The sequence below is a fragment of the Ambystoma mexicanum genome, chromosome 11 (genome assembly GCF_040938575.1).
Source record: "Ambystoma mexicanum isolate Mex_15411 chromosome 11, UKY_AmexF1_1, whole genome shotgun sequence".
NCBI lineage: Eukaryota > Metazoa > Chordata > Amphibia > Caudata > Ambystomatidae > Ambystoma > Ambystoma mexicanum.
The window spans coordinates 912653228-912941585 of record NC_090934.1 but is presented as its reverse complement, the minus strand read 5'-3'; positions in this window follow the sequence as shown (position 1 = coordinate 912941585).

The following is a 288358-nucleotide window of genomic DNA, read 5'->3' as shown; positions in this document are numbered from 1 at the left end:
AGTATTTTCCTTTGATGATATTTCATTTTCTTTTGAATGGTTGTCTCAAGGATCTAATTTCCAGAATGTTCCAGATTAGAAGGTCTCCATATAGGATACCTTTAAAATGTATAATACCTGGGGCAGGCCATAGAACAATGAGATGTCCTTAATGTTGATTTTGCCTTTTTATTCAAGGCCCAAAACCCTTACTTGTATTCTTTAAAAGCTGGTCAAATTATTTACAACAAAGTCAGATAATCCATAAATTATACCACTGTTTCATTTATGGTGTTACACACAGCAACATACTTCACGCCTATCTAGGGTGAGGGATAGTAAGAAGACTTGCCCTAAATCTCTCACTACTTTGACTCAGCTAAAAAGTTGCGCATTCACTATGAGTCTATTAACAACATTTATTTTTCTCGCTCGTAGTGAATGTGTCTTTAGTTTGCTAAAATAATCCTGTATAGAACTGATTTTTAAATTTATTAGTATTCATCCTAGTATACCTTGAGCCATCTATGCTCGCTATGTTACATTAAATGGATCATTTTACTGTCTCTTGGTTTTCACCGAGCTCACACTCTTTGGTTTAGAGGTTCTCGGAGCTGGGGCCAGCTCGCCGGAGCCTAAATTGTCAACCGGTTTCAGCGGTTCTTGTTTCCTCTTCCGCTTTCTTCAGGACAACTAACGTGCAAACTTTATGACATATATTAAAATCAGACAAAGTTCAAATCTATTGCCACTTCCATTTCTTCTGGGAGAGTGTCTCAGCCTTTTTGTGCCGGACGTGTTTCCACCTTTCGCAATCCTGCAGGAAAGGGGGAGATAATGTAAGAGGGGACACAATCAGTGTCTAGACTTGCAAGATCATTTTGTAATGAGCACTAAATGCAGGGGATCATTTTACCAATTCTTCAGATTCTCGGTGCGCCCATGTTCTTACTGCACTTTCTTATTCAATAATAAGTGTGTTTGGAGGTTTCCCTGGTATTTTTGTCCATCAGGATCTCAACTTGCCCCAAACGTCCTAAGGGAGACATCCAAGAGAAAAGAGGCATACATTTACCCCTCCATGTCGCTTGTTTCACCCTCTCCCTTTGATTTCTGTACATAGGTCAGACCATGTCCTTACCTAATGGGTCCCACGGTGTGCCCACTCTCATTGGATGATATTCAAAATCTTTTGCGTTCGATGTGTCAAATCAATGGTTTGCTGTCACGTCTTTTCTATAATGGAAATGTTTATATATTATGAATCTCTCTTGTCATATCTCATTGTTTTTTACATATTTTTCATTCCGCGTTATCACTTCCATTAACTATCCACTGTATTTCATATCTGATCTCTTCCTTCCTCTATTTACATTTGACAATCAAGATCACAAGGTAGTTAGTATTGCCTTCTTTCCGCCCATAATGACTCTGTTGATTGTGGACAACATTTGTTACGCTGTAACTAATCAGACAAATCCCCACTAGGCTCCACCAGTGTTGTTTTCACTTATTGTTACCCTTTGTTTCAAACTCCATAGCATATCTATCCTTTTGAAAAATCTCGTTCGCTCAGTGGGCGGTCACTAGATTGTCGACATACTAATTCCTCGAAATGTGTACTACATCGTTATAGAGAGGCGTTTGCTTACCTTGTAACATGGCATCTGCTCCCCCATATTCGATGCTGATTGTTGTTTGCGGTCGCCATTTTCGGTCTAATTTAAACCGTGCATGCTCAACTGGGCTCACGTTATGTGTGCTTTCTCTCAGCATGCTGGGAGGTGTAGTTTTTAAAGTGGCTGCCGTGTTGGTTGTTGCCATTTTAAAGTTACTCGTAAGGTTTTAAACTATCTGATTCCAAAGCTGTTCTACTGTTGGGCCTGAGGTGTTCTGATTACCATTTGCCCAACCCATTTGCCCTACTTAGTGTGTGTTTTAATGTTTTGTATTTCGTTAATTGTTTACTAGAAAAACCGAACGGGCCAGTTGCTATTAATCCCCTCTATACTCAAATGTTCTCTCACAATGTTTCCAGTAATACTATTGTAAAAGATAGTATGCCTCCTAAATCATTCTATGGATAACAAAGGTCGGTGGAAATGTCATGAATTCCATTGTATCTGTGTGGCCTATGTCTGCGGCTTCAATTATAGTGTGGTTAGAGTCAGACAGCAGATCTCTTCATTTAGGCCTGTCACATGACTTTTAAGTCTGTAAATCCATTTTTGTTCTCTTTTGAGGAGTAGACTCGCCATGTCTCCTCCTCTTTTAGGGACTACTACTTTTTGTAAGATAGTCAATGAGAAATCATTTTCACAATGTTTCACCCATACAAAATGTTGTACTAGTGGCACTATGATGCGTCTCATACAGATGTTGGATCTATGTTCACAAATGCATATTTTTTATCGCTCTTGTGGTCATCCCAACATAGATCTTGTTACAGGCACATGTTATCATATACACCACATTTTTGGTGTTACAGTTAGTCATGGTACATTGTTCCCAAGGTGTCTTCCATCCAATATCGATCTGGGTACTCCGTTTTGTCAAATACCACACTGAGCAACCTCCACATGGAGTATGTCCAGTAGCTTTCGTTTGGTTCCATAATGTCGCCGCTTGGTTGTTAACTTCTTTGGTATCTTCTCTGTAGGTATGCACTAGTACATGCCAAATATTTTTGTTTCTTTGTATTGCAAAATTCTGAGGTTTTAGATGTGTTCCTCCTACCGTGAACATATACCAGTGTTTTTTTATTGGTTTCAGCCCACCCCTGGGCCGGTTTGGGGAAAAGAAAATTGAAAACAAAAAAAATGTTTGAAAAAAACCCCACCTGCATCTGCATAATTCATCAAAGCAAGGTAACAAATGTTACCTTGCTTTGATGATTGATTTGCGTGCATGATGTGTGCATCATATATTATGATGCATGCATCATTCACATGCTGCTGCAGCATGCAAAGTTGAGGGGTCTATGATAATGAGTCCAAAAGGGGCGGAGGTAGAGAAATCGCTAGCTATTCCTTTCATTGTGAAATTTCCCAATTTCTGTTTTAGTGGTTTTGTGTTTTTCCTTTATAGAGATATGGAAAGAAACTGGGTAAGAAATGGATTTCCAGACAGAGAATTATGTTTATGTTGAGACCTCCTGACATCATGAGCACTATTTTATTCTGTTTCTTCCCAGAATAGGGTTTAGAGTCCCTATGTATAGGGAATGAATTGGTATTTTCTTAAAAGAATAAATAACGTTAAACCATGCCTCCATGCCAGTGTTGTGAATCTGATTTACCACAGGAACAAGACAGAGATTAACCCTAGATTGTGAACCAAGGGGGAAGAAAGCCGCAGAGTGGGGCGAGGAAGAAGAAACCCCAGGGTGGGGATTGAGAAAGAGCTAAGTCCTAAAGAGGGGATAGATGGAAAAAATCAGAGGGTGGATAAAAAAAGGGAGAAATCCCAAAAGGCAATTGAGAGGAGAAAGCAGAAACCACAGTCAGAGGAGAAAAAGAATGAGAAAACCCAGAGGGGCTATTGAGAGCAAGAATAGCACCAGAGTGTGGACGAATTGAAAGAATTCCCACGTGGGGAATAAGAATGAGGAAAGTCACAGAAAGGGCAGAAATTGAAAGAACCCCACAGGGTAATAGTAAGGAATAGAGAAGCCCCCAAGGGTCGAGAAACTTAAAGAACTACCAAGAGGGGAGAGATGGAAGAAGTTCCAGAGTGGGGGGAACACAGAGAGAGAGAGAAGCCCAAAGTTGGGGTGTGAGATGGAACATCCCTCATAGGGGAGCGGTAAAAGAAGTCCTGGAGTGGGAAGAACAGAAAAAAGGAATCCCACGCAGGGGGCTATGAAGGAAGAAAGCCCCAGAGTTCTGAGAGATTGAAGGAACCTTAATGTGGGGAGTGAGAAAGTGTGAACCGCAGCGGTGGGGGGAGACAAAAAGTATCCAATGTCAGGGAGAAAGAAGGACAATATCCCTGAAGGGGAGAGACTGAAAGAAACCAATCATTGTAGGATAAGACACAAAGGGCCTCATTCCGAGTGTGGCGGTCTGAAAACAAGAGTGTCAGTAAGCTTACCGGCACCCTTGTTTCTGGACTGCCCCACTACGAGTCTGCCTGCAGGGGCCGTGTGCCCGGCACGGTCAGACCGGCCAGGCGCAACGGCCCCTGCAGGCAGACTTTTCATGGAAACACCAGCAACATCAGCAACAGTGCTGGTGCTTCCGTCTCCCCACTCCCATGGAGTGCTCTGAAACTCCACGGGAATGGGGAGTTTACCAAATCTGCCGTCTGACTCCCAGCACTGCCAGGACTTGTAATGTCCTGTTGGCACCGGGAATTCAGGCCGGCGGATTCAGTGTTTCCTGGTCAGCAGCAACCTGTCGGTTGCACCTGTGGGTTACCACTGACCTTGGAATGAGGCCCCAAAACTGGATTGGAGGACCTGTGCAATATTCAAGTCACCAAGAACTGTATAATTTGAACTGTAAGACATAGGAAATGGCCTATGAAAAAAAGGACATGATTGGTGTTGGAAGCCAATAGCCATCCCTTTATATGAGTAGTTCCTCAGGTCCTTCTTTTTCTAGTTATGTGTTGTTTTTGATTACTAGATAGAAAGTGTGATAGTTTAAAATATGATTCCAGACAGACGACTTTGATTATATTCTGACATCCTGACAACACCCCTTTTTCCCTTTTGGTACAGATTAGGGCCCAAGCGTATAGGTTTAGGGAAAGATTAACTGTGGTTTGAGAAAAAACAAATAAAGTCCCCTCAAACATGCCTCATTGCCTGAGTCCTGATTCTGAACTATGACACTGCTCTTCAGAGGAACAGAGTAGGTTCAGGGGTCGCATATGACCTCTTGACAACTGCAGTGACAGCCAAAGTCGCTGCAGCGCAGGTGCTGCATTTAAGCTATTTAACCCTGCTCCGAAACCACATAACTATGAGAGTTACTATCTTGGTGGCACAATAAACTGTAAAAATAAGCCATATCTAAGTTTGAGGTATGGTGGCTAGCATCTCTCATAATTTGACAAGCCACATAAAATTGATACCACACATGTGTCAGCTCTGTCAGTCAAACTCAGCGGTGGAAGGGTTTTGTGTATGCCCCCCAGCCAGTCTGTCTCTGCTGCTCCCAGCAAGACTGTAGCCTGGGGGTTGACTCTCTTTGATCCTTTGTGAGGATAGGGAACACCCTTTCCAGTGAGAGAGTGACTCTACAGGAAGCTGAACTGGAAACAAAACTTAAAGGGTACAGCATTCACAAAAGAATTATCTTCACACCATGGTGCTGCAAACCAAAAGGGTCTTTGATGCTTTCGACAAGGGAGGGGCGTAGAGTTAGTGTAGACAGATGGTGCTCACACCAATTTGTTTTTCTCACTTGTCCTCTCTTCCATCCGTCCCCCTCCACTTCCTTTAACACAAAGCACTTTGGATGCGATGTCAGAAGACAAGGTCACCTTGTTTCAAGGAAAGAGATATGACCCTTAAAGTAAGCTTGCTTTTTTACAATCACCTGTAGACTTTTGTCTTTAAAAGAATAGATCCCCCACTCCTTCTCTAAAACCTCCCTGGACTTCAATCCTTGAAGAAGATTTAGTTTGGACCCTTTTGTGTGAGCAGACCTTTCCAAAGTAATATAATAGTGTGGTGAAGATAGGTGGTCCAAGTCAGAGGCAAGCTCTAACCATCCACAGGGCACATTGGAGGTGACCTACTGCTAGAGCAAGACCAGGCTCTACCAGCCACGCTGATACCCAGCAAGCCTTCCATGCTGAAGGACCCTTGCAGGTGTCTGCCAGCCTTCCCTGTGTTTGGGAGCCCAAGAAAAGGAATACTCTTGCCCCTGAGACCATGGAGTCGTACTGAGAGCTTATGAGATCGTAAGCAGCCAGGATTTACCCCTAGGAGATACAAAGGGCTCTTTTGAAAATCAGGCAATGCAAGAACAGGTCAAGGGGAGAGGAAGTCATACAAGAAACTACACCAAGACAATATTTAAACAACAATTACAGCAGGCTCTAAAACACGCTTAGGCCAGGCCCTTACCTACTCCCATCACATTAATTTCATAAACAAATAACAAAAGCTCTTTGCTCAACTTACACAGGCACAGTCCATTATCCTAAGCACCACCCAATGGGAAATGAGACCAATGTGGGGGCTCTGGTGGTAGTAGGTGTCTTTTCAGGTTGTGTTTGTTGCTATGACCATCTCTCTAGGCTTCTGGGCTACTGCTTGGGGTGGACTCCATATAAGTGGAATCAGTACTCAGGACTTAGTATCAGTGCTCATACCTGCAAACACCTCTCTTGCTGTTCTCTTAGTAAAAGGGGGTCATAGGCAATATCTTAGTCATCAAAAACTTCATCACCACCCTTAGTGTCATCGAAATCAGAGGCAAAAGAAGTGTAAGCAGTGGTAGATGAAGTCGATATTTTAGGCTGATAAATGTTCTTCTCCTTTAAGTTGCCTAACTGCCACTGCTGCTCCTGACCTTTTGCTAAGAGCTACAAATCCCCCCTTAAGAGCCTCTGCAGCTAGCACCTCAACAAATCTGTGCAGAACTTCAACATGCATGATGGCCTGTTCGATCAAAGCAGCATAGAACACATCCCCAATTGTACTGGACTTTGATCTTAGAAAAGGTGGACTTTAGGCTCGCTGTAGTGGATTGGCAGAAATAGGTAAACTAGAGATGCATTTAAATGCACTGACGACCACCATGACCAGAGTTTTAATTCTTGAAGTGCAACTTAATGACTGATGTTGTACTAGTCTACTACCCAAGAGTTCTGCCTTCCGCCAATTGCAGGGGCCACTGTTTCTACAGTAAACTGAGCAGCACACATTGACTCCTTCCTCTCCCCTCCCACCCCTGACCATTGACTATAAGGACATCTTAATTGGTGTTGCTTTTCCCTCAATGGCTGCAGATACTGGCACCCCTGGTAGAGCCTTTTTTCAAAAGGAGGTAGTGCTGTATGCCCTTGCACTTCACCACAACTCAATTTCTGAAATTAGGTACAATTTTCACATTTTCTAATCAAGTTCCTCTTAAATCCTATTGCTCTCAAGCAGGTGGTGTATTGTGACACACAGCCAATCAACCTGAAACGAAAGCCCATCCCCTGTGATCAATACCTCCAGGAATTTTTCTAGCATCACCACATTTCTTTGTTCCCCCAAGGCAATTCATTTGCTTGTGCTGTGTGTGAGTGCTACCATTCAAACAGTCTAGAAAAAAGCAAATTCCTCTTTCATCCCCCTGCTCAGTGCTTAAGCAAGTGGTGTGTTGCTTCACCCATCCAATCAACCTGAAACTAATTCACACCACCTGTGATCACCACTTCCAATCATTGTTTACATCACATACAAATATTTGTGTACCCTCAAAACAATTCAACTGCTTGTGTTGTGTGTGATTGTGGCTATTCATAGAAGCTGGCCCAGCCAACATTCCTCTTATTTCCTCCCGCTCAGTCCGAAAGCAGGTTATGTGCTACTTCACAGGTAGGTGGTGTGTTGTTTTACAAAGCCAATCAACCTGCGTGGCGTGCTGAGGAAGGAATCATGAACGCTTCTTTATTAAACAATAGGCAAAAAAGCCAAACTCTCCCTATTCTGAAGGGTATTCGCTTCCTTAGGAAAGCTCAGATGCTCGTTGTCAGGGTGGTTTTCCAAACATAAACATCCTGTCCTCTGTCCAAAACTACCTAACTCTAACCCTACCACTATATACACTAACAACATAAAGAACAGCAGGAGAATGAATCCCTTATCATGGTTTGCTGGTATCCACCATGGTGATTGTGTTTAAAGAGTATTAACTAATAGTTAATGTTCCACAAGGATATAGAATATCAGTAGAATGAATCCCTCCTTCTGGTCCAATGGTTAAATGTCTTGACGGAGGAGCAGGAGCTCCGTCTGACCTTCGCAGGAGCAGTGGCTTGCCCAGGAGAAGAGAGCCTCATCTGCAGCAATCACGCAGTAAGCGAGCAGTTAATGTATGCCTGAATACCAATCGCTGCATGAAAAATTGGAAAAATACATCTGTTTAAAGATGACACTGAAAACAGTATTACTGCCTTCATTTCACCTGGAATCCAGCATATAAATCTGATTATTGCCACTCGAGACCCCCTTTCTCCATTGTGCAACACGAGGGGTGTGCACCTTCCAAGATGGCCGCCCGGGGGTATGATGCCTCAGCACCCTCTGCCTAACCAGGCCCAAGCTCTGCTGCCAGGCTCAGATTGGTCACTGTGGGCTTCATTTCCACCAATCCGGCGCCGGCAGGCGTGAGCCAGCCCACCTCACCAAGGCCCAGGAATCAAGGCTGCTTCCTGTCCCTAGCCTGTCCGTAGCCGTGCACGACGTTAGCCAGTTACTCTGTCATGATCCGGTCAACCAGCATAGGATGAACCCAGCAACTCTCTACACAGTAAAGGTATAGCTCCAAACTTTACAACTCACCCTGCTTATGTCTAACTTTGAGCTGGATTGATGATTTTTGTATTGTCAGACTTTCACCCCATCTACTCCCAACATGTGCAACATCAGCAACCTTAATAATATGTTTCCCCCTGCTAAGATATCCCCTAATGGGAACGCTTAGCTCACTGCCACGCTCAGTCATCATAGTTGCCATTCAACGCTACCTGTGTGACTAAGGGGCTTTGCACACACTGCTCTATATTATTTGTATACTGCACTGTACTTGTAAACACTGCTTTGATTCTGCACCTGATAATGCATGTTACCTTGTCAGACTTGCCCTCTTCCATGTCTGATTTCCACACATGTAAGCGAGTGTTCTTGCATACTCACTGTTTGAATTCCAGATATAGCTCAGTTTCTCTTGGCGACTCAGCCTCAGCTGATTTGAGTTTTATGATCTAGGTAATTATTTTTGTGCACCCAATGTGCAAACCCACTGCTGAAGGTGCGCACTGCTTTTAGAAAATATATAGAAGATTGCCTCAATCTAGCATGTACCCACAACCTGATACTATAGCTAATTTTGTTCTCTGACCTAGGTAACTGCAATTGTGTGCCTATTGTGTGAACCCACTGCTGAAGAATGTATTCTGTTTTATAAACTACAACTGAAGTTTGCTGCCTTTTAACATATGCCCACTACCCCACATCATAGATCATTTTGCCTATTGACTCTGGGACTGCTCTCATATGCCCCTTGTTTTAGCCCACTGTTGAAAAGCACCTTCCAAGTCAGCATACTGTCAAGTGTACCACTAACTAGCCCAAGGCAACTTGCTCCTATTGAACTAACAATTGCCTACCCACGAGCCATTGTGTTATCTAATCTCTGCCCTATTGCTATCCTACCCCTATAAAAAATGCACACCTTCTCACATAACCTTCACATTCTCACCTCCGCACTCATTACTTGTCTTGTGCACTGTGACCAGCTCCCCCCCACGGTGCTATAGCCCTGCCCAACCGAACCAGAATGTCATCAGTTCGCCTTCCTATCTTAAGCCAATCTATTCATCCAACAACACTTAGTTTATATACAAGCAGCCCCTGCAAGATAAATCTAAGGAATTCCAGACTCCGATCTAGACTTTCCAAACTATACGAACCTCTCACTAGATCTCTCCCCCCAATTAACAAAAGAACCAACAAGAATCGCATCACCCATGAGAAGTGCCCTAAGGCTAAATTACCAATTACAACTATGCCAGCCACACTATCTCTCCCATCTTGCATGATGCCATGAAAGAACAGACCATGTATAATCAAACTACCCCAATCCTTACCTCAGCCACCACTGAGGCGCACCCACTCAAAGGAGCTCTTATAAATGCAAGGTCATTGGTTGCCCATGCAACAGACATTGCCGACATATTAATGGCAGAAAAACTGGACTTCTTGGCCATCTCTGAATCATGGCTACACCCTGCAGCAGGACCAATGATATCGCTAGCTGTCCCCAACGGCTACACAATACTAGACAGGATAGAGACAAAACATGAGGTGGAAGAATTGCCATCATAGCTAAAACAAACCTTGCCTTGAGACCTTTTCCCCCACAAACTATACAATCTTGTGAAGTCCTCACGGTTAAACTCCCTTTAATCAACTCTCAGTCCCTTACCATCCACCTAGTCTATAGACCTCCTGGCCCATTGGGAACATTTGAGGAAGACCTCTACAATGTATTGTCCAACCACTTAAAAACAACCATGCAATTACTAGTACTTGGAGACCTCAATTTAGGATTTAATGACCCACTAGATAAACACGCCTCAAACAAAGCCAACATTTTGTCTGAACTTGGACTATCCCAAAAAATCAACACACCTACCCATAATAAAGGGCCAAAACTGGATTGGGTTGCCGAGACTATAACTGTACGGCCAACATCACTTCCATCGCCCCAGTACTGTGGACAGACCATTTCCTCGTATCATTCACTTTGTCCACTATTAGACCAGTCCCAATAGTCACTCCCATTGCCCCACCCTGCTTAACAAGGAATACAAAGAATATTACATTGGACAATGTAATCCCAGCAATCCTGCCAACCCTGAATGCACTGGAAGACCATCTGGACCCTCGTACCTTGGTCAATGAGTACAACAAAATTATGCTCACTACATTGGATAAAATTGCCCTACTCAAACTCAGACGAGTAAGCTTAAACTCCACCTAAACAAGTGTTTCACTCCCCAATTAAGGGACCTACGATTACTAAAGAGGAATAGTGAAACTACTTGGAGACTACTCCCCTCAGAAAATAACAAGGCCAAACTAACCAAATTATCAGCCCAATACAAAAGGAAATATGTAGGCTAAACACAATTCCTACAACCAACGTATATCTAAGCCCAATTCCAGCACAAAGGAATTGTTCACTATATTAAAGGAATAAGAGTCACCTATTCCCACTCCTGACATCTGCGTCAAAAAACATGGTGCTCAGAAATCCAACATGCCCTCTCTAATAAAGTCACTACCCTACAGAATAAAATAGCCAAAAAGAAAGCCTCCCTCAACTTATCATCCGAGCTGAATAACCTAGCCCCTCTGCTCCTCTGAGACTTCAGTCAACCAATTGGCTAGATTTCACTTTACCAAAACTGCTACTCTTGGGGTATAAAAAGTCATTTTGTCACTAAAGCCCTCTATTTGCCAGGGTGACCTCTGTCCAGCACAGATAATAAAAGCGCTGCTAGAGATCTAGCTCCTTTTATTTCCAAACTCGTCAATGCCTCATTTTCCTCTGGCACCATTCCCACCAACTTAAAACAATCAGGGGTACTCCATTGCTAAAGAAGCAAACATTAGACCCTTTAATTCACACCAACTATCATCCCATCACAACGGTACCCTTCTTGCTTAACATATTGGATAAAATTCCTTACGTTCAGATCGAAAAATACCTGGAACTTCACAATCTCCTAGGAGCAAGACAATCAGGCATCCGCCCTTTGCACAGTACAGAAACTGCCCTCATCGATTTGAAATCCCAGATCGACGTGCTTAGAGATAAAGGGAAATCAGCGCTACTCCTATTTTTAGATCTCTCAGCCGCTTTCAACCTCATGGACCACAAAGTTCTCTGTGGACACTTGGACTCGGCGGCCCATTTCTCCACAGATGCCATCAAATGGATTGAATCATTCCTGAGAAACAGAACCATGAGGGTCTTCTCCCCTTCAGCGGCCGTGGACCCTATTCCAATCAGGTGCGGCATCCCCCAGGGCTCCTGTGTCTCACCAACACCATACAATATTTTTAATAAGCCCCTCTTTGATGATTTGGACCTTCTGGGTATCACCTATACTAACTATGCAGATGATACTCAGATTCTCCTCCCACTTTCAGGGGATTATCAGGAGGATTTGGCGTTGGTAAATAAGGTTTATCTCATCATTCAGGCATGGATGGCTACCCATGGTCTTTGCCTGAATGATGACAAGACTGAGCTCCTTATCCTGGACACTCACTCTAACCTAAAGAAATTAGGCCAGGAGTACACCTCCTTCATGATTGACCGAAACCTTATCAAGGTGGCCAAGGAGGTAAAGACCCTTGGCTTCTACCTTGACTCTACCCTCTCCTTTGACACAAAGGTGAAATCAATGGTCTCGGCCACCGCCTACACCTGCAAACTCATCAGGACAGGTAAACCCTTTCTATTGAATGATAATTGTATGATACTAGCCAGAGCCTTGATTCTCTCTAGGCTAGATTACTGTAAGGCCCTGTACCTAGGTAATCAATCACACAGAGAATTCAAATCCTTCAGAATAATGCTTTAAGAGCTGCATTAGGTGTCCCCAAAAGATCACATATTTCAGCAACCAGGCGCCAAAACAACTGGCTTTCGACCCAAAATAAAATCCTCCTAAAAAACGCCTCCCTCTCCCATAAAGCTTGATCAGCTTTACAACAATTACTGAGGCAAGGGAGATCCTTCCTGAAGCTTGGATCAGCTTTATAGCAATTGCTGATATAAGGCAGATCACATCTGATGCACTTCTCACTTATAATGTCACTCTTGGCACTTCTCCACCAACCACTGTGATGATGGAGATTACTCCCGATGCTTTGATTAGCTTTCTTGCTTTACAAAGTCAATCAACCTACCAGTAATATTCACCGCCTGTGATCGAATTCATAATCTACAACAATTTTTCCAGCATCCTCATTATTTTCAGTTCCCCAAAATTGTGGCAAATAAATTCTAATCAATGTCTTGTGTGTGAGTGCATGGTTAATCAAGTTTACCTAGTGCAAATATGCACAATAACCTGTCAAGGTGCATGGTAAAGAAAGTTAAATCTCTCAAGCAGTGTCCCAAAGTCTAACTTCATATTCTGTGAAATTAAGATTGCTTTGTAATGGTCTTTACACAAATTTAAAAGTCAAATTATATTCTATTGAGCACTGCCTCAAATCACCCTATCCAAGTGCTGTCCTATAATTTTGAATGCACAGCATGCAACAATGTTTTGTTAAAATGTTCAAAGAGCCCTACTTAAAAATGAAAGTAACATGCTGCAACACTCAAACAGCAACCAATAGTTAAAGCTCATTTTCCTTTTTTAATATTCCTTCTTTCTGTCAATCATTGTACATATATTAAGGGGCCGATTCATGGAACAAACGTGCGCCGAAAATCTTCGTGCAAGCAGGCGCAAGCGGAAAAAAACAGGCGCACGCGTACGCGTGCGATTCATGGAAGTCCGTGCGCGTGTTCAACTCGGCATGGCGCACAAGTCACTGCAACATCCCGAAAGGCGTGCGCGACGTGCACAGTGAAAGCGCACAACCTCGGCGCATACACCAGAAAGTGGGCGGGACACGGGGCGTAACGCGCGGAATGGGGAACAACACGCAAAAATAAGGGCGTAACTGGGGATGTACTGCAGGGAAGCAGACGGAACGCCCACACGCACCTAAACCACACGCATCACAAAAGTGGCAACATACAGCAATTGGGCCTGTGCGAGCGGGGCACGTGTATTGCGAGGGTGCGCGGGAAGCAACACAAGCGATCGAGCAGGGTACGTGTATTTCAGGGGCGCGCGGGAAGTTACACACGCGATTGAGCGGGGTACGTGTATTTCGGGGGTGCAGGGGAAGTTACACACGCGATTGAGCAGGGTACGTGTATATCGGGGGTGCGCGGGAAGTTAAATACGCGATTGAGCGGGGTACGTGTATTTCGGGGGTGCGCGGGAAGTAACACACGCGATTGAGCGGGGTACGTGTGTATCGGGGGTGCGCGGGAAGTTAAATACGCGATTGAGCGGGGTACGTGTATTTCGGAGGTGCGCGGGAAGTTACACACGCGATTGAGCGAAGGTACGTGTATTTCGGGGGTGCGCGGGAAGTTACACACGCGATTGAGCGGGGTACGTGTATTTCGGGGGTGCGTGGGATGTTACACATGCGATTGAGTGGGGTACGTGTATTTTGGGGGTGCGTGGGAAGTTACACACGCGATTGAGCGGGGTACGTGTATTTCGGGGGTGCGTGGGAAGTTGCACATGCGATTGAGCGGGGTACGTGTATTTCTGGGGTGCGCGGGAAGTCACACACGCAATCTCATCAGGGTACGTGTATTTCAGGGTGCAGGGGAAGTATCCCACGCAACATCAGCAGGGTACGTGTATTCCAGGGGTGCGCGGGAAGTTCCACACGCAATTCCATCAGGGTACGTGTATTACAGGGATGCGCAGGAAGTTCCGCATGCAATATCATCAGGGTACGTGTATTACAGGGGTGCGCGGGAAGTCACACACGCGATCTCATCAGGGTACGTGTATTTCAGGGTGCGGGGGAAGTATCCCACGCAACATCAGCAGGGTACGTGTATTCCAGAGGTGCGCGGGAAGTTCCACACGCAATTCCATCAGGGTACGTGTATTACAGGGGTGCGCGGGAAGTTCCACACGCAATATCATCAGGGTACGTGTATTACAGGGGTGCGCGGGGAGCAGCACACGTGAATTGCATGTGTGGGTCCTCCCAGGTGTTCCCTCTACACCCTCCACGGCCCCTGCAGGTGGCTCACACCACAGGGGCCTACCCAGCACATGTCATGCAGGCACCCCATCCACCATGGCCATGCCCACTAGCCAACCCACATGTCATCTTGCACTACTGCCCACCAACGCATGTCCTCCTGCACCCCCAGCCACCAGGGGCACCCTCCACCAGGCCCCCACCCATGTCTCCCACAACCCCCACCCCCCAGCAGTGCAGGGGCAGACTCCACCAGGCCCCCACCCATGTCTCACACCACCCCCACCCCCCAGTCACCAGGGGCAGCCTCCACCAGGCCCCCACCCATGTCTCCCACCACCCCCACACCCCAGCCACCAGCGGCACCCACCACCAGGCCCCCACCCATGTCTCCCACCACCCCCACCCCCCAGCAGTGCAGGGGCAGACTCCACCAGGCCCCCACCCATGTCTCACACCACCCCCACCCCCCAGTCACCAGGGGCAGCCTCCACCAGGCCCCCACCCATGTCTCCCACCACCCCCACCCCCCAGTCACCAGGGGCACCCTCCACCAGGCCCCCACCCATGTCTCCCACCACCCCCACCCCCCAGCCACCAGGGGCACCCACCACCAGGCCCCCACCCATGTCTCCCACCACCCCCACCCCCCAGCAGTGCAGGGGCAGACTCCACCAGGCCCCCACCCATGTCTCACACCACCCCCACCCCCCAGTCACCAGGGGCAGCCTCCACCAGGCCCCCACCCATGTCTCCCACCACCCCCACCCCCCAGTCACCAGGGGCACCCTCCACCAGGCCCCCACCCATGTCTCCCACCACCCCCACCCCCCAGCAGTGCAGGGGCAGCCTCCACCAGGCCCCCACCCATGTCTCCCACCACCCCCACCCCCCAGCCACCAGGGGCACCCACCACCTGGCCCCCACCCATGTCTCCCACCATCCCCACCCACCAGCAGTGCAGGGGCAGCCTCCACCAGGCCCCCACCCATGTCTCCCACCACCCCCACCCCCCAGTCACCAGGGGCAGCCTCCACCAGGCCCCCACCCATGTCTCCCACCACCCCCACCCCCCAGCCACCAGGGGCACCCACAACCAGGCCCCCACCCATGTCTCCCACCACCCCCACCCCCCAGCACTGTGGGGCACCTGCCAGCAGGCCCCCACCCATGTCCAACTCATGGGAACATGAGTTGGACATGGGTGGGGGCCTGCTGGCAGGTGCCCCACAGTGCTGGGGGGTGGGGGTGGTGGGATACATGGGTGGGGGCCTGATGGAGGCTGCCCCTGGTGGCTGGGGGGTGGGGGTGGTGTGAGACATGGGTGGGGGCCTGGTGGAGGCTGCCCCTGCACTGCTGGGGGGTGGGGGTGGTGGGGAACATGCGTTGGACATGGGTGGGGCCTGCTGGCAGGTGCCCCACAGTGCTGGGGGGTGGGGTGGTGGGAGACATGAGTTGGAAATGGGTGGGGGCCTGGTGGAGGCTGCCCCTGCACTGCTGGGGGGTGGGGCTGATGGGAGACATGGGTGGGGGCCTGGTGGTGGGTGCCCCTGGTGGCTGGGGGGTGGGGGTGGTGTGAGACATGGGTGGGGGCCTGGTGGAGGCTGCCCCTGCACTGCTGGGGGGTGAGGGTGGTGGGAGACATGGGTGGGGGCCTGGTGGAGGCTGCCCCTGGTGGCTGGGGGGTGGGGGTGGTGGGGAACATGAGTTGGACATGGGTGGGGGCCTGCTGGCAGGTGCCCCACAGTGCTGGGGGGGGCGGCGGGAGACATGGGTGGGGGCCTGGTGGAGGCTGCCCCTGGTGGCTGGGGTGTGGGGGTGGTGGGAGACATGGGTGGGGGCCTGGTGGCAGGTGCCCCACAGTGCTGGGGGGTGGGGGTGGTGGGGAACATGAGTTGGAAATGGATGGGGCCTGCTGGCAGGTGCCCCACAGTGCTGGGGGGTGGGGGTGGTGGGGAACATGAGTTGGACATGGGTGGGGGCCTGCTGGCAGGTGCCCCACAGTGCTGGGGGGTGGGGGTGGTGTGAGACATGGGTGGGGGCCTGGTGGAGGCTGCCCCTGCACTGCTGGGGGGTGGGGGTGGTGGGGAACATGTGTTGGACATGGGTGGGGCCTGCTGGCAGGTGCCCCACAGTGCTGGGGGGTGGTGGTGGTGTGAGACATGGGTGGGGGCCTGGTGGAGGCTGCCCCTGCAATGCTGGGGGTGGGGGTGGTGGGGAACATGCGTTGGACATGGGTGGGGCCTGCTGGCAGGTGCCCCACAGTGCTGGGGGGTGGGGGTGGTGGGAGACATGGGTGGGGGCCTGGTGGTGGGTGCCCTTGCACTGCTGGGGGGTGGAGGGGTGGGGATACATGAGTTGGACATGGGTGGGGGCCTGGTGGAGGCTGCCCCTGCACTGCTGGGGGGGGGGGTGAGGGTGGTGGGAGACATGGGTGGGGGCCTGGTGGAGGCTTCCCCTGGTGGCTGGGGGGTGGGGGTGGTGGGGAACATGAGTTGGACATGGGTGGGGGCCTGCTGGCAGGTGCCCCACAGTGCTGGGGGGTGGGGGTGGTGGGAGACATGGGTGGGGGCCTGGTGGATGCTGCCCCTGGTGACTGGGGGGGTGGGGGTGGTGGGAGACATGGCTGGGGGCCTGGTGGAGGCTGACCCTGGTGGCTGGGGGGTGGGGGTGCTGGGAGACATGGGTGGGGGCCTGCTGGCAGGTGCCCCACAGTGCTGGGGGGTGGGGAGGGGGGGTGGGGAACATGAGTTGGACATGGGTGGGGGCCTGCTGGCAGGTGCCCCACAGTGCTGGGGGGTGGGGGTGCTGGGAGACATGGGTGGGGGCCTGGTGGAGGCTGCCCCTGGTGGCTGGGGGGTGGGGGTGCTGGGAGACATGGGTGAGGGCCTGGTGGAGGCTGCTTCTGGTGGCTGGGGGTGGGGGTGGTGGGAGACATGGGTAGGGGCCTGGTGGTGGGTGCCCCTGCACTGCTGGGGGTTGGGGGTGGTGGGAGACATGGGTGGGGGCCTGGTGGAGGCTGCCCCTGGTGGCTGGGGGTGGGGGTGCTCGGAGACATGGGTGGGGGCCTGCTGAAGGCTGCCGCTGGTGGCTGGGGGTGGGGGTGGTGGGAGACATGGGTGGGGGCCTGGTGGTGGGTGCCCCTGCACTGCTGGGGGTGGGGGTGCTGGGAGACATGGGTGGGGGCCTGTGGAGGGTGCCCCTGGTGGCTGGGGGGTGCAGGGGGACATGTGTTGGTGGGCAGTAGTGCAAGTTGACATGTGGGTTGGCTGGGGGGCATGGCCATGGTGGATGGGGTGCCTGCAGGACATGTGCAGGGTAGGCCCCTGTGGTGTGAGCCACCTGCAGGGGCTGTGGAGGGTGTAGAGGGAACAGCTGGGAGGACCCACACATGCAATTCACGTGTGGTGCTCCCCGCGCACCCCTGAAATACATGTACCCTGCTGAAATCGCGTGTGGAACTTCACGCGCACCCCTGAAATACACGTACCCTGCGGAAATCGCGTGTGTAACTTCCCCTGCACCCTGAAATACATGTACCCTGCTGATATCGCGTGTGGAACTTCACGCGCACCCCGAAATACATGTACCCTGATGGAATCGCGTGTGGAACTTCCCGCGCACCCCTGGAATACACGTACCCTGCTGTAATCGCGTGTGGAACTTCCCCTGCACCCTGAAATACACGTACCCTGCTGATATCGTGTGTGGAACTTCACGCGCACCCCGAAATACATGTACCCTGATGCAATCGCGTGTGGAACTTCCCGTGCACCCCTGGAATACACGTACCCTGCTGATTTCGCGTGTGAGACTTTCCTCGCACCCCGAAATACACGTACCCTGATGGAGTCGCGTGTGGAACTTCCTGCACACCCCTGAGATATGCGCACCCTGCTCGTACGGGCCCAATTGCGTGTGGAAATTCCTGCGCACCCCTGAAATACATGTACCCTGATGGAATCGCGTGTGGAACTTCCCGCGCACCCCTGGAATACACATACCCTGCTGTAATCGCGTGTGTAACTTCCCCTGCACCCTGAAATACACGTACCCTGCTGAAATCCCGTGTGGAACTTCACGCGCACCCCGAAATACACGTACCCTGATGGAATTGCGTGTGGAACTTCCCACGCACCCCTGGAATACACGTACCCTGCTGTAATCGCGTGTGTAACTTCCCCTGCACCCTGAAATACACGTACCCTGCTGATATCGCATGTGGAACTTCACGCGCACCCTGAAATACACGTACCCTGATGGAATCGCGTGTGGAACTTCCCGCGCACCCCTGGTATACACGTACCCTGCTGATTTCGCGTGTGAGACTTCCCCCGCACCCCGAAATACACGTACCCTGATGAATCGCGTGTGGAACTTCCCACGCACCCCCGAGATACGCGTACCCTGCTCGCACGGGCCCAATCGCGTGTGGAAATTCCCGCGCACCCCTGAAATACACGTACCCTGATGGAATCGCGTGTGGAACTTCCCACGCACCCCTGGAATACACGTACCCTGCTGTAATCGCGTGTGTAACTTCCCCTGCACCCTGAAATAAACATACCCTGCTGATATCACGTGTGGAACTTCACGCGCACCCCTGAAATACACGTACCCTGCGGAAATCGCGTGTGTAACTTCCCCTGCACCCTGAAATACACGTACCCTGCTGATGTCGCGTGTGGAACTTCACGCGCACCCCGAAATACACGTACCCTGATGGAATCGCGTGTGGAACTTCCCACGCACCCCTGGAATACACGTACCCTGCTGTAATCGCGTGTGTAACTTCCCCTGCACCCTGAAATACACATACCCTGCTGATATTGCATGTGGAACTTCACGCGCACCCCGAAATACACGTACCCTGATGGAATCGCGTGTGGAACTTCCCGCGCACCCCTGAGATACGCGTACCCTGCTCGCACGGGCCTAATCGTGTGTGGAAATTCCCGCGCACCCCTGAAATACACGTACCCTGATGGAATCGCGTGTGGAGCTTCCCGCGCACACCTGGAATACACGTACCCTGCTGTAATCGCATGTGTAACTTCCCCTGCACCCTGAAATACACGTACCCTGCTGATATCGCGTGTGGAACTTCACGCGCACCCCGAAATACACGTATCCTGATGGAATCACGTGAGGTACTTCCCGCGCACCCCAGTGATACATGTAGCCCGCTTGCTGTGCTGGTACAGGGTTAGCGCAGCCCTTTGCACTGGATTGGGTATATTGATGGCTTTTCCCTGCGCGAGAGGCGTTCTTGGGGGCGTAACTGGCGCTGCTGCAGGGTCGCTGCGCCACTGTGCACCACGGTTGGTTTTGGTGGCTGGAATCCATGAATACGCTGTGCGCGGAATTGGATTTTAGCGCACGCGGCTGGCGCAGGCATTCGCACGCGCACACTGTGCGCCAGCCGCGTGTGCCACTTGTGCGCTGGATTCTATGAATTACGCCCTAAATGCACAAGCCCAAAATCCCCTTGCTAGAAAAGAACACAAAATGCTCCAGCTCTCAAACAGCAACAGACACCAGTCCAGTCCTCCTCAGAAAGATTACCAATTCCTAATATATGTTACAATCACCTGGATCTTTTTAACAGATTTCAAAGTCTTAATGATGTATGCTCATGTCCAATATAGATTACACAATAGCCCTACAAGTTTCGTTCCACTTCTGTTTCAATACTGGGATTCTTCAGGGGATCATTTTTAATTGTATTGCTCTTTTGTCGAGGGAAATAGTGATCTGGATTGCTATTCTTGTCTCATAAAATACCCACGTGTTGCTTATTGATTTAAAACGGTTTATCTTTATATTTTAGGATATTATTTCTCAAAAGGTCAAATATTATCTATGCTCATTGGCTACTATAGAATTCTAAATATTACATTTTGCAAATTATTCTTATTCTTATTATTTTTATTGCTATTATTATTATTATTATTATATTTATTGAGCGCAGACCTAGATCTGGGAAGCAACAGAGTGCTTTACAATCATAGGAGGAAGAACACAGTGAGGGAAGCAGAGAAAAAAAGGAGCAGGGAGCTAACAGGGGAGGGCGAAGGTGCGCAATTGGCAGCAAGGGATCTACAAGCAACCTGGGTCAGACAGTGGGGAGCAGATCGCTGAGTCACAGGTTGGGAGTGCAGGGTGTGTGGACTTAAGTGTTAAGGAAAAGCCATTCCTTAAAGAGGAAGGTCTTGAGCTGTTTCCTAAACTGTAGAAGTGATGAGGCAGGTCTGATGTTGACGGCGAGGAGGTTCCAGAGTCTTGGAGCATAGACAGAGAAGGCCTGTCTTCTGGTCCTTTCCTTCCTGCACCCTCGCAATTTAAGTCTGCACATTGTTTCTTACTTCTGGTGGATTGCAGGCCTCCGAAGATGCTGAGTTTCTCAGTGAGGTATCTTGGGGACTTCAGGATGACAGACTTGTAGATGATGTAACAGGATTTGAAGAGAATAGAGTTTTCTTAATGGCCTGCAACCGGGCTGTCCTGTAAATCCAAGGATAGTTAGGAGATTACTTTCCCTGTGGTTCCCAGCGATAGTAAGCTGGATATCCTTATTTAAACCATAGTGTTGTTACTTCCATAATAAATCATTTTGTCTTTAATATTTCGAGGAGATTTCTTTGTGGAATCCACTCAGGTTGGTTACTTGGTTTAAGTGTACCCTGGAATTCCTTCTTGGCTCTGGGCTTTCTGGGTTCAGGTGTCTCTGCTTCTTGTCCTGGACTCCTGGGAGAACTTGTTTTATGGGCCCCACATGCAATGGCTCCTTAGGCTTATGCAGCAGAATAAGGCAGATCTCTATACTGCCATTCGAAGCCCCCAAGCTACCACTAGGAGACTGGCCACCAATGTATGTCTACAGGCTGAGTCAGGGTATGTTCTACTGCCTCCTGTCTTAGGGTTCTAGCCCTGATCCCCAAAACCCTGTCTCGTCTATCTCCTCAATGACTTGCTATGTTCTTGTACCCAAAGGAACTTCTCCTTCTCACTTCTCACTCTGTTGTCCTCTTGCCTTAGCTTCTTCTGCACCTCCTGTCACTCTACCACCCCTTCTCAACTCTCTCCTGTCAGGTTGGTCCTCTGCCTGTGAATTCTCCTTAACTCCTCCACTAGCTCCTCCACTGTCACCATCTTCTTCCCCTCTCTCCTTCCCTGCCTCCATCATCCTACTCAATATTTCACCTTCTTGATACCCCAACTCCTCCTGTCTTTCTACAATCACCTAACTGCCCATTGTGTTTCTCCTCTTTTCCTGCTCACTCCTCACCTCCACCTTGTTATTGAAACCTCCTTGATCATCACCACTTCTGAATTCTCCACCTCATCCTTCTCTTTGACTCATACTTTCCCTCCAGAACCTCTCCACATCCCTCCTCTCTTTTCATGCTCTCTGGCCTCCTGTCTCCTGCATTCATCCTTCAGCTCAACTGCCGCCTGTTCCTGCCTCCAACAAACTCCCTCCACTCTTCCACTGTCTTGGAAACACCCAAACTATCCTCAGAAAGCACATGGTTTAAATAGGATCCTAACCCCACTCTTGAGGAATGCCTTCACTTAGCTTCATTCTGTTGTCACTTGCAAAGGGAATTGGTCAGTTCTAACAGTTTCAATTGTTTTAGACATGCTTGCGGCTCTGCACTTTCTGTTTGAAAATGCAGTCCAAGCTAATGTACAGATCAGCCACTATATTGAAATGCGATTTCTGATGCACACAGAATGTAGCTGTGATAGCAGAGATATCATACTTGCAGGTCCACCCAGCATCAGCAGACTACATATTCAGTGTAAACAACTGAAGATCTTCAAGCAATTGCTCGCATGTGTGGTTTGCTTTTGGAACAGCCTATTTTGGTTGCTCGCTGCATTCCCCCCACCCCATATTTCCAAAATCATTCCCATTATAAGGCAGGATCTGCTAAGTGAGCCTTGCACAGCAATTCTAATGCTATGACCCCCTGGTTGTTATTGCCCTGCCAAGGGATGGTGGATATCTTGCTAAGTGAGTATGGGGTATGTTTTGGGTATAATTACTCTCAAGATGTCAAATACCTTGTCTTGTTTCTGGCAAGATTGTGCAGTCTCCCTTCCGGTCCTGGTCTTTGTTGACTTGTAGTAAAGCGAGGGGAGAAGCTTGGAAAACAACTCCCCACACCACAGAATAGCTTCCCCTGAAATAAACAAGGTGAGGGGGCATTGCAGGAGCACTGGCTGGGGAAGCCGCGGGATCACTGGTCCAGCAATAGATAGGAGGTAGCAGCACAAGATCCTGGTAGAGATGATAGCAGCAGATGGAAGTCCAGAGGCAAGGATATGTTTGCTGGCAATAGCAGGCAATAGTAGGAAATGGCAGGTAAGAAAACAAGAGGGAAGGCCAGAAGAGAACAAACAGGCTGAGAACCCAAGGAGAAAGGTAAGGGGAAAGGATGTCGGCCGGACCGTAAGACTGACAAGACTCCAAGAAGGAATAGGCAAGGAAAAGCACAATGAACTGTGGAATGCATTCAGACGCATCTGCAAGCTGTGAAGACAGCGTTTAAATGCTCAGCACTGCGGGTGGTGTTGCCATGGTGCAGCTTGACGATGACCCCATTGTGCATGCACGAGAGACCAGCATTGAGTCCTCTCATGCGCCTGCTAGAGGTAACATGGCCGCACCCCCAAATCGGGATACTGAAAGAATGCCGGCATCGGGTCAGACTCTGAGTCCCGGAGCCCGATCATTGGCACGTCTCTCCATCTTTCCATGGCACAAGTGTCACTGAGAACAGCATGGCCAGGGGAGTGACCACAGGTTGCAGCGGTGTCAGGCTCGAGGCCTGACACAAGATCAAAAGACCAAAAGAACTAGACTGGGCACTGGACTTGTGTTTACTCAAGTTTAATAAAAAGATGTTTAGAGCTTTTTGCGAATTAATTAACAGGGTTGGATGAAAACTCAACAAAAGTGTCATGATCCTCCAAAGGATTGAGGACAGCTGAATTCAAACTCGTATACAAGTTGTGGAGGTCTTCTATTCCAGCTGGGCTCATCTTGGTTTCAGTTCCTGGAATGAGTCTGTTAATATCCTTTGATTCCATGAATTCCCAGATGCTTCCTAACTTCTGTAAAAGGATTGCCACTCTTGTTCATGTTACCCTTCATAGAATGTCCTTGACCATCTCAGTTTCTGGCTTACTAGCTTCTCACCCTATTTCATAGTTATCATACAGTCCTTTTGGTTCTATGTTGAAGACTGAAAAGGGTTTGCAAACCCGTGTGTTCTGTTCTGTCTCTGGTTCTTAATGTGACCTCTCAAGACACTTAAAGGGCCCAAATCATAGAATTAAATAGCGCTGAAAAATGGGCGCAAGCGTGCAAGCACCCGTATGTTGATTCATTGAACACATAGCGCATGGCTTACCAGGGACTTGCGCTGAATCGCACGGGTCCAACATGTCACAGCGACACCACGAACGCCTTGCGCGAGACGCCCAGCGAAGGCGCATACCGTCTAGAGCAGTCACCTAAAAAGGGGGCGGAACGCATGAAATGGGGAACAACAAGCGTAAATGTGGGTGTTACATGGGAAGTGCCACAGAAAAAAACTTGCAACGCCCACACGCGTGCTAGCAACACGTATTCATGGAATTGAACAGGGCTCTCTTTCACGCGGGAAAAGACGCGCTAATCCGGAAACACGTCCGCCAAGGGAAAGCAGGCGTAAGCGTCATCGCACATCAAAAATAATGCATAAATGGAGCGCGCGAACACAAACGCGCATATACAGCTACGATGAATGTCCCATTTTTCGCAGCTGTGATCGCGGGACACCGCAGGAGGAGGAGGATAGCAGGGCACGCATTTTTCTACCCAGGACCAGCCTTTTTGGGATGCCTGATGACCAGGTCTATGGCAGCTATAGGTCCCCCCCCCATATCATATTAGACCTGGTCACAGAGTGGGAAGAGGACCTCACCTCACCCACCCAGTGCTCCCAAGCACTGAGCTCCTTGGAAAAGGTGCTCAATGTACTGCATTTTCTGGCAACTGGGTTATTTCAGCAAACAACTGCCATTGTCGTTGGCATTTCGCAGGCCACGCAGTCACGCTGTCTACACCGGGTGTTGGCAATCATGACTGAACGCCCCTCAGTCCACAGGCACATGTACATGCCCAGAACACCCACAGAAAGGCAGGCCGTGGTCCAGTACTTTTATGGGGTGGTGCACTTCCCGAAAGTACTTGGTGCCATCGATTGCACCCATGTGGCCCTACGTCCACCTAGTGCCACACAGCACATCTATCGCAATCGTATGCACTGTCATTGCATCAACGTGCAGGTTGTATGTGATGCCAAGGGAATCATCACCTACGTATATGTCAACTATCCAGGGTCCACCCATGATAGCTTCATATTCAGATTGTCACCCCTACACCGGGCCTTGGAAGCTGGGAGGAATGGCAACACATGGCTCATGGCTCATTGGTGAGTACAATTGGCCCTGCAAATGCATGCATGTCTCACACAGACAAAACCACACCACTACTGACAACCCATCTCACCCCTACAGGGGACAGTGCCTACCCTCTGAGCACCTACATGATGACGCCAATACGGAACCCCACCACACCACCCCAGGTAAGATGCAACGCAGCCCATATTGAAACTAGGGGCATAGTGGAGTGCACATTCGAAGTGCTAAAGTCCCGCTTCCGCTGCCTTAACCACTCAGGTGGTGAGCTACTATATGAACCACCAGTAGTGTGCAGGATCATTGTGGCAGCCTGTGTTCTGCACAACGTTGCAACACAGCCTGGCGTACCGGTGGACATGGTGGTTCCCCCACATCCCCAACCACATGCATGGTGGCTTCACATGGGAGGGGAAAGGGCACGTGCCGAGGCTGCCCGCACCCAGCTTGTGGCACAATTTTTCACCTAAAATCCAACCGCTGTGGAAAAACCCTAACAAAATCCCAACCCTCTTGGGAGAACACAGGAAATACATAACATATATGTGATAGTACTCTGGCTACTTGACCTGGGGTGAAAAGGCAAAATATTGTAACAAGGCCCAGCTGGCATGGGATCCATGTCTGGGCATACCCCTCCGTCTCAGGGTGACAACGCAAAACAAAGAGGTGATGGCTGGAAGGTTTAGAATGAATCTTAAACCTCTGGAAATTGCTCTAAGCAACCCTCCAGACCATCGTTCTTTGCCTGCCACGCCATTACAGACGTGGGTCCCGTGCTTGCCCGGCCTAGAGACCCAAGCTACTCCTCACTGTTGAGGCCCAATGAGGCGGAAACATGTTGGAGGATGCTTGTGGTGTTGTGCAGAAGGAATGTTACCAAGCAGTTCGGGCTGGATTGCGTTTTTGGGTTTGGAACCAAGCCTGGTTTGCATATGGTCTTTCTCCTTCTGTAATTGCTTGGCAGGCGAAGAACGATGGTCTGTAGGGTTGCCCAGAGCAATGGGCAACCCCGCAGATTAATTCTAAACCTCACAGCCATCACCTCTTATGTTCTTCTATAAACCATAGGAAGCAATTTGCTCCATTACATTCCTACCCTCCCATACCATGCTACATCCACATCTTCATCTTCCGAATTAGTAAGAAGCTGTTTGCCATAAGACCACTTATCTGCATGTGCAATAGTGACCACATATCCACACCATCATTCTCAATACCCTCTTCCTCATAGCACGGTCTGGGAAAAGAAATTTCACTGCCTGACATTTGAGGAGTCATAGCGTTCACACCTCCACTCACCCAATGTTATCACTTGTCTTTCTATCATCCCGAACTTTTCTTCTGTAATGATATATTTTACTTTTAAATCAGTATGACATCGCTGGTCTCAAAACCCCTCTGCACCCCCTTTCCCCCGTCTCCCCTCCCCTCCCTCCTCATACATTGTTACACCTCACATTTCTGGGAACGGAACAGGACGTTTTATGACTACTCACATTTATTTAAAGAACATTAAAGTCCTATTTAAATAACGTGTTGTACAAGGTAGAATGGGTAAACAGGGAGAGTGCATGAACAAAGCCTTATGTTTCATTGCATTCCCTGATTTATTTTGTCTTCCTCCCCTCCAAGGCACAGGCCACGGATCGCTTTGCCCATTTGTGCATTGATGAAGAAGAAGGGGAAATCGTGAAGTGAGGGGGAGATGAAAGGTCACTTGCTAGTTGATCCCCCACAGTCTGATCAATACAGTAATTAATTGACTACTTTCTGAGCTTTCTGATTAGCATTAGCAGCAAAGAAATCAATTGTTTTGTGCATATATCTTCGAATGTAAGTAACTTTCTTTACTTGCTTGAAAATCGGTGTACCACAAACGGAAGAAAATCCTGATGCACCTTTATTACTGAGCACAATGTACTACATTGTCCTGTTGTGCTGTGGTGGGCATGAAAAACACATTTAATAATTGTGTATTTGAAAAAATGCGTTTTCGATTGTAGTGCTTCCCATAATTGCTTTGCTTGCTATCAGGTTTTGACGTTTACATCTATTTGTCACTAGATGGCACCAGTTATCTAAAGAAGCATTTCCTATCCGCGTTCTGCATTTTGTAACATGAATAATAATTAATAATAATATTTATTGTGATTTAGTTCAAATTGAACTTCACATAAGATGTACTTTACACAATACAACCAATGTATATGAATACAAATAAATCAGCTGCAATTTCTCAAACCAGCGGTACTACATAAAACCACAATCATAATACATGAGACATGAGAAGGAACATAAAATACATGAATGTCATACAAATTCCATCTTACAACATACTTATTAGATAAGTATACCTTAGTGCTAAAATCTATAAAACTCACATTCCATAAAAGAAATCACGCGAGTTAATTTTAATCTAATTGTCCAGTCCCAGCCATAAACACTTCAGCCTTAATACCCAAGATCACATATTTCTGTCAAGCCCTACAGTTCACTAAAAAGACAACTTCCGGGTCACCTGAAGCCAGACCTGGTGTAATGTTATATGCGGGGAGATGGAGTTAGTATTTAGACAACCGTTCCAGAAGGTCTCAGTAGTAATAGACTCATACCTATGGACCATACTTCCAAGTACACACATATATGTAGGTCCAATATCAGCACATTGTGTTAAAACATGTCTGGCTGTTTCCCTCTTTACTGGGTTTTTACAGATATGGCAAAACCATGCCTACGTGGCAAGTTGTTTACGTGGGCCATACACGTCCAGAACAGGAAGTTGGTTTGTTCGAAGATGCAGAATAACCTGCCTTACTTCTCAGCCTGGGCATAGTAATACATAAGGATCTGTTTTCCTATACCTATGCACCACGTTAACAACTGCCTCGTGTCCCTTTCATTTAGAAAGGTGGAGATAGCTATTGCACCGGTCCCATCTATTAAGACGCCTCACAAAGGCCTCCTTCCGGGTCACATAGGTTGTTCCCAAATCATAATAGGGAGCACAATCAATCTTTTCAAATGTGTTTAAATTTATAAAATGACTGCCCCTATAGACCACTTCTTTGTCACCACTGACTCCCAGCCAAGCCAGCAAGGTGCCTTCCTGGTTAGCCTTATACTTCATATAAAAGCAACCCCATGCCCTAAGCGCCATGCCCTTAAGTGAGGTAAGAGTTAATTCTAAGCGCAGGAATTCCATATGGCAAGCGGGGCTAAGACTCAGGACTGTGTGCCAAAAGAAACCCTCTATTTTATTTAACCAGGCGAATTCCTGCATGGCCAGAGCTTGAAGCCCAGAAAGGACTGTAGGGCAAAGGCTGTGTTTGTACAAGGCTATGATGCCCTTAATTGAATATCCTGCATATTCATGTGCAAACTTTCCTACTTGATAGGTCTGTTGTTTGGCCTTCCTGACCTTGCTCGCAATGATCTGGTCGTAACCAGACAGGACATTTAATTCCAAACCCAAATATGGCTAAGAAGGAACATAGTCTATCACTCCCAGAGTAGTTTCTATCATGGCTCTTGAAAGTGAGAGTCCCCCAAAATGCAATTAAAAACTCACCAATGAGAGTCAATAATGGACACACCCCAGGAGGGAATGAGACCAAGACCTAGGGGGTAATTCATAGAATCCGGCGCACAAGTGGCGCACGCAGCTGGCGCACAGTGTGCGCGTGCGGCAGTCTGCGCCAGCTGCATGCGCCAAAATCCATTTCCGCGCACATCGTATTCATGGATTTCAACATCCATAACCAGCCGTGGCGCAGAGTGGCACAGCGACCCTGCAGCAGCGCCAGTTATGCCCCCAACCATGCCCCGTGCGCCATGAACAGTGCACAAATCTCGTACATGGCGCAGAGGCCAGTGGACCAGCATACAGCCCCCCCAACCACGAAAATGCCTGTGAAACTCCCCGCGCACCCCTCTGAATACACGTACCCCGCTCACATCGGGGTGCGTGGGAAGTTTTACACGCGATTGGCCCTGTGCGAGTGGGGAACGTGTATTTCGGGGGTGCACGGGAAGTTTCACACACGATTGGCCCTGTGCGAGTAGGGTACATGTATTTCGGGGGTGCGCAGGAAGTTTCACATGCGATTGGCCCTGTGCGAGCGGGGTACGTGTATTTCGGGGGTGCGCAGGAAGTTTCACATGCGATTGGGCCTGTGCGAGCGGGGCACGTGTATTTCAGGGGTGCGCGGGAACTTTTACACATGATTGACCTTGTGCGAGCGGGGTACGTGTATTTCGGGGGTGCACGGGAAGTTTTACACGCGATTGGCCTTGTGCGAGCGGGGTACTTGTATTTGGGGGTGCGCGGGACGTTTTACACGCGATTGGCCTTGTGCGAGCGGGGTACGTGTATATCGGGGGTGCGCGGGAAGTTTCACACGCGATTGGCCCTGTGCGAATGGGGTACGTGTATTTCGGGGGGGTGTGGGAAATTTTACATGCAATTGGCCTTGTGCGAGCGGGGTACGTGTATTTCGGAGGTGCGCGAGAAGTTTTACACCCGATTGGCCTTGTGCGAGCGGGGTACGTGTATTTCGGGGGTGCGTGGGAAGTTTTACACACGATTGGCCATGTGCGAGCGGGTTACGTGTATTTCGGGGGTGCGCAGGAAGTTTTACATACAATTGGCCTTGTGCGAGGGGTATGTGTATTTCAGGGGGGCGCAGGAAGTTTTACACGTGATTGGCCTTGTGCGAGCGGAGTACTTGCATTTCGGGGGTGCGCGGGAAGTTTTACATGCGATTGGCCTTGTGCGAGCGGGGTACGTGTATTTCGGGTGTGCGCGGGAAGTTTTACACGCGATTGGCCTTGTGCAAGCGGGGTACGTGTATTACGGGGGTGCTCCAGCGAATTGGCAGTGTGTGTTCTCCCAGGTGTGCCCTCTCCCCCCTCCCCAGGGCCTGCAGGCAGACCACAACACAGGGGAACACACATGCCCCACAGGCAGCCCATCCACCCTGGCGAAGCCCCCAGCCAGCCCACATGTCACCACGCACAAGTGAGCACTGACACATGTCCCCCAGCACCCCCAGCATTGATGTGCACCTGGCAGCAGGCCCCGACTCAGGTCCCCACCCAACATGTTATAAAGATGCACATTCATGAGCCTCATGTCTACCAAAATCCCACTGCACGCCACCCCAGTCTTCAGACACAATCAAGTTTCCGATCCACCCCACACTGAAAGGCCTATTACTTGTCACTAACCAAAAGTCAAATATGCACATCAACACATGTCCGTCACACACACACACTGGGTGCAAGTGATTGTGTAAACCCACATTGTGACATGCAGTAAACCAAAGAGCAAATACCACACATGGAAGTAAGAAATCAAAATGTATTGTGCACAAAAATAATAAAAATGATTCAAAGCTTGTAAATAATCATAAACAAGAAAAAAAGGCATGTCCAAAACAAAAAAAATAATAATGATGACACAATCCAAATGAATCCAAAATAAAGTTTGTCAAAAATCCTGTCCACCAAAGTAAATCCAAAGGAAACCAAAATCCAAAAATCCATTGATCCATGGTGAGGGTAAATGATGTAAGAAAAAAATTCCACTGTCCAACCATGTACAAATATTGCAACAAGGGTCCATGAGCCCAACAAATTAAATTAAACCTATATATAAAACCCTACCTAATTTACAACTATATACAAAAACGTGGGGCATTGTCCAAGCGTCCCAAAAGAAAAAAAAAAGAAAGGAAACCTATCACTAACTAACTATATACAATGGCAGCGGGCAAGTCCTGCGGCTCACTCTGTGATGTTGTGGGCCAGGGCATCATCGAACTCCATGTCTATCTCCTGGAGGCTGGACTCTGTCCTGGCCCCGAGGTCTCGCAGGGATGCACTCATGGCCTGTTCCAACTCCCTGCGAGTTGCCTCGAGGCACTCAGCCCGCCTCAACGCCCGACGCATGGAGAACACCGCCCTGACCATGGTGAGCCGCACCTCTTCCGCCCGCCGCCGCTCTGCATCTATCCGCTGGCCCAACCGCAGCCAAATGGATTCCAGTGTCCTCCTGCCCTCTGGCCGATGCCTGCCCCTCTGATGTTGATGGCCCTGAGCCATCATCGCTCACACCCACAGCCTGCTGCTGCTGCTGTCCATGTGCCCTGTCCGATGATGCCTGCACATCCTCCATCTGCTGGTCTCCAGTTGTTGGGGTGTCCACCCCTGCTGGACCGCCGACTCCCGATTGTGGCAGGGCTGGGATCTCCACCAAGCTGGCTGTGTTGGTCAGGCCACGTCCACAGGGGGCCCTGGTGGAATCTGGGCCGGAAGACGGCAGGGAGAACGACTGGGCGCATAGTCTCCACAGAGGAGGAGAGGTCTGCCATAGTGCGCGACACATGTAGGAACCCACCACTGTGGCCCCTCCCAACTGTGCCACGTTGCCACGCAGCATTCGTGATGGCGTGCGTGGTCCAGCCAGGAAGCACGCATGTCATCACGAATGACACACGTGCGCAACGCGACACCAATCAGGATGGAGCCCATATGGTCATGGGACTCCTCGTCTGCAGGTAGTGGAGAGCCAGATGACTTGGGCCTCCCCCCTACCTGCGGACGGGCCTGGGACGGGGCATCCCTGCTGGTACATGGTGGTGCAGTCACAGGGTCAGTGCCAGCGACATGCACAGGGCCCTCTGCGGCGACCTGTGCTGCCTCCTGACCCTGGCCCTGGACTGCACCACTTGCACCAGTGGTACTACCCCCACCAGGCCCATGTGCGGCTCAGTAGCAGGCTCCACCTCCTCTGTGGAGACCACCAACCTGGATGTCCCCGCACCGTCTTCCGCCATTGCAAGCCCCTGTGGGGGCTCACCCAGCCCTTCCGCTACAGCCGTAGTGGCAAACACGGCACCAGTCGCCTCCCTGCCGGATGATGGCAATTCCTGGGAGGGTGGCTGGGCCTTGCGTCGCCGCCCGGTGGAGGCATCCCGCTGCTTAGCTCCACAGCGCCATCTCTGCCCTCTTCTTCACTTGACGCTGCGTAGAGGGAGACATAGAACACAAGCATTAGGGTCTTGTACAATAGTCCCCTAGACAGGAAGCAATAACACATGAGTGGCACTGTCAAATGTCACTTCCATCCTGTCACTCCACAACACATGGGTCAATGCAGGCAACACACATGCAGAAACAGGCACGGCGCATGAAATCAACATCAGCATCCATGTACAAGGGCCTCTATTAACATAAATGTTGCCTTAAAACTCACATGCATCATGGCTCATACTGATCCCATGCACACACATCACCGGAGGGTCATGCATCATGGCTCGTACACCACAGACACAGTGGATACAACAGTGACCAGACTGCATGAGTGAATCTACACATCGTCACGGACATGTGTCATGCATCCATGGCGTTTCAAAGTCACACATACGCTTCTCAGACACACAGACATGCACACCATACATGTACATGAGAGCAGCACCCATCTCTCACCCCCCCACCCATGTCCAAGAACAGGGACTGGCATGCATTCATGTGTGCATTCCGCATGCAGCTCCACATGTCTCATTGGAACACATGCACCATCCATGTGGTTCACGCATTACTGGTCTCACATGCATTACCATGATGTCCCGGCGAACACACATCCATACATGGCCTATGTTACACATACAGGCAAGTAGCTGACTACCAGCAGACTGCAACATGCCCTGTTTCACACAGCAATGCATGGCAACTTACTACTCGACTCCAGGCGGGTCTTCCTCCGAAGGATCTGGGCATGGAGCGCTGGGCTTGTGCATTCCAGGACACGCATCTGGATGTTGCTCAGGTGGACCCGGCACCCCTCTGCATCCTCTGCCTTCATGAGGTGCCGGGCCTTGTTGAGGGTCCTGGACCTGAGGTCCTCCCAGTGCTTCCGGACGTGCTTGATGTCGCGGGTTGCCACCTCCTCCCCGTTGATGGCAACCACGACATCCTCCCAGATCCTCTCCCGTCCTTCCTTGTCGGCGCGCAATGGTGTGAAGAGGGCATCATAATGCCCCAGGACATGCTCCACCAGGACACCAACTTCGTTCTCACTGAAGCTGGTGGCCCTCTGCCTCCCTGGCTGGGGGTCGCCAGTGGTCTCGGATGATGTTTGCCCCGACATGGCGACCCCTGAGGCAGGTGTGGGTGGGCAACTGGGTCCTGGGGCTGGGCTGTGGAGCGATGGTATCCCAGTCGGGAGTCTTCTGTCCCAGCAGGGGTGGACACAGCAACTGGACGCCTGCAGATGGCTGACGTGCAGGGAGCAAATAGCAGGGCACGTGGGCAGCAGGCAGGCAGCAGCAGATGGCAGGTGGGAGCGTGCTCAGGGCTCTTGGGGGCAGGAAATTGGCCTTTTGGGCAGGAGCGTGGTCTTCCGTGTGTTTTGGCGTGGCCAGCTTGATACGGAGTGATTTGGCACGTGAAAAAAGTGCACGTCAGTGTGAAATTCGAGGAAAGGCCCTTAGCGCGTAAGCGCGTCTGTGACGTTACGCGCGTGGGCATTTCCCACAACACGGTGCATGTTTATTGTACACGTGAAAAATCTGCACATCTGGTTGTCACTGCGTGTGATTGGAGGAAAGCCCCTTAGCGCGTAGGCGCCTAAGTGACGTCGCACGTGTGGGCTGGCTTAAAAGGTACGCGTAGGACACCATTTCCTTGTACGTGCTTTTTGTAGAGAGCGAGCGGGTGATTCTTGTACTTCTTGTCAGTTCACACGCGATTACTTCACAACGGTTCCAGTTCGTACTCCCTGTTTCCTCAGACAGCGTTCAATTCGTCTTTTGGTGGGGGTGTTGCCAACGCGCACACGCGCATCTTTTTCACGTTCTTTTTCAAGGCGGACAGTGATTTGCGCACGTATTTTCCAACTGTCGTTGCCCCCGTGTGTCGCGTACCCCTTCAGAGGTCTTTGTAGACTGCGTGTATCACGCGTATGCTTATTTTTGTGTTTCTGTGTGCCACAGCGTAGTGCGGGTTCATTTTTCCACACACCTGGTCTACCAGGGTTGCGTGCACATTTATTTTTGTTTTTGGGGTGCCTGTGCGTTGCGTGACCCGTCATCTTCCCCCAGGGGTCACAGACAGCCCTGCTAGCGCACTGGGGTATGAATTCCATCTAGTACCCTACCCCTTTCACCCCAATTGCCCAGGACAATTGTTTACTGCAACTCCCATACGCACAACAACATCAGTGCCATGGTTGGGATGCGACCAAGCAGTAAGGGAGGCAAAAGTGGCCGAGCTCAGAGAGGTGGGCGAGGTGGGCGCTGTTTGGGACGTGGCCAGGATTTGCAGGGTGCCCCTAGAGCCCAGTGTGTGGAGGACTAATCGGGGCCACCTATGCCCCCCCCCAATGGTTGTGGGAAATGTAGCTGACACCATCCCAGCTCAGCCCTTGTTAAACCGGCCCATTTTGTCAACTGAACCGGCACAGGATGACTCCCAGGCTGAGTTCCAGGTCACCAAGTCTAAGCCACGTGTGGCGGTGAAAGTTGCTGTCACAAGGCCACGTGGATCTGGCGCAGCAATGTCATCTGCCACCCCAAGTAGCCAGGGTGAGGAGGCTGCAGGGGCAGCTGCAGCTCAATCCACCTCAGCTCAGAGTCTCCCAGCCGGGACAGTGTCGGTCCAAGTCCATCATACCAACGTTGGTCAGGCCAACATCACCCTGCAGCCAATGCCTGCACCAAGACCTATGGTCATTGTGCCTTTGCATACTTCGAGTACCCAGTCCATCTGCGCTTCTGCCCCTACCAACCAGAGCGGCGTAAGCCACTCAGGATCCGCACCACCTTCCAAGAAGAGGAAGGGTGCTCTTGCACTACAGGCTGGGACCCCAGACACGGCTACACAGTCCGGCATATCAAGGAAGCCTAGCTTCAATGACGCCAAACTAGATGCACTTGTGGGCTTTGTCTCGGCCCATAGCCGCGAAATGGTGGTGACTGCAGGGTGCAAGACTACGCCTGCTCAACGTAGGGCCCACTGGCAGACCATCGCGGACAACATTAGTGCCCTTGGATTTGTGAGGCGCACAGCTGATGATTGCTACAAGCGGTGGAATGGCCTGAAACGCAGAGCAAAGAACAAGCTGGCTTCCAATCATGCCTCTACTCTGGTGACTGGCGGTGGGTCTCTACCAGAGGACGACCAACTCATTGAACATGAGTCTTTCGCTGAAACCTTCGTCACAGAGGAAATGATCCGAGGCGTGGGAGACCTACCAGATCTTGAAGCATTGTCCGGTGAGTGCCCATGCATGTGTGTGCAATCCATGTGTATGTTGCTTGGGTGATGTGTTCTGATTGAGTGCTAGGTGAGGCTGTGTAGTCATGACTGGTATGGGTCACCCATGTGGTTCCTCCAAACCATTCCCCGGCCTTGGGTTTGGGTATGACAGTATCCCTTCTGACCACAGTAGCCAATTTGCACCAGACTACTGCAGTTTCCCTTCAACCGTCATCTTGCAACAACATTGTTCGCAATGTTTTCCTGTTCATTCAGCCTGATTGTTTCAATCCTTGCCATTTTTGCAATGCTTTTTTCTGCCCTACTGCCACAAATGTGACATACTTCTGTCATAGATTACACCCCACAATGGCCCACATGTATTACCTTGTTATGGGAATGATTTAACCATTCAGGCTGATTGAGTAATGGCCTGCACACAAAAATATATGGGCCCTGTTTGAATGTTGAACATGACTGTTGTCTTCTGTCATGTTGAAGTGACCAAACATTGATGTATCCATCTGTCTGCCATTACTGTATAATTGAACACTGGATCTGTTGCAGCGTGTAGCACATGCGTGTTTTGTAACACTATTTTGCATGTTGTATCTCATGATGTCCATCTCACATGGATGGGTGACAGTACTCATTTCCTACCATATGGCTGTACTTCTGAAAAGTACCATGGCTATGCTACGTGCCATCTGTGTGCTGGCATGTGTCATGTTTGTGTATTGGACATGCCACTCACAGGCTAATGTGTGATGCCAGTGCTATCCAGCATGCAGCAAATGTGTTGCTCTTCCATCTTGGAGTCCTCAGTGTCTGCTTTTTGCCTCCCCTTCCAACTCATTGACAGTGTATGCATGCCAGGGTTATAGTCATGTGGGACATGTTCTAATTCATGTACTGGATCTCTGGCTTGTCAGGCCTATGTGTGTGCTATGGTGCTCATGCCTGTTTCCATTTGTTATCTTTCATGTTTTTGCAGGTGATGAGGCACTTGATGCTGTTGAGGTGGAGGAGATGGTGCAGACCCAGGAGGGATCTCGGCCACAACCGGGCACCAGTGGAGGACGTGGCCGGTGGTGGTGGGTGAAAACCCAATCCTCCTGCAGACCATACTGTCCACGCGTGTCTCTGGGTACACCTCCGCAGACCTCTATGATTCAGGTGCTGAATCGGACAGTGAGAAATATGTGCCGTCGCAGGTGAGTGTTCCTGGCAGGGATGCTGTTCTGTCCAACCCACCTGCACCGGGGGTAGCTGCAGCCTCAGGCAGTGCCAGCACAGCAAGGTGCCGATTGCCTTGCCCCAAACAGGTGTGGTGCCCACCAACGCGGTGGCCGTGCGCCACCAGGCAATACTGTATTGGAGAACTCCATGTACAGTATAGCAGCACAACAGGGAGCATCGTGTGAAATGATGGCTCAGGCAATGGATAGGGTGGCCACTTCCATTCTCCCCCCTGAAAGGCAGATGGAGCTCCAGCAGCAGGCAACAGACTCTATTTGCCACTCACACAGGGAGGACATGTTGGTGTCCAACGGGGACCGATGGGCGGGACTGGAGACTCTGCGCGAAGCCATATTTGTAGAGTCACAGGGCCACAGGGAAGCCCTGAGGTTAGAACACCACTTCCTCAGGGATACTCTGGGTGAACTTGAGGCTTTCCGAAATTTTAGGTCAGAACAGCAGCTGGAGCAGCTCACACGTTCACTCTCAGCAGAGCTCCAGGCAACCCGTGCGGAGATCCGGGCATCACGCGAGGCCATGCAGGTAGAAATGTGGGATACCTGTGAAGTGCTGCATGGGGATCTCCGTACCATCATCCTCCAGAACAAAACCTTCCACACCTCCATGCTTGCTACCATGGAGGACCATACCAGGGCTTTGCGTGGGCTGCCTCCCATATCACGGCCACCTCCTGATGTAACAGCAGAGGGTGAACAGTGCGACGGCAGTTCTCCCACTGTAGCGTAGCCGTGCAGGCCATGAGCCCATGGAGATATTTTTTTTCTCAAAATCCATGAATGTGGGTGTTGGGGTGCACCCTGTCCTTGAACCTCCTGGGTGGCCTTCCCCCTGACCCCCCCCGGTCCACACATGGCCATTTTTGATTTTCTTTTTTTTTTTTTTACAGTGTGTTGCTTTGTGTGGCTCCCGTGGGCACCCACTGTGAATTCCAGCTGGGCACATGCAGGCTTGTCCTGTCTTTGGGTTAGATGCTTGGGTTCCTGACACACACACCCCTCCTGCTTCCCCTTTCCATGGGCTTGCAAAGGGTGTGACCAAGTGACAGTAATTTACACAGTGACATTGGTCTCCCATGAGCTGTGTGGGCAGTCTGTAGTCAAAACTTTGTGTACATCCCTAGTGGGGATTGTTGTTGGATTCAACACTGCATGCTGTATTGATATGTGCTTGTGCATCCATGTCTTTCTACTTATTCACATGTACCTTCTTCATGTCTTCACAAGGCCGTCTCCTTTGCAGATGCAGTTCATGTTGTATGCAGTACACTGACACATTTGCCTGACAGCAACACTCTGCAGTTGGAAGGGGTCGATGTGCTGGCTTAGTCAGGTTGTGACACTTGCACTACTTTAATTTTGGACTGTCATATATTGCCACTGTTTCATCCTGTGTTGCTGTTTTTTGTTGCTGGTAAGTATTTGTTCATGTGTGCTGTTTCTTATTGATTACTGGGAGCATATTGTCTGTGGCCTGTTTCCATTAGGGACAGTGCACTTTGTGACACTTGTGTCATGTGTTGTGCATTCATTTGGTTGCTTTCACATTGCATGCCATGCCATGGTGTGTTGGGTAGCTGAGATGGGGAGGGGTTGGGTGACATGGCCCTATTCTCATGTGGTATTTTGCAAGGGGGTAATCATTCATGCTGCATGAATGTGTGTCTTTTTGTCACACAGCATTGGTTGTCTTTAAGTAGGTAGGGATGCACACAATGTAACACTTCCAGGTGACCAATCTCAGGCTGGTATGCTTGTGACAGGTGACTGTCCCTTATGTCATCATCATTGATTGTCAGCTGCTATGTGCCAGGGCTGTGTGCACTCCGAAGGGGTAGGTGTTTAGGTGAAGTAATTAGCCACCAGCTGGGTACGGGCTGCCTCACCACGTGCCCTTTCACCTCCCATGCGCAGCGGCCGTGCATGTGGTTGGGGATCCCACCATGTCCACCGGCAGGCCCCGGCGGGTTGCAACGTTGTGCAGGACACATGCTGCCACTATGATCCTGCACACCACTGGGGGCGCGTATAGCAGCTGCCCACCAGAGCGGTCAAGGGAGCGAAAGTGTGACTTGAGCACTCCGAATGTGCGCTCCACTATGCCCCGGGTTGCAATATGGGCTGTGTTGTATCTTACCTCGGGTGGTGTGGTGGGGTTCCGAATTGGCATCATCATGTAGGTGCTCAGATGGTAGGCACTGTCCCCTGGGGAGGTGATGATGGGGATCATTAGTGGGGTTGTCACATTACTCAGTATCTGACATGCATGCATGTGCAGAGGAATTTCTACTCACCAATCAGCCATGTGTCGCCATGCCGCCCAGCTTCTAGGTCCTGGTTTAGGGGTGACATTCTGAAAATGAAACTATCATGGGTGGACCCTGGATAGTTGGCATATACTGAGGTGATGATTCCCTTGGCATCACATACTACCTGCACGTTGATGGAATGCCAGTGCTTGCGGTTTCTATAGATGTGCTCAGTTGCCCTGGGAGGACGTAGAGCCACATGGGTGCAATCAATAGCACCTAGCACTTTTGGAAGTGTGCCACCCCGTAAAAGTCCTGGACGGCAGCCTGCCTTTCTGCAGGTGTTCTGGGCATGTATATGTGCCTGCGGACTGAGGGGCATGCAGTCATGATGGCCAACACCTGGTGTAGGCAGCGTGACTGCATGGCCTGTGACACCCCCCCACTATGGCACTTGTCCGCTGAAATGAACCAGTAGCCAAGAAGTGCAGTACGTTGAGCACCTTTTCCAAGGGGCTCAGTGCTTGGGAGCACAGGGTGGGTGATGTGAGGTCATCCTCCCACTTACTCACCAGGTCGAGTATTATGTGTGGTGGAAACCTGTACCTCCCATACACCTTGTCATCAGGCATCCCAAAAAGGCTGGTCCTGGGTGTAAAAATGCGGGTCCTGGCTATCCTCCTCCTCCTGCGGTGTCCAATGACCACTGCTGCGAGGAACGGTATATTCATCGTAGCGTCTGAGCTTGTTTGTTGTTTGCGCGCACTTTTATGCTGTGCGGGCCGCTTACGCCTGCTTCCTGCTGGCGTATGTGTTTCTAGATTAGCGCGTATTTTTTGGCGCACACCTTTCCCCTGATCGATTCCATGAATATGTGTTGTTGGCGCGCGTGTGGGCGTTGCAAGCATTTACCTCCTGTACTTCCCCCATAACGCCCACATTTTCACGCTTTGTTCCCCATTCCGCGTGTTATGCCCCGTGTTCCGCCCACTTTTGTTGTCTGCGCTGCGCTATGTGCGCTTCCGCTGTGCGCGTAGCGCACGCCGTTTAATGACATGTGCGCCCACGTGCGCCACCCACGATTTTAGTGCACATCCCAGGATTTACACGCGCACTAACTTCCATGAATCGATGTGCGCGGCTTTGCATGCTTGCGCTGTGATTTTCACGCTTGCGCTGCCATTTTCGGCGCACATTAATTACATGAATCGGCCTGCAAGTGTGGGTGAAAGTAAAAGTAAAGTTTAACTAAACCAAAATGGGGCAAGCAGAGAACTCTGCAAACTCCGGGAGCGCTCTGCCCAACATGACTCTAACAGTACTTCAAAAAGGGTTGCAGCATCATAAATGGTGTCACTACATATGTGACATTAATTACATTCTCATTGGTGGAGTCCCAAATCCAGTATAGTTGTGTAGGCGCTGCCTCCAGATGATTGGATAGTTGCTTGGCGGGAAGGCGGACATCACGTGCCTCAGCCGGGCTGCTCAGTGTGAGGTGAAGGTTATGGGGCCCGGATGGGGTGATTGATACTAACTCTCTAATCTAGACACCACTTCAAAATATGCAATAAAAATACACTCATAAAAATCATCATTGGCATCTTGACAGTGGGGGGGAATCATATATTTCACACTTATCTATACATACATTTGTCTGGTTCACCTGAAAGGTGTGTCACGGGGCAGGGAGGTGACATTCTGTGTGGGCCTAGTAGAAGTGGGAGAAGATACAGTTGTTGCATTAAGGCATTAATGAGATATGGGCCTCCGGCAGCAGCACTGTCATGAGGAAGGGAGAAATGGGTGGGGGCTGTGCGCCCTTCATTCACGGCGCTGCTGGAGAGGGAGAGACAGCCCTTTGGCTCTTTCAGTTTGGCCCAGTTTGATCAGTGGAATTATACGTAAAGCATTGGTATCGGGTTCAATCATGTTTACTATCATCTCATGTACCATGGTCACCTGTGCTACAGAATTGCTTTTATTTACATTAGTCTCGTGGCTGCACCATTTATATTATTCTTATAACATCTCAATACATTTGCGAGTAGACACAGTACTGAAAAACAAGTAAGCATGCGGACCACACGTTTTGCATCATAACGTACACGTCATCTAGCATCCCATAGATATGCGGGGGCACTTGGTAGTGAACGATATGTAACCAACATTATAGGACACCAACATATGGATCATGATATCATATTCATTGCAGTTGATTTAGATGGGCTAGTTATTGATCGTTCTGTTACATGTCATAGAGTCAGCTCCTTTATACGCGAACATAGGAGAGAATGTATAGCCCTACAGAGGGGATTACCATTGTGGGTGAACCAGGGTGGCACACAGTCGTGGGCATGCATCTGTTACATCAAAAGGGGATGAGGTTGGGGGGGTTATACACATTATATATCTTAAGGGTAGAGTCTGCAAATCATTGTGGCATGTTTGTGGAGATGGATTGTTTTTTCCAGGCCTAAGCTCTTGCCCGGTCATTCACAGGTCAGTGATGGAAGGAGGAAGGTGAAAGATACAGTGTTCAACTTGTAGCTGTTTGTGCCCAGTCTTCCATGAGAACAGGCCAGCTGCAGGGACACAAGAGGGAGGGCGGGAGGTGGGCGGAGTAGCTGGCTAACTGTGCGCAGCAGCAGGGGAGAGCAGCAGGCCTGCATGCTGACTTTGCTGTGAGGCCTGCTTTGGCATTACAAAATGGAGCAGGGATTCGGTACAAAATGGAGTCAGTAATCTGTCTGCTTTTGGACGTTGCACTCGCATGTGTCATCCCGAGGCTGTCCGGCACCTCTGGCCACAGGCACATGGGCAGCGTGGGATGAGCATAGTGTGCATGCGGAGAGGGAATGGAGCCTAAACGACCTTTCCTCCCATACACTCTGTAGACTTTCATTCTAGATATTAACATGATCTTAGTCTTGTCCAGGTTAATAGCCAGTTCATGCTTGTTGCCATATATAGTCACTTCATTAAGCAAGTTCTTAATTTCCGCTAAAGTACGGTCAAAGATGAACAAAGCGTTGGCATACAACATGGCAACAGCTGGCGCATAGCCGATCTTGGGGGTGGGGAGGGCAGTTAGCTTTCGCAAGCAGACACTTAATGAGGTCAGATATATACAGGTTAAACAACTCATTATTATTAATGGACTGAGCACAATGTACTACTTTGCGCTGTTGTGCTGTGACGTACATGAAGCATGAAAAATACGTGTATCGAATGGAGTGCTTCCCATTTAATTGCTTTGCTTGCTATCAGGTTTTGACGTTTACATCTATTAGACACTAGATGGCACCAGTTATCCAAAGAAGCATTTCCTATGCGTGTTCTGCATTTTGTAACATTATCAGCGCTACCTTTTTCCCCTTTTGTCACTGTAAATAGTAAAACCCATAGATAAAGACAGCAGCGAAAAATGTAGACACATACGCACAATATCAACGGTACAATTGCTTTTAAAACTATCAAAGTGTTCACAGGTGTCACTAAAAACTCCCACATTGGGATGCAAATACTTTAGCAATACGTATTATACACAGAGCTGTGGAGTTTGTTTTCCCCCTGCACAATTAGCTGTAACTGAAAAACAAAATAAATTCTGACAATGTATATATCAGTCACACCGAATAAGTGGATGCAGAGATAAAATCCAGAAAAACATTGTTTACTGCAATGATTTCTGCCAAGCCTATTATTTCCTGGTCAAGATGACGGCTGACCTGGCGCAGCCAATAGCAGGATAGACAGTTTCCTGTTGTTGTCTCATGGCTGCCCTGGGAGTGATGAGTGACTGCTGCCTCATGACTCGAAATATCTGGAGGCACTCCTTGGTTTGCTGCGAGCTACACATTTCTTTTTTTTATTAAAACACATGTAACTATTAATGACTTTTATTACGAATAAATAGTTAATTATTGGTAAACCTGTGTTTACTTTTTAAAACTTTATGGGATATATGAAAGATGGCGGTGCAGGTGACAAGGTTTCAAAAATATCTGTGTTTTAATTGTGTCTTCTCTACACAATGTATGATTTATTTGTATGTGCAACACACCTGCACACCTTTAATGTATCTTATACATATGTTTAGGGATGCTGGCAATTGTGCACGTGTGTGCGTAAAACTGGAACTTGGTAACAAAAAATGAAATTTCAGGAAAAAACTAAATTGATTGGGTGGAAATGACAGAAACTTTGTTTTTCAAAAAATTAAATTAAAAAAAAACAGATTTTGCACAGCAGAAGGTCACACACTGCCTATTCTGTTCCCTAGGCGAAATTAGAGGGTCCAGAAAACTGTGCTTGTAATCTGCTTATTTTCCTGTGGAACAAATTTGAGGCATTTTGCCCACCCCTACGTGGTAGCCATGAACAATGGGTCCGCCCGGTGAAACCATTCAAAAAAGAGAGGAAAGAACATCATGAGAGAGAGGTGAGGGGTGCTTGAGGCCTCAAGAAGATGTGAGCTAAGACTGCCAGGGAAATGGGCACGCTGGAGGTCATGCCTTTCTTCTTTGGGGAACAAACACATATAATTGTCATGGTTACCAAACCTAGCTCCTGTGTCTGTCGGTGTGGTGAATGACAATTACCCATCTTTGCGAGTGGTGCCCACATGCTCATGAATTCTAGACACCTCCGCCGATGCGGGTTACGTGCCACCTGCAATTTTAGATGTACTTCCAATTTGTTAATGATCTGTAGATCTGGGCATTTCTAGCCTGCTCATTGTTCTCAGTCTGCTTGGCCGCCTGGTGTGATTCTACTGTTGTATCATGCTTGACCCCCTCCCCTGCTATCCTCTGGTTCCCACGCCCCCTCCCTCTCTTGTTTCTGCCCCCATGGTGATCTCCGTCTCCCCTATCTTTTCAAACTGCTTCTACATCTCCTGTCCTCCCTCTCTCACGAAGTCTGGAAGAAATAAACTAAACAAGGTACTCCTGAGTTCCAACCCTGGGCTGCCAATCACTGCCACCTACATTAATGTTTCCTCAAGGCAGACTAGCAATGACATTCTCTTTGCTGTTCCTTCTTCTAACCTATGGATCTCCCATATGGTCTCCTCTTTCTCCTCCTCACCCCTTTCTGGCGGCATCAGATGATAAGTGCTCTTGGCATCCTCTAAATGCACCATTAATGTCTATCATAATTGTACTGTCATGGGCCACGGCTCTCAACCCAAACTCCCCTTTCTTGACAGCCGTATTCCTTCTCTCTTAAACTTCCCTCCCGTTCCCTCCACCCCTCCATCCCTCATCCCCCTCCCCACCACTCCAGTGGTGGTACCCCACCCCTGTGGTCTGCTCATAGATCTTTTAAAGGGGGCTACTAGATTCACTTAGCTACCCTCAACTCTTGCTCTGCCTTCAAATACTCCTCTGACATCTGTCACCTCCATGAAGACCTTGAACTTGACCTTAACCTTGACGTGCTTGCTCTCACTGAGACGTGGGTCAAAGCTGCTTTTGACACTCTTCTCCCTGAGGGCTACAAGATCCTGTCCAATCCCAGTCTCTCCTGGGCTGATGGTGGAGTGGCTCTGATCTTCCCTGAGTGGTTTCTGCCTACATCCTCCTCACTCAAACCTACTCATCCTTTCAAGGCCCAGTCTGCAGGCTGTCTGTCTGACCTACTTGGTCTCTTACTCTCACTACCATCTACAGACCACATGGATTATCCTCCTCCTTCCTCTCACAATGGGCTGACCTGTCTTCCTCTCTTCTTGCCTCCTCTCCCGAACTTATCTTCCTTGGGGTCTTCAACATCCATCTTGACTCTCTGTATGGGGTCACAGTTCTCTTCCGCAACCTCTGTAACACTCTTACCCGTCTATCCTTCCCTCTGGCCCAACCCACTCTGCCGGACATACCTTCGATGCTCTCACCTCAGTGGACTCACTCTCTTTAACCCTCTCACTACCCCTCTCTCCTGGTCTGACCACTCTCTCCTCTCTTCTCACCTTGACCTAACCTGTCCCCTGATGCCTCCCCCTGCACTGCCTGTCTCCTTCTCCATCATTCGACCAATGAAGCGTGCGGTGCGTCAGTCGCATTGGGCTCTTCCTTCATCCCTCCTTCTGACACTGTTCTAGCTAACCTCCATCTCTCTATCTCTAACACCCTGGACACCCTTGCCCATGTCAAAAGGATCTTCATCAAGCCTGCCTCCAAATGAAAGTCTTGGTATGACTCTGACTTGGCCACTTTGAAACACAAGTGCAATGCTGCAGAGCGGATGTGCAGGCATCTAGCTCATCCTCTGAGAAACTGGCTTGCCGCCTACTCCAAAGACAATATTGTCTCACCATTTGCTACAAGAAGAGGACTCATGTCCAAGCCTGCATCTCTGGAGCCACCAATAACATGGCTGAACTCGTTAAAATCTGCAAGGAACTTGCCAATCCTACTGCATTCTCCTCCTCTCCTACCCCCTCCCAGACCCTCTTCTCTGCACTGGCCACCCACTTTTCCTGCAAAAGTCCGGCCATCTTGTCCTCTCTGTCATCTGTTCTCTCCCAACCCCACTTTCTCTAGCTTCACTTGCCCCCCATACTCTCCTCTTTCTCTACCATTGCACCAGATGAGATCTCTAGAGTTGTCCATGAAAGTCACTTCTAAACAGGTGCTCCCCTTTTTCTCCAGAACCATCAAGGACAACATTGTTTCGCTTGCTCTAGCATTGGCTGACCTCTGCAACCACTTATTTGTCTCCTTTCCTCAACCACTTAAGCACTCTCTTGTGCACCCTCTCCTAAAAAAGCTGTCTTCTGACCCTTCTTGCCCTGCTAACTATTACCCTATCTCTATCACCCGTTTCTTGGGCAAACTCTTGGAGAAGCAGGTAATTCCCCAACTGACCCTCCACACCGAAATGGCCGGTTGCCTCCATGGCCCCACCAGTCTGGTTTTAGGGCTGTCAGAGGCACGGAAACTGCTCTCCTGAACACCCATGAAGACCTACTCTCCAACTTGGACTCTAACACTCTCTCTGTTCTGATCCTCCTCGATCTCTCATCTGCGTTTGACACAGTCAACCACTCCAGCCTCATAAACCATCTCCATGATAGCCTAGGCATCACAGACTGGGCATTGGCATGACTGACCTTCCTTTCAAACAGACCTTACCAAGTGCAAATGGGCCCTTTCCTCTCCTACAAATCACTCTCTACATGTGGTGTGCCTCAGGGCACTTTCCTATTGCTTTGGCCTTGGCTCTTCAACATGGCTTGGCATGTCTTGGCTCTTCAGAATCTACCTGGCCCCTCTGGCCCACCTGATCTCTACTTTCTCCCTTCATCTCCAGTGTTACACAAATGACACACAGTTCTCTTTCAAGCTGCCTTCCTCTACCTCCTCCTCCTCCCTCATGCCTGACTGCCTGACTGATATTCAGGCATAGTGCTCTGCCAATGATCTCTGCCTTAATGCCAGCAAGACACTTCGCCTCCTTCAACTAATCCAAAATAGGACTGCAAGATGTGTCCTTGGCCTCAAGCACAGAGCCCACATCTCTCCAGCCATAAAATATCTCCACTGGCTCCTGGTGACCTCAAGGATCAAATTCAAGACCCTCTGCATCATCCACAGGGCTGTCTGGGATAGGGACCTCTTTTCATCAAGCTTCCCCCCTAAATAACTCCCGGTCAAAGTCCTTCGGTCTTCTGGGTCCAACTCTCTGCAGGTCAAACGCTTCTCCAAGCATAGAGTGGGAGGTAGATACCTTTCCTTGGCTGGCTCCTCCCTCTGGAACAGCCTAGCTTCCCCCCTCAGACTTCAGCTGGATCTTCTTAAGTTCCAGAAACTTTTCAAGACTCTCCTTTTCTCCTCTACCTTCCCTTGCAACTCTCCATCTGCCGCTGCAACTTGGGCCTGGTCCCTTCAGAGTCATACAGAGTCATACAGGGACCAATCCACCCCTACCAGTCCCTGCAGCATCATTTTCAAGCACTTGCCCTCGGGCTCCCTTCCCTGGACTAGCCCAACTTGGTCCTCCCTGTACACAGCACTCACCCCCACTTCTCCTAGCACTTGCTGCCTTGGCCCATCCAGCACTTGCCTGTCCTCAACCTTGGGAGTACCCTTTGACTCGGGAGGATGGCTCAGTGGCAACATGCTTGTCTTGGAAGCAAGACGACACGGAGCAACACGCGTTCGTTCCCCGGGTCCGCGGTATTAAGCAGGTTGTAAATAACCTATCATATCATATCACTGCTACTGCACATCTCTCCTTACCCCCCCCCTGCACTTACCACCTTATTATGCATCTGCACGGTAGGATTGTCCCAATGCCAATATAATAATTTTTGTTGCTCTGCTTTTTGATTCCCACGTCCCCCCGCCCCATCTTGTCTTGTGGCACCTGGAAACACCTGTGTATAGGTGTCATACAAATGTCCAATAAATAAATAAATACAATGGTAGGCAGAGGGTAAAAAGACAATGATCATGACCACAGCACTCCCCTCAGGTGCGTGTGAACTCAGGCGGGCCTCATCTGGGTGATTCTCAGCCTCACTTGCTTCACGACACCACCCGAACATGATGGGCAAAGAAAACAAATGATGAGATGAGCCTTCCTGGGGTACATCCCGGTGGACATGCGCAGCAGTGACAGCAGAGGCGCCTTTGCAAGGTATTTGTATATTGCTTCCTGCGCTAGACAGGTTGCCCGCCAAAGCACATATGAGAAAATGGTGAGTGCCCGCCCGAGTTAGGTTCGGTTCCATCCGGGTGCTCATTTTGCGGGGACACTTCCTGGCCATCTCCTGCAGAGCAATAGATGAGTGCAAACTGGAAAAGAAAGAAAACAAAAGAATGAAGCTTCGTGGTGTGGAACACTCTCATATGCCAAACACAGCTGAGAAGATATTCTCTTCTCCAGCTAGTCTAGTGCAGGGGAATACGCTTTCCACATGGCGGTTAGGCACTACCTACCCTGCTCGAAGTCGAGAATGATAACCCCACCCACCGCCATGTTAATTATTGCTTCTCTGCATACACCATGCTATTGCTACCCCTTCTTGGAAAGCTTTAGCCACTTCTAAAATGAAACCGGTTGCAGATTTGAAAAGTGCAGTCAGTGTGCCTGAAGTCACACACCAGCATTTCCCTTGGCTCTTTGGGAGGTACTGGTACAATACCAGACACCTAAACCTTAACTTTGATAGAAAGTCACATGTGCTGGTGGTTTTCACAGACTTACAAGTCTCACATCCCACATGGTCTCAGGAGGATAGCTCACGGGCAACGTGCTTGCCGTGGAAGCAAGACGACAGCACCACAGGTTCGATCCCCGGGTCCTATCATATCATATCACCCGTCTAGTGTATTAGTGCACAAACTAAAAAACTTACTAATATATTCCAACTTCTCTACCTCATCCCCACCCTCAAAAACCTGTGACAACCCACCTTAGGTGTTAAAACTGCCCCTCGCCTAACATCACAGTCACAACATTTCAAAGGTCTTTCCCCTCCCTTAGCCTCATATTGGTGTATTGACAACCTTCCTTTTTTGAGCTGGTCGCCATGCTCACTTTCTTATTTTCTTACTGGTAGGGTTTTCATTGTGACTTGTCAATCACATGTTCCATGTCCGCAAATTACAGGGGTGACCTCATTCCCAGAGCTACAAGTGAAAGAGGGGACCTCCTCCCACGCTGCCATTTTCAGTTTGCAACAATGACTACTGCTCTGCCTGAGTACAGGGATGAGTAGTGGCTAAAACGCCTACTCAGCTTCACACTACTACAAACCAGCAGTGATCCCAGTCATAAACGTGAAACAGCAACATTCAAGAGATATAACTCCTTCAGCTTTTACAGTAATGTTGCACAAGGGCAGGCTAAACTCTTAAGAGGGGTGTGAATGTAGCAACCCAAACATCAATAGTACAAAGACTCCAACATAAATGAATGTCCAGTTATGGTCATACACACATTTATATACATTTTAATTAAACCAACCAATATGCAATTAACTATCTAAAAAACGTTTACAATAACCCACTCCTGTGGAAAGAGCACAGACAATGCACAACATATATGTGATAGTCCTCTTGGCACTGAACCAGGGGGAATAGGAAAAACAAATGCAGCAATGTCACTTGCAAAAAGGCTATTTCATTGACAAAGGTGTAAAAGGGAGGATTATCTGTCACGATTACCCCCAAAGCAGACCAGGGTGTCTGGGTCTCTCAAAAGTATCATGTTTTGTTCTTAGGTGGTTCAACAGCATCGAGATGTGCTTTTCTGTTCTGTTCTGTTCTGTTCTTACTTTTCTAACCAGGTTGAAGTGGCGTTAATCCAGGCAGACTTCTCAGGGGCTGAGAAAGAAAAGACAATAATCATTATCAAAGAAGTTCAATACAAGCAGCTAGACCAGCCACATACCCATGTGCTTTACCTGTAGAATCCGGTACGAGGAGGTGCAGATCAGAGGAAGGGAGGATCACAAACCACCACGATGACACCGCAAGTGAAACAAGCCTCAACAGTAATTAAACATGGGGACCTAACCCCCAGTTAGGAAACAGAGAACAAGAAAGTCAATAGAGATGGTGGGCAGAGAGTGATTGGGTTCTTATGAGGGGAGCAGTCTCCATACGTCACAGTATCAAACAGGGTCCAAAGCAATAATCCAAGGGCAAGTTAAAAAAAGAGGTTCATAAAGAGTTAAAAGTTTCAGGAGTTGCCAGAAACAACCACAGCAAAAATCGTTTTCGTGAAGGAGGTAGTAAAAACCCAGAAGCTGAAGTCCAAATAAGCAGTGAAAAAAAACAGAATGTAGACACTACTCTCGGTGCAGGAACCAGCTAAGAAGCCTTGCAGACGAAGAGCGGATGTTTAAATCACAGGCTCAAACATGGATCGCGGCTTTCGTGCCGGTCAACATTTTCAGCATGTGGTGTGCGGTGCCATTCACTGCACGGGAGCCTGGTAAGCGTAGTCTGCTTCTCTGTGTTCTTTTCACCAGGTGCCACAGAAAGCACCAAAATCGCATGCCTGCTTGGAAGGGCTGACTCCAGCTGCGCTTTGGACTAGGGGTTGGTGCTGTAGCTGTGTGCTTCACAACTATGCTTTTTGCATAGAGTTTTTAATGAAAGGAGGGTCTGATTAGCAAACCACTCTACCTAAGATGCATTACTCATAACTTGTTATTGTTTAATAAAAGTCAAAACAAGCTTGTGCTACTTTACCCTCAATACAGTGCAATCTTTCACATAGTTAAGCTATTAAATTGTAAAAATTAAACTGTTGTAATCTCCTCATACGGCAATATTCCTGGAACCCAGAACAATGTTCCCCATTTGGTGTTATTTCTAGATACCCCTTTTTTACATCTGTAATCAAAATCATATAACAACTGTGCACTGTAGGGAAATAAATACTGAAGAAACTGAAGAAGGTAGTCCAATAAAGAAATGTGCAATGTTTTCAGCCCATCTACAATTAAAATATATGTTCAACATTATTTGGCAAAGCACAAACGGAATTGTTATGTAACAGAAAGAATCCAGCAAACGTTTATTAAAATGGCCAACTGTCCAATCTGAGATGCAAAGCACAGCATATCATAGGAAAGGTAAAACATAATTTGGGCCTTGCAATGTGTCTATTTCTCTTAACAGGACTGCAACTCAGCTTTGAATAAAGAAACACACAAAGATAGTGAAAATGTGTCTTTGTGAAAGCACATTTATCACAAAGAAAAATTGTAATGTTTTTTTCTCTTTTAGGTGACAATTACAACATGATATCAAATGAAGTGATATGCCATTTATAACACGCTTATAAACAAGTGTTTCAAGGCGCGATGAGGAAAGGGAGGGGGAACAGAGGGAAGACAGAGACAACGATCCTACTAAGACAGGTGTCATTCAGATAGCGCAGGTGCATTGGAAGGTGTAAGGGGGAAACTGCGGGTGTTAGGGGAGGGGACAGTGCAGTACATGGGATAAAAGAAAAAATAACAATAAGTAAAAGTACAGCCAACTGGTGGCAAGTGCAAGGGTAAGTGCAGACATCAGGTGTGAAGTGCTGGTAGTGGGACTGTAGGGACACAGAAAGAGTCCCCAAGTGTGGCGTTTGCCAGGAAGGCAGTGCAGCTGTGCGACTGGCGAGGTAGGGGACCTGGGCCTGAGATCAGAGGGTGGCCAGGTAACCAGTGCAGTTTCAGCCAGGAGAGTCAGCAGGGGAGAGGAGGAGAAAAATCAGAAGCAAAGAGAAAGGTTTTGAGGTGCTTCCGGAATGGGAGATGATTCTCATCAAGTTTCAGGAGGCAGGGAGGCTGTTCCAGAGGGAGGCCCCAGCCGAAGAAAGAGATCTATCACCAACTCGTTGCTTGGAGAAGCGACTGACCCTGAGAGAGTTGGAGGCAGATGAGCGAAGAGCTTGAGAAGGAAGATATTTAGGAAAAGAGAGTTGAAGGTATTGACGCTCCAGGCCCCAGAAGGTCTTGTGGGCAATGCAGAGGGTTTTGAACTTAATCCTTGCAGCCACTGGGAGCCAGTGCAGAGATTTCAGTCCTGGAGAGGTAAGATACCTGGGTTTGAGGCCAAGGACAAGTCTCACAGTCCTGTTCTGGATGAGTTGCAAAGGGCAGAAAGTAGACGCAGGCATATTTAGAAGGAGGCTGTTGCAATAGTCCAGATTAGAGAGAACCAGAGCGCTTGAGACAGTGAGCTTCTGGGGGAAGGAGAGGAAAAGAAGAATACCTCAGAAGAGGTGCAGCTGGTAGTGTGACTTCTTAGAGACGTCAGAGATGTGAGGACAGAAGGAGAGTGTGGAGTCAATGATGACCCTGAGGTTTTTATCCTCACTCGTGGGAGCAGGAAGAGGGCCAAGAGAGACCAACCAGAGAGTGATAGGAAAGGAGGGAGCAGGTGTGGCGATGAGGAGCATCTCTGTATGACTTGCATTAAGGCAGAGATCATTGGAGGCACACCACTCCTGGATGGCGGACACACAGTCAGAGATGAGAGTGTGAGAGGTGGCGGAAGGTAGCCTGAAAATGAGCTGAGTGTCATCCGCATAGCACTTGAAGTTGGAGCAGAGTGCAACAATTCAGTGAGCGAGAGGAGCCATCTATTGGTTGAACAACCAGGGAGAAAGGTTAGACTCCTGGGGAACACTGCAAGTAGAGAGAGAGATAGAGGAGAGGAAGGACCCAAGTTGGACCTGGGAGGGTCGGTCAGAGAGGGAAGAGGACAGCCAGGCCAGATCCTGATCTGTGATACCCAAGTTATTATGGACCAGATTGAGCAGGATGGCAGGATGGCATACCTACAAAAATAATGAAATTGAAGTAATTCCTTGCATGAACCACCAAGCAGAATCCTGTTATTAGTGCTGAATTGTAAAGACAAAAGGGAAGGGATGATTATTCGCTACCCATTTTTCAGACTTTAAGTTGTCCATTAAAAAGGAGAACCAAACATTTTTCGCATTAATTAAATAGAAACACTACTGATGGAAATTTTCCAAGCATACACGTTCAACATACACTTTCATTTTTATAAGCGATTTACATTCGAGAGGGAAAAGTAGCCTGTTAAAAGAAAGGTTTTCTAGAACACTTTGAAAGTGACATGTCTATGCGGGGGTATCTATTTTCACTAAAGGGGAGGTAGAGAGATCTGTATAGGCAGGGATGTTCTGATGTAATTTATTTTTTAACAGATGAAAGCTTTATCCTGGACTTTCTTTGTCTTCCAATCCATGGTGGGAATGCCTTTAGGTTAAGCAAAATGGCTAAATGCTGATTGGTCTCTGTGCAGCATATAAAACTGAGGGGACTAGTGTATTGATCATTCTTACCAATTCACATTGGAATTTCATACATCAAACATGTGTGTATATTTACATTGATTCAGTTGTTCATATTTTATTAATAAATAGGGCTTCTGTGGAGCCCAGTGTGTTTCTTGTCCTGAAAGGGAATGGAGGCTTTAGGGAAACATTATTTTTAAATTGAGGGTCCGAGTTTCTTAAAAAAGAACGTTGTCAAATCAAGAAAAATGGGGTATGCCTGGTTTGGTGTGGGTGGAAAATTCCCCTGAATTAGATTTGCCATTTAAGCATTAAATTTATTTTTTCTTTTAGCATGAACATAGCTCAAGAGCAGTGGAGCTCTTTACAACAGTACAACAGGATTGTGCCAGAATTGGTTTTGGACTTTTATATACAGTAACACAGTACTGTTAGTGGTGGGAGGGATGAATTTTTAATCCTCCAGCAGGGATATGAGGTCGGAACCCTCCAACTAGTTGATTCATCTTTGTACACTGCTTCAAGAGGGGCTCACTAGGACCCTATTGGGAATAGAGTCTACTAATTTCCTGCCAGAGAGTGGAAGTCCAGGAGTTCCAAGGAAGGGCAAACCTCTGCTTCCCAACCATCACAAGGGCCTAAGTGAGATGCCCAGCTGGCTGGGCAAGGCCTTTTGCATTTGGGATGCTGGTACCCAGGACGCTGCTCACTGGAGGTGACAGAACCCTGTAAATTCTCTCTTCAAAACTTCCTGTGTGGACTGGTTCTTCCAGCATCCCAAGAAATGAGCAAGCAACCCTGGCTCTCCCTGTAGCTCTGAACTACTTTAAAGCCATCCAAGCTGCTGCAAGAGAACAGCTGAAGTCATCTTGGACATCAATGCTCAATGTTCATGCATCTCTGAGTTTCGCTCAATGACAAAGCTTCTCAATCTCTGCATTTGAGACCCACCAAGCCTTCTTGCATTCACAACTGGCCACCATCTACCTAATTACCATCCCTTTCAGGCTCCAAAAAGCTATCATCACTGCAGTACCGTGATGTTAAGCAATTTGAGCCTGCTAGCCAGTGAAGGCCAGTCAGTGCTTCTCTGCACTCGAGGCCAGGTCTTCTAATGCTGCCCGTCAAACATCACCTGCCATTCGAGGCATCTTCAAGCCTCAAGCCATCAACACTGCTGGACAGCACTGCATTGTTGGAATGTTGTGCTACCACTCCCTAACTCAATCCTGGTTCAGTGCCAAAAATCACAGAGACTCTCGGTTCTGCATAGAAAAGTCAGGAACAATGCTCTTGGGCACAGATCAATACAGATTAAAGTAATATGGAGGGGCCCTGTCCTTCTGATCTGCCTTAAAGTACATTAGTGGCTGTTCGTCTACCTTTTGAAAGACATATTAGATAATTTTGACATTTTGCTGCTGATTTTTTTGCCTGTGCACCCCTCTCTACCATCCTAGAGTGTCCCTTTATTTTAAAGTCTGCTTTTTGGATGTAATTTCTTACAGGGGTGGGCTAGTTGTGTTAATTTTTGTTATTTAAATTAAAAATACTATTTGAACTTTGGTGTTAAGATGGTGGAGAGATTTCAGGAGGGAGTTTAGCCGAACCCAAACAAGGTAAGCGTGAAAAGTGGTCAAGAAAATATAATAATGCTGACGACTTGCGCTTCACCACTCTGCATTAGTTACATTCATATGTAAACCAAATGATGGAAACAGAAGTCTAAAGTTTCTGATAACTATTTAATAGTAGCATCTATCACAGCCAACACGTGTTTTGACCCCCAGTCATCCTCAAGGCTGTTTGTATGAGTTACAACATAAAAAGGTATGATGGTAGAAATTAAACATTCATACTGTGACATTATTGAAAAAAGAGAAAAAGTTACCTTGCAAATTACACGACAGATTGTATACAAAATAAAAAATAATAAAAATGTATAACATACCCAAAGGTTTTGGCAGGTGGATGGAGCAAAGATGAAACAGATGAGATACACTTTCATTAGAACGATCACATACAATTGAGTTTGTATGACAGTGTTACACATACAATGACAGATACGTATGTTACTCCTAGTCGGCTCACCTCAGTAATACCTTGGATCCACGTGTTTATCATATCTTTTCCGTAGCTGCATGGTACCTCGTGATAGGTCCGCCAGACCATACTAGTATGTATGTCAAAGGTGACTAAATACAAGTGACCCAGCACCAGATTGTGCGTGAAGTGAATGATTGCATCTGATAATCTATACGTTTCCTCCAAAATATAGTCACGATGATGTAATTGCACCAATCGCTATATTTCCATAATGCCTAGTGTTAAATGGTGAAGATAAGTGGCTCACCAACTTCTCCTGGTTGTTGGTATCTATTGGCCCAGTTATAAAAGACAAAATGAGATCCTTCTTAAGGTCCTACTAAGATCCTATCAGTTACATATGTGTCATCACTTAGCCCTAGATAAGCTGGTGCTTCTGAATTTAGATACGTATTTTCATCTGTGTGATTTTTCACTTTTGTTCCCCCAATGGTTTCATTCTAGGTTAAATAGGAATTACATGTCAGCTCGATTTGTATTGTAAGGAGAAATAAGGTTCCTGTGTTGCTTGGAATTTTATGACCCAGGCTTACCAGTAAATATTGTCCCTCGCATTTTAACTTCAATATTTGCACTCCAAATTATTTCAATAATGTCAGGTTCAAATACCTAAAAAAGGGTTTTGGAACTAATTGGTATATGCAAAAATAAGGTTCCCATGACACTGTTGCTTTATGAACCTGGTTTACCATAAAGTTGTGTCCTGCGTGTGTTAGCTGAAAGTTCAGGCTTCAAGTTTGTTTGAAAGGTATAAACCTGATCATCACAATAGTCCTTTTCATCCCGAAAGTATTTTATAAACTTGCGAAGTTTGACTTCATCCTGATAGGCACCCAAGACCTTGTGCATGTTTGTAAAATGTTGACCTCCGAAGACAAAAACTCAGAAAGCCAAAGCTTCGAGCACAGTAGCCCAATTCAGAGCTGGTCAGTCCACTGGGTGGTCCAGGGACAGTTATGAAAGCTTCAGGCTGATGAGAAGGCATCAAGACTGGTTGGTCCCACCAGTCCAAGAGACAAATCACTGACGAGGGCCTTCTGAGATCAAGCAGTCCAGCAGGAAAGGTCATCAGGCCTCTTCAAAAGTTGTCCTTGGGTCTTCAGTCAGCTGCACAACTACATACACACAATTCTTGGCTCAGTTTCTGATCTGCTGGAATGGCTGTAGGACTCCTCTTCTTATCCTAAATTCAGGTGAGTGATCAAACTCAGCCCTCCTATAGAAATAATCTGCACCACTCACTTAGCTGGCAGTAGTCAAATCAGGGACCACAGTGGGGCTGACTCATGCATGCACCCCAGACTCACTGACACCAGTTTGTGGATTGGGACAAGACAGTCCCAACCCACTTGCTGGGTCCAGATACAAATAGCATGCACTAGCCCACGAAAGCTGCAGCTTTCTCAGGTGAATGAAGGCACACATTAGAGATTTCCAGACCTGAGAATGCAGGAAGCAGGCCAAACAACAAAATGGGAAAAGAACAGGCAAACAATCTAGTGGCACAGCCATCTTTAGACGCTATCCACACTTAGTACACAAGTGCGGTAAACAAGAATGGGAATTCTAAAAATATAGAAAAATGGAAAAATGGTATCTGCTACCACCAGCTCGTCTTTAGCCATATTAATAAGTCACCAACATCCCTTTTTAAAAAGTCTAGGGTCACACAACATTTTCCCCATTGCAACAGTGAAATATGCTAGATGCAATATGAAAACATTACCCAAACAGGTAAAAGTAAAAAAGTCTGAAGGACTGGTCAGTTTCCCCATGACAAATGAGTATGAAAGGCAAGGGAAGTGAAGCTGAAGGCTTTACTTCACTGTAAAAAGTTAGGACAGGTCAAAAACAAACCACACATTTGGGGGGTCAATAGAATATGGAGGGAAGGTGTCTAAAAGAATACACTTTCCCAACACTTGCCCCCTCACACACCCAGAATTAGCACAGGGGGACCTAATCCACCTCTGTATGGGTTTCCTGTACCTGTCGGTTATACATTCTGTACATACCATCAGCATTGCAATGTTGTGCATCTGGCCTATGCTCAATGGTGCAGTCAAAGCCTTGAAGACTTATGGACCACCTGAGTAACTTAGGATTCTCTCCCTTCATGTTCATCAACCACCTTAAGGATCTATGGTCAGTTTGCACAGTGAAGTGTGTCCCATAGAGGTAGGGTCTCAGCTTTCGAGGGCTCCATACAATGGAAAAACTCTCTTTCTCCACAGTTGACAACCTGAGCTCTCTGCCCTTACGCTGGTGAGTGACCAAACATATAGGATGTTCCCTGCCTTTGTCATGCAGCTGTATTAGGACTGCACCCATCCCAATGTCAGAGGCATCTGCCTGCACAATGAAAGGTCTCTGATAATCATGTGCCCTAAAGACCTGAAAAAGGGAATCCTTCAAGCTTTAGAAGGCCTTCTCTCACTCCTCCAGCCAAGACACTTGCTTAGATTTCTGTGGAGTAGTGAGGGCAGCTATGGTACCATATTCTGCCATAAAGTTCCTGTAGTACGCATCGAGGCCTAACAAATCTTTCACCTGGGTTTGGTAGTGGGGTTTACCCAGTTTTGTACAGCTGGTACTTTGCTGGGAAGAGGCTGAATCTTGCCACCACCAACCTCATGCCCAATATTGACCACTGAACCCTGATCAATCTGGCATTTGGTAGCATTTGTTCATTAATTTCATTCATTTTGTTATTTTTATAGCGCCTTTCACCATAATTATGGTCCCAACGCGCTGTTGGTTGAACTCCCTCAGAGGGACCGGAGTCCAAATTTGGGAGAATTGGGAGGTCGCTATTATGCTTGTGTGCATTTCAATCATTACAGATATGTGAGGGTGGTCATGACCCTCTTAGTTGCCCATGTCTGAATGGCATCTGTATGGGAGCAGCAGAGGTAAACTATGAACTAAACAGCGGTGGATTGTGCTTAAGGAGATAGATAATTATGTGGAAATCTACAACGTGAACTTTTGTCATTAAAGATAGCTTTGCTCTTATGGCAGAGGTGTTGTTCAATAATGTTTGTGTTATAGGTGAGTGCATGGTTGGATGGAAGGTTTTTTGGCATGATAACAAATCCCATCACAGCATTAGCTGTAACAAGCAATAGTCCACTATAGATCTGTCATGCGTCATAGGGTGCCGCCCACTATTGCACCATAGGCACATGGATAATCACATGCAACCACGTTAATAAATAGCAAGGTTACAAGGAGGAATTACAATTACAAATGCACTATGTGTGCTTAATTACAGAAGTTTACTATCCAATGTGTAAAACAATTGATGATAAGTCTCTTTGTATACTTTCTCCTATGCCGGCCAACGGCCCATTTTGGTATGTTATATCTCTATTATTTAATTGTTAGATGGATCTGATTTCGTTTGAATCTGCTATGACAATTATGATTTTACTTATATTTTTTGTGATTGAATTTTAAAATGTTTGGAACATACTCGCACATGTATTCAGCCCTGAGAACGACCCAGCATCGAAACACGTGTCAGCTCAACATATCAATAAACCAGCGAACAATTTATCCAAGAAAATTTGTGACTATGCTTATCTAATAGTATTTGGGCAGTGCGCGGATCTAAAGTACTAACCCACTGTTTAGACTTGTATGTTTTTGGGTTGATTGGGGTACTACCACCGTTGGGGTGACACAGCCAGCTTACTAAAGAAATGAAAGGGCAACAGTGCTCCTGCTAATACTGTTGCATCCCTACATAGCTTGAATGTGTATAAAAAGTGCTTGTGCATATCCAGGACTGATGCAGTTCAGGTACGTTTCAAAATCCTGAACTGGTTTAAGTTCTAAATATATATGTATAAAGAATAGTAGGCATTCTAAATACACTTCAATTGTCAATAATTGATTCTCAAAATCATTAACTGCACGAAAGCAACTCAACAGAATATGCAAGATTAAATTAGCAAATGCATCAAAGTACTACTATTACATTAGCCGAGGTAAAAACACTAGGACTTTACCTTGACTCCACCTTATCACGGAAAAAACAAGTTAGCGCCATGGCATCTTCAAAGGCCTATACATGCAAACTTATCAGGGCTTGCAGACCCTTCCTCTCCAAAGCTAGCTGCATCACACTTGCCAATGCACTAATAATGTCTAAACTAGACTATTGTAATGTTCTATACATAGGGGCCAATAAATACATCTTAGATAAGATGCAAACATTACAAAATGATGCCCTCAGAGCAGCCCTGAACGTACCCAGCAGAGAGCATATCTCTAACATCAGAAGAGACCAGCACTGGCTAAAAATCAGTGATAGGATCCCTCTTAAAACCGTCTCCCTCACCTTTAAATGCCTGAACAATGCGGCACCCCCCTATCTCTCAGACAGAATTATGAGAAGAACATTGACCTTCCCCACGAGGTCATCCAACTCTCAGTGTCTAGAAGTTCCCAGATTTAAACTCTCCAAATCTGGCAGAGCCAGTTTCCCTGTGAAAGCAGCTTTATCCTGGAACGCACTCCCCTCAACCTTCAGAACTGAACAACCATACACTAGTTTCAGACGCAATATATTAAGCTGGCTTTGAGCCAATGACAACTAATATTTGCCTGCTTTGTTGTACCTATATACATACGTAACCACTCGACCACTCTCTTATCGCTTCAGTTATCTGTTGTAACAGTTGACTGTATCGACCACTGCACTTGTCCTCTGTATATTACCTTGTTCCCCTGACATTCCCAAATGTTATTATCGTACCTTTACCATGTTGTAAGTAAGCTTTAGGTATACTTGTAAACTAATGCGCCCAGCTACCTAAGGGTTTGGTGCACATTACTAAATAAACAAACAAACAAACAAACATTGACACAAATCATTTAAAATTATGGGTCACACTGTTAAAACCATACATATGGTGCAGGGGCTTTAGAACCTTGATGTGCAACTTTCTGTGAACATGTGTGTGTAACTTTCAATCCACTTCTATTAATTTGTCTTCCTATAAACTGGGCTGCAGATGTAAAATTGTTCAATAAAAGGTACATTTGTGAAAGCACGCTTGCCCTTTCACATCATACATAGGTCTACCTGTGCATGTCAGGAAAAGGGATTGCATGAGTTTTAGGGCCTAATTCATGGAAGTGTTTTATAATGGCGAAATCCCATAGGAAAACGTTCCATGAATCCGACCCTTACACTTTACATGCATTTTTGTCAATGGAATGTATTATCTGATCTTATTCCTGTTCCACAAGTATCTATTTAATGACTAGGATCCCAGTGGTGGCAATTTTAAAATAATATTTGTTAGGCGATGAAGTTTCATGATGACTTTATGGTGCAAATTACTGACTATTCTGGCGTAACACATAAATTATATTTTAAATAGAGCTTCATTTTGCTGAATAAAACTGCATTCAAATTTCTTTCAAATAATGATGTCAGTTTCCCCCAAAACATATTACAAAATGCATTTGTGATGTTCCAAATAAAATATCAGTTGTACTTTCAAATGTATAATACAGAGCATTTTTGTATCTTACGCTGTCCCTTGTATCCCTGTTAAAGCTGGCATCCACTTTTGCCCCCAGACCCTCTTATTCCTGTGATTTACTGTAAAGGATTCTAACTGGGTGTCACACAACGGATTAGGACTCTTGCCCTAAACCTAGGATGTAGCGCTCAATTGGAATACGTTCTCTTTATTTTCTATAAATTTGTATTGAGCTGGCACCCAACCTGTCTCACACCCACTTTTACAAATACCCTGGGTCACAATGGACCATGAACCAGGCCGGTTGGTGGGAATACAATATTTATTTATTTTAATTTCAGAGGAAATCACACAATTTTTATACTTGGCAGCAATCACCAATGGGGTGATAATTACAATGAAAACTACTGAAATGCACTTGGGTAACCTTCTACAAGAACATAGCCAAAGCTCACATGAATAGGAAAACCTTTTCAATTATGATAGATATCACCCGAGTTAAGATTTCCCCTTGCAATGTTCCCTCAAACCCCAACTAATCGAATTCTGAGTGGATAGAAAGAAGCAGCAGGGAATCAGGAATACGAGGCAGCAGAATCAAAATCCGACCTACCCTCAGAAAAAAGGAGGCACAAATGGATTTTAAACTCTTTGCAATGGCCTAAAATGACACTCGGATTTTGACAAATAATTAATTATATGTGTGTTTAAATAATGATGTACATATGTTTGATCACAGTCTCAGGGATGTTATATCACTAGCAACTATAAGGTAAGGTATCATAAAAGGCATACATTTCAAAAAGCAACTTGAAATGAAAATACAGTGCAGCCAAATTCACACGTTCAAAAATTGCAATGTACACATTTGCAGTTTTAATGTCAAAAGGTTTTTTTTTAAACGGGTGAAAAACACAGAATCGGAATGCGATTTTTAGGCTGGGTGATAGATGCACATCACAAGGACAATATAGAAGTGAAAGAATGACTATAGCTGGATAATTGGATGAGATTTTTAAGGTGAAAGGAGGTTCAGTTTGCGTAAAATAAAGAAATTAAGGAAAGAAAATTGGTTTTACAGAAAAGACAAATTTCACCTACACTAGATTTAATGGCTAGAAAAGGGGAATGCCATCCGTGAATATAACAGTTACGCTGCAGTTGTAACCCTTCCTGCAGCGTAGCCCTTTTCTTGATGGAAAATTAATGTATTTAATTAAAATATTGCTAAGGTTTTATAATCTATCAAGACAGAAATGAAGAGAAAAGTGATAGGACAGGGTGCACAGAGAATTCTAACAGTTTTAAACAAGTTATCAGGCTATGGATAGAAATACTTAGAGAGTGGAAAAAAGACAAAGTATTAAGATGGGGTAAGTTATGTGTTGCTATGGGAGGGGGAAATACTCAAAATCCACACTTGCGTTTGGGGATTTGGGATAGCCAACCGGGTTCTGGTCATGACAAGGCGGGTGCCCCTAACAGCAAACAGCTGGGCAAATTTGGTCACTGGATGGCAAAGGTACAATGGGCATGCAGGTAGTGGGCAAGAAGACGGTCTGGTCACAGGATGCTCCCCAAAAGGGTACCACAGCGTTTCCCCTTTGTTATTGGGATTTTTAGTGGGGTTTCTGGATCAATGGCCTTGCTGGGATAGGGTCATCAATTCGTTGGCCTGGCAGTAGGGTCTGGAATCTTGCAAAGGCGGATCTTCAATGTCTGGATATGCAGGCGCTGGAAATTCAGGAGAGAGTCCCTGTCCCTGTGATCTCCCACCCTTCATATAAAACCGGGTGACATCACCAGGTTTACTGATGGGCAGGACTGAACTAGACCTACCCCCAAGAACTGGATAGGTTAGCCAATGTTGGTTGCCTCCTCTAGGAGGGGACTCAGTTTATGGGGTTGTATTTTTATGAGGTGCAAAGCTTTCCCACAGTCCTTTTTGCCAAAAATCAATCTTAGCATAAATTACACATTTGTACAGTTGTGGCACGTTTGCAAATTACATAGGCAGATTACATATTTTATACAGAGCATGGTGTTCCCACTCCCAGGTCTGTGCGCCATTGTTTTGCCCTTTTAATAGTTTTTCGCGATTTTAGTGAGAACGCTTCACCCAAAATCCCACAAATGTGTGCAAATTATCATAGGGCATATTTCTATAAATTTTAACATTCCACCATGTGTACTTTTACCATGATTCATATTTTCCTGGGGTTTGCGTCCCATACATGCTATGGACAGCCATGATATCTTGTTTAGAAGCCACAAAAATCACATTTAAACTGTGCAACTTTTACATTACTGTGCTGTCTGGTTACAGAATTAACAGTCTTAAACGTTTATTCATCAAATAGTATTTTGAGCCAAATGGGGCTGGCCTTTGTCCTTCAACTGGGACCATTTTTTTTCAGGCTACCAGCAAATGTCAGCTTAGCCCAGGTTGTCATGGAGTTTTTCTTTGGAGCTCCTTGGTTTGAGTGGATGATTGTTGTCACTTCCAGAAGTCACACGTAGGTGTCCCAGATCTATTGTCCCAAGCTAAAGCCCAGACAGAAGTCTGACGAGTGTGTGATATTTCTTTCTCTTGCCATATTTAGAGTTTCCAAGGGCACAATTAGCACGTACCTGTCCCAGAATTGAGTGTGGCTTCTTTTGGGGGGGGGGGGGAAGGCCTCTCCTGTTGCTAGCAACCCCCCAAGCAGAAAACCTGTTTGGCTAGTTCCAAAATGCTGCCAATGCCTTTACTTAGTTATTTTATTTTTCTGCATCAGAATCATGTCTGTTGAAACAAAGCATCTCATCTAGGTTTTCACACAACAACCCCCTGACATTCCTGGCATGGAAAGAGCTTTATTCAACACTGTACTTTTAAAATAGGCATTTTTCTTGGTTTGCAAAAACACATTTTGACACGTGGTGAATGCTGCTGGGATTTCCCTTTCAAATTTGGTTTTTCTCTCTCATCTGGATTCCAAACGTTGTTTTGCAACTCTAGTTAGTTTCATTGATACAGCAATCTCTTCAAGACACATGTCCACTGAAATTGACATATGTCCTAAGAGCTTTTGAAGCATGGATTTTTGACATTTTTTAGCCCCAAAGTCAAGTGTTTTCCCGTGCGGCTGAAAGTAAAGCTTCTGTTGATTTCCCAGACTTGCTCTGACACAGCCTGCCATTCAGGAATAAGGCTCTCTTCTGCTGGAGCACAATCTGAATATGGATGGGCATGGCATGAGTAATGTAGAACAGATGAAAAGGGCATCAAAGCGGCATCATTTTAAATGTAAAATATTTCCCTTTTTCAATGGGAAACTTTGGGCTAGAACCAAACATTTTTTTTCTTTCTCTCTGGTTCCTGTAGTCTGTTGGCTCTGTCCACTACGAGCCTGAGGAGGAGGAGGAGCCTGCAGCACAAAACACTCGCCACAAGCGGAGCGTGGCAGAGTGTTTGGCCGAGTGTGGCCATTACGTTTTTTTTTTCTCTCTAGTTCCTGTAGTCCGTTGGCTCTGTCCACTACGAGCCTGAGGAGGAGGAGGAGCCTGCAGCACAAAACACTCGCCACAAGCGGAGCGTGGCAGAGTGTTTGGCCGAGTGTGGCCACTACGTTTTATTTTTCTAGCTGGTTCCTGTAGTATGTTGGCTCTGTCCACTACTAGCCTGAGGAGGAGGTGGAGCCTGCAGCACAAAACACTCACCACAAGCGGAGCATGGTGGAGTGTTTGGCCGAGTGTTCGACTCGAGGTGTTTGGTGAAGAGTGGATCGCTTACATCAACACGGTGACTGCAGCTCAGCCAACGAGACGCTCAGGAGCCGCTAGGAAACGCTGGTGTGAGGACGTTTGAAGAACACAGTGGCTCCATGGAGGAGGCGGCAGGGGTTAGTAAGAAAAAACAAATCTCCCCCTTGCCCTATAAACAGTGTGAAAGTGGTGGTCGTAGCAAGTACGGTTAGCCACATGGCAAAATGTGTGACTATCGACCCGGCTGTGGAGCTGCCCCCAGCTGCTGTGGAATTGCCCCCGGATGAAATTGAGATAGTCGAATCATTCAAACTCAAAACTATGACTCAAGAGCCTCTGACTAATGAGAGCACTGAAGACGGGGGGGAATGGAGATGGCCCACCCGGTCCTGAGTGTACCAATAACAACAATAACAACTAGCCGATCTATAGCCCCAGCTGATGAAGCGCATAACCCAACCATACCGTTGGTTAGTGAGGGGGTGGAAGTTACGGACGTGGCAATCCCGCAAAAGGACATATTGAGCCCCATTGACTTACTCCCTAGAGGGGAAGACCAGACAACAGAAGTGGATGAGAATGCATTGCCAGCAAGCAAGATGGGGGTCCAGGTGACTGACTCGTGCTGTCGATCTGAATCCAAAAGGGGGGGTGAATCCTCTGCAACCTCTGCAACCCCTGCAACCCATACATTGGTCCATCACAGTCGGAAAAACAAAAATCCGACCAACATCCACTAGGAGCCATGCAGCCCCGCCCTATCAACACCCAGAAAGAAATATATGGAAGGCAAGAGGCTTGTCTAAATTTGACTTTAACGTTAGGAAAGATTTTTTCCATCCGGAGCTGATGCCTTCTAGACATGGGATAGTAAAATTCAGAGGGAATCTGGGATCGGAGATCCATGATCAACTTTTGTTGGAATCTGTTTCAACAGTGGAGAGCGATACATCATGCAAATCCACCCCTAGGAAACCTCCAACTCAAAATATGTTGAGACCGGCTGAAGGCGAGGAGGTGAATGTGGACTTGAGCAATCCTGATATTCAAAAAACGACTAAGTCTATATCTGTGAAAAAGGGAAGCTCAAAGGACAACCACCTAGGGGGAAACTGGGCACTTGTAAAACTGAATAAATCAGTTGAATGTCAAACGATTAAAGATATGACGGAAGTGAATGAGAAGCGAGAGAATCAGGAAAAAACAGGAATAGACACTAAGGCATCTACTATAAGGACCCTAACAGCTATTATGGCACCCTTTATGAAGCTGTAGAAGCTGTATGAGCAAGTAGGGGATCAATTGAAGGACCAAACAACAATGTTGGCCATGTTGACATCAGAAATTATTTTTGTGGAGGCCTTCATAACCGCAATACAAAAAAACATGGATTCAAGTATGGCAAATGTTGCTGGCTTACTCCATACAATCTTGGACCCACTAATTAAGGAGAAGGAAAAGCGTTGGATGTCTAGAATGTTTGATCCCTCAGAAATAAACATCTGTAAAGAAAAAATAACTGGGGACCCTAATGACCATGCTCAGGTCATAGAAACTAGCGTCGCAAAGACTGTGGGATCTGGAGGAACAGAAACCTCTAGCTCTAATCAACCAAATGGGACATTATTGAGAGAGGAGATTAGATCAGAAACAGTAGATCTGATCCAAGAGCGTACAGTACATACGACTGTGGAAAAAGGAAATAATGGACAAAACATACCTGATGCTATTGTAACACTTGAGAAGCAGACCGACCAAGAGAATCTGGCCCCCGCAGATTCCTTGATGAACCAAATCTGCCCTATTTTCAAGAATAATCAGGGGAAATGAAATGGACATTTGAAACCTGCTGTATGCACGAAGGGGCCCTTGCCCCAAAGAGAAAACAAGAATCCTAAACAAGTCCCTAAATCAAAGAACCAGAAGATTCCGGTTAAAGCCAGAGGGATGGTGGTTAAAAAATGTATTAATAAGATAACAGTGCCAACCACCAAAACTACATTTTTTCCGGAAAAAATTACCAAACTCCTGCAATTGGAAATCCAAGCCCCAACACGACATCAAGATGAAGAACAAGCTAGTAAAGAAAATGGGAGTGAAATCATAGAGGAAGATAGATCTCCGGATTTTGACTTGATGAATATGACAACTCATTCGATTTCAGATTACGTCACGGATGCTGAGTCAGAGAGAGAAGAAGAAAGTATTGTGGACGAGATATTAGAAAAAATAAATAAGGATGATTCACTGGGGGAATCTGAGGTCCACAAAGAAGTGACGGGATTGCAGATAGAGAAAACGAAAGGCCAACGGCTAATGGGGAGCTCTCAACAAAATATTATACCTAAAAAGGGAAGTTCTATGGATTTAGTTGAATTAATAAAAGAAAAGGATCCGACAGACAACTCCAATCGATCGTCAGCAAATTCGAATGAATGTCCAGCAGCAGGAGACCATCTGAATAAAGATGATAAATCTTATAAAATGTCTCCACTAAAACTCCCACGTTCTTTCGCCAGAAGAGAGGGAAGATTAAATTCCCAGGACCGAGAACAGGAGAAAAATCGAGGGGGTCTAGAGGCAAATAGAACATGGAGTTATCAAGATGGACTGCTTTTGGAAAGAATGACCAGGGAATCAGACGGACTAATTCTTAATAGAGCGAACGTATTAAGATTATTACATCATGTTCCAGTTTTAAGATCTCTTACATCTGATGACCTGGCAAAAGTAGAATTTTTGGATGATGATCAGACTGATAGGGTGATTATATATCCTACGACACCGCTTATAATGCAGATATTGAAGCAAGAAGCACCATTATTAAGACCGTTGGGGTTTGACCTGACTGAGCAAATAATTATACTTAAACCAGCGAAAGCGCTGCAGTTAAGACAAAAGGATGATTGGAGATCAGAGAGATCAAGAAGAGGTGATGAAACCCGAGGGAGGACCGGGGATAGGATTCGACAATAAAGATCGTTGAGTAGACAACGAGAACAAAAACAGCACACCCCACGGAGAGAGGACAATTGGCACCATAGGAACAGCAATAGACAGTCCCCTTACAACAGGAGAAACGATCGAGAAAGGATGGCCACTAGAAAAGAAGAAGAGAAAGGAAGAGCACAAGGATCCGAAGAAAACTGGATCTGGCTGATGAACATGGTTGCAGACAAGATAAAAAAGCCATAGATTGAACAGAGCATTGATCCGCAACCCCTCACTGTGGCAAGCTGGAACACCAGGGGTTTTAAGCATCTGTCGACCCGTGGGGTGACAAGATTGAAGAACATGATATATTTTGTCTGCAGGAGACATGGTTAAGATCCTTACCATTGATAGAAGGCTACTCATCACATCTTAACCCAGCGATCAAAGGAGAAAAAGGCAGGCCTATGTCAGGTCTGCTAATTTTGATTAAAAATGAACTCCGATTTACGGTACTTGAGGAACTATCACCGACACCGCTAATACAAATAGTGGTAGGGAAAATAATCTGGAAAACTCATAAAGAAGGGAAAATTCTAATCTTGCTTAACTTGTATTGGAATCCGGCAAGTGTAGCAATTATGAACTTCCCAACACAAGTGGCAAATTAGATAGTAAAATGTAGTCTAAAATGGGAAGATCCCTAGTATGTGATATGTGGGGACTTGAATGCAGTCTGTGTGGACAATCACGGATCCCCTATTTTACACTACCTGATAAAAATTACAGCAGCGGTAAAAAGAGGGATCTTGTGGAGAGAAACTATTGAATGCCTAGACATCGTAGTACTGAATAGGAACACTACCGGAGATATCCTGGCTAAGATCACAAGAAATGGAAGAAGTGGGGGTCAAGTGCTTGACTACATATGTATCTCTGGAGAGATGGTGGATCCCGCAAACAGGTTGAGGGTGGTGCACATGGAAGAAAGTGACCACAACCTATTGTCTGCGAAGTTGATTCCCGTCCACTACAGCCAGGGGTCCTTAAACTCCTCAGACGTGGAAGTAACCAGCGGAAGAAACAGAGTTAAAATTGCACCAGAAAAAATCCCAGTGCTAACCAATCAATTAAGATCTGTGATTAATTGTGCAGAATCGAAAGGAGAGCAAGGACCCATAAACTATCTGGGACTATTTAACCTGTTTGAAGTTAAATTAAGGAGCTCTGCCAAAGAAGGGACTATACATCGACATGCTTATGATGCAATAGTGGCTAAAGAGGAAAAGAACATGAGGAAAAAAATTAACTCCCTAAAAAAAGTTAGTCCGCTAATAGCAGATATTCAGCGGAAAAAGATAAGGCAACACTATCACAACTGGCTGAAACGTCACAAAAAAATCATCATGAGGAACGATGCAGAAAAAATGTTACCCCTGCTCAGTATTAAGAACACACCTGAAATGTGGAGAGTGATAAACCAACAGGACTAACTACAGGAAGCAGCAATTTTAAATCCAATTTCAGCAGCATCCTGGGAGAATCACTTTGGATCATTCCTTGAGACTAATCTGAACAGAACGGACTGGAGCTTACCAACAAATGAGCAATGGGATATGATTGAATTTGATCCAGATTCAATTGCGCAAATTATCTCCAAATCATCGAATTCAAGAGCGCCTGGACTGGATGGCTTGAGCAATAGTATCCTGAAACAAGGCATATCCCAATGGGCTATTTTTTTGTCAATACTGTTCAAATATATAATTAAGTCTAGGAAGATCCCAACCTCTTGGAAGGAATCAATTATCATTCCAATCCACAAGAAGGGAGCTAGAGCAGACCCCATTAACTATCGCCCAATTGCCTTAATAGATGTCCCAGGAAAAATCTTTGCCTCCTTAATATTGAAGCCTTTGAGAAGATGGGCAATTACTTCAGGACATATTGACATTTGGCAGTCTGGCTTTGAAAAGGGTATGGGCACAAGCATTAACATTTTTCTAATAAATTTGCTAAAAGCACGTATTGAAAAAAGCAGTGCCAAGAAACTATGCATCGTATTTATAGACCTAACACAGGCATTTGATTTAGTAAGTCGCCCGTTACTCTGTTCCAAACTACATCAATGGAGCTGTCCGTAATCGCTGTTGCCCCCAATTAAAGGCTTGCACAGCGAGACATCGATTAAAGTTAGACTAAATGCAGCAGGGCTATTAACTAAAGCAATTGAAACAAATAAGGGTCTGAAGCAAGGTTGTACCCTGGCTCCAGATCTATTCAAACTCTTTATCTCGGACATCGATTCAGCATTTAATGAGACCATCTGTTTTCCTCCAAAATTAGCCAACATGGAAATAGGGAGATTGCTGTATGCTGATGATTTGGTGCTCATTGACCAAACCCCGATTGGGTTACAGAGACAATTGGTTGCTCTACAAACATATATTGGGAAAAACGGGTTAGTCATCAACCCGAAAAAATCATTCGTTCTCCCATTAGGATGTCGGCAAGGAAAAACAAAACAATATGCTTGGAACCTGAATGGTACAAAGGTCCCAGTGGTGGCAGATATAACTTACTTGGGAGTCTGTCTTAATACAAGTACTGTAGAAACACCGAGACAGGAGAGTCTCGTAAGGAAAGCACGGACCCTGGCAGGCCAAGCAGAGATTCTACTCAAGAAGTACTGTGGTTTTTCGACGCTTCCACTGATTAGATTCTACCGTGCCAAAGTTTCGGCAATTCTAAATTATGGAGCGGAAGGTACCTTAATTTTGACCCAGGGAATTGGGCAAAAATAGAAGGCGCCTTTTGGAAACGAACATTGAACATACCCGCAAGTACCCCAATCCAGGCAGTAAGAATGGAACTTGGCCTTAATTCACTAAAGGCAATAACAGAGTGGAAAATACTGTCCTTCTTCAGGAAATGCATCCAGGAGGATGCAAAAGGGGGCTTTATATGCCTAAAAAAGCCTTAGTGGAACAAAACGAACCCGTCTTGCTAAAATGGGAGATGAAATGTAAGTCGCTCCTGGCTAACATTGAAGAATCGCCGCAATCCCTAGTAGATAATCCAGAAAAAAACAAGAAGAAACTGTTTATTCAGGACTGGATTCAGACACAGGTCGAAAGACAGAAATATAAAACCTACGGAAGACCATTAGATGAGTGCAGGAAATTGAACACTCTGCCAAAATACCTGCTGATCCACCCACATCCCCTCTTTAGAGATCAGTTTTTTCAATTTCGCTTGAACCTGATTGGGAATAAGACGACAAAAAACTGGGGCAAATTAGATGGTAACGCATTCATCTGTCGATTGTGCAAGGCTGAAGACTCACAGGAAACAACTGAACACTTAGTAATGGATTGTAAGATCTTGGACCAACAAAGAAGAAAAGTGATGCAGGAGGTGATTAGAAAAGTACGGACACAGAACCAGAGAAGGCTGGTGGAAAATTCTGCTAGCGGGAGAGAAGACAACTATAACCTTGGCTTTGGTTAAATTTTTAATAGTAATAAAAAAACAACTTGAAGAGTAAAAGAGGAAATAGAAAAGTGATGTATTAATACTAGTTCTGTGCACATATGGCACATGAAACACGAGGATTTGCCTGGCTTCCTTTCTACATCATTTATTCATTGTGGTTTTCTTCTTCTAATCTTATTCTCTTCTTCTCTCTGCTTCATTTGGATATTTGATACATGTTTTTTATCTGTTTGTAAAATATGGAGAATATGGTGATCAAAGATTGTAAAAAAAAATGTATAACCACTATGATTCACCTTAAATAAAAAATAAAAAAAATAAACCAGCGCTGCTTTTTCCCTCTGCTACTATAGTACACAACGGAATACACCCTGGTAGCCTTTCTTGGTGTGCTCCCGGTTCCAACTTGCCCAATGGTGCTTGGCAAAACAGTGCAGCCATCCTTTTGTAGCTGCAAAATGCAGTTTCAAAGTGAGGCAGTGGTTCTCAAAGGAGCCAGCGCAGCCATTTTGCTGTTAACTGCTGAAGTGCAGCTTGGTTATGGATGGGAATTCTGCTGAGCCGGTCAAGGTATCCCACAAATCCCCCCCCCTGACTCTTCTGAATCTTCTTGTCGAGAGAGAGTAGGGCAAGATGGGATTTATCAGTAGGGCACATTGGGGTTCATCAGGTGGATTATTTCTTCCATCAGGGAGCGGTATGCCACAATCCTTCCATTGTCTCTTGCTGGAGTGTGGAGCGACACCCACAGCTTTCCCTTAGGTCTTTCTTTGTGGTGTGGAGCGACAACCCTAGATTTTTCTTTGATCTTTCCTTTGCAGTGTCATGGCCACTGGCCCGAAAACACAGACCTTGCACCATCAGGGGACGAGGGTAAAGGGTAACACAAGTTTTAATTGTCTCTTTGGGACAATAAAGCATAGAGGGCCCAGCTGGACTCAGTCCTGGTGCCTTTGGCACCAGGCTCATGAACAAATGTAAGCTGACACACTTTATTTGGTGCTAAAGTACTTTATTTCACCTGCAGGAAGTTCCACTCAGATTTATTGAGGCATGGCTGCTGGGGAAAACTGGATTGTACATGCAGCATCCTTTAGGAGTGGCATGGTGTGGCCGGTAAGCCATGGCTAATGGGCGTGGCCAGAGCTAGACTATATAAGTCCACCCAGCCTCCATGCAAGCACTTCGCGTTATTCTGCACTGACGGCAGCATAACACTCACCGCAGCCTGAGTGCATCTTACCTTAGATTCCAACTACCAGCCTCAGCACTTACCTTGGGACCTGTTCTCATTGGCATGCATCACCGCTGACACTGGCATTCATCATCCAACTACAGACCTCCAGAAAGCAGCATTTCAGCCCCGACATCACAGCACGGTGAGCAGTTCATCCGAATACGGCACCTGCAAGAGAAAAAGATAAAGACAAGGTTAGAAATTACAAAGACATTACGTTTAAGGTCACGCTTTTGACAAATCTTCGCACTCAACCTTAAACCAACACTCACCGGCTGTCAGAGCATTGTGGGCTCCTTTCTCTTCCATTTTGGCCTCGCTTCCTGCACCGCAACTACCACAGGGCTGCAGTTTCACCTGTTGGAAGAAAGCAGAAGAGAGACATCATTAAAAGACACGGACAATAATCAGGAACTAACATCACAATATTTTAAAGCCATAAGACACTTACCATCAGGAGTGGCTAAGCCACAGCTGGTCTGAGCTGCCACGTACAATGGGCCAAAGAAGGAACTCAGACCATCAAGAAGCACCCTTGCAGTGAGAAGCAGGACGGAGAGCTCATCATCATTAATCAACAGGTGAGCCTATATGGGTCAGCGCTTGCTCACCACATTTTGGGAAGAAGAGTTCGAGAGAGACAACAGGCACATACCAGCATTCTCATGATCTCTCATATCCACGCAGGAGCAGTGTCAACAATTGTCACAGCCCACAGCATATGTGCAGGGGAAGAAGCCTGACATGGGTGATCCACTTCCAGGGAGGGCTGCAACCGTGCCCCAACGTCCCCGCAGAGACCAGGTGAGCATAACATACAGGTCTACAGGGAAGTCCTCCTTGGTCTATGAATGGGTGGATCCAGTACAAATCTAGTGAATAAATAAGAACCGTTTACTACATTTTCCCACTGACTGCCTTCCTGGAAGGTTGACAGCAGTGGGACACACATGCATTGCGATCATTTCAGTACTTAGATGATAAAGACAAATGATCACTGACAAGACACAGATAACTATTGATTTTCCTAGACTTTTGGCGATCCCATCCGTACTGAGAATGAAGAAAAATACTCCCTATTATCTAATTATACCTATAACCTACCTGTTCCTTTCTGGTTCTTCTTTTTCTTGTTCTTATTCTCCAGATGTCTCCTCTATTTGACTTTCTCTTGGCTCCTCAATCCGCCGCAAAGCATGTCTGGGATGACAACTCTTTAACTGATTAATATGGACCCATTTCTCTTCTGCCAACTCTCCTTTGGGGTTGTGGATTCTATAGGCGACAGGTGAAATTTTATCTACAATTTCAAAAGGACCGCACCAGCTGGGGAGAAATTTCCGCTCCTTGGTCTGGTTCCATTGGAAATTGTACAAGTAGACCTTTTATCCTACTTGCTATTCCTTTTTGGTTGTTTTGAAATGATATTGAGTCTTCATCCCCTCTGCAGATCTTTCCAGATTCCGCTGAGCGTATGCAAAAGCATGTTGAAGGTGTTTTCTTAGATTCTCAACATACTCATGAGTTGTTGAGGCGTTTATCAGTGTCTGCTCTTTTTTCTATAGAGCAGATGCTGGGGTAGCACCATCCTTCACCCAGTCATTAGCTCAAATGGAGACACCTTAGTCACAGAAGATGGTGTAGATCTGATGGCCATCAGGACAAGCGGTAACCAGATATCCCAACTTGGCCCAGAATCTGCCACAAACTTTTTTAGAATGCTCACAATGGTTTTGTTGTACCTCCCAACTCCCCCACTGGGAGACAGGTGGTATGCAATGTGAAGTTTCCTTTTTACCCCAAGTATCTCCCAGATCTTTTTCATCACTTCACTGGTGAAGTGACTACCTCGGTCTGACTCAATCCTTTGGGGTAGGCCAAAACGTGAGAAGATGTTGTTGATCATCAGGGCAGCTGCTGTTTGTGCCTTGCAATTTGGGGCCGCGAGACATTTCACCCATTTGATAAACAAGCATGTTACTGTTAATATGTACTTGTTCCCACTAGAGGAGCGAATCACAGGCCTGATGAAATCTACTTGTATATCTGACCAAGGCAGTGTCATCCCCCTCTTCTGGAGGGGAGCTCGGTGTGTGAGTGAAGTTTGCTGAAATTGTGCACACACAAGACGCCGATTCCAATATTGGTCGCGGTCCTGCCCCATGTGTGGCCAATATGCAACCTCCCACAAGATTTCTAGAGTAGTATGAAACCCCTGTGATGACCGGCTGTGGCCGCGTCATGGGCGTGACTTAGCATCAGGCTCTGGAATGAGGAAGGTGCCACCCACTGGACACAACCACAGATGGATCTTTTTACCAACAAACCATCTTGGATTCTGAACATTTTGGGACACTTCATCAACACCCTGAGGTTCTCTTTCCCAATGTAATCGGTATCCATCAGAGGAAAGTTCTCAGGATCCTCAATGTGCTGATAAAGTTTCCCAATAATCGGATCCCCTTTTTGTGCCTAGATTAAATCAGAATCTGGGGTCTCCGTAATCCACTGGGCAGATGAGAGTTAATTGTGAGCATTTGTCTGGGACCTAGTGACAGCAGTGACATGGATTTCCCCCAAAAGGGACTAAATCTCAAGCAGATCCCCCTGGATGGTTCCAGTTTTGGCCAGCTGATCGGCTAGGTCGTTTCCAGTTTTGTCTGCCCCCTTTCTTGAATGACCCTTGATCTTCTTCCAATAGATGGTCATCCCATTAGAGGTGACCAGATCATCAATATTTTGTATTAGCTTGCCATGTTTAAGCGGTTTGTTATAAGCACATAGAATGCCTCTGGTTTTCCAATTAACCAGGTGCTCCATGAACCCGTTCCGGACATAATCTGAATCAGTGATTATGACCAGTTCATTAAGTTGGTGTTGGACAGCAGTGAGGATGGCCTGATGAACTGCCATAAATTCCGCCACCTGACTACTACGGAGATCAATTTTGTACCCAGTGGACCGTTATGGGGCATCATTCACCCAGGCATTCCCCACTACCAGTTCCTTTTCCCCATTGTGGTCAACATGGTAGGAGCACCCATCCACATAAACTATGGGCATTCCCTTGCACTTGTCTTCTTCAAAGACTTTGTGCGGGGAATTCAGGTACGCCTCCCTGTTGTCCTGGGTTTTAAGACTTTAGTCCTCGAGACAGTTCTCTCTGGCACAATCATGCAAGTCAGCCAGACCTTGCGCGAGGGGACTCTTCTTGTTTTGGCCATATCTGACCTCTACAGGAAAGCCTTGCATTGACAGAATCCAGGAAGTAATTCTGGAATTACTCACATTTCCGGCCCGCATTCTGTCACTTTGGAGGTATTGCAAAGGCTGGTGTGGAGTCTCCACTATGATGTGTTCCCCCTGGATGAACGGGCAGTCATTTTTCAATGCCCACACCATTGCCAGGAGTGCCTTCTCACAATCGTTGAATTTTTCCTCCACAGAGGATAAAGTCTTACTTGCATAGGAGATGACTTTATTGACCTTGTCATGCTTTTGATATAATACTGCTGTCAAGCATGTATTTGAGAACCATGTCTCCAAGAAGAACTCCTTGTTTTCGACAGGGTAACCTAAACAAGACAATTGTGAGAGACTTCTTTTGAGTTGCTTTACTGCCTCAGCTTATTCTGGACCCCACTCCCACTTGACCCTACCCTGCAACAGATGGATCAGGGGTCTCGTAATCTCTGCATAATCCTCAATGAACTTCCTACTGTAATTAGTCAGTCCAAGGAGGCTTCTTAGCTCACACAGAGTTATGGGGTCTTTCAGTTTTAGGAGTGCTTCCACTTTCCTCTCCTGGGGACAGAGACACTCAGGATTTATTTCATGTCCCAAGAAGTTGACATGGGTCCTGGACCACTGTCCCTTTTGGAAAGACAGTTTTGCTCCGGCAACCCTCAACTAGGCCAGAACATAACAGATTTCCGCTATATGTTCCTCCACAGTTGAGCTTTTTATCAGGACATCATCCACATTGGCCACGTTACCCCTTTCACCCAAGTCAGGCATGGCCTTATGTAGGAAGATGTTGAATTTGTTGCAGGAGTTTATGTATCCGAAGGGAGTCCGGATCCATGTGTACTGCTGCCCCCCGAAGGTAAAGGCCAGCTTGTATTGGTCCTCCCTACTGACAGGCACAGTCCAGTACCCATTTCTCAGGTCAATGGCAGTGTATAGCTTTGACCCCTGGATCTGGGCCAGCCCTTGGTCAATGTATGGGAGAGGCCATCGGGACATGTGGACCCATTTATTTAATTCCCTAAGGTCTACGCAGAGTCTCCATTGGGCATTTGGTTTTAGAATCCCCAGCACCAGATTATTTAAGCTGCTGCGTACTGGACGAATTATCCCATGGGACTCAAGGTTTTTGATGATCTCTGTCAGGGACTCCATGGATGCGAGAGGCAAGCGATATTGCTTCACAAACACAGGAGTCATTCCAGGGTCTGTGGGAATTGTTGTAGTATGGATCTCGGTGCGACCACAGTTGTACGAGTCCACAGCAAAGATATCTTGGAAATCTAATAACACCTGCTTCAACATTTGCCTTTGCTACGGAGTCTCACAGGCATCAGCCAGGTTGACCCGCTCTTCAACCATTTGGCTGAAGCCTGGATAGACTTCGGGTTTTGCTATCTCAGCTGCCTCCTCCAATTGAGTGTAGAGGTCTCAGGGTATGGTATTGACCTTGACAGAGTGTTTCCTGTAGGAGAGGCAGTCATTGTGGACCTGGAATATCAACTCATCCTGCCTGATGTCACAGGTCAGCTCTTCCTCCCGGTAAGGGCAGGAAGAGTACATCAGGAAATTCCCCCCTTGCCGGACGAAGATCCTTTCTGGTGGTATGTCACCGTCATTGTCAAAACAGTCATTGGGGATTGGTCTTATCAGTTAATTTCCTAGATCCATAGAAAAATGTCGGTCATCAACCACCATTTCAATAATGGTGCCTGCGCCCAGAGTGATACTCCTAAGGTCGCTGTTATCCATCAATATTGGAAAGGTGTTGTGTTCTATATTGATGAATGGTGTTGGGTTTTACCCCAAACCCTAATGTTGGAGATGGGCATTGAGGTGTACATATGCGTCAGGATTTCACAGTTTCTGTCCTCTTTTAATTTTTAATACAAGTGGGAATAGTTGAGTCCGCCCGGGACGGTGAACTCCTATCCAATTTAAACTTCAACTGCATACGGTAGCAATTGGGCTGACCAAAATTCTTTTTCTGATTCATCAAAGCCCAATGGATTGCCCCCTAGTCGGGACCAGGCCTTGTAATTTATCAGGTCCAAATGAATTGAAAACCGATTGAGAATGTCACTGCTTAAATAGAATGCAACCGCGACATCTCGCACAAGTCAACAATTATGTTCTATGCTTTTGACATCTATAGAAATTTTGAGCATACACCTGCTAGGCAGAAGATGTTTGGAATTGGGAGTTTCCAGGCCCATTTCCCTCGTATAGATCAATTTAAATTTGGGAATGGCTGGATCTTTTGGGAGCTTTCTGAACATGGCTTCGCTGATGAAGCTCTTTCCGTTGTTCACGCACACTGGGGCGAGAACAGACTCCTTCCCCTCATTTAACTGAATAGGGAGGAACAACTGTTCTCTAATTTTTGGAATGTCAGCTAAACTTTGAGCTGGTTTCTCATCACTTTTGACTATAGAATTTCGGGAATGGAGAGGAGTTCCCATCGCCATTTTGTTGTCCTACAGCAATTACTGTAACGTCAGGTACTTGGTTATTCTGGAAATGAAACTCAATATGATCAGATTTTTGTCCAATCATGTGGCATGTACCATTTAAACTAACATGGTTGACACTAGGTTTTAATAACATTGGCCTGTTAGTCTGAGTCCAGAGTACCTTGTTCACAGTCTATTAGGGGAGACAACCCACAGAGGATGTCATTCTCTAGTAGACAGGGTGTTCCTTCTAGAGTCACAACTATGACCAGGTGTTTCACCTTGTGTCGCCCAATTTTTAATTCCAAATCTGCAGTCTCCTCTACAGGATTTCATTCCTGTCGAAGTTCTGGAGTTGTCAAGGAAGAGGGGTGAGAGGGATCTGGTGTCTCTCCCCCCTTCCTGAATTTAGCTGCTCAAAACTCCTTTTTGACAGAAGAGTGGCTTGGGATCCATTGTCCACCAGTGCTGAAATTGTACATTGCCCTTGCACTTGAAAGGGGGCATAAAATCTCCCTTCCTTCTCCTCAAGTGAGCAAAGGTGATGGGCATTTTGGGCGAGCTGGGTCGTCAACTTCTTTACGTTGGACTCCGGCACAGTAGTGTTTTGGACAATTTTCTGTGCCAGATTCTGGGGATCTGTAAGAAAACTTTGACATCCTGAAATAGATCAGATTTCGGAATCCCCTTTTCCCCTAGTTCTGTGCTGCCCCCTTTTACCTGGAGGCAGTCACAAGGACCAATTAGTGTGGAGGACCCCTCCTTTACTATTTTATTCTCAGAATGGCAGTTATGAGGTTCAGGCATGGGTGGCTCTGAATCAGTCCCCACACCCACCCGGTCTTCATTTAAATCTCCTGGGACCCATTTTTCTTTGAGAGGAATTCCCCTGTCCCTTAATGAGAAGACTGTTTTCCCAGGATTCTCCCCCTTCAAATTGGAGGACACTAACTCCCTCCACAAAATGGGCCTTTTTCAGGTATTTATTTCTCCTACCCACCCTCTGGTCCCTGGGTTGCAGATTTTCGGGGGCAAGAGATTTTAGTTCCAATTCTCGGGTGTCCAGGGGCTTTTCATGGGTGAGGAAGGAAGCTTTCTCTAGGGCTTTACACCCCCCTTCCCCCTGTGCCTCCTCCTCGGGAACCGGTCAATTATCGGGGTGCTCTCCCCGACATTGTTCTGGAGTGCCAAACCCTGGGTTTGCGAGGTTATGAGCCGCCATGTTCATCTGAGGGATCTGCTGAGCCCTCAACATTCGACCCAGATCCTGTGTGAGGCTCTGGACCTGGCGCTCCAGTTGGCACCCTCGTTCCGGCTGGTACGGGGGTCTTTGTTCGTACCTAGGGGTTTCACGGGAAGGGTAACTATCCCTTCTCCCAGAGTACCCTGGGTACTGGGGATTTTGGTAACCCTCCACCCTTGGCCTCCCCTCTCCCGGATTGGGTTGTCTGGGCTCCTGAAACTGGGGAAAGAAAGTAAGGTTGTCTTGCAGGGTGGGGTTTTGTGGATACTGGGAAATAAATTTAGGTGAGGATTAGGGGGATTACTGCCTTCCAGAGGGAAGTTAGGAGGGAAGTTTCCTGGGGTGGTACTTACCTGGTTGGATCCCCCCTTGGGCTGGGTGAGTCCATACATACCCCAAGATAGGCTGGTTGCCCTTGTATCTGGGACTTACCTAATCAGGAGAGTAAGGGGTCCCATTGGTGGGATTACCTCCCTGACTGCCTCCTGTTGCTGATTGTCCAGAGGGCCTTCTTGGCCTCTGATTTTGCTGGTTTTGTGTAGGTACATTTTTAGGCCTCCCCCCTTTCTAGATCCAAAATGGGGGCTACCTTCACCTCTGCCACCTTAGCGGCAGCAGGGGTGTTGGCTGGTTTGGTTTTTTTTTCTGGTTTTTATTTTCTGCAGGTTTTTGGACTTCATAAATGCTGGTAGCCTGCTCTATTACCCAGTTCAGAGATCTTGTATCATGGAAATCCCTCACCAGCTGGGTCATGATATATTTTGGGAGCGCATGAAAGTAGGTACTGATAAACTCTCTACTATCCGTGCGCACCCTCCTAGTCGTTTGGGCAAAGGCGCATTTTAGCTCCTGCACAAATTCTCGTGGGGCCTGATCTTCTCCCATTGCAGATAATAGGCCGCTTTGCGAGCCTCTTGGGGGTTTCTGTGGGCGGAAAAGTGTTTCAAAATGGCTGCCCTGTAGGTGGACCATCTTGAATGTTTTTGGTCTTCCAGTCCAGCAAAGAAGCTGGAGTACTCTGGAGAGAACGTCCATTTAGCATACTCCATGCAGTTCTGGCTGTCTTTAAGGTGAAAAGTGTCCATCATTTGTTCATAGAGTTCCAAATGCTCCCAAACAGAATACTTTGCGTTTTTGTGGTACGGGGTTATGAAATTCCTAATGGCCTTGATCTGCCTAATGGGGTCTTTCGCCATAATTCTATTTAGTTTATTTGCTTTCTTTGCCCGTGTGACCTGAGTCCACTTGCCCTCAGACTCAGAGGTGGTACTGTTAGAGGACCCCTCCTGATCTTCTAGGCACTCCCTGATTCTGTGAGCTTGGGAAGGGCTCGCAGAATGGTGGGGCCTAGTTTCTTCTCCCCTGTGGTGCACAGAAGAGTAGTCTTCTGACTCCTTCCTGCTTCCAGGGTTGGCAGAGGATCCCCCCACTGCCCTTAATGGGTGGAGGTCTTTAGAATGTTTTTTTGTTTATTGGGCCTCATTTCATTCTGTCTTTCTATTAATTGAACCAACTGGTCCCTTTGGAGGTAGTATTTCTGCAGATCTAATTCCCTGACTTTCTCCTCATAAGAGACTTCCTTATCAGAGACATCAGACTTAATATTTTGGTATCTGTACAGGGACGCCCGTCCATCACTTTCTGGGGGTCGCTGACCTGTCAGCTCCATTATGCTCAGCCTATTTAATTCTGCCGGCCTCATGGTTTCTGGCTCATGTGAAGCAGTAGACATGAAGTCAGCAGTGTACACAGTATTAAAGGGGTTTGAGTCCCTTAGTATAGAGGTCATCATACTATGATCAGGGGTTGCCCTGTCCCTCTCTTCCTGTTCGGGGTCCCTCCAGTTCAGATTGAATCTAGCATCCTCTTTCTCCAACCTCACTAGTTTCTCCTTCCCAGCCCCTACCTCTTGATAACAGGCAAAGATCCAAGCCTTTTCCTCAGCTATCAGGGCTTTACTGGCCTCTTTGACCCGCTCTTGAGCTACCATCTGCTGGTGGAGCCCGCATTTCTTCTCACAGAGGGCCTCATTATCTTTTTTGTGCTGTCTGTACAGTTTGGGAACACTGAGACAATTTCTGTTGCAGGAGGTGAACCTCCTTTGTCTGCATATGTAGAGTCTCTATGGCCTGCTCTAACTCGAGTTCCATTTATCTCCTATGTCCCATACATTTTTCACCACATTCTTCCTTTATGCCAGTCAGTACCTGAAGGTCTGACTCCCTTCTCTCCAGGTTAATTTTCACACTGCACATTTCCTGGTATAGGGCCTCTTTCTCCTGATGCAGAGCGCCCCTTTGTTCAGCCAGGTCGTCCCTTTGTTATGTTATGGCGCCTAATTTCGGGCACTCTTCATCAAATTCTGATTGAAAGTGGAGGTCTCTCATAAATCATTTATAATTGTCCTCTTCCAATTTTTGTATCTGGTCTTGCGGCATGGTTATTTGTCCTGAGCAAACCCTATTATATGTTAATTGTTGAATCAGCTTCTGTTGACTCTAGCTTTTCCCTACACTCCTCTTTCAATGCATGCTAATTGGGCCTACTGATCTGCATTATTTTGCTGTTGTAGAGCCAAGTTCTCTTTTAACTGTTTGATATAGTTTCCAGATTCTGCCTCAGAATCTTGGCTCTTTTGCAATTTTTGTACCGCTAATAGTTCAGTCTGGATTTTAGTTACGAGTTCAGATTGATTTTGCGCAAGAGTTGTATTTTCTTCATGCTTTTCCCACATCACTCCCATATGGAGATACATGTAGGCCGTGATTCTAACAATTTTAATCTGCTCCTCTTTAATTTTCAGAGTCATGTACAACTCTCTCAAACCTTGACGTAATAGGCCACCGTCCTGCCACATGTCCATGTCCATGGCGATGACCTGTTGCATCATTTCTTGTAGCCAGACTTTTTCATCTTGCTCTGCCCATTCCCCTCTGACAAATAGCTTGTGCAGAAGGTGCTCCCTAGCTATATTGATCTCTACTGTGGCCATTTTGGAAAGTTTCTTTTCTTTATTAATTTATTTATGCAAGTGTAATCTGTATTCTATTGCTTTTTGTCTAGTTTTTGGGGTTGATTTTGCTTTAGTTTTATGCACAGGCCTGGTACTTAGGGTTTTTGTTTTGGGGAGGCGCTTCTACAGCGTAACACAGTGTTCCCACCACACAAAGTATCACTACCTTGAAGGTTAGCCTGCAGTGTTAAGCTGTCACGGGTGAATACTGAAACCCAATCCCTGGCACAAGCCCCCAATTTGTAAATGATTCTAACCGGGCGTCACACATCATATAAGGACTCTTGCCCTTAGCCTAGGATGTAGCACTCAATTAGAATACTTTTTCTTTATTTTCTACGAATTTGAATTGAGCTGGCACTCAACTCCTCTCACACCCCATTTTACAAATACCCCGGGTCACAATGGACCATGACCCAGGCCGGTTGGTGGGAATACAATATTTATTTATTTTAATTTCAAAGGAAATCACACAATTTTTATGTTGGCCAGCAATCACCAATGGGGTGATAATTACAATAAAAACTACTGAAATACACTTGGGTAACCTTCTACAAGAACATATCCAAAGCACACATGAATATGAGCACTTTTTCAATTAGGATAGATAGCACCCAAGTTAAGATTTCCCCCTGCAATGTTCCCTCAAACCCCAATTAAACTAATTCTGAGTGGATAGAAAGAAGCAGCAGGGAATCAGGAATATGAGGAAGCAAACATAATTAAAATCCAACCTTCCCTCACAAAATAAGATTTTAAACCCTTTGCAATGGCCTAAACTGACACTCAGATTTTGACAAATAATGAATTATATGTATGTTTAAATAATGATGTACATATGTTTGATCACATTCTCAGGGATCTTTATCACTAGCAACTATAAGGTAAGGTATCACAAAAGGCATACAGTTCAAAAAGCAACTTGAAATGAAAAGACAGTGCAGCCAAATTCACACGTTTAAAAGATGCAATTTACATATTTGTAGTTTTAAATGTCAATTTTTTTTTTTTAAACCGGTGAAAAACACAGAATTGGAATCCGGATTTTAGGCTGGGTGATAGATGCACATCACAAGGACAATATAGAAGTGAAAGAGTGACTATAGCTGGATAATTGGATGAGATTTTCATTGTGAAAGGAGGTTCAGTTTGGGTAAAATAAAGCAATTAAGGAGAGAAAATTGGTTTTAAAGAAAAGACACTTTTCACTTACACTAGATTTTATGGCTAGAAAAGGGGACTGCCACCCGTGAATATAAAAGTTACGCTGCAGTTGTAAACCTTCATGCAGTGTACCCTTTTCTTGATGGAAAATTAATTTATTTAATCAAAATATTGCTAAGGACTTATAATCTATGCAAGACAGAAATGAAGAGAAAAGTGGCGCTAACTCTTGGAGATAAAGGACAGGGTGCACAGAGAATTCTAACAGTTTTAAACAAGTTATCAGGCTATGGATAGAATTACTTAGAAGTGGAACAAAGACAAAGTGTCAAGATGGGGTAGGTTATGTGTTGCTATGGGAGGGGGAAATACTCACAATCTACACTTGCGTCTGTGGATTTGGGATAGTCCACCGGGTTCTAGTCACAACACGGCGAGTGCCCCTTACAGAAAACAGCTGGGCCAAGCTATCACTGGATGGCAAAGGTACAGCGGGCATGCAGGTAGTGGGCAAGAAGCCAGTCTGGTCACAGGATGCTCCCAAAAAGTGTACCACAGCTTTTCTCCTTTGTTATTGGGATTTTTAGTGGGGTTTTGGAATCAATGGCCTTGCTGGGATAGGGTCAGCAATGCTTTGGCCTGGCAGTAGGGTCTGGAATCTTACAAAGGTGGATCTGGAATGCCTGGATACGCAGGTGCTGGAAATTCAGGAGCGAGTGCCTGTCCCTGTGATCTCCCATCCTTTATATAAAAGCAGGTGACATCACTGGGTTTATTGATGGGCAGAACTGAGCTAGACCTACCCCCAAGAACTGGATATGTCAGCCAATGTTGGGTGCCTCCTCTATGAGGGGTCTCAGTTTATGGGGTTGTGTATTTATGAGGTGCAAAGCCTTCCCTCTGTCCTTGTAGACAAAAATCAATCCTAACATAAGTTACACATGTGTACAGTTGTGGCACGTTCGCAAATTACAGGCAGATTACATATTGTATACAGAGCATGGTGTTCCCACTCCCAGGTCTGTACACCATAGTTTTCCATGATTTTAGTGAGAACCTCTTCACCCAAAATCCCACAATTGTAGGTGTGTGTGCATATTATCGTAGGGCATATTTCTTTTAATTTTTAACGTTCCACCATGTGTACTTTTACCATGATTCATATTTTCCTGGGGTTTGCGTCCCATACATGCTATGGACGGCCACAATATCTTGTTTAGAAGCCACGAAAATCACATTTAAACCGTACAACTTTTAAATTACTGTACTGTCCAGTTACAGAATTAACAGTCTTAAAAGTTTATTTATATTCATCAAATAATGTTTTGAGCCAAATGGGGCTGGCCTTTGTCCTTCAACTGGGGCCATGTTTTTCCTGCTACCAGCAGATGTCAGCTTAGCACAGGGTTGTCATGGAGTTTTTCTTTGGAGCTCCTTGGTTTGAGTGGATGATTGTTGTCACTTCCAGAAGTTACACATAGGTGTCCCATATCTATTGTCTCAAGCTGAAGCCCAGACAGAAGTTTGACGAGCGTGTGATATTTCTTTCTCTTGGCCTATTCAGAGTTTCCAAGGGCAAAATTAGCACGTAAGTGTCCCATAATCTAGTGTGGCTTCTTTTGGGGGGAAGGCCTCTCCTTTTGCTAGCAACTCCCCAAGCAGAAAACCTGTTTGGCTAGTTCCACAATGCAGCCAATGCCTTTACTTAGTTATTTTATTTTTCTGCATCAGAATCATGTCTGTTGAAACAGAACATCCCATCTAGGTTTTCACACAACACCCCCATGACTTTCCTAGGCAAGGAAATGGCTTTATTCAACATTGTACTTTTAAAACAAACATTTTTCTTGGTTTGCAAAAACACATTTTGACATGTGGTGAATGCTTCTGGGATATCCCTTTCAAATTTGGGTTTTCTCTCTTATCTGGATTCCAAACATTGTTTTGCAGCCCTAGTTAGTTTCATTGATACAGCAATCTGTTCAAGACACAGGTCCACTGAAATTGACATATGCCCTTAGAGCTAGGGTTTCTTTTGAAGCATAGATTTTTTGATATTTTTTAGCCCCAAATTCAAGCATTTTCCCATGCGGCTGAATGTAAAGCTTCTGTTAATTCCCCAGACTTAGTCTGACACAGCCTGCCATTCATGAATAAGGCTCTCTTCTGCTGAAGCACAATCTGAATATGGATGAGCATGGCAGGGCCTCACTGATAAAAGCAGAGTAATGTAGAACAGATGAAAAGAGCATCAAAGTGGCATCATTTTAAATTTAAAATATTTCCCTTTTTCGATGGGAAACTTTGGGCTAGCAGCAAAGCAGCACTGTTTTTACTGTACTTTTATAGTACACACCAGAACACACCTTGGTAGCCTTTCTTGGTGTTTTCCCAGTTCCAACTTGCCCAATGGTGCTTGGCAAAACAGTGCAGCCATCCTTTTGTAGCTGCAAAACGCAGTTTTGAAGCGAGGCAGTGGTGCTCAAAGGAGCCAGCACAGCAATTTTGCTGTTAACTGCTGAAGTGCAGCATGGTTATGGATGGGAATTCTGCTGAGTGGGTCAAGGTATCTCACATTACCATGGGCAGCACTGTCTGGGAATTCTGTATTTAGATTACCTCAGTCCTTACATTTTAGATATGGTCTCTTATTTTTCTAAATCAGTCTGAACCCTCTGAGTTTGGAGTTCTTCCAACAGAAAGGTCCCTTTTGCTTGATGTGGTAAGTCTGATTTGGTCTGCTCATCTCTTTCTGAATAGGGATTTCCTTTTGCAGCCTCTGTAGAAAACCAAAGCTCTGTCTCTTCTCCCCCAGCATGCCATCTCCTTCCAATAATATCCAGAATAATGCTCATCATGTCCTGTTTATCTGTGTGCAACCTATTTCATAATCAAAATTCCTCTTCCCCTAATCTTGTGAGTAGGTGATGGGCGGCGTTCACTCTTTGTCTTGTGACTGGTAAGGTAGGGCTCGCCACCCTAGTTCTTGTGACTTTAAAAAAGTGGGTGTTACATCACTCCTCAGGTTGAACTCTCAATTTCGATATTTTAATATAACTTTTTAAGTCAATGTCCTAGTTTAAAAGAATTAATTCCATTGTAATCTACACATCAGGGCTGGCAATAAAAGATGCTACCAAACTCTGTATATATTTGGAGATATTAATTTTAATATGATTTGGATAACTAGGCACATTTTGTATCGTCTAAATAACATTTTGTAACTTCAAATCACATTTTGTCTCAGCTTCCAATGACCTTACCCTAGAAAGATAGAAATTGTTATCTATTATACTTTTGGGTTGAAATGCAATGCGTTCCCGCATTTTGTTCAACTTGACAAGCAATGGATGTAAAATAAATGCCACCTTTGAACACATGTGGTCCTCGGTGTATATTATAAACAGGCTCTTTTCTATAATGCTGATAAAGGAAGCTCAAAATATGATGTTCCTTAGCGTAAACACTGGGCCTCATTACAACCCAGGAGGTAAGTTCCCTACTTTACCACCATGGTGTAAACTCTGTTTACACCATGGTGGATGGCGGATTTACCACCCCATTCCAAGGTGAGTGGGGCGGTAAATCCCCATTCCCCATTTACCCTTCCCCATTCCCATTTTTGCCCCATAGGGCATAATAGGAGTGGGGAAGGCGCTAATTACGGCACCGTAAATTACAGTGCCGTAATTAGCACCAAGGCGGGTTAGCGCTTTGCATTTTAACGCCTGCTAAAAGCAGGCGTTAAAATGGTAATCAGGCGTTAAGGGTTAACGGCGCCGACGGCGCCGTTAAACCCTTAACGCCTGGGTTGTAATGAGGCCCACTGTCTTGTTCTCAGAGCACTGGAAAACTGGTTTAAATAGGATTCAAGCAGGTATATCTTACTAGGGCGACAACAACATTGTGTGTCCTGAGTCTTATGACACATTATTTTTGTGGGGATTTACTACTCCAAGCCGAATCCAGTTTGCATGTAACCAACATAGACCCAACCAGAATAAAGGCTTATTCAAAGTAATGGAACTTAAAATGGTGTTTGCGTTCCTCATTTATGAATGCATTTTGTTTCTCTTGACATTTATCTGACTTTTCCATTGGGGGAGGAAGGATAGCTCAGGGGCAACGCATTTGTCTTGGAAGCAAGAAAAGGCAGCACAATACAGGTTTGAATCGCGATCCAATGCTTAGAAATCACTTGCTGGTATTAAGCGCGTTATACAATAAAAATTATAAAAAAGAACAATTGTAAAGAAGAAGCACGTTTTAAAATTAAAGATGTATTTTCTCTACAACTTGCATCAGAAATGTAACAATATGCTGAGAAAATGTGTTATTATTTTATTCAGATCTGTGAAATAAGTGGTCTGGAGCCCAGACAAAGTTCCTTTGCTGGTAATCATACTTCAGATGCTTGGGCCTTTGCACTTTTACATGTGGCAAACATCCGATTTCCACAAGGGAAGTTCTCTGCCTGTCCTTTGCACCAATAACCAGTCTCTGTATACAATGTGTCTGAAGGGCATTAGAAAGGGTTGCAGATTTTGGAGTTCCCTTTTCCTTTGTTCACAAAATGTCTCTTGGGTGCATAGATGAATATATGTATCTGGCAGGTGCACCCCTTTTTATCATGGTAGCGATTAAGAGGCAGAAATCTGGCGCAAGACGGGCTCTTTTGAGCAATGCCTCTCACTCTCGCTCTATGCCGAAACAGCCTGCATGTTTTCAGTTTACTCCAGGGAAGTAAAACTCAGCTCCACAATTCCCCACACTGCCAATCTAATGACCCAATTCTGCCCCAATCTGTCAAGAATGCGTGCCAAAATCTGTTTGAACTAGATCTTTGTTGGTAAAAAAAAATGTCTGGGAAATCACTAATACCTGTCAGCTCTTGAAGCCCCAATGCCACAACAGCATAACCCGTTCTATTGTGTTCACTTCCATGTAATCCCTCAAAACCCACAATGAAATATATGCCCTGGCCCTGTAATGCCATCACCTTGGCCAGGTGACTCCTCCCTTTCTGATTCATTTTCTAATTGAACAAATGTTTTAAGAGATCTTTTTCCCTCTGTCAACCATTGCCCCAGCCACCCAACAATCAGCTCTGAAACCCAAGAGGCCCCAAAGAACAGCAATGCAAAAGTAACTTTCAACTTATGATAGACGTACCCTTTTCAACGCAGCCATTATCCACCTTCAAGAACCCCATGTCATTTATTTTCTTGCATCCTTTTTTATCACATGCTGTCTAGCCCAACCTTCTACCATTCACCTTCCCATACCCCTGCAACTACCCTCCAATGGTTTGCAACCCCAGTCACAGTTTCTACCGTGTCACTAATTGTGGCCGGAGCCACATATCTATCAATCAAAGCTAATGGAAAACCAACTATGCTTATTTCCCTTTGAATGGTGCACTCAGTTCTCGCTCTCAGCGTATGTGGTCCTCCAGTGGGTTTTGCCAATGACTCTTCTGAGATGCAGTGCTCTCAGGTGCCCAGCTTCCACCAGTCTTGGCACGATTTCACCTTCAAATCCGTGACTATGGTCTAACCCATGGAACCTATACTATGGTAGAGGAAAAGGTTGATCAGCTTTACCGTCGTGCACAGCTGGTACATGTCCAGCTCTAAACACTATGCTAATTTAAAGACAATGCAGGACAAACACACCAGAGAAATCCCAAAACCCACACATATTTAGAAGACTTCCTCTTTACTTCTGCCAACACACGTTCACTGTGCACATGAAATGTCACACTTCTGTTGCAAACATGTTTTCCCTGCAGCAAAACTGCCACAAACACTGGGAATGTGCGCCTTCTGCAAGCACTCTTTGGGATATTGGTCCGCATACCGTTGTCCCTTCAGAAAACTGCATATCATTTTCATCGTATATCTGAACACTGCATCTTCGTTTGGGAGCCACATTCTGACAGCATTGGAGTCAGACAAGAATTCCTGCCACACTTTCATTCCGCCCGCATCCTCCGAGTAATTCACAGCTTATGGTGAGGCTTCAGCCTTTAGCTCACCACCTTTCAAGTGAATGAAGGTGCCACACTGTACTTTTTTGGAATTCATACCGCCTCCAAAAGCTCTCACAATCTCATTGACCTCATCAGGAGGTTACCTGGACACTATTTCTTCAGAATCCAATTTAGTATACAGAAATGTTAAACATCTAGCTATACCCTCTGTTTTATCCAGCGCCGATGGCGAACAGAATTCCATTGCATTTTCTTGAAACTTTGGCAGAAAATGTTCACAGCGTCTTTGAACCCCCTGCTGCCCTAACAGAAAGTAATCCCGAAAGAACAGCACTTGCTCTGACCCCCGGTTTCTGTCAGAAGGTCTATTGCAAAAATGGGCGGAACTTTTCACAAATTGCCTGTGCCACTGAGCAGCCCAATGGACTGGTCTTATCCTTGCCTTCTCCACAAATACTGAATTCATTCCTAGCAAGTATACATTATACAGTTGCGCCAAGAGTAAGTGGACTCCAGACTTAAGGTCTCATTGGTCCATTTAGGCTCAGACTCCACCAGTCCTGAAACAATTCAATCGCCTCATTAATGTTAGAATACACTACCTTGGCGGTAGCATTGAGTGACTGGGTGTATTCCCACACACACGGGCCATACATGTCGATATGTCCCCCTTTTGTGTGCATGCCACTCTATTGAATGCCCAGCATAGTGTGTTCCGGTCATTCGCTCTTTCTGAGTATGTTCCTTTCCATCCTGGGTGGGCCAACTCTGAACGGGTGTATATGACAATAGTAACATTTGTACTAAAGCCACCAACTTTGGGGAAGCTATCCATTGAATTCACAAGCCAATGTCCAGTTCAGCTCATGCCATTAATTGTTCCACTCGTCAAATTGCCCCCAAACTACCCCCTCCCAATACTTGTATGTACCCTTCTGTTGACATCTCAATAATAAAAAAGTGGCACACTACACTCCGGAAATTTCTCATAATATGTACTGACATATATGAAAAAAGCTAACATTCAGTTATCTTTGTGTGCTGGCACTCTCGGCTTATGAGCTAAGATTTACATTTCTCCTTTTGACCATTGTTTACATCACTCTTCCATGTGCAACAGTTGGAATATGTCAATAAACCTCATGGGCCAAATGTGCTCTTTTGTAGGAAACATGCGATGCACCACCCATAATTGCATAATACCCATCCACAAGGCTGTACCTGTCTCGATCTCCTTGTTGTAGTGTCCACTAGTTCCCGAGACTCTCGGCCCTGCTTCTGAGGCCTTTTCTATAGTCCCCCTTTTCACTAATCCCTGGCCCATGTCTGTACTTTCTGTATTGCTAGCTGCTCTCTCAATACCAGTTCTGCTTCGGTATGTATCTCCTTATGTGTGCCTCTATTTTAGTATGCCCTCTCCCATCTTTCCTTATGGTCTTTCACTCCCATGTATGTCCACTTTGACCAAACTGTGGGACCTGGTAAAATCGAATTCATCTCTCCTTAACAATCGTCATCCTACAAATTCCGGACGTTTCAGCCTTCTTTCTGTCCCATGCCTCCACCAGTGCCCCTCATTCTCAACATCCATCCGGTGCAGACCACCTCTGACCATTCGCAACAGGCAGCAACTCTACCTGAATGGCTGCACCTTTCTTCCTGTCATATTTTATATAATTATTTTATTTTATGATTTGTAAAGCGCAGCCACTGACCAGGATGCTTAAGGGTGCTCAGCATACAAAAACAAGGACATAAGACCCACGGTATACAACAGCAGATCAAAGGGATGATACTGTTGTCCTACTAAGCTCTTTGCATAGTCCCAATCTTTCCTTGCTCCTCAAACTCCCTTACACCAGTTCAACCTCTTTCCCCTGGAAACCTGCGACCATTAGCTTGCTATTCCTTCCCAAAATCCCCCCTCCCTCTTAATTGGTAACTTTCTTTGCCATGGCCATTTTGTCCTATCCATTCGCCAACTCCAGACTCAGTGATCTTTTTGCCACCATATTTCTCCCATATCCCCTCATGTTCCTGTCACCTGCAGTTTTACCTTCCACTGTCCTCATAACGCCCTCCTCTGTTCCTCAGCCATAGCCAATCACCTTCACTCTCAGGGCACTTTCTCCTGATGGCAACTGGGACACCACCTGTCCAGTACTCCTTCTGGACTGTTTGGGCAGAAGGGTTGTGCTGCGATCGGCACTCTTCAGTTGTCTTCTACACCTGGCAAATGTCACATCCCTCACAGTGTGTTTGCCCCTTAATGTAGGGGAGAATGCACTGTGCCCTGTCCAAGATGCCCAGAGCTCTATCATTGCTGGCAGTACCTAGTTTCAAACTGACCCCCTTCAATTCTCCTCCAATTGTCTGCTGGCCCTTCTTTCCTCCTTTCATCCCTTTTCATCCCTTTCCCTTGTTTTGCTTCCTTTTGTTGGACAGAGAGCTCTGTACCAAAACTGAAGTATTTACCCCAAATACGCTGCCCTCCTTTTAGGCTTTCCTTGTAAGGCCCTGTTCTTCTTGTAGCACAAAATTACCAGCTCCTTTGCCACCTATTAAGTTCACCTCACTGTATCTGCGTCATAAACTCTCTCCGAACCCTAGCACCTTGATATTTTCCCAGATCCTGTCACACTTTCGCCATTCCCTTCACCTGCCAAAAAAAGGTCAGCCCTGCGAGCTGCTTTAAATGCCTCCTCCATCGGTGCCTTTGGGTGCACGTGGGTGTTCATTGTCAACTCCTCCTGCTCTGATGTCTGCCTCCTTATACATCAAAACGTCCTCATTGAGCACTACAGGGCCCACGCACATGACCCCTGAATGGCCAATCAGTGGGCACGTACTCCCGTGAGGGTGTGCTGTGTGTGCCACCATGCCCAATGGCCCCGAGTGCACAGGGGGGCTCTCTTCCACCAACCACCCCTTTGCTCCAGCATTTCCGCAGTTGATGCAGCATGGGGTATGGTCTTTAAGCTGTCCTTTTTTAATCTTCAGAAGCTTGTTTTTCATCTCTGTACTCTGAGAGTTAAGGAAATGCCAGAAACCTTTGCCGTGGACACGTTTTCAGTTGGTTACATCCCAGAAAAGGTTTTAAACAATACAGTAGATTATAGAAAAACATGCCCTTAAACACTATTACATCACAAGTAAATTGTCCAAATGCCTTTGAAAACACAATGGATACGCATGATTAAGGGAGCTGGTGTACAATTAAGTGATCAAATAAATAGATTGGCTTGTGGCGGTTAGGGTGCGACAATGGCTTTGGCGACAGGGGTGTAATTACTGTGTATGCCAGATAGGCTGGCACCTTGCCAATGTGAATGTCAATCAATTGCCTGCTAGGCTTGGCGCTGACAGAGGCATTACCCGTAGCTCGGATATCTGTCGTTTTCCAATAAGAAGCTCGTAGTTCTAGAACTAGGCTTTGAAGAAACACAATGTAATCTGACCAAGAATACTCTCATTGCAGCCAGTCCCACAAATGTGTAATGCCCACTGAAAGCCCGTTAAACTGAACATACTGAACTAGCTTTCACAAACCTTTCGAGGAATAACATTGCATCCACATTAGTGTTCAAAACCTCTCCTTCTTTACCCGGGCATATTAATGAAAAATAGCATGCCACTAGGGTTGGCATGCATTTTATTTTTGCCATTAGGTTAAAGGCCTGGGGTGGGCACTTTACGGCTTCCATTCCGAAGATACCGCTGCAGGCGCTGCAGTGGCCCACAGTGGCACCCAAAACAGACCTACTTGAGACACGCCTAAAGATGGGGAGTGTTTCTACTGAAAGGGCCCGCAACAGCTGTGGTCCCTCTTTTTATGGAGTAGCACATGGGGCAAGAAGCAATGCAATCGGAGCCCACAAATGTATGGCAAGAGAAAAAATGTGCCTCAAAAGTAATTAATTGCAACTCTCAAAGCCGGTGCCATCCTGCAAACCTTCAGAAGGGTGCCCCTATGTTCTCATCTGCCATCTCCTCTGTTGCCAGCCACTCGCACTACACTGGAGCCCATTAGTCCCTACAATCATCTCTCCCACACCGGCTCCAGACTTACCATTCAGTTGGGCCCACTGCACCTTTCGCCAAGTCATCAGCTCCTGCTCACTGGTATACCTGCATGTCTGAATGCCGGCATTTAGCTGCCTGGAGGCAGACAGACAACACATAATGCTGTCTATCTTCTATACATAATAAAGGCTTTGTGATGAAAGTCATGTATGGTTCCTCCTTGGACTATGAAATGATGCACCAAAAACAGGACTTCAGATCTATGCAAATGAGGTCTGCCTGATTTCTGCAGCTTGTTTGATAGATGCTGGCCAAATACACTGAAACAAGAATATGGCTGCCGTGAAAATAGCGAGATGGAAAACCTGGCAGAGGTTAGGAAATGGATGAATTCAGAAAGATCTTCAATGGTTAAAAACTACAATAGCAAGAATTAGCAAAGCCAATGTGTATGTCTTTGCAATTTTAGAGGGTATGCCATTGTTGTCTGTTGGGACTTAATGCATCTACATTTACAAAGCCAGGCCTTTTGAATTTGACAATGTTAGTTTCTTTTCCACCAGACCTCTCCACAGCTTGGGTAGCAACAGTCTTTCCTCTATGTGCTGCCCTTTTGTATGCATGAACTCTGTGGAACTCATTTTCTATAGTGCCGTAACATGGATGGAAGGCAACAACGCCTTGAGTAAGGCTTTACGCTTTACATTCACGCTATGCTGCATTTTCAATCATTAGTATGGCAGAGAGGAGGGATGGATCGAAACTTGCATTTCTGCCACCTTCCTTTCTCTGCTCCATACAAATGCCTCAGCATTTGCATCGGCATGGATTTTCATGCTGGCGCAAATGTTATGTTATGTTATTTGGCATTTATATAGTGCTCTTGATCATTGGTATGATCTCAAAGTGCGTGTGGGTTGAATGCCCTTGGCGACCGTAGTCCAGGTCAGTCAAGAGAGTAGTGTAATATAGGGTGCATGGGTGCACTCAATATGTGAGCAGCTGATGCGATTGCCTGATGGTAGCTGCATCCTAACAATATATATATATGTATGTGTATATATATATATATATATATTTTAATTTTTATTTTAATGTGAACTGGTTTGATATAAAACTGTTTACACATTTCCAGTTTACCACACTTTGGATCCTTTTATCCTCTAATACACTCTAATTCCCTAAAACCATCGTCTCTTCTGTAGAATAAACCAAATGCTACTTTTCTTTGAGTCCGTGCCATTCTTTCAGATACTTGTCTGTTTATCAATTGTCTCATACTCTCTCATAAGTTTGTCTAGAAAATGTATTCCAGCACTCGCAAATCACGGGTTTCTTCCTTGTAAGAAGTAGGTCCACCATTCCTTTATTGTTTTGGTCTTAAAGTAATCAAAATAGCTGTTTAGACATTGTGCTCTTTCGTCTGCCACAGCTGTACAGTCTAGAAGCAAGTGCTTTGTAGATTCCAAGGTTCCTTGTACTTTACAAAATCTATACTGTCCATTGTTCCAACCTCGCTGCCCTCTGTTATGTCTAAATTTGTTGTTTGGATACACGTCTAGCCTTATCTGCATCATCCTCTCACAATGATGTTTGCTGGGAAATTTTATTAAATATGATGGCAGTGTGTCTCTTTTTCGATGTTCATTAGCTACGTATTTTTCGCAATTTATATTTCAGTCTTAGTTCTCTGGTTCTTATCCAATCATCTCTTTTTGATTTTTCCTTTACTTTATCTGGATTCGTTATTAGTTCTTCCAATGATGAATCCAGATGTTCCAATTGTTGAATCAATTTTTCCTTCCAGGTATTAAGTAGAGCCACACTCTTATCTTCTCTGTTTGTTGATAGGATTTTATAGCCAGCCACCGGTTCGGGCAAGGACAGTTTTCGCAATAGTGCCAATGACTGCCATTTCACTATTGAGTAAAGAGATTGTAGTCCTAGCTCGGCTCTTATAGCGGCATCCTAAAATTAGACGTTGTGGTATTTAGAGATCACTTGAATGTGTGCAGTCTGGTGATTGGACTCTGAGATTGCATTCTGGCAGCATTAGGCCTGTGTAGGATGCTTATGTGAGCAGGTAGGCTTTTCGTGGGCTACTGAGGTGATCATGGGGTATTGTTTGTATGTGAGCAGCAAGGCCAAGTTGATCAAGGGGTGTAGCTGCAATCTATTGTGTGTTGGTGTAGAGTAGAGAGTGAGGCTTGTGATAGGAGTGTCTGCACAGTGGTTTTTCTTTTTTATCAGCCCATTGTTCAGGGTTGCATTCATGCTTTCGCAATATCTGCACATAGAGGGATATAGCACAGGAGGCAACTAGGCATGTGTAGTAGACTCATATTGACATTGAAGTCTGGATCCATGGTGTTGTAGGGTTTCAGCGGCCCTACAATCCCTACAGGGTCAGCCTGCTTTATACAGCAGTATGGCAGGCAGAGTTTACTTTTAATTGTGAGCACCGCTTGCCATGCCTGTATGTCAGGCAGTGTTTAATTGTCATTTTGAACACTGCTTACAATGGTTCTCTTTAATGAGTTGTCTAATTGTGATCACCCCTTGCCATGAGCCTGGCAAGCGGCACTACAAAATGCTGGCTGGCACAGTTACTGTAATTGTAGTTGGTTATTTATAGCACCCTTAATACCGAGAGGTTTCTAAGCACGGACCTGTGGATCGAACCTGTGTTGTTCCACGTCGCCTTGCTTCCAAGTCAAGCACGTTGACCCTGGGCTATCTCCCCGAGACTCACTTTGCCTGGCAGAGTGCAAATGTGCAGGGCAAAAGGCGGCATATAATCACGTGTAGGGCACCTTTTGCCCTGCACCTTTGCACCCTGCCTTGCAAATGATGGAGATTCGGTGGCTGGGACCTGTGCATGCCTGTTAAGTAGGATTTTCACAGTAGTGATAAATCTTCCTGACCTGTGCCAACCCGAGAACTTTTTGCTGGACTGGTATATTATTTTTCCTGATACCTCAGTGAGTGGGAATCTTTTTCCACAGTCCAAGAGTCTTTTTACTCTTTTTATGGATGTCATTTTTAGGACTCTCCATAGTGTTTTTTTTAATTGTATCCAACTTTCTGGCACATACATCCGATTGTTGCTGGGTTGCCCTGGGGGGCTCCCCTTTTAACTTTCTCTGGCTAACATTGTAAGAACTGCAGTTCACAAGGGTAGAGAGGATCTTTGAATCTCTTTCACATTTTGTTTGGTGAAACCAGCACACCCCACATTATGTGGAGTGCTCGAGAGATAACATGTATCCCCCGTCTCCTTTTAACTGTAACATTTACGTTACAAGGACAAACTTACCTTTAATGGCTGGTGGCAGTGAACCTTTTTATTAATTTGGTGCACCTTTACTGCAGGCTGTTTCCACACTAAAGGCACCTATGGGTGCTCATTTTACCACAATTGCCCTTGTCTTCTTTTTAATGCCATTGTAGTGTTTCTTGTCATTTCGTGTTCCTTCCCCGGACATCCAGGCCAGAAAATCCTTTGTGTTAACTTTATCTTCAGCAGGAATCCTGTGGATTTCCTGCCCAGGCTCCAGAGTATCTGTGAAGGCAGGAATCGAGGGAGGAGTCCAAAACTCTGCAGCTCTTTGTCTGCCAGCCTGTCTGTGCAAATGCAGTTCAAACTGGATGGCTGGCTGACCTGAAAGAACTGCCAACCCCTAAGTTTGAATGTTGCACGGACCTTTGATTGGCTGGGTTCGGCATAAAAGTCAGATCCTGGAAGCTGAAGAGGTAGTCAACCACTGGAACCAAAACCAAAGAGGATGATGAAGAAAATATGGCTGAGACGATTTCCTGTGGGCGGAGAGCCTGCTGTGTAACCCGAGCCTGCTGTTACCCTTCTTTCCAATCAACCTGCGGATCCTGAAACAGAGGACCCCGACTCTGCCTAGTGTGACCCTCTTTACTCAAGAAGTTCTGCATATTGAGCCATCCAATGTCATGCTGCAACCTTGCAAGCTGCAATACCCCAATAACCTGGGACCGCAAGCCATTGTGCCGTGCACAGTCTTCTGAATTCGGAATCCTGCTGAAACTTTGCAGGCATCTTGCTGGACCTCCAGAGATGTGAATCAAGTCTGAAAAGTACCCTCACCAGAGTGCTGGACCTTGCAAACAATGTGCATCCAACCAGCAATATTCTGTCTTCTTCTGTGCTAAATCCACAGAGCCATGTCCAGCCATGAATAAACCCTTGCCTGAAGCCTTTAGTGTCGTTTTCTTCTGATAAAACCCTCCCAGGGACATGTCTTCTGTCCTCCTAACAAGGAATGCAGTGCCTGGGGTTTTGGCTACAGATCCTAAAGTCCTCCTGCTGCAATATCTTCTTCTGTGCTGAGGTCCTGTGCTGGCTTGGGTATTCACTTCCCTTAAGTCTCTTGTTATTCCTGTGTAGTTTTGGGGTGTTTTCTGTCATTGGGAGGCCTCTCATCCAGTTCACCCAGGCCCACTGCTGGAATCCTCCTAAAATGTCTTCTCTGAAGTCCCTGGACCCTCAACTAACTCTAAAGTAGAATACTTACTTACTTGAACAGTCTTCCGTTGGAACTCCAAACTTTGCCTGCAACTGATCCTTATCTCATCCTGCCTACAGCTGGCTCATAGACCACTAGGATCACGCTTCTGCCTCTGAGAGAACTCACCTACTAGAATTAATAAGGGCTGGATACTTTAAAGGTTCTGCCTTGAAAAGTAAAACAAGTGTTGAAAAGTTGACATTCTTGTAAATGAGAAATGAGCTGGTTGGTAACTTTAAACTCTCAGAATGAATAGTTACAAAAAGGTATTACTTACCTTAGCTATGAACTGCCATTCTGAAAAGTATATATAGGATTTTCTAACCTTGCATGCTGTTTGCCATCCAAAAATAAGTTAAAAAGTTATTGTGAACTGAAAATCAACTGTAATTGAATATTACAAAAAAAAGGTCTTACAGACCTGGTATATCCATGTTATCAAAAACATACTTAAAGGTTGATACTGTTCCTAGAATCTGTGTTTCACTAGAACATCATAAAAGTATATTGTCCAGTTGAATTACTATGTGATTTCTTGCTGAGCATCACGGTACAACTGCTAGGGTCTACCACCCTGTATTACTATAAGTAATCCAATAGTAACTATTGGTTTTGACTTCCCTAGAACTACTTTTAGGTGTTCCAAATAAGGTTCTATGCTTTAGTCTGTGCACCTTCAAGCATAGTGTTGTGGGATGTATTGAGCCACTCCGCTATGCTATGTGGCATCACTCTGATAGTATGGTGCAAGGAACTGCAGCAATGGCGGCAAAACGCTTGTGCGTGGCAAAAACCTACAAAAAACGCATTCTCAAACACACAAAAAGATGGATGCACAACCGGACACCCATGGTGCATGTGTGGTGGAATAAAGCACACACTGCAGAAAATGTGCCAGTGGGCTCCATGACCAGCAAACAGAGTACAGAGGAAGAAGCGGCGCTTTGCAAATGAAACTCCAAAATGTGCCTATAAATGACATTTGCTTTGTTGCTAAAAACTCCAAAATGCCTATAACACAACACTTCTCAACATTCAAAATCTTGCCTGGCGCTAAAATTCATGTAATATAATGAAGCATTGCGAACATACAAAGTCCTAATGTGAAGAGCAAAACATTCATTAGACAAACTGGATTGTCTGTAAACGGACAACCCCTGTCAAAATCTGGGTGCAGTACCTTGGGCTGCCTGAATGACAGCTGTCAGATGAGTTACTGATGAAACTCCAAAGTGATCTAAACTAAAAAGTCTGCCGGATTAGCAAACATAAAAAGGATTGTGGCAAAAAAGAATACAGATCTCAGTTGCTTTTCATCCCACAGAGTTAAAGCTAAGAAAGTAATGTATTTATGTTTGATGCAACAAGTTTGGTTTTTCCTGGATCGTTAAGAATAAATTAGCTTGGTTGAGCTGCAACCCTTTGGAAGTGGACAAACAGGTTTCTTCCAGGGGGAGGGGAATTCTCTTAGATGAAACTCACGGGGAGATGATAATTGTGGGTTAACCCAGACTTTTGTCTACAGAAAGAAAATAAACAACAGCAGGCCCTTCGTGTCCAGGAAACAGAGGTGTGAGAGGGTCATAAATGGCTCCTGGAAGGAACTTCTCCAAGGAGGGGATGCTCCTGGACTCCAGGGAGAGAAAAAGGGGAGTACCATTTGCTTTAAGAATGAACAAAGAACAATTTTTAAAGACTCATAACTTGTGATTCAAAGTGGTGAAAATATACCAAGGACATATCTGTTAATCTAATTTTTGGCTGCACGTTTTAAGAGGCGGCAGAACTGTTTGACAGGTTCTGGACAGGAATGGCAATATATGTGGTTTTATGTGAAATGTATTAATCTTAGAATTGTGAAAATTTAAACACACATCCCTATGTTAAACACACACATTTGTGGACATTTGCATAAAATATGGAAATTGTGTTCATAGCAAAAAGGACAAAATTCTGTAGAAAGTTGAAACAAGATCCCACAGCTGTGGGATTTTGAGGAACAGATGCTACATAAAATAGGGAATCTTTGTGTGTGATTTGTGTAGAAGTGACCAATGTAGAAATATGTATTTAGGATAACATCCAATTTTGAGACTAGTGGCTAAAGGGAGGTTTCTAAGAACTGTAACGCAAACCATAAAATGTGACATCATCCGGCCTTGATCCAATCACTCAAATGCAAGGCGGAGATGAAGTTTTGATCCAATCCAAGCTCACAGGGGCAAGTTTAGCTAAGCCAGCCCATACACCCACTTTGTGATGTCATTTGAAAGGATAAATAGAGACTGCTGACAACACATAGGGACTCACTGATCCACTCACTTTCCTGATTCCGGCGTAGCACTCTGATCCAGCCCTCTACATCCAGCTTTAACATCCTTACAGATCCAGATGCCAAGACTCTTGCCAGCAGTAGAGAACTATTGATTTCAGCAAGGTCCAAATCCTCAAACGTATTCTCACCACCCAGTGAAGCTCTGTGGGGTGTGGAAAGGCCTTTTGAACTAGTATCCTGAAACTTTCCTGCTGGCTACCACAAGGCTTGCCTGAGGAACGCGCTATCCAGCTGATTGAAATACCCAGAAACAAGAAGGGCAGATCCTGTGCACATCCGGGGACCGGCCTAGCTGATCCAATCCCGTGCCTGATGTGCTTTTCTTCCTAGACCAGACCCAATCCCTGACCAGAACTGACGGTCCAATCTAATAACTTATTTTGTAAGTATTAATAGGAAGAAAAGTGACCCTAATATCTCTGCATAGTCTTATCCCAATCTCAAACCCATCCTATCTGTAAATTCAGAATCATAGTATTGTCAGAACCTTTCTTGCACTGATTTTCTCTCATTTTTTTTATAAAATCATAAGTCATTAGTGTTATTGAGTAACTAAAGTGAATCCCAGAGAGAAATTGAGTATCCACCACGTGAAGGGTTACGCCGGCCACATAACTGTGGAGATTCATGTTGGCATCCTCTTTTTCCTAGTCATAATATAGTGTAATCAAACCCATCTTTTAGTTTCAAAGTGCATTTCTGTTTCCCATTTTCGCGCTTTTTTTGCAAAAGCGACTCTAACTAAATCCTCTATAACTCCCTCAGTTGTTATGATAGAAACGGAATTTCAACTCCTACTTGTACCTGACATCCTTAGCGTAGCAAAGCAGTGTGATTCTCCCGTTATTGCGAATGTCGCGCAAGGAAAAATTTGCTGCAAATTGAAATTCAGAGAAATTTTACACGTGTGAAATAGCTTTAATTTATTTCCCACTTGGACTTTAGTTTTGCTCTTACTAAACCATTGCTTGTGATTGTTTGCAACTGTTCAAAGCAGCTCCCAAAGGAATTTATAACAATTTAAGTATTTTTGACCACATTTGGTATTTTTGCTCAGTCAATTCCAAAGACAATTTCAAAGCCAATCCTGACAGCTGAAAAGTCAATTCTGTTTTTCTCTTGTGTTTGAAGGGGGAAGGTGGGAGTGATATTCTGTATGATTTGTGCTATTCCTGAATACCTGCTCTCTCCTCACATCTAATCATTGCCTATTGGGGGTTGAAGGGTGTTGCAGGGGGAACCCCTAACCATAGTGCCATCTGTTCCAAAACAACACAAAAATATTCTTTTCTGTGCTGCATTCGTTTTTGTGCTCATTACTTGATTCCTAGTGTATTAAAGATATTATTCAGTGTTCTGTCACCCCATTGGTGATTGTTGTTACCTATTAAAAGATATTGTGATTAAATTATAAATACATAAATAAATATTTACCTTTGCAAACTAGCCTGATTCCTGGTTCAGTGTGACCGGGGGGGGGGGGTCCCAGGAGAACGGTGTGATATGAGTGGTATATCATTCAGAATATTGAGCTTATAGATAAAAATAAATAAGGGTTTCAATTGTGCACTACACACTGGGCGTGACTTGGGTGTATGCCGGATTGAAATCACTTACAGCTTGGGGGCTCGGTGCCGGGATCCTGAATTAGACATACCACTTGTGACAGTCTAACACAGAGTGCTAGCCGACGGGGTACCTACACCTTGTTGGGTTACCATATTGTGCTACACTGTACAATCACCCCTCCAAAGAAATACTCAAAGGAGTTGGGCCTGTTTGCAAAAAGTTAAAGAACCCTGAGAAAGTCAGAAGGAAATTAATATTTCCGGAATGGCGACCCCAGTGGAAATCAATATTGCTAGGGAACACCAACTGCACAAATTGTTTGTCAGGGGCGAATGGCCATAACAGGATAAACAGGTATGGCTGCAGAGAATAAAACAGCAAATCACTGAAATCAATCTTGATACCTGGCAGGACAAGGGGCCATTACATCAAGCACTCAGCAAATTGTATATGACCACTAAAATAAAAGAGGAGCAATGCAAAATTGCCAAAATAGCGGCCTACCTGTACCTCCACATGGGAGTCATACAGGAAAAGTACGCAGACCATGTAGATTTCACAAAGAGGCAAGGGGAAGCACTGCAGAAAATCCAGAGCAATCTGGACTCTGCAGAGCAAAGGCTCCAAGATAGCAAAGAATCTGAAACAGAGGCGAGGCAGTATGCCACCAAACTCCAAGAAGATCTGGCTCTCTTACTGCAAAAGAATGCAGAGCAAGACACCCAGACACAGACACTGCAAAAAGAGTGTCAGGAAAGGTTGGACTCCCTACAACAGAGTCAACAAAAGCTGGAGGTGCAATTAACCTTTAATAGAGCCTGCCCAGAGCAGGTAGTCACTGTACAAAACCGTCTAGAATCAATAAAAGAGGAAAATAATAAATGAATTATGAAAGACCTAGAATCCCAAGCAGAGTTTGATGAGGAGCGCCAGAAAGCTGGTGCCTTTAAAAAACAGAGGGACGACCTGGCTGAGCAGAGGGCCACTCTAAGTCAGGAGAGGGACGCCTTAGGCCAGGAAGTCAGCCATTTAAAAACCAGGTTGGAGGAAAGAGAGCTGGCCCTTTAGGAGTTTGGGGAATTCAAAACTGATTATGAAAAGCTGTTAGAGCACACCAGGCGGGTGGAGGATGTTTTGGCAAAGAACAATCAGACTAATAAGGACCAAATATTCCCAATGCAGGCAGGAAGCACAAAGAGACATTGAGGCTCTCTGGGAAAAGAATGACAGGTTCCACAAACAGATAGCCATGCAAGAACACATCATAGAGACCTGTAAGGCCTTAATAGAGGAACAAAAGGGTCAGATTTTGGCATGTCATCAGGGAGTAGGGGCCGAAAGAGATGAGGTAAAATGGGAAGAAGAAACCCCTGAGCATAACCTCAGGACCCCTGGCATCAGGGACCTGAATCCCTTCAGTTCCATGGACTCTGCCAACCTCATGTCCACTGTCTCATATGAACAAAGGTCCACGGGGATGGTAGACTTCAACACAATGAGAAATATGGGACTGACAGATCAGCGCCTCCCAGAAATGGATGGGCGGGCATCTATGTACAGGTTGCCAAATATTGGGGCTAGCCTCTCTGATCAGGGAGACTCCAGTGAGAGGAGAATCAGAGATCTGGATCCTCAAAAATATCACCTACCAAGAGATCAGTCAGTCAAATTTGGTGGTCAAATTTGGTGGGGAATTCCATGAGACTAGGCCCACAAAGAGCATTTTAAAAACCTCTTCCCAGCTAGGACAGGGGGGTTACTCAGCCAATCCTGGGAGCAAGGGAGAGTCAGAAGACTCTTCTGAGCTCCACAGGTTTCAAGAGACTAGGCCCCCACATTCTGCCAGCCATTCCCAAGCCCACAGAATCAGGGAAAGCCTAGAGGATCAGCTAGCCACCTCTGGTAGCAGTGCCTCTGGGTCAGAGGATGAGTGGACAAGGGTGACCAAAACTAAAAAGGAAAAAGGCCAACAAGATTAAGAGAGCCTTATTGAAAGGTCCCCTGAAGCAAATCAAGGCTATTAGGAGCTTCATAACGCCCTACCATAAAAATGCCAAATATTCAGTTTGGGAGCACCTCGAATTGTTTGAGCACCTGAAGGACAGCCAAAGCTGTATTCAGTATGTCAAGTGGACATTTTCACCTGAATACTCCAGCTTCTTTGCGGGGCTGGAGGATCAGAACCATTCAAGATGGTCCACCTATAGGGCGGCCACCTTAAAGCACTTCTTAATACACAGAAACCCTCAAGAGGCCCGCAAGGCAGCCTACAATCTACAATGTGGGGAAGACCAGGCCCCACAAAAATGTGTCCAAGAGCTGAAATGTGCCTTTGCGCAGACCACCAGGAGGGTGCGCACAGACAGTAGAGAATTTATCAATACTTTCTTTCATGCCCTACCTAAATACATTATGACCCAGGTGGTGAGGGACTTTCATGAGAAAGGATCACTAGACTGGGTCATTGAACAAGCAACTTGCATCTATGAAGTGCAGAAGCCAGTAGAAAATAAAAGTGCCAATAAAAGCCCAAAACCAACCAACACCCCTGCTGCTGCTAAGGTGGTGGAGGTGAAGTTTCCCCCCAATTTTACATCTGGAGATGGGTGGCCTAAAAACATTCCTGTGCAAAATCCCACTAACCAAAGACCAAGAAGGCCCTCGGGCCAATCCCAAACAGGGAGTCAGGAAAGTAACCCCACAAATGGGACCTTTAGCTCCCCTGACTACATCAGCCCACGTTACAAGGGCAACAGGCCCATCCTGGGCTATATGTGGACTCCCCCAGCCCAAGGGGGAGGATCCAACCGGGCAGCCGCCAACCCAGGAAACTTCTCTCCTCACTTTCCCCAGGAGGGCAGTAATCCCCCAAATGCTGCGTTGAATTTCTTTCCCCGGTACCTGCCAAACACCAACCCCCAAAACAACCCTTCTTTCTTTCCCTACTTTCCTGAGCCCAGACAGCCCAATCCGGGAGAGGGGAGGCCAAGGGTGGAGGGGTACCAAAACTATCCCAACCAAGGGTATTATTGAAGAAGGGACAGTTACCCTTCCCATGATCAACCAAGGGTAGACCAGAGGACCCTTTACCAGCCAGAGCGGGTGTCCCAAATGGAGCTCCAGGTCCAGAACTTGGCACAGTATCTGGGTTGCATGCTGAGGGCTAAATAGAACCCTCAGATGAGCATGGCGACTCAGATCTCCTCAAATCAAGGGTCTGGTGCTCCAGAGCAATGACAGGGAGAGAACCACGACAACCCATCGGTTCCCAGGGAGGAGGCACCAGGGGAAGGGGGGTGTAAAGCCTTAGAGGAAGCTACCTTCTCCACTTGTGAAAATCCCCTGGAAACCCAGGAACCAGAACCAGGATCTCCTGCCCCCGAGAATCTGCAACCTATGGAACAGAGGGCGGGTAGGGGAAATAAAGAGCCTACAAAGGCCCGTTTTGAGGAGGTTCAAATCTTCCAATTTGAAGGAGAGGGGTCCCCAGAGGATTCTGGGAAAAGGATCTTCTCCTTCAGCGATGGGGGAATTCCTCCCAAAGAAAAATGGGTCCCAAGAAATCCTGATCAAGACGGGGTAGATGTGGGGACCAAGTTAAAACCGCCCAACATTGAACCCCAAAATGACAGGCAAGAAAATCACCTTGCTCAAACCAATTCTGGTGACTGCCTCCAAAAGGGGGGCGGGCAGCCCAGAATCAGAACTAGAGGAGTCCAAAACTCCCCCCATATCCAATTGCCACCTTTTTCGTACATGTTCCCAAGATCCCAAACAAAATCCTGCCCAAATCACCCGTCTGTCAGAATCCAAAGCGAAGAAATGAACCCACCAATTGGCCAAGAATGTGCATTATCTTTGCCCCCTTGAGGAAAAGGAGGGAAGATTTTATGCCCTGGTCCAAATACAGGGGCAATGTACATTTTTGGCATTGGTGAACACTGGATCCCAAGCCACCCTTCTGTCAAAAAAGGGCCTTAGATCAGTTGAATACGGAAAGGGGGGAGAAATACCAAATCCCTCTCACCCCTCTACCTAGACAACTTCAGAACTTCGATGGGAATGAAATTCCTGTCGAGGGGACTGCGGATTTAGACATTAAAATTGTGCGACACAAGGTGAAGTACCCGGTCATAGTTGTGACTCCAGAGGGAACACCATGGTTACTGGGGAATGACATCCAGCGTAGGTTGTCTTCCCTCATAGATTGTGTAAACTAGGTCCTCTGGACCAAGACTAACCAATTAATAAAATTAAAACATAGTGTCCACCATTTTAGTTTAAATGGCACATGCCACATGGTTGAACAAAAACCTGACCAAATTGAATTCTATTTCCAAAACAACCAAATCCCAGACGTGACAGAAATTTCAGTAGGACAACAAACCAGTGATGGGAAGTCCTCTCTAGTTCTGAAAATCAACTTTCCTTCCAGTCTAATTGTGAATGGCATTCCACACTGAAAGGGAATACTTTACAAATTCACAATCAGAAAATCTCCCTGCTATAGTCCAAAATTATGAGAAAGCTTGGCTGACATTCAGAAAATTGGAGAACAGTGGTTCATCCCTATTCAGTTAAATGAGGGGAAGCACTCTGTTCTCACCCAAGTGTGCGTGAACAACAGTAAGAGCTTCATCATCTGCATTGTCCTGAAAACTCCCAAAAGATCCAGCCATTCCCACATTTAAACTGTTAGACAAATGGGAAATGGACCTGGAAACACCCAATTCCAAACATCTCCTGCCTAGCAGGGGCATGCTCAGAATTTCCATAGGCAACAAGAGCATAGTCCATAATTGTTGGGTCGTGTGAGATGTCCCTGCTGCATTTTATATAGGCAGTGACATTCTCAATCGCTTTGCCATTAGTTTGGACCTAATAAACTTCAAAGCCTGGTCCCGATTAGCAGGTAATCCCATGGACTTTGATGATCCAGAGAAAGCATTTCGGTCAGCTCAACTGCTGCCATATGCAGTTGAAATTCAGATTGGAAAGGAAGTCACCATCCCAGAATGGACCCAACTATTCCCACTTAAAGTAAAAATTAAAAGAGGACAGAAACTGAAAAATCCTGATGCCTATGTTCACCTCAATGCCCATTTTCAACAGCAAGGGTTGGGGATCAACCCAACACCACTAGTCAATATAGAACACAACACCATTCCAATAGAGGTGGATAACAGTGACCTAAAGAGTATCACTCTGGGCGCAAGCACCATTGTTGGAATGGCGGTTGATTACCAACATTGTTCCATAGATTTAGGTAACAAACTGATTGTACTGATTCCCAATGACTGTTTTGACAGTGATATAGCGACAATCACACAACACCAGACAGGATCTTCACCAGGCATGGGGGAATTTCCTGGTGTACTCTTCCTGCCCTTATGGTAAGGAAGATGTGACCTGTGACTTCAGGAGGGATGAGGTGATCTTTCAATTCCACCAGGACTGCCTTCCCCACCTGAAGTCATCAGTACAAGTCAGTACTTTGACCAGGGACTTCTCCACCAGCTGGAGGAGGCCGCTGAGATAGCCAAACCAGAAGTCTTTCCGGGCTTCAGGCAGATGGTTGAAGAGAGAGTCAACCTAGCTGTGCCTGTGAGACTCTGGAGCAAAAGCAAAAATTGGAACAAGTTTTCTTACATTTCAAGATCTCTTTGTGGTGGACTCATGTGACTGTGGTCGCAACGACATCCACACAACAATTCCCACAGACCCTGGCATGACTCCAGTGTTTGTGAAGCAATATCGCTTGCCTCTCGCATCAATGGAGTCCCTTACTGAAATAATTAAGAACCTTGAGTCCTGTGGGATAATTTGTCCAACCACAGCACCTTTAATAATCCGGTGCTGGGGATTTTGAAACCAAATGGCCAGTGGAGACTCTGTGCTGACCTAAGGGAGCTCAACAAATGGGTCCATACTTCCCGATGGCCTCTCCCCTACATTGACCAAGGGCTGGCCCAGATCCAGGGGTCAAAGGTATACACTGCCATTGACCTGACCAATGGGTACTGGACTGCACCTGTCAGTAGGCAGGGCCAATACAAAGTGGCCTTTACCTTCGGGGGGCAGCAGTACACTTGGACCCGGACTCCCTTCGGATACATCAACTCCGGCAATGAGTTTAACATCTTTCTGCATAAGGCCACGCCCGACTTGGGTGAAAGGGGTAACCTGGCCTATGTAGATGATGTTTTTGCTAGGCCGTAAAGACCCCATCATATGGAAACTAAGTCACAATCACCACATACTAGTGATACGACAGAAACCAGTTTCGATTTTCCAAGTAATAAGGTTTATTGCAAAGTATGCTCAGTTAGCCGACTGGGTCTAACGTCTCGCAACGTGTGTCACCCAGACCTCGTGAGATGCAAGAGAGCGAGCATCGCTCAAGCAGCAACATATATACAAACATGCAATCTTTGAAGGCACATCAAACCGCCCATAATGTATCTTCTAGAGCTAGGGTTCAGTGATTGACAATCATGACAAATATGACACATTATGACAAGTTTCTTATTCAATCTAATTATACTTATTTTAGCAACAGTTGCAGAGACAGTTCTGGAGAACATATAGCACTTGTTCAGCAAGGATATCGTGTTCACGAGAGAGACACAATCCATAGCACGTTATCTACCTGTTTCTATTTGTGAACTAGGGGTCTGCCTGTTCTGAGGCAGATCCGCGAAGGAGGACCGCTAAAAGAGAATAATTCATGCTTTAACTGCCTATTGCTACAGCTTTAGTAAGACAGGCCGGCACCTGGGCCGCAGACTAAATGCCATTTCTGCTTGCCTCGAAGGACTTTGTGAGGGAGGAGAACAATGTATTTCTGTACTGTTTGGCATTCTTGTCTGGGTTGATCTTTCAATATGCAGGCTGTGGCCTCGCACCGTGTATGAGCTTTCAGAATAAAATACATTTTCCAAAACATTTGACAGAAAGGAAAAAAAGCAAATGGTGGATGTTACACAAAATGGACGCCCTGTGGTTATACTGGTTATACTGATGATTCTGTGTTTGTGATGTTTGCCACATGATGCGATTGGTTTCCGGCCAACATAATATACAAACTATACATGGTTAGGGTCGTTTCTGGACTAATATTCTAATCAAAACTTCCACTGTGGAGGAACACATAGCAGAGATCCGTTATGTTCTGACACAGTTGAGGGCTGCCAGAGCAAAACTCTCTTTCCAAAAGGCATAGTGGTGCAGGACCCGTGTCAATTTCTTGGGGCATGATATAACTCCTGAGGATCTCTGTCCACAGGAAAAGAAAGTAGAAGCACTCCAGAAAATCAAAGACTCCACAACTCTGCAGGAACTAAGGAGCCTCCTTGGACTGACTAATTACAGCAGAAAGCTAATTGAGGATTATGCAGAGATCACGAGACCCCTGATCCATCTGTTGAAGGGGGGGGGTCAAGTGGGAGTGGGGTCCAGAACAAGCCGAGGCAGTAAGACAACTCAAAAGAAGCCTCTCACAGGCACCTTGCCTAGTTTACCCTGTCGAAAACAAGGAGTTCTTCTTGGAGACAGGGTTCTCAAATACATGCTTGACTGCAGTATGCAGTCCGCTTCCCTGGCCATCCACCATGGCCAACTCGCCGACCCCCCTCCAACTCGGTGAAGAATCTTGGATGCACCCTTGACTCTGACCTAACACTCTCGCGCCAAGCCAACAACATCTCAAAGTCCTGTCACTACCACCTTAAAACCCTTAGGCACATCTTTCCATAACTCTCCTTTCCCAACAGACTCTCCGCGGTCCAATCAATCGTTATATCAAGACTTGACTACACAAACCCCCTATACCTCGGAATCCATGCGTACCAACTGAATAAACTCCAAAGGGCACAAAACGCGGCAGCCAAATTACTACTTGCGCTCGGCCCAAGAGACCACATCTCCCCGGCCCTTAAGACACTGCGCTGGCTTCCAGTAGCCCGAAGGGTGACCTTCAAAACATTATGCATCTCACATCGAGCACTGCATAAAACTGGACCTCAATATCTTCAAGACAAGCTAAAACCCTATCACTCCCCACGCACCCTAAGCTCAAGCTCAGCCAGCCTCCTAGTCATACCGAAGACAAACGCAGTCAGGTTAGGCGGATCATCATTCTCCGCCTTGGCCCCCATGCTATGGAACTCACTCCCACCCCACATCCGCCTAACTGAGGACTTAACGTCTTTCCACAAACTACTGAAAACCTTGCTCTTCCCCTAAAACCCACCCGTCCCAAACTAACCCAAACAGACTAACAGCAACTCAACGACACCAATCCAACAAACTACCTGATGCAAGAAATTGGCAGCTAATAACCCCTAATATAAACTAGAAGGACAAACAGAATTAAACAAACAAACTAGTTCAAAGCAATAAAAATGGTTAATGAGAAGTATACCATACTGAAACAGCAATGAGATTTAAACTCCTGAAATGGACAGAACGCATGAGGAATGAATGAAGTGAATGTCGTGGACCAAATAATTAGAATGAATGAAGCAGATGGACCAGATAATTGCGCTGAGTGGAAGAATGAATGAGTGGAAGAACAGATAACTATATAGTTCGAATGAGTGTGGAAATCGAATGAATATCTAGATCGGATGAGTGTATAGAATGGACGAACATGTCAAGCGGATGAGTGTGTAGAGCGGCTGGTGTATAGAGCGGACAAGCGTGTAGTGCGAATGAGTGCATAAACACGGAGAAGCGAGTAGAACACAGGACTGCGTAAACCAGATGATAGGGCAGAACGGATTAGCGTAAACCAGACGAGTGTGTAGAACAGACTAGTATGTGGAGCGGATGAGTATGTAGAGCGCATGAGTGTGGCTAGCGAATGAATACGGAAGTGCAGTGAATGTGTAGATCGCCTGAGCAGATGAATGTACAGACCTGGTGAATGTATAGAGTGGATGTGTGTATAGAGCGGATGAGTGTATAGAGCGGATGAGTGTATGAAGCGGATGAGTGTATAGAGCGGGTGAGTGTATGGAGCGGGTGAGTTTATGGAGCGGATGAATGTATGGAGCAGGTGAATGTATGGAGTGGGTGAGTGTATAGAGCAGGTGAGTGTATGGAGCGGGTGAGTGTATGGAGCGGGTGAGTGTATGGAGCAGATGAGTGTATGGAGCGGATGAATGTATGGAGCAGATGAGTGTATGGAGCGTTTGAGTATATGTAGATAATGAATGTACAGAACAGATGAAGGTATAGAACAGATGAGCGTAGAGACGAACATATAGAACACGATATTGCTGTTGATTACTTGAACGCACAAGTGCTTTAAGCGGATGAGTGCGAAGAGGGGATGAGTGCAAAGAGGGATGAGTGCGTGGAGCGGTTGAGTGCATGGAGCAGTTGAGTGCGTGGAGCGGTTGAGTGCGTGGAGCGGATGAGTGCGTAGAGGGGATGAGCACATAGAGGGAGACGAGTACGTAGAGGGGGATGAGTGCGTAGAGGGGGATGAGTGTGTAGAGGATGATGAGTGCGCAGAGGGGGATGAGTGCGTAGAGGGGATGAGTGCGTAGATGGGATGAGTGAGTAGAGGGGATGAGTGCATAGAGGGTATGAGCGCATAGAGGGGATGAGCGCGTAGAGGGGGTGAGTGCACAGAGGGGATGAGTGCGCAGAGGGGGTGAGTGCGCAGAGGGGGTGAGTGCACAGAGAGGGTGAGTGAGTAGAGGGGGAAAGGCGTGGACCAAATAGTTAGAATGAATGAAGCAGATGGAACAGATGAACGCGCTGAGTGGAAGAATGAATGAGTGGAAGAACAGATAACTATATAGTTCGAATGGGGGTGAGTGCGCAGAGGGGGTGAGTGCGTAGAGGGGGATGAGTGTGTAGAGGGGGATGCGTGGATAGAGGGGATGAGTGCGTAGAGGAGTTGAGTGCGTAGAGGGGATGAGTGCATAGAGGGGGATGAGTGCGTAGAGGGGATGAATGCGTAGAGGGGACGAGTGCGTAGTGGGGACGAGTGCGAAGATGGGGTGAGTGCGCAGAGGTGGTGAGTGTGCAGAGGGGGTTAGTTTGCATATGGGGTGAGTTTGCAGAGGGGGTGAGTTCGCAGAGGAGGTGGTGTGTGCGCAAAGGGTGTGAGTGCACAGAGGGGGTGAGTGTGTAGAGGGGATGAGTGCATAGAGGGGGTGAGTACGTAAAACAGATGAATGCATAGTACGCGTGTGGGCATAAAGCAGATGAGTATCTGGTGCGAATGAGGGCCTGGAGCGCATAGAATTGCATGACGTATATAGTCCGGTTTGGAATGCAGAGAACGTTTGAAAGAGCATATAACCCATCATATCACACCACCACGGTTACTCTCCCCTTACATCACCACTCAACTAGAACACAGAGATACTATGACACCATTCGGTATAACTGTTCTCATACCAACATCCACCGCTTACTCCACATCATTCTATGTAAACGCTGCTGGTTTCACACCCCCAGCCAGGTGTTCTCCTCTGGCCTAATGCAGCCACATCCATTCCGGATAAATCCTGCCAGAATGAACACATTCTCCTGATCTCTCAACCACCACACCTACCGCTAAGAAGCAGATATTACAGGAATACAGCACGAGCTGCACACATACCCGGTGCTCACACATACCTTTTGACTCTCCCTACTCTCTCTACTGATCTGAACTTCGGTTCCCAAGGTCGTTCAACCTACCAGCGCCTTCAGACCATACCAATATTATATAAGGCGCTATAGAAGTGCAAAATAACATAACATAACATAACAGTATTATATAAAAAGAATGACAAGGTCAATAAAAGTCATCTCCTATGCGAGCAAGACTTTATCCTCTGTGGAGGAAAAATTCAACGATTGTGAGAAGGCACTCCTGGCAATGGTGTGGGCATTGAAGAATTACCACCCATTTATCCAGGGAGAACACATCATAGTGGAGACTCCACACCAACCTTTGCAATATCTTCAGAGTGACAGAATCCGGGCCGGAAATGTGAGTAATTCCCTAATTATTTCCTGGATTTTGTCAATGCAAGGCTTTCCTGTGGAGGTCAGATATGGCCAAAACAAGAAGAGTCCCCTCACACAAGGTCTGGCTGACTTGCATGATTGGGCCAGAGAAAACTGTCTCAAGGACGAAAGTCTTAAAATCAAGGACAACATGGAGGCATACCTTAATTCCCCACACAAAGTCTATGAATCAGACAAGTGTGAGGGAATGCCCACTGTCTATGTGGATGGGTGTTCCTACCATGTTGACAACAACGGGGAAAAGGAACTTGTGCCCGGCATAGGGAATGCATGTCCCCGAAGTAGTCAAGTGGCAGAGCAGATGGCTGTGCATCAAGCCATCCTCACTGCTGTCCAACACCAACTCCACAAACTGGTCATAATCAATGATTTAGATTATGTATGGAATGGGTTTGCAGAGCACCTGGTTAATTGGAAAACCAGAGGCATGCTGTGTGCTAATAATAAACCATTAAAACACGGAAAATGTATCCAAAATATTGATAATCTGGTCACCTTGAATGGGATGACCATCTACTGGAAAAAGATCAAGGGTCATTCTAAAGTGGAGGGACCAGACAAAACTGGAAATTACCTAGCTGATCAGCTGGCCAAAACCAGAGCCATCCAAGGGGATCTACTTGGGATCAAGTCCCTGTTGGGGGAAATCCAGGTCTACACATTGCCTACTGGTGTCCTCTAGTGGTGGAGTTGAGAGGTCCAATAAAACTATTGAGAGCATATTAAAAAGGTTTGTGGCAGATTCTGGGCCAAGTTGGGACATTCAATTACCCCTTATCCTGGCCATCAGATCTACCCCTTCTTCTGCAACAAAAATGTCTCCATTTGAGCTGATGACTGGACGAAGGATGGTGCTACCCCAGCATCTGCTCTACAGAACCCAAGAGCAGACCTTGATAAATGCCTCCACAACTCATGAGTATGTTGAGAATCTGAGAAAACACCTTCAACATGCTTTTGCCTATGCTCAGCAGAATCTAGAAAGATCTGCAGACAGTATGAAGACCCACTATGACCTTAAGACCACTAAAAAGGAATATCAAGTAGAGTAGGAGACGGGTCTACATGTACAATTTCCAAAGGAACCAAGCCAAAGAGCACAAATTCCGTGCAACTTGGCAGGGTCCTTTGAAATTGTAGACAGAATCTCACAAGTAGCCTACTGAATCTGCATCCCAAAGGCCAGTTTGATAGAAGAGGAAGACAAGTGGGTCCACATAAACCAGCTGAAGAGTTGCCATCCCAGGCATACTTTGCGGCAAATAGTGGAGCCAACTGGAAACCCAGAGGGGGAAAATCCAGGGACATAAAAGAATTACTAAATGTTCACCATGTATTTGCGAGAAGAGTGTTAATACCAGCAGTGAACATAGGTGGAAATATTGCCAATTGTAACCAATGCAAGTGTCTTTCCCACTGCTGACATCCCCAGATGACGTGTGGACACAGTAGTGGGAAAATTTCCATAACCATGCTATGTTCTATCTTCTAGCATTTGGACTAAGAATCATCCCAAGAATCACCCAGGAGGACTACTCGGGGACCGGGAGGAAAGACCCAAGGAGCCCGGAGTGCCACACCATAAACCCAACCAGAACCAGCAAGCAGAGCGTGTCACTCAATCACTGACGGAAGAAGCCACAGAAGTTCTCCACACGGACAGAAAAAGAACATCCCAATTTCCTAACTTCCCCTTGATGGGAGGTCAAAACCAAGTCATCATGGGGGGCTCTGTGGGATGTATAGACCCACTCCGCTATGCTATGCAGCATCACTCTGATAGTATGGTGCAAGGAACTGCAATAATGGCGGCGAAACTCTTGTGCACACCAAAAACCTACAAAAACCGCATTCTAAAATACACAAAAAGATGGATTTACAACCGGACACCCATGGTGCATGTGTGGCGGAATAAAGCAAACACTGCAGTAAATGTGCCAGTGTGCTCCATGACCAGCAAACAGAGTGCAGAGGGAGAAGCAGCGCTTTGCAAATGAAACTTCAAAATGTGCCTATAAATGACATTTGCTTTGTTGCTAAACACTCCAAAATTCCTATAACACAACACTTCTCAACATTCAAAATCTAGCCTGGCGCTAAAATTCATGTAATCTAATGAAGCATTGCGAACATACAAAGTTCTAATGTGAAGAGCAAAACATTTATCAGACAAACTGGATTGTCTGTAAACTGACAGCCCCTGTCCAAATCTGGGTGCAGTACCTTGAGCTGCCTGAACGACAGCTGTCAGAAGAGTTACTGATGAAACTCCAAAGTGATCTAAACTAAAAGGTCTGCCGGATTAGCGAACATAAAACGGATTGTGGCTAAAAAGAATACAGATCTCAGTTGCTTTTTATCCCACAAAGTTAAAGCTAAGAAAGTAATGTATTTATTTTTGTTGCAACAAGTTTGGTTTTTCCGGGATCTTTAATTAAGAATAAATTAGCTTGGCTGAGCTGCAACCCTTTGGAAGTGGACAAACAGGTGTCTTCCAGGGGGAGTGAACTTCTCTCAGCTGAAACTCATGGGGAGATGATAATTGTGGGTTAACCCAGACTTTTGTCTATAGAAAGAGAATGAACAATAACAGGCCCTTCAGCACAGGAAACGGAGGTGTGAGAGGGTTGTAAATGGCTCCTGGAAGGAACTTCCCCAAGGAGGGGGATGCTCCTGGACTCCAGGGAGAGAAAAAAGGGGCATACCATTTGCTGTTAAAAATGAACAAAGAACAATTTTTAAAGAATCATAACTGATTCAACGTGGTGAAAAATATACCAAGGACATTTCTGTTAATCAAATTTTTGGCTGCACGTTTCAAGAGGTGGCAGAACTGTGTGACAGGTTCTGGACAGGAATGGCAATATATGTGGTTTTATGTGAAATGTATTGATCCTAGAATTGTGAAAATGTACACACACATCCCTATGTTAAACACACACATGTGTGGAAATTTGCATGAAGTTTGGAAATTGTGTTAATAGCAAAAAGGACAAAATTCTGTAGAAAGTTGAAACAAGATCCCACAGCTGTGGGATTTTGAGGAACAGATGCTACATAAAATATGGAATCTTCGTGTGTGATTTGTGTAGAAGTGACCAATGTAGAAATATGTATTTAGGATAGAATCCGATTTCGAGACCAGTGGCTAAAGGGAGGTTTCTAAGAACTGTAAAGCAAACCATAAAATGTGACATCATCCGGCCTTGATCCAATCATTTAAATGCAAGGCGCAGATGAAGTTTTGTTCCAATCCCAGCTCACAGGGGAAAGCGTAGCTAAGCCGGCCCATACAACCACTTTGTGATGTCATTTGAAAGGATAAATAAAGACAGCTGACAACACATAGGGACTCACTGATCCTCTCACTTTCCTGATTCTGGCGAGGCACTCTGATCCAGCATTCTACATCCAGCTTTAACATCCTTCCAGATCCAGATGCCAAGACTCTTGCCAGCAGTAGAGAACTATTGATTTCAGCAAGGTCCAAATTCTCAAACTTATTCTCACCACCCAGTGAAGCGCTGTGGGGTGTGGGAAGGCCTTTTGAACTAATATCCTGAAACTCCCTGGCTGGCTACCACAAGGCTTGCCTGAGGAACGCGCTATCCAGCTGATTGAAATACCCAGAAACAAGAAGAGCAGATCCTGTGCAAATCCGGGGACCGGCCTAGCTGATCCAATCCTGTGCCTGATGTGCTGTTCTTCCTAGACCATACCCAATCCCTGGCCAGAACTGACGGTCCAATCTAATAACTTATTTTGTAAGTATTAATAGGAAGAAAAGTGACCCTAATATCTCTGCATAGTCTTATCCCAATCTCAAACCCATCCTATCAGTAAATTCAGAATCATAGTATTGTCAGAACCTTTCTTGCGCGGATTTTCTCTCATTTGTTTTATAAAATCATAAGTCATTAGTGTTATTGAGTAACTAAAGTGAATCCCAGATTGAAATTGAGTATCCACCACGTGAAGGGTTAAGCCGGCCACGTAACTGTGTAGGTTCATGTTTGGCATCCTCTTTTTCCTAGTCATAATATATTGTAATCACACCCATCTTTCAGTTTCAAAGTGCATTTCTGTTCTGACTAAAACCTCTATAACTCCCTCAGTTTTTATGATAGAAACGAAATTTCAACTCCTACCTGTACCTAACATCTGTAGCTTAGCATATATTGTAATCGCGAATATCGCACAAGGAAATGTTTGCTGCAAATTGAAATTCTGAGAAATTTTACACGTGTGAAATAACTTTCATTTATTTCCCACTTGGACTTTGAGATTTCAAAAGTTTTCTTCTGACTAAATCATTGCTTGTGATTGTTTGCAACTGTTCAAAGCGGCTCCCATAGGAATTTATAACAATTTAAGTATTTTTGACCACATTTGGTGTTTTTGCTCAGGCAATTCCAAAGACAATTTAAAAGCCAAATCTGACAGCTGAAAAGTCAATTCTGTTTTTCTCTTGTGTTTGAAGGGGGAAGGTGGGAGTGATATTCTGTTTGATTTGTGCTATTCCTGAATACCTGCTCTCCCCTCACATCTGTTCATTGCCCATTGGGGGTAAGCGGGGTTTCAGGGGGAACCCCTAACCATAGTGCCATCTGTTCCAAACCAACACAAAAGTATTCTTTTCTGTGCTGCCTTCGTTTTTGTGCTCATTGCTTGATTCCTAGTGTATTAAAGATATTATTCAGTGTTCTGTCACCCCATTGGTGATTGTTGTTACCTATTAAAAGATATTGTGATTAACCCTTTAAGTGCCAAGGACGAGGTATCTCGTCCTTGACAGTGCACACGCAGTGCCAAGGACGAGATAGCTTGTCCTTTTCGGCACCTTGTTTTGGGCGATCCCTGCAAAGCAGGGATCGCTCAAAACTGTAATCCAACCCCCGGGCTATGTAAGGGGGAGGTGGGGCTGGATTACCTTCAGTTTCACGTTGGCGTGCGTAACGCACGTTGGCGTGAAACTGAAAGTAAATTTCCCGCAGCAGCCATTTTCGGCTGCTGCGGGGAAGAGAGAAGGTAAGAGACCTTCTTTGTCCGCCTCGATCTCCGGCAGTATTTCAAGCCGGAGATCGAGGCGGGTATCGTTGGAAAGGGGAGATTCTCCCCTTTCCAACGATACCCATTGTGTGGCATTGCTGCTCGCGGATCGGGTGCAGGGCGCGCGATCCCCGGGCAGCAAAGCCACCGGGTCAATACAGATCCGTTTGTGACGCAGGGGGAGGAGGGGGCTGCTTACTAGGTAAGCGCCCCCCGTGGCCCCAAGGCATGGGGCCACAGCGGCAGAGACCCCTGGGGGCAGATGATCACTGCCCCCAGGGGTGAAATAAAAAAAAAATAATAAATCGAGGGATGGAGGGAGGTGGGAGGGGTTTTGGGGCCCTGGGGCCCACTGGACCACCAGGGATGGAACAAAAGTGGTGTCCCTGGAAAGGGGACTTTCTCCCCTTTCCAAGGACACCACATATGAGGCATTGCTGCCCGCGGTTCGGGCGCAGGGCGCGCGATCCGCGGGCAGCAATGCCAGTGGATCAATGAAGATCCATTTGTGACGCAGGGGGAGAGGGGGCTGCTTACTAGGTTAACCCAGACTTTTGTCTACAGAAAGAGAATGAACAATAGCAGGCCAATCAGCACAGGAAACGGAGGTGTGAGAGGGTTCTAAATGGCTCCTGGAAGGAACTTCCCCAAGGAGGGGAATGCTCCTGGACTCCAGGCAGAGAAAAAAGGGGCATACCATTTGCTTTTAAAAATGAACAAAGAACAATTTTTAAAGAATTATAACTTGTGATTCAACGTGGTGAAAAATATACCAAGGACATTTCTGTTAATCAAATTTTTGGCTGCTCGTTTCAAGAGGAAGCAGAACTGTGTGACAGGTTCTGGACAGGAATGGCAATATATGTGGTTTTATGTGAAATGTATTAATCCTAGAATTGTGAAAATGTACACACACATCCCTATGTTAAACACACACATGTGTGGAAATTTGCATAAAGTTTGGAAATTGTGTTAATAGCAAAAAGGACAATATTCTGTAGAAAGTTGAAACAAGATCCCACAGCTGTGGGAATTTGAGGAACAGATGCTACATAAAATATGGAATCTTTGTGTGTGATTTGTGTAGAAGTGACCAATGTAAAAATATGTATTTAGGATAGAATCCGATTTCGAGACCAGTGGCTAAAGGGAGGTTTCTAAGAACTGTAAAGCAAACCATAAAATGTGACATCATCCGGCCTTGATCCAATCATTTAAATGCAAGGCGTAGATGAAGTTTTGTTCCAATCCCAGCTCACAGGGGCAAGCTTAGCTAAGCCAGCCCATACAACCACTTTGTGATGTAATTTGAAAGGATAAATAGAGACAGCTGACAACACATAGGGACTCAATGATCCTCTCACTTTCCTGATTCTGGCGAGGCACTCTGATCCAGCATTCTACATCCAGCTTTAACATCCTTCCAGATCCAGATGCCAAGACTCTTGCCAGCAGTAGAGAACTATTGATTTCAGCAAGGTCCAAATTCTCAAACTTATTCTCACCACCCAGTGAAGTACTGTGGGGTGTGGGAAGGCCTTTTGAACTAGAATCCTGAAACTCTCTGGCTGGCTACCACAAGGCTTGCCTGAGGAACGCGCTATCCAGCTGATTGAAATACCCAGAAACAAGAAGAGCAGATCCTGTGCAAATCCGGGGACCGGCCTAGCTGATCCAATCCTGTGCCTGATGTGCTGTTCTTCCTAGACCATACCCAATCCCTGGCCAGAACTGACGGTCCAATCTAATAACTTATTTTGTAAGTATTAATAGGAAGAAAAGTGACCCTAATATCTCTGCATAGTCTTATCCCAATCTCAAACCCATCCTATCAGTAAATTCAGAATCATAGTATTGTCAGAACCTTTCTTGCGCTGATTTTCTCTCATTTGTTTTATAAAATCATAAGTCATTAGTGTTATTGAGTAACTAAAGTGAATCCCAGATTGAAATTGAGTATCCACCACGTGAAGGGTTAAGCCGGCCACGTAACTGTGTAGATTTATGTTTGGCATCCTCTTTTTCCTAGTCATAATATATTGTAATCACACCCATCTTTCAGTTTCAAGGTGCATTTCTGTTCTGACTAAAACCTCTATAACTCCCTCAGTTTTTATGATAGAAACGAAATTTCAACTCCTACCTGTACCTAATATCTGTAGCTTAGCATATATCGTTATCGCGAATATCGCACAAGGAAATGTTTGCCGCAAATTGAAATTCTGAGAAATTTTACACGTGTGAAATAACTTTCATTTATTTCCCACTTGGACTTTGAGATTTCAAAAGTTTTCTTCTGACTAAATCATTGCTTGTGATTGTTGGCAACTGTTCAAAGCGGCTCCCATAGGAATTTATAACAATTTAAGTATTTTTGACCACATTTGGTGTTTTTGCTCAGGCAATTCCAAAGACAATTTCAAAGCCAAATCTGACAGCTGAAAAGTCAATTCTGTTTTTCTCTTGTGTTTGAAGGGGGAAGGTGGGAGTGATATTCTGTTTGATTTGTGCTATTCCTGAATACCTGTTCTCCCCTCACATCTGTTCATTGCCCATTGGGGGTAAGCGGGGTTTCAGGGGGAACCCCTAACCATAGTGCCATCTGTTCCAAACCAACACAAAAGTATTCTTTTCTGTGCTGCCTTCGTTTTTGTGCTCATTGCTTGATTCCTAGTGTATTAAAGATATTATTCAGTGTTCTGTCACCCCATTGGTGATTGTTGTTACCTATTAAAAGATATTGTGATTAAATTCTAAATACATAAATAAATATTTACCTTTGCAAATTTTCCTGATTCCTGGTTCAGTGTGACCGGGGGGTGGGAGGGTTCCAGGAGAAGGGTGTGATCCGAGTGGTATATCGTTCAGAATATTGAATTTATAGATAAAAATAAATAAGGGTTTCCATTGCGCACTACACGCAGGGCGTGATTTGGGTGTATGCCGGATCGAAATAACTTACAGTGTTTTGTTTTTTATAATTGTGCTTATATGTAATGTGATCATAATTATTTCCCCCAAGATTTATCTTGGCCTGCTTGTATTTAAATATACAATGTATTTTTACAAAACATAGTGTGTCAGTGTTTCTTTGTACCATATCTGTTTTACAATTTCATTGTACTGATTCTACAGCCCTCTCCCCCTCCTAAAATAAGCCTGGTTGCTCTGTCTACGCTACCCGGAACTCAGGTGGTAGAGCCTTATACTAAGAGTGGCATCTTCTAATGTCTTAGTTGTATGGTTCTGATGAAGTCAATGGTAGGGCTTCTGATAAACTGTCCTAACAATGCCAAAGTGCATGCATACAGGTCCCCACCCCCAAATTCACTGGGAACTCGTAAATTTGTCCATGTATGTCCATTAGATGCCTGGGAGCAGGGGCAATCTGATAGGCTACACATCCTAGAGTAATTCTGGTGAGAAGACGAACGTGGTATCCAATAGCTGTACTTGGGGGACGGAATATGGATCGTGATGTCACATTGTACAGAGTTACAGGTCTGGAAGGCCTGTATTAGCCATGGAACTGTATCATCAAGGCTGGACTCATGTATGTGGGTGTGGTAATGCGTAAAATACTTTTATATCTTTTTATCCTAGGTCACTCTGTCTTGACTTGGGGAGATGCATGCCTCTTTCCTTTGCTTTTGGTAGTGGACCTACATTTTCTGTAGAGGAAACCACCCACCTCTCCCAAAAAGGTTGGAATCATCCAAAATGGATGCCAGGCTAGAGCAAGCCAAGCCATGCACCTTCTGTACAGGTTGACATCTTGTTAACACTATTCTGAGACCACTTCTGGTAGCAGAGGCAACTGAAGACAAGCAAAGCAGAGGGTAGGTGACTATTGAGTGACCAGACAGATAACTGTGCCTCCTTTCTAAAGGACAGTTTTGCAAGGTGCCCTGGTCACCCTGCTGGGATAGGTGTCATGTACTTGAGAGATGGACCCTTTTATGATATTACTGCCTATTTCAAAGTGAATGTTTTTCTTTCTCCCTATTGTGTGTGATTGTTTTGGAGACAAGGGCTGTTACAACTGGATTGCTCAGCTGTTCTCCTGGTAAAGCCAGATAGGAATTCTTCCTGGAAGAATAATTTTGTTGAGCATGTGTTTGACCATGATCTTTGTTTCCTCAGTAACCTCCTCATCCATTTTTCTGACTAACCTTATGTCTTGTTTAATACTGATATGCATCTATTTTGAGTTGCATCTACTGAAACTATTTGTGTGGGTACCTCTACCATGTCTGATTCTGATATGATATGATAGTTTATTTATATAGCACCTATACACAATGTGTTTCAAAGAGCTTCAAGGCAAGGGAGGGAACAAGGGATAATAAACGACATTCTTACGGCGATGAACAGTAAGGATGTGAAATTAACTATCGTGCTCGGCCTGACGACATTTCAGATAGTGCAAGAGCTAAGACATAGGAAAGGAAGGGAGGGGGAGAGGGGAAGGAAATGGAAACAGACAGGCGACTACCGTACTAGGCCTGACAACATTTCTGGTAGAGCCGGAGACAAACAAAAGGTGAGGGACAGGGGTGAAGAAAGGGAGGGGAGGAATAAAACAAGCGACTATCGTACCAGGCCTGACAACGTTTTAGATAGTGCTGGAGGGAGGGCGGGGAACAGTAAGGGGATGGGGGAGCGACAGATGCGGTTGGAATCATGTCCAGGGACAATTCTGATAGAGTAAGTGCATAGAAGAAAGTAAGGGGAGGTAGGCAGGAGATTGGAAAAGGGAGAGGGGAGGGGAGGAGAGAACAGAGAGTAAGCAGTCAAAAAGAGTGGAGAAGCAAGAGGGGAGAGCGAATACAATTGCAGAAGTCAATAGTAACACATAGTGTTGCAAGCCAGGATATCAGACGAAGATGGGAACAGCATGATTCAGGGCCACCATGAGTACAAGATGCAAAGGAAGTCCAGCATGAGAGTTGAGAAAGGGTGATGCACCGTGAATCAATGAGGTCCATAAAAGTAAAATCCAGCATTGGCCACAAGACGGTGATGGTGAAACCAGAATGTATCAGGACAGACTCCTGGGTGCGGGAAGGGGGGGGCACAAGGGAACAACACGGGGGGACCAGAGAGGGTAGGGATGGCCTACGGGAACAGAGGGTGTAAACACGTGTTGGTGCATGCTTGCCTGCTGTCTTAGCAGGGGGTCGGACCCAGGATCCTCCTGGTCCAAACAGGTCCATGCAGGAATTGCCCCTTTCTTTGAAAGCCCTTCACTTTGGATGCCCGGGCGAGAGACCGAGAGACTCCCTTGATCTAAGAGTTAAGATCAGGAAGGGAGAGGCAGGGCTAAGAAGGTGGGTGGTGCTTAGGCCAGGTGACCTAGATCCACTTACACCTGCTCCCCAGCTGCAAAGGAAAAGAGGCTGGAGGGCTCCTTAAGTACGGAAAAGAGCAGCAAGCAGGAAGGCACCAGGTGGGCGGGGCTTGTTAAGTGGTAAAAAAGAGTGGCAACCAGGAAGGCACCAGGTGGGCAGGGTTTAGGACAGGTGACCTAGATCCACTTACACCTGCTCCCCAGCTGCAAAGGAAAAGAGGCTGGAGGGCTCCTTAAGTAGGGAAAAGAGTGGCAAGCAGGAAGGCACCAGGTGGGCGGGGCTTGCTAAGTGGTGAAAAAGAGTGGCAACCAGGAAGGCACCAGGTGGGCAGGGCTAAGGCCAGGTGACCTAGATCCACTTACATCTGCTCCCCAGCTGCAAAGGAAAAGAGGCTGGAGGCCTCCTTAAGTAGGAAAAAAGAGCGGCAAGCAGGAAGGCACCAGGTGGGCATGTCTTGCTAAGTGGTGAAAAAGAGCGGCAACCAGGAAGGCGCCAGGTGAGCGGGGCTTAGGCCAGGTGACCTAGATCCATTTACACCTGCTCCACCATTCTATGGTGCGTTATATGTTTAACAGGCCTAATTTTAAGTTGCTCTCTTGTAGGCTTGGGGATGAGTTTCTGATTGGAGGGTTATTGAAAGGCAAGAACGTATCACTCTGGGGTATTGAATCATAAGGATATGGTAAGTAATCATTTGATATGATAAGTAATTAAAGGCACATCAGCAAAGGATGACATAGGAAACATTTCCCAGACCCTTTGGGATAGAGCCAATGCTTAAGTATAGGGCTGTGCTGGAAAAATATATTATTAACGCCACATAAACATAAAGGCATGTCTTCAATGATAATGCCATGTAGGGTCTTCAAGGACAAAGATATGGCTTCACATTTGGAGTGTCAAGGACCCTAGGGAACAAGATTTATGGGACAAAAGGGAATTTGGCTGAGAGGTCCTTTAGACTTGTGTGTATGTTTGGGATATTTAAAGGGTTTACTTTCACACTTCCTTAAATTAGGATATATATTCTTTCAAAGGAATATATATATACATATTTACTCTTTAGGGGTTCACCGTACAAATTAAATTGCCTAATATATTTTCCCCCTAGGGCAACAGAACATACACAGCGATATAAGTAGGCAGGGTGTAAGAAGGACTGCTATCGAGTAACAGGGCAGTAGGGGGGGGGTAGTGGCACCCGACTTAGTGCCTCGGCGCAGAGTGTGAGTCATCATTAGTCCAGAGCCAACTTTTCACGTTGCGTCTAAATCTGGTGTAAGGTAGATTAGCTCTCAGTGCAGAAGGCAGCGCATTCCAGGCATGGGCAGCTTTAACAGGGAAGCTTACTCCACCCGTTTTGGATAGCCTAAATCTGGGTGTTTCAAGTAGTAAGTGGTTGGAAGCTCTATTATGGTAAGTAGTGGGTTTTCTGGTCAGTCTAGCTGCAATGTAAGGGTGTGCGGTGTTATTCAGGCCTTTTTAGGTGAGGGATAGCGTCTTGAGGAGGACTCTATCGTAAAATTTTAACCAGTGGTGGTCTTTCCTAATGTTAGAAATATGGGCTCTACGGGGTATGTCCAGGGCTTCTCTCAGCGCATTGTTCTGGAGTATTTGCAATTTGTTTATGACTGTTTTACTGGCACCCGCATAGAGGGCGTAACAATAGTCTAATTTGGACATTACTAGGGCATTGGCTAGTGTGATACAATTAGTTGAGAAAAGGTAGGGTCTACAGGATCTAATTAATTTGCAGGTCTAAGCTGTGGAGGAGGCAAGGGCATTAGCTTGTTTTTTAAGGGATAGAGTAGAGTCGAGGTAGAAACCTAATGTTTTTACCTCGGTTGCTACTTTGATTATGTTGCCATCTATGTTGAAGGCACGGTAGTTAGGATTGAGTTTTTTGAGGTTGGAGTCGGAGCCCAGGATCAGTATCTCTGTTTTATCGTCATTCAGGCAGAGGCCGTGGGATGCCATCCATGCCTGAATGAGGTGGTAGATCTTGTTTACTAGAGCTGAGTCTTCTACAAAGTTGCCAGAGAGTGGTATGAGGATCTGTGTGTCATCCGCATAATTAGTGTAGGTTACCCCCAGTCTGTCAGTTTGTCAAATAGTGGCTTAGTGAAGATGTTGTACATAGTGGGAGAGACACATGAACCTTGTGGGACGCCACAGGTGATTTGAATAGGGTCCGCTGATGCTAAGGGGGAGAACACTCTCACCGTACGGTTGGCTAGGAAGGATTGTACCCAGTCTATAGCTTCACTTGAGAAATGGGCGGCAGACGCTAAGTGGTTGCATAACACTACGTGGTCCACCAGGTCAAAGGCCGCCGATAGGTCAAGGAGTAGGAGCATAGCTGTTTTACCTTTATCCTTCAACTCGTGGATTTGTGTCTTAAGGTCGATGAGTGCAGTTTCGCTACCATGCAGTGGTCTGAATCCGGACTGGCGAGAACCTAGTAGTTGGTGTGTCTGCAGATAGTTTTGGATCTGTAGGTAAGCTACTCTGTCTATGATTTTAAGGAGAAATGGGACTGTGGTGATGGGCCTATAGTTGGTAGGGATAGCTGGGCCAAGGGTTTGTTTTTTAAGCAGGGGCAATATCCAGGATTCTTTGAGGTTAGCGGGTACCGTGCTTGTTCTGAAGGACGCATTAATTAGTTTTGAGATGAAGGGTGTTAGATCTCTTGCTGCGTCCTTAATACTTCTGCTGGGCAGTTGTCGCCTTGGCAGTTAGACGGCTTTAGTGATAGGATCACCTTTTCAGTTTCCAAGATGGAGATATTGGTGAATCTGAAGGGTTTGTGGCTACTTTGGGTGGCTGAACTGGGTGTTCCTACATTTTACAAATCCTGGGAAGTCATCCACAATACTTGAACACAGGCAATGTGTTTACACAATCTGCCTGCTCGTGTCTCACTATTGATTTCATTCCAAATTTTATATCTAACCTTTTTCATAATCACACTAAGATCCATGCATAGAACAACTCATTTGAATGACTTGACTAGAGAATTTTTTACGATTCTTCACGTGGTAGACACATGCATCAACATTGTCTGTTTTAACTTCTGTAAAACCATCAATCTACAGTATAACATTATGTCTACCTGAAACCCACCACTCCTTGAGATCAAAAGATAAAGCAGTTCTCAGTTTAAACTTTCAAACAAACAATGTACTTTATTTTCTCTTTGAAAACATTAACAAGTAATGGGTCAGAGAAATGTGTTGCTGTAATAAAATTCACCAATTCTTGGAATGATTAAAATCAAGAATGCTGGACAGTATCAGCAGCAAATTATTGGTTTCTAACATGGGAATAGATATCATTTGAATATTATTGTGATTTTGAATTGTTTGCAAATTATTGTAAACACTTTGGTTTCTGAGGGTGTCTGTTGCTTTTGGAATGTTGGGACATGAAGTACAACACACCTGCTCATTATTTTCAATGAATCTGGTTCACCCTCACAATACCCAAGTTTCATATTTTATTTTTTAAGGAATAACTTTCAGTCACCAGATCTATTATGACAAATTACACACCATTGTATATTTTGGTGTGAGATGCCTCATGCCTCCAAGGATCCGTAGTTGCAGGAGGAAAGCCCTGCTATGATGACTGTATCTGTTGTTTCAAGGTACCTATAAGTGGCAGACAATTGCAAAAGAGGAAGTGGAGATAACAGGAAGCAGAGAGAGTAACACAGAAAAACAAAATGGTGGAAGTGGTTGCAGCACCTGATTTGAGTGTATTCCTTTTGAGTGGGGTATGCTCCTTTGATGACCGTGCCCAGCATAGCAGCTTGCTGCGTGGCTGCCTCTGGTGTAGGGTGTTACCGGCCCTCACAAAGAGATCAAAAAAGAGGCATGGCCATTCAGGTTCTTATCCTACCATTTGGCAGTCTCAACCTGTCTGGTCAGAATACACATCATCTTCCACAGCAGAGGTTACTCACAGGAGCTGACACAGCATGATATCAATTTCAATGCGGTGGCCATGGTCATAAGTACTAGGAGAGAACAGCTCAGTGGCACATCCACTGAGCTTTTGATATGCCTATTTTCGTAGTAAATGCTACTTCAAATGTACTACTATTCAGAGTTTAAATTTTGTGATACTTCCTGTGTAGTCAATCATCCATAGATCGACTCCTATTATTTGCTTAAATTTCAATCACTTTTACACCTTTATTTCCAAGTTTTTCTTTATTGTGATCATTATGGCAGAAGCCCTTGCCGATGCACTTCGGACTGTGTCTTTCTTCAGGGCGGGTTTCTAAAAAACATTAACAGCTTGTGGTTAACTTCACCCCAAATACAATCAACTCAAGATAAACAATACAGTTTGCATTTATCAACATTCATAATCTTTCTTTTGAAGTGGTTCATGCCATCAGAATAACACATACCTGCCAACTTTTTGTACGCTTTCCTTATTGCTCAATTTCTTCAATTCACATACTGTTTGGCTGCAAACTATTTTTGTTTCAAACTCCTATGCCGCATCTCATGAGAGTAAACCGGGATTTATTTAGCTTTAGAGCTGCTTGTGATGATACTCATGGTTATTTGTACATGCAGAGATATTTTGGAAAGAAATCAACAATACCCTGCTTAACATCCATTTTAATGTCTATCCCCTAACTATAGTGATTGTCATCTTACTAGCTGACACGTGTGACAAAAGAAATAAATAGACAAATCCATATGCTGGTTTACCTCATCAGACCGCCAATGAGTTGCCCTCCTGAACTGATTCCATTTTAGACTCTCAGGGTGGTGTGTTGCATATAGCAGGTCCTTTCTAAACAAGGACACGTGAATCAGTTAGGAACCTAGCGTGTATTGACTGAAAATGCATATACTGATATGAGCATTGTTGCAATGCTTACCTGCTCGCGCTTCCATCGAGGGTCGTATCAAGGGTCTGCAGCGTTGTGGTGTTCGGGACAACGGAGGTTCCCCCTGGCAACAGAATGCTGCGTGCCGTCCGCCATCTTTAAATATAATACATCATCGCGTATGATCATAAGTACTGTCATGCACTATGCCTACATTCAGGCATAGCTTTATTTTAGAGTCTATCCTGCCACCTGCATGCGTTACTTATGATCATCATCATCATAGTTTTGGTACAGGGGTTCATATCTTAAATGTCGCCCTGCACTGCAGAAATGTGGATGCTACTGCTTCTGCCAAATGGGCATCTTTGACCCCTGAACCTTCTCTGTGCCACTTGTAGAGCAGCACTGCAACTCAGGGTTCTGGTGCAGTAGGGCTCAGATACACACTATGCTTTTGGGGACAGACCTTATGAAGGGGGAATCTGATCAGCAGATTACTCTTTCAGAGATTCAAATTATTATTGAATAAAAAAAAGCCAGGGCTTTCCACCCTTGCCAGATGGCAATTCCTCCCACAGTGTTTTCACATTTCTATACAATTTTAACTAAATGGTGTATGCTTGCTATTTTTCCTATCATTGGTGGGCTGTGTATGTATTGATTGCTGGCGTGTTGCCTGCCTGGAACTGAAACAAAGGTTAAGAAAATGGCTATGGTCCACTCACTCTCATGCATGGAGCTGGGCCCTTTCTGAAAAGCATGCGGTCTCTTTTGCTAGTGAGGCTTGAATGCTTTTGTTTGAAGAAAATGGGAAATTAATCCTAAAGTAAAGTTATCAGCCTCTAGTGTACACTGGAAACAGGGCCACGAGATCCTTGAGCAATGTGACTGCTAAGCTTAGTTTGAAGAGTGCATTGAGTTGTTAACCAAACAGTTGAAGACTTGCACTCTTATCATTTCTAACAGTGTTTATTTGGAATTTATTTAGCCTTGATCCTCTTAAGCGTGTACCTCGAGATCACACCTCCTGGTTTCACATAGATATTGGTAACTAGATCTCAACAGTTAAATAGTGAAAGTTTGCAAACTCTATTGAAAAAGAGATAATTTTTTCTCCGTCAACAAGCTATTGGCCTGATTAATTATTAAAAGAAATGAAAGAACATGAAACAGCTGTTGACAATTCTGTCGTATTGACAATGACTGAAGTACAAATATATGTAATTCATTTACTTTTGATATATTTTAATGCTTTTATTATTAACAATCATATTTTAATGTGTAGAGAATGACCAAGACACACGTTTTTGTAATGCACTCTTGCAAAAATAAAATAATTAATGTATTGAGTTAGTTATGTAAGGTGTGCTGACCTTTACCCCGAAAATAAATGTACAACCTTTTGTGTGAAAATTATACATTTTGTGTATTTGAAAAAGGTCCCGCAGATGCTAGAGGTTTGGTAGAACTGGGGTCAATAGAGAGAGAGTTAGTGGAGAAGCTAGGAATATTCTCAGGCTACTTATGCAAGATCTGTGGTACATATATGCATGAACATGTTTTTACCTGTATCTCTTCTAACCAGTGTTGATATGACCCCTTCAAATCGAATGAGCACTGTTTAGTACACAACTGTACCTCAATAACCGAAAGTCCATTTATGCCGGCCTGGTGCCCTCTCGTGCTACTACATATCCAATGTGTATGTTTAACTGTCCTATCCCACTCCATAGCAATATCTTTGTTTACTGTCCATTGGAGTGTGTTTGGTTACCAAATACATTAATATGCACAGATCATGTCCTCCCCCAAAGCCTGAAAGTTCCTAGTATGTCTCAACACAACTAAAAAATAAATGAATCCATTGTGTTCAGGCCTACATAATAAGGGCTCACACATTTGGGACCAAATTGTAGAGTGCACATGTATTCAGTGGTCGAAGTGTACGAAAAGAAGTAGTGGAACTATGTTCCCTGCTGGCCTAACCCCCCCCCCCCCACAAACCCCGTCACCACACCCCCTCCCATGCGCAATACAAAACCCAAACAAACACACCTGCTGTTGAAGGGAATGTTCAGTGCAGTGCACTGAAGTGCACGTTGCAACTTCTTCCTACACTTTTATTTTAAAACTAAACCATTCTGGAACGGTTTCTTTTTCAAATAAAAGTATAGGAACAGTAAAACTTAAAAAACAAAAGTAGAGGAGAACCTCTCGTAACCGCTCCCACTCACTTCTACCACTGGTTGTCACAGCCAGAATTTCACTGTCTAAAATACCGTACATGCCATCCAAAGCTTCAGGTTTCAATTGGGTCTCTTTTGTATGGACCTTCTGTATGGGATTGCTCAAACATTGAGCTTTGCCTCCGATTGTACCACCTGCCAGTATGCGCAGTTCATGGCAGCTGGTTATACAGAGAAAATGTAGACTCTAGATTTGACCCTCACTAAGTACTGTTTCTCTTGTAGCCTGTAGCCCCAAAGGCATCGGCTAGTAGGGGCGGCATGCTTCTCCCCCATGGGAGTGCAGAAATAATGACACAGACTTCACATAGTTTATGAAATGTGCAATGTGTGTTTTTCTTAATTAGTGTATGTGTAAGTGTTATTGGTTACATTATCCAGCCCATCATGCGTGTCATGGGCAGCACGGCTGCTCACAGGGCGTGGGAGGCTATTAGCCCGCTCAGGGGCCAGACCAGATGAGCCCAGGACTATTCAACGACCCAGGCAGGCTGTGTGAGGCTGCCTGGGCCGAAGATTATGAATCGCCCATTCTGGGCTGCGTGAGAGAGGTGGTCCAGGCTGCCTGTCCATGAACCAGTCAGTCCGCCTTGTGGCCAGCAAGGCGGGCTCCTTCTAAAATTCTTCACAGGCTGCATGTGTCAGGCACGGCCCAGGAGGTGAAGAGCAGGAAGTAAAGTCCCAGGATGGCTCGCCAGGCAGCCAGGGTGAAGAGGCAGACCGAGGAAGTCCCGGGATGCTCTGATTGGGCAGCCTGGGTGATGGAAAGCCCCAGCTGATTCACAGAGTAGCCCATGCGAAGACCAGTGGCCCACCCCCTGCATCTCATGATGCAGTGCGGAGGGAGTGGGCAAAAAAGCCCAACATGCCACTTGAAGTTAAAATGGCAGTGAGGGCCACTGTGGTGACGAGCTGCCCCATAGATTTTATAAGCTGCAGGTGTGGCGGTGAGTGTGGTTGGGCACCCCTGCCTATCTTCCCACCCTGAACATGGAAAGAGCGACGATAACTGATCAGGAACAATGCGGTAGAGGGCATATACCCTGGCGTGAAGTAGCGGGTGGACGCAGTAGCCTCCCAGAAATTGCCTAGCGAGATGGGACCACCCACAAAGGCCATCTTCTGGCTCAGACTCGATGTGGGCGGTACCTGAAGTTAGGGGAGGGTTTGTTGCATCAGACTCAACCGGTGAGCTGGTGTAGCAGGTCCTTTTCTAGTTGGTGCTCACAACAGAGGAAAGCTAGGACAGAGAATAGTAAATATTAGAAATAGTATGTATTTTATAAAGAAAAAGGATCTTTATAAAATCCACTTTGGTGTCTAATTCGATGTAGTTATCTAAGAACCTGAGGGTGTAGCCCATGTCCTGTTAAAAGTACATTTATTTGGCAGGTGTACCGCCCCTCCATACCCATACTAGAGGGTGGGGTTGGTGTTATCCATGGGGACTGTCCTTGACCTATGCAGGAATGGGTGCTCCCTGGCTTGGGTTAGTGCTGGAAAACAGGGTACACTCTTCTTTAGTCCCAAGTTTTGTAACCAAAATGTAATTGATCACATTTGTACCTCTCCTAAGAATTTGTCTGGAAGCTGACTATGCCCTCGCAATTGTCTTGGCTACCACCAACAGGCCATTGCACCCACGAGATGGAATCCAGATACTGAAACATACACATGAGCCAATACTACATGCTCGGTTAAAAAAACATCAGGGTCAGGCAAGTCAGCCAAAGTAGGAAGATATCTCCTTTAATAAACACAAGACTTGAAATCCTGCAAGTCCACTATAATGGCTAGGCCCGTGGCACGCAGTGAGTGCCAGTTATTCCTGGAGTCCTGAATGGAAGGACACAGCTGATCCATGCTTCTCCCTGCCCCATCTTCCTCCAGAACGTTACCGCGCTCTACTACGCCACAGGCCAGTGCTTAATTTGTGGGGGTGTTTGCCGTTGCCCAACATCGGCAGTCTTTTTTGGGGACCGGAACATCGGGCGCACGTGTAATTCCTTTGTTTGTTGAACTTCCATGATCTTCCTGATCATAAATCATTTGCTGCTCTCCTTGCGGTTGCAACTTGCAGGCCATGGCTGGTTTGCTGGGCCTACAGCAAAACAACAACAGCCAATGAAAACCAACATTCTGTTGTTACTATGCATTTTTGATACATTCTGTATAGTAACACAGAATGTATAGTTTTCATTGGCTGTTCGAATTGTGTGGGGGGAAGGGGTGAGTGAGTCACGTGTTGTTGTTGCCGAGGCAGCAGGCAGTTCACGAGCCCTTGTTGAGGCGTGGCGTCAGTGACTCGTGAAAGCCTGCTGCCCTGCACGTGTATTTCCAACTTCGTGTGTGTGCCGTGTGCGGCCTAGTTTTGCTGCTGCAGGCAGCTAGTTCCTCTGGGGCAGCCCGGGTAGGCGCTAGCGTTCAACAACGCGGATGCGCCGATGCGGTAAGTAAGTACTCAATTATAAACAAATTAATTATTCGTCTGCCCACCCACCCGCTGCCGTGAAATGAATAGTAAATAGAATTTTCCATGGCGGCGGGCAGCTCCATAATAATGAAGTTAGACAGTTATGTGGGTGGCGTGGCTACCGCGCTCGCTGACTCGAGCTCCCCTGCTCAGCCCCGTGCCAGTGCCCCCCTCCCCCCACCTTTAAATGTATTATGCGGCCGGTGGCGGTGTTGTGCTGCGTCTGTGTGGGCAGTGGGGCATGGCTGTGCCGGGTGCCCCACTGCCCGTCCCACCGTGGCCCTCCGTAGGGCAGGATTTGGCCAGCAGCTCAGTAGCAGGGCCGCGGCGCAATGCTGGCAGCGCTGCAGCAGCTGTATGAATGAATCAGTGTCAATAGTAACGGTAAGCGCCCCGCGGCTGCAGCCTAGGTCGCCCCACCAAGGCTGCAGCCGCGGGCACTTACCGTTACTATTGACACTGATTCAGCCACTCGCATTGCCTCGCGGCCCCGCCCCACGAGCAGGCCTCCGGGGCGGCCCTGGCACTGGCAGTCCCTCACCTTCGGGGAGCAGGAGCACCCGAGACTGGAAGAAGCTCATGCAGAAAACGAATTGGGGAAGTTTCCCTCAGGACGTGGCAGCCCCTGCTCAATCATTACTATGAAAAATATAGGGTGGTTTGCTCGTAATTGCTATCTGAATTTACTTTTATGCGAGAGACCAATAGTGGAAAGAAGTGAGTGACATAAAGCAGTTCTTTATTTTAGCAAGATGTGTGTTCTTTCTGTCCCATCCCATGTGATTAAACCCCCATGAGCCTTATGTGTTTAATGGACTGCGACTTCTCTGTAGCTGAAATAATTTTTTTGTAGACAGTCTTATTTATTTGAGAGGTTCCCAAATGGCACTCTACAAAAGCACAGTGTGTTAAGACCATTGGGAAAGGGAACTAAATGTAAAGCAAGTGATGTTTTAAGCATTTTATGGTATTAAGAGGTGGGGTTATAGATGAATGTGAACACGGCAATTACTATTTTATGATGAGATGCTATTAGCACATTTTTGCCCTATTCGGAACCCAATAACGTTTGTTTTGTAGAACGGTAAATTGTATTATGAACCACCAGTTATTTTAGCAAGATGTGTGCTCTGCCCCCGGTGATTAAATCCCTGTGAGCCATCTGTGTTTAATGGCCTGCAACTTCTCTGTAGCTGAAGTAATTTTTATGTAGTCAGACGGGCTTATTTAGTTGAGAGGTGCGGTGCCCAAATGCCACTCACCAAAAGCACAGCGTGCTGGAAAGTGTGGAAGGAAGGAAGGAAGGAAGGAAGGGAGGGAAGAAGGAAGGAAGGAAGGAAGGAAGGAAGGAAGGAAGGAAGGAAGGAAGGAAGGAAGGAAGGAAGGAAGGAAGGAAGGAAGGAAGGAAGGAAGGAAGGAAGGAAGGAAGGAAGGAAGGAAGGAAGGAAGGAAGGAAGGAAGGAAGGAAGGAAGGAAGGAAGGAAGGGGAAGGAAGGAAGGGAGGGAAGGAAGGAAGGAAGGAAGGAAGGAAGGAAGGAAGGAAGGGAGGGAAGAAGGAAGGAAGGAAGGAAGGAAGGAAGGAAGGAAGGAAGGAAGGAAGGAAGGAAGGAAGGAAGGAAGGAAGGAAGGAAGGAAGGAAGGAAGGAAGGAAGGAAGGAAGGAAGGAAGGAAGGAAGGACTGACTGACTAGAGGCATGTCTCCGAGGTGTCCAGTGGCTGTCCTTCGTCTTGGGGGTGGGCAATTGTACTGGGCTTCTTCCTTGATAGTGGGATGGCTCGGGGACTCTGGTGAGAACCGGGGGTGGGGTTCAGACAGCCCTGTAGGTTCAAACTGCTGAGGGGTAGTTTGCAAGGAGTGGGAAGGCACATTTCGGGGTCCGAGGGTGTCTATTCTCGCTACCAGGAGATGGCAAAAAAGTGCAGTCAAGAATCTAGTCTTCCTCATGGGGGGGGCCGCGACGCAATGCGAGCGGCAGCGAACACTGGGTTCGTGAATGCTGCCGGCTGCAGTGCACAGCTTCCAGCCCCCAAAATGAGTGTGAAACGTCACTGAGAGGGGGGAGGGAGTTAGGGGGGAGTCGATCATGTCGAGGAAACAAAATTGATTGAATCTGGATCTGGTTGAATCTGGTGCCCGCATTGTCCAGCTGACACTGCACCACTGTCTGATTGCCATACGTGAATGGTCTGTAAATACCAACGATATATATAAAGTCTATCTTGCTCTGTCCCATTTACTGTTTGAGCACATTCCCCACCACTAGCCAGTTAAATATGAGAACGTATTGTATTATTATTTGGCACAGAGCTTCTCAGCATGGTGCTACTTTTGATTTTGAATAAAAAAGCACAAAAAAATACTAAGGTATCCCGGAGGTATGCACTGCACAAGTGTGTACTGAAAGGTCGAGGTTGATCCTATTCTTCATAGCTGTCGCTAAACAGTGGGGTCAAGATACTTTATGACTTGCACGTACTACTTACCTGTAACCTTTGCCAGTTCAGTCAAGATATCGGTTCCAGAGGTGGATTAGACTGCAAAGTATTCTTTATAGGGATGATGGAATTGGGTACATTTCAGTTTCTTAGGAAACTATCATAGTGCTCCTGCAGTGGCAGGGAGAGGTTTGATTTATTTCACACTTCCCGTCTCTTGATGCCCATATGTGCCCTTCCCCATCCATCCCACTACTAGCCTGTGCCAGAAGTTGCTGCAGCGCCAAACATGTGACATGGAGCAGCAGCAGTGTGATGGGCTGCTGGTGGGCCGATCTAGGTAGGTCTAGCACTGAACTGGCGTCTGGCGCGGGGCGCGCGTCCGCACTGCGGGGCGGCACCGCGCACGGCATTATGGGGCCAATACTTTTTGGGCACTGGCACTTATTTTTTTACACATTAAGCACTGCACAGGACATACAGAGAAACAAAACAACATTAGATTTGGTTAGTCTATGCAGTCTGATCGCAATCTTCGTTGTGCTTCTACACAGGGTCGTGAGTTACTGTGCTCCCAAACCCTCGCGTTCAGACATCCCACGTATCACACTGCTCTTAGTTGCCACTTACCTGAACAGACTTGTTCTGCGCTCTCACTTCTGGCACCCTGCTATGCACCTCCCACGATGGCCTCCGAGCTGCAAGGAAGAAAAGAGATGTTTAGACTGCATATGGGCAACCTGATATGGGCTGATATTGCCCACAAGCTTGCAGCCGAGCCCGAGCAGTTTCCAAAAAGTGGGGCTCTGCCGGAGCCCCCTGGTCCCACAACGCTGCAGCAGGACATTATCCCACCATGGTTGCGCACCACCATGATGAAAATCTCCCAAGTGCCAGATGCGGCTGACAGAAGTGCCAGCCACAGCCTTACGCAAACTGCAACTTTGCCTCACGATCCCGAGGGCCGCCAGAGGAAGTTGTAGTTTGTACGATGTTGTGGAGTGGCTGGCACTTTTGTCAGCCACAGCATCATGGTAGAAAGTGGCTGTAACTGCAACTTCCTCTCGTGATCCCTCGTGTGGGGATGCAAGAGGAAGTTGTAGCCCCAAGCACAGGCAAACAGCCCTGATAAAAGTTGCTCCATTTTGGTCTGGCTCTGTCCTTACCTCCTGCACGCATGCATCACACTCTGAGTCGAACACCGGGTCAAGAGGATCCCATGCCGTTTGGGGGTACTTGAGTGTGATCCACTATTATTTATGCTTGCTTGCTACCTCTACTCTTTATATGACAGGGACGACATGCATCATTCCGTCCCGCAAACTCTTTGCGCCGTTTGGCCCTCTGTTTCCCACCAGAATCAACTGACTTCAGTCCTTGCAGCTCTCCTCGTGAAATCTTTTTGTGTAGTTATTGCAATATACTGGGAGCTCTGCTGTATTCTAATGTAAAACTGAGCTGCTGTCCTCTGTTGGAAGTCATTTTGGTTTCATTTGGGCTACAAACTCTGTTGCTGTGCAAGGCGTTTGCGCAGAGCAATCTACACCGCCACTAATTGTACGAATAATTAAAAGGGGGTTTGAGAGCAGGACAGGAACCAGTGGAGGAGAGCGAGACAATAAATATGGTACCTTTTTTTCTCACTGGAGAGTAAATACAAGCAACATCAGGGGAGACAACCACATATCCCACGAGAGAGAAAACAAGCCGCCATTTCAGCCCTCACCCTCTGGCTTGGTAAACTAAGTCATCCAGTGAGAAACCAAGTGGGGGGATGGGTTCTAGCAGCCGATCCTGCCGGAGTCGGAAGACCGAGGAAGGACCTTACCTCAATCCATGAGCAGAGCAGATGTCTCCTGCAAGACGAAGCAACATGGAGGCGGCTCCCATTGCAGGGATGGGGACGTCCATTATGTAACGACTGCCCAATCACTGCTCTGAGAACGTGATCTTCACACAGGTGGAGCGTCCAGCTAATACTATCACATAGAGGTTAAATAGAGAGCACAAAGAATTGTACTTCCTGCGCTCTGCAAAGGCGAAGTTTTCATCTGACTTGTGAAAGAATGTATCTCAGTAGTAAGCCAGATAGCCCTTAGCGCGATGGAAAGGATGAGAAGCTTCTGCAAAGGGAAGGGGGCAGATATCTGGCATCCGATTTGGAAACTAAAGGCTGATCTTCGTGAAGGTGAAATACATGGGGGTCGGTAAAAGCATTGATAGAAAGCTCCATACTCAAGCGCGGTGGTGCATAGTGAATTGGTTTGTTGCAGGAATGTAAATATATGTATGTGACAGAGCTTAACAAGAGACGCCAAACAAAGCAGGGAGATTTGGGGGCGTTTCCTCCCGTGATATCCATATGAATCCAATGATACATTTTAGGGTACAAGTATTTGGCACATTAGGTAACACCGATACAATTTACCGTTGGTTTTATAACGTAACATGAAAAAATCGAGTAGATGGCAGGTTACCAAGAATACACAGGAGAATGTTAAACACATTTTCATGATGCCTTTGCACTTTGCACTATATATATATATATATATATATCAGTATTGTGCTAATTTAAGAACAGATTTTCATGCTGCTTGTTACACAATATGCCAGTATTCTATCATAAGCGCATGCTCATGTGGGATTTTCCAATAATGTCAGTAATGTCACTGTAAGTTACAAGTTCATGCTGGCTGTGCCTATATATGCCAGGATTCCCATTTATGCAAGGATTCCCATGTAAGAACGCTCATGTTGGCTTTGCCTGTTATACAATTGATATTGGTATGTCACTGCAAAAACATCACCATGCTGGCTGTCCCACTATAGGCCAGTACACCCACATAAGAACACTCACATTGTCCTTGCCAAGAACGTCAGTAATATTGCCATGCCACTCTATGAAAAATGCCCATGCAGGGTGTGCCAATTTAGGAAGGAATTCCCTGGTAAGAATATATGTTCCCATAATGACACTCATGTTGCCATGCCACTGTATGAAAACATGTTGATGCATGCTGTGCCATGTAAAACACTCACATTGTCTTGCCCATAATGCCAGTAATAATGGGCAATGATGCATGGGCATCCCACAAGCGAGGCAGGGTAACTGCTGATACCATCGGCAGCTGGGAGAGGGGCAGCCCCAACCCCCTGCGCCTGCTCCTCTCTTTCCCCCCATCTACGGAGACACGCAGTCTCGGCAGCACAAAAGCCACGGAAGGGTAAGGTGCGAACAGTCATCGCACCCTTCCTCCAAACAGCAAGGTGCTAAAGCGACGCAAGGAAACAACCATCAGGCAGGGCCCAGGTTCAAAGATCTGCCCCCACCAGGGAGTCAGACAGTCGGCTATCCAGCCGGGGCTGCGACAACAGCGGCCCCCATCACATACACAACAAAGACCCAGCGCCTCGCTAGGTCCTATAAATGCGAGCAGCTTGCACAGAGAAAACACAATCTGTTTGTGGACCCTGAACGGGGACCCAAGCAAACAGGAGGTTCACTGTTTGCTCAGTGTCTTCCAAATCTTCTTGCTTCTTTAGCAATTCTTGAAGTTCGTTGTACATAGCAGTGTCTTTTTCCGCCCCGAACATTGTACTGTTCAAAGCATTTGCAATACAGCTTTAACGAAGGAAGAAGCGGCAACCGAACGGCCACCGCGGATGCTGTCAACTTCAACATTTTCGGCATAGAACGAAAAGCGAGCGGCGAGCGTGTCCAAAACAAAACAAACAAAGACGTGTGCCGCAGAATCATCCCCAAAACCAGTGCGAACGAGGGAGAAGCTGCACACGAACAAGCACGGCGTGGACGGCTTACGATTCAACACTTTTAAGGTGAGCCACTGCGCTGGGGCTATGAGGGATGATAAATAGACATTTATGTCTGGAAGTTTGATTACAGTGGACCGGAACCCCCGCGTTATAAGGCAGATGGGTCAAGATAACACAAGGCAGTTTTAAACTCGTAAAGAGTCACAAGCCAGCTTGGGACCTCGTCTTTGCTTTACAACCACACAGAGCTAGCGAACACAGTTCCAAGCGCAGCGGGCCCAAAGACTGCAGATTTAAAATCATTTCTCTAATATTGCAGGGCGACCTCACAGCGAAACCAATTTAAATCAAACCTGGGGGCTGCCCAATTTTCTGAACCCGGGCGGAAGGCACCAGTCAACAGTTACCCAGCACGGGGCAACAAATAGAACAGGCGCAAAGAACTCGCCGATAACAACGGTTTAACTCCTTGAAAAAAAAACTTTTTTTTTTCCTATAGCAGGCATAGAAAAACATGGGGCCCAAACGGAAAACACGAGCACCCCCAACACGCGCATAGAAGCCCAAATCTCCACAACTGCTAGCAGCCATTGAAGCGGCAGAGAAGTACGGATGGGCATGGGTTAGAGAAAACATGTACGGCCTACACAGGGAAGGAATTACCAGCCCACCCAGCCAGGAGAAGGTTTCTGCACCATTAAAAAGGAGAAAAATATCCAAAGGCGCTAGAAAAGGTACCAAAAAATTGTCAGAACTATGCGAGAATGTAGCGGAATCACAGCATCTAATGGTAGAAATAAGGGGGAAGCAGACACCACCCACAAGGGAACCTTGCGCCTCAAATCCCACCATCACAATAGAACCTACAATAACGGTTGTCAACCCACCCGTAACACCACCTATAGCAATCCCGCCACAACAGCCTCCACAACTCCAGCAACTGATCCAGCAGGTGCCCTAAAAGCTTGGACAACCCCAGGCACAGACAACACGGGCGCAACAGGGACACTCGGCAGCAATACAACTGACATTGTAACAATTTGTAATGCACAATTAGACCAGAAAATGAAATCCTTCCAAACAGAGATATTAAATAGATACACAAGATGCCTGGCATGGAACATTGATACCACAATCAAAGAAGCCATATGAGCCAAAGAATTTAACGAAATCTTTTCCTTAATAGAAGCCCAGCGCAAAGGGAAAGACGCTTTCAGAGACCCCAAAAAATAGAAGAAAAAGCTATTGCCAGAAACGCCCAGCTCGAACAAAACTGGGACAACTGGTTACAGGCTTTTGCCATTTTAGCAACAATATACGAAGAAAAATTCCCTTTGGATGGCAGGAAGATCAGGGCATATGTTGATAAAATAAGGGAAGTAAAAGTAACACAGAGGGGGAAGACATGGCTTGCATACGACATTAGATTTAGGAGGAGCAAGTCAGAAAGGCCGGCCATTGAGTGGGATGAAGTCCAGAACGATTTATATACCCTCAACGCCGAACCTCCCCAGGAAGAAGATACCATGCAGTCTTCTTCCAAAAATAGCAAAAATTCCCAAGTAAGCAAATCCCATGACAATGATAAATCCAAAAAAGGAGAGCAGCCCTTTGGGAGGAACCAGCCGTGGGAGGCTAAAAATAATGCCCACAGACAGAAAAAACAGCAGGCTGTCAAATCCAACATCCCATGCAGAGATTTTGGGGAAACACCAGTGTACATTGGGCAAAGAATGCTGGTACAAACACGCCTGCACAAACTGCAACGGCGACCATGCAGCAAGCAACTGCACGAGACTACCAGTCAAGAAAGAATGATATCCCAGTTTTAGAACCAGGACTAACGCCCATCAACCCAGGCAATTTTAGGGACGCCCTAAACAGCTACCCTGACAAGGAAACCAGCAGGATAATATGGCTGATTTTTCATCCCTTTTAAGGGCACTGGGTCACAACACATCCCGATGAACCTAAAGTCAGCCAGGGACAACCCCCAGATAGTAGAAACCAAAATCAAGAAAGAAATGCAACTTGGAAGGGTAGCAGGTCCCGGGAATTTCATGCCTTTAAAAGACTATTTAATATCTCCACTAGGCCTGGTCCCCAAAAAAGAACCCGGAAAAATGAGACTAATTCATTACCTCTCCTACCCTAAAGGCCAGTCTTTAAACGACGGCATCCCACACACAGAATCCGCTGTATTTTACACGCATTTTCAAGAGGCGGGAAGGCTCATACAAGAGTGCGGCAGAAACGCGCTGATGGCCAAACTGGACATCAAATCTGCTTTCAGACTCTTGCCAGTCCATCCAGAGTCACAGCAGTGGTTAGGTTTCACCTTTAACAACAAATTCTACGTAGATAGATGCCTCCCCATGGGGTGCACAGTATCCTGTGCACTATTTGAACAATTCCGTTCCTTTTTTCAATGGGCTTTCCTAAAGCAGAGACCAGGGACAAAAATAGTGCACTACCTAGACGATTTCATGGTCATAGGGCCACCAAACTCCGAGGAATGCGGCCGGGCTTTAGCAAAACTCGAGCACATGGCCGCACAGTGGGAGTTCCCCTAGCGAGGGAAAAAAACACCAAACCAGACACAAACATAATTTTTCTGGGCATCGAAATAGATTCAGCAAAGGGACTCTGCAGAATCCCCAAAACAAAAATATCAGAACTCCTAGCAAAAATACAAAACCTGATAATGAGAGAAAAGGGGACCGTAAAGGAAAAACAATCCTTGGCAGGCAGCCTCAATTTCGCATACAAATAATACCTCAAGGAAGGATATTTGCCAGAAGCCTGGAGTTCAAAATCAAATCACTCACCAAACCACACTTGCATATCCGGCTAGGCAGAGAGGTGAAACAAGACCTGGAAACATGGGGAAAACTCCTCAGAGATTTCAACGCGGTTTTACTTTGGCGAATACCTCTAAATACCCGGTCAAACAGGGTCCTATTCACCGAAGCAGCTGGGAGCAAGGGGTTTGGAGCCATATTAGATGCCAAATGGGTGGCAGGACACTGGCCCAATTCATGGCAAACAGCAGGGTGGACAAGAAACATCACCCTTCTAGAAATATTCCCCATCTGGCTAACATTACACATCTGAGGCAGGCGACTAGCGAATACGGAACTTTTGATCTGGTGCGATAACATGGCTGTAGTGGGCTCCATAAACAGAAGGTCTACAAAATGTCCTCTAGTACTAAAAGTACTACGAGCCATTACAAGAGTCACACTACAAGTAAACGTTGTACTCAAAGCGAAGCACATTTCAGGGGCAGATAATAACATTGCTGATGCCTTATCTTGTTTCCAGTGGACAAGATTCCGAGAGCTAGCGCTGCATGCCCAAGAACAGATGACGCCAATACCAGCAGAATGCTGGACAATAATGGGAATACAAGAATAACAGCATCAACGCCAACGCCAGAGAGCACAGGCCGGGATGCCCAACGAAAACCAGGCACCTCTAAAACGGGTGCCAACAACACATTGGCATCAATGCCAGCACCAGAGAGTGCAGGCCGGGATGAACAATACAAAGCAGGCACCTCTAAAACGGGTGCCAACAACACATTTGCATCAACGCCTGCTCCAGAGAGCCCAGGCCGGGATGCCCAACAAGAATCAGGCACATCAACAACGGGTGCCAACAACCTCACAGGCTTCCTAACAGAGATGGCAGAGAGGGAGGTGGCAAGCACCACTGCAACGCAGTACAATAAGTGTTTGCAAACAGTATTTAAGGCCACAGGTGTAAACCACGTAGAACTTATAACGATTAAAGATTTAGAAGTATTTTTAAAATGGGCCCGGGAACAAGGTTTCAAAAGGGATTGGGCAAAAAGACACCTGGTGGCAATTTCATACTTTACAAAAATTCGGGGCGATTCAGACCCCACCCAGAACGCCCTCATCTCTTACGCAATGAAGGGATGGGCAGAATAGAGGGTCTACAAGTGGACACCCGCCGACCCCTTGATTTCAGAAAACTGGTGCAGATAGCAAGCCATTTGGAAGCCATATGTTGGCACCCATATGAGATAACGTTATTTAAAACAGCTTTTTTCCTAGCCTACTTCGGGGCTTTCCGGGTGGGAGAACTCATTGCTTCCAGCACTAAGGCCACAAAAGGTATGGGTGTCATGGAAATCAGGGTGAGGCAAAGAGTGTTAACATAGAAATGCAACAGTCAAAAACGGGTGCGAAAAGAACCATCAATAATTGTTGCATCGACGAGGCAACAAACTGCCCAGTTTGTATCACCAACCTCTATTACGCGCAACGACCCAAAGTAGGGGGGAGCTTTTTAATCCACAAGGATAAGTCGGCCCTAAGCCGCTACCAATTTAAAGGAATACTGATAAAAGCAATCAGCAGAGCTGGGTGCGATCCCAAACAATTCGGCACGCACTCCTTCAGGATAGGTGCCGCCACTGCAGCATGGCAAGGAGGTTTAGCAGCGCAACTACTAAAAAACATAGGGGGATGGAAGTCAGACTGTTATAAAAGATATATCAGACCAAAATTGACATAGCCTTCCGCCCTAAAATTTTCTTTCTTTTCCCCTCCTCCCAACACCACAGAAACAACAGGTGAATCGAGGACCACACTACGATCAGCATGGATAGTTGCCCACTCTTTAGTTTTCAAGACAGGCAGATGGGCTGAAGAGACCAAAGAAGGGCTACCGTTCAGAAACACCATTACTTCATGGTGGGGATACAGAGGCCTACGCTGGGCTGACGTCCACGAAACATTTATAGAACTGGTGGCATACAGGGACCCCCCAGAATTCCTGATCATCCATCTAGGGAGCATCGATCTAGTTAACACAGCTAGACGCACCCTATGCGAAGAAATCTGCTCCTCCCTAGAAGTCATTTCACACAACTGGAGGGGGACGGAAATATACTTCTCAGCCATCTTACCAAGAAAGATATGGCTAGGGGCCAACTGCTACAAATCTATAGACATATCTAGAAGAAAACTGAACAGGACGATAGAGAGATTCTGTATGACAAGAGGACTGGGTTTCATAAAACAACCAGCCATTACACTAGGCAGCCCAGACCTTTTTCTCCATGACGGCACCCATCTGTCTAACCAGGGCATGGAGCATTTCTTTCGGGAAATCAATACAACGCTTGCTCAGAGGGGCTGTCTCTAGGGCATACTCTTGGGGGAACACGGTCAGCTGGGAACCTGCCCGTGTGTGGCGGCACAGGTCCAAGGGGGTAACCTCAGGACCCGGTGCCCAAAAGTATGATACCATCATGAAATGTGATATTGTTATTGTCATAACCCATATCTGTACAATAAATTCCTACAGCCTTTTTATTGCCAACACTTGAAACAAGTTGTGAGCCTATCATTATGGGTGAGGGTTTGGGGTTCGGCCATTACTAATGCATGCATATGGGTTCAGCAGTAATGGGCAATGCTGCATGGGCATCCCACAAGCGAGGCAAGGTAACTGCTGTTACCATCGGCAGCTGGGAGAGGGGCAGCCCCAACCCCCCGTGCCTGCTCCTCTCCTTCCCCCCAGCTACGGAGACACGCAGTCTCGGCAGCACAAAAGCCACGGAAGGGTAAGGTGCGAACAGTCATCGCACCCTTCCTCCAAACAGCAAGGTGCTAAAGCGCTATAAGGAAACAACCATCAGGCAGGGCCCAGGTTCAAAGATCTGCCCCCACCAGGGGGTCAGACAGTCGGCTATCCGGCCGGGGGCTGTGACAACAGAGGCCCCCATCACATACACAACAAAGACCCAGGGCCTCCCTGGGTCCTATAAATGTGAGCAGCATGCTCAGAGTAAACACAATCTGTTTGTGGACCCTGAACGGGGACCCAAGCAAACAGGAGGTTCACTGTTTACTCAGTGTCTTCCAAATCTTCTTGCTTCTTTACCACAGAACCCACCCACCCTACAAAAGGGGAGAGAAACAAAAAGAAGTGCAAGGCACTGTACGGTGCCCACAACAAGTCGTGGGACACAAGAAGGTGGCACGGGTCCGAGGGGGTAACCTCAGGACCCGGTGCCCAAAAGTATGATACCATCATGATATGTGATATTGTTATTGTCATAACCCATATCTGTACAATAAAATCCTACAGCCTTTTTATTGCCAACACTTGAAACAAGTTGTGAGCCTATCATTATGGGTGAGGGTTTGGGGTTCAGCCATTACTAATGCATGCATATGGGTTCAGCAGTTATGACAATGACATGCACAATTAAGAATACTTTTCCATGCGGGTATTTACCAATAACCCTTGCCTCCCGGCCCAAAAAAATGCCTCTACCAGACAGTCTATTCACCACCCTGCCCACTCTATTTTCATCACATCATCCACAACACAAAATCCCTGCCACAGACTCACTTGAGAATTCACACACAGACACACCCACACACCCGCACACACACATACGCACAAGGTCACGCATGCAAATACGCACGTAGGTGCTTACATCCATACACCATCCCAACACTTGCACAATAACAGCTGTTCACAAATACCTATCCTTGGGCAGTCACTGTGGCATATTTTCCAAAGGGCTCCATCCAGGCACACGCTGTGCAGACGTGGTGCCTCCTTTCTCGCGACCCTTTCCCTGGCTAAAACTGACTGGGGCAGAGTCAGCATCCTGACCCTAGTCCCGGATAGAGATAGGGATTGAGTTGAGAGGGAGAGGTGAAGTGGAATTTGTTTTCCTGCACAGGCTGACATTCCTGTACCCATTCACACAAAACATGTTGTGACATCAGATAAGGTCTCCCAAATGTCCTTAACACCTCTGCACATGAGACAGCACAGTGTGCTGACGGCCTCTCCCTTGCCTATGCACAGCCCTACGAAAGCCACTAGGAACATAACCAGTCTTTGAATGTGTAAAGAATCTAAATGTGTCTGTATGCTTTGCAAATGCAAAGATTACATTTGAAAGAATTGCTGGATTGGTTTTCAGGATTTGAGTTTTGTGCTGTGAACTTCACATTTCAAACCCAAATGCTGATTCTCATTCAGAGATCTAAGTGGTCTCTGAAATGGTCAAACACAAACTATTTAAACTGTCTTTATGTACAGTCCATCCATTCCTATGCGAATAATATCTACAGAGATGGCAGAAAGTTAAAATCTAAAATTGAGAAGATAATTAGCCAGCCTATTTCCAAATTAATGTGAACATTGCATACCTTGCTGTTTATGCATTTACAATTGACCCACACAATTTACGTTTTAGTGCATTCCCACATTCATCATCGAGTCGTTGTATGTTGTTTCAGTGCTTTGACACCAAACTAATATTGCATGCCACCCTGAATCAACTTGTTTGACTTTCACAGGGGAAGTACTTCTGTTTACAGAACGCAAGGGTTCTTTCCGACAGAAGAGTAAACGTCACTGCATCACACGGCAGCTTGCATGGCTGTCATGGTATACGAATAGCAACTTTATGCTAAAAAAGTATTGCTTCAGAGCAAATGAGACATAAGAATTAATACAAATGTAAGGGGTATCACCCTAATGGTTCTAACAGAAAAGGTGAGCAGCAACCTGTAGGAGTCTTGAGCATAGGATTCTTACACCCTACCACACACATGTGCAAATGACAACCCAGGGGGTCATGGGTGGGCCCTCAGAGGAGGGTCTATGGCAAATATCAGAGTGAACAGTAGGCACTGTTGAAGTGAAACCCTTCCTTATTGGCCGTTTAGCCCTGGAGGCCAACGGTGATTAGGGTGCACCACAGTTAAATAAACAGCCACAGACTTCTCGCATTTGATCAGCTTGACAGCCTTCTCTATAAGAACGAAAGTGTAAAACTAGATCATTGATATAACATCATTACAATACATAAACGGTCACTAGTGGGCTAATCAATCCACAGTTGGTAAATAAATAATTAAATATTATCCAGTGGCCCACCTGTAAGCAAGTCAATTCACATATGGTAAATACATATTTAAATATTATTTATGGGGTCACCTGGGAGCAATTGACTTCACATTTTGTAAAAAAATACTTAAATATTATCAATTGGGGCACCTGTGAATGAGACAATTCACATTTGATAAATAAATGATTAAATACGATCAATTGGGTCACCTGGCAACAAGTCAGTTCACATTTCGTAAATAAATACCTAAATATTATCAATTGGGTCACCTGGGAACGAGTCAATTCACAATTGATAAATAAATGATTAATTATTATCAACTGGAACCCCTGTAAGCAAGTCAATTCACATTTGGTGAATAAATACTTAAATATGAAAATTGGGTCACCTGGGAACGAGTGAGTTCACATTTGGTAAATAAATACTTAAATACGATCAATTGGGTCACCTGGGAACGAGTCAGTTCACATTTGGTAAATGAATTATTAAATACGATCAATTGGGTCACCTTGGAACAAGTCAGTTCACATTTGGTGAATAAATCATTAAAGATTATAACTAGGATCACCTGTAAGCAAGTCACTTCACACTTAGTAAATAGATACTTAAATATTGTCAGTTGGGTCATATTGTGGCAAGTCACTTCACCTTGGGTACATACCTACATACATATCATAAATTGGGTCACATGTAAGCAATTCTCATCACCTTTCTCGTCCTATCAGTGGCATGATTTGAGCACACCGCTGTTGCTAGGGGAAACAGAATCGAAGATACGGATATTAGCATACATTGTGGTGTTTTCTTTAAGGGTGCTACCTGAATGGACCCACTTGGTTTTGTATTACATCTCCTCCCTGCATTTGTTGTGCTTGGGATTCAGTTTGTGAATGCTGTCGTCATACTTTATAAAGTTAGAGTCAGTAAACAAATGTATTCAGTGATCTTTAATAGTGAGCCCATAAGCGTATATCGCTACCGGCATTGTTGTCATGATTGGAAAAGGTATCGGTCAAATTGTGTTAATCAGCACCAGGTTTCATGAGACTGGCTATCCGAAGTTTCTTTAGTTACAGAGGTTGGTATAGTTTACATTGAGTTGCAAACAAGTAGATATTCCCACTTCATGGGTTTGTACATTTCTGATTGGGATATGAGGCTACTTACACGTGTGTATGGGGCTTTTTTGGGTTGGAACGTGAGTAGCATGTCACTTTCTTTTGATATTGGTGGGCCGCGTGGTTGAGTATGCTGCCTCCTAGTGGTTAAAGTGAGAAGGACATTTTAGTCCGTCTAATAGATAGACTGGGCAAATGTGAAAGGGGCATTAGCAATTGTTGCTATGCTTATAAGTTTAACACCAGTAATTTGTTGATGTAAACAAACCCATGCTGGAATCACTATTGTCATTATTTTGGATTAAGACATGTTACTTTATAAATGTTCCTTTACAAATAAAAGGTGTTTGGAAAAGAATGATGTTGTACTTACTTTAACACAGTATATGTAAGTGCATGAGAGTGTTTTCTGCATACATTCATTTGAGCACAACAATTGTTTATAGGAACGACCCCATCTCTTGACCATTATTTAAACCCAATTCTCTATCTCTGAAGTGGCAGATGAGTCTGGCTTCCATGTGCCTTAGGGCACGTTCCATATTGCTGCCTCTAATGTTTCTCGTGATCTTTTGTAATCCTATGAAGCTTAAACTGTCTTTGTTGTGCCATTGGTGTTCTTGTTGCCAGTGGACGGCTAATGGGAGCCTTGAGTCTTGACTAGAAATAGAAGAGATATGTTCTCGGATTCTCATTTTTAAATTCCTTGTGGTGCTTCCAATATAAATTTTGTTACATGTGCAGATTATTGCGAACACCACAAATTGTGTTCTAGAGTTAATAAAATCCTGAATTTTCCAGGTTTGCCCCATAGCGTCTTGAAATTTGATGCTGTCTTGGTATGCATAGCGGCACATAGTACATGTGCTGCACTTGTAGAGGCCTTTAACTCTCGGGTTTAGCCAAATTGGTGTGTTCTTGCTAGCTGGTGTGCTTAGTAGAGAAGGACTAACCATATTCTTTATTGATTGCGCCCTCTTGAAAATGATACAGAGATGTGCATTCAGATATTTGGTTTAGTTTTTATCTAACAATAGAATATGCCAGTGTTTATTCAGAATATTTCTTAACCTGTAATGGTTGTCACACTGTTTGGTTATGAATTGCCCCATTTGGTGTTGGGAATCCCTTGGTTTTTGTCAGGTTTTTAGGGTTTCTTCTCTGTCTGTTTTCATTGTCCAGTTGTTTGTTTGTGTTTTATTTGGTATGGCGCACCAAACCCGTAGGTAGCCGGGCACAGTAGATATGAATACTTGAAGCTTAGTTACCACAAGGATTAAATACAGTACAAGTAAGGGAAATACAATTCAATAAGGTTACAAAAGGGTATACAATTGGTTACATACAGGTAACGGAAATACAATTCAATAAGGTTACAATAGTGTATACAATTGGTTACATAGCAACATGTATTCCATGTGATAATGATACAGTGTAGTGGGCGTATTCATGATCAGGTGGATAGGAGGTCTTACAGGTGTATAAGGTTCATATATCATTGGATCGTAGCCAGTTTAAGGAGTTAGGTCTGAAGCTAAGATAGGAATGATCAATCCTAAGGTTTAGGGGAAGTGCCTTCCATTGTTGTGCAGCTTTCACTGGGAAACTGCCTCCTCCTGATTTGGCTAACTTGAATCTAGGTATCTCTAGGCAATGAGAGGTGGCTGATCTGGATGGGCGGGTCAAAGTCTTTCTAACCATTCTTTCTGTTAGATAGGGGGGAGCGGCATTGTTTAGGCATTTGAAGGCGGGAGATATGGTTTTAAGTAGGACCCTGTCACTTATTTTTAACCAATGGTCTCTTCTGAACTTGGATTTATGTTCTCTGTTGGTTAAGCTAAGGGCAGTTGTCAAGGCATTATTTTGAAGTATTTGTAATTTGTTGATAATGTATTTGTTGGCTCCTAGATAAAGGGCTTTGCAATAATCTAGTTTTGATAGTATTAGAGCATTAGATAGGGTGATGCAGCTTTCTTGTGATAGGTATGGTCGGCAAGCCCCTGTGAGTATACCTGTGTAGGCCATAGAGGAAGCCCCTTCTGGACAACATGGTCCCTCCAACACCATAGTATTGCATCCATAGTACACCCAACATGGCCGACGCCGCAGGGAAACACACGGTCTAGTCTCCCAGTAATGCCTGTTGCTTCCTTGAAAACAGACACGCCCCCGCAGCTCTGCCAGTCTCAACGCTAAGCTTGTCCATGCTGTTCGTACCAGCAAGTTGCAACTCTGATTCCATCCATTGTCCGCTTTCCCTAATCCTTTGGCTTCCTTGCGGTTAGCCTTTCCTTCCATCCCTGTGTGTTGTTCTGTGTCGCTCCTCGCTATCTCCGCTTCACAGAGCCGTGCAAGTTTCTTTCATAACTTCCTGGATTCGTTGCCTTCCCTCCTGGATTGTTACCCGGCTTTTCCTGGAATGCTGCCTGGAACACTGAACGCGCCGGGCCATCGTATCCTTCCACGGCAAGAGCCCAAACTCACATCTACACGTTACCTGCCAGCATACTGGCGACGGAGGAGACACACCCCTTCCTTTACAAATACCAAACTTCTAGAAAGAAGGAGAAATCTGCAAACACAAGAAAGAAGACGTCAAGAAACAAACAGGTGAGCCAAGAGTCCGAGGACTCCGAGTGTGACAGTTTGAGACGCCAACAACCTAAAATTGAATCCAACATGGAGACTGCTATACAGGACCTCATGAGGGGAATGCAGGAGTTATCAACAGAGGTCCAGAACCTCAAGGCTAAGAATGCAGCATTAAAACAACTCGTTCTGTCCAAGGACTCAGCATATCAGGAGAGCGCTTCAATAGGAGGCATTGTGAATAAATATGATGGAACCTCTAAGGCATTGCACTCTTTCCTTGATTCATGCGTGGTACACTTCACATTTAAACCTTACTATTTTTCCACGCCCAGGGACAAGGTGGGCTTTGTAATCTCCCACCTTTCCGGGAATGCATTAGCCTGGGCAACACCATTGGTACCCGCGGGGCACCCTTTACTTGACAACTATGATGGTTTCATAGATGCCTTTAAGGCCATGTTTGACCATCCTGAACAGGTGTATTGTGCCCAAGAGAAACTATTGGAATTCCAGAAAGGAAATCAAGATATGCTGTCCTATGTAACTCGTTTTAAACAATTGGCTAAGGAAGCTGATTGGACCCCGAAAGCATACTTTACCTTGGTTCGTCGTGGGTTAAATGAGGAGATCATAGATGAATTGGCAAGAGTGGCCCGTCCAGGATCCTTCCAGGCCCTTTTAGACTTGTCCTTGCAAATTGATTTTAGGATACAAGAAAGAAGAGCAGAGAAAAGAAAGAAACAGACTGCTCCACAGAAACCCTATTCACAATATCCTAGTCCCATAGAGCCAGCTACATCTAACTCCTCGGAACCTGAACCCATGCAGCTGGGCTGCTTACGGGGACCTATCACTTCTCAGGAAAGGCCTTGTCGGATCAACAGTGGACTATGTATGTATTGTGCCTCTGACAAACACCTGGAAGAAACTGCCCAATAGCCCCTCCAAGGTGTTTGGGAAACACCAGCTCCCGATCCTGAACGGAGCCCAGCTTCGGGAGACTGGTCCTTGCTCTGACTCTTCTCTTTCCTTGACTCACTTCTGAAGAACTCCCTGGTTATACTCCAGGTATTCCTGTCAACAGCCGACAAGGAAAACCATTCCGTCCTGGCTCTGGTGGATTGTGGTGCCATTGGCATCTTCCTGGATCACGTATGAGCCTTGAAGCATGAAATTCCGAGAGAATCCAAAGGCGTCATCCAGGCAGTAGAAGGAATAGATGGGAATCCACTATCATCAGGACCCATAACTCAACAAACCACAGAAGGTTTTCTTTCTATACACAATCACCAGGAGTTGCTACGATTTGATATAATAAAAGCAGCTCAATACCCAATCATTCTGGGGATGCTCTGGCTTCAGAGGCATAACTCGTACATCAATTGGGCTGCTGGATCTTTATTCCTAGGATCTGAATTTTGCCTTTCACATTGTCTTTCCCAGAAAAGTCTACACACCATATCCACAGAAAACAAGATCCCGGAACAGCAACTCAACACCTTTTCCAACATCACTCAGGTACCTGAAAATAACCATCAATTCTCGGGTGTGTTTTCAACAGCCATTGTCCAGTCCCTACCTCCTCATCGACCTGAGGACTGTGCTATTGACACTAAAGAGGATGCAGTCATTCCCTCTGGAAGGATGTGCATTCTTTCTGAACCCGAGAAAATAGCCTTACGAGAATACTTGGATATCAATCTAACCAACGGAACCATTCATCCTTCCAAGTCCCCTGCTGGGGTCTCTCTATTTTTCATGCCCAAAAAGGACACTAAGGAGCTCTGCCCATGCCAGGATTACCGAGGTCTCAATCAGTGTACCCTCAAGGACCGTTAGCCTTTTTTTAAAAAATGTTTAAATAATTGTATTCATTGTTACCATACAAAACATTACCATCACACCCGACAAATTCGATTTCAATCTTCTTCAGCATATATTTACATGTACTTATTACTTTCTTCCCTCCTGGCCCCCATTCCAACTCAAGACTTTACCTTTATTTATCAGTTTGCCCTCCTTCTGGGGCTAATCCACTTCATTGTTCTCATACATGTCATGTTCACGAGAATTGGCTTGGGAGGATCTCGACAATGTGGCTACCAGTTGTCTCCATGCCATCAGAGGTCCCAGTTCTCCATCCTCCCCTCTGCTGGCTGTTGCGTACCACACTACTCTCTTGGCCTCTGCCCATTTCAAGAGGTCGTTCCACCATACTTCTAATCTGGGTCTGTGGGCTGCTTTCCAGCTCATGGCTATTCTCCTTTTGGCCAGGATATAGGCTAGGTCCTTGAGTTTGGATACATGTTTTAAGTTGCGTGGTCTGGTAAAACCCCCATCATGCATGCCCATATGGATTCCACGTCTAGCCTGATCCCCTTTTCCAATAGTCAGAGCTTAGCTTCCTCCCAGAATTTTCCCACCTCCGGGCACGCCCAGAAAATATGGATCATCCCGGCATCCACCTCCCCGCACTTGAGACATTTTTGTTCTTCTTTACTTCCAAATCTGGCAACCCTTTTGGGGGTCCTGTATGCCCTATGAGTGACGTACAGCTGTATCTGCTGCAGCCTAGCATTCCTAGACACCTTTTTATGGTATCTCTGAGCTCTTTCCCATTGCCCGTCTAGCATAGGTTCGCCCGCCTCCTCCTCCCAGTCACGTCTCAGTTGGAGCAGCTCCTTACCCACTCTTGACATAACCATTTCATAAATCCGGGATGTTTCATGCCCGCCCTCTCATACATCGTTTCTACGGCAGTATCAGGTTGTTCTGCTAACATTATTTCGGACCACGTTTCTTTCACCCGTCTGATTATTCTAGTATATGTGATTTATTGCCCCACGTGTACCCCTGTCTCGTCTACTATCATTTGAAAGTCCAGTGCCTTCCCTTCTTGCCATATATCTCCCAGTGTCGCTAGGCCTACCGGCTCCCAGTGTTTGCGGATCACTTTCCTCAGTTGCTCATCCACCCCGCGTAGTGTCAGGAGTGGCGCCTGCGGGGAGCATGGGGTCGGATTTCCCATGACTCGGCACGCTTTGTGCCATGTTTTCCACCTCAGCTCCAGCAGTCTCGATCGCCCCTGTATCTCTGGTTTGGGTAGCCATATCACTTCTTTTAGGAAATAGGGGTCACATTCACCCTTCAGCAGTCTAGATTCTGCTGTCTCAGCTTCCGATAGCCACCCAGTGACATATTGTAACTGCCCTGCCAGGTGGTATATCTCAAAGTTCGGCAGGTTTATGCCCCCTCTATCATATGTGTTCTGTAACTTCCATATGGCCACTCTGTTTCTAGAGTTGTGCCACAAAAAACTTCTGCATAAACTCTCGAGCTTGCTAAAAAACCGTCTGGGCAGCATGTGTGGAATGTTTACGAAGAAGTGTAGTATTCTGGGTAGGACCACTATCTTCAGCAAAGCCACCCTCCCCACCATGGCCAGGGGGAGCTTTGTCCAGAACCCCATGCTATTCTTGATTCCTTCCACTGCTCTCTCCGTATTATATTTATGCTCATCTTCGATCGTGTGGGACACGTTTATCCCCAGGTATCTGAATGCCGTGGTCTCCCAGGCTATCTGCAAAATAAGCAAGTTCTCTGGTGGGACTCCCCTGTACCTACCCAAGGGGAACATGCACGATTTTTGGGGGTTCACCGCTATGCCAGACAGGGTCGCATAGCGGTCCATCACCTCCAGGATGTATTGTAAGTTTTCCTCTGGGTATCGCAGGTACAGCAGAACGTTGTCTGCATACAATGATATCAGGTGTGGTCCCCCTTTAGTGTGGATCCCTATTTCTTCATACTGCTGTCTTAGGCTGATCGCTAATGGTTCTAACGCCAGGATGTGCAACATCGGAGACCATGGGCATCCGTGTCTCGTGCCTCTGCTCAATTGCCATTTGTCTGAAATGATCGCTCCCGTTTTTACCCTAGCTGTCGGGGAGCTGTCCACCATTTTCACCCACCGCAGGTACCCTGGACCCATCGCGTATTCTTTCATGATGGTCATCAGCCATGGCCACCTACAGAGTCAAAGGCCTTTACCGCATCCAGCGAGACTATTGCTATTTCGCTTGGGTCGCCCATCGCCTGTTCTATAATATGGTGGAGCCTCCTGTGATTATTGGATATACTTCTGCCTGGGACATATCTAGTTTGGTCCGGGTGTATACGTTTGTTTATTACCCTCTTCAGTCTATTCGCCAGTACTGCAGTAAGAATTTTACTATCCTGGTTTAGCATGGATAAGTGTCTGTACGAACCGTAGTCTGTGCTTGGCTTGTCAGGTTTGAGAAGCGGTATTATCATCGCCTCCCTCAGGGATTCGGGCAGTCTCCCCTTCTCGAAGGTCTTGTTTAGCATTGCCAGCAATGGGGGGAGCACTTCTTGTCTATACATTTTATAGAATTCACTGGGGAGACCGGCTGTCCCAGGGGCTTTGCTCGTGGGCAGATGTATTACCACTGTCTCTAGTTCCTCTAATGTGATCGGAGCATCCAAGTTTTCTCTGTCTTCCTCATTCAATTTAGGTAATCCTATGTCTTCTAGCGTCTCCTGAGTTTCATGCTCTGCGGACTCCCCTGCATCTTCATAGAGGCGCTTATAGACTCTAAGGAAATCCTCATTCACGACCTCCTGGGTGTTCCAGACTTGGCCCACTTCTCCCGTTATCTCCCTAATCGCTGGCCTTGGCGTCTTGTTCTTGTATAGCCATGCTAGCAGCCTCCCCGGTTTGTCTCCTCCTGCATGTTGTCTTTCACTGTATTTTATATAACTCATGTTGCTTAGCCTCTCCCAGAGCCCACTACAAGTCTGTTGTAATTGGCTCGCCTGTTCGGCATCTGCCAATGAGGTGCCCCCTCTTTTCATAATAGCTTCTAGTTTCTTTTCTGTCTCCTGTAGCTCACACTCTATTCCCCTTTGGAGCCCTTTAGATTTGGATATGGCCGCCCCTTTCACTACCACTTTGAAGGCCTCCCACAGGGTTCCCTCTGACTCCACACTTCCTGTGTTGTTCTCAAAGTACCCGATATCTCCTCCCTTAAGTCCTCTCGGAATGCAGTATATTTCAGTGCTTCCACTCTAAGCTTCCATGTGGGGATCCTGGCTCTAGGGGGCTGATGTCGCCACTCCAGGACCAGAGGGGAGTGATCTGATAGTATTCTTGCCTTATATTGTGAGCTTGTCATTTCCCCAGCAAGTTCCGAAGTGGCGAACATGTAATCCAGTCTCGTGTACAGGCTGCGTGGGGCAGAGTAATGCGAGTAATGCCGATCATTCGGGTGTTGCTGCCTCCATATATTTTCCAGCCCAAAGTATCTCAGCAGAGTCTGTAGCATTTTCGCTGCAGGAGTGGGCTTATCTAGTTTGGTATCTGACCTGTCCATTTTGGGGTTCAGCGTGCAATTGAATTCCCCACCCCAAAGGACCACACTTCCCATGTGGGGGTCGATTTTGCTATGTAGTGTCTTGAAGTAGGCCGCTGTGTCTTGGTTAGGGGCATAGGTATTTATAATACATAGCTCTTTGTTCTCTAGCAGCCCTCGGATCACTACCATCCTCCGGTCCGGTTCCTCCATGGCCTGTAGCATCTAAAAGGACACATGTGGTGCCACCCAAATCATTACCCCCTTGGCGTATGCCGAGTACCTTGCTCCTATGGTGGTCCCTCTCCACTTTTTCTTTACTACCTCTTGTTTCTCTTTGGTGAGGTGGGTTTCTTGCAATATAGCTATATCCACTTGTTGCCTTCTCAGGTACATCATCACCTTATTTCTCTTCAGGTAGGTGTTGAGACCTCAACATTCCAGGTTACTATTCTAAGGTCTCCCATTGTCATCCGTGTTCTGTTCCTTCTCCCTCCCTCCTCATCCTTCCCTCCCCAGTTTGGCATGGTTGTGTGCTCGCTCCCTATCTAATTCCAACATAAACCCCCCAACTACCCCCACCGCCCAATCTTCCCAACTAAACACACTGCACACCTCCCAACTTCATCCCCTTCCCCCACCCGTCCCATACCCAATAGTTACCCAGCTCCATCCCTGGATCTCAGGCTATCCCGCATTTGGTCCTTTCTCTGTGTTGCCGATTTTAGGAACCCAGCAGGAGGCTGCCAATCTATTGGCAGCCTAGCTAAGCTGTCTGTGGGGGTGTAAGAGTGAATCTATCGAGGTTCCTGCAATTTTGTACTTTGCGCCATGCTCGGTCACATCCTTTCATTTAACCCACCTTTAGACTATCCCAACTGGCCTCTCCCTAGCTTATATTCAAGTCCCAAAGTTTTATTTTACAGCACCTCAGTTTCTGCAGTCGCCGTCTTACTTATTTGGTCAATCTTCTTTCTGGTTGTCTGTTTCCGACGGGCTGTTCTGGGCTTTCAACCACTCCATTGCATCCTCCGGGGTATCAAAGAACAGAGCTCTGCTCCTGTGATACACCTTCAATTTCGCCGGATACATCAACATATAATTGTATCCCGCCTCTCGTAATCTTTTCTTCACTGACCCATAGTTAATTCGCCGTCTTTGCACCAGGAGTGGGTAGTCCGGGTATGCTGTAATATTTGCAGAAGCCTTCTGTATCGTACCACCTTTCCGGAAGTGTTCCAGGATCTTCTCCCTGTCTCAATAATTCAGGATTTTGGCTATTATTGGTCTTGGGGGGCTCCTGGCAGTGGTTTCCTTGTTAGAGCTCTGTGCGCTCTTTCCACTGCAAATCCTTGGGTGAGCGCCCTCCCCCTATTTCTTGTAGCAGCATCGTCTCCACATAATCCATTGGATTTGATCCTTCTGCGCCTTCTGGTAGTCCCACAATACGTATGTTATTTCTCAGAGCGCGTCCTTCCGCTTCCTCCGCTCTATTTTCCAGGTTGCTCACTTGTTGTTTCAGAATATGGATCTCTGATGTGTGGGACACACATGCGGCAGTGTTTGGGGTCACTTCTATTTCCAGTTCGCCTGTGTGTTCTGCTAGCACTCTGACATCTTGTCTGAGTAGGTTGACTTCCTCCTGCACTGCGCCGACTCTGAGTTCCAGTGCTGCCTTAAATTCAACCATGGCTGACTCCAGTTTAGTTTCCCACGTTAGTATCAGGTCCGCAATCGCTTCCAGGATCTGCTGGTCCTTACGCCCCGGGCTGGCGTCCGTGGTGGGGGGTTCTCTCCTTGCCCCTTCTGTTGGCTGCGGTGTTCTTGTGTATTCCTCCATCGTGGGTTGTTTCCCTTTTGTCTTTATCTGTTTACTCGCCATCTCTGAATTGTCTCAATCCGGGTTGTTGGAAGTGTGGTCTCGGCTCTTCAGGTTTGTTGTGTGGTTAGCTGTGGTTTGTGGTGGAGATTAGTTCAGGTCCACTTGTGCTGTTTGCGTTCTCCTACGATTGGGTTGTGCTCTCCCCCTACTCAATGCCCTACCGGACACCAATGATCCTAACACTCTAATTAACATCTACAATGAGACCATGACTAAAGCCATTGATGATGTTGCCCCGCTAAAACTAAGTAAAAGCAAACCCATAGCCCATCTTAACTCGTGGTTCTCTCCAGAGCTAAAAACACTCGGCACTGAAAAAAGAAAATGGGAATCACGTTGGAAATCATCCCCTAGACCTGAAAACAAAACTAACCTGGCCACTATCACTGCCACTTACAAAAATAAGATAATCCAGGCCAAAAAAGAAGCCTATAATGACAGAATAGCCCAAGCCAGCTCCAGTACTAAAGCATTATTCAACATCCTAAGAGAACTAGCAAACCCCAACCCACCGCCAGATACATGCACTAAGGATAAAGCCTGGTGTACCAGCATTCAAAATGCCCTCTCCAATAAAATCAAAGGACTGCAGACCAAAATAGCTGACAAAATATCCCAACTAACAGTCACTACACCAGCTCCTACCCCCACCCCTCACATTAACTCAGGTTTCACATTAAAAAAGTCACCATTCCTGAAGTCTCTAAAACCATTGCGTCTCTTAAACCATCTAACTGCAAGGGCGACAGTTGCCCAGCCCAGATTATAAAAGATGCAGCTAGAGACCTTGCCCCTTTCATTACTAAACTTGTAAACTCCTCCTTCTCTAATAATTCCGTCCCAAGTAACCTGAAACAGTCCTAGGTTCTACCACTATTGAAAAAAACAGACCCTTGACCCGGCTATACCCACTAACTATAGACCAATTACGACAGTCCCCTTTCTATTTAAAATTTTGGACAGAATAGCCTACTTGCAAATACAAGATTATCTTGAAGCTCACAAATTACTCGGCACCCGTCAATCTGGCTTCAGACCTCAGCATGGAACAGAAACCGCACTTGTCGACCTAAAAAGCCAGATCGATGAACTGAAAGACAAAGGAAAGATGGCCATCCTACTTCTACTTGACCTCTCTGCGGCTTTTGATCTGGTGGATCACTCCATACTTTGTAACCACCTATCCTCAGAGGCCCATTTCTCCATTTCTCCAGTTCTGCAGTTGCCTGGATCCAATCTTTCCTCGCCAACAGAACTATGCGCGTGTTCTCACCTTCAGCAGCTGCTGACCCCATCCCCATCACCTGCGGAGTCCCTCAAGGATCCTGCGTCTCGCCCACTTTGTACAACATTTTTACAAAGCCACTATTTGACAAACTGTACCGTCTGGGTGTCACCTACACAAATTATGCAGATGACACCCAGATACTCCTACCCCTCTCAGAAACCTATGATATAGACGTCACGCGGATCAACAAAGTCTACATCATCATTCAGGCATGGATGGCCACACATGACCACTGCCTGAATGATGATAAGACTGAATTACTCCTAGTCGGATCATCTAACAACCTTCTCAAACTAAGTCCTCACTACCCAAATATCGTCATCGATGGGAACAGTATACCCATTGCCAAACATGTAAAAACTTTAGGTTTCTACCTCGATGCCCAGTCTAACCTAACTAAGCAGATTAGCTGCCTTACTCTGGCGAGAGCACTCATACAATCCAAATTGGATTATTGCAACAGTCTTTATCTAGGAGCGAACAAAACCATTTTAAATAAACTACAGATCATGCAAAATAATGCGCTCAGAGCCACCCTGAATATTCCCAAAAGAGAGCATATATCAGAAACTAGAAAGCACCACAGGTGGCTCTCTATACAGGACAAAATTGCCCTAAAAACTATCTGCCTCACTCACAAAGCGCTTAACCAGCAAGCCCCCCCCTATCTTACCGATAAGTTCACATGGAAGGTATCCAACAGAATCACCAGATCTTCCAACATACCATGTCTGGTGGTGCCCAGATACAATCTAAATAGAGACAGAGGTTCTAGCTTCCCAGTATTAGCCGCCCAGCTTTGGAATACTCTCACTCAGAATATTCAAACCATTCAAACCTTTAACAATTTCAGAAGCCATGTTATCACTTGGATACTAAATAAAACATAAAACAACAGCTCCTGATAACACTAACCATTAGGTGATTGGCACATACTACTGCTATGACCCAATGTATAATATGCATAATGTTTAATATGTATATATGTACCATTGTAACTTTACCTTGAATGTTCAAACTGTATTCATGCATATAACTGTCTATTCTATGCCTTGTAACCACTACTATCCTATATCGCCCAATTACCTCTGGGTCAGGTGCGCGATATAAATAAAATAAACAAACAAACAAACACGTCTCCCAACTGTTGGCGCTGCTGTTGCCCTTGTAGACCAGCCTTGTCATCGATTCCACTCCTTGGGAATCTTGGTCCTATGACCGTTCGTGTCTATCCTGTCTCTGATTCTTTGGATGCCACTGGGCCTCTTTGCTGCGCTCCCTATTTGGGCTGTGATGTGCCTGTCCGTGCCTGGCATTCACACTCGTATGTGTCTGCTCATGATTTTGCCTCCATCCTCGGCGCCCTGCATTCCATAGCTGTTGCTCCTTCCACTATGTGCGCATTCGCTGTCTGTTCTCTCTTGGATAACCAAGTTGCATGTGTTTGGGATGCCCCAACTACACCTTATCTGGTGTTTATAGTGGGTTTCCGGGCAGCAGGCGCTTTAGCTGTGTTCAATTCTAGTTCAAGTAGCGCGGTATTCCAGGACTTGTACTTCCTGTGCGCACCTGGGAAGTGCGCTCTGCTTCCCCTTCTGCCTTCTGGTCAGGCTGCGGTTTTAGGACACAGCCTTATGCAGATTTTCTCCCATTTGCAAGGTGTTGCTATGCGCCTCTCAATAGTGTGGCCAGAGGGCTTGCGTGTTGTGCTTATTGTTATTTCTTACATCCCAGTGTTTGTGTGTCCTCCTTGCCCATTGAAAGGAGGTCTTGCGGAGTTTGTGTGTGGTTTCCCCCTCGGTTGGGGTTGCGTCCAAATCAGCCCGTCCGGGAAGTGCAGGGGTTCCCCCTGGTTGTTTACATGCTGTGGCCAGGTGCGCTCATAAATTGGTGGGGCCGCTTTAGTGGGTGGCTGCCCTGTATGTTCTTAATCCATGCCTCGCTGGGAGCCGGGGCATCCTCAAAAATGTTGGCTGCTGCAGTGTCTGCATACCCCGCACAGCACGCGGTGTACTCGCACACCGCAGCGGGCTCTCTGTGTCCCCTGCCGCTCCGTATCCCGTCTGCCCTCCGCTCCAAACCTCCTGCGGGGCATTTGTAGACGCTCCCGCTGGCCCGCCGGGGTCCCTGAGGCCAGTTGGTGTTCCGGTGCTCCACTCCTCTGGTGGCGGGATGGCACGCACTGCAATCCCCGGCGTCCTCCTCCACCGGGGCCAGCAATTCGCACTCCTCGCGAACAGATGATCTCCCTTGGGTTGCTTCTTCTGCAGACACCGAAGCACCTTTTCACGTTAGTGCACCCGCCTCTGTGGCAGGCGGACGCAGGCATCGTTAGTGCCCCCGTCTCAGCTGGCCCCTCTTCGTTTCTCGGCCAGGATCCGCCTCCAATTGGGCTACGGTGCAGTGTTTTTGTGTGTTTCTCCCGTGGCATCCAGCAGTCTCATGGTGCGTTCCTTTGTTCCCCGGCGGCCGCCATTTTGTTTTCCTCATTCATCTGGTGTTCAGATCTTCTTTGGCCCGGAGTTCACTGCCCGTGGTCCGGTCTGCCCCAGGACCTCGACAGCTGTCTGCCCGGCACCTTTATGTTACTGTGGGTATCTGTTTCCTTGTCTCTAATGCCTCCAGGCATGTGCATATTCACGGATCAGAAGCGGATCGGCAGGAGCTCCTAGGGACCACGTCTTGCTATGTGGCCATGTAGCCATACCCCCCAAGGACCGTTATCCTTTACCACTTATTTCAGACATTCTAGAAGCCGTACGTGGTGCTGTGATTTTCACCAAGCTGGACTTGCGGGGTGCTTACCATATGATCCGTATAAAAGAGGGCGATGAATGGAAGACTGCCTTCAGAACACCTGTAGAGGAGGTCCCAAATAGAGCCTGCACTCCAGTCGCCCATTTTGAAGTACCAGGAACGTTTCCACCGAAATATTTGACGTATGATGGGCAAATAAACCAGCAGAGAGCCGCTGTAGGGCTCTGCCCAGTACCTAGCAGAAGAACAATACCTATTGAAGTCCCAAAAACCAGACAACCATGGACAGTAAGATACCCATTGAGAAAACCCTACCAGCAAATGAGACGAAATGAAGATTGTTTAAGTACTGCACAGGAAGAAACCAAAAAGTCCTTAATGGAAGACGAATGGTGACGTTACAAGAGCCTGGACTTATGCACCCATAGAAGAAATGACGACCAAAAGGATGATGTGAAGAGACGAAACGCCATGAATGAGGATATTGCGAACCTAGAAGAAGAAAGCGATGTTGAAATACAAATAAGCTTAAGCTGCAAGCAGGGTGAAGATATTCAACCAGCTAACGCCTGTACATATGCTTTTAACTGCAAGAAAGCTAAGAAAACAGTGTGGCTTGCTATGCTAAGTAGAAGAATAGAGCTGCAAGCACCATTACACAATCTACCTCAAAAACGAAGCACATTATATAAGTGCTAATCCAATTTGCACTAAAAAGCAGAACCGACCCAGGTTACTATAGGCCAAACGCAAGAAGATTCATATTCTAGGAAACACGAGGAAAGAAGGGTGAATCGAAACTCGACAGAGGCAGCTTGTGCCAGGGAAGCCAAGGTCACATCAATAGAAGCTATGAACAGTAGCTACTTTTAATTGAAGCTAAGAACAGAATATCCTGCCACTGAAGGATTGAGATAAGAAGGCGAAGGCAGGGTGAAATGAAAATCAAATACACAAATTGAGAGAAACGAGGCAAATTCACGGTGTGGTAGCACGTGACCATCCGAGCGAGAAGAGACACTGATTCACACCTACGCTTGGCACCCGCCCAGACAGAGATATCAGAACTTTTTCGGGACAAGAAGATGCAGTTTCGAGGCCAACCACAGTGAACTAATTGACACACAGCCCATAAAGTGATGATTGATTGAAGGAAGGCAGGGTGAATTGGGGGACACCCTGCACCTGGTTGACCGTTCTGCGTGCTGCTAAGCAAAGTGAAAAATTATGCATGGGGTTGATGCCAACCCAATCACAATGGGCCAAATAATCTAGGGTCCTATAGTTAGTAGAACCAATGGTACGTCATACTTTTAGTGACGTCTACAGTAGTTATTTTTGAAGGAAGGGCTTAGACGACCACCTGATAGTGTTTACCCAATCCCCTCACTCTGTTACCATATGCAGATATAGCACCTATATTAAAGTTACCTTTTCCTAACCAATGGAATTGCATGTTAACTTTTCAGTGTTACACATCAGATTGTGACGTGTTTTGAGTATAAATGTTATGTTTTGTATGAAGTTCGGGGGATTTGAAGCGAGACGAACTATCGCATCACTGCTGATTGCCATGACTCCCCATTTTTTGTACTTGTCATTAAACGGACTCCTTTTGCCAAACCATTGAGTTGTGCTTATTGATTGGTGTTGGAGTAATAAATCTGCACCCCATCCATCTCAAGGTGCAGCTATCTCGTCTTAAAGTACTTCAGAGCAAACACCTACTCTATGAGCCGGCCGGGGGTCTCCCCAGTACACTTGGTAGCAGGATTGGATGGTTTATCGACTATCGATTATTGATTAAAATAAGACACATATTGACCGTTGACTCTAGGTCTTCAGCAATATCACAAGTCCTTTGCCATTCGGCTGAGTAGACTGTGAAGTTCCCCGTAGACAGTGGTAGATAAAGAACAGACTGCAGTCAGGGCCTGAAGGGACACGTTTTCCCAACACATCCCTTCCCATTCTTACGGGCAGCTGAGCGGGCAAAAAGCTGACGAAGGCGACATCAAATTTGGTGATCCCGAGGGTTCAGAGACGAACCATGCGAACGGTGAGTGAAATAAAAAATTGAATGCTTTGGCAAATAATGCATGCCTTAGAACAAGTAAAGGGAAAAGGTAACGGAGGGAGGAGGGAAAACAAAAATTGTCAGAAGTAGAGAAGACTGTATATATATATATAAGGGGATAATGACTCAAGAATAATTAAATAAATAAAGGTTACCGGGGAGGACACCCGAGAAGGGAGAGGTTACCGGGGAGGACACCCGAGAAGGGAGAGGTTACCGGGGGAGACGCCCGAGAATGAGAAGATTCGCCTTATTCCTATGCTTTAAATATAGCGACTAGAAGAAACGTGTGCCCAGAGTCCCACATAATGGGGAACGATTAGGCTACCACAACATTTAAAGACGTTGTGACAGGGGTACGTTAACACTCCATGAAGGGGTAATGATTAGAGTCAGAGATATTTGTATCCAGCTAGTGTCCGTCTAGTCTGTCAGCATCTGTCTTACATGTTTTGTTGTGACGTCATATGTAAAAAACATTTTTTTTAAGAGAACAGTTTTAACATTTTTGCAATTTAATAACTGAGATAGAATCATACATTAATTGATGTTTTTTGAGTAGATCAGAAAATATAAAGTTTTGTGAAAATGTGTATTGGATCTTGCAGTGTTTGGTGCTCGCTCATATTGGCAGAAGTTGTTTAAACCCACAAAAGCATTGACAAGTGTTGTATAAGAGGAAAGGGAACAGATTTAAACATGGAGGACATGACTCCATTAGCACACTTATGCAAGCAGTTGCCAAAACGCGCACCCAAGCTAAAGAAGTATAGTACCGAGTGGGTGAAAGGTACCGCCCACAAGATGTTCATGCCATGGCCACAAAATGGATCTTTATCTAAAGCCGTGTTTACAACACATGACAACATATTTACATACCACATATACAGGCAAGAAGTTAGAAAAACGCCTTGCTGTTCTCGAGTTATGGAAAATGTACGAACAGGTAAAAGAGGAAGAGCCACCGACAGTTTGGATGTATGCACAGAGGGGGGTGAGACGTCTACTGCACCACCCGCCCCACTCAAAACGAGAGTTGAAGAAAGTAAGGACGAGGGGTTATACCCACTAAGAGAACTTAAAGCAGCCATGGGGTATAGCAACCCAGCATATGAGTCGCCTACGCATAGTAGTGACGAAAATCAAGGGAAGAACATGAACAAGAATATTGCCTCCGCAGTCTCACGGGACAAGGAGAGACGTGATGATGAAGGAAAAGATCAGGCACAGACAAGTACATCTCTCGACAAAAAGAGATGGAAGGGAAGCAAAGGTAGAACTAATGAGATAGCATTCACAAAAGACGAATGGATGGGAGAATACATTTTTACTAAAACTCGATGGGAAAGACATTGATAATGTGCAACAAAAGGAGAGGTTAGAGGAGACACAGAGAAAGGGTAAAGAGAAGGAGTTAAGAGACGAAAGGATAAGAAGGAAAGACAGACAAAGGCGAGAACAGCTATATCGCGAAGTGCAAGAATGAAAGCTCGATCGCAACCCAAGAGCAGCCAATGATCGAGAAAGACAGAAACAGAAGGGCAGATGAACGTAGAAATGAAAAGAGAAAGGAATAAGATAGGGTCAGAGAAGAGGCGAGGAAGCGCAGGGAATTTGATGACGATATCGAACGTAAGCGAAGACAGAGAGCACTCGATCTGGAGTATTTGGAGAGGGAAGTTAAAAAATCTGATCCAGTTGTAGACTGGGAAGACATCGAAGAATTCTTTCCTGCATACCATTCAGTCTCAGGCACGTCTAAGACAAATATTGAAGATGACTTCGACACCAGAAGTATCAGAGAAACAATCGATAAAATATATGATGAAACGGGGCTAGAACAAATACCCTAAGGGGAGGGAGAAGATGAGCGCCTGGAGAGCACTCAGCTGTATGACACTGAGGATGTCACTATGTCACTAGAAGTAGTGGGAATAGAGAGCTATCCCTGGATAGATTAGAAATAAGTAGGAACAAAGAGGATACGAGAAGTCGTACTAGTTGGGGACAGACAATGTCCAACTCAGAAAGGGAGGAGCGTGAGGAAAATGAGGAAGAGGGACGAAGCAAAAGATGACTCCCAAGGGAAAAAGGGATAAGATGGTCAGACACTAGCGAGTCTGCACCAAGGGCATCAGAGTCAGCCACGCAGTCTGACCAACATGAAGTAGTATGTCACGGTCAGAGAGGGGTGTCTTCACCGCCCTATGTGGACAGGCTAAGGACATTGGCAGGTAGACGGCGATGCAGAAATATCACCCCAGCAATAGACAGGAGAACAATGAGAGAAGAGAAAGAGGGCTTCGCATTCCAATTTCCGCTACTAGAAAAAGGGGGAGTGAGACCACAATATATTCCATGGCCACACATGGATTGAGAAAACTTGAAAAACAAGCTTCCAATGCTGACATCGGGAGCTGGAAAATGGATACATGAGTTAGAAAAAATGACAGGAGGAAACACGTTAGCTATAGAGGACATTAAGGGTCTCCTAATCGCCATACTTTGTGAGAGAGCAGACGATGTGTGGGCACGAGCAGTCTATCCCGGTATAACCACAATTAATACTTCGCATGACGGAGCTCCATTTAACAATTGTAGAACCGCAGTATGGAAACCGCTATGAGTGATATATCCAGATACTTCTGATATGGGAGCTATAATGACTCGCAAAATGAAGGATTCTGAGGATCCGTTAATTTATATACAGAATTTACAAGATGCGTGGGTGCTTGAATTGCTTGAATCTTGGACGAAATCAATACCTGTGTTTTACCATATATTGTGCCAAGGGTTGCCAGAACCAGTGCAGAAACAACTCAAGACATTGGTAGGAGTTGAGGCTAAACCTTGGCCTGAAATACAGTTGACTATCGCACATTATTGTATACTGCTGCAGGAAAAGAATCGCAAAAAGGAAGCAACTCGAAAGGGTGAGGAAGCAAAATTGGTGCAGAAGAAACTATCAAAGTATGGCCTTGAAGGAGCCATGTTAACTAGCGCGGCTGAATCAAGCATGCAGCCGGTGGCTAGTCCACAACAGAATAATCAGGGTAACGTAGGGTTTTACCCACGAGGAAGAGGATTTAGGGGAAGAGGATGGCAGAGCAATCAGGGAGGTTTCCAAAATAATCAAGGAGGCTTTCAAAACATGCAAAATGGAAACCCGGATATGTCAAATGGGCAAATAATCCGACCACCGCTAGTATGTTGGCTGTGTGGAATGACAGGGCATTTGGCGTGCACATGCAGAAACCAAGGCATGATGCAGAACGGCCAAGGAATGGGAGCAGGCATGGCGAATCAACCAGCAATTTTACAACAGGGTGTTGCACAGAATCACACGGTGCAAAAACAAGCGCCAGGAGCGCAACAAGGAGTGCAACCTCAGAGCATGGGCAATTTTCCACAAGGACAATCCCAACAGGCACTGTTGCACGTGTCATAGGCAATAAGCACAGGGCAGTCTCCAAACCCTAGAAGGGGAAGTAACAATGGGAATGGGGGAAATCCACAAGTGCACAGTGGGCCAAATTTGTATATGAACTAGGACAGCTCACTGGGAACCCTGATGTGCTCTATCCTATCAGTGACACCAGACCCTCACAGGGAACCTAGGGTGGATGTCATTATAGGGGGTAAAGAATATTCCTTCCTAGTAGACACGGGTGCAACACGCTCGTGCATACGTGAAGGCAAGTTTTCCCTGTCCGGCGAGGCCATAGATACTCAGAGTTTTACAGGAGCTCATAGTCGAGTTCCCTTTACAAACACACTCTCAGTCTCCATAGGAGAGTGCGAAATGAATGTACCTTTATTATATTCACTTCAGATCCCAGTAAACATTTTGGTTCGAGACTTAATGACGAAGTTAAACATGACAATCTCATTGACGGAGGAGGGCATAGTATGTTCCACTCCAGGAATGCACTACTCAAATGTATGCGAAATTATTAGAGCATACTCAGGACATATAGCCATGAGGGCCATACCATTGGAGCCCAGAAATCTTCGCATATGGCATGTGTGTGTTTATGGTGGGATTGCCAGGCCTTGCAGACAAAATAATGAGAACCTCTGATGAGTTCCTATTTAGACCAAGAATACCGATGTATGAGGAGGGACAACTATTTCCCTTGACGATACAAACAGCCGCAGTGCGAGGAAAAGTGGCATTGGTTGACGGTTACGATGACAAGGGCAGACAATGGTGTGCGATAATCGCCATCGAAGAAGGATATCGAGTGTCTGACGTCACCAATGACGATATATTTGAAGAATAAACAGATATAGGAGAGACAATGGTAGAAGTAAGTCTCAGCTTTTTGGTAAAGATGATCAAGAGGGAGGTACCTCAGAGAATGATGCTAGCATTAACCCGTCCTGAATACTTTGATGACGACATGTCCCAGGTGCCTGTCCCATTATGGACTATAGGACCCTATGACTTAGGCCTCTTGAAAGGGGTGGGAGAAGTGAAAATTAAACTAAAACCAGGAGCAATTCTACCCAAGGCACGACAATATCCCATTTCCAGAGAGGCAGATGAAGGGATTTGTAAGACAATTTCTGCCATGATGGACCAGGGCATCTTAGTGACGTCAGAGTCACCATGCAATACCGCAGTTTATCCAATCAAAAAATTAAAGGGAGGGTCTTGGTGTTTAATCCAGGATTTACTCCCAAAAAACGACATTGTTGAGGCTGAGTTCCCTCTAGTTCCTAGCCCGTCTACAATCCTATGTAATATACCCATTGAGGCAAAATATTTTACAGTGATTGACTTGAAAAATGAATTTTTCTCAATCCCGTTGCACCGTGACTCACAAGATCTGACTTCATTCACGTTCAGACAAATGCGTCTGAAGAGCACGAGGCTGCCACAGGGGTACTGGGAGTCTCCGTCTATTTTCAACTGAGTCCTGCAGATGGATTTGAGCAGTATTGCATTAGAAAGTGTCATCTTACAATATGTGGACAACATCCTAATTTGCAGCACCACAGAAGAGCAATGCAGGCACGATTTTGTTCAGCTATTGACTATACTGGCTGAGAAAGGATATAAGGTTGACAAAGAAAAGTTACAATATTGTCAACAAGAAGTGCTGTACATAGGCCAGCTAATCTCACATGAGGGAAAGAAAGTGACCCCAGAAAGGGCTGAAGCCATACTGAACACAGCTAAGCCACACACGATAAAGTAAATGCAGAGCTTTCTAGGCCTGTGCAACTATGTTATGGCATGGGTCTTTGACTACAGCTCTTACACTAAGCCTTTACTTGAGGCCCTAAAAAAGGCCCAAGTGACGAAAGAAAAGATTGAATGGACTGAAACCAAGGAGAAAGGGTTTGCTGAACTCAAAAGAGCTATTTGTACAGTTCCAGTTCTCAGGATTCCAAATTATGCAGAGGAATTTTATTTCTTTTCGCACACAGATGGCAGCATTATGACAGCAGTACTCACACAGAAAACCACTTTGGGGTACAAGCCCCTGGCATACTACAGTGGGAATTTGGACCCAGTAATGAGAGGTCATTTTCCCTGCGAACAAAGTTTAGCTGCCGCGGCGTTCACCATAGAGAAGGCTACAACCATTGTGATGGGATGCTCCATGACCTTATACGTCGAGCACTCACTATTTGCCATTTTAGAGAAACCAAAGGGCACATTGACATCTCAGAGAGCTGCTGCTTATGAAGTGATCATATCAAACCCATTTATTAAAATAGTCCGATGTAAGTTAGTAAACCCTGCTATGTTTATAGCAGAGCCAGTCACTGAGGGAGAGCCGATACATGACTGCGCAAATTATGAATAATTCTATGATGAAATTCCCAGGGTGAAAGAAAATGCCTTGGCAGAAGGAGAGATTGTCTTTATTGACGGGTCTTCGAGAATCGACCAAAGTGATGGACAAAGATACACAGGCTTTGCTGTAATGAAGCACACAACAAATGTAGAATTTCGAATGCTTATTAGTGCTCGAATACCATCTCATTATAAAGCACAGGCTGCAGAATTATTGCCATTGTTACTCGCCATTGAGAATCACGCAGACCAGGAAGTAACAGCGTTCATTGACTCTGCCTATGTGACGTCAACAGTGCACGCAGGCTTAGCATGCTGGAAAGGGAGGAGCTACCTCAGAGCAGACAGCATGCCAGTACAGCACGCAGCCTTATTGGACAGGCAGATTAAGGCACTACAGCTCCTAGTGGGCATAGCGGTCATGAAATGCGCCACCCACACGAAAGGGACAGATTTTATCTCACGGGAAATCAAGCAACAGAGACGGAAGCCAAGCGTATGGCATCCAAAAGCATGACGGTTATGGCAGTGGAAGCCATCCATGCCAATAGACTAATGATGTTTACACGAACTGCACCTGAGGGGTACAGCAATTTGGGGCAAACACAGTTAATGGAACTCCTAGGGGAGGCACTGCAGGAGGAGAAGAACCTGTGGAAACATCGAGGGTGTTCTTTAAACCCCTCTGACAGCTTGTGGCGACAAGACAGCACTGGTAAACCAGTAATGCCTGTAGCCCTATTAAAAATAGCGCTGCAGCAACTACATTACCCAGCCCATATGACAAACGAGAATCTAGCAGCAACGCTCGCGGAAGACTGGTTCATACCGAATTTAACAGAGCATGTTGCATTTTTCATGGTGAACTGCATAATCTGCCAGCAATTCACCGCTGGGCACATATTAAAGGTAATGAGAGGAGTCATCCCCAGGCCAAGTGGCCCTTTTCAGCACTTGCCCTTCGATTACATCGACATGATTCAAGTATGCAATGGGTACAGATACTTAATTGTTGTGGTGTGTCCATTCTCTAGATGGATAGAGGCAGGTCCATGTACACACCCAGACTCTACCTATGTGGCCAAATTTTTTGTGAGGGAACTGTTCCCAAGGTCGGGGGTATGCAAAGTCATGAGATCAGATAATGGCCCTCACTTTGTTAATTCAATATTTGAGTAGATTAGCTTGCTTGGTATGAAGGACAAGTTCTCATCGGCGTATCATCCGCAAGGTAATGGATTCTGTGAGAAGCTCAATGGCTTGTTAAAGGAAAGGTATAGCCAAGTTGAAGCTTATTCTAAAGAAGGGATGGTTGCACTGCCTTCCACTGGCACTGTATGCTCTTCGGAAGCAACCCGGCTCCAACCATCATCTTACATCACACGAGATTGCCACAGAAAGAAGAATGAGAACTCCTCTAACACCCTGAGATAGAGCTAGATGTGATGCCTAGTCAACAGGTGAGATTTTAGGGTCTGAAATGCAAATCTATCTGAACTGTATGACATCTTGCCTTACTGTAATTTCAGACCAGCAGCAGCGATGACGAAAAGGTGGCAGTGCAGCACAGTACACAGAAGGAGACACTGCAACAGATTAAGTTCAAGGTCTACGTGTTCCACTCGTCTTCCCTGGAGATGCCGTCCTTGTGAAAAACCATACAAGGAAAAGGTGGGACGAGCCAAGGTTCAACGGTCCTTTTATCATAGAGGACTGCACTCCATCCGCTGTGAAGCTACAGGGCAAGAGAGCATGGATTTTTCTCGGTGATATCAAACCCTACATCGGATAAGGCCCCCTGCCTGCACCCCAATGAGAGGAATCGATGAGCAACGGGGAAGAAACACAGGACGTGCAGACGAGATCCATGACGAAGAAGAAGTACGCATGACCAGCTAAAGAAAGACAAAGAACTTTTGTGCAAAAAGTGGCTTCATTTTGGACATTGCTCTAAGCAAAAAAGGGGATAAGGACATAAAAAACAGACACTCTGTGCATCATAGTTGCAGAGTGAAGAGGAAAACTGCACATGTAAGCCACAACATAGTCGGTTGACTTTGAACTTTGGACTGAGGCACGCTGAAGCCTTGATTAGAAAGGATATGCCAAATTTTGATTGAGGACACATACATTGGAAGAAAATACAGTACCCAGATTCCTTCCACACAGAGACTCTATTTGGAATCACTTATGGTGTCCCACAGTAGAGATATCACAAAGGACGTGGTCACCTATTTCAACCTAGTGCTAAGATCATACCCGTCATTGGTGGGGAGGCTCACAAGTGTCACAGACTTCCTCCAAGATCCTGAAAATGAAAAAAAAATAAGACAACTACTTACTGTCATTGCCAAACAATTTATCCTACTCCCTGAATACAGTGTGTTCCAGACACAGGCGGATATAGATGAGCTTATCAACACACTGTTCTTTCGCATAATTTAAGACTGTCCAACTATTGTCAGAAGAACGCCTGATACACTAACATTCCTTCGAGATCCAACTAATACAGAGAACCTAAGTCGTCTCCTAAACAACATAATATTTCTGGTCGCACTCCATGCGAACAGACAGTGTCAACATTGTTTACATCAAGGAGAAAACCTATAATCCTGAACCACAGAAAGACAGGACAGATGTCCATGTCACCAGAAGACAGCAGGCTGGCACATAACATCCTCTTTTGCCTAGTCACTGACTTTCCAGAGATAGTGGGGAAACCAATTGATGTTGACGTCCTCACATTCATCAGAGATCCAGCTAATGTTGCACAAATGGGAATGCTCCTGCATGGGATCGTACTTAAAGTGGAACTTTCCAATCAGCAGAGCTATCTGAGGAGATTTTAAGAAACTTTCCGCTGAGGGACAGATCAAGGAAGCAGAGTCGAGGACTTCACATGTTGTACCTGGTGTTATTTTTCCTTCCTATTCTTTTCATACTGATCAGTGTCCAACATGTCCTCAGGACTGAAGGAGATTCGAGGGGTGGACTGGGAGCTTACATACTTTGAACATGCACAGTAAAGGGGGCTCACTGAAGTATTACTTAATTTGATTTTTCCCATAGTCTAGCAAAAGAACTGTATCCTGAAATAAGAGACAATTGTCACTCACAAGAGGGGGGGCACTTTGGAGCACCAGACACTCTTAAACACAGAACTCGAAAGACGACATTGGTTAAGGGAATAATGACATTGACATTTGGCGAATGATCGAGATGGGGGTCCAGAGCAGCAACCTGGTCCTCCCGCAAGAAGAGAGGCATCCCGCTTCTCTGGAAGAAAATGCTGCCTCCTAACATACAAAACTATCATGTACCTATGTATCATATTCATTATTATTCTATTGTCATTAACGATCAGAACTGCATTCTTTATTGGTGCACAAAGCGTTTCAATTTCAGTACACCCACCTAATGATGAACGCATAAAACCCACTAAAGCACCCAGACCTTATATAGTCATTCCAGTCCCTAGAAGATCTGATGGTGCAGTGAATGAACTTGAAATGGATGTAATTAGCAGCAATACGCACACACTTGTGGTAACGAATGAAAAAAAAAGCCAGAGACAGGGTTGGCAAGAGATGAATGGGGTAACATCACTGACAACTACACGCATGCAAACACTGAATGTACACGAAACAGCGCTAGCATCAATGACTGCAGAACCACAAACCAAGGCAGCAGAAGGGAAGAGACTGCCTGCCATAAGAAACTTCACAGACGCCGTCATGAGAAAACAAAAAAAGTGAAGAGAAAAGCCAACAGAAGCAGTTGCATCAGAAACTCTTGAGAAAACAAAGGCCAACTCAGAAAAACTCTCTGCACGGACACAAATATTAGTAGACTTACTATTCCCGCACATAGCCAGAGCGAGGAAACTGCATGAGGAATTGAAAAACAAAACGCAGAGACTGCATTACCCAGCATATATGTTAAAACACAAGGGACAAGTACCAGTTCCACAGTACAGCCATATACCGGACCAGTGCCAGGCTGGTGGGTATGGGCACTTGCATCCGGCAGGGAAAAAAATGTATGAAGAAAAGGAAAGAGCTGCCAGACTCCTGTCCACTCAAATGGCGCAGATGAGGAGGCCTTCACCATGGACCAGGATACCTGAGAACCGTCCAGCAGGAAATTGCCTTACAGACGCATTCAGAGATGTAGTAATAGCAAACTACATGAAAACCTTAAGAATCAAGAGAAGCATGCATGAAGATGACAATGAACTGAATGATTACCTGGATAGCACAGCACATCTAGGTAACAACATTTGGTACCAGCACATGAAGGAAGTTGGAAGACGAAATTCCGAAGGGGAATGCTTTGTTTGCGCACTCCTACTGTACAGCATGGGGAAGTCCAAGATCTTCGTGGCTGTAGAAATTGATGTTCCGACAGCACACTGTCTCTCACACATAGCAATGTGCAATACCAAAGGCCAGTTCATGGGAAGTGATGCCTCATTGATATGGGCAACTGAAACAGCGTATCCCGATGAAGATGATTATGTCCAGGACATTAAGACAAGAAACAGAGCTCATACTAGGAATCATGTGATCAGGTACGAGAAGCCTGGAGTTAAAGGAGCAGAAATAAGATGGGAAGTGAACCCAAAACTAAATGTCCAAGGGAAAACTCCAGCAGAGGCTCAAATTTGGAAAAACAAAGGCCAAATGCAGATTTGGGGAACAGTGATCTCACCAGACGTATGGGAGAAAGGAGTAGTGATCTGCAGAGCATGGATGGTCCTCGGAGCCTGCAAGGAAGCAATTGAAAACTCACAAAAACTGTGAAAACCACTGTGGCCTAAACTTACAAAACTACTAACATGGGTCGAAGACAGAGGAGGACCCTTGCAGATAGTGCCACGAGAAAGCTCGAAATTGTGCTTCAGGAACAATGGCACAAGAAAAATGGGGAGAATCAGAACTTTAGACACATTTTTGAGGCTCCAGGAATGACTCATGGGACTGCAGTGATAATGGATCATTATTGGGCATGTGGATCCAAAGCATACATCAGACTGCCGAAAAACTGGGGAGGTATTTGCACTATAGTGAACGTCCACGTTCCAGCATTAGTGATCCCGAAAAGTGACCTGAATATTGACAGTTTTCCGAAAGCAGATGCTCACCTGAGGAAGAAGAGATCTGTGAAACTGATAACCCGAATGAAGAGAGAGAATTACTTCTCTGCTAAATCAGAAGAAGCATTTCATGCAATCCCATATGGACACAGGCTGTTCAGCCTCACCTCATCAGTGTTCACAATGATTTTCATGCCACGAATCCAAGTTGGAGTAAATACTAAATGGTTGCAGATAAACAGATGGGAGTTACTGCAAACCATCAACAAGACAATAAAAGGATTCAATGCAATCAAGGAAGAGTCAAGAGCCATCTGACTGATGACTCTCCAGAATAGATATGTAATTGATATGATCATAGCTATGGATGGAGGAGTTTGTGCAAAAATAGGAGAATCATGTTGCACGTTTATAGCTTCTCACAACGAGGAAAATTGAACTTTAACAGAAGCTCTAGGTATGCTGACAAACCTGCAGAACCAGATGATCAATGAAACCGACGAAGTTGATGATGACAGCTGGTTTGGATCACTGTTTTCATGGGTCCCGCAATGCATGGCGGATGCATTGAAGTTCTTGGGAGCCCTGCTAGTGATGATATTAATAGGATTTTGCGTTATCAAGATAATAATCTCGCAATGCCAGAAAACTGCGAAGAAAGACATAGGGATGAAGATCATGATTGATGTCAAACCATGATGGAAGCCCAGAGATCTGACTGATGAAGAAATAAGAGACTTCGTGGAGGCTAGCAAGCACGCACCAGAACCTACAAAGTTTCTCTATTCCAGGAAATGCAGAAATTATGTGGGAAGATGGATTTACTGCAGCCCAAATGGACAATGTCAGCTGATGACATGGAACAAAGACGAACATGTAAGGACAGCAGGAAGCCTGAGAGGAGTAATATACTCCAAAGAGACACTTCTTCAAACCATCATGTACAGACCCAAAAGATGAAGAAGGAATGAACCCAGACGTCGAAGTGAAGATGGATACTGATGAACCAAGTAAGATGAATACGAAGGAAGAAGTGAAGGTGGTTGATGACTCGCCCAAAGGTGGGAGTTTAGAGGAGGTCTCAAATAGAGCCTGCTTTCCAGTCACCCATTTTGAAGTACCAGGAAGGTTTACACCGAAATATGTGACGTGAGATGAGCAAATAAACCATCAAAGAGCTGCCGTAGGGCTCTGCCCAGTGCCTAGCAGAAGAACAATACCTATTGAAGTCCCAATAACTAGACAACCATGGACAGTAAGGTACCCATTGAGAAACCCCTACCAGCAAATGAGACGAAATAAAGATTGTTTAAGTACTGTACAGGAAGAAACCAAAAAGTCCTTAATGGAAGACAAATGGTGACGTCACAAGGGCTTGGACTAACGCACCAATAGAAGAAAGGACGACCAAAAGGATGACGTGAAGAGACGAAACGCCATGAATGAGGATATTGCGAACCTAGAAGAAGAAAGCGATGTTGAAATGCAAAGAAGCTTAAGCTGCAAGCAGGATGAAGATATTCAACCAGTTAACACCTGTACATGTGCTTGTAACCGCAAGAAAGCTAAGAAAACAGTGTGGCTTGCTATGCTAAGTAGAAGAATAGAGTGGCAAGCGCCATTGTACACAATCTACCTCAAAAACGAAGCACATTATATAAGTGCTAATCCGCTTCGCACTAAAAAGCAGAACCGACCCAGGTTAACATAGGCCAAATGCAAGAAGATTTATATTCTAGCAAACACGAGGAAAGAAGGGTGAATCGAAACTCGGCAGAGGCATCTTGTACCAGGGAAGCCAAGGTCACATTAATAGAAGCAATGAACAGTAGCTACCTTTAATTAAAGCTAAGAACAGAATATCCTACCTCTAAAGGATCGAGATAAGAGGGCAAAGGCAGGTGGCGGGGAAATGAAAATCAAATACACAAATTGAGAGAAGCAAGGTAAATTCACGGTGTGGTAGCACGTGACCATCCGAGCGAGAAGAGGCACTGATTCACGCCTGTGCTTGGCACCCGCCCAGACAGAGATATCAGAACTTTTTCGAGACAAGAAGATGCAGTTTCGAGGCCAACTACAGTGAACTAATTGACACATAGCCCATAAAGTGATGATTGATTGAAGGAAGGCAGGGTGAATTGGGGGACACCCTGCACCTGGTTGACCGTTCTGCGTGCTGCTAAGCAAAGTGGAAAATTATGCATGGGGTTGATGCCAACCAAATCACAATGGACCAAATAATCTAGGGTCCTATAGTTAGTAGAACCAATGGGAGTCATACTTTTAGTGACATCTGCAGTAGTTATTTTTGAAGGAAATGCTTAGATGCCCACCTGATAGTGTTTACCCAATCCCCTCACTCCGTTACCATATGTAGATATAGCACCTATATTAAAGTTACCTTTTCCTAACCAATAGAATTGCATGTTAACTTTTGAGTGTTACATGTCAGATTGTGATGCGTTTTGAGTATAAAAGTTATGTTTTGTATGAAGTTCGGGGGAGTTAAAGCGAGACGGACTATCGTATCACTGTTGATTGCCATGACTCCCCATTTTTTGTACTTGTCATTAAACAGACTCCCTTTGCCAAACCATTGAGTTGTCCTTATTGATTGGTGTTGGAGTAATAAATCTGCACCCCAATCCATCTCAAGGTGCAGCTATTTCGTCCTAAAGTACTTCGGAGCAAACCCTGACTCTATGAGCCGGCCGGGTGTCTCCCCAGTACACACCTTTTGGACATTTTGAATATCTAGTCATGCCATTTGGTCTCGCTAATGCCCAGGCGGTGTTCCAGCGCTTTATGGATCGAGTCTTCTCAGACATGTTATTCCTTTTGGTAATCGTCTATTTGGATGACATATTGATTTACTCCAACAACCTGGTCTTGCATCAGGAACATGTTACCTTGGTTTTACAAGGTTTACAAGAACATAATCTGCTGCCAAACCCGAGAAATGCATCTTTCATGTGTCTACAGTCCGTTATTTGGGATTTGTGCTAAGTCCCCAAGGAGTGGCAATGGATCCAGCCAAGGTTGAATATAGTCTTTCCTGGCCTGCTCCTAACTCAGTTAAATAAGTCCAGTCATTTCGGGGACTTGCTAACTTCTATAGGAAGTTCATTCCCACATTCTCATCCATTGTACAACCTATTGTTTCCTTGCTAAAGAAAGATACTCCCTTTCATTGGTCAACAATTCAAGAAGCCGCCTTCCAGGAGTTAAAACACAAGTTCTCTCAAGGACCCATCCTGGCTCAACCAGACACAACCAACCCGTTCCTGGTAGAAACAGATGCCTCGAAGTATGCAATCGGGGCAGTGTTATAGCAAGAATCGGGGGATAATCAAGAACACCCCATTGCTTATTTGTCTCGGACGTTGAACCCTAGTGAGACACACTATTCAGTCCTGGAGAAAGAACTGCTCGCCATTTGACAAGCCTTTATGGAATGGCGCCATCTCCTCTTGGGTGCCAAGTACCCAGTACAGGTACGAACTGACCATCGGAACCTGCATGTCCTACAATCAATGGAATGTAGAAACAGTCGTCAAGCCCATTGGGCCTTTTTCTTCACCCAATATCAGTTCCGCATTCAGCACGTACCCGGGACATCCAATATAATTGCTGATGCACTATCCAGACGACCAGATTATATACTTTTACCAAGATGTTTGCAGAGACAGTGTTCACAGCACAGGCCAACACGCTATTGGACAACATACGGGGCTGAGACCCTGACCTCGGACCTCTGGAAGGAATACTCTGAAACCAATCAATGATCCCTGTTTGCCAAGGATGGCTACCTCTTCAAGGACAAGAAATTGGTTGTTCCTACACAGATCACAAGACCCAAGATAATGAATCTTTGCTATGACACATTCCATTTCGGGCATCGTGGCATTAAGGCTACCCTTCAAACCATCGAGAGAAACTGTTGGTGGCCTAGGATGATCAATGATGTAAGATCATACATACAGGCATGTGCAGTTTGCAATCAGAACAAGTCCGATAACAGACAACCAGCTGGGTTACTCCATCAACCTACTCTGCAAGACCGACCCAGGGAGTTGATAGCCACTGATTTTATCATAGATCTTCCCCCTTCCAAGGGTTATACCACATTATGGTTACCATCGACTTGTTTTCCCACATGGCCCATTTCACTCCTCTGATCAAGCTGCCTTTGGCACAAGAAATGGCGGGATTTTTCGTGAACCACATCTTTCGGCTACATGGTCTTCCATCCAAAACCATCTCAGATTGTGGACCCCAATATGTTTCCGGGTTCTGGAAGCACCTATGCCAGCTGTTGGGTGTTCAACGTGCCTTGTCATCGGGATACCATCGTCAGACCAATGGCATTACCGAAAGGGTAAACCAAACCCTTGAGCAATATTTGCGATGTTTTGCATCAAAAGTCCAGGACGATTGGTCAGTGTTGATTCCAGTAGCCGAATTTGCCTACAACAACTCTGACCACTCGGTAATCAAGACAGGTCCCTTCTTTTAAAATCAAGGATTCCATCCGTGTGTTCTACCCACACTATTGCCTCACCCCACCCTCGTTCCTTCAGTCAATTCTTGGCTAGCTCGATTAGTCACAATACACAAGGATGTAAAGGGACATCTAGAACAGGCCAGGATGGACGTTAAGAAACATGCAGATGCCAAACGGCGACCTGGCCCTATCTATGCCATTGGTGACAAAGTCTAGCGTTATTCTCGACTATTAACCCGACACCTAAGACCCAACATATTAGTCCCTCGCTTCTACGGACCCTTCACAGTAAAGGAAATCATCAACCCAGTGGCCTTTCGACTCCAGTTACCAGAACCTGGAAGAGAATTCATCCTGTTTTCCATATTTCCTTACTTAAACCATACCACCAGTCAACCAGAACAGCTCTTCGACCTCCCCCTGTTCTTGTCAACGATCAGATTGAGTTTGAGGTCTCCAGGATATGTGACTTAAGATATAGGAGAGGTCGCATTCAATACCTGGTGGAGTGGAAGGGTTATCCACCCAGTGAATGGGCATGGGAACATGTGTCCAACATGAACGCCCCCCGCCTGATGCGAAGATTCCATCGGACTCATCCATGCAAACCTGGGGGATCTGAGTTTAGAAGGGGGCATGCTGTCATGAATCACCGATTCTGCCCCTTCTGGACAACATGGTCCCTCAAACACTGTAGTATTGCATCCATAGTACACCTAACATGGCCGACGCTGCGGGGAAACACACAGTCTAGTCTCCCAGTAATGCCTGTTGCTTTCTTGAAAACAGACACGCCCTGCGGCTCGGCGCATCTCAATGCTAAACTTGTCCGTGATGTTCGTACCGGCAAGTTGCAACTCTGATTCCATCCATTGTCCGCTTTCCCTAATCATTTGGCTTCCTTGCGGTTAGCCTTTCCTTCCTTCCCGGTGTGTTGTTCTGTGCCGCTCCTCGCTATCTCTGCCACATGGAACCATTTGAGTTTCTTTCATAACTTCCTGGATTCGTTGCCTTCCCTCCTGGATTGTTACCCGGTCTTTCCTGGAATCCTTCCTGGAACACTGAATGGTCCAGGCCATTGTATCTTTCCTCGGTAGGAGCCCAAACTCATATCTACATGTTACCTGCCAGCATATTGGCGACGTAGGAGACACGCCCCTTCCTGTACAAATCCCGAACTTCCAGAAAGAAGGAGAAATATGCGAACACAAGAAAGAAGCCGTCAAGAAACAAACAGGTGAGCCAAGAGTCAGAGGACTCAGAGTGTGACACTAGGGAGTTGACCTGTTTTCTAAGTGATAAGTTGGAGTCGAAGTAAAAACCGAGAGTTTTTATCTCATTTACTGTTTTTATTATGTTACCATCTATATTGAATGAGGCATAGTTAGGACTAAGCTTTTTTAAGTTGGCTGTGGAGCCAAGGATCAGGATTTCTGTTTTGTCGTCATTCAGGCAGAGGCCATGGGAAGCCATTCATACCTGAATGAGGAGGTATATTTCATTCACCAAGGCTGTGTCCTTATAAAAATTGCCTGAAAGGGGATTGAGGATCTGGGTGTCTTCCGTTTGTATCCCTTCTGAATAGCTGTTATGTGATAACCTCTCTGGAGAAATCTGTCGATGAGTAAGTTGCATTCTGAATGAAACGATTGGTTGGTGCTACAGTTTCTCCAGGCTCTTATGAATTCTCCCGTTGGGATATTGTTAATAACTCGTTTTTGATGACAGCTGGTTGCATGTAAGGTGGATTTCACTTGCGTTGGTTGTCTGTATTTCCGGGTCAATAAACGTTGACCTACTATTTCAATCTCCAGGTCCAGAAAGCTTATTTTGTTGGTATTAGTTTCACACGTAAATGTGATACCTAATGTGTTGGAATTAATTGTATTGGTAAAGTGTTCTAGTTCTTCCAAAGTACCGTTCCAAACAGCAAAAACATTGTCGATGTATCTTGTCCAAAGGGACATTTTCTCAGCAAATTGTGGGTTGGTGCAGATGATTGTGTCTTCATACATGGACATAAATAAGTTTGCCACGGCTGGGGCGAATTTGGTGCCCATGGCTACTGCTTGTTTTTGTTGATAATATGTGTTGTCAAAAATGAACTTGTTATGTTCTAATGTAAGCTCTTGCATACAAGTCAGCATTTCTGTCAGCATCTTATGATAGTGATAGTGTGAAGCTTAACTGTCTTGGTGAATGTAGTCTACGGTTTTAATAGCGAGGTCATAATGGATGGACGTATAGAGGGCTTGGACATCAAAAGTCACCAATCGACTGCTTGTTTTACATTGGTAGTTTTTTTAAGATGTTGAGTAAGCTGGTCGAATCCCTCAAGTAAGATCGGATTTCCGAAACATGTGGTGCCAATAGTTCAACTCTCATACCCACACGCACTGCGATAAACTAAACCAACCAGATTTCACAATCTCCACCATTCATTCAGATTGTGTTGCACTAAGATACTCTTTCCTTATCACACAACACATTTCTCTTCAATTATATTATAATACAATCAGATTACCACACATTCAGTACATTATAGGGGTGATTTTAAAGTATAAAATTCAACATGGAGCCCTAGATTCAATTACTGTGATATTGCTATAGGGCACTCCCTGTTCATAGTCATCCTGGATGATGTTACTGTGGACATTGCATTTGTCCATGCCCCAGGCATACTGACCTTAGCAGCAGTGCCCCTTTGGTCTTGACTGCAGGAATAACCTGTAACAACAGCACCTAGGTCATGGTCTTTGACCGGGCCCCAGGCACAAGGGAACCTTCATGCATTTGGTTGATGATTATTTATCCCACACATCATTTTCTATCCATCCCATGCTCTTAATAGCCTGCCTGTTGCCAGCTCATTAATATACGCTATTTTAAAACTGCAGGGTATTTTAAATCAAATGTTTCTACCTCTATCATCACATTCTTAGTGAGGACTTTACACTTGCATTATATTGTTCCCGTGTATCAGTGCCAGGCCTACCTGATATTGCCCTGAACCATCTCTGAATGGATACATACAAAGCAAAATATGCCATAGAGCACTTCTTCACACACATGCACTGGGATTTCATTGCCACTGATTTGTGGACAGGCAAATATTTGGAAAGTAATTACTTGCACAAAGATTTAGAAGTTCAATTAGATTGCTTGGGTGATGAAGGATAAGAAGGTTCTTCCAGTGGGCGTGCTTGGATATGTGCAGACACCACAGCATTAATATAGTGTTCTAACTCACACACAAGCAGTTGAATTTATTTTCCACTACTTTGCGTGGAGGCAAGATTTTTCAGTGTTTGAAAACATTTTTTTCAGAGTGTTAATGGTGATATGACAGTGGCATTGGGGTCAGACTGATTGGGTATGTGATGCAACATGCCAACAGATTTACAGACAATATAGACACGATAATGCAACACATTGATAGCCCCAAACATGCCACATAAGACCCTTTCATACTGGACTGCAACACATCCAGATGGACCAATTCAGGACAATTACTTCCGAAGAACCTAACCAACACTCTTGCTTTTGTCAAACCCACCACCTACAAAGACAACATACTCCCCTAATCCATTGTGATGGTGCTCACTGGAGAAACCCTAACGCTCCTCAACATCCTCAATGCATATCTCATACAAGACACCTTTCCAGATGCATTGGAAATGGGAGATATTCTCCCTTTAATGTAGAGACCCACACATAACCCGGAGGATGAGCTAACTGTTGCAACATCAATCATCTCCCCTTCTTCGACAGTGATTGAGAAGATTATCTCCATACAGCTGCAGGAAGGAATCACTCAGCAATATACTACATACATACCTATCTGCATTCTGACCCCAATGAGCATAGATGGAGAATGCCACCATAAAGGTTATAGATGATGCTCTTGGCATTACAAAAAATTGAGTCACTGCCATCTCATTTTACTTAATTTCTCTGCTGTCTTTGATACTGTCTTTGATACTTTTGGCAATGTAGCCATTCTCAATATCCTCACTAACTGCAGGGGTTTGAAGGAATGGTGCTACAACGATTAGTCTCTAGTCTCTTCCAGATTGCCTTCAACCAATTCTAGCTCTGCACAGTAACATTCTGAACTGTGGTTATTGACCCAGCCTTTTCAGACGAGGTAGCAATACCTTGGGATGGATGGGGATGCAGAAGATACTCAAACATCAATAATCAAACTAACTCAGGAAGTTGGCAAATCACGTCTGTTTAATTTCAATTGTCTAAAACAGAGAGTTACAACGAACATCGGCAATTCTCTCGATCTCTCGCTCAACAAGTTTCATAAAAAAGCAGGTTATATAGTAAAAACTCATCATTACTAACGTCATCCTACATGGCAAACTACAAAAACCTACTTGGGAAAGAGATTGGATTAGAGGGAACATCAAGGTATACGTTCCATACTTGTTGGTAAAGTGATTGGTTCTCTACCATCAGGTGGGATAACTAAGCCCTCCTCTAGTGCAGGTCACTGCAAACGTCAACAAATACACAACGTCCCATTGGTTACACAAACTATAGGACGCTTAACTACGTGGCCCTCTATAACTGGTTGGCACCCTTGTATCCGTCAGTACTTTTCCACCTACGCCTTCAGCACGCAGGCTGGCATCCAGGTGCTGGTGGGCTGGTCTTGACCATAGCTTCCCACCAATTATCCTCTATCCATAATCACTCTGCTGTCTGCCAGTCAATTAGCCCTTTGAAGATTATCCTTAAGTTTGTTCTTCATGCCTGGAAATAAGGGGGAGTATAGCATACTCTGTCTCCTGGAGTTGGCTTAGCACTTCATGATTATCTATTTTCACTCATCCACGTGACTGAAGACCATTTTTTAGAGTTCTGCTGCATTTAAAATACTCTTATTTAATGAACCTCTGACGTCTTCATTGTTTTCGTGCCCATCTTCTGAACAGGAGTTTCTTCTTTTCACACACTTGTAACCACTGTCTGATCCTTCAGGCCATGAGCGGCCTTGGTGTTTTGGTGCTGGTCCAGCCTCGCCTTTCTTTGATTCACCTCTGTAATTCAATTGTTTTTCAACTGCGACACACTGAAAAAAGCCTTTCTTTCCCTAGGTCCAGCTCTGCTAAAATGCAGAGTGGAATCGTCCATAGTTCATTCACGCCTATACATATATATTTGGTGCATGCCGCAATCTATTCACTACATAGCTAGCCTTAAGAATAATTTGTCTGCTTGCGTTTCTTGCATCTGTACACGTGTAAAAGAACTTGATATCTTCATCATTTCGGTAGCATAAACATCTCCACTTCGATCCCGAAATCTTGCTTAACATTGACACTTTCTTAACACCTATAGAATGTTTATGTTCTCTTGCATCTTCATCTCTTCTGGGTGTGTCAGTCCTGCTTTGTGTGATGTCACCAATCTTCCCTTTTGCTCACTTTTCCCTCTTCTTCTGGGATTTCATTCAAATGGCCATCATATTATCATACTGACCTTTGTCATCTTTCACTTGTACATGGAATCTAGGGTAGAATGTCTTGCCAAAACCTTTATCCAAACACTCCAATGGACAGATGACATACGAATATCACGTTCAAGAATGACATTGATTGACTCAGGTACTGTCTTTCCCACATCCACATCTGAATGTTAATCCTCAATCTGAAGATCAAACACACAAAGACCAAATTAATTGTCCTATGAAACCCCTCGAAATGAACACAAGTCAAGAATTGGCTGATGGAAATGAAGATCAATGGATTGACAAACACTAACCCAGTGTGGAGTTACTATTGGCTGTGACCTCTCATTCAAAGCACAGACCACCATCAAGACCCAGAAGCCTGTTAACAGCTTGAGCACCCCACACACTCATGTGCTTAATATGCGCTCCTAGTTTCAGAACAGTTGTCCAAGTCCTGATAATTCTCCACCTGGATGGTGGGGTGGCAGTTCGCTATTGGCAGAATACCTTGATACGCCCTTGCCCCTTCTCAAAGCCAAGCAGCATTTTTCAGCATGCCTCATCAAAGGATTACAAAATAAATATCACATCACCTCTATTCTCAAGGGCTGCACTAGCTACACCTTCAAGCATACATAATGTTCAAGACAGCCTGCATCAGCTCTAAAGCAGTCATAACCAAAAACAACTCAGTCGATCTGAACGAGCAAGCACACCATTAAAAGCCATGTCATTGTCACACATTGGAAATTGCAGGATGGAAAACCTCAGAAAATACCCTGTTCCTGCTATGCACCCTGTCGGTCGATGACGTTACCGATGGAGTTCAGACTAGCCTCCTCCAACCTGCACTTCTCGACGGATCTGAAGACAACCTTCTTAAAAGAAAATCTGACCAGTTGGTGATCATTCCAGTCAACCCTATTTCTTTTCATCCCCTTCCATATTTCCTCCCGACCCCTTACTTTCCCGCCCTTCCCAGCTACATCATTTACCGTCAAACACTACCAGCAACCCCCCTCGCTACGCCCGGTCAGTACAGCTATCTTTTGCTTCTCTGCTAGAGTTCTTCCTTATAAAACGCACAGATGCATGCCTACATACATACTGGAGGAAGGAGGAATGTGTAGTAGTGCATCCTGATTCAACAGGTGCTGACATACAACTTAATATACCAAGTGTCCTGTGAGGTCCCTGCTGATGCTGCAGCACCAGCGTCCTCATCCTCAATGCTATGGCTTGGAGGGGTGGAAAAAGTGTCATATACTTCCCAGTGACTGAAATGCACGGGTTTCCGGCGTGAAATGACACCCAGTGAATGGGTGGCAGAGGTTTTACCTCTTCTCATGGTTGCCTGTCAAAGGCTGCACTTATGAGTTTCAGCCTATTTTGCTGGCACCCCTGAGGCTCCTGGAAATAACTCCATGCCAACAGAATGATCAAAAAGGGTAGAATTCCTCTCTCTCTCCCCATACCTGCAGTGGGACTTCTTATCATGCCTCGTACCCTCATTTGGTTAGTGCCTTTTTCTTTGGACCCATGCAGTTCTGGCTGCATCACTCTCTCCCAACTGTCTGAGATTCCTCCACCATCTTCACATCATCTTCTGCCTCATCCACTAGCTACTGTCCTTCAGAGCCCCTCGTGCCTGTCGGCACCATCATTCCAACCATGGCTCACAGTCTCATCATCATCACCAGATCTACCAAAAGACCCACCAATCAGTCTCATCAACAATACCAGAAGTGGAGAATGCACATTATCTGTTTGCCTCTGCAGACTGAACATGTTTAATAACCGTGCCTGCGATTTTCAGATTTGAGGAAGGAGGACAACAGTTCCATATGAACATGTGCCTCTGTAGAAAGACATCTGTCCTCTCTGATCGGCAGCAATGCACCTTCCTCCTCCCACCCTGCCATTGCGCTCAATGAAAACATATGAAAAATAAGCACCCAAAAAAAACAAACAAGAAACAGCTATACAAAAATAAGATCAAACATTTTCACTGACAAATAACAAGGGGGGAAAGCAATTATTAAAGAGCACTGCAAACTTTAAAGAAATGTAGGTCTTCCCCAACTCACCAACAACACAAAAAAGCAACTTTTCCCTAAACAAAATACATTTCAAGGTCCAAAAGAAGGCATTTCCCGAGCAAAAAAACAATCTGGCTTTCCCCAAAAAACTGACTTCCGGACATAAAACAATACATTGGTTTAACAAGTAGCATATTACATGTTTCACAATACAAACATAATCTGTAATACCTAACATGAGAACAAATTGCTTCCCAAGGACCATGGAAAATATCTTCATCTCCTCCTAGGGGCGAATAGCTGTCTCGCCTTCATACAGCCAATCTGAACCCACAAAGGAAACAGGAAGTTGCTGTTTACCTTCTATATTGGTAGGAATTTGCATTCCCTCCAAAAATGTGCCTAATCCCTGTGACCGTCCTCCCGAATCCTATGGGAACCTGCACATCTTTTCCAACTCCTCGCACGTGCCCTTGATTTGCTTATAGACTTTCCAGTCTCACCAAATGTCTCTTGAAACGGTTGCATTAACAATTCTAAATCACAGTGCACCTGACACTCTCTCGCAGCAAAATAGATAGGTGTTCAAGGCCCCCTGAATCAGGCAGCTGTAGGCAATGTGGATATTATTTTTAGAGGCACACTTCCCTTTGCTGCTGAGCCTGACATCTAGGACCACAACGTCAATCAAGAAAGGAGTGTGAGTCCCCAAGACGATTGATGGAGATAAAAGGTCAGTAACTGTGACATATTTACTATGAAGATGCTCTAATCTGGAAGAAAACGTGAGCAAAGGCTGACAGGTGATCTGTAGAAAATAGGTAAATATAGTAATTTACTATACATGTGTGTTCTGTTAATCACTCAGAGAACAGACACAGAGATTTTGACCTCACGTGTGATGGGCAAAAAAAGGATATTCAGAGAAAATGGAAAGATAACACACTTCTTGCCCAAAATGACTAAATATACAAACTAGCAAAGTAAAACACTTTTAAATCATATTGAATACTGAGAACGATCTATGTTTTTGATGTTTGTTTGTTATCATCCTAAAACTTGTATGGCTTCTACCGAAATAAAGAATGTTAACTTCATCTATCAGTATAAGGGAAATTTACATTTAAGGAGTGCACTAAAAGCCCAGCTCTAAAGAAAACAAGTCTATGACCTACAGTGAGCAAAACACAGAATGCTAGGAAAATATCAAGAATAACATTTAGCATACGTCCAATTGGCTCCTATTGACTCTGCTTAATAACAAGAAATTCATGTACAGGATCTGTACATTGTTGACAAAGTATAACATGTACGAAGTGGAATCTCTTTAACACAGCTCAAAATGTATTTGTTCAGTGTGCCTTGACAAGATGAATAGCAATATAAAGATAATTATAATAAAAAGCTGTTTTAGAGCTCTACTGGACTACAGACGCTGTATAAGGAAGGGCATGGCAAAGACTGTGTTCGGTCTGGTCCCCTGCTCAATCGGCTCTGCGACAACCTGGGCATGTCTGGTCAGGCCCTTGCCTGGTTGACCTCCTTTTACACTGATCATCCCTCCCAGGCCCAACTTGAGTCTTTCCTCTCTCTCTACTTGTGGTGTTTCCCAAGGATCTTACCTCCCTCCCTTGCTCTTTAAACCACTACCTGGGACCTCTGGCCCACCACATCTCTATCTTCTGCTCTTACGTTGAGTCTTATGTGGATGACACCCAGCTCTCCTTCAGGCTCCATACAGTCTCTTCTGCTCCTTCTCTCAAACCAGACTGTCTGTCCATAATTGAGGAATGGTGTGCCTCCAATGGTCTCTGACTTAATGCCAGTAAGACTGAGATCCTCCTCATTTGGACACCTGCTCCCGCCTTCCCACTCTCACTCTGGCCACCCACCCTGGGCCCTCTACCTGCTCCTTCCTGTGAGGCTAAGAACTTTGGAGTCATCTTCGATTCCACCCTCTCATTCTCTCCTCATATATCCGACATCTCTAAGAAGTCACACTATCAGCTGCACCTCATCAGAGGTATTCTTATTTTTCTCACTTTCCCCCAGAAGCTCACTGACTCCAAAGCCCTGGTCCGCTCTAGGCTGGACTACTCCAACAGCCTCTTTCTAAATCTGCCTGCCTCTCCTCTTTGCCCTTTACAACTTATCCAGAACAGTACTGCGAGACATGTCCTTGGCCTCAAGCCCAGGGATCTCTGCACTAGCTCCCTGTGGCTGCAAGGATCAAGTTCAAGACTGCAATGTCCACAATGCTTTCTGGGGCTGGGTACCACACTTCATCCAACTTTCCCTTCCTAAACAACTTCCTTCTCGAGCCTTCCGCTCATCCACTTCCAACTCTCTGAGGGTCAGACGCTTCTCCAGGCAGAGAGTAGCGGGTAGATCTTTCTCTTCAGCTGGGGCCAGCCTCTGAAACAGCCTCCCTCCCTCTCCCAAACTTGAGCAGGACCATCAAAGGTTCCATAAGCAACTCAAGACCTTCCTTTTCACTTCTGCTTTCTTTCTCTCGCTGCCTTGCTGATTTCCCTGTCTGCTGTGCACTCTGGTTACCTGGCCACCCACTGAACTTATTGAACCAGGCTCCTGCAGAACCAGTTGCCCTTGCACTGCCTCCGGGTCTCCTAACCACTAGAGGGAATGTACCTACAACCATGCAGTCCACTGACTCTCTATACTTATGAGCCACCAACCAAAGCAAATACGAGCTACTTGCACTCTCTTGCCCTCCTGGCACTTCTCCCCTTGTCAAACCGGATAGTATGGAGTGGCCTGGTTTGTTATAATTACAGAATCATTACCCATTATTATGGAATCATTACCCATTATTAGAGAATCATTACCCATTTAGGGATTAGTTATCCATCATTGCATCCTGTTTAGTTATCCATCATACATTCTGATTAGTATATGAAATAGTAACATTAGACTATCCACATATATGTAGCCATTTGTATTTGCTAAAGAATGAGGCCTGTTATATTTGAAGTGCCATGTAGAGACACATGTAGAGATATGTTGTTATGTAGTATGTATGCATATAGAGAGACACGCTGCTACGCTCACCTGGTTCCCACGGGGGCGTCGACCGGAACTGGGCCGCTGTTGTTTCCACCAGCGTGACGTGTAGTGCCGAGATGACTGACTGAACTGGCCCGCTCAGCCTAGTTTGTCTGGCTCGCAGGAATATTCTTCTGCAAAGGAGAAGAGGAATTAACCACCCGTGGAATTGAGTGCCAACCCACCTTCCCCACTCCCGTTGTCTTCCCACAGATCACTCTTGATGTCCCCTCCTTAGTCTCACCTGATGGTTTGGAAGGATGAGCTCTCCATCCTGCGTCGACCGCAGGGGCGCGTTGATGACCAGTTACTTCACTGGCGTAGAGGAATTGGTGAGTTCCAGTATTGACTGTAAAGTCCAATTGTTCCTAAGAGTTCAAATGTCTGATCTCCACTCTGTCCGATTCCTTGCAGGTTGCCGATTAATCCACTCGAAGATTTCCAAATGGCATTTGGTAAGATTCAGGTAAGTCTATTGTGGTTTTCCCCTTAGGGGCCGGGATACGGCGATGAAGTAGAGTTGACTGCGCCGACCCGAGATGAGGTGAGTACCCCCCGTGGTAAATCAGGTAAGTCCTTGGGGGTAGCTTGTATAGCCTTAGAGAGTCCCCTTGCTCACCTTGCTGTCTTTGTCTCCTTAGGTGTCGGAGGGCGGCCGCGAGATGGAGAGAGCGTGATGGAATGCTGGAGTACCGCCAAGCAGGTGAGTTCAGCACGGCGCCGTAGGAATGCGAAGCGATGCTTCAAAGACTTCTGTCTTTCAGCTCCGTGGCGAAATGGATCAGGATTCAGGTAAGGATTAAAGTTAAAACTCCTGTTCTAACCTTTATCCTTCTTTTCTTCTTGTTTCAGGAGTCCCAGGACTGAAGCGGGCGTGGCTGAAGACTGGAGCTGCTGAAAACACGGTGAGCGTTACGCTGCAGCAAACAGAATAACGCGAAGCACGTGTGGCTGTCCGGGCGTGGTTTAAATAGCTTTGGAAGAAGATCCAGGTAAGTATTCTTCCACAGCCCCACCCAAGTAACAAAATAGTCCCTTCAGTAAAATAGTCCCTCCTAAGCCTCATTTGGCTTGAGTCTTCATGCAGCATGGTCTGCCTCAGGTGAGTATGCAGCATGGTCTGCTTCAGGTAAGTTATCAATAATGAGCCTGGCGCCTATGGCGCCAGGACTGACTTTATCTTTATGAGCCTGGCGCCATAGGCGCCAGGACTGCACCCAAACAGCCCCTAACTGGGGCTTTTGGGCATGCTCCAAGTGGCATGATGCCTGCTTCCGGGGCTGCTGGGCCTGGTCTGGTCTGACAGCACTCCCCCTCAAGGACCCTCCTAAAGTCGTTCTCCCCCTTGGCCGTGGTTTGTCTGGAAATTCCCGATGGAACCTCTTCACTAAAGGAGGTGCATGCACGTGGTGACTAGGTTCCCAAGACCTTTCCTGCGGACCATAACCTTTCCAGTCAATTAGGTAAAAGAGTTTTGATCTCACTCTTTTTGAGTCCAAAATATTCTTGACTTCGAACTCGGGCTCCCCGTCTATGAGGATAGGTTCAGGTAGAGTGGTTAGCCTAGTTCCTGGTTGCACTGGCTTCAAAAGAGACACGTGGAAGACGGGATGGATTCGCATATGAGCAGGTAGGTCCAACTTGACGGCCACTGGGTTAATAATTGCCTTGACAGAAAAAGGTCCCAAATACCTGGGGTTAAAGGTCCGAGTCCCCTTGAGTGGTAAGTGCTTAGTGGCTAACCATACTTGGTCCCCTATTTGGTATTGAGGAGCTTCACTTCTGTGCTGATCCGCATCCTTTTTGTATTTTTCCTTAGCCTTTTGCAAATGGATGGTTGCTTCTTTAAAGGCTTGTGTAATAACAGCGTGGAGATGGTCCACTGCGGGCATCTCTAAATGCTGGGGTGAGTTCAAATCCGAGGTTCGAGGATGGTGCCCATAAATGGTAAAAAAAGGACTTTGTCCAGTTCCTGAGTGTACGGAATTATTGTACGCATACTCTGCGATCCACAGAATGTCTTTCCAATTCCCCTCAGACTGATGTAGCATACAATGGAGGTACTGTTCAAGAGTCTGGTTGGTCCTCTCCGTTTGACCGTCGGTCTGAGGGTGGTGACTGGTCGAAAGCCTAACATCAATTTGTGCCAGTTGGCAGCATTTCCTCCAAAAATGTGAAATGAATTGACTGCCCCGATCTGAAATTAACACTGAAGTAAAGCCATGCAGGCGGACAACATTTTCAAGGAATTCCTTGGCCAGGATTGAAGCTGAAGGTATCCCTTTTAAAGGAATGAAGTGGGCCATTTTAGAAAAAAGATCTACAATAACTAGAATGGTATTGTAACCTTGGTACGGGGGTAAATCCGTGATAAAGTCTAATGACAAGGTATGCCAAGGGGTAGGTGGTATGTCTAATGGTTGCAATAATCCAGCAGGTTTTTTCTTTTGCCCTTTATTTTGTGCGCAAATGCCACAAGACATGACAAATGACTTGACATCCTTTCGCCAGGTGGGCCACCAAAATTGCTTCCTAATTTTAGCTTCGGTTTTTGCAATACCCGGATGCCCTTCTATTAAGGTGTCATGGTAATGGGAAATGACAAGTTCCTGTAGTTCTTTTTGCGGTACAAATAGCCGGCCTTGGTAATAAGGTAAATCATCGATGACAGAGTACTCTGGACCTTTCTTTGCCCAGTCCTGTAGGGCAACGGAATCAAAGAGTTGGTGGATCTTGTTTTGAATGTCCTCCAGTGTCTGTATGGATGTCAGGCCAAGGATTCTCTGTTCCGGAATTATGGGTACGGGTTCTAAAGTTATTTCTGCTTCTCCCATTCCAATCCGGGACAAGGCGTCTGCTTTACCATTCTTACAACCTGGTCGATAGGTTATTACAAAATCAAACTCGGCGAAGAACAATGCCCAACGGAGTTGGCGCGAAGATTGGGCTTTGGCTGTCTTTAGTTATTGTAAGTTGCGGTGATCGGTGATGACCGTGATGGTATGTCTGGCACCCAGTAGATAGTGCCGCCAAGCCTTGAAGGCGGACTTGATGGCCAGCAGCGCCTTGTCGGTTATGGCATAGTTTAATTCGGGGGCTGAAAATGTTCTTGACCAAAACGCCACTGGGTGAAGCTGGTTAGTTTCGGGATCCTTTTGGGAAAGGACTGCTCCCATGGCTGAACTGGATGCATCTGTTTCCACTATGTAGGGAAGCTCGGGGCGCGGGTGTCTTAATATGGGAGCAGATGTGAATTTAGCTTTTAACTCTTGGAAGGCGTTCTCGGCTTCCTCTGTCCACACAAAACGTTTGTTTTTTCGCAATAGCGTCGTAATGGGATGTACAATGTGCGAGAAGACTGGGATAAACCTGCGGTAGAAATTAGCAAAGCCAAGCATGCTTTGAACTCCTTTGATTGAACTTGGCGAAGGCCAATTAAGAATGGCATCCACTTTTCGTGTATCCATCCGGATTCCTCTTGGGGTCAAAATAAAACCAAGGAATTCCACTTCCGTAGTGTGAAAGATGCACTTTTCCAGTTTAGCATATAATTTATGCTGGCGTAACTTCTCTAGGACTGCTCGGATGTGTTTTACATGCTCAGATTCTGATAAAGAGTATACTAAGATGTCGTCGATGTAAACGACCACACAAACGTCGATAAGCTCTCGGAGGACATCGTTCATGAAGAACTGGAAGGCTGCTGGTGCATTGCATAGTCCGAAGGGCATCACCTGGTACTCAAATAGTCCGTACTTGGTGCAAAAAGCAGTCTTCCATTCGTCACCCTCTTTGACAAGTACCAGATGATATGCCCCCCGAAGGTCTAGTTTTGTGTATATACAAGCGTCCTTCACCTGGTCTAGTAGTTCTGGGATCAAAGGCAGTGGGTATCGATTCTTGATGGTTATCTGATTCAGTGCGCGGTAGTCTATACATGTTCTAAGGTCGCCTTCCTTTTTCGGTACGAAGAACAAAGCTGAAGATGCAGGGGACTTGGACGGGCAAATGAAGCCATTAACAAGGTACTGGTCTAGGTATTGGCGCAAATGGAGATTTTCGGGTTCCGTAAGGGCATAGATTCTGCTGCAAGGTGGTTGTGCTCCAGGTACAAGATCTATTTGACAATCATACGATCTGTGAGGTGGTAAGGTGTTTGCCTGTTCCTTTTGGAAGACATCCTGAAAGTCTTGGTATTCAACAGGTAATTGTATGGCTACTGGAATTACTAGGGCCAGGACTGAGCTTTGAGTTTTCCTTGGGTAGCAGGTGTGAGCACATTCTGGGAAGGTTAGTCTCTTCTCTCGCCAATCAATACAGGGATTATGTTTTTCCAACCAAGGTATCCCCAGTATCAGCTGAAACTGTGGGGCCTTGATTAAGTCAAACACCATAGCCTCTCGATGCCCATCTTGACTCAGCAATGTCATCTCTGCAGTGGAATGAGTTACGGCTCCAGAGGCAATTTCCGTTCCATCTACAGTGGTGACAAAATCGGCCGTGGTCTTGCGGGTGAGAGATAGATTTATCCTGGTAGCCAATTACCAGTCCAAGTACTTTCCTATGGCTCCACTGTCTACGTACGCCTTTACCGCGTGCATGCGTGATGGCTGCTCTGGATCTACAAGGACCATGGGTATGGTGAAATGCGAGGTCAGAGTGTCCTTCTTTAAGCTCGGCAAGCGGACCTCTACGCTTGCCGGGCGTGGTCGTTTCCCGAGTCAGATTTCACATGGTTTTCGTCTGCTGCTCCTATAACTTTCTTGGGTGGTTTTACAGGGCAGTTCCGAAGAAAATGACCAGTAGTTCCGCAATATAAACATAATTGCAGTTGCCGTCTTCTATCTCTATCCTTCTGGGTTAAGGGTCCTTTAACCCCCCTGATTTGCATAGGTTCTGAGACATCTACTCCCTTGGAGCTTACGTGGGTTTTAACCAACACCCTGTTTTCAAACTTGGTTCGGTCAGCCTTCCTGGTTTGAAGTCTGTGATCGAGCTGGACCACTAGATCTATATATTCAGCACAGTCTTGAGGTGGGTTCACGATTTGGGCCAAAACATCTTTGAGTTCTCCCCGAAGTCCTCGATGGAATAATGTGATTCGCTTGGCTTCAGGCCATTCGGTTTCCACTACTAATCTATTGAAAGTTGCAATGTAAGATAAAAGATCCTGGCTACCTTGACGTATGGATAAAAGTTCGTTGTCCAAAGCATGTCCTCGGGAGTGTCGGGCGAATAGTCTTTCCATGCTTGTTCGAAAACCCTCGAAATCTCGAAGAATCGGGTCATCCTGGTTAACTAGTGGAATGGACCAATCCGCCGCACTGCCGCTGAGATATGACAGTACAAAGGCTACCTTGGCCTGATCGTTTGGGAAAGCTCCAGGTCTACATAAAAAGTGCAAGCGGCATTGATTCATGAATGTTGCAAACCCTTTTGGGTCTCCGGCAAAGCGTTCAGGCGGAGCCAAAGGAATGGCTCCAGGTAAATTTATCTGCACCGGGTTACTCGATCGTACAGGAGCTGGACTTGCCCCAAGTCCTGGTAGAGGTGTTTGTCCAGCCTGGCTCTGTAATAGTTGTCTGGCCAACTCATCAGTTCGTTATTTTGACACTATCAGTTCCCTCCTGAGGGCATTGGTTTCTTGGCAGGCGGAATGCACTTCGGCCCTTAATTCCCCTAATAATTGGGCCAACTGATCAGTTTACGAGGTCTCCATGACGCCCAGGTGGGTATTTGTGGGTAGGCTTTGTGTTCTGTTACGCTCACCTGGTTCCCACGGGGGCGTCGACCGGAACTGGGCCGCTGTTGTTTCCACCAGCGTGACGTGTAACGCCGAGATGACTGACTGGACTGGCCCGCTCAGCCTAGTTTGTCTGGCTCGCAGGAATATTCTTCTGCAAAGGAGAAGAGGAATTAACCACCCGTGGAATTGAGTGTCAACCCACCTTCCCCACTCCCGTTGTCTTCCCACAGATCACTCTTGATGTCCCCTCCTTAGTCTCACCTGATGGTTTGGAAGGATGAGCTCTCCATCCTGCGTCGACCGCAGGGGCGCGTTGATGACCAGTTACTTCACTGGCGTAGAGGAATTGGTGAGTTCCAGTATTGACTCTAAAGTCCAATTGTTCCTAAGAGTTCAAATGTCTGATCTTCACTCTGTCCGATTCCTTGCAGGTTGCCGATTAATCCACTCGAAGATTTCCAAATGGCAATTGGTAAGATTCAGGTAAGTCTATTGTGGTTTTCCCCTTAGGGGCCGGGGTACGGCAATGAAGCAGAGTTGACTGCGCCGACCCGAGATGAGGTGAGTACCCCCCGTGGTAAATCAGGTAAATCCTTGGGGGTAGCTTGTATAGCCTTAGAGAGTCCCCTTGCTCACCTTGCTGTCTTTGTCTCCTTAGGTGTCGGAGGGCGGCTGCGAGATGGAGAGAGCGTGATGGAATGCTGGAGTACCGCCAAGCAGGTGAGTTCAGCACGGCGCCGTAGGAATGCGAAGTGATGCTTTAAAGACTTCTGTCTTTCAGCTCCGTGGCGAAATGGATCAGGATTCAGGTAAGGATTAAAGTTAAAACTCCTGTTCTAACCTTTATCCTTCTTTTCTTCTTGTTTCAGGAGTCCCAGGACTGAAGCGGGCGTGGCTGAAGACTGGAGCTGCTGAAAACACAGTGAGCGTTACGCTGCAGCAAGCAGAATAACGCGAAGCACGTGTATCTGTCCGTGCGTGGTTTAAATAGCCTTGGAAGAAGATCCATGTAAGTATTCTTCCACAGCCCCACCCAAGTAACAAAATAGTCCCTTCAGTAAAATAGTCCCTCCTAAGCCTCATTTGGCTTGAGTCTTCATGCAGCATGGTCTGCCTCAGGTAAGTATGCAGCATGGTCTGCTTCAGGTAAGTTATCAATAATGAGCCTGGCGCCCATGGCGCCAGGACTGACTTTATCTTTATGAGCCTGGCGCCATAGGTGCCAGGACTGCACCCAAACAGCCCCTAACTGGGGCTTTTGGGCATGCTCCAAGTGGCATTATGCCTGCTTCCGGGGCTGCTGGGCCTGGTCTGGTCTTCCGGGGGCAGGCATCATGACACACGCATTGAGTGTGCATGAAGTTTGCATTATAGATAGCACTTGGGTTTGTGAGAGAAAGAGTAAACGCTAGAGAGCATTTAGCTGGTTCTGATGCCATTCAGAAGCTGTTCGTTCCGGGGAAGATTGTTATGAGTTAGTGTACAAAGTATTCGTAAACAAGTTGCTTGGCAGACAGAGATAACATGACCTTTGTCCGAGAGGAGAGGGATGCTGGCCTTATCAGCATGGCTGGTGCTTCGCAGAGAGAGAAGGTGGGGGCAGGCAGCGCCATGGAGAGGGAGAAGAGCTTTGCACAGGGAGCTTTGCATGCAGAAGGATAGAGGGATTTGAATGGAGAAATATGAGGAGATGGTGTTTGGTACCGCAGACAGAAGATAGATATGGTATAGATATGTAGAAAATGTCACGATGACAGAACACGCAGTTATTGAAAAAGTACAGTACATGCATCACAGACATTCAGGCACTGCTCATATTTAGAAACGCTGACAGATAGAAGGAGAGGCATTTTAGCTTAGAGAGAACGAGTTTAACCATGGATATGTATACGTCATTGAATACTATAACCAGAGGTGAGGAGATTGTAGTTTTTAGATGTAGATGCCTTGGAGAGAGAAGTTTTGGTTGGTATGAGATCGAGAGGTGAATGAAAGGAAGTTGCCATTGAGGGAGATGTGTTTTTGGTGCAGCACAATACAATGACTTTGGGAGTTCGGAAGCTTGGGGATGCATTCTGATGAGAGCAGCGTTTGAGAGCTTGGCAAAGGCATTGAGGCAGTTTGAGTGACCAGACTGGCAGAGTGAGCTGGATAGGGGAGTATTGCTGAATAAGACACGTGCATGGGGAATTAGAAAAGACTCTCACACAGAGCTTTGGCTGACATGATAGATTGGGTAATCAGACAGGGTTTGTCTTAGAGAGAGAATGTGAAGTATAGTGTGGAATGGAGAGGAATGGTGTGACTATTAGATTACTTGCATTAGAAGCCTGTAAGGCTTGTAGTTATTGCATTGCATGGTAGATTTGCACCAAAAGCATAAAAGGTGCAAATTTGAGATTTGCATTATAGTAGCGTTTGCATCATGCATTGCTATGTATGAATAAAAGTGTTTCTATTGTTGAATCGAATCATGTGTTTTCTTTGTGTCTTACGATAATGTGTCCATTGGAGTAAGATAGAAGTGATCTAGGAGTAACACAGTGCACAAAGGCCCTGAGATAAAAGAGCAGGGGGGTGCATAGTGATCCAAACCCCCCTAGGAGGTTGTCTAAAACTGATACATGGTCACCCACTAGGGGCTAGGCCAATGGTAGATTTGTCAGATGTGTCTCACGTTCTCACAAATGGCACCCGTAACGTGGGACTTCACTAATGCTGACTGATAACGTGGAACAGAGGGTTTAGTATGCAGAGTTTTGCAGCTGGCTTTGATCCACTTAACGATGAGCTGAAGTTTGAACATCGTGTGCAGCTGTGTTTTCTGTTAGTTCGTGGCTATAGATATTTTATGTTGTCTGTTTTGTCTGTCTTGGAGACGATATGAATTAGAGCATGCTTCGTCCACAATTGTGTTCACCGTAGGAACGGGAACGCAGTTTTCTGACTGACTTTGAATCCGGAATATGAATTGGAATTGATCCAGAACAGTTTTTCATGACTGGCAATTTTTTTGGGAATGAATGTACATCCATTTGGCCGAGCTAGAGAAACAGTTTTTTCTTGAAGACACTTGTGGTATTTTGTTTGTTTGGAACTCCGAGGAGACTGACACTTTTTGGGGAAGTCTGACCTTTGTTTTGGAATCCTATTGGTTGTAATTTGTGCACATATTTGGCAAGTCGACGTCTGTACCTGCATGTTTAGAGAAGTCTTGAAATTGTTTTTTTTGGAACTCACTTAAGTGTTGTGAGTTTGGAGAAAAAATCCTGAGGGTGAATTACTACTGCAAAATGAGCTCATATTTTAGTGACTTGAAAGCAATAAGAAATCGGCTTAGAAACATGCTTGATGCCTGGGAAGATTTGCCGGCCCAACCATAATGATTGAAGAATTGAAAGAGAAGAGTGAAGAAGCAGGAACAGAAATGATACCATGGGCCTCATTATGACCTGGGCGATAAGTGAATAACGATGCCGGTAAAGGATTACCGGCATCGCTTACCGCTCCAGCCGATTTGGACACGATAACCCGCTATTAGCGGAACCGTAATTAATGGTGCCGCTAATAGCGCCAGGAGCGTGGGCACGCAACCATCCATGCCGCCAATACCAGCATGGTGCAAACAGGGGATCATCACAAGTCAGGCGGACATGCAAATAACACCCTACTGAAGCCCGAAAAGTACCTTACCGGCATGGAGCTAATTCCGGCATTGCGGACCACCCATAAACGGCCATGTGCAGTGTTCCCAACTGCCACAGGTGCACACAATCAGCACAGGTGGAGGCAATACAGACTGGGCCAGCACAAAAGGAGCACACCCCACCCCTTCCCACACCCAGTCACAACTCCACAATGATTCCAATACTACTAGCAATGCTGGGGCTGGAGGACATGATTGCAGTGGAACTGCTGCAACAACAACAACAACAACAACAACAGGCAGCACAGACAAGAAGCAGGAGGAGAAGGAGGGCGAGGCAGGGCCAGCATGCCCCACCAGTACAGCCAGTGGCACCACACAGGCAGCCTTCAACCTAACCCCTGAGCAGATCCACACCCTGTACCGTCTGGACCGAGACACCATCACCACCATTGTGGATATGATACATGACGACATTGTCAGCCTGATTGAATCACGCACCGCTATCCCACCCCTACTGAAGGTAGAGTCTGTGCTCCACTTCCTGGCCACAGGCACCTACTAGCACACAGTGGGGCACATGCATGGCATATCACAACCATTATTCTCGCGTACACTGAACTAAGTGCTTGATGCCCTCCTGAAGCACACAGGCGACCACATTTCCTTACCACGGTCTGCCCAGGAGATCTCAAACACCAAAGTTGGTTTCCATTCACTGGCCGGCATCCCTGGTTGCATTGGCGCCATCGACTGCACCCATGTGAAATTGGTGGTCCCACATGCCATGGAGGTAGCGTACCGCAACCGTAAGCTATACCACTCAATCAATGTGTAAATGGTATGTGACTCAAACAAGATCATCACACATTGCTGTGCCCGATACCCCGGATCAACCCATGATTCAATGGTCCTGCGGAACTCCACGATACCACGCTACATGGAGCGACATGCAGGGCAGAGATCCTGGCTTCTCGGTAGGCTCATGGAAATGCGATGTGGGTAGGTGATTGGGGTAGAGATGCATACTTCACCTGGCTGAGATGGGGGGGGGAGAGATGCATACTTCACCTGGCTGAGATGGGGGGGAGATATGCATACTTCACCTGGCTGAGATGGGGGGGAGAGATGAATACTTCACCTGCCTGAGCTAGGGGGGGAGAGATGCATACTTCACCTGGCTGAGATGGGGGGGGGGAGAGATGCATACTTCACCTGGCTGGGATGGGGCGGGGAGATGCATACTTCACCTGGCTGAGATGGGGGGAGAGATGCATACTTCACCTGGCTGAGATGGGGGGGAGAGATGCATACTTCACCTGGCTGAGATGGGGGGGAAGAGATGCATACTTCACCTGGCTGAGATGGGGGCGAGAGATGCATACTTCACCTGGCTGAGATGTGGGGGGGAGAGATGCATACTTCACCTGGCTGAGATGGGGTGGGAGAGATGCATACTTCACCTGGCTGAGATGGGGGGGGAGATGCATACTTTACCTGGCTGAGATGGGGGGAGATGCATACTTCCCCTGGTTGAGATGGGGGGGGAGATGCATACTTCACCTGGCTGAGATGAGCGGGGGGAGAGATGCATACTTCACCTGGCTGAGAAGGGGGGGGAGAGATGCATACTTCACCTGGCTGAGATGGGGGGGAGATGCATACTTCACCTGGCTGAGATGGGGGGAGAGATGCATACTTCACCTGGCTGAGATGGGGGGGAGATGCATACTTCACCTGGCTGAGATGGGGGGGAGAGATGCATACTACTCATGGCTGCGAGTGCCTGAGAGAATGGACCATGCTCATACACCAAAGCAGCCCAGACTGGATCTGACACCTGACCACATAATGCTAGATGAAAGTTGCCCTACCATGTAAATGATGCAGTGTCACAACCATTCCATAGCCATCTACATGTGCACTGTACCTAATCAGACCGTATCCCCCTCAACACAATGCAGCTACAAGCAATTACTATGGCCAATACACAGCACCAAATACCATCAACTGAAAGGACAGTCCCCCATTACTGCGTACAAAGGAGTCACATGAGGGCCAAATACATTAATACACCACTACACTGACAGAGAGGTCCAACAAAAGTGCATGTCACCATTTGTTGTGCATAGTGAGATCATCATGAGGCTGACATCAACGGTGCCAGGATGAAAGCATACAAATTACTGGACATCAGCCAGATCATGGAAACAACCGCCGTGGACTAACACAGTGCATGAGCACGCACAAGGAACTGGACCCCCCTGCGCCCACTAGTTGATGGCACGCACACCAGTCCATAAGAGAAATACACACATAGCAGTCACATCGTGTGTCTCCAGTCATGTATGGGAATGTGGTTGCAATAAGGAAATCAATGCATGCTATGGTGTCATTGATAGAGGTCCCATATGATGTGATGGCTGTCATGATCTCTGCTTCCAAAAGGTCAGGGTTTTCCCAACTCCCTTGGAAGCAGATCCATAACCCAGGTTCCGAGTGCCAACAAGTCCCAATTGGGACCTTTTGGACCCAGTCCTGGCGCCAGTGGCACCAGGCTCATAAATATGCTCAGTCCCAGCGCTGGAAGCGCCGGACTCATAATGCTTGGGTGGACTTACCTGCAGCAGACCATGCTGCTTACTTGCCTGCCAGTTGAGCCTCTGATCCTCTTCTGTTTGGAACTACTTTCCCTGTTGGGTGGGGCAGGAGCCACTCCCTAGATTCAGAACACTGGAACTCTTCTGGAAAGCAGGAACTCTTTTCTTACCTAGGCGTGGCTGTGGAAGGAGATACCTAAGCACTACAGGAGGCTATTTAAACCACACCCGATGGATGAATCTTGCTTTGCGTTATTCTGCAACTCTGCAGCAGAACGCTCATCGTGTCTTCTGCATCTGATCCTGGGCCTAAGGAAAAAGGCTTACCATCCTGAATCCAGTCTTCAGCAACACCTATAAAGACAAGAAAGAACAGGTTAGCATTACGGTCTTCAGTGACAGCTCTTCACTTACCTGGTCCATCGGCTGTCACCAACGCCTCGCGCTGCATTCCGGCATCTGAAAGACAAAGGCTTACCTACTCTTCGTGCGCTCCGGAGGTCTTCACACTGCATTCCGGCATCTGAAAGACAAAAGCTTACCAACTCTTCGCACGCTCCGGAGGCCTTCGGCGCTGCATCCCGCATCTGAAAGACAAAACAAGGTGCGTTTAAAGACATTGGGGAACTTTAATACTCACGTGCCATTACTCCTTTCCACATCTAACCCAGTGGGTATTCCGGCACCCTGCAGCTGCTCCGAACTTGTACCTGCAAAATAAAAAGACAGTTAGAGCGCATCGTGAAGCAGGCAACAAGCGCTTACTTACGTGCTTCCAGGCGCTTCTATTCATCACACGGGCTCCATCTTCAACTCACTTCAGCCCGTCATCCGCCATCGCCGGAACCCTGCAAAACAAGAAACATCATTACTAAAGACTTTAAAGACATTAGAATTACTCGAAACTTACCGTTCGTGCAGTAAACGACGGACAGCAGTCCTCTGAAGTCAAGAGGCCTGCTCCCCTTATCCAGTGAAGAAACTGGTTACAGCACCCTGCCCCGAGGCAGATGGAGAGCACGGCGTTCACTTACCTAAGGTGAGAGCGTTAACCTTTGGGGTTCTACAGGAGAAGAGAAAGGGAAGAAGAGAGAGACATTCAATAACCCAGTTCCTTAATCCCATATTTTCTATCTGCAGACATCTTACCCTTCGAGTCAGACATACAGTGCACAGAGGTCCAGCCCAAAGAGCCAGCCGTGTGTTACACATCACCTTTGAAGATACGGTATACGCCCAGTCAAGACCGGCGCCTCTACGGGAATCAGGTGAGCGTTACAGAACGCAAAGCCTACCACAAAACTCCCGTCCAGGCGCTATGGAAACCTCGGATACTGACCAGCTAGCCCAGTTACTTGGGGAACTAAGGGCAGAAGTGCATGCAGCCCGTCAGGAAATGAACGCTCTAAGAAGGGAACTGATTATTTCCAAGGAGCGAACAGATGATCTCGCTAGACAATTGCTACAGTCACAAGCCGGACAGACCCCGTTACCCGCATCTGGGGGAAATCTTCCTTCTACATCCTCTATGAATCCAGTGCAGATCAACCTACCTGGGAATGTACCTCTGGCTCCGCCCGAACGATTTTCTGGTGACCCAAAGAGGTTTGCAGTATTTATCAATCAGTGCCGGTTGCATTTCTTATGCCGGCCAGCAGCCTTTCCAACTGATCAAGCTAAAGTAGCTTTTGTGCTTTCGTACCTTAGTGGCAATGCGGCAGACTGGTCGATCCCTCTAGTAAATCAAGATGATCCGGTCCTCCATGATTTTCAAGCTTTTCAGCTCAGTATGGAAAAACTGTTCGCAAGACATTCACAGGGGCAGGCCTTGGACAATGAGCTTCTTTCGTTGCGACAAGGTAATCAAGACCTTTTGGCTTATATTGCGTCTTTCAACAGACTGATAGTGGAAACTCAATGGCCTGAGGACAAAAGGATTACGCTGTTTTATAGAGGTCTACGTGGAGAGCTCAAAGATGTGTTAGCCCAAGTAGTGAATCCCCCACAAGATTGTTCGGACTATATAGACTTAGTCGTTCAAATAGATCACAGACTGCAGAACAGGAAGGCCGATCGTTCCAAGTTTGATGCTCGAGTATTTTCCAAACCGCCAACTCCTTCCAAAGGAGTAGACTCCGGGGAACCCATGCAAATAGGGGGTCTGAAAGGTCCTCTAACACAAAAGGAGCGGGAAAGGAGAAAACAGTTGCAATTATGCCTCTATTGCGGAAACTCAGGGCACTTTCTTCGAGACTGTCCGGTGAAACCTGCCAAGAAGGCAGTAGGAGCTGCAGTTACCAAAGTTACAAACTCTGAGCAGGGAAACGACCTCGCCCGACAAGAATAGAGGTCCTCTTGCCGAGCGTGAAAACCAGTTCCGTGACCTCGCATTTCGTGATACCTATGGTCCTCATTAGCCCTGATAATCCAGATCGATTACATGCAATTGAAGCTTACGTCGACAGCGGTGCCATCAGCAATTATGTGGATCATGAAATGGTTTTGAGGATGAATCTAACTCTTTGTCCCAAGGCTGTAAAGGACGTCATTACTACGGTGGATGGTACGGAGATAGCCTCCGGGCCAGTAACGCATACCACTCAAGAGGTGACGCTAGTAAGTCAAGATGGACACCATGAGAAGATCGTGTTCGATGTGATCAAGGCCCCTCAGTTTCAGATTATTCTAGGAATACCTTGGTTAGAGAAACACAATCCTCTGATCGATTGGCGAGCAAGAACGGTCCAGTTTCCAGAATGTGTCTCTACTTGTCACCCTCCACCTAGTGTTGCACTGGCAGCAATTTCTTCAGAGACTCCCCAGTTACCTCCCGAATACCTAGAATACCAAGATGTTTTCCGGAAGGATCAGGCTAACTCTCTACCTCCTCATAGGTCTTATGACTGCCAGATAGACCTGATACCTGGATCTACTCCTCCTTGTAGTAGAATTTATGCCCTCACCGAGCCTGAGAACCTTCACCTTCGACAATACCTGGATCAATACCTGGCAAATGGGTTTATTCGTCCTTCCAAGTCCCCTGCTTCTTCAGCTTTGTTCTTTGTTCCAAAAAAGGAAGGAGACCTTAGAACTTGTATAGATTATCGCTCCCTGAACCAGATCACCGTTAAGAATAGATATCCGTTACCTTTGATCCCTGAACCCCTGGACCAAGTCAGAAAAGCATGCATATATACAAAGCTGGATCTTAGAGGAGCTTACCACTTGGTACGAGTAAATGAGGGCGATGAATGGAAGACGGCCTTCCGCACCAAGTATGGGCTATTTGAATATCAGGTCATGCCCTTCGGACTTTGCAATGCCCCGGTCGCCTTTCAATATTTTATGAACGATGTCCTCAGAGAGCTCATAGATGTGTGTGTTGTTGTTTACATTGACGACATCCTCGTTTATTCTTCATCGGAATCTGAACATCGGAAACACGTGAAAATGGTCCTCGAAAGATTGCGTCAACACAAACTTTTCGCTAAGTTGGAAAAATGTGTTTTCAACGTGACTGAAGTTGAATTCTTGGGATTCATATTATCACCTGGCGGAGTGCGTATGGATTCAAAGAAGGTCGATGCAGTTCTCAAATGGCCATCACCATCCTCCGTAAAAGGTGTGCAAAGCATGTTAGGCTTCGCTAACTTTTACCGCAGGTTTATCCCCGAATTCTCTCGAATAGTCCAGCCCATCACTGCCTTGTTAAAGAAAAACAAACGTTTTGAATGGTCTACCGAGGCGGAACAAGCTTTCCAGGATTTGAAGACTAAATTTATCTCTGCACCAATCTTAAAACACCCTCGCCCCGAACTCCCCTACATCGTGGAAACTGATGCTTCAAGCCTTGCCATGGGGGCAGTTCTATCACAAAAGGACCCGGTAACCAATCAGTTGCATCCCGTGGCATTTTGGTCCCGCAAATTCTCGCCTCCTGAAATCAATTACACGATTACTGACAAGGAACTTCTGGCTATCAAGTCTGCCTTTAAGGCTTGGCGGCATTATCTGCTGGGGGCCCGACACACCGTTACTGTGATTACGGATCACCGAAACCTGCAATATTTGAAAATCGCAAAAGCCCAATCCTCTAGACAACTCCGTTGGGCATTATTCTTTGCCGAGTTTGACTTCATAATTACCTATCGACCTGGTACAAAGAACGGTAAAGCTGATGCCCTTTCTCGGATGGGAGTGGAAGAACACTTGATCAACCCTAAACCTGTACCAATCATTCCCGAACAAAGAAATCTGGGTGTAATCGCCACAGAATCCATAGAGGAAGTTAAGGATAAAGCCAGGCAACTTGTAACTCCAGCAGACATACAGAATTGGCATCTGCAGGTAAAGGACTTTGCAGTAAAGGACAACTTATTGTATTTCCAAGAACGATTATACCTACCCAGCACAGATTTACAGAAAAAAGTAATCTCTTGTTATCCCGATTCTTTAATGGAAGGACATCCCGGTATGGCCAAGACCTCAGAAAAGATCAAGCGCTACTTCTGGTGGCCGTCTTGGAAAAAAGATATCAGAGACTTTATAATGTCCTGTGGAGTATGCGCCCAAAACAAGAGTCAAAAGGAAAGACCAGCAGGCCTCTTACGCCCTATTGACATCCCACCTCGCCCTTGGCATACGCTTTCTATGGACTTCATCACCGATCTACCTCCATGCTCCGGATACAATACGATTCTAGTAATCGTGGACTTATTCTCCAAGATGGCGCATTTCATTCCGCTCAAAGGCTTGCCAACAGCAGCAACTCTGGCCCGAGAATTTCTCGAAAACATCGTCCGACTGCACGGTTTTCCTTCGGTTCTAATTTCGGATCGAGGTAGTCAATTTATTTCTCATTTTTGGCGAAGTTGCTGTCGGTCGGCTCAAATTGATGTGAGACTATCGACCAGTCACTACCCTCAGACCGACGGACAAACCGAGAGGACCAATCAAACTCTGGAACAGTATTTACGCTGCATGCTGCAACAAACTGAAAAAACTTGGAAAGACATCCTTTGGATAGCCGAATATGCCTACAATAACTCTGTCCATTCGGGAAATGGGAAAACCCCGTTTTTTCTTTTGTACGGCAGTCACCCTCGAACCTCGGAGTTGGATCCCCTCCAAGATCTTGAAACACCAGCAGTAGACTACCTGCATTCTACAATCACCCAAGCCTTTAAGGAAGCTGTTTCTCACCTTCAAAGGGCTAAAGAACAATACAAGAAAGGAGCAGATCAACATCGGAAGGAAGCCCCTCAATATCAAGTAGGGGATCAAGTCTGGTTATCCACCAAATATCTACCTCTAAAAGGGCCACGCACATTCAAACCAAGATACCTTGGTCCCTATTCCATCACTACCATAGTAAACCCAGTAGCGGTCAAGTTGGACTTGCCCCCGCACATGAAGATACATCCGATCTTCCACGTCTCTCTATTAAAACCCGTGCAACCTCAAACCCGACTAACTAAATCTCCAAAACCTATCCTAGTTGATGGAGAACTCGAGTTTGAAGTCAAAAGCATTCTGGACTCCAAGATCTCCAAATCTAAACTATTTTACCTAATTGACTGGAAAGGCTACGGCCCCCAAGAGAGATCCTGGGAACCTGCTGAATATGTCCACGCTCCTCGCCTAATCAAAAGATTTCACCGAACATTTCCTGACAAGCCAAAACCCCCGGAGAAGCCCGGTTTGGGAGGGGCCTTGAGGGGGGGTACTGTCATGATCTCTGCTTCCAAAAGGTCAGGGTTTTCCCAACTCCCTTGGAAGCAGATCCATAACCCAGGTTCCGAGTGCCAACCAGTCCCAATTGGGACCTTTTGGACCCAGTCCTGGCGCCAGTGGCACCAGGCTCATAAATATGCCCAGTCCCAGCGCTGGAAGCGCCGGGCTCATAATGCTTGGGTGGACTTACCTGCAGCAGACCATGCTGCTTACTTGCCTGCCAGTTGAGCCTCTGATCCTCTTCTGTTTGGAACTACTTTTCCTGTTGGGTGGGGCAGGAGCCACTCCCTAGATTCAGAACACTGGAACTCTTCTGGAAAGCAGGAACTCTTTTCTTACCTAGGCGTGGCTGTGGAAGGAGACACCTAAGCACTACAGGAGGCTATTTAAACCACACCCGATGGATGAATCTTGCTTTGCGTTATTCTGCATCCTCTGCAGCAGAATGCTCATCGTGTCTTCTGCATCTGATCCTGGGCCTAAGGAAAAAGGCTTACCATCCTGAATCCAGTCTTCAGCAACACCTATAAAGACAAGAAAGAACAGGTTAGCTTTACGGTCTTCAGTGACAGCTCTTCACTTACCTGGTCCATCGGCTGTCACCAACGCCTCGCGCTGCATTCCGGCATCTGAAAGACAAAGGCTTACCTACTCTTCGTGTGCTCCGGAGGTCTTCACACTGCATTACGGCATCTGAAAGACAAAAGCTTACCAACTCTTTGCACGCTCCGGAGGCCTTCGGCGCTGCATCCTGCATCTGAAAGACAAAACAAGGTGCGTTTAAAGACATTGGGGAACTTTAATACTCACGTGCCATTACTCCTTTCCACATCTAACCCAGTGGGTATTCCGGCACCCTGCAGCGTCTCCGAACTTGTACCTGCAAAATAAAAAGACAGTTAGAGCGCATCGTGAAGCAGGCAACAAGCGCTTACTTACGTGCTTCCAGGCGCTTCTATTCATCACACGGGCTCCATCTTCAACTCACTTCAGCCCGTCATCCGCCATCGCCGGAACCCTGCAAAACAAGAAACATCATTACTAAAGACTTTAAAGACATTAGAATTACTTGAAACTTACCGTTCGTGCAGTAAACGACGGACAGCAGTCCTCTGAAGTCAAGAGGCCTGCTCCCCTTATCCAGTGAAGAAACTGGTTACAGCACCCTGCCCCGAGGCAGATGGAGAGCACGGCGTTCACTTACCTAAGGTGAGAGCGTTAACCTTTGGGGTTCTACAGGAGAAGAGAAAGGGAAGAAGAGAGAGACATTCAATAACCCAGTTCCTTAATCCCATATTTTCTATCTGCAGACATCTTACCCTTCGAGTCAGACATACAGTGCACAGAGGTCCAGCCCAAAGAGCCAGCCGTGTGTTACACATCACCTTTGAAGATACGGTATACGCCCAGTCAAGACCGGCGCCTCTACGGGAATCAGGTGAGCGTTACAATGGCTTACACATATACATTGTTGCCCACATGCAGGTGATGCAGGCTATCTCTTGAAGCGGTGGCTCCTTACCCCAGTCCGGAACCCACAGAACAGGCACGAGGAGGACTACAATCGTGCACATACACGTACCCGTGTGGTGATTGAGCAGACATTTGGCCTCTTGAAGGCACGGTTTCGCTGACTCAGCAGGTCTGGTGGGGCAGTCCTGTACCACCATGAGAAGGTGGCCAAGATCGTCATGGCATGTGTCATGCTACACAATATGTGCATCAGACGGAATGTGCCCCTGCCCCGTGACACTGAACTGCAACCACCTGACGATGAGGATGAGGAGGGTGGGGATGGGGCAGTACCTCATGGAGGCAGCGATGCACAGGAGGGACGTGTCATGCGTTAGACTCTGATCAACCAATGTTTCTAGCACACATGGACGGAGAGTGTGACATGGAGGTGGCACTCGGGGCACTGGGTGTGTCAGGGACATGGACACTGTAGACTGTTCACCAATAAAGCACACGTATGCAATAAGCAATGTCCACACGTGTGAATCATGAGTTACCAAAATGTGTATTAAAGAATTATAACAAAGTGAACAAGCCCTCCACCCCACACACCCTCTCCCCCTCAAATCCCTCACACACCCTCTCCCCTTCCCCCCTCAACTACCCCACACACACCCTCTCCCCCGTCCCCCCTAAACTCCACCACACACACCCTCTCCCCCTCAACTCGCCCCCACACACCCTCTCCCCCCTCCCCCTCAACTCCCCCACACACACCCTCTCCCCCTCCCCCCTCAGCTCCCCCAAACACCCTCTCCCCCTCCCCCCTCAACTCCCCCACACACCCCTCCTCGCCCTCCCCCTCAAATCCCCCACACACCCTCACCCCCCTCCCCCCTTGACTTCCCCACACATGGTGTGCAGTAGTGTGCACCAGTAGTCCACATGGCACCAGTATGCATGGCTGGAGCTACTGCCCTCCCCCTCTTCCAGCACCAGGTGCCCCCCTGCCTGATCTGTGCAGGTTCCTGCCAGACCTACGCACGGGGCTGGTCCTGGTTGAACTAGCAGTCGAAGATGTTCCAGGTTGTTCTGGCAACTGTGGTGGACGCATGGCCTGCATTGCTGCCACCATTTCAGAGAGGACGTGCCGCACTGCTGCCAATTCGGCACAAATGTCCTTCGAGGATGACTCAATAGCTAATTTCAAGGATGCAGCACATTCCCGAATGTCATCCCTTGTCCTCCCACATTCCGTTATATACTGCATCAACTACCCTGTGAGCTCCTCCTGGTGCTTCTGAATATCCCGGATCCCCTCTTGGGTGGTTGGGGCTGCGGTGGATGTTGGATGGGGGTTTCCGACATGCTATGTTCCTCGGGCACAGTTGGCGTGGTGCTCGGAGTTGCAGGCCATGAATGAACCGCCGGAGACAGCCCGTGCATGCTGCTGTCATGCATGCTGCATGGGGATAGTTGTGGGGAATGCAGGGGGCGTGTGGCAGGAGTTGCAACATGAAGCTGATCATCTTCCTCATCGTCAGAAACTGCTGCTGTGGCAGCTGTCTCACCCACTGTGCTGCTGGCAGCCAATGCAGTCCCTTCTGCCGCTGCCACTTGGGTGCTGGTGGCTGTTTTGGGTGCTGTAGTGGGGGCCGTAGAGCACATTGGTGCTGTGGCCTGTGGTGTTTTCTTGGCCTTCCGCTGTGGTGCCGGTTGGCCTATACCCCTTGAAGTGGAGGGGTGGTGTTCTCCCTCCTCGGCCCTGGACTTCTTACGTGGTGTGGCATCTTCCTCCCTGGTGTCCTCGTCACCACTGAATGCGTGCCTGTGGGGGTCCAATAGAGGGAGAGGGTTAGTGATGGGTCTACCGGCATCGGGCATGCATTGGGGTGGCTGCATTCATATGGAATGGCAGATGATTGACATTGGGGGAGTGACATACGGGTTGCTTGGCTTTTGGGTGGGTGATGTATGGAGGCGTCTGGGCTGACACATATGGGGTGCATTCTGCATGTGGACAAGGTGATGCTCTGCACTGCCTCTAGGCAGTCTTGTACTCATGTGTCTGATGGGCCCTGCTCTACATCATTGCACTGTCAGTTCAGGTTGACATCATCGGGGTGGTATTAGCATTGTATCATTTGGGACACCTTCCTGCATCGGATGATGACGGGGCTCCTCGCTCCATGTCCCCGACTTGTGAATTGCCTCTGCCCCTATGGTGGTGGCGCATATCTCTTCCCATGGTTGTAATTTGATGGGGACTCCGTACCTCCACCTGTCGCCATCCCCAGGTTGCGGTTGGCAGAGAGGATGCTCCGCACATGTAAATGCAGATCATCCCAGCGCTTACGGCAGTCGTTTGGGAGTGCGGGGTGTGGTGCCAACGGCACTGACTTTCTGGGTGACCCACCCATATTTGTTTTTTGCGCTGCACTGCAGCACGGGTCATGTCTGTGGAAAACACCACATCTGCATGTTCCTGCAGCGTCTCTGCAAGCATGGTTTACTCCTCTCGGGAGCAGCGCTCCTTGGGCAGGCGATCAGTGGTTTCCTTGACAGCTTGCAGCATGGTGAGATGCAGCAGGTGGTGTTGGAGGTGTGGCAGAGTTCTGGGGGTCAGATGGCTCCTGGTTGTGGTGGATGGTAATGGATTGTGTTTTTAAAGATGGCCGCCATGCTCTTTCCCGTTCCTGTGCGATGACGCTACTTGCGGATCCGCTTATTTGCGGTCACCGCTAATAGCGGTTGCCGCTATTAGAGGTGACCGCTATTAGCGGTCGCTGCTAATGCCGATGGCTTGGATGCCGGAGGAGATATTTGCACTACAGACGATGCCGTCTGTAGTGAAAGGGGGATTTTTCACCCTTTTACAGCATGGCGGTGGGGTCATTACCGGCATGGCGCAAAGCTTGTGCCCGCGTACTCGTAATAGGGTGCTTTTAGCGGTCTATTGCCAGCACGGACACGGTACTTCTGCCATGCCGGTAATGACTAGTACTTACCGCCCGGGTCGTAATGAGGCCCCATATATTAGTGACTTGCGAGCAATAATATATCGTCTCAGACATGTAATTGAAAACTGGGAAGATGTCCCAGCAGCTTTGAATTACCCATTGAAGTCTTTGTCAACAGCAGTGATGGGTGAGAACAGAGTTCCTAGAGAAAACATGGCAAGGGTAAAGCACGAAGAAGTGCATGGAGAAGATTTGAATATTGTTTGTGGGGAGAAAGAGTTACCTCAAAATATTGACAGAAATAGTGTGACCCATAAAGCAGTTTGTTCCACTGATTGAGATTGCAGCAATAGCAGAGCAACAGATTGAACAAGCTGTTTGCCAGGAAATAGAGGAAATGGGGAGTGCATTTTTGACAGATATGTGCAGAATGAATAGAGGGTTTGCCTATGAAGATTTGCATTATGGAACTGTATTATTGGAGACACCTTTGCATGGAAGCAGTTATGTGCATGGAAGCAGTTATGTGAAAATCTTTGATTTGAATAGAAAGGGCATTTGTGATGACATTTTTGGCAGGATTGATAACAACAGTACTTTACCTACGTTATGAAAATATTATTATGTCTAATGACATTGAAACTGGAATAACATTGAAGGAGAACGTGAATAGAGTGAATCGTGCGAAAGTTGGGTGTTCTGAGATAGGGCATTGTTTGAAAATGTTGAGTTTGAATGAGTGCATCGAGAGAAGGGTTGTTTATGTTATGCAGAAACATTGTGCGGGATTAGCATACTGTTTATTTGAAGAAGGATTAAGCAGTGAAGGGAAGGAATGTTGTTTGAATCTGATTTGTATTGCACATGCGGGAAGCAGTGTCCATTTGAATGAAATCGATTTGTTTTGTCAACATTTAGTGATTCAGTGTGATTACATTATGTTGAAAGGGGAGTCTGTGACTAGAACACATGAAAATGACACAGAAAGCAATGCTTTTGCAGGACATGGAGTGCAATTGAATGAGAGGAATGCAGTTGTGAAGTATTTGAAGTTGCAATTTTTGGGCTATGTAAAGTGGGCTGTCCTGTTTTGTTTTGAGAAGGACAGAAATGGAGGCAGGAGTAATGCATCATGAGGCATGGTTAGACAGATTCACTGATAGACTGATACACTAGAACTGATACACTGGGAAATGAGCATTGATGTCTTTTGAGAGACATGGGGAGTTAGAACTAGCTATGTTCACTGAAGCATAGATTGAGAATCCTTTTTTTTTTGGCTTTGAATACATCTGAAACTGATGAGAAAACTGATACTTGCACTTTTGTTTTCTTTGCATGACATCTGGAGAGACACCTTGACCAGACCGAGATTTGCTGACAGTGAGACCTTGCAGATCGCATGAATTGACTGACCAGGTTGCATCGCATGAATTGACCAGACCATGATTGGCAGCGGATTGACCAGACCCAGATTGTCCAGACCTTGATGAAACCATGTGACTTTGCATCATTGCTGTTTGAAGAACTGACACCTACATTTTGCAGCAGCACTTCTGGGGAATGCCGACCGACCGATTTGAGGCCTTGGGTGTAGCTTTGTCTATGGCTGTGCTCTGAGAAGGTACCCAGAAGACGTGCTTGCTGTCTGATTTCCTGGCATGACAACTAAGGCCATGGAAAGTGAAGATCGTGACTGACTTGAAACCACACCTTGCCGCATTCTGTGCCAAGAGAGAGAGAGAGAAAGAAAGTGAAGGATGTTCAGCAAAAGGAGAAATCATTTGTGGGCTGTTTTGTAATCTGCAGCGAGAAGAGAATCCATTTGGAATGCCTTAACTTGTGAACCAGAACCGGACACAAGGTGGGCCTGAGGAGACAGAGAGAAATGAGAATGAGCAGGAAGACGCGCTCTAGGGGCTAGGCCAATGGTTGATTTGTCAGATTTGTCTCACGTTCTCACACCCTCACTCTCCCCCGCACTTGTGCAATCTGAATGACACACAGCATAGTAAGATCAGTGTTTTGTTCCTCCTCTGTCCCCCTTTGCTTGTCTTGTCACACCTAGAAACAATTGTGTACAGGCACGTTATAAATGACCTATCATATCATGAGACCCATGAAAGGTGAGGCCAGAACTATACTTCCACGATCCCAAGAGGGCTTTCTCTCATGCATAAATTTTTTGTGCATTGAAGACCTTTAGCTCTAGGGGACGAGAAGCAAGTTTCCAACCCACACCCACTTCTTCAATGTTCTAAACTGTCATTACGTGATCCCTACTTCGTATAGCACACAATGTATCTCTTGCTGCTTTGCCTGTTTCCTGGACGTACTGTAAAACTTAAAAATCATTGGCAAAGCCAACCGTTTTAGCTTTTCTATGATATGATATGATATGATATGGTATTGTATTTATAACATGCCTATACACAAGTGTTTAAAGGCGCGACGCGGCAAGGGAGGGGAAACAAAGGGAGGACAAGACAACGATCTTACTAGGCCTAGTGACATTGATATTGTGCAAGTGCAGGGGAGAGGGAAGGGGACAAGTTCCAGGGGAAGGGGAGGAGACACAGGATCAAAATAAAAGAACAAGTGGTGAGGCCAGCAGGTGGCACTGCAAGGTTAGGTGCAGATAACAAGTGCAGGTAGGGGGACTGTAGGGATGCAGACACAGCCCAAGTGCAGGGTTGCCAGGAGGCAGTGCAGGTGTGCAACTGGGAGCCAGGGACCTGGGCCCATGGTTCAGAGGGTAGCCAGGTGACCAGTGCAGTATCAGAAAGGAGATCAGCAGGGTAGAGGAAGAGAGAAGGCAGAACCAAAGAGGAAAGTCTTGAGATGCTTCCGGAACCGGTTCTGCTCAATTTTCAGAGAGGCAGGGAGGCTGCTCCAAAGGGAGGCACCCGCTGTAGAGAGAGACCTGCCCCCAACTTGTTGCTTGGAAAAGCGACTGACCCTCAAGGAGTTGGAGGTGGAGGAACAAAGAGCTTGAGTAGGAAGATACTTCTGAAGAGAGAGTTTGAGGTATTGTGGTCCTAGGCCCCAGACTGCAGAGGGTCTTGTGAACTTGATCCTTGCAGCCACTGGGAGCCAATGGAGAGATTTCAGGGCTGGAGAAATACGATCCCTGGGCTTGAGGCCAAGGACAAGTCTTGCATTCCTATTCTGGATGAGTTGCAGAGGACGAAGAGTAGAGGCAGGCAAATATAAAAAGAGGCTGTTGCAGTGGTCAAGCCTAGAGAGAACCAGAGCTCTGGAGACAGAGAGCTTCTGGGGGAAGGAGAGGAAAGGAGGAATACCTCTGATGAGGTGCAGTTGTTAGTTTTACTACTTAGAGACATCAGAGATGTGGGGAGAGAAGGAAAGTGTGGAGTCGAAGATGACCCCAAGGTTCTTAGCCTCACAGGTGGGCGAAGGGAGGCTGGCCAGAGAGTTGCAGGAAAGAACGGTGCAGGTGTACCGATGAGGCATGGGATAGACATTTGACAGGATATGCCATGATGGTACCCCTCTCCATAAGATGCTAACAGCTAGAACATGGTGTGAGTACCTGGACATATTTTAGCAGTGTCTGGAAAATGTCTATCCATTACCTATAGACAAGCAAAAACGATTGACCTCATTGCAAGCAATAGATGTGATGAAACATATACTGCTTAGAAAGCAAATGGCACACTTGGTTTAGACTGATATTATTACACCAGTAGTGCATATAGAACTTCAATAAAGCTATGAACCAAAAGAATAAGAATTTGAAATGACACTTTCCCCTACTTTACAGAATACGTGTGATGCTGTTTCTTTATAGGGATAATTCAAAGGGATGCTAGAGGAGGTGTTTTGGGTAATGAGGTGCAGCTAATGGGTCAGAACGACCCTAAGTATAGCATAGTCATGGGCTTTGAATGGGTGGGTAAACACCCAAACACCCAAACAACGTCTGCAAGCTGTGTTTTCCTCCTCACATCCCATCTCCCTTGTATTTGTATTCCACTTTGTCACCTCCTTCACAATAGACAATAATGGTTTGCTCTTAAACCTCTGTGAAAACATTCGTAAGAAAGAAATCATTGGGCTTGGAAGTCCCGGTGGAAGCACTCACTCAGGCTACTAACCTGTCTGAAATGCCAGACCTGGACAAGCTTGGGATTACTCTTGGTAGGGTTAATGAAGACACTGAATTTGGCTTGTTTACAGCAGTCAGGGAGGGGGGGACCTGGTTAAGGATGAGGATGGCTTTCTTCAGACCATGCATTCCATGGAAGCCACATTGGAATCTTTACTGTTATTGGTCACTAATTTGGCTGATAATCAATCAAATACAACCTTGCCCATCAAAATAATTATGCAGCGGATCATTGCCAGCGAACAATCACTACGGAAGCAGGGCCAAGACCCACTAAAATGGGTAGCCAAGTCCCTGCTAGATCTCAATCTTTGCACAAACCACCTTCCAAAGCCAGAGGTCTGTTGCTGAAACCTAAGGGGGCTGAACCGTGTCATCTCCCAGTGACGGCAAAATGTGAGAAGGACACAGTGAATACTATGGCCCGATCTGAGGACCATGCCCTTGAAGCATTATGCACTGAAATGTCTATGCCATATAGCCCACCAGCCCTGATCCACATCAATTATCGCGATAGCCATTCCCACTCTCCTGCACAAGTGTGGGACGCCCCTTGCCCGGGCTATAAGAAGTCAGGTAGCACCTACACTCAAATGCGCATTACTTAACACTCGATCGCTCACTGCCCATGCCTTAGAAATCAACGAGCTCATCTCCAGCTTCGACCTAGATCTGCTAGCCATCACAGAGACTTGGCTGCATGAAGCCTCAGGCCCCGCCATTACCCTAGCTGTACCAGTAGGCTACTCCATCCTTAGACAAGACAGACCTACAAAATCAGGGGGAGGGGTTGCCATAATCTATAAAGACATCCACCATATCAGGCCCACACCCCACACATGGGAAGGGAATGCAGACATACTATCGGCCAAACTATCCCTCTCTCACAACAACACCATTAACATTCACGTCATCTACCGGCCTCCAGGACTCCCAACCGATTTTCAAGGGCAAATTACGCATATTCTCAGCGAAAACCTAAAAAAATCCACCAAAACCTTACTCCTAGGTGATCTTAACCTAGGCTATAATGACCCAAAGGACAAAACAGCAACCTCCTTCCTCAAGGACCTCTCCAACCTAGACTTCACACAAAAAATCCTGACACCCACCCACTCCAAAGGCAGAACTCTTGACTGGCTGGCCGACCATAACTGTAACTCCTCTATCACATCCAACACATTCCTCCCTTGGACAGATCACAGCTGCATACAATTCTCTATCCCTACGTTACCTACCAGAAAAACACCAGTACATAAATCCGCCACCCTAGCCAGAAGCTCCAAAAAGTTAACTGCAGACAATCTACTCCCCCTTCTCAACACCCCATGCCTCGCCCCTCCTTTCCCTCAAGATCCTAACATCCTAGCAGACATACTCAAGGATACGCTCACCAATGCTATAAACTCCATCGCTCCTCTAGAAGAGAAAAAAGAAAAAAAATCCTTCCACTCAAACGCATGGTTCACAGAGGACCTCCAAGCTCTGCGTGACAAAAAGCGCCAAGCACTTAAAAACTGGCAGGCCAACCCATGCGACATCACCAAAGACTTATTCAAAGTCACTGCAAAAAAATACAAAACCGCCATCTTCAATGCCAAATCTGAATCATACAACCGTCGAATACTAGACTCAAAGTGCCACTCAAGAGAACTCTTCTCTATCTTTAAAGAGCTCACAGTGCCTCCCACTTCCTCTGACGAGATCATCAAGGATGAAGGCTGGTGCAACAGTATCCAAGCCGCCATGCTCAACAAAATAGACCTCTTACAAAACAAAATCCGCGACCACTACAATACCTTGCCAAAACAGAGTCGACACTTAGATTCCCAATCCCATAGCAAAACCACTAACATTCCCAAATTTGCCTTTAAAGAAGTTTCAGAACTAGAAGTCCTGGACATACTGAAACATCTGAAACCATCGACTTGCAAAGCCGATACATGCCCCCCTAAATTAATCAAGGACTGCGCTGAACCACTTGCCCCAATCATTACCGCATTCATTAATGCCTCATTCAAGTCCTGCTCTGTCCCAGACAGTCTTAAAGAAGCCTGGGTGCGCCCACTTCTAAAAAAGCCCACTCTCGACCCCACGATGCCTAACAATTACAGACCTATAACAACTGTCCCCTTCCTTCTCAAGATTCTAGATAAAGTGGCACACAGCCAAATCCAACTATACCTCGAATCTAACTCCATCCTAGGCACCAGACAGTCAGGCTTCCGCAAAGGTCATGGAACAGAGACTGCTTTGCTGGACCTAAAAAACCAAATAACCAAGATATTGGACAAAGGTAAACCCGCCCTTTTACTTCTCCTCGACCTCTCTGCGGCATTCGACCTAGTGGACCACAAGACCCTCACCTCACACCTCTCCCACTCCGCACATTTCTCTGACCAAGCCACCTCCTGGATAACCTCATTTCTTGAAGGGAGGGCCATGAAAGTCTTTTCAAACATTTCGAGCGCAACACCATCCATAATACACTGCGGTGTCCCTCAAGGCTCCTGTACAGCACCTACGCTTTACAATCTATTCACTAAGCCCCTATTCGAGAAACTTGATGCACTTGGGATTGCCTACACCAACTACGCCGACGACACCCAAGTGCTCCTCCCTCTATCAGGCTCATACCACAAAGACGCCCTAGCTCTAAAACTCATATATGCCACCATTCAAGCCTGGATGGCCACTAACGGCCTATGTCTTAACGGGGATAAGACTGAAATCCTTATCCTCGGCCAAAAATCCACACTGGCCAGGCTAGACAGCTGCTATGCCAATTTCAACATCGACAACTGCACTATCCCAGTCCTATCCTCTGTGAAAACGCTAGGGGTCTACATTGATGCAACCCTGTCCATGGACAAACAAGTTAGTGCCATTGTCTCCGCATCTGCACTAAGCACTAAACTCATCAACGCCATTAAACCATTCCTTTCCAAAGAAAACTGCCTTTCAATAGCAAGAGCTACCATAGGCGCTAAACTTGACTATTGCAATGCACTTCTAGCCGGCACCTCTGAAAAAAACCTAAACAAACTCCAGGTCACCCAAAATAACGCTCTAAGAGCAGCATTAAACATCTCCAAAAGGGACCACATCTCACTGGCAAGGCAATCAGTTCACTGGCTCCCTGTCAAAGAACGCATCACCTTCAAGGTACTGACTACTACCCACAAATGTATCCACCACACTGCACCATCATATCTCTCAGACACCATTCTCAGACAGACCTCATCCAGACCTACCAGACTCTGCTACACTAACCAACTCACTGTACCACGCATCCACAAGATTACAGCCGGGGGGCTGGGTTTCCCCTACATAGCACCAAAACTTTGGAATAATCTCCCCCACGCTCTAAGAGCAGAAGGCTCCCTCACAGCGTTTAGAAAAAAACTCAAAACCTCTCTCTTTAACTAAAATTCCTCTACCTACTGCCATTCAGGCACACACTGCTAACTATTGCTACTGCCCAAACTGTATGCATGTATGCCTCTGTATGCTGTAACTAAGACGCGCTTTCCCTGTAACCAGCGCTATTCTGTAACCAGCGCCACGATGCCTCAGGGCTGATTCTGTGCGCTTAACAAATGCGAATAAATAAATAAATAAATAAATAAGCACCTGCCCTTACTAATATCCCGAATTCTCCATCCCTCCAACCATCAGTTACAGGATTTTATAAAATTATAAAGGATACGGGAGAGGGATCACCAAGGCAGGTTTGTCTGCATGGTCCTCTTGATAGATGGGCCACAGTAAAAAAAGAGGACGATAATAGCATTGACAATAGTTCCCAGCGCTGGTTGGCCCATCTGGTACATCGCCAACAGTGCAGAGAGGCAGTAGTGCAAGCTAAACTACCTGATAATCCAGTGTCTGGTTTGAGGTTTGTTAAAATAGTGGAGAAACAACCTACAGACTCAAGCCCTTTTCTTAAATGTACTTGCCTTCTCCAGTTGTTTGGCCTTATTCCTGAATTAGCAAAGCTAACATTTTCCGATATAATTTCTTTGGAGCTACCACGGGTTGGAAGTGCCACCAATTGGGTGCTAGCAATGATGGCCACTTCTGAGACTGCTGAATTGATCTGCAGCCATGCAGAAGAGTTGATTGGGCTGGGTTTTGAAGTGGCGATTTTTCAACCATTTAGCGATGTGCTGGATGTTTGTGATCTGAGACCAAAGAGCCATCAGAGTGGTCACCAGCATTTTACATCTAAAAAAGGTGCTTAGACAAAAAGGACGTGTGTTGGGAATTTGGCAGAATATTCCTTCAACCACACTTTAAATATGATTTCCTAGAATACACAAGGACACAGTTCCTTCCTGGTTAAGCCAGAGGAGACTGCCAAGTGAAGGAAGTCTAACATTGTCCTGTAGCAGAAGACGTGGCTAATGCCAAATTTTAATGGATGGGTATGCCCTGTTGTTCAGGCTTTCTAAGACCCCTATGGCTGGTCACCCTAAGGGATGTCTTTGTGTGGGGGCCAAGACTGCTTTTGGTTTGAAATCTTTTTTGGCTGGATTAACCAACCCCAATCTTCTCTGTGGTTCTCTTTTATTCCCCCCCATTTGATATATAGCCCTCGCTTTTAATTGCTCTTTATGATCCTCTCAATGGCAGCTGAACATTGAAACTAATGAGGGCAGTCAAGGACTGCTTAAGGGAAAGGCTGGCCCAATTTCCTAAGAGTAAAATTATCATGGCCGAGGACTTTAATATTGACTGTCTGGCCGCCAAGGGAGAGGAGTGTGACTTCATGTCTTTTAGGGGGGAACGACTGGTGTGGCTTGTTTTCGGAATTTGATGTCAATCCTCTCATACAACCTGGTGGGGGTTTTACACCTACATGGTCAAAAGGCACGCATTCAAGCAGGATCGACTTTATTTTTATAAATGATGCCATGTTACAGAACAATCCAGTGGGCAAAATATTATATACCCACCTGAGTAACCATGCTATTTTTACTATGTGACTATCAGTGGGTTCCACTAGAGAGGACATACTTAAGAATAATCCAGATGTAAATATACAGGGCAATCGCCTTTGTTGGACTACCACAAAGATTAAGAAATGTAATCTCTTAATTGCATCCTCTGATGAATCGTGAGCTCAGATGCTGGCTTATAATAATTGGCAATTAACAGGCCTAATTAGATCATTGGGTCAACCCACCCCCCGACATCTGCTGAGCTTTAAATCAAGTGATGTCCATTTGAGACCATTTGACATTGCGATTGCAAATAAGAAAAGGGAGCAAAATAGAGAGATTAGATTGCTCCATAAACAAGTGGGATTGGACGGGGGTGAGAGGAAACTGGAAATCCAATGCATCATAAAACGATATAAATCTTGGTTGACCGACCTAATGACACCAAGAAATTCTGGCACACAATTTGTACTGCTGTGGCCGGTCCTGTTGCAAACAACGTTATTGCTGTCTCGGAGGAGTCCTGGGCATCCCACATAAAGAGTATTTATTGGAAAGATGGGGAGGTTATGGGGTCGCCTGAAATCCTATCAATGAAAGATGCATGGGTATAGCAATGTCTTAAAGAAACAGACCTTGTGGCAGCAATTATCTCTCTGAAATCTTCTGCAGCCACAGGACCCGATGGGCTGAGCAATGTTGTATTCAAAGAGGATCCTACATTGTGGGCAGATGTACTGTCTCTCCGCTTTTTTCACATTGGTGAAACCGGTAATATTCCTGGTTCATGGAGGCAATCAGTCCTGGTGCTGGTTCACAAGTCAGGCCCCTGGGACATTCCATCTAATTTTCAAATGCTGGCGATGTTGGATAGCTCTTCTAAAATATTCTCTAGTATTCTTCTGGAGATGCTCGCTAGTTGGGCCACAGGGAGGGGGCTGCTCCATTATTCTCAAACAGGGTTTAGGAAGCGGTTCAGCACTTCCCATCGTATCTGGGCATTGCAGACCCTAGTTTCTGATATCTGGCAGCATAGAGTCTTGTGTATATGTCTGTTCCATTGACTATACTGGTGCCTTCAACTCAGTTAGTTGGAACAGACTTTAGAGGAAGCTGAGTGACTGGGGTAATGACCCATCACTCTTGTACTTCCTAAAGAAGCTGTACTCCGACACGACAATAGGAATTCGCCTATCTCAAAGGAGTGATGTATCAAAATCCTTCTCCACTAACAAGGGGCTGAAACAGGGTTGCCCTTTTGCCTATTCTACAATTTGTATGTTTCAGATTTTTCTAGTTTGATGGAAAAAGAGTTGAATTGTCATCTGCCTTTGTATGGTCCCATGCTACTACACTGCTTTACCTATGCAGGTTATACAGTTATTATCTCTAGAACCCCAATTGTTCTCCAGCGTACTATCAATAGACTGTACCAATATGCTGCAGATAACGGATTGACTATCAACATAGCCAAGACTAAGATTCTTATTTTTGGCAAGCAGACAACGAAGAACAAAAGCTTTGCCTGGCGGATAGGCGATTCTGTAGTTGAGCAGGTGACCTCATACAAGTATCTAGGTATGTTGTTATCCAATGATCAGTTTTTTAAACAGCTCTCTGCTAGCATGAAATCCAAAGCTTGGAAGTAATGGCTGGCTCTGAGAACGTTTATCAACAGGCTTGGTGGATGCTCAATCGAGGAAATGGTACGAGCCTACAAGTTTGCATTGGTACCAGTCATAATATACGCCCTACAGGCCTATCCAAAAAATGCTATGAACTGGCTCCAGCCCCATGATGGCAAAATATTACGATCTTTACTTGGTGTATCTTGTGCCAAGCCGATAGAGGCCATTTGATTAGAACTTAATGTAACATCACTAATGGCCCACTGGAAATTGGCAGCTTGTAGACAGTGGGCCAACATTATATTTTCAGATGAAACTGATAAAGAAGATTGCCCAAGCGCCCAGCACAGGTAGTCTTGATTCTATTAAAGACACATAAGTTTGCAAGACCCACACGTCAGAAGACAGCTTGAATCAATTGTCTACAAAAATCGGTGTTCTCCATCCCACTGGAAGGTATTGTGCACTGTGCTCTCTCACCTGTGGTACTTCCTTGCTGTCTGAAATATCCTCTGCCTCTGCGGCCTTTATACCCTCAACCTCTGCTGGGGAAGAATGCATCCTGTTGTCTTGACTCCCAATACTGTGCTCTGGGACCTTGGGGCCTTCTCTGCGCATTGAAACAGCCGGTCTAATGACCCCTCTGGCGGCTGGCCCCTCCCAGGGAAAACCTTCCAGATTGAGGCTTGAGCCTTTTCCAATGCTGTGAAAGTCCCCACGAACGTGTTCATTTCTTTCACAAAAGCCTCCCCAAAGAGCAATCCTTGGGCCCCTTCTGCTGCCTCATAGGAGGCTAGATCCCCAATCTATTATCTATCTTCAGGAACATGGTCTTACGCCTTTCGGAGGACACTGCACAGTTTGTGGTTCCTAGCAAACATACTGCTTGCTGCACCCAACATGTTAGCACTTGTGTACCGACTGGTTCACCTGTACCCTTCACCCTCTATGCCAGATGCATAATTTTCGCTATGGGTCATGCTAGATCTAGGATCTTATCTTGGCAAGATCTCCAAGCTCGATTGATGCCTTTTCTGTCGTCCTTTCCTGCTTTGGTCACAAATGTGATTATTTTTGGGTCAAGCTCTGGCGTATCTGCCACCTTTCCTGCCAGCTCTGGTCTTGGGCACTCTGCTTTTAAATTAAATCGAATTTCCTTTTCTTGGGGCTTGCGCACTTCTGTGCCATGTAAAGCGCCACTCTCGGTGATGGGACCCACTCAGTAGATCTGGGGTGTCTGCAGGGGTCAAGTCCTAAAAATGTAAGTAGGGGAACTCATCAACAAATGCAATGGGATGTGATGTCGCCAGAAATGAGCATATCAAGATGAAATATGCGTACTTCATTAAATTGGATTTGTATAACCACCCAAATTGCACAGGGCGAATGTCATTTGCCTTTCATAAAATCAACACACACACAAAACCAAGAGAGGATGTGTTCTTCTAATAGTGTTTGTGAAAACGTTAAAAGGTGTGCATGTTTTAAACTCCAAGAACCAATACAAATGTTTTCCTGGGAACTTGCAGTACCGAAATGGGACATTTCACCTTTAGTTATTTGTTATTTTACATCAGGTTATATAGTACAGTGGTCAAGTGTCCGGCTTGCAAACCTGATGACTGCACGGTTTGATCCCCAAGGTCCGCTTTAATTCATAAATTCAAAGTGGACATTCAATGTTTCTCATTTTATCTGGGGGGACTGAGTCCACCCTCTGAAAAAAGTGGGCGGACTCCGTCTCCCCGCGTGTACCCTCGACTTGAGCCCTGGGTGTCTGATAGAGTTTGGTTCAAACAAGTCTGACATGTCATCCTCCTCTTGAGGTACCTGCACCTTGCTGGCTTCAGGCTCGCAGATGGATTTCCTGTGTGTGTCAATGCTCATATTGTCTTCATTTTCCTCATTAAACTGATCGAACTCTTCCGCCGATGACTGAGCTTCCCCTGTATTTTTTACCCAACAGGCAGGGGGTAAGAGGCTCGCATAGCTGATTTCGAAAAACATTCTTAAGCCTGTTAAAGGCGCCAGCCACCTCCTGGGGCTTCCTATTTGTCCCCATCAATGAGCCCGGGAGAGTAGAAGAGGCTTTTCTCTTCCGGGCAGTCTTGCTCCCCTTGTCGCCCTCTCTCGGGGGCTAATTTGTGGAGGTTCCCTCACCTGGATCTTCTAGGTCACCAGCTCTCTTGCCCAACATGTCTTCCAGGACCTGTAATCTGTCCTGTAGGAGCTTCACTCCCTGGGTGACCGCTCTGACCAAGGAGCCCCCTACCACTTTCTTAATGCTCTGAGAGAGGTCTGTCTCCTCCTCTCCCATCTCTTTCTCTCTCTCATCACTCCAATTGTAATCTCCTGTATCACATGCTATTATTTTTCCCCTGGCAGTGTATTTAAGGCTCGAATCAATAAAGGAGACACTTTTCTTTTAAGGAATATCAGCAATGACACAGAAAGCGGGATGATCTCCTTAAAGATTTTTTCTTTTTTTTTCTTTCTTTATAATACATCAGTTGTCTCCTGATGCCTTCTGAAAACGCTGATTAATTGAATTGAACTGTGCCTGGAGGCTGGAGCGGGAGAAATGGAGTGTCGAGTCTGGATTCATCTGATTTTGAACTGCGAGAGTTCGCGCATGCGCGCTGCGTGTCTAGCGTGTCATGACAATCTCCCCCTCAGCCAGATAAGGCTGAAAGGCGCCCGTTATACAGATTGATACAACGGTAGAAGGTATGGCAAGGGGGCGGTCCACTTAGCTTTATTCGTAGAGCCGTGTGAAGCACATGCTCCTTCATTCTAAAAGCACTTTCAGGTTACATGTCATGGTTTTACTTACAGTATAAAGCCGCAGCGTTCTCTCCACGACCGGGATTGGACGTCCGATCCCGCTTTATGCTGTAAGTAAAACCATATGGTTGGAGGACAAGTAACCTGAAAGTGCTTTTAGAATGAAGGAGCATGTGCTTTACACGGCTCTATGAATAAAGCTAAATTCTGTAGTAACGAGTAGCCTCACTTAGAATTGCAGCCCCTAAACTGAAAGCCATCTGTTTCACTTCATGAGGAGAATACTTAGTGGGGGTTAGTCTTGCGCTAGTCGCTCACACCGTAGCGATTTATGTGGGTACATTTTAAACCGAAACATACCGCATGCATGTTTTGCTCAACGTTATTAATTTAAATTATTTTCTGTACAGGGACTTCCCACTCAGCAATGGCTAGTATGTTTTGGCAAACTTTATAAGCAAAACAGTGCCATTAGCAGTGACACTGATGTCATGTTTGTACTCTCCTTTGTAGGATCTCACATAGTGTGAGCCAAGAACCTCTGCCAATCAGACAAACTGAAGAGAGATACAGGAGTGGGAATGATGAACAACCACTGGAGGTTCGTTTTGGTGTACATACACTGCTAGATGAGGATGACTAAAGATACCCTATGTATACCATAAGTAATGTCTCCATATAGATAGACTGAACAGGGCCACTGGCTGGGTCACTATTGTGATGTTTTATATTTTCTTTTGTAGGCTATCACACAGTATGTGAGCTGAGAACTAATTGAGAGACCAGAGAGATTACAAAGTGTGGGAGTGACGGAGAGCCACTTGAGGTTAGTTACTTTTGATATACTAAATTAGATGTGAAGGATATTTGAAAACTAGTATAAACTAAATTCCATATCATTAAACATTCTAGGTACACACATGAATGTGAAACTGACACTACAAGCTAGAATATTGCAATTATGACTGTAAACTGACTTGAACCAGGATTGAGTGAAAGTCATTTTTTAATTGATATTTCATAAAAACAAATCTATACAAGGACGGTGTCAGTCCGATCTTGTGAAATGTCTTTCCTTTGAATCAAAAATTGCAATGTAACTTTGATGGTGACGTTAAACCTTACTTTTTAGTATTGTCTCTAGAACTGCATTAAACACTTTTTATGTAAAAAAAGTTGCTAAGTTGATATATTGAACTCATTGTTTTCATAAGTTGTTGTAAATATGCTATTTAGACATTGAAATATTGGCATATGCCATTGAAAGAAGGAGGTCAATTGACCCGAGTAGAGTGCATAGGGGTTACCTGTTGGTGACAACAGATTAGATTGGTATGGCTTTAATGAAAGTCCATGGAAGTATCTTATCGCGTCCCATTCGCCCCCTCTGATTCGTTTCATTGTTTACCTTCGATTAGACCGTCTCTCTCCCTGTATTTAGTAATGCAGGAGCATGGATAGGTATCCTAGAGAGGAGCGCATCTGCAGAATCTGCAGTAAGGACGTGGAAACGGCTAGACATGTTCTTACCCACTGTGGCCCGTTGGCAGCGCTCTATAAAAAGGGCTATGTCCTCTTCTTAGATTATGCGTTAGACCAGTTTTGGAGTGCCTTATATGGCGCTGAATCACTTGTGGCCACATGAGCTGCATTCCATATTTGGAATCGTGTCAGAGGCAGACTATCTAATTTATAAACTCTTCCATTTTGGTTTATTTTAGTGGGGTATTAACACATTTTTTAATCATATGGACTGAATAAATGGACATTCTGCTTCTCCCACATGAGGTCTTAATACTTTGAAATTGATTGCGAGAGTTGTATAATTTTTTTAAGGTGTTTACATCTTGATTGTGATATATTCATGAAGCATCCGTTTTAATTTATAGTTCTTCTGTTTTTTCATTGTGCAATTTTGTGTAATCATGTAATATTTTGCTGAATGTTTTATGTTCAAACGTTGTATTACCAAAGGCACAAATACAAAAATAAAAACAATTATTAAAAAAAGCTTCTTTGAATTGCAAATTCCGTAGAATAGATTGTTGGCTGCAGTAAACCTGAAAAAAAAGGAAAATACCTGAACAATTGAGCTGAGCATCATCGTGTGTCACGGAAAGGGATACAGTTCTCTCCATTCTGGGTGCACATGGGACTCAGGGCAACTTCTTATCTGGACAACTCCAAACTACACTATTCCCCTACCTGAACATCACCAAACTATGATCTTCTCTTGTGGCTCAGCAGGTGAGGCACCATAAAATGTGAGGTTGAGAGGCAAGTAGCAGATTCCCTTCACTAAAATCTAGGATAGTACCTTTGCAAACAAAGATCTCACCCCATCTCCATTACATGTTTCTATGGATGTGTTTAATTCATCAGGTGCAAACCTGGCTGGAAAGCAAAGTAGCACTGAAGAAATGGTATTTAAGTTGCAAATCTTTATTTTCATGGACAGTTGCCCAGCTCCTTTTGATAAAATGACAAGAAATAACTGGCAAATCCCTTCCCATATTCTGTACTCCATGTCCTCTCTCCTTCACCTCCGCAGACACAATTATGTTGCATAGAGGTGCATCATGAACTATGAATGCATGGGGTGATGGGCACTCTTCTCAAAGATCCCAATGTAGCCATCCACCATTACATCCACAAAGAGAGGACCCACAAACAATCCTTTTCTTGTCAAGCACCAACCCTCTGGAACTCGATCCCGGTGTCGGCTCGGAATGCCCCCACAATTCTCCAATTTCACAAATCTCTCAAAATATGGCTCTTTCAGCAACACCTGACCAGGAACTAATTCCAAGGGATGATGTTACGATGGATTTCTGATCTCTGACCTGGTGGGCAGATGTTTAGAAGGCCAGCCTAGTTTCTTGGAACAGGGTAACATTCCAGACAAGCCAGATAGATCAAGGTAGCATTGGCGGCGGTCAAGACTAGGTCTCAGGAGGGGTGAGAGTGATCGAAGGCCCACAATGAGCACACACAGTAAATTACTCAACAAATTACCATTCTGTAATTTCGAGGACTGGTCTCAAATGTAAGGCACAGATTTCAAAATGTCAGGAACTTCAATTAACTCTTGATATTGCAGTAACTGTTATGGAGTATGTTCATGCCAGTGGTATGAGGGAACATTTTATTCAGTTGTGAATGAGGAAACTACACTGGGGACTATTAAGCCCACAAGAACATGCAGTGCCTAGTTTGAGCAAAGAAGGCTGTCATTTTAAGCTCTGCTTCCATTGCCGTGAATCATGAAGAAACATTGATCTGTTTACCTTGAGGGATCATCTAGCATTCGACAAGGCAAAGTACACACAAAGGGTGACAGAACAAACTATGAAGCTAAATATAGGAGTGAAGCACACTATTTTGGTTGAATTTGTTCAACTACCTTTGCAAAAGGCACATCACTTAGCAAACGTTCTCATCCTGTGTGTGAAGAGCACACAGGATGACATTTTAAAAAAAGAAAAATAACATATTGCCTTTTCCTGACCTGGCTGTTTTTGAAAATAAACCTAGGATCATTATTAGGAAATTGTCATTTTGAGTAGGAAAATGTGTATCTACCCATCAAATTGTAAAACCTAAGCATCTAACAAAATTCAATGCTAGCAATCCCTGCATACATTTATTATGTATTACATCAAAGACATGTGTCATATATCTATGTATTGTTGATCTGTCGAAAAACAAATGCATTTCCCTACTGTGGAGCAACAAGGCTAGCACCAATTATATAGTAGGTTGACAAGTATGTTTTGACAATTGGTTATTTTGGCAATAACATCTGGTGGCTAAATGCTTTGGTGCAGAGTGATCCAGACTTGACAGTGAAGGTATTCAGTGAGTTTAATGTGAATATCAATAGACATATAATGTGATCTATCACGTTATTATATTCATGCTAATACATATTTAATGGCGCTGCTCATTGTCCAATGGGATGTGTATGTATTTATGGGATTCATGAAGTACAAATCAAGAAAATTACACAAGGGATGCACTTTATGGTTAGGGTGAAGAGGTTGTAGTAACTGCTGGGACAGATAGCGAAAGCAGGGGATGGGGAACTGCAGAGGGGGGAGAATGGAAGTAGAATTGAGTGGAGCTATCAGCGAGAATGATGAAACAATTTGTGGGGTGGAGATTGAAGAACTACAAATAAGCCATGTCTGGTTTTGGCATGGTGGCTAAAGGATTTCACAATTTTACAGCGACAAACAATTGATGTCATTTTATTGTCACTTTGTTGAACAGTGGCACATTAATGACAGGGCCTCATGTGTATTATGATGACTGGGCTGCTTGTACCCAGAAAAAACATGTGGGTCCCACCCAAGAAACCCTCTGTTTGATCTGCCTGAGAAGGCTTTTCACATCCTCCGGGGAATAGGAACCCTTCCTGGGGGTTCAGCTGTAAACATGTACTTCCAAAGCAGGTCTGTAATTGCAATGTTCATCTTTCACCAGGGTGCTAATCATTGGAGCCCTTTTGATGTAGGCAGAACTGGTTGGAGTTAGAATAGCGCCAGGGAGAGCTTAAGTTCACAGAGGAGTCCCACCATCTTGGATTTTTCTAGAGCTCTCAAACATCCTGTCCACCTACCCACTTTTCTGCAGACAAAGCACTCTGGGTATGACATCAGAAGGTGAAGGGCACTTGTTACAGCAACCTGGATTAGAGCCTTGACAGCAGGCATGGTGTGGACCTATACGCTTTGGAATGTTGCCTATATAAAAGGAAAGACCCTTCCCATAGTTGATACATCTCCAGAAAATTCTTGAAGAAGATTCATTTGGAACTCTTTTGGAGGTACATCCACCAGTCTTCTGCTATAGAGGTGCTCCAAGGAGGAGACAAGCTCTTCTCCCTAATCATCTCAGGATTCTATATGGAATGACCAGCTGCCTGGACAAGGACTGCTGCAACTGAGACAACTAATACCCAGGGCTTTTTCACTGCTGGTGACAGGGCCCTCCATGCAAGTGCTCTCTACAAGCCTCCTGAACGGGAAAGACAGAAGAAAGTACCCCCCTTTCCCCTGAGACTGGGACTCGGTCTCCTAGCAGCCCAGAAGCAAGAATCACCATGAGACCTGTTTTTTTGCCTTTAAAAAGCTTTTTGAGTTGGCCCAAATGTGCTGAACTCACTTTAAGGTCCTAAAGAATTAGCAGTGCTGCCTTTGCCGCTTAAATCATGTTAAACAGTGTTCTTGCTTTTCAAGAACTCTCAGTGCAGAGTTGACCCAAAGAAGAATATTGTCTCACCTCAACTTGTTTGCTGGCTCAACTTCATGGAATCAACCAACTTGATACATCTTGACTGGTGACTTGATGCAGCAGAAAAAACATCTCTACCTGACTTGAATGCCGATTCGACCTGCTGGAAGACATCAACTCTGCCTGTCTCGAACCCTGACTCAATCCATTGGGAGCATGTGCCTAAAAATGTCTCAACGCTGCCTCACCATTGGCAAAGCACGCAAGAATGCACCGTCTCAACGGTAGCTTGACTGAAGAAAATTACCAAGAAACCTAGGGTGATGCTGTTTAGCTACAAAGACATGCTTTCCCAGGTATTTGAAGTGGACCTGTCCCCCTGGCAGTGGTCGAAGTGTACAAAAAGAAGTAGTGAAACTATGTTCCCTGCTGTTCTGCCCCACACCCCACAAACCACATCCCTGCGCCCCTCCCACACACAATCCACACACCCAAACCAGCACACCTGCTATTTATGGGAAAGTGCAAGCTTCAACTTCTTCCTACACTTTTAATTGAAAACGAAACCATTCCAGAACGGTTTCTTTTTTAAATAAAAGTATAGGAACTGTGAAACTTAAAAATAAAAAGTATGGGAGCACTGCTCCCGACCGCTCCCGCCCACTTCGACATCTGCCACCTGTCTCTCTTAACATGCCCTACTGACGGAAAAGTCATCCTCCCATACCTTTATGGAGACATCTTTATTAAATGTAATGTTTTGCTGCTGAAAACTTTGCTTGGGCTCCACTGCGTACAACCCCCAAATGCCCCTTTATTTTAAAGCTGACTTTTTCTGTATTTACCCTTACAGGGTGGGCCAGTCGTGATTTTATTAGGTGTGTCAACTATTGTTAGTTTAATTAAACATCCTATTTTGTAGATACTTGTTTTGGGCATTCTGTCATTTTGGTACCACAGTACTATTGTTTGGTTTGCTTCTGTATCAGATGACACCACTCCTGTTGAGTATAGCCTGCCCTCAATCTGCTCTCCCCTAAGAGGTGAAGCAGGGGTGCCCGCTTCACCTTTATGCTTTGGATCATTCCTGGTTTATTTGCAGTCTGGGGCTGAGTAGAAGCTTTAGGCACTACTCATCACTGTACTCCTGCAGAGCAGTAGTCATTTTGTCACACCCCTCAGCTTTACCTATCAACCATTAATGCTGGTTTCCTATGTACTCCTTTCCTGCTGCTTTCCTTTAGCATTTTATTGCCTCTCTTATGTAATTGTTTTTTCTATAAAGTGCCTAATACCATACCCGAGTTCAGTTTCTAAGGACAGATCTGGGGTTCGAAACTCTTGCTCTGCGTGGTCTCGCTTCCAAGACCAGCGCGTATCCCCTGTGCTATCCTCCGTCCACCCTGAGGCTATATGCACTCTCTTTTTCAGGTATAGTATTCTAACCTATTTTACTACCCTTGTTATAATAATAATAATAATAATAAAAATAATAATAATAATAATAATAATAATAAATAATAATAATGTGTATACATAACTCTTCAATCCCAGTGTGTCAGGCTAATGTAAACAATAGAAGATACTCTAGTGTTTGGACTACACTGCCTTACAGATGACAGACTCAGGAGTTTGTGAATAATGGTGCTTTAATGCCCAACAGTTTGAGTCACAAAACATGTTTCAACCTAGCTGCATTATCTTGAATTGCTTACCTGACTATGAATTGAAGAATAAGGCTACTGCTCCCTTTGCCCCATTTCCTCTGACATAGTGTACTGCCCTGGGTTGGGTTCACGTCCCCACGCGTTTGTGAACTTGCTTCATCAACAGGGACATTTCCTCACTGTCTTCCTCTGTTGCGTGGTATCCATCCTCACACTGAACATTTGTTGTTCCTGGGCAATTCTGTTCCTGTAATATGGCTGACAACACCTTCCTGACTCCTTGCCCCCCACCCCCCATTAACTTAAAACGTGAACTCTAGCATGCATTCTAAACTCCCAGGTGGAGTTCTGCATGAAGAGTAACATGACCGCCTTTTTTCAGTGATGTTCTTTCCTACTCTAACCTAAACCTATCAAAACAGGCGCACACTACTCTGAATACCAGCTCCTTTAACTTTGGAATGAATGGTATGGGTGGAATGGCCGACATCTCTAGCTGGAGTATACCCAAAAGACATCATGTTCTGATAACATGCTATCCTGCCTCCCTACTCCTGGCATGTGTGGCTCACCTCAGAGGCGAGTGCCTATATTGCTTGCCTTAATGTGATTGTTAAGCATTATGACTGGAAGAAATGGTATTGGTATAAACCATCCTGTACTCTCTCCCAATTCACCAAAAAGTACATTGTGGGGGAACGGTGGCTGTCTAAAACAATGGTTTTAACTAACTGTTTCAGCAAAGTGTGCACTAAGCTTTTAGTGGAGCAAATCCCATACAAATATAAGTAGCAGAAATCACATGGTTATAATAACTGCTTGGGCTGTTACCACTACAACATGGTTGGTTTCCAGGAGTCTGGAGATGCATCTATTGCATGACCCTTCTTTGATTAGTGGGGTACGGTTTGGACCTATGCTGCAAAAGTGTTGCCAGGACGTTTGCTTATAGAGACACAATTCATATCAATCTATATCTTAAATATTCCAAACTCATTTTGATAGCTCTTGACCCTCATGTTTGTCTATCCTAATGTAAATCCATTACATCAGCCAGGACATGTTTGCGAAGGAAGCATGAGAAGAGAAAAGTCTGAAAGAAGTTTGAAATGAGATTAACACAATCTCATTAACAGAACCCTGTAAGGATACAGATGGAGCACACTACACCAAATCCAACACCATGCAAGCGATCATTGACACGAAATGTGAGATTTAAGATGGTCACAATCAGAAGCCTTGTTAGCGACCATGCACAGAAGACATGCACACCAGGATGATCAGACATGCAGGACTGCAGAGATAGCTAATTTCTCTAAGAAAGGATTAAGAAGAGGACATGCATGTAAGAACCACTGACACATGTGGCGTTTTCTGCCTAGGTTCTGGAAATCATTTAGACATTTAACATTTAGAAATCTCACACTGAAAGGTAGGAAATGTCGGGCGGGGGCACAACAATTACTGTGCCCCACTAAACTGCCCTAAATCAGGTTTACTCCTTCCAACGCGTGATGTATTCTACACTGTTTCTGTGCACCCATTAGGCTTTCCCCTCTCCCGGGTAACCGTTCATGTGTTTTTGTGGCTCACTACTGTTTTTTTTGCATTTATCATGGATTTTTCAGCTTTTTTCATCTAGGTGAGATGTTCCTGCGTGTGTCCATGTCAGTCTGCTTATTTTAAAAAAAAATGTTTTATTTACTATAATGGGCCATTAGCTACAATAACTATTTCACACAACTCATTTTAATAACAGATTTCATCATCATGAAATATATTTCCAAATATAAACAGAATTCACATTTAGCCCTTAAAATTGATTTAGAATTTCAATTACAGCTTTCCAGACATTATATAAGGAATCAACAAACTGCTGTTACCAGAATTGATGCAATACCTCCAAAAGGCAACATTTCTAATTGTTGTAAGATTATGTACAAATGGACCCAAAAATCTCACTTGTGTCTTCCACATCTTTCCACACCCAGTCAACACCTGTTGTGCACTTTCGTGTGCACCACAGTCTTTACATTTACAACATAGGCGTCATGCACGAGCAACATCCTTGATTGGTCCGAGAGTGGTCAATGTGGGTAAGTGATCAAATCTTAATACAAGGTCACATCTACGTACTTGCACATCTGGACATTTCTTTACGTACTCTTGTGGTATAAAGTATTTATATTGCATCAGATTATGTGACAGGTATTTTCTCAAGGATTCCATAAGCGTGTAGTGTAAGGAAGGCATGGTTATCAGAAGCATGACAGACACAAGGAGTATAATCCAAGCGTGTTTATTAAACAGTATAAGGGAGAGAAAAACGACTAATCTAAGCCTAAATCTAAGAAGGGAGCAAGCTAAAACCATCAACACAAAGAAAACGCTGTCCTAGTGGTGTTGTGTCAAAATAAAATGGCCTTTACTAAAAAAAAACGATTACCAATTCCGTACTCTATATAACAAAATGGTGTGGGAGAATGATATATATATATATATAACAAAAGAGTGTCTTGCAAACTAAAATGTCCAAAGGGTTTCGATAGTTCAGAACACCCTTTGCTTTCTCACAGTAGTTATCAACCCAAACCCAGTATTTCTATTTTTGTTTGAATTCCTCTTTTAATACAATATTTTCTTGAGACCACTCTGGTGAGTAGTCTATTTTCACAAATAGTTCCATTACTGACTTTGCCCACCCCGTCAAACTCTTTCTCTTTGTTTGTTTTCCAATTCCTTTACCCATTTCATTCAGTAGTACACTATTTTCTTTTCATAGCCTTAATATACATGATGCCCTTCTGGGCCTAGAGACCCAAGCTACTCCTCACTGATGAGCCCCAACAAGGGCGAAACATGTTTGGGGATGCTTGTGGTCTCGTGCAGAAGGGATGTGGCCTAGCAGTTCGGTCTGGCCTGCCCCTTTTGGGGTGGGGCCAAGCCTGATTTGCATATGGACTTTCCCTTCTGTAATGGCTTGGCAGGCGAAGAACGGTGGTCTGGAGGGTTGCCCAGAGCAATGCCAATGGTTAAGATTCATTCTAAACCTTCCAGCCATCACCTCTTTGTTTTTGCTTTGTCACCCCGAGTGGGACGGGTATGCCCAGATGTGGGTCCCGTGCCTGCTGGGCCTAGAGACCCAAGCTACTCCTCACTGATGAGCCCCAACAAGGGCAAAACATGTTTGGGGATGCTTGTGGTCTCGCGCAGAAGGGATGTGGCCTAGCAGTTCGGGGTGGACTGCCCATTTTGGGGTGGGGCGAAGCATGATTTGCATATGAACTTATCCTTTCTGTAATGGCTTGGCAGGCGAAGAACGGTGGTCTGGAGGGTTGCCCAGAGCAATGCCAGTGGTTAAGATTCATTCTAAACCTTCCAGCCATCACCTCTTTGTTTTTGCCCTTCTTTTCCTTACCACTCCTTTTAATGACATTATGCCAAAATGCAGGCAAATCATTTCCAAAGGGATCGATCTTGCCAAACCCAACACTGAGTTCCAAAATCTCTGTTCCATTGGCTTAAGCCATCGAAAACAACATGTGTCTACTGCCTCTAGGCCATAGGTAATCAAGGGGAAAAAACTTGGTATGTATAACGTGTATACGCGCAAAGCTATAGCAACAGTTTCAGTGGAACATTTCTTAATCAATAGTGTCTGTACGATGGCCCTCTGCTTTCTATTAGTCTTTAGATAGGTGTACTTTGCATCTCCATATTCAACACCCAAATACTTATATGATGTTACTCTTTCAATCTCTCCGTTTCTTTCAAACAGGTGGACTGCACTCCAACCTTTCTAATAGCAAGCCAGTTTTGTTTTTTTCAATATTGACCACCAGCTCATTGGTATTTGCAAATGTATACAGTCCCATAGGTGCCCTATGCAGACCCAGAAATGTATGATCAAATAATACAATGCCATCTGCATATGACAGCCACCGTACATGCTCACCACCCACCTTTGGTGGACTACAATTAACACCTTCCAACTGGATGGAGAGATCAGCTATATGGATGTTCAAAGTAGGTGAGTCAGCAGACAACCCTGCTTCACCCCTTTGTTAGTATTTATCTCATCCATGCTGGCTCCCCCACAATCCAGCTTCACATGTACTCGAGTTGATTTGTGCAACTGTACAATTGCCTCCAACAGCCATGGAGCAGTACCCAATGTCTGCAATTTCCTCCATAATATCTTACGATTCACTGTATCGAAGGCAGATTTTAAATCCACGTAAAGAACATACAATGGCAGTGCCCCTTTACGCTTTGCATTACCAACCAGAGAATCCAGCAACAGGTTATTATGAGATGCTGATACACCCCTCCTGAATCATGTAGTTTCCTTAGTTAACCCATGCCAAGTATATGCCCCTGGGTTATCACCAATCGTTCTCCCATTCAACATGAACAAGTCATATTCACTCAGGATCTTTGACCATTTTCTTCCTGACCTGTTTGTGTTGATATGTAGTACCTGTATTTTTTCCATCACCCACTAATTTGCCTCAATCGCCGCAACGTCAAAGCAATAAGCCTTTAAGTTACCTCTTAAAACTATGACATCACTCTCACCATTAACCAAGGCCATTAACAATCTCAATATACACTCTTAAATTTCATCAGTTATGCTTCCACAAGGTGGATCTTAGGTGGATCTTATATATATATCAACAAAGCCGTTCTTCTTGAACCTTCTGTTTGAAAAATCGTTTCAACTACTGATATATGCTTCAAAACTGTAAATGTCTCGATCGTTTTACTCTCGAGTCCATGCTTCACACCAGTCACTAGTCCTCCAAACGGTATACCTCTTGGACCTCTTTCAGCCTTTTTTTGGTATCATCCATTACCCAACTTGCCTGTATCATGAATACTTAATTTGCTTCCAACAATTGTAATGATGTAGCTATGTCCAGCAGAAATCCAATTCAGTATTGTTTTATCAAGGCTTGCGGAATAAATTTCACCAACCAGTTCCATCCCTGTTGGTTATCAATCTGTTTTTTACCTTTGAGTAGAGGAGACCTTGGTGGATTAATTGATTCTTATGACTCAAGAAGGCTTTAACTGGCTTTTTCTGTTTCATTTTTTGTGGAAGCTGGTAAATTATCAGATAGTGCAAAACCCAATTTAGGGAATTCCAGTGAATAGGTTCTTATCAAATCAGCAATAACCCTAGAGGCACAATGCAGGAGAGATGTATTCACTTTAGTGTCTTTAATAATTTCCACAAATTCCATGTGATCGGCATTCAATATCCATGTGATGCTGGAAATGCATTGGAGGGACAGGGCCGCCCTGTCCTTGTCCTGTAGTCCTATTTCATTTGTGCTCTGTATTGTTTTCTGCCCAGGAGTTCTTGTGGGACTCCTGGCAGTGCAGCTCTTCCTGTTTTAGTTTTGGTGTACAGACCCATGGGATACCCTTATGGCAACCATGGGTGGGGGTGCAACCCTGTGCCCCTAGTGTATGTTTTTGGGCAACTGTGTGTGGCCCACAGAGCAGGGTATGGGCTGGTGGCAGCTCCATGCTGAATTTGACAGGTGCTCTGAGTATCCTCCATTTTGGGATACCCAGGCCCTGCCATTGGAATCAGTTGATTCCTGATAGGAAACAAGATGGCCCTGTGGCCACTTGCTTTCTATTGCCTGTTACCTTGTTTTCCCAAAGTCCTGGGAAGCCCTGACTCTGTCCCTTCCCCCTGACTGGCTGTTGGGTGGAAGTTCCATATATGGTGTTGTTGTGAAGTCCAGGCCGACTGGCTGGAGCCTTCCCAGTGACTGTATGTTGTGGGTACACCCTGTGGGTGGGACCTGGGCGGATGGAGAGTGTGACCAATATGCACTTCTTGTTGTGGATGTCTGTTTTCTGGTGTTTGACACAATGACTGAGACAGCCCTGCCCAAAACTGGTATGAATGCAGTGTGTAGTGTTGAATGGCTGGGTACTTGTCCGAATACACAGTCCTTGTTGTGAGTGTCTGAGAGGGAGGGGTATGGCATGAATGCACTGTATGCCTGATTGGCTGACTGACTGCATGAATGCCCTTCTGTATGATTGGCTGCTGAGTGTGACCCAGCAGTGTGGCTGAGAGACAGAATAGTATATATGGGGACCTCTCACCACTGGAAATTGTTCAGAAGCTGAGTTGACACTTGAATAGTAACTGGAACTGCTTATTCTCGACTCCCAGATGGAAGAAGAAGAACTGCTGCTGCATTTGCTTCAACCCGATCCGAAAGCTGTTGAGTCCATTGAGGACTGATCCTAGAGAGGACCTGGCTAGGCGCCTTCTTTCCGTGCTCTGAGGTAAGAGCCTGTTTTATGAAAATAGTGCCCGCCATAACCAAGTTGTTTCTGATCCCTTCTAAGGTGATCTTCATACCAATAAGAAACCCCTTTCTTTCTGTTTTTTTAACAATAGGATCAGACAGAGATTAGCCCTTGTGGCTTATACAACTTTCAAATAACAGAACCTTTGGAATTAATACACCCATAGGTAACCTGTGTGTGTTTTCAATATTGCACAGCGCACAATTTATTCTTCTTTGAATAATCGGTGCATGAATACTCCCCTGACAACTGTCTCCATTCCCCCTGCAGCGCAGACATCATACAGTACAGGTACTGTGGGTTGAGGCTTCTAGGAATGGAACCTGCCTGTGCTGTGCAACAGTTATATTTAGATTGTGAGTTAAGCCAGATCACAGGAGCTGATTTGGGGTTAAGCCTGAGCCCCAATTTGGTACGTGGAAAGGGTTTTTTTGCTCCCGGTTATCTTGGTTGTAAAGATTAGAAATGATATCCATAACACTTTGGTTAGTACAAAGTGATTCGTTTATTTGCGGTCAGCCGACACGTGTTTCGACCCGTACGGTCTTTCTCAAGGCTGAACAGTGTTCAATGGTGACAAGTGTTAATGTGATTTGTGACAATTGTGTGACAGATTATATTATGTTCCATTGTGGTGTAGGGGTGATGTGCAGTAAGTGACAAAAAATAGCAAAAAGTAGCATCACGTCAAAAAACATTGACGTGTTAATTTATAAAAAGCATTGTTGCATGCAAACAAGGAGAAGGGGAGGAAAAGAAAAGGGAGAAGGTTAGCAAGTGGGCAGAAGGGGAGGAATTGGTTTTTCTTTTCTTTAATGAGGTAAAATCCTCTTACCTAGTCTGTTTGTTGATTACCCTCAGTGGGGTTTTGTTCAATTTGGAACCGTCCTTACGGCAGTCCTGGCTCCTATTGGGCCCTGTGATAAGGAGGTACAATAACGGTGGATGAAAAAGCATTGTGGTACGATCTGCCTGATTGATTTCTAGTTGGTTCCCAGCTAGTGAGTGTACTTAGCGGCGTCGAAATCACATCACGTGCATATTCCGGCTCGTGTGTGTTTCTTGGCCGTGTGGGTCGTCCCTAGCGATTTCTTTGGTCCATTATGGGGCCCCCTGTGTGGGTGCTGTGAGCTGGTCTGGATTGACATCAAGAGCTCTTTGGTAGACGCTCTTGTGTGTGGCCAGCCACTCGAAGGGTTGGTGTTGTTCCGGGTCGCTCGAGTGGGGAACTGGTCTATGGGAATGTCCCTGCTGGTTAGAAGTCTGCTAACCATGAGGGCGGGCGGGGAGGCTTACCTTTGTATTCTGTCTGCGTTCCAGGGCAGCGGTCTGCTCCTTTACTCCACCGCTCTGGTGGCCGCCATTATAAGGCGCTTGTGAGCTAGCTGAATCGCGTTATGTGACGAATGCGCATGCTCAGTGGCATAGCATACTGCGAATGTCACTGAGCATGCGCGTGTCCTGTCGTGTCTGCGCATGCTCAGTGGATCATTGCTGGCACTGTAGTGTTCGGAGTGGTGAGATCTGAGAAGAGGTTGTATGGGGCCATTGGCCCATGGCAATTGGTTGGTTGCCAGGGAAGGGGGAATTAGTGTTGGGAGGCGCATAAGCCAGAAAGTGTTCCTTATGAGGAGAGCCGTGAGGATATTTGAGCTTGGTGGGAAATTCATGTTCCAGTTTGTGTGTGCAGGGGAGTTTGTTGGACCCCGGGCCACATAAGGATTCTATGTAATGTGGGGATAGATACAATTGGTATGTGTGTCAAGGACATGGGTTGGGCATAGAGTTGCCCTCAGATTAGAAAAATAGGGAGAGGAGAGGAAATGTTTACAGGAAGACATTTAGATCGTGGTCTTTGTTCAGGCCATTTTTAACACATCTAAAGTGACAAATTAGCCGTGCTTCTTCTTGTCTTAATTTCTGAATTCTGTCTCCTCCTCTTGGTCCCAGCCGTACCATCTTGAGTCCGATGAACCTGATGTCACTCTTATTGTCCATTTGATGATACTTTTGCCAGTGGTTTGCGAGTGGCAGTTTCGGATCTTGTGAATGTATGCTGTTGATGTGCTCTCTAATCCTAAAACGTGTCTCACGAATAGTGCTGCCTATATATATCTTGTTGCAAACACAGATTATTGCATATATCACATATTTGCTTTTGCAGTTGATGTGCTCTTTGATATTGAAGATTGGGCAGCCTGAGAATTTTGCACATTTGGTCTGGGTTGCATACTTGCACATGGCGCAAGTCCCGCATTTCGTGAAACCCATTGGTGTGCGTTTACTGAGCCAATCTTGTGCTGTAATGTTTTTGTCTGACAGGAAAGAGGGGCTTAATAAAGTTCTTAGAGTTGGTGCTCTTCTGTAGGACATACTGGGATATGTTTCCAGTTGTGACCTAATATGTTCATCCATGCGGAGTAATCCCCAGTGCTTTGTCAAGATTTTTTGGAATGCGTAGCTGTCCTTGTTGTATCTGGTTACAAATCTGATCACAGGATTGTTATTTTGTCTTCCGGGTTTGGGCTGGAGTAGAGTTGGTCTTTCTAATTGACAGGCCTGTTTTCTTGCTTGTGTCAAGTTTTCTTGGGGATATCCCCGACTTTTGAATCTTCGATCTAGTAGGTTGCACTCATCTGTGAAGGATCTCTCTGTGCTACAGTTTCTTCTTGCCCTAATGTATTCCCCTTTGGGTATGTTGCGTATAACGCTCTTTCTATGGCAACTTTCGGCATGCAAGGTGGAGTTTACTTCCGTTGGCTTCCGGTAGGTTCTGGTAGTGATTTCGTTTTCTTCTATCTCAATTGTTAAGTCCAGAAAGTCAATTCGAGTCTTGCTGGTGTGGCTGATTAGTTCAATGCCAAAGTCATTGGTGTTGAGATAATCCATATATTCAGTGAGCTCTACTTCTGTTCCTTTCCAAATTAGGATAATGTCATCTATGAATCTGGCCCAGTTGACAATGAGCCTGGTGTATCTGTCTTCCTTCATTGCATGCTTGATTTCGTAGGAGTGCATGAAGCAGTTAGCTAGAGCTGGAGCATAGCTGGCTCCCATTGCGATCCCCTTCGTTTGTTTAAAGTATTCGCCATCGAATATGAATACATTGTTTGTGAGCGAGAATTTAAGGAAGGCTTTAGTCATTTCCACCTGTTCTAGGTGTGAGGCTGATTCTTGTCTGAGAAGAAACCCCACACTAGTTATCGCAAGTTCATGGTTTATTGATGTATATAGGGCCTTGACGTCGAGCGTAGCCATTAGAAAGTGAGGTTCCCATTTGATGCTGGCTAGTATCTCCAAAGTGTGCATTGTATCTCTTAAGTAGCTTGGTATTTTTGTAACGAGTGGTTGTATGACATTGTTGATGTATCTAGCCATTGTTTCCGTGATTCCTCCAATACCGCTGAGGATTGGTCTTCCTTCGGGAATGGTGTCGAAGGCTTTGTGGACTTTGGGTAGAAAATAAATAGTTGGCATTATCGGGTGGTCTGTTTTAAGGTAGCTGTATTCATCGTCAGTTATCAGTCCTGCTGTTTTGTAATTGATGAGCAGTTCCTGGTGTTCTTTTAGAATCTTCGCCTGCGGGTTGTTCTCCAATTTGACGTAGTTGCCTGGCGTTTCGAGGTGGTTCAATGCCATTTTAAGGTAGTCAGCTTTATTCATTATTACTATGTTGCCACCCTTGTCGGCCTCCTTGATTATGATATTAGTTTCTTCTCGTAGGTTTCTAAGTACGTTCTGTTCTTCCTTAGTCAGATTGTCCTTGGCCTCTTTGGTGCGTTGGTCTTCAAGTTTATGGAGGTCATTGATTACCGCTTGGTGGAAAGTGTCTATATAGTTTTCCGTAAACAGTTGAGGCGTAAATCTTGATTTGCTTTTGAGTTCCGGAATTGTCATTGCCATATTCTGGATACCCAGTTCTTCTAAGCATTCTTGCTTGCTTTTGTCATTTTCTACGAGCGTACTGAGGAGATGGATGTCTTCAACATCCCCTATCGTGAGTATGCTAGGCTTTGGTGTTTTCTCCTTTGGTTTGTATACCGATGTTTTGGTGGCAAAGAATTTCTTGAGTTTGAGAAGTCTTGTAAATTTAAATAGGTCTATTTGTATGTCCACAAAGTTGTTTTTGCTGGATGGTGAGAAGGAAAGACCCTTGTTGAGTACTTTCGTTTCAGGATTTGTGAATTCTCTGTTTGACAGATTCATAATTAGATTTTGTTCTGTTTCTGGCCCCCAATTTTCTGTGACTGGGACCTTGTCCGTCTTTGTTCCATTTCTTCCTCCAACTGTCTTGCGTCTTCTGACTCTTCTTCCTCCACTGCTTTTTCTTGTTGTGTTCCTGTATCTGTTAATGGTTTTGCGAAGGATACTGTTTTTTTGTTGTTGCTTTTGGGTTGAAGTTTCAGACGACTTGCTTTCTTGTGTAGTTTGATTTGATCTAAAAAACTGCGTTTTACTGGTGGTTTATCTGTTGTTTTCTCTGGTAGGTCTGATGTTTCATCTGGTTCACTATCAATTTCTGAACTGGCCCCTGAGCTGTTTGGGGTGCTTTCTCTGGATTTGGGTCTTTGTTGGTTTTGGTCATATTTGGGTTGATAGGTGAAGACCCTGTCTTCTCTGTAGTCTTTATCATCCCTGAAAAATTTGTGAAGTTTTCTCATTTTAACTTCATCTTGGTGAATTTTCAGAATTCTATACATTGTTTTATAGTTCTTCTCTTTAGTCGTTTTTGGAGCATCATAATCTTCTATTTCTTTCTTTAATTCTTCAAGTAGAATCACCACTCTATCGTGTTTTCTTTTTGCATGTTCTATTAGTAGTTCTATCATCCTGGTCGATCCTAATATGAGATTCTCTTCCCATGCGTCTGCTAGGTCTGAATCCAGTGGGTCATCGAAGTCAGGAAAAATCAGGATCCTGAGGCCTCTCGGTATTTTCTTTTGCTCTGCATATTCCTGCATCGTTGTTTTCTCCCAAAATTTGTTAATTTCTTTTTTTGATAGTTTCTCTAGCCTCATGAATTTATGTTTGAGGTCTTCCTCCAACTTGCTGTTTCTAAATGCATTGTCCATTGATCCTCGTGGGGCAAAGAGTGCCCTGATGTCTTCGTTCCTTGACATCATATATTCTGCCATTCCTTCGATTTATTTTTCTGTTTTATTCGTATTGGAATTCTCCAGGTGCGATGGGACCAATGGTGCAATGGGTTTCACGAAATGCGGGACTTGCGCCATGTGCAAGTATGCAACCCAGACCAAATGTGCAAAATTCTCAGGCTGCCCAATCTTCAATATCAAAGAGCACATCAACTGCAAAAGCAAATATGTGATATATGCAATAATCTGTGTTTGCAACAAGATATATATAGGCAGCACTATTCGTGAGACACGTTTTAGGATTAGAGAGCACATCAACAGCATACATTCACAAGATCCGAAACTGCCACTCGCAAACCACTGGCAAAAGTATCATCAAATGGACAATAAGAGTGACATCAGGTTCATCGGACTCAAGATGGTACGGCTGGGACCAAGAGGAGGAGACAGAATTCAGAAATTAAGACAAGAAGAAGCACGGCTAATTTGTCACTTTAGATGTGTTAAAAATGGCCTGAACAAAGACCACGATCTAAATGTCTTCCTGTAAACATTTCCTCTCCTCTCCCTATTTTTCTAATCTGAGGGCAACTCTATGCCCAACCCATGTCCTTGACACACATACCAATTGTATCTATCCCCACATTACATAGAATCCTTATGTGGCCCGGGGTCCAACAAACTCCCCTGCACACACAAACTGGAACATGAATTTCCCACCAAGCTCAAATATCCTCACGGCTCTCCTCATAAGGAACACTTTCTGGCTTATGCGCCTCCCAACACTAATTCCCCCTTCCCTGGCAACCAACCAATTGCCATGGGCCAATGGCCCCATACAACCTCTTCTCAGATCTCACCACTCCGAACACTACAGTGCCAGCAATGATCCACTGAGCATGCGCAGACACGACAGGACACGCGCATGCTCAGTGACATTCGCAGTATGCTATGCCACTGAGCATGCGCATTCGTCACATAACGCGATTCAGCTAGCTCACAAGCGCCTTATAATGGCGGCCACCAGAGCGGTGGAGTAAAGGAGCAGACCGCTGCCCTGGAACGCAGACAGAATACAAAGGTAAGCCTCCCCGCCCGCCCTCATGGTTAGCAGACTTCTAACCAGCAGGGACATTCCCATAGACCAGTTCCCCACTCGAGCGACCCGGAACAACACCAACCCTTCGAGTGGCTGGCCACACACAAGAGCGTCTACCAAAGAGCTCTTGATGTCAATCCAGACCAGCTCACAGCACCCACACAGGGGGCCCCATAATGGACCAAAGAAATCGCTAGGGACGACCCACACGGCCAAGAAACACACACGAGCCGGAATATGCACGTGATGTGATTTCGACGCCGCTAAGTACACTCACTAGCTGGGAACCAACTAGAAATCAATCAGGCAGATCGTACCACAATGCTTTTTCATCCACCGTTATTGTACCTCCTTATCACAGGGCCCAATAGGAGCCAGGACTGCCGTAAGGACGGTTCCAAATTGAACAAAACCCCACTGAGGGTAATCAACAAACAGACTAGGTAAGAGGATTTTACCTCATTAAAGAAAAGAAAAACCAATTCCTCCCCTTCTGCCCACTTGCTAACCTTCTCCCTTTTCTTTTCCTCCCCTTCTCCTTGTTTGCATGCAACAATGCTTTTTATAAATTAACACGTCAATGTTTTTTGACGTGATGCTACTTTTTGCTATTTTTTGTCACTTACTGCACATCACCCCTACACCACAATGGAACATAATATAATCTGTCACACAATTGTCACAAATCACATTAACACTTGTCACCATTGAACACTGTTCAGCCTTGAGAAAGACCGTACGGGTCGAAACACGTGTCGGCTGACCGCAAATAAACGAATCACTTTGTACTAACCAAAGTGTTATGGATATCATTTCTAATCTTTACAACCAAGATAACCGGGAGCAAAAAAATCATCATACAGTACAGACCCCCGTCCTGATGAAGGCTGTATACCAGATGTGGCATATTAAGCCCACCTAGAAACGGCTGGAACACCGTGGTGTAGATGCACTATCCCCAACTGCAGTATATTTATGCTGCTTTACACAGAGAAAATGACTTGTTTTTGTTGAAATGTTTAAGTGATGTTATAAATGTCTAATTCTCTATATGTTTGCTATTTTCATGTGAACTCTTATGACAAATGAAATTTGAATTAGATTTTTGTCTTGCACACACAAAATGGTTGTTTTACCGAAAAACGTTTGGCTCCGTGTGATGTCAATATTTTCTGTAATTCAGGTCAATGACCTCCCTCTTTTTTTGATGTTAACTCTGGAGCGCCCATAAAAATATTGAACTGTACAACTTTAGATAAGGAATAAGATTGATTCTACAACAGAGTTTGAAAATATTTATTCTTTCTTTATGCAGAGGGTGACAAAAAACAGGAGTATTCTGACAGCACCTATTTTTCTTGAACCTATTCAATTGTAATTATTGTTCCCTACTAGCCCTCCTGGGTAGAATAAGCTCCCAGCCAGGAGCCCTAATTTTTGAATCCGTCCTCTGAGGGACCATCAAGCACTGCTAACCTTTGCCGATGCCCCCTGGAAGTCAGACCTCGAAAGGCTGCCGATCGGAAACCGGGACCGCCGAGAAGAACGAAGTGAAGCACCCGGACATCGATACCGTCGAAGTCCATTGCGGTCGACCAGGGTTTGGAGTATCGCCGTAACCGCTAGAGGCCTGTCAAAGCCGAGTTGCCCAGAATAGGGGACCGCTTGACGCTGTGCCGCCGACGACCGGAGCTGCCCACTCTTTTGCCTAAGACTGTTGAATCGAAGGACTCCCTTACCCGCACTGTCAACCGCTTTTTCCAGCCAGAGAAAGTCGAGGATGCCGACGCGCCGAGGAGAATCCGTCGGTGGGTTTCCCGCCACCCAAAGACCACAAAGACTTCGACGACTCGACGCCCTTGTCGGGCTACAGTTCTTCAGAAACTCTTTGCGGTCCTGAACTATCAAACGCTGAGGTGCCCCGCACACTTCATCCTCGCAGGACGTCGCCGATGAGCACCGCCTGGATCAACGCCATGGTCTCAGCACCCTCGAACTTTTCATCGACGCAGTCGACGCCAAATTCACCTTCTTCGACGCCTCTCGACGATCCGTGGCTCCTGCTTTAAAGGGAGTCACTCAAGAAGGATCCATCGACACCTCTTCGAAGAACTCTGCTCTACCTGGTACATTGGGGGGTAGAAACATTGTAGAAGGAAATACGACTTATAGAACAACATATGGACTGGGCTTGTGATACATCTTTGCTTTACAGTTTGTCCAGGTGGGGAGGCACTCCACACAGAACTGTGTCTAGTGGTAGGAGCCAGTATTCTGCCCATTGTTCTAACCAACTGTTTTCCTCCTATGTCTATTGTTGGTTGCCTTTATTAAGTGATCTGTGTGACATTTGAACAGAGTATAGTTGATGTACTTTAATAAGATCTGATCATAATTGTGGTACCACTTTAGAACTGTATATATTTACCATTGTTGATTTTCTGATCACAAAGTGAGTTATTGTGATAGTGTACATAACCTTGAATTTTAATTATATATTGACTGTGTTTTAACTAATACAGTGTGTGGACATTCCTTTGTGGGGGCTTGGGGACTACACTGTATTTAGGAACCAGCCTGCCTTACCTCCTGAGAAGCTAGGCCTTGATTGCTCGACCACATACCAATAATAGAGAATCTTGGCTGGGGTCCTCTGTGCCTCTCCTGTACCATATAGAGATCAGAAGTGCAGACCCCCCTCCAGTCTTTACACTCCGTAGTTATGGAATCTGTGCCTGGATACTCAAAACCACTGATCTATTAAAAGGTTGATCTTTTCTATTCAAATATATACTGGTACCCGCCAGCATGTTAGTTATGCTTACTTCACATTTCACAACATTCGGGTCACTTGCAGAGGGTTCATTACCATTCAGTCTTACTTTTACCATCTTTATTTTTTGTTTGGGCTCCCAAATAGAACATCCCTGTGCCAGTACTCATTTCAGAAACTGTAGTCATTTCATCAGATTTTTCAGTCTTCTGACACAAATCATCCCCCAGCTGATTCCTTAAGAGCCAATTAGTTAAGTTGCCAGCTTTACTCATTTCTCTTTTTTTCCTACTGTTGGCTTTTATCTTAGCTCTTTTGCTTAGTGTTATGTGTTTACTGGAGGGGCCATAGTTGTCCTTTTGACCCCCACCCCCAATCTCAATTTGTGATGATGGTTTATTGTTTTTCATCAGGTGCTGTTATCTGCGGCTCATATGTTGGAAAGATCTTTCGGTATCATCACCTATATTTGAGGGTGCTGGTTGTAATGCAATAACAACCACTTCAGTTTGTACATCACAATCAGTGCCATTTAATGTTTGCTTTTCAACACTTTGACCAATGGATGACCCTGTTTCTTTAGTCGCTGTGAGCATAGCCTTGATTTTCTTCAGTATCCCTCTGTGTATATTAATAATTTTGTCAGTAAGCCTGACACCCAGTTTTAATAATATTTTGAGGGCAAATTGTATGGCCGTAATCGCTGTCATCATCTCCAAAGAGGAGTTACCACTGTAGTTGGTCTTGTCCACCTCTACTTAATCTGCTGCTTCACCACTATCTGTGTATCCAAGGTAACCAAATCTATATGTTGGGTTGGTACTACCTGTGCACCTATGTTTGTTTGCAACGTATAACACATATTTAACAGTGAGTTGTTATCAATTTCTGTCACTCTCGAAGCATCTTGACAGGGCGATCCACCTGTAACCTCTTCCATCTCCTGTTTTTATTTTTATTTTATTGCTAGGATGGAAATATGTCATAATTTTCCTCATCCTCTCTGGTTTATTGCTTATCTCGTCTGATGACTCCTTACTCACTTCCTTCCACTGACATTTCTACGTGACAATCGTTTTTCTTTAGGACACCATTCATTACTTATTAACCCTTTGTTTTGGTTGCGTAGGTTATATATCTGTTTGCCTTTTTGCTTATTTGCCATTTCCACACTCTGCCTACAGAGCTTGTGAACAAGATCACAGACAAATATCACTCCTCACTAACACACTGTTAGGTTCTCCTTTTAACTGGAAACAGAGTCATTCAGTACTCTTACCAATACCAGGTTGATGGCACATGATATAATCTTTAATTCCTGCTTCTATCCTACCCAAATTTACTAATTATTTAGGGTACTAGGACTCCTTCAGTTCAAGAGGTACATACTGTGCTCAATACTACAAGGACGATGAGTTGTTAAGTGCTAACTACTAAATATCAACTCAGTTGTAACACCCCTAGTTAGTTAATTACTGAGTATAGCCCAGTCTAACACAGTATGTGTAAAGAAACAACAGATGTTTAATATTAACTGTGTTACAGAGCGTGGTAAATTGCCACACACAAATATAGATGAATCACTGACACTCAACAAAGTTCAAAGGACTCTCTCATCTCTCTCATTCTGTAGTCACTGAGCTCAAGTGTGTACACTGTAACGCTCATACCACACCATAGCGTGAACCTCACAGGAGGATGCTGGCAAGTCTTTCTCAGCCTGATGAGCCACACACAGCTTACACACCTCACTGGCCTTCTGCTACAATTCCACACTATGCAGCAGCAACAACTCCAAAATCCCAAGGCGGTATAGTGGATAACCAACACCCGACACAAACGCTGATGGTCGACTGTGTTAGATTACAGCTTTGTCCGCTGTTCTCAACATGCCAGGAATGGACCTCACTACGTCTTCCTTCCATCACCCACTAATTTGCCTCAATCGCTGCGACGTCAAAGCAATAGGCCGTTAAGTTACCTCTTAAAACTATGACATCACTCTCACCATTAACCCAGGCCATTAAAAATCTCAATATACACTCTTGAATGTCATCAGTCATGCTTCCACCAGGCAGATCTTATATATGTATATCAACAAAGCCCTTCTTCTTGAACCTCCTGTTTGAAAAATCGTTCAACTACTGATATATGCTTCAAAACTGTAAATGTCTCGATCATTTTACTCTTAAGTCCATGCTTCACACCAGTCACTAGTCTTCCAAACGGTATACCTCTTGGACCTCTTTCAGCCTTTTTTTGGTATCATCCATTACCCAACTTGCCTGTATCATAAAAAATTTAATTTGCTTCCAACAATTGTAATGATGTAGCTGTGTCCAGCAGCAATCCAATTCAGTTTTCTTTTATCAAGGCTTGCGGAATACATTTTACCAACCAGTTGCATCCCTGTTGGTCATCAATCTGTTTTTTACCTTTGGTTAGAGGAGACCTTGGTGGGTTAATTGATTCTTATGACCCAAGAAGGCTTTAACTGGCTTTTTCTGTTTCATTTTTTGTGGAAGCTGGTAAATTATCAGATAGTGCAAAACCCAATTTAGGGATTTCCAGTGAATAGGTTCTTATCAAATCAGCAATAACCCTAGAGGCACAATGCAGGAGAGAGGTATTCACTTTAGTGTCTTTAATAATTTCCACAAATTCCATGTCATCAGCATTCAATATCCGCAGGTAAGAGTACTGAGTGACTCTGTTTTCAGTTGAAAGGAGATCCTAAAGAAACAACAGATGTTTAATATTAACTGTGTTACAGAGCGTGGTAAATTGCCACACACTAATATAGATGAATCACTGACACTCAACACAGTTCAAAGGACTCTCTCATCTCTCTCATTCCGTAGTCAATGAGCTCAAGTGTGTACACTGTAACAATCATACCACACCATAGCGTGAACCTCACAGGAGGATGCTGATAAGCCTTTCTCAGCCTGATGAGCCACACACAGCTTACACACCTCACCGGCCTTCTGCTACAATTCCACACTATGCAGTAGCAACAACTCCAAGATCCCAAGGTGGTATAGCGGATAGCCAACACCCGACACAAACGCTGATGGTCGACTGTGCTAGATTACAGCTTTGTCTGCTGTTCTCAACATGCGAGGAATGGACCTCACTACGTCTTCCTGCAGTCACGAAGTCACGCACCATACTGCTCCATACTGCCTGTCAAGCCACACCACAATCAACACTGGCCTCTTCCAACAAGGCAACACGAGAAGGACAAAGTTGGTCACACTGCTTATTGTTGTGGCCTCTAGGCCTATTTCCTCTCTAGGTTGTAACTGAGCCTGATTGGCTCACCACTATTCCACCCACTGCTGTTGTACTGCCCTCTGTTGATTAGTATCTGTCTGCCCTCTGCTGTTGCTTGCTGTCCCCCTCTGTTCTCCCCCTACCCGTTCTATAGACCCCTACCTGTGTTTTCTGTGTGGTGTAGCTAAGTTATGTGCATCCTTTTCTCTCCTTTTCTCCCCTTCTTCTGTAACTGCTATTCTATCTCCTACCTACCCCTCTCACTACATTTGGAAGGAAGAAGCTCAAGAAGGATACCCGGTCTCCAACCCAGGCTTCCCATCGCTGACACCTATGTCAGTGCCTCTGCCAGACAGACTCTCACTGACATCCTCTTTGTCGTTCCTTCTCCAAGCCTGTGGACCCTTCATATGGTCCCACTACTTTCTCCTTCTTCCTCCTCTCCCATTAATGGTGACACCTGGTGAGAGGTCTTCATGGCCTCCTTCTTGTCTTCCAGAGTCATAATTAAAGTCTATGATATGATATGGTATTTATAACGCACCTATACACAAGTGTTTCAAGGCGCGATGAGGCAAGGGAGGGGGGACAGAGGAAGGACAGAGACAACGATCTTACTAGGCCAAGTGACATTGAGATCGTACAAATGCAGGGGAGAGGGGATGGGGCAGTGCTGAACATGGGATCAAAACAATAACAAGAATTGTGGCCAGCAGGTGGAAGGTGCAAGGGTGATTGCAGACAGCAGGTGTCCAAAAGTGCAGGTAGGGAGACTTTAGGTTTAGAGATACATACCCAAGTGCAAGGGTTGCTGGGACGCAGTGCAGGTGGGCAACTGGGCGAGCAGGGAACTGTGCCAGAAATCAGAGGCACTGTCATGGTCCAGGGCCCTCAGCCCAATCTCTTCCTATGTGATAGGCACCTCCTTCACCTCATAAATGTCCTTCCTTCTCCTGTTACTCCCTCTATCTCTGCACTGGCTCCTCTGCCAACTCTTTCTTCCACCTCACTAGCTCGTTTAACATCTACTACCTTCATCTCCTCACTGGCTCTTCTGCCACCTCCTCCTTCCACTGTGCTGGCTCCTTTGCCATCTACTACATATCTGGCCTCTCTGCTACTCTCTCCCTCCACATCAGCTCCTCTGCCACTTCCTATGGGTACTCTTCTCTCCTGTACCCCTCCCCGGAAATCTTTCAAAAGTGGCAACCTGCTCCACATAGCTACTCTCAACTCTTGCTCTGCTGTCAAACACTCCTCCGGCATCTGCCATCTCTTGAACAGCAGGACCTAGATGTTCTCGCCCTTACCGAAACATGGTTCAAGGCCAGCTCTGTCATGAGTTTTGCCACTCGCCTCCCTGAGGGCTACAAGATCCTCTTGGAGCCCAGGCCCAAGAGGCCCGGAGGTGCAGTTGCCCTGATCTTTCCCGAGTGGATCCCTGCCTCTATCATCCCCATTCAGATCTATTCCTCCTTTGAATGCCTGGTCTGTAGGATCACAATCTCTCCTGGCCTCTCTCTGACCTTGGCCACCATCTAAATCTACCTGGCCAGGTCACCCTCTTCCTCTCTGAATTGGCTGACCTCACTTCCCCACTCCTTTCCTCTTCTTCTCAGCTTCTCCTCCCTGGGGATCTCAACATCCACCTAGACTCCTCAGACCCACCCTCTAGGCTCTTCCACAACCTCTGTGACTCTCTCCCCCTCTCCCCCCTACCCTCTGGTCCGACACACTCAGCCAGACACAGCCTGGAGGTTCTCATCTCTTCAGACATACTCCTCTCTAATCCTCTTACAATTCCTCTCTCTCTCTCCTGGACTGATCACGTTCTTCTCTCTTCTCACTTAAAACTTCCTGTGCTTTTGGCAAAGTCCCACCCAGCACTGCCACCTTCTTTCACTGTCATTTGACCTATGAAGCGAGTGTCGGTGGCCGCCTTTGTCTCCACCTTCTCTCCCACTCCTACCTCTTCAACTGACTCCCAGCCCTTTCCAACCATCAAATTTCTATCTCTAACACACTTGATCTCCTTGCTCCTGCCATGGGGATATGCCTGAAGCCTGCCACCCAATGAAACTCTTGGTATGACTCTGACCTGGTCGCTCTGAAATGCAAGTGCAGAGTAGCTGAGCGGAAGCGGGGAAATTCGGACACACCCTCTGCCAAACTGGCCTTCCCCTGCTCCAAAGGCAATACATACTCTCCATCTTCTCTAAAAAGGGGGTCCATATTCAAGCCTGCATCTCTACGGCCTCTTATAACACTGCCAAACCTTTTCAAAATCTGCAAGGAGCTGGCCAATCCTACTGTAGTCTCCACCTATTCGACTCCCACAAAGGCCCTCTGTATGGCTCTGGCTTCTCACTTCACTCCTAAAACCCAGGCCATGCTGTCAGCACTCTCCTATGCTTCTTATCTCTCTCTCTCTACCTCTCCTAGGCCCCCCTTGGCCGCCCCCTCCTCCTTCTTTCCTATAACAACTGATGATGTTTCTAGACAAGTCCGGTCTATGAAAGTGTCATCCAAACAGGTGACCCCTTGCTCCTCCAGAACCATTAAGGACAACATTGTTTCTCTCTCTCCAACCATGCCCGATTTTTGTAGTCACTCCTTCACCACTGTATCTTTCCTCTCTCTTCTTAAGCACTCCCTGCTACTAAAAAAGCCTTCCGCCGACCCCTCCTGTCCAGCTAACTATCGCCCAATCTCTATCACTCCTTTGCTGGCAAACTCCTGGAGGAATTGGCTATTTCCCAGCTTACCCTACACACTGAATCTGTTGGTTGTCTCCATGACCATCAGTCTGGCTTCAGAGCAGCCAGTGGCATAGAAACTGCTCTCCTGAACACCTGTGAAGATCTGCTCTCTAACATAGATTCCAGCGCTCCTTCTGTCCTCATCCTCCTGGACCTTTCCTCTGCTTTTGACACGCTCAACTAGGCCATCCTGATTAACTGACTCTACGAGAAGCTGGGTATCACGGACCAGGTCCTGGCATAGCTGACCTCCTTCCCCTGGGACCGACCCTCCCAGGTTCAGCATGGGTCCTTTTTTCTTCTCCACCTCCCTCTGCACAGCTCTATCCTCTCGCCATGAGTCTTCAATATCTATCTGGCCCCTTTGGCCCTCCTGATCTCTACCTTCTCCTCTAACTTTCAGTGTTATGCGGATGACACACAGCTCTCTTTCAGGCTACCCTCGCCCTCCTTGCTCATTGCTGACTGTTTATCCACTATTTAGGCATGGTGTGCCTCCAACAATCTCTGCCTTATTGCCAGTAAGACAGAGATCCTCCTCATTGGGACCCCTGCTCCCTCTTTTCCTCTCTCACTCTGGCCGCCCTCCTTGGGCACTCTCCCCTCACCCTCCTGTGAGGCAAAAAACCTTGGGGCCATCTTTGACTCCACTCCCTCCTTCTCCCCCCACATCACAGACCCACTTCTAGCTGCACCCCCTCAGAGGTATTCTCCCTTTCCTCGCCTTCCCCCAGAAGCTCACTGTCTCCAGAGCCCTGGTTCTTTCCAGGCTGGACTACTGCAACAGCCTCTTTCTCAATCTGCCTATCATTTCTCCTTGCCCTCTGCAACTTATCCAGAAGAGGAAGACTTATTCTTGGCCTTAATCCCAGGGACCGCATCTCTCTGGTCCTAAAATCCATCCAGTGGCTCCCGGTGGCTGCAAGGATCAAGTTCAAGAACCTCTGCTTCATCCTCAAGGCTTTTTGGGGCCATGGCCATCACTATTTTCATCTCTCTCTCTCACTAAATACCTTCCTGATAGAGCCCTCCACTCATCTACCTCTAACTCTCTGCGGATCAGTCGTTTATCCAAGCAGAGAGAGGGGGGAAGATCTCTCTCCTCTGCAGGAGCCTCCCTCTGGAACAGCATCCCTGCCTCTCTCTGTCTTCTTAAACCGGATTGCCTTAAGTTCCAGAAGCTACTCATAGCCTTCCTTTTCTACTCTTCTTTCGCTCTCCCTCTCCCCTGCTAACCTACCCTTGCTCCTGCTCCTCCCACTCTGATGACTGGCTGCTTGAGGCCTCCTGAGTCTTACAGGACACCATGTCCTCCAACCTCCGGACCAGTCCTCCTGCACTTGCTGCCTGGCCCACACTGCACTACCACCTGGCCTACCTTGCACTTCCTGGCTGGGATTGCACCCTGTTGTCCCAACCTCCCTCGCACTTAACTCAGAGCCTGCTGCACTTGTTGCACTTCCCCATGCACCCTCTCCCCTGCACTTCACGTTGTGGACTTGCATGATCGGAATGTCACGAGGCCTAGTAAGATCATTTGTCTTGTCTTTCCTTTGTTCCACCTCCTTACCTTGGTGCGCCTTGAATAACTTGTGTATAGGCGCTTAATAAATAACCAATCAATCAATCAACACGATCACAAGTGTTTCCAAAATTATAGATTGTGATGAATAAATGAAACAGGAAAAGGGACAAACTGTCAGCAAACAATATGTTAAGACCTTGCAATGTGCCTGGAGTTCATGCATACAATGCAGATTCTCCAGCATGGTGTCTGGCATGGGTTCACATGCTCATGAATATTCCCCATCACCAGGCTGGGAATCCTCGGTAAAGAAAAAATCTGTTTCTGTTTCATTTCTGACCTGTCTTTCTCCTAACAACCAATCACTGAGCTCTAGGTCATACTGCCCCCAGTCAATGACTGCCCTCTACCTAAGCCCCTCCTCTGGCAGCCATGTTTAGATTTTTACTGCATGTTCATGTTTTGGGAGTCCTCGCGTTTAGCTCTCTAGCTTTTACTGCATTATTTTGCTTTTTGGAAGAGTTTCACACTATTTTTCGGTCAATCGAGCCTTGTGTTTCATCGATCTACCTTCCGATTAATCAGGGTTGAGTTTCTTCGTGGAGGCTTCAAGAAGATTCTTCAGGCCTAAGCCGCGTGCACCATGTCGGAGCAGAGGATGGATTCAACACCCCTGTTCAGGATTTGCTCCAACTGCGGCTTGCAGAATGTCTTTTCGGACGACAAGCATTCCCAGTGTCTTTACTGCCTGTACCTGTTGCTCAAGGAGGAAGATTGTGTGTTTTGCCAGGAGATGGCCCCTCGCACAATGAAGGATCGGCACAGGTGGATGAACGAGTGGCTACAGGCCAAGGCCCCTGCTCTGAATGGGTCCCAGCAGCATGCCTCTCCCAGTTCCAAGAAGGCTGAGTGGGCTTCTAAGATATTTGAGGGTGCTTCTCCCGCGGGGGTCCAACAAAATGCTAAGCACTGCAAGTCCACTGCCAACGGGGGCACCATTGCTACAGGCTCCTCGGCAGACAGGGCGTGTTTGACGTCTCCAGCTTCAGTCACCAGTCAACGCTTAGGATCTCTGGCCAAGAGGAAGTCGGACCATCCGGGCAAGCTGAAGGAGAAGCCCAAGACCGACCTGCCGAGGAAGGCCAAGGGGGATTGGGGCGTGGACCCTCCCCCTAAGGAGCAGGCCAAGCATGACAAGAAGGCCTCACAAGACAAGGCTCCGGTCCAGACCGTGAAGGCCCAGGTACACTAGGCGAAGACCCAGCCTTCCATCGAGGGAGTGGTGGCGTCTCTTGCGAAGGCCATTGAGACAGCTCCGTAGGGCGCAACCCTGAAGGCAAGGGTATCCCTTCTTCCCAGCACGGAGGCTGCGTTCCATCCTCTCTTGGCCCTCTTCCTGCTCCTACCTGCAAGGCAAAAAACCTTGGGGTTATCTTCGACTCCACACTCTCCTTCTCTCCTCATATATCTGACGTCTCTAAGAAGTCACACTACCAGCTGCACCTCCTCAGAGGTATTCTTCCCTTCCTCTCCTTCCCCCAGAAGCTCGCTGTCTCCCGAGCCCTGGTTCTCTCAAAACTGGACTACTGTAACAGCCTTTATCTTAATCTGCCTGCCTCCACACTCCGCCCTCTGCAACTCATCCAGAACAGAACTGCGAGACTTGTCCTTGGCCTCAAGCCCAGGGACCGTATCTCTCCAGGACTGAAATCTCTACACTGGCTCCCAGTGGCTGCGAGGATAAAGTTCAAAACCCTCTGCATTGTCCACAAGGCCTTCTGGGGCCTGGGGCCTAAATACCTTCAACTCTCTCTTCCTAAATATCTTCCTTCCCGAGCCCTTCGCTCATCCGTCTCCAACTCCCTCAGGGTCAGCCGCTTCTCGAAGCAACGAGCTGGGGCTAGATCTCTCTCCGCGGCAGGGGCCTCCCTCTGGAACAGCCTTCCTGCCCCCCTGAAACTTGAGGAGAACCATCTCCGGTTCCGGAAGCACCTCAAAACCTTCCTCTTTGCTTCTGCTTTCTCTCTCCCTCTCCCCTGCTAATTCTTCGCTGAAACTGCACTGAATCTGCAACTGGGCCACTCTCACCGACCTCGGTCCTTGGCCCAGCCACTCTCCACTTGCACTGCGGGACTGTCTCTGTATCCCTACAGCCCCCCCTTCCCAGCACTTGTTCTGCACTTACCTTGCACTTGCCACCAGCTGGCCCTTTTATTTATTTATTCTACTTACCTTCTACTGCACTTCCCCCCTCCCCTTCCCCATGCACCTCTCCCCTCCCCCTGCACTTGCGCGATCTGAATGACACCTGGCCTAGTAGGATCGTTGTCTGTCTTCCCCTTGTTCCCCCCTCCCTGCCTCGTCGCGCCTTGAAACACCTGTGTATAGGCGTGTTACAAATGCCTTATCATATCATCATATCATATCATAGAACATACCCTGGAGAAAAAGATGCCCGTCATCGGTGGTGGGAGGCCCGGTGGCTCTCCAGGGTACGGATATCTCCTCTGAGGAGGAACTCATCTGCCTTCAAACCATCCAGGAGAAGCCCTACGATGAGTGCACCAATGAAGGCGGCGACGAGGGTGACGACGGCAAGGATACCATCGAGGAAGAGCAGCACAGCGACGAGGGCCTGAACTCAAAGCCAGTGCCCAGCTGCCTGTTCCACCTCCACCTCAGCTGACCCCTAGAGACCTCTCGGTGGACATTCTCTCTGCACTGCATACTCTAGTCTCAGAGATACAGACAAGGATGCCTATTGCACCAGCGGCCCCTCCCGCAGCGCCTACGATGGCCGACCCCCCTGCCGAGGGGGGAGCATCCAGCCAAGAAGTGGGGAGTGCACCCTCGACCTTCTTGCCAACCTTTGACCCCTTTGCCCACCTCTCCTCCCCCCGAGGGATGAGTTGGATCCTGACACAGCGACGGTGGGATGGGGGTACCTCCTGTCGCCACCTCCCAGATCTTACCAGCCGGACGATATAGACTTGTTCAATGCAATGATCTCCAGAGCTTCAGAACTCTTCCAGCTTGCTCCAGAGGATAAGAAGAAGGAGGGATTCTTATATCAGTGCCTCGAGGTGAAGAGAAAGACCATCCTCTCGGTACCACTCCTGGATAACATTTGGGACAAAGGTTTGTCTCATGAAGAACCCTTCTATGTCTCCAGCGAAGATGGATCGCCTGGAGAAGAAGTACAGGGTGCCGGACTATCTGCCCAAGTGCTTACGGGCCCAACCGTAAGCACTTGAAGTGGTGTTGGACCATGCCATCACGGTGGCCACAGATAATGCCGACGCAGGATTCCACCAAATGAGCAACGTCAGGCCATTCAGTCGAGGGTGTTGAACATGCCCTTCGACGGGGACAATTTGTTCGGGAAGGCTGTGGATGAGTCTCTACAGGCCACAAAGATGGGCACTCTTCGGGCAATGGAAGCCATCCTTTTGGCCCTCAAGCAGCAAGTCCCAGGGATCCTCCAAGGGTTTTGGCGGGGGTTCCGCTTCCTACCGCCAACCCTCCCGCTCTTCGGCACAGGAAACCAACAGCAGCCACTCCAAGGCCTTCGGAGGAGGATGTCGTAATCGCCTGGGTCCCCAAGGTGGCCCTTTGATGTCTAAGCAGGATTGAACTGACCATGATGTCAGGCCCCCACCCATGCACCCCAGTGGGAGGCCGACTGGCAAAGTTCGTCAGCATGTGGTAGTCCATCTCCACCGACCGTTGGGTGCTGGACGCTCTCGCCCACGGACACACCCTGGAATTTCAATGAAAGTATCCCTGAATGCCACCGGTGGCCCGGCAGGAGAACCTCGTCCCTCAGCTGCTGCTGGAGGTGCGGGCCATGCTGAGAAAAGGTGCAATAGAGCTTGTCCCAAAGAGGCTCCGGAGTGTACTCAAGGTACTTCCTTGTGAGAAAGAAGACCGAAGGGTGGAGGCCCATCCTCGATCTACATTGACTGAACAAATACATCAAGTCCCAACATTTCCGGATGGTTACTCTTCAGCACATGCTCGGGCAGCTCGAAGAGAGAGACTTTCTGTTGTTGCTGGACCTGGAGGATGCATACTTCCACATCCCCATTCACAAGTGACACCACAAGTTTCTGTGCTTCATGGTGCAAGGGAAGCACTACCAATTCAAGGCCCTTCCCTTCGGAAGTCAGCGCCTAGGGTTTTCTCCAAGTGGCTGGCGCTGGTGGCGGCGCAGCTGTGACTGCGGGGGATCCATGTCTACCCTTACTTGGATGACTGGCTCATCCGGGCCAGTTCAAAGGACATCACCGTCGACCACACAGTGAGGACCATTCGCCTACTGATGGAACTAGGGTTCTCGGTGAACTATGCAAAGAGCTGCTTGACTCCATTGCAGGATGCGCTGTTTCTTGGATCCCGACACAACACAGTGTCATGCCTGGCGTCTCCGTCGGAGGAAAAGATAGCACCCATCTTGGGCGAGGTGCAACGGCTGTTGGCACTGAAGGTCGCCACAGTGCAGACCATCAAATCTCTGCTCGGCATGATGTCATCATGCATCTATCTCATCTGACTATGCAGGCTACGGATGCGCCAACTGCAGGAATTCCTTGATGACCGTTGGATACAAGTGTTGGGAAACTTCCAGAACAAGATCACACTCAACGAGAGTTTCCGTCGAGTGATAAGGTGGTTCGGGAGTTCACACGCATCTGTCCGGAGGTGTGGATTTCCAGATCCCACCTCGACAGGAGACGGTCACAACAGACGCCTCCCTGGAAGGATGGGGAGCTCACACCGGAAGTCTTCACACAAGAGGCCTGTGGCTGCCAGAGGAGAAAACGGTGGATATCAACGTGCTAGAGCTGTGGGCAGTGCTTTGGGCCCTCAAGTCTTTCCTCCCATCCCTCAAGGGCAAGGTGGTGCGGGTCTTCATGGACAATACCACCACCATGTTTTACATCAGAAAGCAGGGGGGCAACAGATCCCTGGCACTCTCCAAAGAAGCGCAGGACCTATGGCACTGGGACGTCGTGCAGGGGATGTTCCTCATTCCTTTTCATCTGGCAGACATAAAGAACACCAACGTCGACTCTCTCAGCAGGGAGTTGCACTCTTGCCACAAGTGTAAACTTTGGCAAGATCAAGTGGATCGCCTATTCCTCAGACTGGGCAATCCCCCGATCAATCTGTTTGTGACAGTGACGAACACCAAGTGCAGAGGTTCGCCAGCAGGTTTCCCCAGCTGGGGAGCATGTGGGACACATTCTCATTCCCCTGGGACAGCCTCTTTCTGTATGCGTTCCCTCCATTGCTGTTGCTTCTTCGACTCATCAATCAACTCAGACGGTCCTGGTGCAGGATCATCCTCATCGCACCTGCATGGCCGAAGCAGATCTGGTATCCGTACCTTCTCAGCATGTCAGTGTCCCCCTCCAGTCAAGCTGTCGGTGGTCGCAGATCTTCTTGCCAGGGAGGGAGGTGCAATTCTGCACCACGACCCAGGATCGTTGAACATGAAGGTCTGGCTCCTGCAGCGTTAGAGTTTGGGGGCTGCGATCTCCCAGCGGACTGCAAGGAGGGGCTTGCCAAGGCCAGAGCATTGTCTACTCGAAAATGCTATGGACATAAATGGAAGAGGTTCACCGTTTGGTGCCATGCACAGAAGATCGACCCTCTACGAGTCACGGCTCTGCAGGTTTAGTTTAGTTTAGTTTCTTTATTTGTACCGCACACCGAACCCTAAGGTAACTGGGGACCCAAGGCTTATACAAAGTTGCTTACATACAGTTGAAACAATAAAGGCTGATGGAGACTTAACAAATGTTGTGAAAAGGAGGATTACATACAAATCATAAAGTAAGTACAAGTCGATCATGGTTATAATGGGTCGAGTGGAGGAATTGGTACTAGAGGCAGCTCATACTGACTTCTTATCATACAGCCAGCCCTTTACTTTAGCTCTAAAGGTCCAGGAGGCCGGTTCCGTTCTGATGCTAATGGGTAAGGTATTCCACTGTTTAGCATCTAGTACTAGGAAACTTTCTCCGGCTGCTTTTTTAAGAGGAATCTAGGCACAGCCAAGCAGTGTGAGTACAAGGCTCTGGTTGGTCTAGATGGGACGTGTTTGTTGATTTTGTCCGCCAGCTATGTGGGGGCAGAGTTTGACAGGCACTTGTAGGTGATGAAGACCGTTCGGAGGGCAATTTGGTCCCGTATTTGGTCCTGTCTTAAGCTAGTGATATGTGTGGTTCTTGGTATGCTTAGTGCTGATCTCAGGGCTATGTTTTGAAGGACCTGGAGTGTGTTGAGGTTCCTTTCCGAGGTGCCTAAGTATAGGGTGTTGCAGTACTACCATATTTGCTTTCATTGGCTAAAGCAGGACTGGCTCATGCCTCCATCAAAGTTTATCTGGCAGCTATCTCCCGCTACACCATGTCTCCGGGACGGTCCCCGTTATGGGCACACCGTCTGGTTAAGGAGTTTGTCAAAGGACTGTTCGTTCATTCCCGCCGGTGAAGGATCGAACCCCGGCTGTGGGAACGCAATGTGGTGCTGACTAGGCACATGGACCCTCCATTCGAACCTATGTAGACAGTTCCACTGAAGTTCTTGTCTTGGAAGACAGCGTTCCTCGTGGCCATCACCTCTGCATGACGAGTGGGTGAGATTCAGGCCTTGTTCTGTAAGCCACCTTATTTGACTTTTCACGACTCGAGGGTGGTGCTTCGGACACACCCCTCCGTCATGCCCAAGGTGCCGTCGGACTTTCATCTAAATGATGCCTGTGTTTTTTCTGATGTCTTTGTCGCCGGATGAAAGGACTTTGCACTCACTTGATATGGCTAGAGTGATAAAGTTCTACATGGACCTCACGAAGAGTTTCCAGAAGACGTTGCAACTTTTTGTGAACTTTGGCCCTGTGAACAATGGGAAGGTCCTCTCCAAAGCTTCCATTTCCAGGTGGCTCTCCGGCTGCATCACCCATTTTCACCCATTGTCAAAATATCTTTCCTAATTAAAGAAAGTGCATGGAACATTGTGAATTTGTTTTCAGAAAATGAATCAACGTAAAAAATAAATCGAATGACATGTTCCTGTTATGTTGCTTAAATGCTAAGCTTGAATCTCGAATCTCGAACACAGGTAAGCAAGTTGCCAGGCCAGGCTATTACCCACACGACTGCATGGCAAATTAATAGGTGTATGTGTAAAATCTCTCCTATTGGTGTCTTTCTATGCAGAGGCAACCCTGAAACTGATTGTTCAGTTTAAAAGTTGCGCATATGAAAAAACGGAGAGCAGTTGGCGAGATTTAAAAACTGCTAAACGATTAGTGCACTCAAAAGCACACGATAGGCGGCACCAGAGTGATCAGCCGCAGTTCACCAGCTTGTACCATCGAGTTGTGCCCTAGTTTTGCAGCAGGAATAAAGCGCCTCCTCACGGCTTATAGTCCCTTAGCACTACATTTAACAGGGTTGGTTTCTCCATTCCCACCTCTTATGATGACTAAAAAAAAACAATCAGGGTGGTCCAGTACTCACCCTTACACCACTTCCCACTCCGCAACAGCTCCATTGATAGTATGCGGGCTGGTAAGTAGAGGTGCCTGCAGCCAATGATGGTCTACAGGGCAAGGCAACTCCTCTTGCAAAGGTCAATCTGTTGGCGTGGACAACACAAGCCCATTCATGCTGACATGACTTCCATTTTACTGGTTGTCTATTGGCTCAGCAGTGCATGTGTTGAGCGAATGAAAGGCCCGCAATATTCCCGGGCAAAAGGGCTGACGTCTCTTGTAAGGAATTTCAGCCCGCTTGCTTTCTACTGCTTTTGAAGCACTTGAAGTGGAACGCATTTCATTATAATGTTGGCCTATTTCAATTCAATCCCCTTTAATGTTGGCTATAGGGTTGACTCAATGTTATAAGTTGGTTTACTGTTTCTGGTCTGCTCAGCAGACTTTGGCCCTCATTACGACCCTGGCGGAAAGTAACTGACCCGACCGCTATAGCGTAAATAGCGTTTCCGCCATTGCACGATGGAGTAAAGTGCGGCTAATTCTGACCCATCGGGCACGAGCATTACGCCATGGCGGAAGTGCAAAGTCCGCGATGGCGGAAATGTCCCCAAAACGCCCCTCACCGCCGTCGTACGGCGCCCTAGGTGCAATTCCGCCACCCATCATAGCGGTCACCGTAATGAGCGCTAATCGCAAAACACGGTGACCGTAAATATACGGAAACGGAAGTAAAAACATGGGGCCGGAACGGGAAACAGCACGCCGTACACCTATAAAATCAGAATCCCAACACAACCATTAAAAATCCGACCCTGAGACACATCCCAACCCGTTAGCCACCCTAGTGAAAACAATCAAAATGGGAAAAGTTGCTAAAAAAGCGTGCGACCGCAAGCGGCAGGTCCACTTCTCCCATGAGGAACTCACCGTGCTCACAGAGACCCTCCAGGAGAATGCTGGCGTCGTCTTCTCGACGCAAATGACCAGGACGGCACTTGCGAACAAGAAGGCCATATGGGCCCTGGTGGCACAGCGGGTAAGTGCGGTGGGGACCGTACCCCGCAACCCACAGCAATGCAGAAAGCGATGGGACGACTTGCGGATACGCGTACGGAGCATACTATCAGCCAACCGTAACATTGCCACAGCTACCGGGGGAGGATCGGAATCACCCATCAAGTTGACCCCCTGGGAAGAAATCTGTGCCTCCACCATTGGAATGGAGAGTATAGAGGGAGTCGGAGGGATGGAGAAAGGAGTGCATACATCCGAAGTATCAGGTAGGTGGGCCAAATAAAACAATGCTAAATCCACAATGTCCAATCATGTGAAGTACCATGTGTCCACATAGTGCAACAGAAACACATGTCCAGGAGAACGTCCACATACATTGGCCTGATAGCGCACTTTAAAAGTCACATTAAATACATTAATAATTGAAAATCCTAAAAACACCCTCTACACGTGCAGCATGCACACCCTAACTGCAGGCTGCAAAACAACTGCATCCTCAATCCACACAGAAATGAAACCACCTCCAAGGCCCTGACCCAAATCACCCTCAGGTACCACCCCAATGCATGTGATACATTGCCATTCCAATTTCCACAGACCCATAAATAACGCTCGCCCTCCTTTACTCCACCACAGGGTCCGAGTCAAACGACGAGCTGCAGGACACCCCTACCAGCACACCTGCAAAGAGGGCCAAGACCAACGGCCAAAGACCCTCCACCTCAGCTGCACGGATCAAGACACGGCAGCAGCACAAATCAAGTGGCAGCACACAGGAGGGGACTTCAACAGGCACCCCAGCAGCCAGCATGCCCACACCAGCAGCACCACAGGTCCCCCCAATGGATGCCACAGAAGGCATTGCTTCTGATGGCAGCAGCACCATAGGTGACACTGCATTAATGCCAGCATGCTCCGACACAGACAACGGTGCTGTCGATGTAGGACCCATCCATGACCTGTCACAATCCCCCTGTTCGTTTCATCCCGTACACCATGAGGATACCACGCAGGGGCACCCACAAGACGACGACTGGCCATCCCCCACAAGCCCTGTGGCAAGGCAACATGAGTTGATCAGCCCCTCTGTGACACCACCGCAAATGGCCATGGCCCAGCAGAGGCAACAGTCCCTCGACCAGGTGATCGTGCAACAGCAGCAACTGGCCACGCTCCTCAAGGAGCATGCTGATGAATGTGGGGCTTCTAAGGCAGCCATAGAAACATCTGCTGAGACACTTAGGGCACAAATGGAGCGAAGTACAGAGACACTAAGGGTACAAATGGAGAGAAGCACCGAGAGCCTGAGGGGGGAACTGCATGCGACGTCCAAAGACGTATGTGGTGAACTTGCCGCTGTGCGCTGTGTGCTCACTGAGCTCTCACAAACCCTTAGGGACATGCATGGACGTGAGCAGGCAGAGACATCATCCGTTGCAAGTTCCGTCCAGGGCAGCCCCCAACGTAGATCTGGGAGGAACCTGCGCTCCACAGGCAGGGGTGCCCCTGATACCCGGAGAGGGGGCTTGCAATAGCGTCTGCCCACTGACAATGAGCATCTTTGGACACTGGTGTTCGGGGGGGAGGTAGGAGGGTGGAGGGGGGGTGTTGGGCTTTCTTGGGTGGCGGGTCGATGGGGTGTGTAACATAATTTCACATATGCTATAAAAATTACATAATCATCCAATGAGATGTGTGGACATTGTTCCTTGTGTACGATGCCTTTATAGGCGTACAGTCCACATTGTGCATGTTCCCGACACACACAGTGCCACAAGTCCCGTGTCCATGCATCAGCCACCAGGCGTGAGTGCTAGAAGCATGAATCTATGATATTCTGACGAATTGCACGGGCCTCCTGTGCCTCGCGGACTCCTTGAGGTGCTGCCACATCCCCAGCCTCATCATGACCATCTTCAGGTGCTTGCAGTTCTGCGTCAGGGGGCATGGGCACATTTCTACGTACGCACATGTTGTGTAGCATGACACATGCCATGACTATCTTTGCAACCTTCTCATGGCGGTACAGGAGTGCCCCGCCAGACCTGCTGAGGCAGCGGAAACGAGCCTTCAGTAGGCCGAATGCCTGTTCTATGACTACACGGGTACGTGATTGTGCATGGTTGTAGTCCTCCTCATGCTGGTCCTGTGGGATCCGGAGTGGTGTAAGGAGCCATCTCTTCAGTGGATACCCGGCATCACCTGTATGTGGACAATAAAGGATGTTTGTGGGATGACATTGCTACGTACGCATCCCCCCCCCCCTTCCTGCCAGGTCATTGCCGCATCACATACCCCACATTATCATGCATGGATTGAGACTCACCGAGTAGCCAGGATCTGTTCCCTGCGTGTCGCTCCATGTAGCGTGGTATTGCAGAGTTCCTCAAGACCATAGAATCATGGGTTGATCCAGGAAATCGGGCACAACAATGTGTAAAGATCCTGTTGGAGTCACACACCATTTGTACATTAAGAGAATTATATTGTTTCCGGTTGCGGTACTGGACCTCCATGGCATGTGGGACAACCAATTCCACATGGGTGCAGTCGATGGCACCAATGCAACCCGGTATGCCGGCAAGTGCATGGAATCCCACTTTTGTGTTTGTAATCTCCAGCTCCGAGCGTGGTAATGAGATGTAGTCGTCTGCGTGCTTCAGGAGGGCATCGAGCACTTGCAATAGTGTCCGTGAGAACAGTGGCTGTGAAATGCCATGCAACTGTCCGACTGTGTGCTGGTAGGTGCCTGTGGCCAGGAAGTGGAGTACAGACACCACCTTCAGTAGGGGTGGGATGGCGGTTGGGCTATCTATCATGCTGACAAGGTCAGCGTGTGTCATGTCCACAATGGAGATTATGGTGTCCCGGTCCAAACGGTAGAGGGTGTGGATCTGAGGTTGAACGGATGAGCTCGGAGGCGTGGGATTGCGGGCTGCCTGCGTGGTGGTAGTGGCTGTGCTGGTGGGCCTTGCTGGCCCTGCCTTGCCCTCCTCCTCCTCCTGCGTCTCCTCTGTGCGGCCGGTTGTTGTAGTAGTTGGTGTTCGTCTTCTTCTTGGAGTTGGAGTACTTGCATTGCTATCAGGTCCCCCAGGCCCAACATCGCTAGTCCTGCCGGTAGCATTTTGGAGTGGGTGTGGTTGTGGGAGGGGGTTGGGTGTGCAATTTATGTGTTTTCAGGCTGTGTAGCCTCCACCTGTGGTGATTCATTCCACCTGTGCCAGCAGCAATCCCCTTTGGGCGAGCACTGTACCGAGGTTCACCGACGGGCGGGGCGTCCCATTTGTGAGTGAAGCCAGTTGCCATTTTCACACACTGCCGCACTACATGGATGAATTTGTGATTTCAAGCGGTCACAGATGCCTTTTCGACGTGATGTTGCAAATGAGGAATTCGAAGGACAGCGCTTTCGGTTTTCAGCTAGCGGCGAGGAGACGCCCACAGGTCTGACTGCAAATATAAGGTTCTATTGTTTAATGTCCTTGGGACAGGGGCCATGGCGAGAATGCAATGATTGATATGAATAGTATGGGATGCGCAATAGCGTAGTGGACGAATAGGCAGGACGTTCCCACATACATGTTACTTCACAACACTATTATTCCGGCCTGGAGCACAGTGGATTTTGCAGGCTGCATTATGCACAGACTCAATGGAGATTTCAAATGTTATGTGAGTAAATAATCAGGCGTTTTAATACCGGGATGAGGGAATGATGTATGGATGCATGGACAGATGATTTAATTGAGAGTTTGCCATGTACATGGCTTATTGGAATCTATCCCCTTCCCCTGCGCTATGTGATGCAGAGCTGCCATAGTGGGACCATCGTCTATCTGCCCTTGTTGAACCCTCCCAGTCTCGACGCGCCTTCCAACACTTGTGTCTATGCACGTTACTAATCCCATCTCATGGATTCTGTTTTAACAGACGCATGCACACAAACACTTGTTTGTAATAGTGTTTTCACCTCGATTTATATTGTTATGATTGGCAAGTGATTTTTGGGTGGAAATAATCCTTTTGAGTGGGCTAGCATGCATATGGCTGTAGATTTAGTGTGATCATTGAAGTGAGTAATACTAATGAAGTTCTGATGGCCATACTATTCTTTTTCATTTCATTTGGGTGACAGGTATCTCCTCCCCTTTTGCCGCTGCCATCTGTATGCCACTCCTGCAGATGGCTTTTACTCCCGACACCTGCTGCTTCGAGTTAATCAGTGGAGCACCATTACGATCTTATGGGACGATCGCCAATGGGCCACATGCCCTTACGCAGTACTAGTGGCTAGGAGCAACATATCTACCTTTCAGCTGGACTAGTGCCTTCCTAATGGGACGGCCCTGCGGTTCTAGGCGCTTCCATGTTGCCTTTTTGAACGTGAATGTAGCCCCTGTGTACCATGAAGGAACAGGGCGTCACACAAGGAGTAGCTGGTCATTTATTGCGGATGCAGCCCACAGTAATGTAGATATTTTGGGGTTTATGACCTAATAGCTGTATGGGCTTGGTGAATTTGATGTGCATTAAAATTTTATTCTGATGTTAACCGTGTAGCGTTATTCTTTGCAAGTAATGTAGCATATTCCTATTTGTGGAGCGATGTATTGTGAGTAGATCTGCATTGGGTTCCGGCTTCTGAGTATAGTTGCGTGGTACTGTACTGGCCGCGTTTGCCTACGAAGCCCACTAAGGTCAGGGATAGGGGCTGCCATTATGACTGTTTTAATGATGTCATGCTTAGGGGCGGGGGATTAGCTTTTGTGTAACAGATGCCGGTCAGCCAGGTGGATTGGTGGAATGACGTGATTATCAGAAAATGGCTGGTCACAGGTGCCTGTGTTTGCGTGCGTTTCTTGGAGGGAGACTGAGGTCATGTCCATTGGAATAGCTTCTGTATTCGTGCCATCTGTGCCCTGCAGCTCCCATTGGCCCCTCTTGAGATGAGCCTGGCTGCTCAGTCACTCTGCCAACTTGTGTGGTACATGCTTATGCTGATGGTTGGTTTGTTTACTGGCATGTGTACAGGGCTGGTGCAGTCTCCCTCAGGATACTGCTTTGAATGTTGCCTTACATTGGTGTCAGGCGATGGGGGCCTGTTGTTGTTTTGTCTCATCTTTCAGTTCATTTTGCTGTACTTGAACCTTCACATGCCTGTGCTGCATCAGTACGGCAATGGTGACATGCCAAATATGGATGGCCACTCACAAGGCACTTGGAGCCCCTACATTCATTTGTTCGTTGGCATGCATGGGTGACTTGTGCATTTCACTGGTTGCATTGTGTAACTTCATTGCACCTACGAGGAGTTGTGCAATGTGGCCAGGGAGTGGTGTACAGGCACTCAGTAGGGCCATTTACGGTTGGTTCACGATGCCGTAATTCTCACCATGGCGGAATGGTACTTTCCGCCATGCTTGATGGCGTTAAGTAAATGTCCGCTGGGGTCAGAATTCGCGTACCGTTGCGCCATGGTGGTAATTACGGTTTAGCATGGCGCGCGTGCGCGTACTTGGTGCAGTTAGCGTTGGCGTTCACTACGGTGTCGCTAATGGCATCGTACTTTACGGTGACGGGTCATAGTCGCACCGAGCGGTATTCGATGGCGGTATTACATTTCCGCCATCGTTTTTCGATTTCCGCCAGGGTCGTAATGAGGGCCTTTGTGTCTTTGGTCTTTCTATGCAACTTGTTGTGCACTAAATGTACTGTATGCTCTGATGGAATGGGTCATTTTACATTGTACAATTCACTTAGGGCTCTGGTATATGTTGTGACCTTTTGACAGTTTTCCTTTCTGCCTGATTGCGCTCTCATGTTCTCTACCATGGGACTGGAGGATATCTATATCAATCAGATAAATCGCTTTCTATGCACACATGTCAAATATCAGGTGTCTTTCCTTTGATCTGTCATATAACTCTTGTCATGATCTAATAAGACCTGATAAGTGGACATGCGCTGACTGTATCTCTAACATATTTGACAAATTGTGCATTTAATTTGCATGGAACTGCATATCATTCATTGTGCAAGCGTTCTTCACAGAAGGTATAGCAGAGCCCTCAAAATGTAGACATTTGGTTTTTTGGTTGATACACTGATTTATAGTAGCTCTTCCTCCACCTGTAGCACTGCGCCCCCCATGGAATACAGCTTGATCACATGAGGAAATGTGGTTCAGCTGTCACATGCTCTCTGTCATAGCAATCCAAACTGCACCTTAACTGTAGTCAGACCTCTGCTTCTAACCGCTCTACACTGGTCATCTCTGATATGGATTCAAACAGCTGCTTAAATCACAATGACCATTGCATGACATGTGATGCTCCTTTTCTCATGTCTGCTCAGACTATCCAGCGCCGAATGGCCATTCAACCTACAGCACTTCAAATCAAAACCATAACAAATGGCAGGAGGCGCTATGTGAATATTAAGTAACCTAACATAATAAGGTTGTGATATGCAATCATTTCGGGCTCGCGCAACATTAATATGTCTCATGTTGCTGCACTGTGCCAGCTACAAATGTGGCCTTTACTTGAACATGTGCAAGGACAATTGACTTCACCAGACTTAGGGTACACTATGAAAGTGCACATTGGTACACGTGTGCAAGTGGCTTGGCCATGCATTTACTTTGGAAAGTCAGTGTGTGACGTGCAACAGCCTGCACTTTCTGTGTGGTGTCAGATTTCTGTAATAATACCCCTGGTTCCTAGTGAGAGAACCCATCTCCTTGAAGAGCATGTGTCACTTGCTATGTGACCCAGAGCTTTAATACACATGAACACCAAGGGACGCAACACAGCATAACAACTGCAAATATACACTTTAAAGGTTTGCATATGCATCAGGGTCGACCTAAAGACCAATGCAGACTCCAACACTAACTCTGCATTATTACTACTTGATATCTCAGCAGCGTTCGACACAGTCAGCCATGACACTCTCATCAAAAGAATAGAAAATATTGCAATCAGCAACACTGCAACACTGGTTAAAGTCCATCCTGACAGAAAGAACAGAAGCAATCTGGGTCAAGCCATTTAAATTAGCACCTCGGCTCTAATAATAATAATAATAATAATAATAATAATAATAATAATAATAATAATAATAATATTCTTTATTGTGTTATAGCTCAAATTGAACTTTACACAAATTAAATCATACAATCAAATCAAAACAAAGCATATTTACAAAATAACAAATATAATATATACATACATTAAGCCAAATCAAGATACATGACACCAATTTGAATCAAGTCAAATCGTACTTCATAATACATAATACATAAGCTTAAAACCTTAAAAGCCTCCTAACGAGTATATTCAAGTAATAATAATCATACTGGATATTAAATAAATGATCTTCCTCACACCTGCAGGCTCACATTTAGTCTAAACAGTTTCAATTTCGATTCAGTTTGCAACCATACACAGTATAAAGCTATCTGATGAAAGGAGATAGAGTCTGTGTTAAGGCAGTAATCCCAGAAAGTTTTAGTTTTAATTGCCTCGTAATTGTGGACTTAGCGACCCAAATTGAACATGTGTACTGCTCCCAGTTCTACACACTCTGTAAAGACATGTCGAGACATTTCTGTCTTTTGGGGAATTTATAAATATGCCAGTAACGTGCATCAGGTGTTAAGTTTAACTGTGAAACACGTACAGCCAATAAAGGCAATTGATTGATACATAGCAAAAGTATCAGATGCCACAGGGCTCATTGCTTTCACTGTTACTCTTTAACATCTACATGACTCCACTGATCAACCTCATCAAAAAAGCATTGCCTCAACTGAATATGCTCTGTGCATGCGAAGGAGGCAGCATTCAACAACATCAACCAGTTTATCCTGCTCCAAGGACAGTAAGATTCCCTATGCATTCATGAGTCAGGCATAAAAGGAACCTCATTGGTACTACAAGACAGAGATGTGTGTGTCAAAATTGGCTCCATCTGCATACAACCAGTGTCCTCCAGTGTCCCCCCCGGGATCAGCATTCACATTGCTGCTCTTTGCTGCTCTGTATCTGTTACGAGAATACCCTGTGGGGTGTAATCAAAGCCCCCAAAAGGCCCAAGGGAAAAATGACCTGCCAGCCTTCATGAAAAAAATGACAGAGCATTCACACTGAAAAACAGGATTTGTATACACTGACACAAAAATGGCTTTGCTTGTGTGTGTTTGCAAGTTAAAACAAGACATGAGAAAAATGTCCCCCTGCCAACATAAAGATGTCAGGGAAAATACATGGTGTGTGTGTTGACAAAAAGTAAGGTATATCACGCTTCACATGCAAAATAATGGTAAAACATTTGAAAATAAAAGCCTGATTGGTTGCCATTAAAAAGTTCCTGTACACCTATTTAGGCACGATATGCGGGCGTCTTTCTGCAAGGGAAATCCAGAAAAGGCTAAAACAAAAATGTGATTCAAGTGCAGATTGGAAAAGCACATCTAATTAGTGGCTGAGAAATAGTATGCAGCATTTTCACTGAAACTGCCACCCATCAAAATGTGGTGCACTCTAACAATTCAGATTCACTTTTCAGTAGGAAAAAGAACAGCAGATAATTAAAAGTGTATTTCATGAATGACTAAAGGAAACAGCCCTGTACCTTCATCGAGAGAGCAAAGTGGGCCCTGAAAACACAGCGGATGTTAGAGAATGCAATGTGTGAGTCCATTTCAGCCCAGGACAAATGATGGGGTTCTGAGCGAAATTCACAAAGAGCTCCCCCACTGAAAGCCTTACTGGCATCCCAAATGTTTACTGTTGCAATAAAATGTGTCCTGCTAGAGAAAACAGACTTTCTCTAGACTTGGGCCTCTATCATGACATGGGCGGTATCACAGCGCTAAGTTGCTATTTTAATTTGTCTGCCCATTGCTGGAAGAAGGTGTGCCTTCCCCCATCTTGAGATACTTTGATTTATCCACGGCTTTCACATTCTAGCTGAACATGACAGGGGAAGACGGCGCTTGTAGGCTGTGTCTTCCCGGAGTACACATGACTATGCATTTTGTGGGGTGAGCAGATAAAATGTGTGAAGAATGGTCTCACACATTTTTGGAGGTTGATCCCCCATCACTCATTTTCAAAATCAGAAAATGAAAAAATCCAGGCGCACACTCCCAGCGTGGATGGTCAAATTCCTCATATGCCCCAGGCCTCAACATGAGAACCACCACCCTACTGAGGGTCTGGTTCATCATTAATAAGAAAGTACCGGCTGAGACCATCTGCATTTCAATGTCTGGAGTCTGGCTTGTGCTAGATGTCCATATCTAATCCCTGTAGGAATATGGCCCAACAAAAAAGCTAAGGGTTCTCCCCTTGCATGGCCATTAACCATCAAAGAGGCCTGTGTTCCATCTGGATCGTAAAGTGAGACCCAAGGATGTTGGGTTTCAGCTGCTTTATGGCCCACACGACCACATACGCCTCTTTTTCTACAGCAGCCCAGTTCCTTTCCCTTTTTGTCGACCGCCTTCCAATGTAGGAGAAAGGTTGCTCTACCCCTTTAGTGTTCTGGATAATGATTTACTGACCATAGTCTGGCACTTTCAACACTGGGTCCCTGCACAATCTATCCTTTAAGTCCTGAAAGGAGGTTTGACGGGCTGGGGTACAACTTACCTTCTTTGCCATCTTTTTGGATGTTACATCATTCAGGGGCATGACAATGGTCCCATAACTTCTGATGAATGACTGGTAGAACCTGGTGATACCTAGAAAGGTTCTCACCTGTGTCTGTGTGGTGGGGATGTCCCAATCCTTCACACCCTGTACCTTTGACTTACTTAGGCCAACTGGTCGGTGGAGGTAAGAAACAACATCTCGAAGCAAAGTGCTCATTTAGCGTTTCATATCTCCTGTTGTCTCCCTGCCACGTGATGCTATATTACTATTAACTGTCTGCCTCAATTGTGTTATCTAAAAGTTTGACACAGTATGAAGCTGCATAGAAAGGCCAGTAGTATGCATGTATCCCCTAGGTTGGCATCAGTCTTCTCAAACTAAAAGCTGTGCCACTTTAAATGTCCTATTGCTGGACTAAGAAAGACCTCCTTTAAAAGGTGTTAATCTATCACTGACATGTTTTACTCTTAGTTCTGCTCTTTGGTGTGGGGCACAAAGCATGCTTGGGACGGGGTGGGGTTCAAGGTAAGGCTCATGTTATGTTCCCTCAATGATAAACCCATGAAATCACCCTTTGGAATTTGCATTTGGAGGCATTACTTGTGTAAGCTATGCACAACACAGACATCTGGAGGAGTGGGGATTTGCGGTGGCCATGAAAAGACCCCATGCATTGTAATTGTTTATTTATACAGAGCTTATATACAGGTATAGTGCTTCAAAGCATTTCAAGGTGGGAAGGGAACAAGGGAATGCAGTAATCATTCTTAGGCCTTGAAGTTTTCGAATGATCCAAATAGAAAAACTAGCATACTAGGCCTGACAGCATTTCTCCTAGTGCAAGTGCATGACGTGTTATAGTTTCGACCAAGCTAGGGAGGGGGGGCAGAAACAGGTGGGGGGGAATAGCACAGATGAACTTACTAGTCCTAGGATATTTAAGTAATGCATGCATACAGACAGAGGTGCGACAGAGAGGGGGTGGGAGGGAACAACACGGCAAGTCCAACAGGGACCTGGGTTAAGTGCAGAGAGGTTGCCTCGCTCATAGTGCGTAAGCTGAAAGTGCAGTAATGCTGAACATAGTGCAGTGGCCCGAAGGCAAGTGAAAGACTGGTGGGAGGGACTGGGACCTGCAAGGCTCTGGAGGTGACCCAGGCAACCAGTCAGCAAAAACTAAGTGGAGTTAGGGAGGAGAAGGACAAAGGAGGGAAGAAAAAAAGAATGGAGGATAGCAGGGTGGAGGGAAAGAGAAGAAGGAAGAGAAAAGGAAGGAGTTGAGGAGTTTCCAGAAATTAAGGTGCTCCGGCAGATGGAGAGAGGCTGGGAGGCTGTTCCAGAGGGAGGCACCTTCAGAGGATAAAGATCTACCCCCAAATCTCTGTTTGTCAAAGTGGCTCACATGCAGAGAGTTGGAAGAGGATGAACAAAGGACTCTAGAGGGAGAGTATTTAGGAAGAGAGCAATGGCCGAGCAAATGTCTTGGGTGGGTACAGTAGAGCATGCAGCTGCAGTAGGGTTAGTCAGCTCCTTGCAGACTTTAAAAAGTTTGGCCGAGTTGTTAGATGCAGTGGAGATGCAGGCTTGAATGTAGACTCTTTTCTTGGAGCAGATGCAGAGTCTATATTTGCTTTGAAGAAGGCGGCAGGCCAGTTTGTCAGAGGGTGCACCTGAAGATCCCCATTTTCATTCTGCTGCTATGCACTTGCGTTTAAGGGCAGCCAGATCAGCGTCATATCAAGAGTTGCACTTTTTGGCAGGCTTCATTCGGACCCTCATGACAGGGGCAAGAATGTCAAAAGTGTTGGAGATGGAACAGTGAAAATTAGACAGGGCTGTATCAGGGTGGGAGTCAGCCACAGGAGTAGAAGGAGGAGAGTAGGTGGAGGCAAAGGCAGCCACCAACACTCTTTTCATGTGTCAGATGACCTTGAAGGTGGGTGGTGGTGTAGGGTGAGCCAGTGCTAAAAGAGAAGAGAGCTTCAAGTGAGACGAGAGAAGAGAGTGATCCATCCATGAGAGTGAGGTAGTGAGATGAATAGAGAGTGGGATGTCTGTAGAAATGAGAGCATCCAAGGTGTGGCCAGCAGTGTGCATTGGACCAGAGGGTAGAATGGAAAGAGCAAGGGAGTCACACAGGTTGTGGAAAGGTCCTGGGTAGTGCAGAGAGTCAGGATGTATGTCAAGATCCCACAGCAAGAGGACCAGGGAAGAGGAGGAGAGGAGAGAAGAGGCCAGGTCAGCCAAATTCAGAGAGGAAGAGGGTGGACTGGCCTGGCAGCCAATAGAATGTGGCTAGAGTGAGAGAGGCAACAAGGGAGAGGGAGAGTCTGCAGACCAGGCTTTCAAAGGAGGAGCAGACCTGATTGGGGATAATGGAAACAGGGATACACTCAGGAAAGATCAAGGCTACTCCATCTCTTGGACTTTTGGGCCTGGGCACGGAGAGGATGTGGTAGCCTTCAGGAAGAAGTGTGTCAAAACTCATGACCAAGCTTTCCTTAAACCATGTCTCAGTAAGAACAAGAACATCAAGGTCCAGAAGTTCAAGGAGGTGTCAGGTGTCAGAGGAGTGCTTGAGAGCAGAGCATGAGTTTAGTGTGGCAACATGGAGCAGGTTGGCACTTTTGAAAGACTCACAGGGGGTGTGCATGGGACAGAGGTCCCCCCTGTAAGCCGTAAGTGTGCATGAAAGATAGAGGTAAGAAGAGGCAGAGGAGGTTAGGATGACAAGGGTGTTAGTAAGGAGGGTGCAGGCAAGGAAGCCAGGATAGTGAAATATGGCAAGGGAGGCATGTGGAGGGGCTGCAGGAGGCAAGAGGGCTCCAGATGTGGCAGCAGTCGGTGGCCAGGGCAACAAGGGGGAAGAGGCTGATGAGGGTGTCAGTGTAGTGACAGTAGGCAAAAGCATGTACAGTTGAAAGTGACAAGGGGGAGTTGTGAGAGAGGTGGTGAGGATATTAGGTGGCAAGGAAGCCAATGTGGGCATAGTTAACATGGGAGCCTGGGCAGCTGTAGAAGTAGGTGGCAAGGGAGCCAGGGAGAAGGAAAAAAGAAACTTGATAAGGCTAGTAAAGAGACTATCAAACAGTAAGTGGTTGGGTTGAGGCCTTTGTACAAAGATGGTACCATTTCGATAGACATTTATGATGGCCCTGGAGGTGGAAAAGGAGGCCAGAAGGGCCTCCCAGCTTGGGTCACCATTAATGTGTGAGGAAGAGTAAGGAGAGATCAAAGCGGGCATATGGAGAGTCCATAGGTCGGGAGAAGGAATGACAAAAAGGATGTTAGTTAGAGTCTTTCTGGCAGAAGAACTGACATAGGTGTCAGAGATAGGAAGGCCTGGGTTGGAGACCAGTATGTCCTTGTTGAGTTTCTTCCTGACAGACTTAGAGAGCGGTGAAGGATTGGGTATGGAGAAGCAGTTAGAGTAGAAAGAAAGTGCCATAGTGAGTTGCACAGAGTGTGGTACACTTAACCAGACAGAACAGTTGAGGTACGTGGAAGGAAGTAGGCAAGGAAGGAGACACAAACAGGATAGGGAAGAAACAATAGGAAATGACGAGGGTATGGGAACAGATTCCAGACCAGACAGGGGGCACCGTGGGTAATCGGTCAGCACATTCCCATAAAAAGCATGGTGTGAACACACCTAAAAACTATTTTTTTAAACTGCAGCAAAACAATGCAGTATGTGCACACAGCTAAAAACGATGTTTAAACATCAGCAAAACAATCAGGATGTGAGCACAGCTAAATTCGATTTTTAAAACTGCAGCATAACAATGCTGGATGTGCACACAGGTAATTATTTTTTTATTTTTTTTGTCAACAGGTATAGCAGCACAACTGTACAGGGGTGTAGGCCTCTTCCTTTCTGCTCCTAACTCTTTGATCAAGGGCGTCTATCGCCCATGCGTCTGAAGTGAAGAGTAGATGAAGAAAAGGGCAATTCCTGTTTGGACTTGTTCAGACCAGGAGGACCCAGGGCCCGAACCCCTGCTCAGACAGCAGGTAAGCATGCACCAACATGTGTTTTCTCCCTCTGTCCCCACAGGCCATCTCCACCATCATCAGGCAATGCCAACGTCAATATCTCTGGGGCTGGGGTGAGGACAAGTGCTCCGTGGCACAGTAAGATGTGCATTTGTAAAAGTGTTATTCTCGCGCTGCAGCATGTGTGTGCCTGCTCCCCCCTCCCTTTGTTCTGGTTGCTTCCTTGGTTGTTGGCCCTCTATCCATCCCACCACGCTCCCATTGGTTGGCAGGCCCTTTAAATCGGTCACCCAAGTCACCCCCTGCCGTGGCAGCCCCCTCGGCCAAGGACCAGAGGGTAAGGACAGCTCCAGTGGTGTCTGCCAGTGTCTGCTGTGGTAGCACAGAGCCTGCAGCCATCGACCTGCTGCGACTGATCAGCTAAGTCAAATCTGTGTGTGTTCTATTGTGCTGTGCTCAAATACTTAGCCAACAACTTGGCTGCATTCACTCCCTCGCATCGTAGGTCCCTTCTTCCTGTTCCATTCCCCCCTCCTGCGTTTTCCTACCTTCCTCTCGCATTTCAGCACTTCTCTCTTCGATCTATTGTGTACTATTCTTACACTGTCTTGTGTTCCACTGTTTTTCTGGAATTACTTTGCATTGCCTGCATTCTTCTTCTAGGTTCCTGTTGTGTTCTGTGCCTTGTTGACTGTTTTGTTGCCTGTGTTGACTTGGTGTTTTCTCTCTACAGTTCTTGATATTGTGTTTTGCTTTTGGTCCTGTTTTGGATCTGCTTTCTTTACTTCCAGGTTCCCTGTTGTGATTTGTGCTTTGCCTTGTTTCTGTACTACATCTGCACTCTCTACTTTCCGGTTCCCTGTTCTCCTCTTCTTTTTCTGATAGTTCTGTACTGCATCTGATTTGTAGGTCTGTTGTTCTTGTTCTTGTTCTTTGTTGTGTCCCCCCTCTCTTTCCTGTCCCCCCGGTGCCTCCTTCCTGTCTGCCCCCCATGGCGTGGCCTCCCATAACCTCTCCCCTGTCCCCTGCCTCTGCTCCCCTCTCCCTACCCCATCCTTTCCTCCCGTCATCCCCTATGTTGTTCTCTGTTTTACCTATCTTTTATAACTGCTTTTCTATCGACTATCCTATCCCTCTCACTAAGTCTGGCAGGAAGAAGTTCAAAAGGAACATCCTGGTCTCCAACCCAGGCCTCCCTATCGCTGCTACCTATACCAGTGCTTCCTCCAGACAGACCCTTACCAACATACTCTTTGTCGTTCCCTCTCAAAGCTTATCGAACCCCATTTGGTCTCTGTTCTCTCCTTTTTCCTCTTCTCCCATTAATGGTGGCATCCGGTGGGAGGCCCTCCTGGCCCCCTTCCACTCCTCTAAGACTATAATTAATGTCTACTTAAATGGCACCGTCTTGGTCCAGAGCCCTCAGGCCAATCTCCTCCTCTTTGATAGACCCTTCCCATGCCTTATCAACTTCCTTTCCTCTCCTGCTATGCCTTTTAACCCTCACTGGCTCCTCTCCCACTTCCTTCCTCTGCCACCTCTCCAACACACCCTAATGCTTCTCTGGCCACCCTGTTGCCTCCGGTATGCAGTCTTTATAACGACAATGTTATAAAGAATGAACATATATCAAATCTTTTATAACAAAACATTTTATGAAGAATTCACTTATGGGTGGGGTAAAGGGTTAAATCTTGGGGGCGTATGGTTGGCGTGGCTTTTTAGGTGTGGGAAATGGGGGTTTGGGAGACCCCCCCCAAAAAAAAGTGCTATATTTTTCATTTAAAAAGTTTCTTTATAAGTGCATTCTTCATAAAATGGTTCGATATAAAGACCGTAACTGTTGGATCCCTCCTCTGCCACCCCTGGCACTCTCTTCTCCCTCTCTGACTACCCTGACTTCTCTTCCTTCTTCCTCTGCCCATCCTCAGGCACCTCCAACACTTATGCAGGGTGTACCTCTGGCCTTTAACCATCCCTGGAAGTTCACTCCTCTGACATCTGCCATCTCCTGGAAGAGCTTGATTTGGATGTACTCTGTCTCACAAGACTTGGTTCACGGCCAGGTCTGTCACGTGTTTCAACACTCTCCTTCCTGATGGCTACAAGATCCTCTCCGAACCCAGAACCAACCGTCCCAGTAGGGGTGTAGCCTTGATTTACCCAGAGTGGATCCCTGCTTCTATCATTACAATGCAGCACTACTGCTCCTTTTGGATGCCTGGTCTGCATCTCCATCTCTCCTGGCCTCTCTCTCACTGTGGGCACTATCTGCAGGCCACCTGACCTGGTCCCCCTCATCCTCTCTGAGTGAGCTGACCGCTCCTCCTTGCTCCTTTTATCTACCTCCCAACTTCTCCTCCTCAGAGACTTGAACATCCACCTGGATGCTACCAGCCCTTCTTCAGGACTCTTTTGCAACCTCTGCAATTCTCTCTGTCTCTCTCTCTCTCTCTCTCTCTCTCTATTCCTCCATCTGGCCCGACTCACTCGGAGGGGCACACCCTGGATGTTCTGATCTCCTCAGACCTCCCCTTCTCTAACCCTCTAACCACTCCTCTCACTCGGAGTGATCACTTTCTCCTTTCTTCCCACCTCTCTGTATCTTCCCCACAGGTCAAGACTCCAGCACTGCAATCTACCTTCTCGGTCATCCGACCCATGAAGCGCGTGTCAGTTGAGGTTTTTTCTGATACTTTCTCCCCTCTTCCTGCACCTTTGGCTGACTCACACCCTGACACAGCCCTCTCTAACTTTCATTACTCTATCTCTAACTCTCTGGATGCACTTGTCCCTGTCACGAGAATCCGCTTGAAGCCCAAACCCAAGTGCAAATCTTGGTAGGATTCCAACCTCGCCACCCTTAAGCGCAAGTGTAGGGCAGCGGATAGGAAGTGGAGGGCCTCGGGCACACCCCCTGACAAACTGGCCTGTTGCCTGCTCCAAGGGATGTACAGACTCTCTGTCCATTCTAAGAAGAGAGCCTACATCCAAGTCTGCATCACTGAGGCATCTAACAACTCGCCTGAACTTTTCAAAATCTGCAAGGAGCTGGCCAATCCTGTTGCAGTTTCTACCTCACCTGTTCCCTCCCAGGCCTTTCGGCACAGCCTTAGCCTCTCATTTCACTCCTCTTCCTCCTCCTATACCACTCCTGGCCTGTCTGAGGATGTCTCTCCTCCTCCTTTCTCCTCCTTTCCCCTGTTCACCCCAACAACGTTTCTAGATCTATGGAACTCTCATCAAAGCAGGTTCTCCCCTGCTTATCCATAACAATCAAGGACCACATCGACACCCTTGCTCCAGCCTTGGCCAATTTCTGCAATCACTCCTTTGCCACTGGAACGTTCCCCTCCCCCTTAAGTACTCTCTTGTGCACACCCTTCTGAAGAAGCCCTTGGCCGAGCCTTCCTCTCCGGCTAACTATCACCCAATCTCCATCACACCTTTCTTGGGCAAACTCTTGGAAAAACTAGCCATCTCCCAGCTTAATCTACATACTGAATCTGTTGGTTGACTCCATGACCACCAGCCTGTCTTCAGAGCTGCCAGAGGCATGGGAACTGCTCTCCTGAACACCTGTGAAGACTTGCTCTCCAATCTTGACTCTAATTTCCCTTCTGTCATCATTCTCCTTGATCTATCCTCTTCTTTTGACACGGTCAACCCTGCCATTCTGCTCAGTTGTCTCCAGGGTCAGATTGGCCCCTCGGCCTTTCGGCCTGTGGCCGTGCCAAAATCATCACTGGGGAGTGGGGGCTGGTTTCTGGCCATGCCTGGGCCGGTTGGAGAAAAAAATAATTGAAAAAATATATTTATTTTTTTTCAATTCTTTTCTTTTCAAAAAGACTTTCATCCTTCTTAGGTCGATAAATGAGTAACACCACAGGTTGGGTGATATTGTATGCATATTTGCTCTATAAAAAACTGCTTAAGCGTAAGTGCTATACAATAACATATTATCATTTGGCCTTGGACGTCTGTTTGGATTCACAGTAATTTAGTATACTTAGGAACAATGCTATTTGATGACACTTCCTGTTTTGTCAAGGGGTGAAATGTCATGTTTCATCGCTTTAGGGATGTCACTTTGGGGTGGGGTCAAATGACATCACTTTCGGTGATGTCATCAGAGGTCAAGCGTCATGAGGTGAGGGGTGGGACACTTTTTTGAGGCGAGGGGTGGGCCACTTCTTTGTGGGTGACTGGGCCTATTTCTTGTCCCAGTCCGACCCTGATCATCTATGGGACAACCTTGGTATTACTGATCAGCCTCTGACCTGGTTGACCTCCTTACTCACTGACTAACCTACTTAGGTCCAGATGGGGTCTTTCCTCTCTTCTATCTCTCTCTACTTGTGGTGTTCCCCAGGGGACTAACCTCTCTCCCTGGCTCTTCAACCAGTACCTGGCACCTCTTGCACACTGCATCACTACTTTCTGCTCCAATTTTAAATGTTATGCCATTGACACTCTTTCAGGCTCCGCTCAGCCACCTCTGCTTCTTCTCTCCTATCAAACTGTCTGGCCGCAATTCAGGAATGATGTGACACCAATGATCTCTGCCTTAATGCCAGTAAGACTGAGATCATCCTCATTGGAACACCCGCTCCCTCCTTTCTTCTCTCTCTGGCCGACCACCATGGGCCCTCTTCCTGCTCCTTTCTGTGAGGCTAAGAACCTTGGTGTCATCTTCGACTCCACCCTCCCCTTCTCTCCTCACATCTCTGACGTCTCTAAGGAGTCAAACTATCAGCTGTACCTCCTCAGAGGTATTCTTCCTTTTCTCACTTTCCCCCAGAAGCTCACTGTCTCCAGAGCTGTGGTCCTCTCTAGGCTGGACTATTGCAACAGCCTCTTTCTAAATCTTCCTGCCTCTACTTTTCCACTCTTCCACCTTTACAACTTATCCAGAACAGGATTGCGAGTCTTGTCCTTGGACTCAAGACCAGGGATCGTATCTCTCCAGCTCTGTAATCTCTTCACTGGCTCCTTGTGGTTGCAAGGATCTACTTCAACACACTATGCATTGTCCACAAGGCTTTCTGTGGCCTGGGATTGCTCTACCTCCAACTTTCTCTTCCAAAACATCTTCCTTGGCGAGGTTTCTACTCATCCACCTCCAACTCTCTGAGGGTCAGATGCTTCTCCAAGCAGAGAGTTGTGGACAGATCTATCTCCTCCACTGGGGCCTCCACCTGGAACAGCCTCCCTGCCTTTCTTAAACTTGAGCAGAACGACCTCCGGTTTATGGAAACAACTCAAGACCTTCCTTTTCGCTTTTGCTTTCTCTCTTCCTCTCTTACTCTACCCTGCTGATGCACCTGACTGCTCCACGCACTAGTCACCTGGTCACCCTCTGAATTCGGTCCCAGGCTCCTGCATGTCCAGTTGCCCTTGCACTGCCAAGAGGCTCCCCAGCACCTAACGGTCTGTATCCGCAACCCTACAGTCCATTCTCTCTGCACTTATGAGCCACCCGCTGGCTGCACTTGTGAGTTAACTGCACTTCACCCTTCTCCTCCCCCCTGGCACTTCTCCCCTTCTCTCTTCCCCGCACTTGCATGATCTGAATGGCACGAGGCCTAGTAAGATCGCCATTTTGTCCTCCCTTGTTTCCCTCTCCTTGTCTTGTCGCACCTAGAAACACTTGTGTACAGGTGTGTTATAAATGCCACATCATATCATATCATATCATAGGCAGTGTTAGTGAAACTCCAAGAAGGAAGTAGGTGTTATGGCCTGGTGCTTGAAAACAAAAGACAAGAGAAGACATACCTTCTGAGATAGTTTTTAGTGATTGTCATGAGAGGCACAGGTGCACAGGCTGGAGGATGATGCAGGCAAGCATAGCAATAGTTCACACTTATGTGATAGCTGAGGGGAGCATCACATAGCCCAAGAGCGCCTGGATAAAGTACCAAGCCTCCAGTTGCATATTGATGGGTTGAGCAAAATAGTGGAGCCCACAACAACCAGCCAGGTCTAGACAGGCAGAGACAGGGCCTTGGACGTGGGACTTTGTTGGGGGCCGACATCCACCTGCTGGTGCTCCCAGTTGGTTAAAGAGAAATGGATGCACCCAATGGGGGGGGGGTGGGCAGGCATGCTAGGGATGGATGGCCCAATGGCACACTACGCAGGGAGGCCATCTTGAAGAAGCACTGACCATCAGGGGGATGTGGTAAATAGTTTTAAATGCCTCAAGATGAACATCTGAGCCATTAATGAATACATCACCAGCTGGCTTGGAAATCACCTGTAAAAAAAGTAAACTACTTGCTGATTTGCATAAAAACAAAGAGTATTTTGGGACTATAAGAATGAACATCATTTTTTTAATATGGCATATCCATGGAAGTAATTGAACAATTCAACCCTTTTTAGCAAATAATGAACACTGGCGTTCCTGCCTATTTCATTTAAATCATCACCGTAACATTAAAATTAGTGCATATCAAGAGAAGTTCATATTCATTTGGACAGCTTCAGCCTTTGGGAGTCAGGTGCTGGCTGTCCTCCATTAGCAGGCACATGCTTCTCTGCCATTGATTCTTCAATCAGTCCATTCCTTCTGCGTCACCCATGCGCACTCCCAGGGGTCTCAAAATAGGGGAATCCTGGTTCAAAAGCAGGTTTTGAACACTGCTATGACTCTGCCACAATCCACTTAAATCCCTGGCCCTACTGCACATTAGCTGTGCTTGTCGTTGTGTTAAATTTCCTTTGCATGCATACATCCATGCATATATCCACCACACCGTGCTTTCCTGCCTTACTTGCTTTTACTTGTTTAGCTCTCACCACCCAGTCCCCTCTTTTTGCGCATATTCTTATCTGAAAGTACTAGGATCTATGAGTACTCAGCTCACTGTATCCACTCTAATGTCTTGATTTTCCCTTCGATTCTAAGGTGCCACAAAGTAACTCTGGTTTGCAGTTTGTCCTTTACAAATCAACACTACATACATACATTACTCAAACACATGCCGCTTCACCCATGCTCATGTTAAAAGCAATGGCTAATCACCCACACACGTTTGATCTTACTTGAAATCACAAAAAGGACTTCCATCCAACTGTGTTTTGAACTGAACTATGCAAAAACAGAAAGTCAATGATTTGCCTGCGTTTTGTGGTTTGTTTCCTCGTTCCTGGTTCCCTTTGAGTAAGCCTTTAGATCTGGCATTAAGCAACATGGGGATGTCCGTTTCAAAAGGGATACTGGAAGGTTCAAGTCACGTTACAAGCAATGCATAGTAATGATAAGATCAGGTTGCATGCCAGTTAAGCATCCGTGAATAATTGCCCAGTCGCTAGATTGCGAGGTCTTTCTGTTTGACTCTCTAGGAGACTAAAGTTTTAACTAGCGCTTGCAGCGTCATTTCTGAGAAACTGTGATCCTATCGCTTGGCTGATGAATCTGAAAAGTGGGAATAAACTCTCATAAAACGGTTGGTAATCTCTGCTCTCAATGAATTCAGGTTCGAACCAGATGGACCCCATCCAACATTGCCTTATGTTTTGGAGTTGTTAGAACTTACGCTGTTCCCATACATTACATCTGCCTTTGTGAAAGGCAGTATACAAATAGACATTTTCCTTATTTTTAGTCTTTGATCTTTCTCCCATTGTCGATCTTTATTAATATCGGGGAAAAATACCATCATAGCTCATTATTAATATCTCAGAACTTTTAGATAGAGGGCATGGGGTTCTATGCAGTGACTGCATTCACAGCTTAATCAAATCACCATGAAATGCATATATAACATTGCCAAAGACTTCATTGTAAACCTCAGTACCTCAGTCCAATGCGGCCTTCCCCAACTCTGAAATTCATTGCACGTTATGGGCCCTGTAAACCCACCCTCTCATTGCACTCATATGAGGAAGCCTATAACTCAAAAACCTTAAAACTGTACATGTTGTCATATGTACAGTGCTCATGCATCCTTGGATGTCAGACTCACTTGCATTAAGATAACACCTAGTTAAATCTGCCTTTCTTATCGTGTGAGGGCATTAAGCGTCTGGGTGACTCTCCCCGGGGGATTAAGCATTGGAAGGTCAAGTTTATTTCTTTTTTGCATTTGTATACCACTCCTAAGACCTCAGGCATCAGGGCGCTGTGGATAACAGGTTACATGAGGCCAATTAGGCACAGGAGGTGGTTACAGGTTACATTGATGCAGTGGTTACATTGTTGCATATAGTCATAAAAAGTGAAAACAGTGCATACATATTGCTACAAGGGTTCAGATGTAGTGGGAGGCCAAAGTCATTTGAGTTAATTGAAGAGCCAGGTTTTGACAGCCTTATGGAAAGCCCAGTATAAGACTTCTGGTCTGAGATTGAGTGGGAGGGAGTTCCATTGCTTAGCTGCTTAGCTGCAATAACCGGGAAACGTGAGCCACCTGCTTTGGCACATTTGAAGTTGAGTTGAGCTAGTCTTTGTGCATAGGGTGTTCTGAGAGGCCTGGTTGATTGCGGTTTGGAGAATCTTTGAGACAGATAGGGCGGCGCTGTCTTGGAGATGCATCTCTGGGTAATGGTTAGGGTCTTGAAGAGAATTCTTTCCCGGATAGGGAGCCAGTGAACATTCCTGCGGCCCGCAGTTTTTTTTAGATTGTGGGATGAGGTGCTGGCGAATAGAGCATTAAAATAGTCTAATCTAGAGAGCACCACTGCGCAAGCGATCGTCAGGCAGCTGTCTGTCGAAAGGAAGGGTATTGAGGTGTTAAGGAATTTTTGTAACACTTTTGTACCAGGTTCTCTGCGGGAGTGCATGGGACTTCAGGGGTGGTGGATGCCTTCTGGCTGGCTACTGGTGTTAGCAGTGGGGATTTTCCTGAAGGGGACAGACAAGTGCCACTGGCTGGATTTCTTATGTGACCCAAACCCACCTTCCTGTGGCTTCCCTATGGATACTGGGCTCACCTGAATGTTTAAAATGCTGAACTCTCCGTCCTGCTATTTGTAGCAGGGACGCTATTCTTCTGTTACTTCACTGGTCTCCAGGCCCAGACAAATGTGAGCCATTTGTGCTGTGTGTGGCTGTCTTAATTTTTCATATGCCTTATTAGGCTGTTCTGGGGCTGTCTTTATTGTTCATCTGCATTATTAGTCTGTTCTGGGGCTGTCCGTTGGCCTTGGGACTTGGAATGTCCACTTGTGTCCTTGCGGGAGTGGTCCGCGTGGAGTTGTGCAATCCCACATGTCTCTCTGCACTCCATGGAATGCCAGATGTCCCTGTATCCCTTCTGGATACCGTTCTCCGATGCTGCTTGTAGGAGATGAGCTGAGGTATAGCTGCTGCTGCAGCAACGTGCAGTCTTTCCATTGGTAAGTGGAATGATAAGTGGAAATCACAGCTGCTTACTGTGAGTCGAGTGCTTGCTTGCTGGCAATGGTAGTAAGATTTTAATGTTGTCTTTTTCTTCCCGGTGCCATGCCTGGAACTCCGGAGCAGAACAAACTGCATGCCAAACGCGGAACCCAGCCGGTGCTGCAATGAGGGATGAAGTTGGTGCTGAAATGGGGGATGAAGAGGACACCATTGTTTGAGGAAAGCTGCGAGGACCCGAGTGATAGCAGGTGAGTGTTTGCAGTACCTTGGTTGCCTGTGTTGCTGCTATCTGATTCTCAGGTTCTTCTCTTCCTTTCTTTACATAGTCGAAGAGCAGGAGCCACGGTAAGCATTACACTGCAGGTTGCAGATTAATGCGAAGCAGAGCCGTAAACCCTGGGTGTGGCTTTTATAGGAAACCACACACATCAACTGCTATGCAGCCTTCAGAGATGTTCCTGGCCCGATGGTCGACCATCTTGGAGGTACCAGGATGTGTTCTGCAACCCTTGATCTTTGCCTGCCTTAGATGCCTGGCATGCCATAAATATGTCCAACAAGTCTTCCCACAGCTCCCCTGGGTCTAAGAATGTCTTTTGTGCATGAATGCAAAGGCGACCAGGCCTGTGGTGATGGAAGGGTGTGGGATTGTGGGAAGGTTCTGACAGTGGGCATGACCGTTTTGTGGTGTATGAAGCTGAAGAGGCAATGCTGTTGACTTGTCTGGTAAGTGTTAGAGAGGCATCTAGATAGACTATGAGGGTTTTTACTGAGGGTGAGACTGGGATTGGGATGCCATCGATAATAAAGGTCGAGTATTCAGGGTTCAAGTTGTTTAGAGCTGTTGGGTGTCCTATGATAAGGAGTTCTGTTTTGGCATTGTTCAAGCAGAGGCCGTGGGAGGCCATCCATGCTTGAATAATGGTGAAGGTTGAGTTTAGCGTGGCGGCATCCACTGAGTGGGTGCCAGTGAAGGGGAGGAGAATTTGGGTATCATTTGAGTAATTTGTATATGCAATTTCAAGGGAGTCAAAGAGGTCAAAGAGGGACTTTGTGAAAATGTTATAGAGTGTGGGGGAAACAAATGAGCATTGGGGGACTCCGCAATTGATTGGTGAAGGTATTGCACTAAGCATTCTGAGAGAAGACTTTCATTCTTCTACCTTCTATGAAGGAGGCCATCCATGATGTTGCTTCTGGTGAGAAGGATGCTACTTGGGTAAGGTTTCGGCAGAGCATGCTGTGGTCAGCTAAGTAAAACGCTGCTAACAGGTCTAGTAGCAGCAAGAGGGCAAGTTTACCCTTATCCCAGATGTCATCCATCTGATTTTTTAAATCAAGGAGGGCAGATTTGGATCCGAGCCCAGGGCAGAATCCAGATTGTCGGATTCCGAGTATCTGGTTTATTTCTAGGTGTTTCTGTATTTGGACGTATGCTGCTCTGTCATGTATTTTTAGCAGGAAAGGGACGGTCGTGATGGGGTGGTATTTATTGGGGGATGTTGGATCAAGGGTTGTTTTTTTAGGAGCATTAAGGCCCATGCTTCTTTGATGCTTGCGGTTACCACGCTTGATACCACTGCCGTGATAAACAGGGCCAAAGCTTTGGTGCAGTCTTTGATCAGGGGGGCTGGGCATATGTCGCCTTTGCATCTTTATGGCTTAAGAATTTTCAGGATGTTTAGGGTGTCTTGGTCGGAGATGGTATGTAATTTGAATAGAGATGGGGTGTTGGGTGGGGCAGAGTGGATGTCATCTAGGCTGGTGTCGGCCATGGTGGGTTCTTTGGAGTGGTTCAGGGTGTTTTGTCTGGCGATTATTTTGTTTTGGAGCAAGCTGATTTTGTTTAACATGGCGCTCTTGATGCTGTCACACCATGCACGATCTTTGGAGAGCAGGATGGCAGGGCGACTGGGGCCTCAAGTTCCTTGAGGATGGAGAATAATTCTCTGGTATTAAAGGTTGTGTTGGCTATTCTGGAATGGAACGTATTGGCTTTGGCTTGGATGATTGTATTTTTATATTGTGTGGATATGATCAAGAATTCTTGTTTGAGGGTGTCAGTGGGCAGGTTTCTTCAGGAGATTTCGGATTATCTCTTTTTTGCTCTGAGTTCAGAGCGGTCCTG